This window comes from Oryx dammah, unplaced genomic scaffold (assembly GCF_014754425.2).
Source record: "Oryx dammah isolate SB20612 unplaced genomic scaffold, SCBI_Odam_1.1 HiC_scaffold_3, whole genome shotgun sequence".
NCBI classification, from domain to species: Eukaryota; Metazoa; Chordata; class Mammalia; order Artiodactyla; family Bovidae; genus Oryx; species Oryx dammah.
Window position 1 is genome coordinate 21,245,335 of NW_024070187.1, and position 250,282 is coordinate 21,495,616.

The following is a 250,282-nucleotide window of genomic DNA, read 5'->3' on the forward strand; positions in this document are numbered from 1 at the left end:
TCCCTGAAGTGATGGGACTGGATGCCATGATTTTCGTTTTCTGAATGTTGAGCTTTAAGCCAACTTTTTCACTCTCCTCTTTCACTTTCATCAAGAGGTTTTTTAGTTCCTCTTCACTTTCTGCCAAAAGGGTGGTGTCATCTGCATATCTGAGGTTATTGATATTTCTCCCGGCAATCTTGATTCCAGCTTGTGTTTCTTCCAGTCCAGCATTTCTCATGATGTACTCTGCATAGAAGTTAAATAAACAGGGTGACAATATACAGCCTTGACCTACTCCTTTCCTATTTGGAACCAGTCTGTTGTTCGATGTCCAGTTCTAACTGTTGCTTCCTGACCTGCATATAGGTTTCTCAAGAGGCAGGTCAGGTGGTCTGGTATTCCCATCTATTTCAGAATTTTCCACAGTTTATTGTGATCCACACAGTTAAAGGCTTTGGCATAGTCAACAAAGCAGAAATAGATGTTTTTCTGGAACTCTCTTGCTTTTTCCGTGATCCAGTGGATGTTGGCAATTTGATCTCTGGTTCTTCTGCCTTTTCTAAAACGAGCTTGAACATCAGGGAGTTCACGGTTCATGTAGCTTGGAGAATCTTGAGCATTACTTTACTAGCATGTGAGATGAGTGCAATTGTGCGGTAGTTTGAGCTTTCTTTAGTCGTGTCCAACTCTGTGTGACCCCATAGACGGCAGCCCACCAGGCTCTGCCATCCCTGGGATTCTCCAGGCAAGAATACTAGAGTGGGTTGCCATTTCCTTCTCCAATGCATGAAAGTAAAAAGCGAAAGTGAAGTCACTCAGTCGTGTCCGACTTTTAGCGACCCCATGGGCTGCAGCCTACTAGGCTCCTCCATCCATGGGATTCTCCAGGCAATAGTACTGGAGTGGGGTGCCACTGCCTTTTCCAAAATATATGTTACTGATACCCAAATATATGTGCCTTGCCCAGACCTTTCTCCTCATACCTAATCAGTACCTCAAAAATAAAATAGTCAAAACTGGTATCTTGAACTTTCTCCCACATCTTGCTTCTTCCACATTCTTCTCCATTTCAGTCAGGAACAAATTCACCTTTCCAGTTGCTCAGACCAAAAACTTGAAGCCATTCCTTGACTCCTATCTTTCTCTCATACCTTACAATCAACCTGTCAGAAAATTTTATTGTTTCAGCCTTCAAAATTTTTCAAGAACTCAGCCACATCTAAGTACCTCTTCCAACAATGCTATGCTCCAAGCCATCCTCATCTCTCATCTGGAATACTGCTAGAATCTCTTGCTGACGTCCTTGCTTCCAAAGAGGTTTCTCTACAGAGTGACTAAATTGTTAATATTAACAACTATATTAAATTGTTAAATATAAATCTTATCACAGCATGCTTCTGCTCAAAATTCAACAATGGCAAAATGAATTTCATTCATTCACCTAATAGATTCAAAACGATATGCTTTTCACAACCTTTCTAACTGAATCTCTTTCTCCTCTATTTCTTGCTCACTTTGCTCTACCCATAAAGATCTCTTTGATGTTATTTAATATACCAAATATTTTTCTATCTCTGGAGCCATGCATTAACTATGTCTTCCTGTTCTATAAACTTAAATAATATTTACCTTGGATGTATGTTGTAGGAATTAAAAGTAATGTATATAAATCCCCAGGTATATAAGAGAGATAGCTCTTAATAACATGGAAATTCACAATAAGAAGTTCAAAGGTGTAGTTATTCTGCCTGGGAAGCTTTTTACCCAGATATCTACCCTCTCTTTTCAAGTCCTTTGTTAAGAATCCTCATGCAGTTAGATCTTTATTGAGAACTCCACTTACTCCCATGATATCCTCACACTCCATTTTGTCCTTGTCTATTCTTCATCACAGGTATTTATTTCCATCTGATATACAATATATTTTATTTATTTGCCATCATTACCTATCCACTAGAATGTATTTTCATGGGGGCAGGGATATTTTTCTAATTCTTTCTCTTTCTTTCAATTTTTATTACTATAACCCTAGCACCTACAATAGAGCCAACCACATACAATACACTCAAGAAATATTTGTTGAATGAAGAAAAATATTTTTGAGATTCAAAAGCCCAATTTTCACTGCAGTTAGATAATCTGAATGTTTTTCTATAAAGATTTTCAAAGAACCTAATGGAACCATTAGAAATTATATAAGACAAAGTAAAATATGATAAAAAGAAATGTCAGAATTCTTCAAGACCCACAAAGTCAGAAACTATTTCAGGTACAAAGACAAACACACATATGCACATGCGCACATGCACACACACACAACTAATCTCACAGCAGCAACTAAAATTTCTAAGTCAATGTTCCAGACACATACCACCTTGATTTTATATTCCAGGAAAGAGACACTTAGGAAATTCATAATGCAAAATTTCTAACTCATTGCCTTTTCTCTCCTTTTCCTTCACTTTATTCAACAAAAAAGACACACATCTTGGAGAATGAGAGAGATTTTCTCCCTGAAATCTATAACTCCTCACCACAGCACAATTCTGGGAATAGAAATAGACATCAGGACACTTTGCATCACTCTCGTGGGGGCTTGTAGTCAGGCTGATGTACTGAAAAGAGCATAGGTTTCAGAATTAGACATAACTGTATCTGAATCAAAGCCCTCACCACATTTTGGCTGGACAAGCCACTAAACCTCTGCAGTACTTGGTCTCCTCATTTATAAAATCAAGATATGATATTTGCATTGGTGTTATAATGATTAAAGGTAATGTATGTGAACTCTCTGGCCCACACCAGGTACTCAAGAAGGGTCTCTTTTATTACTGTGGTGATAAACTTTATAATAACAAGCTCCAAGAGATGGTCTTCTTCTATAAATTCTATTTCTGTTAAACATTACTGTCTTTCATTTGTCATTCTCTATAACATAATACTAAAGTGGGGTACCTTTTTAAGCTTTTTTTCCTGACCCTTTTCTAACAAACTGGGACAAAGTTCCATCTCAAAGGCCTATTGGCAAAAGCCAGTAGCAAGTGTTTTTAGACAGACTGTACTATTGAGACAATAGATCACAGTAGGTAAAAGAATGAATGCTAGAGTCACCATAGGTGTGAACACTGACTCTACTTGTTTCTTCTTTGTGAAATAGAGCTAGCTCATAAAATATCCTTGAAAGAATTAAATGAAGCAGTATATGCAAACTGCCTGTAACAGTGCCTGGAAGAAAATAAACATTCAGTAGATGTTATTTATTAATACTCTGAAAATGTAAACTTAGAAAAAATTTTCACAGTTTCAAACTTCACATACATTTTTTATTATTTGTTTATTTATGTCTTATGTATATTTCTTTCTAACTCAAAAGCCAGAAACTATCACAAATAATTTGTGACAAACAGAATACACAGGCATTTTATCCTTGTAATCCTCATTTTTTTACTGGGGACAGGAAAAGCAAAAAGTTTACCTAAACTACTAAAGAAGGCAGAAATTCTAGATTTTAATTAATTCTGTATATAATTTCTATATTTTCTATGGAAGTTTTAAAAATCTGTTTGACATTATTTGAAATAATATGCTTCAGAAAAGTGTGAAAATTTAATGACAATTCTCAAAAAAAAATCAAAACTAAATTGCCTACCACATGATCAACAGATGATTTGAAAAGTAAAAGGCAATTACAAAGAGATAACCAGGGTTTGTTAGGAACAAATAATGCCAAAATAATCTATTTTTGTTTCCATTAGCAAGTTTCTTTCCTAAGTGGAAAAGAGGAGAATCTTACTGATTTTTTTATATTTTGGATTTTTAACATCTGATAAAATATTTAATCTTATTGTCATGACTAAAGTAGGAAAATGTGACCTAAGTGAAACAACTGCCATCCAAAGCTGGACTTCTGTTCACAATGGTGCATTTGAATATATGTGAATACACACTTAGATGTGTGCCCTGCACAACCTGTACAACTAAACAGATGCACCAAATTGTTAGTTCATTCGTCTATAAAATTAGAGATTTTACCATGATTGAAAGTTTGGCATCAACCTAAACGGAGTCTCCAATGAAATACAGTAATTTTCAACCTTTGGCCCTTTCCTACTTAACTTTTTAAAATCAATTACTTGGATTAAAAAAAAAGAAAACATTCTTAATTAATCTTCAGAAGGGTAGTACTGAGATAATAGCTAATAAAACAAAAAAAGGAAACCAAGATCCAAAAAGACCTGAATAGGCTGAATCACTGGTATGTAGTAATCAAGAGGAAATTTAACAGTCATTGTAATATTTTGTACCCTAGACTTCAAAAAATCAACTGTAGTGGTGTCTTGAGGAGAAAACCCAGCCTGGCAGCAGTTCTTATAAAAAGTAACTAGCACAACAGGCTGTGCAAAAGAACTAATGCAATCATTGTATGTGCTCAGTCACTCAGTCATGTCCAACTCTGTGTGAGCCCATGAATTGTAGCCTGCCAGGATCCTTAGTCCATAGGGGTTCTCCAGGCAAGAATACTGGAGTGGTTTGCCACGCCTTCCTCCAGGGGATCTTCCCAACCCAGGCATCGAACCCAGGTCTCCCTCACTGAGGCAGATTCTTTACCATCTGAGCCACCAGGGAAGGCCATGAATACTGGAGTGGGTATCCTATCCCTTCTTAAAATAAGTGTTATGAAGAGTCTGCTACATCTTTGGAATTCAATGTCCTCAAAATGCCTGAAAACAATTCATTTTCCAAACCAAGTTAATATGTTGGCCCTATTATAATCCCAGGAACTGGGATATAAAATTTCTATAAGATAAACTGTCCTAACTTCACAAATCCTTAACAGACTCACTAAACTCATCAGTCTTTCAGCTCAAGTTCAAATTTTGAACTTGTTCAATGGCTGGATTTTAAACAATCCTAATTATCTAGTGGTCAATAAGTAAATCAAAGTGCATAAGATATATTCCCTGGTGGCTCAGTAGGTAAAGAATCCACCTGCAAGACAAGAGACCTCAGTTCAATCCCTAGGTCAGGAAGATCCCCTTGAGGAGGGCATGGCAACCTACTCCAGTAGACTTGCTTGGAGAATCTCATGGACAGAGGAGCCTGGTAGGGTAAAGCCCATAGGGTTGCAAAGAGTCAGATACAATGGAAGTGATTTTGCACGCATGCATGCAAGATATGTGAAAAACAATTCATCATGATTCTAAGAACGGGTCATTTTCACATCAAATATTCAACACTAATACAGGGTCATATACACATAAGTGCTTGAGATAAATGATTAATTTTTAGTATCATCCAAGGAACAGCAGTAGTTTGACTACAAGTAGTATAGCTTATTAGGTTATGAAGGAAACAAGTAACGTTTATTCAATGCCTGTTGTATAGCAAGGACTTTCCCAAATAGCAAGGACTTTCCCAAACTCTTAATCTCCACTCCAGAGTTCTATAAGTGAATAAGACACACTCAGAGAACTGGGATGGCTTAATTAATTTGCTCAATGTCACAGAGTTAGAAAGTGGCAAAAATTAAACCCAACCTAGAGGTTACCAGGGGTTGGGAGGGTCGGGGGAATGGAGAGATGTTGCTCAAGTAGTACAAACTTCCAGTTATAAAATGAATACTTTCTGGGGATGTAATGTACAGCATGGTAATTTTGGTTCACACCACGATATTAAATACTTGAAAGTTGCTAACAGAGTAGATCTTAAACGTCCTCACCCCCAGCCAAAAAAAGGTAATTCTGTGAGGTGATGGAAGTGTTCACTAACCTTAATGTAGTAATAGTTTCTCGATGTACACATGTATCAAATCATCATGTTGAATCCTTAAAGTTAAGGTTATATGTCAATTGTATCTCAAAAAGCTGTAAAAAGACACATCTTTTTTAAAAAGCTGAGAGACAGCAAAAATCACCTGAGATTCAGCCATAGCACAATTTATCCTTGCAATAATAATAATGGTCCTCAGCATAACATTCTCTTCAGACATCCTCAAGTTAGACCCAGTTATATCTCAAAACTTGGCAGGCCACAAGTATTTTAAGATCTAGCACCTAATAAGGAGAGCATCAATGTCCAACAGTTGTTTGTATACATGTTTATGGATAAATACAAACCATAATATGAGAATTGCTAACAGTGTCTGAAAATTACTTAAGTTGTAATGGATATGCAAAAAATATTGATATGAAAATGTTATATCAATATACCATTACTATCAACATTCTATGTTTTACTGGCAATAACAGAGCAAGTAAAGAGAATAAATAATAAGTATTACATATTTTCTTGTATTTATAAGCTTCTTACCTCCTATATACCATAAACCACATACAATACTGAGCATTTTAAATATTTCAAAGAAACCAGTAACTATATTGGGTAAAATACGTAATAGATAGAAAACCAAGTAGAGGTCAGATTTGATAAAATATAAATTTTCTGAAAGATTAGTTTTTTCCCATACATACAACTGAAAACAGACACTCTCTGCCAGTAATAGAATTTTTTTTTTTTTTTTTTTTAGTAATAGAATTTTAACAAGAAAAGAAAATAACATTTTTATTGTAGACAAGATGTACCCTCTATAAACTATGAAGAAAGAAAAATAAATTTTCTCTCTGGAATGACATTATGACATAGCCAACTACAGGAAAAAAATGCTAAACTCTTCAAAATAATTGTCAGGCTTATGCTTTATGATTTTGGTATTTCTGCTATTAGTTTATAAAATATTTTAATGAGTCACCCAAGTGTAATAAAGAATTTGCTTTGTTCATCCTTTCTGCAGTCAAAGAGAAACTGAATGAGAGATTATGTACTATCTCTAAATCAGTCAAATCGGCAGTATTGAAAGTCACTAATAAATATTCATTTCAGGCTGCTCAACAGGTTCACAAAAGAACAATAAGGAAAAGCTGAAACCATTTTCACTTGTTAATCAACGAATATCACTTATAAATTGAGTGATTCTCAATAAATGCTGTTGAGAATATAAAGCCTTCAGGGGACAGAATCTCTCTACTCAACAATTTGAAATTTTAGAGAAATTTTTAAAAACATAAAAAATAAGTGAGCAATATGAGCATGCAATTTAATGTAAATATTGTGTTAACAGCTCTAAGCAAAGGTCAATGAAATAAATGGATTACTAGCTTCCACTCTTCTTAAAAAGTAGAGAATTACCCTAAGACTATATTTTGGTTTATGATGCACAAAACATGAAAGAATTCTGAAAGAGAGAGAAGTAGGAATCTATGAGGAGTTACTTCAATGGAAGATAGAAATAAAGTCTGAGAACTGATTTGATCACCACCCACAGGTGGCTCAGCTGTTAAAGAATCCGCCTGCAATGCAGAAGACCTGGGTTCAATGCCTGGGTTGGGAAGATCCCCTGGAGAAGGGAACGGCTACCCACTCCAGTATTCTGGCCTGGAGAATTCCATGGACTGTATAGTCCATGGGGTCGCAAAGAGTCGGACATGACTGAGCGACTTTCACTTTTACTTTCACAGGTGGTAGCCAGGGACAGGTACAAAAGCATTTATCCAGGTGACTGATCGTCCAGAGTACTGCAAACATCTAAGAGGGGCTTACAACACCAAGCATTTCAAATGTATTATGAAATGCATGCCAGGGATAGTCTATGGATGAAATTATGATTGGAACAGGTAAACAGCAGTAAGAATTAAGGAGGAAAGTGCCAAATGTTACAGAAGTCTGTCTTTATCCTGTTAAAAACAGTGTACGAAATATTTCTCTTACTATTTAATTTTGCTATTTATCACAATGTCTAATCTTTTTAGATACAAAGAAAAATTAATCTGTATTTTGTGTAAATCACTGAATGAATGAGGCTAAAATACTAACCACTAGCTTAAGACAACATTCTTCATTTCAGAAAAACCTTAAAAACATCAAATGTTAATACTGCAAGGCAAAAAATTAAAATATAATCACACGTAGTACAGAAACATAAATACCTGAGAATAGACATCATATTACTCTAAAATAGTGGCTGACCTATTCTGCATTTTATTTTACTGACATTTATCACCATAATTTAATACAACAGAGATTTATTGAGCATCTACCATGGGTTTTCCCAGTGGTCATGTATGGATGTGAGAGTTGGACTGTGAAGAAAGCTGAGCGCAGAATTGATGCTTTTGAACTGTGGTGCTGGAGAAGACTCTTGAGAGTCCCTTGGACTGCAAGGGGATCCAACCAGTCCATTCTAAAGATCAGTCCTGGGTGTTCATTGGAAGGACTGATGCTGAAGCTGAAACTCCAATACTTTGGCCACTTGATGTGAAGAACTGTCTCCTTGGAAAAGACCCTGATGCTGGGAGGGATTGGGGGCAGGAGGAGAAGAGGACAACAGAGGATGAGATGGCTAGATGGCATCACAGACTCGATGGTCGCGAGTTTGAGTGAACTCTGGGAGTTGGTGATGGACAGGGAGGCCTGGCATGCTGCAGTTCATGGGGTCACAAAGAGTCGGACACGACTGAGCGACTGAACTGAACTGAACTGAACCTTGGGCTGGGCATCGTGACAGATGCTGGGTTAAAGAGATGAATTAACAAAGTAAATGGTGCTTCTAAAATCTTCTAGCTTCAGTATTCTTTCAGTGTTCTTCCACACTCTCTTCTTCCTGTTTAATTCCACCTGAATTTTAACTCAATGAAAATCAATATCATAAAAAGTATTTGATGCAAACAGTAGTAGACAGTACTGCTATTAGTACTACCAGTAGTAGATGTGCACTGCGCGTGCCAGTTCGCTTCAGTCATGTCCGACTCTTTGCAACACCATGGGTCATAGCTCACCAGACCCCTCTGTCCATGGGATTCACCAGGCCAGAATACTGGAGTGGGCAGCCATTTCCTTCTCCAGGAGATCGTCCAGTCTGAGGACTCGAACCCCAGGTCTCTTATGTTTCCTGCATAAGCTGGGTTCTTTACCATTAGCACCACCTAGGAAGCAGCAGTAGATGCAAACAATTCCATATAGAATGAACAGACAACAATGTCCTTGTGTATAGTACAGGGAACTATATTCAATGTCTTGGGATACTATAATGGAGAGATTCCAACACAACAAATCTAGATTGCTTTATCACCTTTATATTTAACTCTCATGACAACCTGACAAGTCAGGAAATTATCAGTAAATGTCAGAACAAAATGAAAACCCAAGGTTAGGAGACTGTCTTAGCACTTTGCCTCTCAGATAGAAGTCTGACCAATAAAGAAAGGACCTGATGGAGGTGTACTTCATCATGAGCAGGAAGGAAGCAGTAAAAGAACAACAAAAATATTAGCCATGGCCTCGAGGATTGCTATGTCAATAGTAATAACACTAACTTATGGTTGAATATGTATATAAAATGCTTGCACAGTAATTCTGCATGTATTTTTGATGGTAACAAAAATCCTATATATCATCATTCCTACTTTACAGCATTAGAGAAGTTTAATGGTGTACTAGTACCAGCAGGTCACACTGCTGGTAAATTCTGGAGCCAGAATGCCAGCATTTATGTTTGACATACATTTTAGTGTCTTTCCTTTTTCTTTTTGGTATTTTTTCTATTAAAATGTGCTGCCTCTCCATAATAGTATATAGAATAAGGGCTATTAAAATTTTTAAATCAATTCAAAATTTTGACACAAGGAATTAAATGGCCCTCATTAGTTAGATCACAAAATTTATAGAATAAAATTCATGATAGAGATACAATAATTATTTTTTAAATCTAATAGAAAAGAAATAGCTCTAAAGTCAGTCAGGTAAAAATATAAAACCCATGTTGGATGTGGACTCATTTCTGCTGATTCACTGTAAAAAAGCAACATAGTCAGGAGGTAGTGGAATTCAGCTTGAGCAACCTTGAAACTCTCCTTAGGAAATGGAGGGCTTAGGGGCACAGGTGGTGCTGCTCCTTCGGCTTCTATTGAAGATCATGGTTTAGAAATGAAAACTGAACAGCAGCTACCCAGATGTCATACAAAAGTAAGGTCTGTTAATTCTTATGCCTTACTCTGCCAGTCTAGTTGAGGGCATCTAGATAAGGGAGAAAAAGAGATAATGATGTCATTACAGATTCTCACGTGGAAGAAAGGAGTGACACTTCTAACACAGGTGTCAAATCCAGCACAAGGGCAAGAGACAGTGGTGAGGGGGTGTTTCAACAACATGGACATCTGCTAAAGTCAAAGCCTTCTTTTAAAAAATACATCAGAAATTCTCTCTTTCTCTCTCTCACACACATTTCTTGCCTTTCTGATAATATCCTCATGCACAAAACTGGAAAAATACGCTTTTAGACTAGTTTGTGATATAGCTATGATAAAAATTTAGGTAGGAAATTCGCTGTTTATTTTGGGATAAAGAATAACAGAAGAAATCCTGGACGTACTAGACATAGCCAAACAGTGAAACTGTAGATTTTAAAATCTATTGAGAAATAAAAGGAGAGAATAATATGATCTCAAAGTTTTAAAACATAAACATTATAGAAGTGACATAAATTCTTTAAACAGCTCCAGAAAGGCTTAAGCCAAAAACATCCTGAATTTTGGAAAACATGAAAACAACTGAGATGGCTTTACTTAATTCCAGGGAAGCAATAAATAAGGAATGTCTATTTCCCTGCTGGAGTTAGATAACAGAATGTTAATGGATAACAAAGAAAAGGCCAAAAGATCCATTAAGTGATTTCATTTTTATCTTCTCCAAGGAGTACAATCTTTACAAATGTTACCCCAACTTGCCTGAGATGTTCAGATAGCAACCACAAATTCTAAACAAATTCTGGAGAGCCGAGGAGGCAGCACTAAGTAGTCCTTTCCAATGGAGAGAAAATAACAGACATTTCATTTTACTCATAAATATTTTAGTTTATGCATCTACAAGAAAAAGATTGTTTTATTAAAAATAATCATTATAACTCTCTTTAAAATTAATCCAGCTACCCTCTCCCCTAAAATTAACAATAACATTTTTAATATTATCAAATGAGTCAATGTTCAAATGTCTCTAACTGCTTCACTGTGTTTTATTTAGAGTTGATTTAACTCAATCAAGAATCAACCCAGGTCCAATGTTGCATCTGGTTGACATTTCTTAAGTCTCTTTAAATTGTATGTTCCTTCTTTTATTTCTGCAATTTTTTTTTTAAGAAACAAGAATTTTATTCCTACTGAGCTTTCCACATTCTAGATTTTGCTGATTATATCCCCACAGTGTCAGTTAGCATATTATTCTGTCTCCTGGTGTTGCTGTTCAGTCGCTCAGTTGTGTCTAACCCTTTGCGACCCCATGGACTGCAGCATGCCAGGATTCCCTGTCCTTCACCATCTCCCTGGAGTTTGTTCAAACTCATGTCCATTGAGTCATGATCCATTCCAACCATCTCGTCCTCTGTCACCCCCTTCTCCCGGCTTCAGTATTTACCAGCATCAGGGTCTTTTCTAATTAGTTGGCTCTTTGCATCAGGGAGCCAATGTGTTGGAGCTTCAGCTTCAACATCAGTCCTTCCGATGAACACCCAGGACTGATCTGCTTTAGGAAGGACTGGCTGGATCTCCTTGCAGTCCAAGGGACTCTAAGAGTCTTCTTCAACACCACAGTTCAAAAGCACCAATTCTTTGACGTCAGCCTTCTTTATGGTCCAACTCTCACACCTGTACAATACTAGTGGAAAAACCATAGCTTTGACTATGGGTAGTTGGATATACAAGTCTGCTCAGATTCAGCTCGATATATTGTCAAGTTGGTGCTGTGTACATCTACTAAGAAGTATATAATATCTGGTTCTACCTCTTTTGTGAACTTGATGTTGCTGGCCTGATTTTTTCATTAAAATATTTCTAACAGCTTGGGTACTCTAAGGTAACATCTCAGGATTTTTTCAGTGACATGGCTAGAAACACTTGCTTTAAGAGAAAATACATTATCAGTTCTGTTCAGTCATTCAGTCATGTCCAACTCTTTGCGACCCCATGAATGGCAGCACGCCAGGCCTCCCTGTCCATCACCAACTCCCGGAGTTCACTCAAACTCACATCCATCGAGTCAGTGATGCCATCCAACCATCTCATCCTCTGTTTTCCCCTTCTCCTCCTGCCCCCAATCCCTCCCAGCATCAGAGTCTTTTCCAGTGAGTCAACTCTTTGCATTAGGTGGCCAAAGTACTGGAGTTTCAGCTTTAGCATCATTCCTTCCAAAGAAATCCCAGGGCTGATCTCCTTCAGAATGGACTGGTGGGATCTCCTTGCAGTCCAAGCAACTCTCAAGGGTCTTCTACAATACCACAGTTCAAAAGCATCAATTCTTCAGCACTCAGCTTTCTTCACAGTCCAACTCTCACATCCATACATGACCACTGGAAAAACCATAGCCTTGACTAGATGGACATTTGTTGGCAAAGTAATGTCTCTGCTTTTTAATATGCTATCTAGGTTGGTCATAACTTTCCTTCATAAGTTCATCTTAATATCTCCACCTAAATTTAGGATAAATGTTAATTAATCTTAAAGTTAAAGTATTAACTAATTTAATACTTTCATATCTCTTCTCTTTTTGCCAAAAATATTGGTTCTTGGGACTTCCCTGGTAGTCCTGTGGTTAAGACAACGTACTTCCAACTTAGGGGCTCAGATTCGATCCCTGGTTAGGAAAAGAAGATTCCATAGTGCATCGCAGCCAAAAGAAAATTGGTTCCAGAAGGGGATGACCAAGGATGAGATGGTTGGATGGCATCACTGACTGGATGGACATGAGTTTGAGCAAACTCTGGGAGTTGGTGATGGACAGGGAAGCCTGATGTGCTGTTGTTCATGGGGTCACTCATTAATTATTGAGCAATAAAATCAATATTATTGCTAACACTGATTACTAAAAAAAATTAATATTTCTTTGCAGTTCATTTTCTCTTTACAGTACATTCACAAGAGTTGTACAGTCAAATTATTATGTTTTAAAGTCACTTTGGATATCTATCCTGTGTGGTTAACCTACTAACTCAATTTGTTTCATTTTTCTCCCAATTTTCAGGAATGGCTTTTATTTTGGATTAATTGACTATATAGTTACATAAAACATTTAGGTTCCAAAGTCAAATCTTAAAACAAAAAAGATATATTCTGAGAAACCCGGCTTCCATTTCTACTTTTGTCTTCCACAGTCAGTGAAGTTCTCAAATGAGAAAACAGTGCCCCTTAGGGAACATTTGTCAATGTCTGCTTGTCACAACCAAGTAGGAGCTGCTGGCCTTAGTAGGAACAGGCCAGGGATGTTGCTAACCATCCTACGATGCACCAGGAAGCCTTAAAACAAAGAATTATTCAGTTCAAAGTTTCAATAGTGTTACTCTTGAGAAATCCTACTCTGTATAATACTTTTCCTTTTATTTTGGGGTTGCTCTTTCATTTTTTAATACGAATTTTTTTAAAGTACTTTCTTAGATAAACAATAAGCATAATATACACAGTTTTCTCCTTTATTTTTTTACTTATTTACCTGGAGCTTATTTTAAACTAGTATATAAATATATTCTTTATTCTACAAGAGCATAGTATATCATTATGTGGATGCATAATAGTTTGACTATTTCTCATTCATGGATACTTGACTTGTTTAAATCTTTTTATACTGAAAATAGTTCTACAAAGAATAACTCCGTGGATGTGTTCTTTTTTACTTTTGCAATATCCACATATTTGAGATGAGTTTCTAGAAGTGGAGCTACAGGGTCAAAGGAAAAATGCAAATAAAACTTGGCTATGAATTGCCAATTTCCCTCCATAGAGTGAAGTGAGTCAGAAAGAGAAAGATAAATATTGTATTCTAATGCGTATATACGGAATCTAGAAAAATGGTACTGAAGAATTTATTTACAGGGCAACAATGGAGAAACATACATGGAGAATAGACTCTCCATAGAGTTCGTATCTTTCTGCTTTTCTACCAGCCAATAGAGTATATTATTTTTTTATAAAATAAAAAACTTTTTAATTTTTTTATTGAAGGATAATTGCTTTACATAATTTTGTTGTTTTCTGTCAAACCTCAACATGAATCAGCCATAGATATACACATATCCCCTCCCTTTTGAAACTCCCTCCCATCTCCCATCCCATCCCACCCCTCTAGATTGATACAGAGCCCCTGTTTGAGTTTCCTGAGCCATAGAGCAAATTCCCATTGGCTATCTATTTTACATTTGGTAGTGTAAGTTTCCATGTTATTCTTTCCATACATCTCACCCTCTCCTCCCCTCTCCCTATGTCCATAAGTCTATTCTCTATGTATGTTTCTCCACTGTTGCCCTGTAAATAAATTCTTCAGTACCATTTTTCTAGATTCCGTATATACGCATTAGAATATTTATCTTTCTCTTTCTGACTCACTTCACTCTGTATAATAAGTTCCAGGTTCATCTACCTCATCAGAACTGACTCAAATGCATTCCTTTTTATGGCTGTGTAATATTCCATTGTGTATATATACCACAAATGAAAACATTTCTTTATCCATTCATCTGCTGATGGACATCTAGGTTGCTTCCATGTTCTAGCTAATGTAAATAGTGCTGTAGTGAACAATGGTATACATGTGTCTTTTTCAATTTTGGTTTCCTCAGGGTATATGCCTAGAACTGGGATTGCTGGGTCATATGGTGGTTTTATTCCTAGTTTTTTTTTTTTTTAAGGAATCTCCATACCATCTTCCATAGTGGCTGTATCAATTTACATTCCCACCAACAGTGCAAGAGCATTCCCTTTTCTCCACACTCTCCCCAGCATTTACTGTTTGTAGACTTCTTTGATGATGGCCATTCTGATCAGTGTGAGGTGCTTTCTCATTGTAGTTTTGATTTGCATTTCTCTAACAATGAGTGATGTGAAACATCTTTTCATGTGTTTATTATAGTTTTTCTGATGGTTGAAAAATTGTATGTCAGTGTAATTTTAATGGATCCCAGGTGGTGCTAGAACGAAAGTGAAAGTGAAGTTGCTCAGCTGTGTCCTACTCTTTGCGACCCCATGGACCATAGCCTACCATGCTTCTCCATCCATGGGATTTTCCAAGCCTGAGTACCAAAGTGAGTTGCCATTTCCTTCCCCAGGGATCAAACCTGAGTCTCCCACATTGCAACCAGACACTACCCTCTGAGCCACCAGGGAAGCCCACCTGCAAATGCAGGAGATGCAAGACATTTCCCATTACAGGTGATGTTGAATATCTTTTCATTTTATTTAGGACCATTAACATTTATTATTTTCTTCTTACCTAACTTCTGCCAATTTTTCTTAGGGTTACTGGTCTTCTTCTACTGTATGTTTTGAAGCTTTTTTGTATTGGAGATAGCATCTCTTTACCTGTAGTATAATTCATAAATACTTTTCACAGTTTGTTTTGTATTTCAATTTTATTACAGCTTTTTTCATGCAAAAGTTCTTTTCTATTTTGATGCAGTCAAACTTATCTGTCATTATCATATGTCTTCTACCACATTTTTAAAATCTTGACCAAGAAAGTCTTCCCATTTACAAAATAAAATTATGCCCCCATACTTTCTCTAGTAGTAGCACAGTATCACTGCCACACTGGAATTCATCCCAGTGTATGGTTTAAGGGAGGATCAAATTCTATATATTTTCCATATAGCTATTATGCTAATATCACTTATTAAAATATCCATCTTTTCAGCACTGCTTTAGATATCTTTATCCTATATCAATTTCTGTATGTATTTGGGACTATTTCTGGATTCCTTTATTCTATTCTATTAGTCTTTCTAGTTACATTAGTTTCTCTATTACATTAATCTCTCTAATTCACATAGCAATAATATCTGTTCAGTTCAGTTTAGTTGCTCAGTCATGTCAGGCTCTTTGCAACCCCATGGACTGCAGCATGCCAGGCTTCCTGGTCCATCACCAACTTCTGGAGCTTGCTCAAACTCATGTCCATCAAATGGGTGATGCCATCCAACCATCTCATCCTCTGTTGTCCTCTTCTCCTCTCGCCTTCAATCTTTCCCAGCATCAGGGTCTTTTCCAAGGAGACAGTTCTTCACATCAAGTGGCCAAAGTATTGGAGTTTCAGCTTCAGCATCAGTCCTTCCAATGAATATTCAGGACTGATTTCCTTTAGGATGGACTGGTTGGATCACTTTGCAGTCCAAGGGACTCTCAAGAGTCTTCTCCAACACCACAGTTCAAAAGCATCAGTTCTTCAGCACTCAGCTTTCTTTATAGTCCTTTTCTCACATCCATACATGACTACTGGAAAAACCATAACTTTGACTAGACAGACTTTTGTTGGCAAAGTAATGTCTCTGCTTTTTAATATGCCATCTAGGTTGGTCATAGCTTCTCTTCCAAGGAGCAAGCATCTTTTAATTTCATGGCTACAATCACCATCTGCAGTGATTTTGGAGCCTAAAAAAATAAAGTCTCTCACTGTTTCCATTGTTTCCCCATCTATTTGCCATGAAGTGATGGGACCAGATGCCATGATCTTAGTTTTCTGAATATTGAGTTTTAAGCCAACTTTTTCACTCTCCTCTTTCACTTTCATCAAGAGGCTCTTCAGTTCTTCTTCGCTTTCTGCCATAAGGGTGGTGTCATCTGCATATCTGAGGTTATTGATATTTCTCCTGGCAATCTTCATTTCCACTTGTGCTTCATCCAGCCCAGCATTTTTCATGATGTACTCTGCATAGAAGTTAAATAAGCAGGGTGACAATATACAGCCTTGACCTACTTCTTTTCCTATTTGGAACCAGTCTGTTGTTTGACGCCCAGTTCTAACTGTTGCTTCTTGACCTGCATACATATTTCTCAGGTCAGGTGGTCTGCTATTCCTATCTCTTTAAGAATTTTCCAGTTTGTTGTGATCCACACAGTCAAAGGCTTTGGCATAGTCAATAAGGCAGAAGTAGATGTATTTCTGGAACTCTCTTGCTTTCTCAATGATCCAATGGATGTTGGCAAGTTGATCTCTGGTTCCTCTGCCTTTTCTAAATCCAGGTTGAACATCTGGAAGTTCGCAGTTGAATCCTGGCTTGGAGAATTCTGAGCATTACTTTTCTAGCATGTGAGATAATGCAGTTGTGTGGTAGTTTGAACATTCTTTGGCATTCTACATTCTGTCATTCTTTGAACATTTTAATAATACCTGTTAGGACTATCATTCCAGTCATTTCTCTTTCTTAGGGTTTTCCTGGCTATTTTTGCTTGGCAATCATACAAATAAAAACTTTAATCAACTACTATAGCTCCAGTTTTCATTTGGATAACACTAAATTTAGGTGGTCTGCTATTTCCATCTCTTTAAGAATTTTCCACAGTTTGTTGTGATCCACAAAGTCAAAGGCGTTGGCATAGTCAATAAATTAAATTTCTAAATTTAGAAAAAGTTGTCACATATATGATATTCAAGACAAGAATATGGTATGTCTTTCCATTTGTTCAAATATAATTTTGTGCATGTTGGAGTTGTCTCATAGTTTTCTCACACAAGCTTGAATATTTCTTGTTAAGTTCATGCCTAGATACTCTATTTCAATTCATTCAGTTTTTCATCATTAATAGGATTCTCCTTGCCTATTATGTCCTCTAATAGGTTATTATGTGTAAATATGAGTACTATTAATTTTGCCTATTGATTATATAACTTACTAGTTTGCAAAATATCAGATGAATTTGGGTTGGTGTAGCTTTCCCTTGCCTGGAAAATCCCATGGACGAAGGAGCCTGGTAGGCTGCAGTCCATGGGGTTGCTAAGAGTCAGACACGACTGAGCGACTTCACTTTTACTTTTCACTTTCATGCATTGGAGAAGAAAATGGCAACCTACTCCAGTATTCTTGCCTAGAGAATCTCAGGGATGGCGGAGCCTGGTGAGCTGCCATCTATGGGGCCGCACAGAGTCAGACACGACTGAAGCGACTTAGCAGCAGCAGCAGCAGCTTTCTCTTATAATGGTTGGAAGAAGGCCAAAAGAACACTTGTTTATTATGTTTGAGAATTCCTATTTTCATCTTAGGACCAGGGAAACAGAGTATCATGAATCAAAAGAGTAAAACAAACACCATCAAGAAAGAATTGAAGCCCTATCAGAAGAGGAGATAGTAAACGCATACTTTTTTATTGTTGTTTAGTCACTAAGTTGTGTCTGACTCTTTGCAACCCCATGGACTATAGCCTACCAGGCTCCTCTGTCCATGAGATTTCCTAGGCAGAACAGGAGTGGTTTGCCGTTTCCTTTTCCAATAGATCTTCCTGACCAGGCAGACTCTACCAGTGAGCCATTAGGGAAGTTCTCAAAAAGCATACCTAGGGAGCCACTTTTCTGGAGTGATAGGAATGTTTTGCCTTTGTGTTTATGCAAGTGACATGATTCAAGACATTGTCAAGATCGACAGAATTCTACACTTAGTATGTCTGCATGTCACTGCATATAAATTTTACCTCATAATCTATTAAAAAAGAGAGTCCAGGTTCTTTTCTAATCTTTTATTATAAATAAACAAACATCCATTGAAAAACATCAAACCAACAAAAAAAGACACAAAATTTTTACCTCCTTCATGAGCCTCTTCAAAGAAAATCAGTGATAACATTTTGCTTATTGAGAATAATAGCTAGTTTGCTGATTAATAAGTGTCAACCTGGAGTGTGTTCTCTAGTGATTTGCTATAGAACTCTATTACTGGCTCTACCCTGTTCATCATTTTTATTGACAATGTGAATAAAGACATAAAAAGTATGTGTCTCAAAATTGCATTTGATATGAATGTAAGAGTAACTGTTAATGTAATAGGTGACATAATATGGATTCAAACTAGTCCTCATACATTTAAGTAAGCTAAAAATCAACATGAAAAAATATGAAGGGGAAATATAAAGTTTGAAACGTAATAAAACCTGAAGAACTTAGGTACAAGATGAAAATGAGTAATAGTAATTCCCATAAAAATAACCAAAGAAGTTTTAAATGACCAAAAGTACAACGTTAATAATAACTCATGATATTTAAAACACATTTTTTTCATTTGCATTGACAGGAAGTAACCTCCAGATCAAAGAGGGTCACAGTACTTGATACTCACCGTAACCTGACAATATTGACTGGTTTAATTCTGGGCACCAAACCTCAGGAAGGATACTGACAAATAACAGTGTGTCAAGAGGAAAACAGGATAATGAGGGGTATGGAAACTACTTTACATAGTTTATGTGAACTAAATAACTAAAAGTGATTTATACGTTGGAGCCATATTAAATATTTCACATGTCTGAAGGACTGACGTGTGAAAGAGGACAAATACAGTATGTATCATCACAAAAGAAGAGTAGGATCGATGTATTGAAATTAGTGAAAAGCTGTGTTTATTAGAAATAGCCATATACAACCTTCTACTACGCCAACCTTGTGTGTATATATATATATATGTGTGTGTATATATGTATATATAAAAGAATATTTTAAAATATACTTTAATTTTAGGGATAGCATGTCTTTTATTTAATGTGTCTTCCATGCTTTGTTCATCAAGGTTAAAGATATATTTCGTATCTTTATCTTATTGCCAAGTTGTCTATTGTTGCAAATTCTGGTGTATAAACATCTATCCAACAGACTGGCAAAGGTCCACTGTGAGTAAAATTGATAACATAGAAAAACTGTATCCTTCAAATCAGGGCCAGGGGTGGTGGCCAGCCATATAACATAACTTCCTTTCATATTTTTATCAAAATGAATAAAAAATTTCATAAGAATGATAATTTACCAGGTCTTCAAATTACTAATTCTTCTGTTATGTAAATCTTTTTATGAATGAGATGCTGTCAGTAGTGATACCCATCATTGGTTGGCTCTGTCTTCCATTTCCTTTTTCTTCTAGTACATCCAGAGCTAAAATGGCTTGATTGCCCCAAGGCACTAATCAAACTCTTTTTCAATAACAGATGGCTCAACAACTGTTGACATTTGATAAATCCTTTGTTCTTATCCCAGAACATTTTGTTTATTCACATTAAATGCAAAGGGAAAAAATGAAATAAAACACAAGAGAGACCATGAATAAAACTGCTCTTCAGAAAACTTTCTAGCTTAACCTATGAGCCATGAAATTAGTGACTGTGCTAAATAAGCTGGAAATTTTACAATTTAAAGAGTCTCACCAAGTAGCAATCCCATGTATATAAGAAAACACATAAATTATGGATATAAATTGCAATTCATATCAATACCACAAATAGACCTCCTAAAACAGGGGCAAACAGGCTCACAGGCTAAATCCAGCCTCCCATCTATTTTCGTAAGGCCCAGGAAATAAGAATGGTTTTTACATTTTTGAATGGTTAAACTCAAAAAACAAAAGAAGAATATTTTACAATATGTAAAAATTAAATGAATTTGTTTCATTGTCTCTAAATAAAATTTTATTAGAATACCACCATACCTATTCATTTACAAATTATCTATAGCTGCTTTAGACTGTGATGGCAGAACTGAGTAATTGTAACAGAGACCACAAGGTCCACAAAGCCTAAGATAATGGCCATGGTCTTTTGGAGAAAAAGTAAAAGGTAAAAGAGTGTTAGAAAAAAATTAATCATGTACGTGGATGCTTAAAAAACCCTTTTTGAAAGCAGTACTAGTGGTACATAAGTACTGGACCTGCATTCCACTTCTGATTCAAAGGCAAATAATTCAGTCTTAATTTTAGCTAGCTCAACTGTGAAACAGAAATGAGAATATTGAACTTACCTTTTCCACATTAATAAATTGAAAGATAAAAACTATATGATTATCCCAATAGATGCAGAGAAAGCCTTTGACAAAATTCAATACCCATTTATGATTTAAAAAAAAAAACAAAACTCTCCAGAAAGCACTCATAGAAGGAACATACCTCAACATAATAAAAGCCATCTATGATAAACCCACAGCAAACATTATCCTCAATGGCAAAAAAACTGAAAGCATTTCCCCTAAAGTCGTAACAAGACAAGGTTGCCCACTCTCACCACCACTATTCAACATAGTTTTGCAAGTTTTAACCACAGCAATAAGAGAAGAAAAATAAATAAAAGGAATCCAGATTGGAAAAGAAGAAGTAAAACTCTCACTGTTTGTAGATGACATGATCTTCTACATAGAAGACCCTAAAGACACCACCAGAAAATTACTAGAGCTAATCAATAAATATAGTAAAGTTGCAGGATATAAAATTAATACACAGAAATCCCTTGCATTCCTATACACTAACAATGAGAAAACAAAAAGAGAAATTAAGAAAACAATCCCATTCACCAATGCAATAAAAATAATAAATACTTAAGAATAAATTTACCTAAAGAAACAAAAGTCCTATATATACAGAAAACCATAAAACACTGATGAAAGAAATCAAAAAGGACACAAATAGATGGAGAAATATACCATGTTCACGGATTGGAAAAATCAATATAGTAAAAATGAGTGTACTACCCAAAGCAATCTATAGATTCAATACAATCCTTATCAAGCTACCAGTGGTATTTTTCACAGAACTAGAACAAATAATTTCACAATTTGTATGGAAATACAGAAAACCCTGAATAGCCAAAGCAATCTTGAGAAAGAAGAATGGAGCAGGAGGAATCAACATGCCTGACTTCAGATTATACTACAAAGCTACAGTCATCAAGACAGTATGGTACTGGCACAAAGACAGAAATATAGATCAATGGAACAAATAGAAAGCCCAGAGATAAATCCACACACCTATGGACACCTTTTCTTTGACAAAGGAGGCAAAAATATACAATGGAGAAAAGACAGTCTCTAACAAGTGGTGCTGGGGAAACTGGTCAACCACTTGTAAAAGAATGAAACTAGAACACTTTCTAATACCATACACAAAAATAAAATCAAAATGGATTAAAAATGAAGTATGTAATTGAGTATGATATAAATAACATATAAACTGCAAGTGTCAGCTCAATATACATTCACAAAGTGAACACACTTCTGCAATCTCCACAGACATCAAGAAAAAGAACACTACCAGAACCCTGGAAGTCCCCATCAAGCCCCTTCCAATTATAACACCACTTCCCCAAAAGAAGCAACTATCCTGATTTCTAACACTATTGATTTGTTTTACCTATTTCAGAATTTTATTTATAATAGTGTGTATTCTTCTGTGTCCAGCTGTTTATGTTCTACATCAAATTTGTGAGTTTTAAATACTTCACTGTATGTAGTAGTACTTCATTCATTTTCATTCTGTATTTCATTACATGAAAATACCATAATTTATTTATTCATTCTACTTGTGATAAGCATTTGATTGTTTCTACTTTTTTGCCCATTGCAACTACTGCTCCTATGAACATTTTTATATATCTCTTTTGAAGCACATGTATGCATTTCTATGTGGTACATACATAACTTTGTCTTATTTATTTACTTATACCCCAACGTATAAGGCATTAAAAGCCATTTTTAAAATTGCAATAACCACACTGGAAGTTTTATTAATAGGCAGCACCCAAGCTCCACTTATGAAGGAACAATCTTTGTCAGGAATGAAAGGTGAGACTCTGAAGGTATAAGTTGGAGAGGGACATAGAAACCAAGAAATGGCTCTACAATTTTTTAAGACAGAAATTTATGGGCAATAAAGAATATAACAGAGAAGAGTAAAGAGTACAGAGAGAAAGGGATAAGATATGTAAAAACATGGCAGGAGGCTAAAGACAATAGAAATAACTAGCCTATGAGAGAAGTCACAAAAGAACTTTTAAAAAGATAAATTTTAAATATTAAGTTCCATACAGCATGTAAACCATTTTCACTTATTCCTACTTAAAAAATTAGTTGCCCACACAAATGCCTTTGATGGTAAGTTAGTCCAAAAAAATTTTTTCATGAACATCAAGGAGAAAGGGAATTATTACACATCTTGAATAATATAGTGCAGAATAGAGCAGCAAAATTAAGAAATCAGCAGACATGCTGAGTGTCTGAAATGATTAATGTGTTTTGTTTGTTACTGTTTATGGAAGCAAACAAAGATGAATAAGACACAGTCCTACCTTGAAGTCCTGCATAACTGACAATCTTTAAAAATTAAATAAACTATTTTTCCTAAAGCAATGTGGCTTTGCTTATACAAGAAAAAAATAAAAACTCTTTTTCTAAGAAAATCACTTATAACTGTGCTACCCGGAGCATGAGGAGTCCATCTTCCACATTTATAGAAACTTGTTAAATATTGATTCAGGACTGCTTTAAAAAGATTAGAATAATCATTGTGAAACTGCTAAACACTGAGTAAATAACTTTAACTTTTTTTAATTAAATTTATTTTTAATTGAAGCATAATTGCTTTACAGTATTGTGTTAGTTTCTGCCAAACATCAACATGAATCAACCATAGGTATACAGCCTATGTCTCCTCTTTCTTGAACACACCTCCCACCTCCCTCCCCATCCCACCCTTCTAAGTTGTTACAGAGCCCTGGTTTGAGTTCCCTAAGTCATACAGTAAATTCCCATTGGCTATCTATTTTAAATATGGTAATGTATATTTCCATGTTACTTTCTCCATACATCCTACCCTCTATCTCCTCCTCCACTTTAACTTTTAATTTTGAGATAATTGTAGATTCACCTGAAATTGCAAAAAAAAAAAAAAAAAAAAAAGTAAAGGGAGTGACCTTCTATTGTACTTTTTATCCAGTTTCTCCCAATGATAACACCTTTCATAACTTATAATAGGGTACCAAAACCAGGAAAATTACATTGGCACAACCTAGAGCTCATTCATATTTCACTAATTTTATATGTATTCATATACATATACAGTTCCATGAAATTTTATCACATGGGTAGATTCGTGTGATCACCATCAAGATGCAGAACTGTTCCATCAGCGCAATGCTCCCCTCAATTCTGTATGGCAAACCCACTCTACTCTCACTTCCCATTTCTAACACCTTGCAACCACCAGTCTCTGTAATTTTATTCCAGTATAAATGGAATCATGTGTGTGCATGCTAAGTTGCTTCAGTCATATCAGACTGTGCAACCCTATGGACTGTAGCCAGCCAGGCTTCTCTGTCCATGGGATTCTCCAGGCAAGAATACTAGAGAGGGTTGCCATGCCCTCCTCCAGGGGATATTCTCCACCCAGCGATCGAATCCATGTTTCTTATGTTTCCTGCATCGGCAGGTGGGTTCTTTATCACTAAAGCTGGACTCATAAGATATGCAACCTTTTGAGATTGGCATTTTTCACTCAGCATAATTACTGTGAGATCCATTCAAGTGATTGCATGTATCACTGGTTCCTCTTTTATTGCTGAGTGATAATGAATGGCATAAATATATCACAGTTTATTTATTCATTTACCTGTTAAAGGACCTTTGAGATATTCCCAGCTTTTGGCTACTACAAAATAAAGCTGCTAAGGACATTCATGTATAGGAATTCATGTGAACTTGTTTTCACTCCCTGTGGTAAATGTCCAAAAGTGCAATTGCATTTTTACTCTACCTGGAGACCTCCTCTGAGTTGTCTGGCTACCCAAATGGATCTCAGTGAGAACCCAGAGCCCAGTGCCTTCAAAGGAAATAGGCTCCCAGCAGGCCATGATCTGAGGAGGCAAAAGAGGGGGCATTTTCTTCGTCTCCATTTTCCCCAGCTCTCATCATCAATCAGGATTTCATCCTGGCAACTTTGTCACTACCATCAATCATACGAAATCAAATGACAAAATCTGGTCAAGGGATAAAGATTGGTAAGAATAGTACAGGCTCCTCTGTCCATGGACTTCTCCAGGCAAGAATACTGGAGTGGGTAGCCATTCCTTTCTCCAAGGAATCTTCCTGACCCAGGGACCCAACCTAGGTCTCCTGCATTGCAAGAAGATTCTTTACTGTCTGAGCACCAGGGAAGCCCAATTTGGCCCAGCTAGAGCCATTTTCATTTTATTTTTACTACTTCTTCAATTATCAAGCAAAGGAGATCAAGGACATTGATGATGCAAGCGAATGCTTCTCTAATGTTTCTCAGAATAGAGACCAGAGTTTCACTAAGGCTCCACATGTCCAAGGATCACAGGAATACTGGCTTTCTGGTGTCATTCCCCTTTTAGGTAAGAAGCATCAGTCCATCACACTGGCTTTGGGCACCAGAGTGGAAAGGACTGTATTGGGAAGTAATCTTTTCTCTTTGGGGGTGTTTGAAGAATGTCTTACCTGTAGTTCCCTTGATACAAGTAATGACACCCCCACCTCCACTCATGAGCTGTTTCCTCATGATTAACTCCTGCCACAGTCACCAATCTCCAGTGGGGTCTCTGGGAGAAATCCCACTCAAGTAGAACCACTCCAGTTTTCTTTCAATGGGTGTACATCTAGTCTATAAGAAATAACACAGGAACTAATGCCCAAGTTTGGGGTTAATAATATCATCTTCATAATTTCATCTTACAAGTTTTCTTCTTCCAAGTAAAGTCTTATTTTTATTGATATACTATGTACACAGAATTTACAAATTAAGTAGTGTGAAAAAGCTTAAAACAAAAACAGCAGGGACTTCCTTGGCAATCCAGTGGTTAAGACTCCAAGCTTCCACAGCAGAGGGCACAGGTTCAATCCCTGGTTGAGGAACAAAGATCTCACATGCCACAAAGTGCAGCCAAAGAAAGAAAACAAAACAGCAGTTTCTACTCTTTATCTACCACCCACAACTATTCCTCTGAGGCAGCTGCTTTCAAATATCTTAGCTAGGTAATGTGGGAACTGAACTCTCTTCCCAAATAGTACATACATAAATTCCTATATAATTGGGTTATTATCAGTGAGTTTATTTGGGTTGTTTTTTTTGTCTGAAGAAGCCAAGGTTGGCAGTATAGGAAAGGAGTGAGCTATTTTTTAGGAGTTCCTTGGGATTTGCTTGCACTTTCAGTTAACTCTCCAGTAGTTTCTTACAACATGGCAAGTTATCTCACAAAAGAAAATTCAAATTTCAAAGTTGTCTAGAAGAAATTGAAAAATAAACAATCAAGGGTACTCTAGCAAAGAGCTCAAGGTTTTGCTGTAATAAGCATGACTATTAGGTTTTCAAATAAATATTATTATTCTGTGTACTAAGAAAATTCAGGTTGTTCTCATACATACATTTGCAAAAAAGTACTTCAAAAATAAGTTTTCAAAACTCAGACTGAATAGTTTTGCTCTAAATATTTAGAGAAACATATGAGCAATGAAGCTAAACCAGCATGTTTTACTGGTGAGATCTTACACTTCACCAAATTAAATAGGTGTTTTATTTTAAAAACTTACTGTATCCTCTTGTACTAGGATATATACATGAATGACAACAGAAGTCAGAGAAGCAAAAAACCATATATATGGAAATCATAATCAAAACAAGCACTCTTAACTGACTGTGCAAATGTAACCTCACTTGTTAATTTGTTCTGCTAATTACATATGCAGTGTCCTTCATGGATTCTGGAATAAAATGATGTTGTTCTCAATATTACTGACATACACTCATTTCAGCAACTGCATTTAGAGATGCCTCTAAATATTAAAAATTATGTACTAGGTCCTTTCTAGTTGTAGTATATCAATTAACATTTTCAGAAAGAATGATATGAGAAATTTCAGCTGCTTCTTTCAGTATAGAAATAACTTCTTTGGGAACAATAATTTTTATAGGTATTAAAGTATCTGTATTTCATTTCTTATAATATCATGAAAATGTTGAGGATATAACTGTCATCAACTGATACTTCAAAAAGACAGACATCAAGTATTTAAATAATTTAAAAACTAGGATATAAGGAAAATGAGACTAAGCCCTACTCTCTAAGAGTTTACTGCCTGTTGGGAAGTCATATCAGGCTCCAAGTTATAAGTACTATCTATGGTACGAGAGTGACACATAGGATTAAAAACCAGAGGCTTCCTAGAAAATGGTGTTTGAACTGATTCCGGGGGGGGAGTGGGGAGAAGGAGTCAGCCACAAAAAGGAGAGGAGGCTGAAATATATCAGTGGTATTAGTGATGCACAAGAAGGTAAGGGATTCAAAAAGATATTTAGCAAAGAACTCCATAGGACTTTTTTATTTGTTAGCCATGGGCTCTGAGCAAGAGTAGTAGTTAAAAGTGACTTCCAATTGCTGTCAAACCAAATGGAAATTCAAATAAAGGAGCATGGTAAGTGCTAAGTTGCTTCAGTCATGTCTGACTCTTTGAAACCCTATGTAATGTGGTCCGCCAGGCTCCTCTGTCCTTGTGATTCTTCAGGTACCTGGGAAGCCCAAACAAAGGAGGGAGAGCTAATGGAATGAAAAACATGAAACTAGTTTGGGCAATTCTGAGATGACTGTGAAACGTTCATGTAATGTCCAGTAAAGAGTCAAATGTATATTTCTAAAGCTCAGAAAAGATTTTGGTTTAGAGATACAGATTTGGGAGTTATCAACCTACAAATGATAACTACAGCAATGAAAGATGGCACATTAAAAAGAGCAGCGGACTTTGAATGAAGCCATCAGGAAACATAACGTCCAAGAATAAGGCAAAGATAAGGCACTTACCAAGGAAACCAAAGAGCAATGACTAGAAAGAAGGGAATCAGAGAAGGGACATATATGAGAGTCACAGGGGTCAGAGCTGTACTGTCCAATACAGAATCTGCCAGTTCCACGTGGCTAATGAAGATTTGAAATGTGCCTAGTGCACCTGAGGAATTACATTTTTAACTTCATTTAAAAACTGATAATTGATTCAGTTTTTGAAAAGTGTTTATGCTTACGATAACTTCAATATGTGAATCTATTTTTTCAATGATAAATTTTGTAAAATCTCAACAGATTTAGTATCTCTGATAAAAATTTGGCATTAGAATTGTGACATAGAGTGAATATAAAATACACTCATTTTGGAGATTTTTGTATGAAGAACAGAATGTAAAAATATTTTATTAAAGCTTCTGTACACTGATGATATGCTTTTTGGTTTGGGGGTTTTTTTTAACAAGGATAGGTGCTAATATTTATTTGAAGTGACTTAAATGCCCATGTTTAAGTCATAAGTAGAACAGTTATTTTTAAAACATTTAGATCAATGAACCTTTAATTCTTTTTCACAATAATTGCATCAGTGTACATGTAGTGATTTGTAACCTACTCTTGAGTGAACCATGTGTCATGGTGATTACATGTTGAAACGATAATATCCTGGATATACTTGTTTAACTAAAATGTTATTAAAATTAATTTCACTTGTTTCTCTTTTTTATTTTTTGAGTGGCTAATAGGTATCATGGCTTTTATTTCTGTCATATATAGAAAATTTTAAGAAAGAAAGAAAAGTAATCATGACTATTGGGAGACAATCCTCAAGTTTCTGTAGATCTTGTAAGTAAAGCACTGGGTGCCCTTTATTCCAACATATCTTCCCAAAGATATTTCTATAAAGAACAGTCATGGAAAATGAAGATAATATCTCATTGCAGAGCAAAGAGAAGGCATACTTACTGCCCATTATAAAAGATAAGGATTTCTTAAGCTCAAGGTTCCTCTTTTGTGATTAAATCCACTGTGTGTAGAAGTGTCACTTGACCCTCTTTGCATTGTCTTGTGGGAACTGGGGTTCAGAAAACTAGTACAAAAATGCTGATGTCCTGGCTACTGTCATTGTAATAATAAGTAATAAATTTTTGCTTTTTATAATAAACTTTTCTCCATCCCTGACCCAGAAGTCTTGGATCTTCTACTAGCATCCATGAAACTGTGCCAAGCTGACTTGTTGGCTTACAAGAAAAGTTACATCTCACACCTTTCATAGTTCTTGACAGTGACTCTGTCAGCTATATACTGCTGTATAACAAACTGCCTTAAAATTTAGAAGCTTAAAAAAAATAACAAAGACAGACATTTATATCAAGGGAATTCAATAGTCCAGAATAGACACAAAGAGATCAAATGACTTTTTTAGAAAAGTATGAAGGCAATTCAATGTAGCAAACAGAACCTTTTCAATGAATGGTGCTGGCACAAATGACTATATATATACCAAAAATGAACAAAATTCCATATATCACATCTTATAGAAAAACTAATCCAAAATAGACCATAGACATAACTTAAAATCTAAACCTACAAAACTCTTAAAGTAAACACAAAGAAAAATTTTGTGAACTAGGTTAGGCCAACAGTCCTTAGATATGTCCCAAAGTACAATCCATAAGAGAAAAAAAAAATGGCAAACTCAGCTTCATAAAAATTATAAATCTTTGTTGTATGAAGGACAGTTAATATAACTCATAAAATGGAAGCATATATATGTAAATAACATCTGGTAAAGGACATATTTAGGATATATAAAGGACTCTTAAGACTCAAAATAAGAAAACAGGCAAATTTTTAAAAGTGAGAAAAATATTTGAACAGATACACAATCTATATTTAAAAATGGGCATAGGAACAAAATCAAAACTAAGATGTAAATATTACTAAAAGCAATGAAAGGACATATAATCCTATTTTCAGTCAGGGAATTGCAAATTAAAATAAAAAATATTTTTCCCCATAAAACTGCAAAAATAGAAATACTGATAATATCATATGATGGAGAAGGAATGAAGAAATGAACATTCAGATTTTCTTGGCTGCCATACAAATTATTTAGGAAGAAATTTGGTAATAGTTATTATAACTCAAAACTAAAATATCATTTGGGTTAATATTTTGAATTCTAGTAATTTCTTCTATGAAAATAAAATCATGAAAGTATAAACAGGTATATAGATGGATATTCTATTATTAGCTATATTGAAAAATGGGCAGCAATCTCAATAGGCATAAAAGCATGATTAAATAAACAACAATGTAACCATATAACTGAAAATGAGGAAAAAATATTAGGCAAATGAGGAAAAAATGCATATTGCTTTGTTAGTATAAAAAGCAAATTTCACACCAGTAAGTACAGAGTGATTCCATTCCTGAAAATATAAATGTGGCTGCTTCTCTATACAGATTTCTTGCAACTGCTCAAGAAACAACTGGAAAGAAACTTAATGTAAGTCACTTTCAGTTCGGTTCAGTTCAGTCGCTCAGTTGTGTCCGACTCTTTGCGACCCCATTGACTGCAGCACACCGGGCCTCTCTGTCCATCACCAACTCCCGAAGTTTATTCAGACTCATATCCATTGAGTTGGTGATGCCATCCAACCATCTCATCCTCTTCTCCTCCCCTTCTCCTCCTGCCTTCAATCCTTCCCAGCATCAGGGTCTTTTCAAAGGAGTCAGTTCTTCACATCAGGTGGCCAAAGTATTGAAGTTTCAGCTTCAGCATCAGTCCTTCCAATGAATGTTCAGGACTGATTTCCTTTAGGATGGACTGGTTGGATCTCTTTGCAGTCCAAGGGACTCTCAAGAGTCTTCTCCAACACCACAGTTCAAAAGCATCAATTCTTCCACGCTCAGCTTTCTTTACAGTCCAACTCTCACATCGATACATGACCACTGGAAAAACCATAGCCTTGACTAGACGGACCTTGGTTGACAAAGTAATATATCTGCTTTTTAATATGCTGTCTAGGTTGGTCATAACTTTTCTTCCAAGAAGCAAGCGTCTCTTAATTTCATGGCTGCAGTCACCATCTGTAGTGATTTTGGAGCCCAAAAAATTAAGTCAGCCACTGTTTCCACTGTTTCCTCATCTATTTCCCATGAAGTGATGGGACCAGATGCCATGGTCTTAGTTTTCTGAATGTTGAACTTTAAGACAACATTTTCATTCTCCTCTTTCACATTCATCAAGAGGCTCTTTAGTTCTTCTTTGCTTTCTGCCATAAGGGTGGTGTCATCTGCATATCTGAGGTTATTGATATTTCTCCCAGTAATCTTCATTCCAGCTTGTGCTTCATCCAGCCCAGCGTTTCTCATGATGTACTCTGCATATAAGTTAAATAAGCAGGGTGACAATATACAGCCTTAACATACTCCTTCCCCAATTTGGAACCAGTCTGTTGTTCCGTGTCCAGTTTTAACTGTTGCTTCCTCACTGGCATACAAATTTCACAAGAGTCACTTTAGAGAAGATGAAATTTGATGCGTGGGTGATAAGGAATATTCACTTGACAATCCTAGATAATTTTGTTAGATTAGTAGAATTACAGTGATTCTTCTTTCTGTTGTTTTTCAGCATTTTTCTGAAATAGGGAATAATTGCTGAAGCAAAGTCCTAGAGGAGACTGAAAGGAAAGAATTGGGGGCATATATGAATAGATCCACCTCAGAAACAGCAGATGCCCTATTTTCAGGAAGTGCATGAAAGGTGGCAAGAATTGGTGGGGCTGATCAGTTGGAGTGCAGGCTGTACGGGTAGGAGGGCTGGGGGGTGAGATATGATTTACCTAACAGTTACGGTTTCTCAGCAAGGAGGATGGGACCCAGGACTGGGGAGAGTGGTCAAGGTTTGGAATGGTCGATAAGATAAACTGGAAGGATGTTCACCAGGACAAGCAAGGAAAGGTGCCCCTGTGAAGTTTTTATCATCTAGTCCTAGAAGTAGCAGACTAGGTGTAAGACAGGCTGGGAGGACAGTCTTACTTTTGAGCCAGAAAGAGAACAGATTTTGGTGGACTGCCATCAGTCTCTGCAGCACTGTGATAACCTTAGATTTTGTCTGTAACCTACATCACTTTTCCACCCCCTCAAGCATCTGTACTCTACTTTGCACTCATCTATACAAAGGCATTGGCACCCCACTCCAGTACTCTTGCCTGGAAAATCCTATGGACGGAGGAGCCTGGTAGGCTGCAGTCCATGGGGTCACTAAGAGTCGGATACGACTGAACGACTTCACTTTCTCTTTTCACTTTCATGGATTTATCGGAGAAGGAAATGGCAACCCACTCCAGTGTTCTTGCCTGGAGAATCTCAGGGACGGGGGAGCTTGGTGGGCTGCCATCTATGGGGTCGCACAGAGTCAGACACGACTGAAGTGACTTAGCAGCTTAGCAGCAGCATACTCTATTTTTAAAAGTTTCTTTTTTATGAAGACATTATAGACCTATCAAAGCTGAAAGGAATCTTAGGAATACCAATTCACCCATTTTGTGGATGAGAAAATGGTGAGTCACAGAGATAAATGATTTTCTAATGAAGCAATAGTTTATAAATGGTAAAATCAGACTAACCCAGGTGCCACACAAACCCTGTGTAGCCATGATTATATAAAGAAAGGGATACTATGTCTGCAATCATCACAAACAGTTGTCACAAAATTAAGGCAAGATGCACTGCTGTCAAAATTTAACACTGAATCCACTAAACAAAAATTACTCCTGTTGAAGGTGTGGCATGATACAAATATACTGCAATTGATTTTGAATGAGCTGCCTATAAGAACTGAGTAATTTGAAATGATGTATATTTGTAATATCAGAATCTTCTCCAAATCCTAAAATGTGCACTATCCTTAAGAACTGAAAAGCACCATCCAGGCTATGCCATGATTTTGGAAGGATTACAGTGCCCTCTGCAGTTTCAGCAGAAATAAATAAAATCACAACTGTGATTTAAAAGAACAAAACAAACAAAATCAGTAATTTGAACACCAACATAGAAGTGTATGCAATTAACATGCCTCAGAAATTCACTTTACTTTTAAACTTTGAATTAAAATATTTATGTAAAGATCACTTTATAAACAAAGTGCACTGCAGCATGTATAGCAGGTATCTATTTGTGTAAAAAGATACACAATATATAAAAAGACACATATATGTGTCTAATTGTAGGTTAATTTGAGGATAACACTCTAAAATATGGCTCAGTTGCCTCCAGAGACACAAACTGGCACCCTAGGGATCATATGTGGAAACATTATTTCCACTGTGGCTCTTCTGGTACTGTTACTGAGTCCAAGCTCATTCTGCTCACCAAAAGACAGGCCAAGGTATTGAGGCAAGGAATATGGCTTTATATAGAAACCTGGCTGACAGAGATGATAGCAAACTAATGTCTCAAAATAACCATCTTATTGGGGTCTGGATGTCAGGTTCGTTTACAGATCAGAGATGGGGGGAGGTAAGGAAACAAAAAGGTCATTAATGCTGCAAATATGTCCTAGAATGGCAAGCCTGAGTTCAGTTCAGTTCAGTTGCTCAGTCATGTCCAACTCTTTGTGACCCCATGGAATGCAGCACGCCAGGCCTCCCCGTCCATCATCAGCTCCCAGGGTTTACTCAAATTCATGTCCATTGAGTCGGTGATACCATTCAACCATCTCGTCCTCTGTCATCCCCTTCTCCTCCCGCTTTCAATCTTTTCCAGCATCACGGTATTTTCAAATGAGTCAGTTCTTCACATCAGGTGGCCAAAGTATTGAAGTTTCAGCTTCAGCATCAGTCCTTCCAATGAGTATTCAGGACTGATTTCTTTTATGTCCAAGGGACTCTCAAGAATTTTCTCCAAAAAAAAAAAATAAAAAAAAAAAAAAAAGAATTTTCTCCAACACCACAGTTCAAAAGCATCAATACTTCAGCGTTCAGTTTTCTTTATTGTCCAATTCTCACATCCATACTTGACTACTGGAAAAATCATAGCTTTGACTAGACGAACTTTTGTTGGCAAAGTAATCTCTCTGCTTTTTAATATGCTGTCTAGGTTGGTCATAACTTTCCTTCCAAGGAGTAAGCGTCTTTTAATTTCATGGCTGCAATCACCATCTGTAGTGATTTTGGAGCCCCCCAAAAATAAAGTCTGACACTGTTTCCACTGTTTCCCCATCTATTTCCCATGAAGTGATGGGACCAGATGCCATGGCCTTAGTTTTCTGAATGTTGAACTTTAAGACAACATTTTCACTCTCCTCTTTCACTTTCATCAAGAGGCTCTTTAGTTCTTCTTTGCTTTCTGCCATAAGGGTGGTGTCATCTGCATATCTGAGGTTATTGATATTTCTCCCAGCAATCTTCATTCCAGCTTGTGCTTCATCCAGCCCAGCGTTTCTCATGATGTACTCTGCATATAAGTTAAATAAGCGGGATGACAATATACAACCTTGACATACTCCCTCCCCAATTTGGAACCAGTCTTTTGTCCCATGTCCAGTTCTAAATGTTGTTTCCTGGCCTGCACACAGATTTCTCAGCAGGCAGGTCATGTGGTCTGGTATTCCCATCTCTTTCAGAATTTTCCGCAGTTTTTTGTGATCCACACAGTCAAAGGCTTTGGCATAGTCAATAAAGCAGAAGTAGATGTTTTCCTGGAACTCTCTTGCTTTTCAATGATCCCATGGATGTTGGCAATTTGATCTCTGGTTCCTCTGCCTTTTCTAAATCCAGCTTGAACATCTGGAATTTCATAGACACATACTGTTGAAGGCTGGCTTGGAGAATTTTGAGCATTACTTTGCTCGTGTGTGAGAAGAGTTCAATTGTGCAGTAGTTTGAGCATTCTTTTGCTTGCTTTTCTTTGTAATTAAATGAAAACTGACCTTTTCCAGTCCTCTGGCCACTGCTGAGTTTTCCAAATTTGCTGGCATATTGAGTGCAGCACTTTTACAGCATCATCTTTTAGGATTTGAAATAGCTCAACTGGAATTCCATCACCTCCACTAGCTTTGCTCATAGTAATGCTTCCTAAGGCCCACTTGACTTCACATTCCAGGATGTCTGGCTCTAGGTGAGTGATCACATCATCGTGGTTATCTGGGTCATGAAGATCTTTTTTGCATAGCTGTTCTGTGTATTCTTGCCACCTCGTCTTAATATCTTCTGCTTCTGTTAGGTCACATACTATTTCTGTCCTTTATTGTGCCCATCTTTGCATGAAATGTTCCCTTGGTATCTCTGATTTTCCTGAAGAGATTTCTAGTCTTTCCCATTCTGTTGTTTGCCTCTATTTCTTTGCATTGATCGCTGAGGAAGGCTTTCTTATCTCTCCTTGCTATTCTTTGGAACTCTGCATTCAAATTGATATATCTTTCCTTTTGTCCTTTGCTTTTTGCTTTTCTTCTTTCCACAGCTATTTATAAGGCCTCCTCAAACAACCATTTTGCCTTTTTACATTTCTTTTTCTTGGGGACAGTTGATCTCTGCCTCCTCTACAATGTCATGAACCTCCATCCATAATTCTTCAGGCAGTCTGTCTATCAGATCTAATCCCTTGAATGTATTTCTCACTTCCACTGTATAATCGTAAGGAATTTGATTTAGGTCATACCTGAATGGTCTAGTGGTTTCCCTACTTTCTTCAATTTAAGTCTGAATTTGGCAATAAGGAGTTCATGATCTGAGCCACAGTCAGCTCCCAGTCTTGTTTTTGCTGACTGTATAGAGCTTCTCCATCTCTGGCTGCAAAGAATATAATCAATCTGATTTTGGTCTTGACTATCTGGTGATGTCCATGTGTAGAGTCTTCTCTTGTGTTGTTGGAAGAGGGTGTTTGCTGTGACCAGTTCTCTTGACAAAATTCTGTTAGCCTTTGCCCTGCTTCATTCTGTACTCCAAGGCCAAATTTGCCTGTTACTCCAGGTATCTCTTGGCTTCCTACTTTTGCATTCCAGTCCCCTATAATGAAAAGGACATCTTTTTGGGTGTTAGTTCTAGAAGGTCTTGTAGGTTTTCACAGAACCATTCAACTTCAGCTTCTTCAGTATTATTGGTCACGGCACAGACTTGCATCACTGTGATATTGAATGGTTTGCCTTGGAAATGAACTGAGATAATTCTGTCATTTTTGAGACTGCATCCGAGTACTGCATTTCGGACTCTTTTGTTGACTATGATGGCGACTCCATTTATTCTAAGGGATTCTTGCCCACAGTAGTAGATATAACGGTCATCTGAGATTGGGTATGTGTTAATTTCTTCCTTTCTGCCATCTACAGGTGAACATGGTTCTGAACAACTGCACTTTAGTTTAACAGTCAGGCAGAGGAGGAGGATTCTCTGAGGCAGGCCATTAATCATGTATGTATAACAAAGACAGCAAAAAGCAAGCCAAAGAAAGAGTTCCATATGTAAAATTATTAATAGACAGCCAGTGGAAATTCACTGTATGAAGCAGAGAGCTCAAACTCAGTCCTCTGGGACAACCTAGAGGGGTGGAATGGGGTAGGGGTAGGGGGTGAGAGGGGGGTCAAGAGGGCCAGGACATATTTATATCTATGGCTGATTCATGTTGATATATGGCAGAAACCAACAATATTGTAAAACAATTTTACTTGGTCTCCAATTTAAAAAATTACTTTCAACATGGAGTCAGAATTGGCTTTTCCCTGCAATAGGTGAAGGTGAAGTCGCTCAGTCGTGTCCAACTCTTTGCGACCCCATGGACTGTAACCTACTAGGCTTCTCCGTCCATGGGATTCTCCAGGCAAGAATACTGGAGTGGATTGCCATTTCCTTCTCCAGGGGATCTTCCCGACCCAGGGATCGAACCCGAGTCTCCCGCATTGGAGGCAGACACTTTAACCCCTGAGCCACCAGGGACGCCTTCCCTGCAATAGTACTATTTAAATTTTTTCATCACATGCATGTATTGATCTTTCAAGTAACAAAAGAGTTATATGACAAAAGAGTTAATCAATAAAAATTTTGATTACCCTTAAGAGAAGTGGTATGCATCCAAATTTTAAGCCTCTCTCTCCAGAAGCTCCTTAATTTCAGACAAGTTCTTTAATCTTTTAAAAACAAAAGAGTTGCATATGCCAAGTCCCATATCAACAGAGATTTAATTACCGTTTTAGCTCACCCAGAAATGGAGTTGTAAGCTAGTTAATCAGGAATTCCCTAAATGGCACCAGTTAAGCAATCTGACTGATAGACCCCAGTCATTCCCTAAAGAAAAGTAACTTTTCAATTACTGGCCCAGTTTTTTCACTTGTATAAGTTCCTCGCCCCATTCTGCCTATGAAAGTCTTCCAATTACACTGGTCCTTAGAGCTCCTTTCTATCTAGTAGACTGGATACTGCCTGATTCAAATCAATTTTGCTCAAATAAAGCCTAACAATTTTTAATATGCCTCTGTTTATCTTTAATTTATCTTTAACAAATCCCTTTGCCCTCCCTAACCACTTAAATTAAAACATAGTTTATCTCTGTATTATCTTATCAGATAACACCCAGCATTTTCACAGTTTAGCTGTGAGAAAAGTAGTCTATACCAGCTCACATTTGGTTAACCCAAACAATATTGATTAGCCTATAAAAAAGTAGACTGTTTATAGTTTTTTAATCTACAAATTTCTTAAATTGGGGAGAAAACAATCAATATTCACTAAGATATTAATAATTATGAAATATTATACATTAAAGGTAGATTTATTTTTTTAGTCTTCCCCTCCAAAGGAAATAAGTGTACCTTTCCAGAAATTATGTCAAAATTATTGAGTAATTGCATCGGCAATTTTTTAATTGAATGTTTACTAAACTCCAAGCATCTTTCCAGGTGCAGGGTATAAGGAGTAAATAAAAACCCAGTTGCTAACCTCACAGTTGACACTTTGGTGGGAGGAAACATAATATAGACAAAAATGAATACACACTAATTATATCTGAAAGTTATGAGAAATATTTTAAAAGAAACAGAATAGACGAGAAAGTTGTTATTTTATACAGAGTTCTGAAAAAGCAAGCGCTATTTCAATGGCACCCCACTCCAGTACTCTTGCCTGAACAATCCCATGGACGGAGGAGCCTGGTAGGCTGCAGTCCATGGGGTCGCTAAGAAAGACTGAGCGACTTCACTTTCACTTTTCACTTTCATGCATTGGAGAAGGAAATGGCAACCCACTCCAGTGTTCTTGCCTGGAGAGTCTCAGGGACGGGGGAGCCTGGTGGGCTGCTGTCTGTGGGGTCGCACAGAGTCGGACAAGACTGAAGCGACTTAGCAGCATTTCTGAAAAACAATTATCTAGACTTCTATTTCTGCTTCCCTGATGCTGGGAAAGATTGAGAACAAGAGAAGGGGATGACAGAGGACGAGATGGTTGGATGGCATCACTGACTCAATGGACAAGAGTTTGAGAAAGCTCCGGGAAATAGTGAAGGACAGGGAAGCCTGGTGTGCTGCAGTCCATGGGGTCGCAGAGTCCGACACGACTGAGCGACTAAACAACAAATTTCTGCTAATAAAAGTTTCACCCAACTACCAGTCTTCAGTAACTCTTTTCCCATGTCAGCCTATTAGGAACTCACAGCCAATAGGAAAAAGGGAGTGTAAGCAAGCGGAAAATGAACCACCTAAAACCCAAGAGTTTTCGAAGGAGCACCAGAGTCTTGTTTCTGGTTTGGGCAGTAACTTTCAATTCTTGTCATCTGAGGTACTTCGTTTGTTTCAATTTTTTTTTTTTCCTGTTTTTTTTTTTTTTTAAACAACTGTTAACGTAGTTCTTTAACGTTCCTAATTCCCTTTTATTAATAAAGAAAAATTTTTTTCCGCTTTGTGTTTTTCCAGATTTCAAACACTTTAAGGGTGGGGCGAAAGAAGGCGTTTCTATAAGGCTGCCAGCACTTCAACGGCATTTAGCAAATACTAGTTATTTCCGCTATTACCCGGTGAATCGCTCACCAGGCGCTTCCTGGACGGGCTCTTTGCGGCCCGAAACCTTCCAACCCATTATCCTTGGACTCGCCGTCGGCCTGGCGTCCCCCGCGCCGCGACACCGATGGAACGGGCCGTGACGTCACGAGACCGCGCCTCAATCAGACGCGGCGTTTGGGAAATTTTAAATTTAAAGGCGGGGTGGCCCGTACGCTCTGAAGCGCCGGCCGTGGAGGTTTCTGACCTATTCCCTGGGATTCAACCGGGCAGGATGGCGGAGGAAGGAGCCGTAGCCGTCTGCGTGCGGGTTCGGCCGCTCAATAACAGGTAGGTAGGCCAGACCGAGCCCAGGTCCCCACTGCGGACTCCCGCGCCGGCACGAACCGGAGGAATGAGTCCTCGCTCCTCTTTTGCTCAGCTGCCTAGAAAGTCGGCCACTTGCCCGCTTTGTGCCTCTGTTTCCTATCTGTAATGGGACGGGGCAGGATCGAGGATCTAGAGGATCCTTTTCAGCTGTGGAATTCTCTTATATCTGTAACGCAGCCTCACTGACGTTACAGACCTTACTCCCTGCGCTGCACTGCCATGGCCCCATCTGCGATCCCCACCAGGAAGGTCGAAATCGGAAAGATGCTACTGCACTCATCACAGTGCAGTTAAATTTTACGTTTAACTGACTCTCGCTTCCCCTTTACTGTGTACTCCTTAAGAGCGAAAACGAATCAGTTTTGTTGTATTGTATTCGGTACTTCAATCAATAACTGAATTCCGCATTCAGAATGTTGAATGAACAATATTCATCACTACTGATTTTTTTTTTTAGTACAGTGTACTGTATTAAAACAGACGCTACCATCGTTGCCCAGTGGATCTCACAACAGAAAATAGATAAAAGATATAGAATATTAGGTGGTGATACTGGAGTAATAAATGCTTTAGAGAAAAAGCAGGAAGGGGAAGCAAGGAAAGTCTATTTGCTATGCCAGTCTTGGGTCCTCGCCCCAGAATGCTAACACAGTTTTGTCTCTGAGAAACATTTGTTAAATCTTACGAGTGCTTAATAAATGAGAATATCAAGATGAGGAATTTCCTGTTTTTAATAAGCTTATTGATGCATTAGAAGACAGCTGCATAAAGAAACCATTATAATATATCGTGACAGATGTTATGATATACAGTTAAAGAATGTTTGCTAGCGAAGTCATTAGTCCTTTAGTGAGATGACTGTAGGAGAGGAACAGGGCAGTGTCAGGGAACACCTGAATCATGAATGAAAGAATAGTTAAGGTACTTAGTGGAAACCTCAGTCAGGATATTCCAGGCAGAGAAAGGTTGAATCTAATTTTGGGAGTGAACTTCAGGTAGTTGATTCCTCTGGGAGTTAAGGTGTATACAGAATTTAGAGGAAGATGAGATTGAAGAGAAAAATTATAGTGATAGAGGTATCATGTACCAAATTAAAGATTTCAGATGGTTTTTAAATGTTTTAAGAGAGAGAGACATATCAACTGCCACTACTCCATAGGAAGGTGGAAGTGAAGGGTTTCACAAGGAAATTCCCATGAAAGTGCAGGAGGTCACTGAAGCCCCATTTAAAAGTGTTGCCCCCTCAAAGGTAGATTTTCCACATTTATCTTCCTTATGGTATAAGTCATTACAATCTTTTAAAATATTTATCAGAAGATGAAGTCTTTCTACCGTCTCTCATATAACACAGCTTCTATGACCAGTTATTCTAAAATGCAGTGTGTTTATTCTTTAGAGAAGAAGCGCCTGAAAAAGATACTCAAGTTTACTGGAAAACTGACAGTAATACAGTTTATCAAGTTGATGGGAGTAAATCCTTCAATTTTGGTAAGTTCATAATAGCATCAAAAGTTAACCTGGTATCCTTTTTCTATTATGAGTACAAAAGCCTTATGAATAACACTGGATTTGTCACTAAAGATCAAACCAAGCCTTCAATAAACTGTGTCAATGGAAACTTTGAAAAATTGTTCATCCATCATTTATAAGCTAATAAATTGATGCTTAAATACAGTAGTAGTAAAAAAGAAAAAGGAATTAAAAAATTAAACACATATACTATTACTATAGTCACAGTAACTTATGACTGAAACTAACATTCTTCCTCTTACTCATGAGACTACTTGTGGCCTGAAATTCTGTAAACCCAAAATATTTTGCTTAGTGTCAAATCATCTTTAAGATCTTCTGATTTGTTTCTGTTGTTTTGGTTTTTTTGTTTGTTTTTCAGCTATTTTCAAAACTCTGTAGAGAATAAACAGTGAAGATATTGCATCATTGTCTGCTAGAATACAGCAGGAACCTACCTCTGCTCTTGTGGAGCTTATATAATGGAAAGAAAGGCTTTAAACAAGTAATTTCACTTATGCTGACATAAGCTTTTGCGGAAATCTAACTAGGTGTCTGGAATGGTACCATTTACACCAGGACCTGCAGGATGAGTGAGAGCTAGCTAGAACAGAGGGACTTCCAGGCTCTGATGATTAACTGATTTGTACATTAATTTAGCATGTGTATAGTGCTGACAACTATATACCAGTGCCACAGTGCCAGGCACTGTTCTAAGCACTTCCTATATATTCACTCACTTAATCCTCCTAACAAGCCTGTGTATTTGGTGCCTTCCTGTTTTACTGAGGAACTGAAGCAAAGTGGCCTGGAGTCACATAGCCAGCAAATAAGAGAGAACCGCTCCAGATCTGTATTCTAGCCATACTGCCATGCTGCCACTTAGGCTCCATAGAGCGACAGTGACGTCCTCTGAACAACCTCAGGAGTAAGCATGGTTAAGTTGTCAAATTAGTGTGAAACTAGAAAGCCACAGAGATGTGTGGAAGAGAAAATGAGTTCTGGTAAAGAAATGTTTGATGGTATTAACGTAACTTTTTTTTCAAACTTTTTATTTTGTGTTGGGATATAGCCAGTTAACAACGTTGTGGTAGTTTCAGGTAAACAGTGAAAGAACTCAGCCATGGATATAGATGTATCCATTCTCCCCCAAATCCCCATTCCACCCAGTCTGACACATAACATTGAGCAGACTTCCTTGTGCAATACAGTAGGTCCTTGTTGATTATCCATTTTAAATGTAACAGTGTGTACATAACCTTCCCAAAGTCCCTAACTCTCCCTCCCCCCTGGCAACCATAAGGTCATTTTCTAAGTCCATGAGTCTCTGCTAGAGATTAAAAAACCTAAGTACCACAGATTCTCAGTAGCCATATATGCCCATAAAAAATTTGGACTCATCCACCTATCTGAACCACATAACGTTAAGGTTTGAATGATCTGCTGTTTCTCCTTGCTCTGAGATAATGACCCTTAAGCAGCCTTCAGATGGCACTTAGGTTTTCCACATTGTTCTGCCAATAGGGCAGATGTGTGGTCGCCGTGCAAGGAGTATAATCACTGAACTATTGATTGCAGGTCAATAATTTTCCCTCCTGATTTACAAATCCATTTCTTGCGAGCTTTTCAAGGTGAGGCCACCACTAAAAGAGTGGTCTATTTTTAATGTGCTAACAAAAGCAGAGAACCACATCCTGGGCTTGTGAATTCATCAGTGTAAATACCACCCTAAACACCAGCCTTCAGCAGCCAGCTCATTGATCATTCCCAATAACACTTCAGCTTTGGTCAGTTCTCTTCTTCCAGATACCTGCATTTCTTGGTTTCGTTTGAGCTAGACTTTCTTGCTAAGTATGTTGGAAACATTAGAATTTCTCAAAGAATAGTAACAGTCTGCATTTCCTAAGTGTTAACATATGTTCACAGTAATTCTGTGAAGAAGATATTATATGTCCATTTTACAGATTAAAATGAGGCATGGAGACATCAACCACTTGCCCAAATCAGGATTTGCAGTCTTGATTCCAGACCCCTATATTCAGATTCAGCCACCATGCCCTACTGCCTCTTGAAAGCACATAGGATAATAGACTTGTATTTTTTCTGTGGGAGGACCAACACATTTTGCCTAGAGAGTATTTCCATAGGACCAGTGAGTTGAAGAAAATATTGTACCTTAAATATTCTATCATACCGTATCCTGACAGTTTTATTTCTTTGGGCAACTACTAATTCGGAATGAAAATACAGTCAATTTGTTTGGTTTAACTTAAATATGTTTTGTTTTTTAGATCGTGTCTTTCATAGTAATGAAACTACTAAAAATGTGTATGAAGAAATTGCGGTACCAATCATAGATTCTGCCATTCAAGGCTACAATGGTGTGTATTCAATGCAGAAACATTGCAGTCTTTGGTGTCTGTTCAGCAGGTATCGATCATTTTCTACACTGTAGATTCATTGTAATCTCTGCATGTATTTGTTTTGTTTTTGCAGGTACTATATTTGCCTACGGGCAGACTGCTTCAGGAAAAACGTATACTATGATGGGTTCACAAGAGTATCTGGGGGTAATACCCAGGGCAATTCATGACATTTTCCAGAAAATTAAGAAGGTAAGTAACTTAGCTAAGTTTCTAGTACATGCAGGTAAAAATAGTGAAGATAAGATAGCAATCTTACTGTTCTCTTGTAATGATGAAAGGGAGTAGGTTTATAGTTATCTCTCCATTATCCAGGGGAAAGAAGGAAGCTGTAGCATAGATTCATTTTCTTTTCCCATGAACTTACATAAGAAACTTAAAGTTTTTTTATTCTTTCCCTTAAATCATGAAGCAGTACTCCCACCAAACGGTGGGCATTAAGGAACAGGAAAACCTTATCACAGTTGGGTCCTTATTGCCTTTGTTTAGCTACCAGTGATTATTAAGGAGCAGTAAAAAGTAGACTAGATTAAAAGACAAGGAGACCAGAAGGCCAGAATAGGCAACCTAATTAGTTGAGAGTTGATTTTAAATTACTTTTTCATCATTATTTTAATGATTTTCAATTTCTTGAATATATACAGGTTGAGTTTTATTTTGAGGTTAGAGAGTTGAATGGGGTACTTTCCTGTTACAATTCTATGATACTATTAGTTATTACTGAAATGGTGTATTTTGTTGTTGTTTATTATTGTCAGTATAGAAACACAGGGAGAATTTTTTTTGGTTTTTTTGTTTTATAAAGATAATTTCTTGAAAGACAAATACCACATGACTTCACCTCTATGTAGAATCTTAAAAAAAAAAAAAAAATGAACAAACAAACAGACTCATAGATAACAGAGAACAAACAGGTGATTGTCAGAAGGAATGGAATTTGGAGGAATGAGAAATAGGGTGAGGGAGATTAAGGAGCACAAACTTTCCATTAGAAAATCAGTGAGTCACGCAGATGAAATGTGCAGCGTGGGGAATATAGTCAGTAATATTGTAACATCTTTGTGTGGTGACACATGGCAATTAGACTTCTGTGATCGTTTGGAAATATATGGAAATAGTGACCCACCATGTTATATACCAGGAACTAACATAGTGGAATGGGTCAACCACACATCAACTAAAAAATAAATTAAAATTCTATAAATGTGTTTTCTTAAAGAATATTTTAACATTTAATATTAGCATGTTAGCATTCGTTATTAGGTTTTCGTAGCTGGATGATCTCTGAAGTCATCACATTATCTTTTTCTTCTAGTTTCCTGATAGGGAATTTCTCTTACGTGTGTCTTACATGGAGATATACAATGAAACCATTACAGACTTACTTTGTGACACTCAAAAAATGAAGCCTTTAATAATTCGGGAAGACTTCAATGTGAGTAACAGAGTGGCTCAAAAATTAGATATACTGATTGTGATTATTTTTTCTTGAACATTTGCCTTTAATTTCTCTATACTTTAAAGTAAATCCTGTTACTATGGTTTGTTTTTTATTTTCTTTATTAGACACTTGCAGAGATTCTCTCTTAAGTGATATGTATAGTTTTTAAATATTGACAGTTATAGAATTTTGGTGTAAGTGCTTAAGAAGAGCAAGGTGGAACTATCAGGTTAGAATTTGGTATACTTTGGCATAGGAAATACATTGTAAATATCAGAAGTATACTTATTATTTTCATACAGAATAAAAATCCCCATTTTCCACATAACATCCACAAATGAATTCTGTGATAGTTTGTACTTTCTTTTTGAAATGCGAACTTTTAAGTGACTTATATTTCCCTACTTTTACCATAATTAAACTTGTTTCAGAGGAACGTGTACGTGGCTGACCTCACAGAAGAAGTTGTTTATACATCAGAAATGGCTTTGAAGTGGATCACTAAGGGAGAAAGTAAGACTTCGTACTATATTTCTTAAAACACTTATAGAAACTATTTAATTGAATGTATTCAGGCTTTAAATCACACTTTTCACTTTTCATCCAAAATACAAGTTAGTGTTTTTCTTTGGATTTTAATACACACAGCTGAAATGTGACTCTCTTACAGAGAACAGGCATTATGGAATTACAAAAATGAATCAGCGAAGTAGTCGTTCTCATACCATTTTTAGGATGGTAGGTAATTCTTTCTATATTTTCTCTTTCCAATTAAGAATACACTAATTTTTCTATAAGTTGCCTTTTCTTTCTAGATTTTGGAAAGCAGAGAGAAAGGTGAACCTTCTAATTTTGAAGGATCTGTCAAAGTGTCCCATTTGGTGAGTATTGAGGAACCATGATTAATGTACTATATGAGCCAAAGCAAAATTTAATTTAGGTTTGGTTTCATAAGAACTATTGACTATTTGGCAAAAGCATCTATAAATTGGTAGTTTAGTCTCACCAATAACATGAAATTGCTAGCAGAAATGCAGGAAGAGGTCAGAGGATCTTACTACCTGTGATCTTACACTGCCACTCCCTAAGCTTTAGGTGTAAGAACTATAGGAGTGGGGCTTTCCCTAACCAGTAATGGAGAAAGGGCTAATTCTATGCACACTTAAGAGTTAACGTAATCTTGGGATTTGATGGGGTTTTGTGTGTTCGTGATTTTGGGGGTTTGTTTTTTGGCCTCCACTAGTGCAACTGAGACTTGTGAGATGAATGAAAACCTGGGTGAGATAGTTAAAAAAAAATCACATTATTCTAGTTTATATTCGGTACCTGTCTGTTGGTAAGTGAATATAAGCATTATGCAAACATTCCTTCTTGCTGAACTGCATCATTTTTCTTCCATTTTTTTTTCATGCTTCCTTTCTATTCCTTACTGTTTTGTTTTGTTCTCTGTCTTCAAGGCCTGAATTCTTTAGTTTTATGTGGGATATAATTTAAGATTACTACATTTGATTTGAAAATTTCAGGGGAAAAAGTAATAAATCTATAATATGTTTACTTTCAGATTTTGAAAACTCAGTTAAATATCTAATTCCAGTTCACCTTCATTATTTTACCATATAAGTATAGCATTTATTTTAATAGACTGGTCTTTTAACAATAACAACAAACCTATCTTCTGTTTTGTCATCTAAAGCTGGCCTGTGATATATCACTACAATTTTAACTTTTAATATAATTTAGCTTTACTAGTCTTGACATACTCAGTGATCCATTTGGTGTCTTTTCTCATATTTTTCGATGATCTGTCATCTAGGGACCATAGATACTATCTAACCCAACACTCCAGATTTTCCACTTACTCTTAAGTATCTTATTGGAAAGAAGACTTCCCCAGAGAGTCATTTTTTGGCTCTTTAAAGATGGTTTTTTGTTTTTTGGTTTTGGGTTTTTTTTTTGAGTGTCTCCTGGCCTTCCTGGAATAATGACATCCAAGTGCTCTCAGCCCAGGTCCTTTATTTTCGGGGTGTCTTTCCTTCTACCCTCCTAATCAGAGCACAAGAGTGTTCTGTAGCCTTTCTTCCCTTGTTTGCCCTCAGGCATTGTTACCGTTTCTGTGTTGATGATGGACAAGTATTTATTGTTTTTGAAGTCTCTGAGTTCTAAGTCATGTCTCTCCATAAAGATTGTCCCACTGTTAATTATCTCAAGCTTCAGTGGATCTAAAGCCAAATTAATTTATTCCTAGCATAGTGAATATTCCTTTTACCAGTAGTACTTATATCTTAATTCATGCTACTTTCCTTACCACTTTGCCCCTTTATTATGCCTCTACCTAGGTCATTTGTAGTAGATGCTATATAATAGCGATTAGATTTCTTTGAGTATTTTAGTGGAAATAGTACATATCTGAGACAGAACTGTAAAACAAGAGTACATAATTATCTGCCCACTCCCCAAAAAAAGACGTAACTTAAATCTCCACTTTCTTTTAATACATTAAGAATATTTACTGGACTCTCAAATTAAAAAAAAAAAAAAGAAGGCATCCCTCCACTACTTGCTGTCTTCACTACCACCTCCCTAGCCCAAGCCACCATCATCTCTCACTTAGATTCCTGCACCAGCCTCCTGACTGGGCTCCCACTGCCACTTTTGCCCCTCTCCAGCTCATTTTCCATCTAGGGGGCGGCCACAGGTGATCCTTCAGAAAGTTAAATCAAGGTATGTCACTCTTCTGCTTAAAGTCCCGTCTCGGCTTCCCATTGCATTTGGAAAATCCAGAGTCCTTATCCTTGTTTACAGAGCCCTGAGTAATCTGACTCCTGTCTCCTTCTCTTACACTGTATTGTCCCATCTCCACTTCACCAACTCTGCCATGCTGCCTTTTCTATTTTATGAACATACCAAGCTCATTTCCGTTTTGTGGCTGGACATACTGGCTGTTCTTTTAATTTGGACTGTGTTTCCCTTGGTCTTGCATGGCTGCCTCCCTCTGTCATTTCAGACCTTAGCTTAATGAGGAAGCCTTCCCCTACCAATCAGAGAACCTCCTCTGTCCCTTCTTCCCTCTTCCAGGCCTATTTAAATTATCTTTATTACACTTACCGTATTCTGTTTCTCATTTGTTTGTCTTCTTCTGTCTCTTCATCTATTTCCTTGTCTCATACACTCCATAGACAATATAAACTCTATGAGGGCAGGGACCTTGCTTATTTAGTTCACTGACATATCCCTAGCACCTAACATACTACCTGAAGCATGACAGTCACTTTTTTCAGCAATATCTGTGAAATGAAAGAGAGTTTTGTGCTTTTAAAGATGCTACAGTATAGTCAAAAACACATAACCAGCTCTACACAGTGTTGTAAGAATAAGTCATACCTGTAATGACCTCTGGGTGCACAGTTTAAAAGAACAGCTCATTCAAGGAATGGGAGGAGGAAGGATAAAATCAGCAAAGCTACACTGAGCAGGTAACATTTGCCTTGGATCCTGAATAAAGAACTTTAGAAGTAACAGAGAATGGCATAGGGTAGCACTTGGAAGTGTAGAAGTATGTGAGGGATTCAGGGTGTGGTGAGTAGTTCCGCTTGAGTTAGGCGTAAGTAATGAATAGATATAAGGCTGAAGCAGCACAAGTGCCAAACTGCAAAGAATCACATTCACCATGATGAAGTTCTGAACTTTGTGTAGGAAATAGAAAACCTGGTCTGGCAGCATTATGGAGGATATGTTATGTTACAAAGAAGGAACAGACGTTACGGATTGGTTTGACAAGGGAAAGCCTAAACGGTGGGGTGAGAGATGAGGTTACAGTTGGAGTGTTCAAGTAAACTGTGTGTTTAAAATGGCCTTTCAGTAGTTTGGATTTTATCTCAAGTTATACTTTCTAAAGGTTTATTTCTATCTGTCTTACAGAATTTGGTCGATCTTGCAGGCAGTGAACGGGCAGCTCAAACAGGTGCTGAAGGTAAGGAAAACTCATGAAATACAACGTTGACTTGAGTGTCTTCCAATTCTTTTGCAGAATAAAAGTGCTGCCATGCATTTTAGAAGCTAATAAAGTAATGACAGTAATAATATTGTGATAAAAGTCCTCAGTGTAAAAAGTAGCTTCTGTATCTGACTAATTATCTCATTTGGGATACTATGTGTGTGTTAGTCACTGAGTCATGTCCAGCTTTTTGCAACCTCAGGGACTGTGGGTCCCCATGTGACCCACTAGACTCCTCTGTCCGTGGAATGCTCCAGGCAGGAATACTGGAGTGGGTGACCATTTCCTTCTCCAGGAAATCTTCCCTGGGCCAGGGATTGAACCCAGGTCTCACACTGAAGGCAAATTCTTTACCGACTGAGCCACCAGGGAGGTCCTTGGGCTGCTGGACCACCAATTTTTTAAAAAGCCAAAACTATGCAGTTTCTAGAATTGCATAGCTGAAGAGCTTATGAGAGTACCATGGAAACCATCTAAATTTTCATAATCAGTAAGAAAATTCAGAAAGGTCATTGGGCACACAATTAATATTCAGACATTAATAATTCTTAAAGACAACCAGCTACAATATTCAGTGTACAGAAACATGCAATATACAATAATAGTTTAGAAGATGTAATACCTGAGAAGAAACTCAATAAAAATTGCACAGGGCCAAAAAAAGAAAACTTCAAAACAGACCTAAAGGACATAACCAAATATTAATATGTAAACAAATGGAAACGCACACTTAGATGGAAAGGTGCAAATTCATAAAGATGTCAAGCCTCCCTCTGTGTTAATTTCCTGCAGCCTGACATAAAGTTACCCAGCTGAGCATGGCCCCTATCCACCAAATCAGTCCTATGAACAGGAAATACATACTGTTGTTTCAAGTTGGCTTACTAAATAACAGTATTATAGCAGCAGCTAAATAATGCCCCTGTGAAATAACAGCTATTCAGAGTTATTTGATGCATTATTTTTTGGGTACATAGTAGATTGGAATCCTACATATCCCTCAACAGGGTTCTAGGTAAGTAATTTCTGATACATCCATACAGTGAAATTCTATGTTATGAAAAAGACCAGTGTTTACTAATCTGATGCATATATACTACCAAGTGAAAAAAAGCAAAGGGCAAAATAGTATATATAGTATACTACTATTTGTCTGAAAATTAAAGGGAGAAATGAGTGTATATGAACTTGTATTTCTAAAAATCTCCAGAAGAATAAATAATAAACATGGTTTCCTGGTAGAGGGGATAGGAAACCTGTCCTGGTTGGGGCATAAAACTGGAAGAGAGCTTTTTCAGAGTATTTGTTCTTTTTTTAATGTTAGAGTCATGTGTGCCTATTTAGTTTTAAAATTAAAGATTTGGGGGTTGTGAGTCCATATAGGAACAAATTTGGTTTCAAGTCTGTAGTAGTCTGTATTTGAAGTTTTTAAAAAACTAGATTCAAATGCAGTAATTAGAGGGGTCTTTTAGGAAACGGACTATTCCTCCCTCTTGTTCTTTTTTTATTCATCTTTTTTGTTGTGCTATCTCTCTCAGATGATAACCTTTCTGATTCATCTAATAGGTTGGAGGGTAGGGAGAGATCGCCTCCATCAGTGATATTAAAGTTAGACTCAGATTTAGTCCAAAACAGAGACTTCAGCTTTCTAATTTCTACTTTCTCTCATAATTTGCTGATAAATAAGTTCATCATCGAATGCAGGGCTCAATATTAGTATTTACATTTGTGTAATAAATACAGGTTTACGACTCAAGGAAGGCTGTAATATAAATCGAAGTTTATTTATTTTGGGACAAGTGATCAAGAAACTTAGCGATGGACAAGTTGGGTAAGTGTACCCCACTGTACATTTATCTGTTAATACTTATGTTTAAATTAGATCAAAATTTTTAATAGTTTTGTGAGTGGTTGCTCAGTCATGTCCGACTCTTTGCAACCCCATGCCCTGTAACCCGCCAGGCTCCTCTGTCCATGGAAGTTTTCAGGCAAGAACACTGGAATGGTTTGCCATTTCCTGCTCCAAGGAATCTTCCTGACCCAAGGATTGACCCCTGTCTCTTGAGTCTTCTGCATTGGAAAAGGCAGATTCTTTACCACTACACCATGTGGGCATCCCTTGCTGCTGCTGTTACTGCTAAGTCGCTTCAGTCGTGTCCGACTCTGTGCGACCCCATAGACGGCAGCCCACCGGGCTTCCCCACCCCTGGGATTCTCCAGGCAAGAACACTGGAGTGGGTTGCCATTTCCTTCTCCAATAAATGAAAGTGAAAGTGAAGTCGCTCAGTCGTGTCCAACTCTTAGCGACCCCATGGACTGCAGCCTACCAGGCTTCTCCATCCATGGGATTTTCCAGGCAAGAGTACTGGAGTGGGGTGCCATTGCCTTCTCCAATCCCTTAGTGACACTTAAAAATATGTATCTATTTCTTTCATATATTCAAAAGCTCTCGTGACTCTGTGAGCATTTGTGGCATTTAGTGTCCTACTAAATTTACTTTCTGTATTTTAAATATTTTTTTTAGTTAATAGTTTTGATCTGCCCCGTATAACCTGTAAAGAATTTTATAACTCTAGCTGTTTTAAGATTCTCCATTAAAAACCAACCAATTTTGTTATATAAAAGCTTTCTCTTTCTTCCCAAACTCATTTCTCTTTAAGTGGTTTCATAAATTATCGAGATAGCAAATTAACACGAATTCTCCAGAATTCCTTGGGAGGAAATGCAAAAACACGTATCATCTGCACAATTACTCCAGTGTCTTTTGATGAAACACTTAGTACTCTCCAGGTGAGTTTGATTTTTATCTCAAATTAATCTGAGGGGATATCATCTCTAAGAAGGAGAAATTACCTACTAAAAATAGGTATAGGTCTTTTAATTGACATAACATACTTGATAAAATAAAATTGATATGTTTTTCCAAAATCACAAAATCCAAAATCCATTATCCCACCTCCACAATTTCTGCCACATTCAACACTATTTTACTGAAATTGACTTGATTTTTTATTTTTACAAACTCACTTATGAAAGGAAACTTTATATCAGTTCCATAAATGAAAAACTAGTAGCACTTACAACAAATAGAAGGTGACTCAAAAAACATGTGTATGTGTTTATAACAACAACAAAAAAACTTCCAAAACTCCTGCTAGCTAATTGTTGCCTATCCTAGCACTGAACCTAGGTCCTGCATTTTATGTTTAAAGAAAAAAAGGAGGAGGGTTGGGGTGGGGGAACTAAATTGTCAATAGAATGGCTGTCTCAATGAAGGATTCAGTGTCATATATAATGGACACCTTCATGTACCCACTTAAAGTTACTTCTGATACGCTCTAAGAAACGTTGATTCAAATAGCTACTGAGTACTAGATCTAGGTACTGTCAGAGAAAAAAGATAGAAAATAGAGTTACGGGCCTCACAGAATTTATAGTCTTAGAGGGAAGACAAGACCTGTCTTCCAACGTGATTGCCTTGGATTAATGCTTAAGTGGCTAGTAAGTAGGATAGAGTTCAAAGGAAGGAGAAGGGCTTTTGATGGGAGCGCTACTGGCCTTGTTATGGAGACATAGACTGCTCTCTGTATTCAAAAGTATTAAACTACCTGGGTAGAGTACTGATTTTTTTTCTTTTCTTTCTTTTTTTTTTTCAAATCTTAATTACAAGAAAACCAAGTATTATTAATTTGTGTATGTTGAGTACATAACACTTTTGCATTTTTCCCCAGTTTGCCAGCACTGCCAAATATATGAAGAATACTCCTTATGTTAACGAGGTATCAAGTGATGAAGCTCTCCTGAAAAGATACAGGAAAGAAATAATGGATCTTAAAAAGCAATTAGAGGAGGTATGTATGAACCGTGTATTTCAGTAAAGCAAAGAGACAGATTAAGAATTGAGATCTGCCTAAATGCCCAGAGAGTCTGAAGCCATCAATAACTGAGCTCTGCAACCTAGGTTTAAAACAATTTTCAACTAAGAAGAAATCAACTCATACAAAATTTAGTTTAATTTACTATAAAAGACTTGGTTTCCTGAAATTATTTTAGGTTTTGTTTTTCATTTTCAAAGGACAAAATTTGATGTTTTCAAATGGGCCGAGTTGACAGAGTTTTTTAAAAAAATTATCACAAATACATAGGAAATTAGGTTAAAAAAGAGAGAGGCCATGTAGAGTTAGTTACCTAAAACTACTTTCCAGAGTTTCACATTATCTTGAATTTTTCTTCCAAACCCAGGATAGGAATTCAATAAAATAGGATATTCACTTATCATTGTAATTTGTTTGTTTTAACTATTATGGCCCTTGATTTTGTGTAAATCTTGCATTCTGGTGATATTTTTAGGAGTGATCTAAAATAACAAATGGTAATCTTATGAAAACATCTCTTATTTTGCTGTAGGTATTCAAGTCTCTGCTTTTATGATCTCTCCGCCTTCTGTTTATATTTTAAGCAGTTAATAGAATTGCCTTAGCTGCATTGTAATAATTTTACACACAGCATGTAGAATAATGACATGAGAAGAAATGGATATTTTACTTTATTTTTAGTTTGAGAAATTACTGATTATGGTAACTGTGTACTAGAGCTCTGCATGTAGAGTATATTTTATTTCAATATGATTAAAATTCTCTTAGTTCACATACAAATTTCTATTCTGTTCTTTTAAGCTACTTTCAAGGTTTTAAAATATAGCTACATTTATTATTAACATAATCCATTATTACATTCTGTAGGTTTCTTTAGAGACTCGAGCCCAGGCAATGGAAAAAGACCAACTGGCCCAACTCTTGGAAGAAAAAGATCTACTTCAAAAAGTCCAGATTGAGAAAATTCAAAACCTAACTCGGATGCTGGTGACATCTTCTTCCCTAGCATCGCAGCAAGAATTAAAGGTAAAATTTAAAAGATGACAGCTTAAACTTGGTATACAGAGAATAGAACCAGACATTCCTATTTATTTATTACATAATTATTCATTTATCATCTTTCAATACATTGTATTCAAGAAACCAAGAACCTGTCGTATATTTGAAGTTCGTTAAAATTACTGATCCCTGATGTAGAAGTACTAATTCAAGGATTCAAGCTTACTACCTTAGTTTTCTTCTAGGAGTTTTCTTCTAGGAGGTTTCAGGTGTTAACATTCAAGTCTTTAATCAGTGTCAATTGATTTTTATATATGAGAAAATCATCTATTATATACGTGTAAGTATAGTGGTCCAGTGTAAGTATATCTTACGTGTAAGTAAGATAGTGGTCCAGTTTCATTCTTTTACATATGGCTGTCCAGTTTTCCCAACATCACTTACTGAGCAGACTGTCCTTTCCCTATTTTATCTTCCTGGTTCCTTTGTTGTAAATTAATTGATCATATATGTGAGGGTTTATTTCTGGGCTTCTATTCCATTGTTTTTATGTGTCTGTTTTTGTGGCACTATCATACATATTGTTTTGATTACTATAGCGTTGTAATATAGTTTGAAATCAGGAAGCATGATGCCTCCACCTTTGCCCTTCTTTCTCAAGATTGTTTTGGCTATTTGGAGTCTTCTGTGGTTTACAGTCTACAGTATAGCCAAGGAATCTGTTTGCAATATGTTTCTTAAGAAATTCTAATATAATTAATAAGCTGATTGGAAACCACGGGTGTCTGAAGTATATTGGAATATTTTCTGTTTAAAGAAACAAAAATGTTAATATCAAGAAATTGATCTAGACTATAGATCAACGTAGTAATCAAAATTCTGACTTCCGATTTGTATGTTTTTTGTTTTCACTAGGGTTTTATTTATCTGACAGATTTTTTTTATTTAAGAAGATAGCCTTTGGATTTGAACTCCCTGGGTATGAATCCCAGTTCTGGCAATTCCTAACACTTGACCTTAGACAATTTCTCAAATACACTTTGCTACAGTTTCCTTATCTGTGATATAATAGCTTGGTCCCTGCTTCATAGGATTGTTGTGAGAATTAAGTGAAGTAACATACAGTATGTGCATAACACTACACTTTACACTCAGAAATCCTCACTAATTGTATACTGCTAAGGTTATTACTGGGCTTTCCTGGTGGCTCAGTAGTAAAGAATCCACCTGCCAACACAGGAGACAGTTTTGATCCCTATTCTGGGAAGATGCCAAATGCTGCAGAGCAACTAAGCCTGTGCTCCACAGCTGTTGAGCTTGTGCTCTAGAGCCCAGGAGCTGCAGCTACTGCAGCCCTCCTCGAGCCCATGCTCCACAACAAGGGAAGTCACTGCAATGAGAAGCCCACTCACTGCAATTAAAGGAAAGCTTGCACAGCAACAAAGACCCTACATAACCAGAAATAAATATGTTTTTAAAATATATATATATTATTAATAGGTATCATGTACAGATCACCACACTAAGTATAGAGATACTCAAGATCTATTTCTTGACTGAGTGATGAGTAGAAAATAGCCCAGTGGAAGGTATAGGGAATAGTATTTCAGAAAAACACATATACAAAAGCTTGAAGTTGTGGGACAACAGTATATTAGACTTTCTGGTGGCATGGACATTGTAAACCACATTAAGGGATTTGAACTTTGAATTTTGCTAAAAACAAGGAAAAGCCTTGTATAGAACGTAATCGCAATTACATTTTGGAAAGGTGTGATTGATATGTGCATCAGATTGATTTGGCCTCTACAAGGATTGTGGTTCTGAAGATGGAAGAAATTGGTTAAACTGGAGAGCTATTTGGGAGGCAGACTCAACTGGACTTTGTGGTTGTTTGAACGCAGAGGCAAGGAAGGAGAGAAAGAGGCATCCTGAATGACTTGGAAGCATTACTAGGCTTTCTGGGCAGTTGGTAGTGTGTGTATCCATTGAATGAAGAGTAGTGGAGCTGCTCAATGTTTGATTCAGGACATCTCCATTTTAAGACATCAGCCAGTTGGAAATGTGAAAGGTCTGAGATGGACATGTTAGTTTGGGTATTAATTACAGTTGATCCAATTTAAAGTCCTGGGAATGGATGAGGTTGCCCTTGGAGCATGTTGAGAATGGAAAGAACAGAGGGTCAAACACAGAACCCCAAGAAACAACAACTTTTAGGCAAAAGCAGAATAGAAGAATCCCTATAGGAGCCCGTGTTGAGCTCTAGAATTGAAAGGAAATTAGGTGAATGTGGTAAGTAGTGTCACGTTCTGCTTACAGATGCTGAAGACAAAGATGCTTCAGATTTAGAAATGAGGAGCTTATTTGCAAAAGCAGTTTGAGTTATGCATTGGTAATAAAAGCCACCTTGCTGTGGGTAGAGATGCCCAAAGGGATGGGATCTTGAATACAGTTGAAGAGTCTGGCCTTAGAAGGAGAAACATCTATTCGTTTCAACAAGAACAGAAGAAGGAATGCTTTTGTAAGTTTAGGCTTATATTGTCTTTGTGAAATCGGTTTAACTTTTCTGCTGAGATATCAGGAGATGGTTGGAGACACACGTTCATAACACTGAGAGTTTGAAATAGTATAGTGCATGGTGTTGAGCTGAAGGTCATTGGAGTAGCATATTTATATACAGCTGGGTTTTGCAGAGCAGGCTGTGGAAAGGGCTGGCTGTCTCAAACCTAAAGGTATTGTGTGTAGAGGCATGAAAGCGAGCAGTGTATTCTGGGAACAGCAGTTAATCTTGAGATGCAGTGCAGAAGACAGAAATGATCCTGAAGAGACAAAGAAGTAGATAAATGATGAGGAAGATGGTAGTGTGTAAACTGAAAGAAAATGGTAGCTAGAGAGAAGTGAGGAGCCAAGAGTTTGTTTCTTTAAAAAATCAAAAGCAAATAAATAGGCTTGAGCATTTGTAGAGCCAAGAAGAAGGAGCTAGGGAAGGTGACAGATGACCAGATAACTGAGGGAACAGAACTGGATATCCCAAAGTGCTGTTGACAGCTATGGGGTGGCAGCAGCAGCTGTACCTTCCTTGTAACACCAGAGTACTTGAAGAGTTGTACATCAACCGATTCCTTTCAGTTATGTTCCAGAAAAGCTTATAAGTAACCTTCAAATAAAATGTCTAGTGTAAATGATAGTTTCATCAAAGTTTTCAGGGGTTAAACACTGATCTGAAAAGCTTGAGTATGTTTTCTTATCTCAGGATATCCTTAAACTATTAAGATACTAAACTCAACTTAGTAAAAATTCCACCAAGGCAATGGTGTTTTAAAATGGAAACTAGTTCCTTTGTTTTACAGTATATGAGCCCCAATCTATGTGAGGTAATTTTGATTTCTTTCTTTTCAGGCTAAAAAAAAACGAAGAGTCACTTGGTGTGCGGGGAAAATTAACAAAATGAAGGACTCAAACTACGTAAATGAATTTAATATGGCAGTGAATGTAACAACAAGAACACATAAGGCTGCTGTAAGTTTAGGAGAAATTGATGAATGTGAGTACTTTTCCAATTACTCTCATTTATAAAAGCATCCCTATAAAGAGGGACATTTTTTTAAACTTTATTTTTTAATTGAAGGATAATTGTTTTACAGAATTTTGTTGTTTTCTGTTAAACCTCAACAGAATCAGCCATCAGTGTACATATGTCCCCTCCCTAAAGCAGCACTTTATTTATAACTCAGTAATGTGATAAACACATTTAAATAAAATGTATGTATTAATATTTTAAATATAATTACAGTGGAGATAATGAGAAGTGATTTTAAGAAAGTGAACGTTCATGAAGTTTTCTATTATTTCCCCGTCTTAAGAATGATGATGCATTGTAGTTGAAGCACACATTTTTGTTCTAATCATTATCCAGTTAAATTAGAATCCACATAACATCAGCCTTAAACTACTGCTCTTGAAAGAATTCCTGTGTTTATGACAGAAATCTGTTTCAGAATTATCCCCAATGTAGTTGTAAGTATTTTTTAGGGCCATTTTATTTATTTAGTTATTTATTTTTTGCTGTGCTGACTTTTCTTTTTTTTTTTTTAATTTATTTATTTTAATTGGAGGCTAATTACTTCACAATATTGTAGTGGTTTTTGCCATACGTTGACATGAGTCAGCCATGGGTGTACATGTGTCCCCCATCCTGACCCTCCCTCCCCATCCCGTCCCTCAGGGTCATCCCAGTGCACCAGCCCTGAGCACCCTGTCTCATGCATCGAACCTGGACTGGTGATCTGTTTCACATATGATAATATACATGTTTCAATGCTATTCTCTCAAATCATCCCACCCTCGCCTTCTCCCACAGAGTCCAAAAGTCTGTTCTTTACATCTGTGTCTCTTGCTGTCTCACATATAGGGTCATTGTTACCATCTTTCTAAATTCCATATATATGCATTAGTATACTGTATTGGTGTTTTTCTTTCTAACTTACTTCAGTCTGTATAATAGGCTCCAGTTTCATCCACCTCATTAGAACTGATTCAAATGTATTTTTAATGGCTGAGTAATATTCCATTGTGTGTATGTACCACAGCTTTCTTATCCATTTGCCTGCTGATGGACATCTAGGTTGCTTTATAATAGCTAATGTCTTAGCTATTATAAACAGTGCCGTGAGAACACTAGGGTACACATGTCTCTTTCAATTCTGGTTTCCTCAGTGTGTATGCCCAGCAGTGGGATTGCTGGGTCGTATGGCAGTTCTATTTCCAGTTTTTAAGGAATCTCCACACTGTTCTCCATATTGGCTGTACTAGTTTTCATTCCCACCAACAGTGTAAGAGGGTTCCCTTTTCTCCACACCCTCTCCAGCATTTATTGCTTGTAGCCTTTTGGATCGCAGCCATTCTGACCGGCGTGAGATGGTACCTCATTGTGGTTTTGATTTGCATTTCTCTGATAATGAGTGATGTTGAGCATCTTTTCATGTGTTTGTTAGCCATCTGTATGTCTTCTTTGGAGAAATGTCTGTTTAGGTCTTTGGCCCATTTTTTGATTGGATCGCTTCTTTTTCTGGAATTGAGCTGCATGAGCTGCTTGTATATTTTTGAGATTAATTCTTTGTTAGTTGCTTCATATGCTATTATTTCTCTTAGGGGCATTTTTAAATCCACTTAATCAAATCTCAGATTTAGAATTTGTCCTTTTTACCTATACTGTACTAAGGATCTGTGTATTTTATCACTTATTCTAACCAGTGATCTTAATTCACACAATAATACAAATGATCACATCTGTTTTTAATGTATTCTTGTCATTCGTATAGTAAGTACATATTCAGTTCAGTTCAGTCGCTCAGTACATATTAGTTTGAATTTATTACCTCTGATGAGAATTTTTTTAATCTTTGAGTTTTAAGAAGCTTAATAACATTTATAGATAAATTTCTTTTCTCTCTAATTATAGCTCTCTGTTCAGAATCTGATATTTTCAGTAATACTCTTGATACATTGACTGAGATAGAATGGAATCCAGCAACAAAGCTACTAAGTCAGGTAATTTAAATGTATTTTACAGAGCATTATGCTTTTGCTCTTTTTAAAACTCATTTGTTATTGGAGTTTATTGTTGTTGTAACACATTTCCAGCTCTCAATTAATTTCAGTAACAGTTTTAGTTTCATTTAGGGCCTCCTAGGTGGCGCTCATGGTAAGCTGAAAGTTAAAGTTGCTCAGTCCCGTCTGATTCTTTGCGACCCCATGAACTATACAGCCCATGGAATTCTCCAGGTCAAAATACTGGAGTGGGTAGTCTTTCCCTTCTCCAGGGGATCTTCCCAACCCAGGGATCGAACCCAGGTCTCCCGCATTGCAGGCGGATTCTTTACCAGCTGAGCCACAAGGGAAGCCCAGTGGTAAAGAACTCACCTACCAATGCAGAATACTTAAGAGATGCAGGTTCCATTCCCTGGGTTGGGAAGATCCCCTGGAGGAGGGCATGGCAACCCACTCCAGTATTCTTGCCTGGAGAATCCCAGGGACAGAGGACCCTGGTGCACTATAGTCCACAGGGTCACAAAGAGTCAGACAGAAGTGACTCAGCGACAATCCCCTAGGGATAAAAAGGGTTGACATTTAGTGTCGAAATTCTCAGTCGTATATTAGAAGAATGATACATGTTAGGGAATGGTAAGATTGCCAGATAATACTGAAAACTGAAAGTAAGTGCCTGTTGTCTTATCAAGAGTTTAAGAAATAAGGAATAGTATAATGAATACTATAGTAAGTTAAATTATATACTTACTTTCTAGGCTCTTAATGTTCAAAGAAATATAGTTTTCACTTTGGAGGAAAATTGCAGTGATTCTTGGGAATTATTATTACCATTAGCTGACCATTGCAACTAGTTTTAATTAGTTAAGTATTTAGATGAAGTGTTTTTGTGTCCCTAAAACATACTCTAGAAGTTCAGTGTTTTTTGAAAATCCTTGATGTTAGTTTTGTTTTTAACTCATGGTTTGACTCTCAAACAGTATAGAAAGCAGAAACAGACCCCTTTTGAATATAGGAAAACCTAGCAGCCACTAGAGTTTTAAAGAGCAATAATCTCTGTTTCACTTCTTAAATTCAGAGATACCTGAGAAATAAAATAGTAGTCAGACAAGAGGACAGTTAAATTATCAGCTTTATAACTAATGAGTTTAAAGACCTGTATTCCATTTTATGAGCCCTGCCTCCTACTTTTGACTTGACTTTTCCAGTCAAGAACAGGCAGAGCATTTGTTTATATGATCCTTTTTTTTTTTTTTTCATCCTAACCCTTTCAAAATAGTCTTCTTCTGTTCTGAGTTAGTTTACCAAAATTGCAGACCCTTTATCTTACTCTGTATTAAGCTGGACTGTTAAAAAGATATTGAAGAAGAAAATGGCCTGAACCACCAAATGATTCAAAGTTAACTTAATTATTTGATTAAAATAAGTTTTAGTTAAGAAAACAAAGAATATATGATGAGACTTCTGACTTGAAATTTTCGTTTTGTTTACAATAGGAAAACTTAGAAAGTGAATTGAATTCACTTCGTGCTAACTATGATAACCTGGTACTAGACTATGAACATTTAAGAAGAGAAAATGAAGAAATGGAATTGAAATTAAAGGAAAAGAATGATTTGGATGAATTTGAAGCTCTGGAAAGAAAAGCAGAGAAAGATCAAGAGGTAAAGAATGTGGAAATGTGAAACTAAACTAAAAACACGAGTTTAAAGGAAATATTCTCTTAAAAATATTTATTTTTAAAGTTGAGATATTGAAGATGTACCTGTTTTCCATACATACACACAATTTAGAGAATTTAAGAAATAATTTATTTATATTATTTTTAAAATAGTTAAATCATATTTGTTTCTCTTGTGCTTATGCACAAGAAGAAATTAAGAACATCTTTAGGAAGGTTTGGTGAATCTGCCTATTGATGGATTTGTCTTGAAGAAATTATTTCCTGATAATTTGTATATTAAAGTATTTAATTTGTTGAGCATATGAGAAATGCTGCCTAGACTATAGCCATTTCCTTCTGAGAACAACATGAATTTTAATATCCAGCTGAATGTTTTATATATGGATACTATCTATTAATGACTTTTGTTTTCTTTAGAAAGTATATACCTAAATAACTGTGTATGGTATTAGGCTACATGTTAAGCTAATTCAGAAGCCATCCGACTTTGGGACTTGGAAACTATCCAGAAGATTCAAGAAATTTCTTAGTGTAGAGAGTCTTTAACCTCAGTTCAGTTCAGTTCAGTCCAGTCGCTCAGTTGTGTCCGACTCTTTGCGACCCCATGAATCGCAGCACGCCAGGCCTCCCTGTCCATCACCATCTCCCAGAGTTCACTCAGACTCACGTCCATCGAGTCCGTGATGCCATCCAGCCATCTCATCCTCGGTTGTCCCCTTCTCCTCCTGCCCCCAATCCCTCCCAGCATCAGAGTCTTTTCCAATGAGTCAGCTCTTCGCATGAGGTGGCCAAAGTACTGGAGCTTCAGCTTTAGCATCACTCCTTCCAAAGAAATCCCCCGAGGTTAACCTAGAGTTCATAAACATTTTGAAATTATTTTATGGAATTTTAGAGTCTGTATTCAGTTTTCTAGAGTAAGAATCCACAGCTACTATCAGACCTGGGACATGATCCATTAGTGAAATGAAAGTTTCTCAGTCTGCCGCCTCTTTGCAACCCCATGGAATGGATAGTCCATGCAATTCTCCAGGCCAGAATACTGGAGTGGGTAGCCCTTCCCTTCTCCAGTAGATCTTCCTAACCTAGGGATCGAACTCAGGTCTCCCGTGTTGCAGGTGGGTTCTTTACCAGCTAAGCCACAAGGGAAGCCCGACATGATCCATGAATCCCCTTAAAAATGAGAGTCAGTGTTTTGGTGTAGGCAAAATATGAGTTAATTTGTAGCTGCTTCTCAGATTTCTGTGTGGAGAGCCCAGAGGGACACAGTTCTTTTTTCTCAGTTTCATAGTTTAACTGTTTTTCTTTTAAGAAGAAAAAAAGAATTCTGTGCCAAAAGTTCTACCTACAAACTATAGTATATTTACTTCTATATTTCATAGGTATATCCTGAGAGGTAAAAATCTGTAAGTTCTCCACAGAGTTCCATTTAACTTCTTTTAAAATTTGTGAATTCACAAAATATAAAACATCATGAAAAGAAGAGTGAACATCAGCATGCAATCTGAGTTTTATTGAGAGGGAAGTTCTAGTATCATATTGAAGAGCATGGTCTCTGGAGCAGACTAGCTGGAATGAAGCTCTAGTTTTGCTATTTATTAGCTCACCACAAATTTGAGCCTGGCATGAATTGTGGACAAGGCTTTGAGGAAGTCATCAAATCTCTCAAGGCTTACTTTTCTGTGTGTCTTCCCTCTTGCAGTTAAATTAGGAGCTTTTCAAGTCCCCTTCTAATGCCAAAATCTTACCTAATTTTTTATATGTATCTTATAAATAATATGGTATAAAATTAACTTTGGGCAATTTTATACCCAAAGTGTAGCAATAATGTCTCTTAAGTTTTCTTACATTAAATAAATATATTCCATTAATCATTAAAAGTGAAAAAATTCACCGAATTGAATCACATACAGAAAGATTACAAAAATAACACAGTCTCACATCTTGATTCTTTTTTTCCTTTTTACCATGAAAGGGGTAAATAATCCTATTCTTTTTATTTTCACCTGGACACACTTTGAAATTGTAGGTTCTGTGAAGTAACCTAAAAGTTTAAGTAATACAAACTTAATCTGTTCAAAGACAGTTTTACAATATCCATTCCATATTAAACTAAAAATGCAAGTCTGGGTGTAAACAATGAAGTATGTTCTAAAACCTACATTTGGGGGGAAAGTTTAGCCAAAAAGGAATAAAAGTCAAATTACAGCCTTAGGACATGTGACCATTGTCCTGGCTTCTAAGGGTTTTGTCAAAAATCACTAAAGCTGTGGGTAATTTTCAAGTAAAGATACAGTAATAAAGATATTTAAATAATAATTTTAGAGAAAGGAACAAGCAAGGTCAAGTATTATGATCAGGGAACAAGAGAAATTTGATTTCTCTACCAATTTTACCTTGATTTAATTTTATAATTTTCACAACTTAGAGATATTTATGTTAATTAAATGTTTCATTTCACCTGCTAAAAATTACAGCTGAAATATGCAACATTTTTTTTGTAGCAGTAGATGAACTTTGACCATATCATATACATTCTCTACTCTCTCCATTTTAAACAATACATCATTGGAAGAATACACTCATCTCTTTTCAAAAGTTACTTAATCTTTTTCTGTTTATCTGAACCAGTACTTTAAATGAAGAGCAATTCCAAAAGAGAAGTAAAGGAATTTTTCCTCCTAAATATTTTCAAAACTTAAAGTTAATTCTTTAGTTCTTCATTTCTGGCAAATGTGGTTTCCTTGCACAAAAGTTAGAGAAGAAAAGGTAAAAGAGCCAGCCAATTTAAATTATAACAATACAGATTAAAACTTTGCTGAACAATGGGCTAGCCACTAATCACATGTGCCAGCTGAGCACTTGAAATGGGGCCAGTCTCTACTGACCTAAGATGAAAAAAAGATGAAAAGTTACATGAATTTTTTAATACTGATTACATGAAGTCATCTGAGATCTTTCCAGAACAAGAAAAGCCTGGTAGCCTTTAAGATCATGCCCCTGGAGGATATCAGTGAGTTCACCACACATATTCTGGAAGTAGTCAATGCACACATGATGCTGAGCAAGTCGAACAGCCAGCCTTCAGCAGGGAGAGCACCTATCAGCAATCCAGGAGTGGGTGAAGCTGGGAACTTCAGTGGGAATAACTTCATATCAGCAAATGGCCTCACTGTGGCCCAGAACCAGGTGCTGAATTTGATCAAGGCTTGCCCAAGACCTGAAGGATTGAACTTTCAGGATCTCAAGAACCAACTCCAACACATGTCTGTAGCCTTAATCAAGCTAGCTGTGGATTTTCTAAGCAACGAGGGACACATCTATTCCATTGTGGATGACGATCATTTTAAATCCACAGATGCAGAATAACTGGATCTAATTGGGTACCCAAGATATTTTCCAGTTGAACCTTTTTTTGCAGCCTCTTGTCTCCAGCTGTGCATATAATTGGCGAGTTGACTTCTAGGAAGTACACTTCATCTATAAAAGATCTTGACTGACATCCTTTTGAAACTTACTACTACTCTTCTGTGTTTTTGATGGACTTCCCTGGTAGCTCAGACAGTAAAGTGTCTGCCTACAATGCGGGAGACCAGGTTCGATCTCTGGGTCAGGAAGATCCCCTGGAGAAGCAAACGGCAACCCACTCCAGTATTCATGCCTGGAAAATCCCATGGACCAGGGAGCCTGGTGGGCTACAATCCATGGGGTCGCAAAGAGTTGGACACGACTGAGCGACTTCTGTGTGTGTGATTACATGAAGTAAAATAGTTATATTTATTAGATTAGGAACTCTAAGGGATAATACATTTATCTTTGTTAAATTATAGTTTACTTGTTTTGAACACTAAAGTTTCTGGTACTTAAATATTTAATGCTGCAGATATTTCAATCAAAAAGAAACTTTAATAGAAATTCTCATATCTTTAAGTAATCTTTATACTTTTAGACAGTTGAACAGTATAAAGCAATAAAACCGTCTTTCCAGTATTTCCTATAGAATAAACCAACAAGGTAATATTTCATGATCCCATACATATCTCTGTAGCTTTGGTGAACAGAAAAATATCATAAAGATACCACTTAAAACTGTCATAATCCAAAACTAAATTTCAAGTCACAACTCATTAAAAGTATGCCAGTATAAAGCTAGGTGGATAATTTATCAAAAGAGAAAAACCTTATAAATACATTCTGCACTTAACCCAAAACAAAAATCTATTAAAAGTATGTTTTTTTAAGAGTTTGATTACCACTGTGTCTTCTACAAATGGTGGATGCTAATTTGCTTTTGACGTTATTGTAGCTTTATTAACAGATGCGTAGCTATTTTGGGGTCACACTTAGGCTTTTTTTCTTATTTGTTTTGTAGGGTTTGGGGATTTTTTTGTTTGGCTGGAGAGTTTGGGGTTTTGTTTATTTTTAAATAATGAGGTGCTTTATTGCAGTAGCTTGAACAGTTGCTTTCCCAGTCCTTCTTGCTGTGTTGGGTGATTCTAGAGCGGTGAATGAATGCTTCCTTTTTTTTTTTTTTTTTTGCTTTATTAACTTTTGGTTTGCTCTGTTGCCTGTTCACATGCTCTTACAGATGCAACTAATTCATGAAATTTCCAACTTAAAGAATTTAGTTAAGCATGCAGAAGTATATAATCAAGATCTTGAGGTGAGCATTTATGTTGATATTTCTATTGATAAGGAGCCCAAACTGTAAAATATCTATGTAATTAAATATGATTTCAGAAAATAGAGGGAATTATATTTTTAAAGTCTCAAGTCTTTGAATTTTGCTATCTACTGATTTAAACTATTAAATATAAGTTCTTTTTAATTCCTTAAAATTGAAACCCATTTAAATTGTTTCATTCTCCTTTAAATGTTTTAGAATGAACTAAATTCAAAAGTAGAGCTGCTTAGAGAAAAGGAAGACCAGATTAAGAAGCTACAGCAATACATAGAGTCTCAGAAGTCAGAAAGTATGAAAATGGACTCGTCATACTCATCGGTAAAAGTCAGATTTATTTTGTTGTATCATCATTTTGACATTTGTAGTTATACTATCATCATCATTGCAAATATTTATACTGAGCCTATGATGTGCTGGGTGTTGTTCTAGTTGTTTTAAGTATAGTATTTAATCCTGTGAGAGAGGCACAATTAATATCATTTCCATTTTATGGATAAAAATCAGAGTTAACAATACTATCCTTCAATCAAATTTAATAAGTTAGTGATGAACTTCCATTCAGTTCAGTTCAGTTCAGTTGCTCAGTCGTGTCCGACTCTTTGCAACTCCATGAATCGCAGCACACCAGGTCTCCTTGTCCATCACCAACTTCCAGAGGTCACTCAAACTCACGTCCATCGAGTTGGTGATGCCATCCAGCCATCTCATCCTCTGTCATCCCCTTTCCCTCGTGCCTCCAATCCCTCCCAGCATCAGAGTCTTTTCCAATGAGTCAACTCTTTGCATGAGGTGGGCAAAGTACTGGAGTTTCAGCTTCAGCATCATTCCTTCCAAAGAATACCCAGGACTGATCTCCTTTAGAATGGACTGGTTGGATCTCCTTGCAGTCCAAGGGACTCTCAAGAGTCTTTTCCAACACCACAGTTCAAAAGCATCAATTCTTCAGCACTCAGCTTTCTTCACAGTCCAACTCTCACATCCATACATGACCACTGGAAAAACCATAGCCTTGACTATACAGACATTTGTTGGCAAAGTAATGTCTCTGACTTCCATTAAAAATCAGTAATTAAAATTTTTTTAATTTTTTTCAATTGCCTTATACAAATGCATGGAGAAATATATAATCAGTATCTTCAGGTAAGCAGTTGACATTGATTAGTAATTAGAACTATAAAACATGTAATTGAGCATGATTTCATAAATTACACTAATTCTATTTCATTAATATATATATATTAATGCATTCTCATTATAATGAAGTAACTATTTTAACAATTTGATATTTTTCAGAAACTGTAGCTATAGGTTATTTTGGTCAGTATAAGATCGTGCTATTAAACAGTAATGAATCTTATGGTGGAATTAGCTTTTTTTTCCTATTTTCTTTCAATTCACTTGATTACTTCAAGAAAGTATCAGTTGAATTCTAGTTTTTAACTCTCTTTTTTTAAAAGGCAGCAATTTCTAGCCAGAAATTTTAGATTATTAGCTGTTTTTGTTCTTCTTTTGTTTGCATTTGAGTTTTTCAGAGTACTTTTTATTATCTTCTATTGATACTCTTTTATTACCTTTTGTTAATGGCAAATGATCTTTTTGAAAGTGTTCTTATTGTTCTAAGGCCTTAGAGAGAAAGACTCTTTCATATAATCCTGGCGTGTCTATTGATAGAATAAGAATTCCCCCCAACACCACCTTTTTTTTCTAAATTTTTTTGGCTGTGCTACGTGGCATGTGGGATCTCAGTTCCCCAACCAAGGATCAGATCCAGGCACCCTGCATTGGAAGCTTGGAGTCCCAACCACTGGACCGCCAGAGATGACCTTGCCCATTTTTTAAATTGTTTATTTCTTTCTCTTTATTCATCCAGTTCATTGATTCATGCATGCACCCATTAATATTTTGCCAAGGACATATGGTTGAATTCATGTATGGCTGAAGTCATGTTAAAATGCCACTTCTTTCTAAAAGTGAGCTAAATTTTTTTTCATATTTATCAGTCATTTCCTTTTTCTCTTCTTTGAGTTGCCTATTCATATCCTTTCTCTATTTTTCTACTGAATTATTTATCTTTTTTTTAATTTGTTATTAAATGTCCTTAATTTTAACTATTAAGTACACACCTGTCATGTTTTGCAGAGAGTAGCTTTAAAAAAAGAAAACAAAGACTTCTTTGGCATTCTGGTGCTTAAAACTCCACACTTATACTTCAGGGGGCACAGGTTCAGTCCCTGGCAGGGGGACTAAGATCCCACTTGCCCTGCAGCATGACCAAAACAAAACATAAACAAAGAGTAAACAAAAATACATAGAAAACTTAACAGGCTAGGTGAGCAACAATTATGTTATCCCTTCTAAACAATAGCAGAATTATTATAGTACTTCTACACGATGCATGTATAATTTTGAAACACTATAGCTAGATTTTTTTTTTTTTTTTTTTAATTTTTCTCTTTTGGCTCCATTGCATGGCTTGTAGGATCTTAATTCCCTGACCAGGGGTCAAACCCAGCCCCTGGCAGTGAAAGCATTGAATCCTAACCACTGAACCCCTTAAAATTCCCTAAAATATTTTTATTATGAAAAATATTATTCATTTTTATCTATTCTAAAAATACACTTGGTAATTTGCATATTGTAATCATTTTTCATTTCTTAGAAATAACATACATGTGTATATTGGCTTTTCCAAATCTAACAAAATTAGATTTCACTAAATCTTTTTTGTCATGTGTAAAGGAAAACACTGAAGACCTAAAACAAATGAGACAGACTCTGCTTGATGCTGAAACTGTAGCTCTTGATGCTAAGAGAGAATCAGCCTTTCTTAGAAGTGAAAATCTAAAGCTGAAAGAGAAAATGGTGAGTAATTTTTGTAATATTTACAATAACAGTTGAAATTCATTTCACAGTACATTTCTGTGAATTTACAGTGTTTCTCTCAATAGAAAGAACTTGCAAGTACATGCAAGCAGATGGAAAATGATACCCAGTTATATCAAAGTCAGTTGGAGGCGAAAAAGAAAATGCAAGTTGATCTGGAGAAAGAATTACAATCTTCTTTTAATGAAATAACAAAACTCACCTCCCTTATAGATGGCAAAGTTCCAAAAGGTATTTTATCATTTCAGACTTACCTCTTTGCAAATCTGTCTTTATATAGAACAATACCTAAAAGATTTTGCAGCTTTATTCCAGTGATTAAAAATCCATTATTCTCTGGTGTTTTTAATTGCTTAATGTTAAATGTTACTGTCATTTGGTATCAGAATTTATAAATGTTAAATCGTTTATATCAGACATTAAATCAGAAGAGTTTAAAAATTATTTCTCAAATAAATTGAACCCAATCTTGGACAAGGTGATTAACTATTGGATTAACTACCTACACTGACTCTTTCTTTAATAAGTTTTATACAATCTGATTAAATAATCTACATGTATAATTTAGATTGATCCAATAATTGCAAGCTGTTTTAAACTTACTAAAAATTTTCTAGATTTTCTTTCTAATATGGAATTGGAAAGAAAAATAACCCATCTACAGAAAGAATTGAAAAAAGCAGTCGAAGAAAATGAAACTTTGCGTAATGAAGTTAATTTGCTGTCAGAATTGAAATCTTTACCTTCAGAAGTAGAAATGCTAAGGAAAGAGGTAAACATATTTTCAAGAAAGCAACTCATGAAGTAAAAACCTTTGCAAAGTACCTTAAATATTTTGCCATAATTTATTATAAAGTGCCAGGCAAGAGACTATAAATGTTTGATTCAGTTTGTTAGCAAAAGAAATACAAGTAAAATTCTAAGAAAAATCATGCAATGCCTGCCTCATCAGAAAGATAGAAAACATTTTTAAATGATAGGTAAGGATTTAAAGACACATCCTGATTGTGTTTCTACTGAGTGCCCTTCTGTGTGCAATTCTTATTAGAACCAGAGATTAGAAAGCAAAGCTTTGAAAGTAAAGTTAAACAGGATAATATGTGTTAAAGAGATATGACAAGAAAAATATTGCCATTCCTCAATCAAACCTTTAATTTCAGTGTCTTTGGTGGGGAGGGAGTAAGGCAAAGAAAGCTTTTTTCCTCAAAATGGGTCAACTATATCATATCTTGCTTTCATAGCTAAATTTTCTTTCTTTTCCGTAGATACGTGATAAATCTGAAGAGCTCTATATAGTAACATCAGAAAAAGACAAATTGTCTTCTGAAGTAGTTGATAAGGAAAGTAGAATTCAAGGTTTACTTGAAGAAATTGGGAGCACTAAAAATGACCTACCAACTCCCCAGCTGAGTTGTGAAAGCACTGATCAAGAATTCAAAGATATTAAAAATCACCATATTGAATTTGAGCAAAAGTATAAGATGGTCCTTGAAGAAAATGCAAAATTGAATCAAGAAATAGGAAATCTCTCTAAAGAAGCTGAAGAACTTGGGTTAAATTTGGAGGCTTTGAAGACAGAGGTTAGTGCAGGACATCCTCTAGGGAAATGATATTTGTTCTGGGGTTTTGCTTCCGTATATATGTCGCAGAATGATCTGCTTTTCACATTTATTTTTTCTTATCTTAAAGCTCTCTCACAAAACCCAAGAACTTCAACAAAAAACAACTGAGACTCAAGAAAGTTCAAAGGAAGTGGAAGAGCTGAAGAAACAATTAGAAAGTAGGGATTCTAGACTGCAAATGGTAGAAAAGGAGAAAACACTGATTACTGAGAAACTTCAACAAACATTAGTAGAAGTAAAAACCTTAACCCAAGAAAAAGATGATCAAAAACAACTCCAAGAGAGCCTAGAAATTGAGAGGGACCAACTCAAAATTGACATTCAGGATACTATAAATATGGTAAGGTTTTGACTGAACTTTTGAAATCTTAGAGCCTCTTTAAAAACCTTTCAGAAGCCATCATTTATTATTTACGATCAAGCAGTAACTGTAAAATTATTTTCATTGTTTCACATTCTAATGAAAATTATTTTCTATTTCTCTGACAAAGAATATAGATACCCAGGAACAGCTACGAAATGCGCTTGAGTCTTTGAAACAACACCAAGAAACAATTAACGTGCTAAAAATGAAAATTTCTGAGGAAACTTCCAAGAATTTGCATATAGAAGAAACTAGGGATGAATTTCAGGAAAAGGTAAGTGTTTCTGGTCAAAATTATCATAAAACCTTGACACTTAAGTATATAACCTTAACCTCAAACACTAAAGTACATAATGGTAATCTCAATCTTTATTATTCACAGTAGTAATAACTCAGAATAATTTACATGCTTAAGCCTAATGTCTTTGAAATAACTTCAAATATAACTGCTTACCATCAATTTGAAAAGGAAAAGACAAAAAGTACTAATTCAGATTTTGAGCTGATCTTTTTTCTGAGACCTGATATAATTTGCACATCTTCAGACCTCACTGAACTCTAACAGTGTGAGAAAGATTCTGTGCTTATTATGGCTAAAATATTTGTTTTATGTTGGATTTTGTATACTTTATGTTTGTTTAGAGTTTGCTATAGAATCAACCTGTATATCGTGTTTGTATCTATTTCTAGGGTTTGGGCCTTAATTTTACTCTTAGGTGCTTAAATCTTACCTTAATTCATTCTGGATAGTAAGATTCATTTTGCCCTGAGACTTTAGGAGAAAAACTGCTTTAAAAAAAATAATACTTAACTGATTATTCAATCAGTTACAAATTTAATTATATGCATTGGGATGCTAATGGTGATTTTTTTAAAAGGAGGCATATTAGTCTGCTAGGGCTGCCATAACAAAATATCACAGACTGTTTGTCTTTGCAGAAATGTCTGTTCAAGTTTTTGCCCATTTTTAAGTTGGTTTTTTGTTGTAAGAATTCTGTTTTTTGGATATTAACCCTTTATCAGTTTTATGATTTGCAAGTATTTTCTCCCATTTCATAGGTTGTCTTTTCACTCTGTTGATTGTGTCCTCTGATGCACAGAAGTTTTAAATTTTTATACAGTTTAAGTTAGCTTCTTTTTCCCCCCTCTGCCCTGACATACAATATTCCAGTGCTGGAAAAGGAGCTTTCTCTTCTCTCTCCTATGCTTAAGGCCTTTCATTTCCTCTATTATCTCATGTTCTCAGCTTATCTATAATTTGGATCAACCTGGGCCAAAGGTTCTTGACCTTGATTTGAAGTTTATAACTTCTGCTTTCGTAAGGGGAAGGTTTTATGAATAGTTTATTTAGAATAAGATATAGCAATGTATATCTGCTTTAAAACTAATCCAATCATAGTGCCCCATGAGAAGGAGGCCTGGAGAAGGAAATGGCAACCCACTCCAATATTCTGCCTGGAGAATTCCACGGACAGAGAAGCCCATGGCGTCACAAAGAATTGGATACGAGAATGACTAACATACACACACATGAGGAGACAATAAATGAGAAGTGAGGGAAGTTATACTCATTGGGACCACCTAGCTTCTGTAGTATTATGTTCATGCTAGAAGCTTCCATGGTGACAAAGGGTCTGATGGGATTTTTGGCACCATTCTGTTTATTAGAGGTCTTGAAGTCTGGGCAGGAAGGCTGAGATTACCTTGGTCCAATGATAACCATATTCATGCTGGAATCACCCATGTAGATAAAAGAGAGGGTCCAGGAATCTCCTAGGACCCCTCTATTCTGGGCACCACAGAGGTCTATTAGTAGGTCTGTCAGAAATCCTCTTGGAGTGCCCATTTTCAACCTTTGATGTCTCTGTCTTTGGAAATGCAGTTTCTCTAGGGTGTCTCAACAGAAATTAAATTTTACTCATAACCACATTAGCTGAAATATTTCCTAGTCTGAGTTCAGTTTTTAAATGTACCTTGGTTATCATAATAGAATACTTTGTCTTCATCTTCTTTGTCTTTGTAGATATTCCTTTCTTTAGGAGTAAAGATTCAGGAGTGTGAATTATAGTATCTGACAAACTGGTCCCAAAGGCTATATGTTCCCCACCTTAATTTCTCATATAGTTAGCTCCATGGTGTGCAACATTTTCAGAAGCTCATGAGTATTGCCAGCACTTAAGAGGGTAACTAAACAAAGGATGGTTTGTCTGTATCTACTCTAGAGAACAAAGTAGCTACTAAAAATACTAATTTGAAGTTTACATAATAGTATGGGAAAATGCATATGATCTACACGAAAAAGAAAAGCTACAGTGAATCCTATATATGTAAATTAATTATGATTGCTATGTTTTTTAAAAGTTAATGGAAAACACTGGAATGAAATATTCCAGAATTCTAATAGTGGTTGTGTTGGTGACATTGATGATATTTTTTCTCTTTATTTTTCAGATTTTTTTCTAACATTAATTATAGATCTTTATAAAAACTTTTTAAGACATATGTGACCAGTATTGAGTTGAATATTTATTAGACTAGTATAAAGTTATATAGTAACACCTAATTTCATGGCAACAATTGTGATGTTAGCCTTAGTCTCCTTTTACCAGGAACTTCACATTTTAAGTTACATTTGGTTAAGACTTATTATGGATAAATGAATTTATATAACATGCTTTTCTTAAGCTGTAATTGAAAATTATATATTAAGAAAAGATGAATTATATATTATAATGTGAGATATATTTCTACCAAAATTACTTTGCCCTCTACATGTATACTTACAATGACATATACTTACCATTGTAGGTAAGTATGCACTACCTCTGAAAATGAAAGTTGGGAATATTCTTATTGGGATTAGGGAATGATTTCCAACTTTTAAGGAAAGAAATAAAATGATAGAGCTCAAAGTAGCTTACTTTTTCATAAAATATGGTTAACCCATCATACATAAAGATAATTATTAATTATCTATAGCTGTTTCAGTTCAGTTCAGTGGCTCAGTTGTGTCCAACTCCTTGCGACCCCATGAATCGCAGCATGCCAGGCCTCCCTGTCCATCACCAACTCCCGGAGTTTACTAATACTCACGTCCATCGAGTCGGTGATGCCATCCACCTATCTCATCCCCTGTAGTCCCCTTCTCCTCCTGCCCCCAGTCCCTCCCAGCATCAGAATCTTTTCCAATGAGTCAACTCTTCGCATGAGGTGGCCAAAGTATTGGAGTTTCAGCTTTAGCATCATTCCTTCCAATGAACACGCAGGACTGATCTCCCTTAGAATGGACTTGTTGGATCTCCTTGCAGTCCAAGGAACTCTCAAGAGTCTTCTCCAACACCACAGTTCAAAAGCATCAATTCTTTGATGCTCAGCTTTCTTCACAGTCCAACTCTCACATCCATACATGACCACTGGAAAAACCATAGCCTTGACTAGACTGACGTTTGTTGGCAAAGTAATGTCTCTGCTTTTCAATATGCTATCTAGGCTGGTCACAACTTTCCTTCCAAGGAGCAAGCGTCTTTTAGTTTCATGGCTGCAATCACCATCTACAGTGATTTTGGAGCCCCAAAAAATAGTCTGACACTGTTTTCACTGTTTCCCCATCTATTTCCCATGAAGTGATGGGACTAGATGCCATGATCTTCGTTTTCTGAATGTTGAGCTTTAAGACAACTTTTTCACTCTCCTCTTTCACTTTCATCAAGAGGCTTTTTAGTTCCTCTTCACGTTCGCCATAAGGGTGGTGTCATCTGCATATCTGAGGTTATTGCTATTTCTCCCGGCAATCTTGATTCCAGCTTGTGCTTCTTCCAGCCCAGGGTTTCTCATGATGTACTCTGCATAGAAGTTCATTAAGCAGGGTGACAATATACAGCCTTGACATATTCCTTTTCCTATTTGGAACCAGTCTGTTGTTCCATGTCCAGTTCTAACTGTTGCTTCCTGACCTGCATACGGGTTTCTCAAGAGGCAGGTCTAAAGCCTGGCTTGGAGAATTTAGAGCATTACTTTACTAGCATGTGAGATGAGTGCAATTGTGTGGTAGTTTGAGCATTCTTTGGCATTGCCTTTCTTTGGGATTGGAATGAAAACTGACCTTTTCCAGTCCTGTGGCCACTGCTGAGTTTTCCAAATTTGCTGGCATATTGAGTGCAGCACTTTCACAGCATCATCTTCCAGGATTTGAAATAGTTCAACTGGAATTCCATCACCTCCACTAGCTTTGTTCATAGTGATGCTTTCTAAGGCCCACTTGACCTCACATTCCAGGATGTCTGGCTCTAGGTGAGTGATCACACCATTGTGATTATCTTAGTCATGAAGATCTCTTTGTATAGTTCTTCTGTGTATTCTTGCCACCTCTTCTTAATAACTTCTGCTTCCGTTAGGTCCATACCATTTCCGTCCTTTATCGAGCCCATCTTTGCATGAAATGTTCCCTTGGTATCTCTAATTTTCTTGAAGAGATCTCTAGTCTTTCCCATTCAGTTCTTTTTCTCTATTACTTTGCATTGATAGCTGAGGAAGGCTTTCTTATCTCTCTTTGCTATTCTTTGGAACTCTGCATTCAGATGCTTATATTTTTCCTTACCTCCTTAGCTTTTCGCTTCTATTCTTTTCACAGCTATTTGTAAGGCCTCCCCAGACAGTCATTTTGCTTGTTTGCATTTCTTTTCCATGGGGATTGTCTTGATCTCTGTCTTCTCTTCAATGTCACGAACCTCTGTCCATAGTTCATCAGGCACTCTATCTATCAGATCTAGTCCCTTAAATCTATTTCTTACTTCCACTGTATAATCATAAGGAATTTGATTAGGTCATACCTGAATGGTCTCATGGTTTTCCCCACTTTCTTCAATTTAAGTCTGAATTTGGCACTAAGGAGTTCATGATCTGAGCCACAGTCAGCTCCCGGTCTTGTTTTTGCTGACTGTGTAGTGCTTCTCCATCTTGGCTGCAAAGAATATAATCAGTCTGATTTCGGTGTTGACCATCTGGTGATGTCCATGTGTAGAGTCTTCTCTTATGTTGTTGGAAGAGGGTGTTTGCTATGACCAGTGCGTTCTCTTGGCAAAACTCTATTAGCCTTTGCCCTGCTTCATTCCGTATTCCAAGACCAAATTTGCCTGTTATCCTAGGTGTTTCTTGACTTCCTACTTTTGCATTCCATCCCCTATAATGAAAAAGACATCTTTTTTAGGTGTTAGTTCTAAAAGGTCTTGTAGGTCTTCATAGAACCGTTCAACTTCAGCTTCTTCAGCATTACTGGTTGGGGCTTAGGCTTGGATTACTGTGATATTGAATGGTTTGTCTTAGAAACGAACAGAGATCATTCTGTCATTTTTGAGATTGCATCCAAGTACTGCATTTCAGACTCTTTTGTTGACCATGATGGCTACTCCATTTCTTCTAAGGGATTTCTGCCTGCAGTAGTAAATATAATGGTCATCTGAGTTAAAGTCACCCATCCAGTCCATTTTAGTTCACTGATTCCTAGAATGTCAACGTTCTCTCTTGCCATCTCCTGTTTGACCACTTCCAATTTGCCTTGATTCATGGACCTAACATTCCAGGTTCCTATGCAATAATGCTGTTTATAGCATCAGACCTTGATTCTATCACCAGTCACATCCACAGCTGGGTATTGTTTTTGCTTTGGCTCCATCCCTTCATTCTTTCTGGACTTATTTCTCCAGTGATCTCCAGTAGCATATTGGGCACCTACCGACCTGGGGAGTTCCTCTTTCAGTATCCTATCATTTTGCCTTTTCATACTGTTCATGGGGTTCTCAAGGCAAGAACACTGAAGTGGTTTTACATTCCCTTCTCCAGTGGACCACATTCTGTCAGCTGTTTAGGTAGTTCTTATTAGTGATCAGGCGCAAGAGCACACACTGGAGCCAGAACATTCAGTTCAAAACCTGGTTTTTCATCTCTGAGTGACCTTGGGCAAGTGACCTATCCTCTCTGGGATTATTTCCTCATCTGTCAAATGGAGATAATAATAGTACCTACCTCATAAAGTTATAGTGAAGATTAAGTATGTCAATATATGAAAATATTGCATGATATAAAGTAATATGTATTGGCTGTTTTTATTATTATTATTAAAAGTATTGTTAACTAAGAAATTCTTTACTGTATTTATATTTTAGATGGTTGTCATAGATAAAAGCCAAAATTTGGAAACCACAAAAACCCAAGCTCTCACAGATGCTGAGGATAATGAGCTAACTGAGCAAGAGAGAAAGATATTTTCTTTAATACAGGAGAAAAATGAACTGCAACAAATGTTAGAGAGTATTACAGCAGAAAAGGAACAACTGAAAACTGACCTAAGAGAAAACATTGAAATGGTAGGATTAAGCACTGTAAACTTTGCAGTACGTTTTTGTCCTTGTATACTTTAGACTTTTACAATTTGATTGAGGTATATCTTACATTCCATGTGATAAATGTAACAGATGCAAGTATACAGTCTGATGACTTTTGACAAATGTCTCTACTGTGGACTTTCCATTTTCATCAGGTTGTGGAACATCACCCCAGAATGTTCCCTTGAGCCCTGATCTACTCAATCCCAGTCTTAACCTCTGCCCCATGTAGTCACTATCCTTATGGTTTTTACCTTAATCATTTTGTCTCTTCTAGAAATTCATACAAATAGAATCACACGGCATACACTCTTTTGTGTCTTCTTTCTGTGTGTGCATGCTAAGTTGCTTCAGTTGTGTCCGACTCTTTGCAACCTTTGGACCGTAGCCTACCAGGCTTCTCCGTCTGTGGGATTCTCCAGGCGTGAATACTGGAGTGGGTTGCCATGCCCTCCTCCGGGGAATCTTCCCAACCTGGGGATAGAACCCTTGTCTCTTATGTCTCCTGCATTAGCAGGCAGGCTCTTTGCCACTAGCGCCACCTGGGGAGCCCATGCCTTCTTTCTGCTCTCCTGCTCATTGCTGGGTAGCATTCCATTGTTGGAAAGACTACAGTTTGTTTAGACTTTCTCCTGCTGGTGGAAATCTAGATTCTCTTCACTATTTGGCTGTTTTGAATAATGATGCTATAAACATTCATAAACAAATATTTTTATGGAGATTTTGTTTTTTATGTCTCTAGGATAAATATCTAAATGGAATAGCTGGATCATAGGGAGATATATATTTGACTTGCTGAAAATTTACTAGGTTGATTCCCAAAGTAGTTGTACCATTTTATATTTCTATCAGCAAATTAAAAGAATTCTGATGATTCCACATCCTCACCAACACTTCACAGTATTGTTGTGTTTAATGTTAACCATTCTGTTGGGCGTGTGCCTCATAGTTTTCATTGGCCTTTCCCTAATGACTGTAAAGATATTGGACATCTTTTCATGCTTCCTCTCCAGTGTTCTTGCCTGGAGAATCCCAGGGACGGGGAGCCTGGTGGGCTGCCATCTATGGGGTCACACAGAGTCGGACACAACTGAAGCGATTGGCCGTTGTTTATCTTTTTATAAATTATTTGTTGTGTCTGTGATATGTAATACTTTTCAGTCTACAGATCTTTTCCATGTTTTCTTAAATTTGTTCCTAAATGTTTCTCTTTTATATATGCCGTTGGAATTTTTTACTTCAGTTTTAATTGTTTATTGTTAATGTTTGCCAATATTTGCAAACCTACTTTGTTTCTAAATTTAGACACAATATAATGTACCTAGAATGAAATTAATACTTTGAGAAGTTTGCTATGGATCACAGTAGCATCTGACCTTCTGTGTGGTTTTCTGTGTTTCTTGGGATTGTCTGTTTGGTTAGAATTATTGACTGTAAGTAACAATACAGACAAAAGTCATATTCATTTATCAGTCTCTGGCTTGAGATGTTTTTGTGACTTAAGAATGCTAAGTACTCTTAAGAATACTTAAGGATGTTACTGTTTAAGCTTAATAACTTGGATTAGTCCACCTCCTGCTAGCAAACAGTGCTGCCATTTTGACCTTGCTATTAAGCAGTGTGTAAAATCAAAGCCATTCTGGCATATGAAAAGACCATAACCATATATAGATATATAGATAAGTGTCTCATATTATCTGTTGTCAACAAAAGCTTAAAAGTGTCTTTTGGCTTAGGGGTAGAAAATGAGCAAATCTCTCATGATAAAATACTAAACCCAGTTCTAATTCTCATGATAGGAATGTAAGGTGAGCAATGAAGAAACAGTATTTAAAAAAATCAGATTCTTGGCATTTATATGATTAAAGCCTCACTTTTTAAATTAATCTTTTCCAATATAGTTTGCCATGATCTCTTCATTTTTTGGCTAAAGTAAATTCTGATTTTTACCTGATTTCTTAAATGTAAGTGAGTATTATTTTGATCTCAACTTTTTAAAAAAAATTCTAGACCATTGAAAACCAGGAAGAATTAAGATTTCTTGGAAACGAACTTAAAAAACAACAGGATATTGTTGCACAAGAAAAGAACCATACCATTAAGAAAGAAGAAGAGCTTTCTAGGACCTGTGAAAAACTATCAGAAGTTCAAGAAAAGCTAAAGGAAAAGGTGACTTTTTAAAGTTATCTTCCTGGTCATTTTTCCTGACTAAATTTTTTACTTATATAATAAATTTGATTCCAGTAAACCTAAATTCCAGAAATAACCTCTCAGATGAACAGATCTTAATGGACAATATTTTGGACAGTTTCAACTCCTACTGAGATGTTAACCAATATCCTTTGTGATGATTATATTATTCTGGAGTCTTTAGATGGGGGAAGGCCTTCATTTTTCTAAACAAGTCATTTGATATGTTCGTTCATCAAGTGCTTATTGAGCACTGCCATAGCCAGGCACTCTTCTGGGCTCTTGAGATACATTGGTCAACAAAACAAAGATTCTGCCCTTGTAGAGGTGTGTTAGTCTTGCTCAGAAATGTGAGATTCGTCTCTACAGTCAGCCCTCTGTATCTGCAGGTTCTGCATCCATGGATTCAACTAGCCACAGATCAGAAATATTCAGAGGAAAAATGCAGAAAGTTCCAAAAACTGAAACCCAAAATTGCCACACTTGGGCAACTACTTACATAGCATTTATATTGTATTCAGTATCATATGTAATCTAGAGATGAGTTAAAGTATATGAGAGGATGTGTTTAGGTTATATACAAATAGTTGTCATTTTATAAAAGGGACTTGAGCATTCATGGATTTTGGTAACTGCAGAGGTCCTAGAACTACTCTTCCATGGCTAACAAGGGATGACTATATTATCACTTAGATATCTTCAATTAGATGCTATGGTAAAATTTGTAGACAAGCCTAAGACTCTGGTAATAACTATATTCCCGAGTAATTCTAAAATGCACCCACTGAGATCTTTCTGTATATTCTGAAAGCAGTATCACATTCATTACCGATAATATACAGTGATTTCCATTGTGCTTATATATATTTTTTCCTAGTATGGATTCTCTTAATTCTCATCCCTTTTACTATAACCTAATTGAATATGTTAAAACCTAATTTCTATTTCATATTCCTCCTAAAGGAGGGAAATCATTGAGCTTATGTAAAAGTTAATGCTTCATTGTTTGTTTGGGCCACTTCATATGGCCCTCACTAGAAATGGAAGTAAATTATTCAAGTTTTTAAGAGACATGGAATTATAGTTATTTGGCACAGTGATGTCTGCATATTTAATTAATCTCTTTTGTTTTTTAGTTTTTCTCATTTTCACATTCTTCCTTGATTAACCTAGTGGCACTATATTAGTTTCCTAGGGTTTTTGTATCAAATTACCATAAACTTGATGGCTTAAAACAACAAGAATTTATTCTTTCACAGTTCTGCATCTTAGAAGTTCACAATCACAGTATTGGCGGGACCAGGCTCCCTCCAAAGGCTCTAGGGAAGAATCCTTTAATTCCTCTTCCTGTCCTTGACTCCTAGCTGACGTTGTTGTTTCTTGGCTTATAGCTACATCTCTCCAATCTCTGCCTCCATCTTCATAGGACCTTCTCTGTGTCTCTGTGTGTCCTCTGTCTCTTACAAGGAGTACTCACACTGGATTTAGGGCCGACCTTAATCTAGGCGGATTCCTTCTCAGTCCTTGACTAATCACATCTACAGAAACCCTATTTTCAAAGAAGATCAGGTTCTCGGGGTCTGGGTAGACTTGAATTTGGTGTGGGACACTATTTGACCCACTAGACATTGTACCTAGAAAGTTATTTTACTTTTAATGCCCCTTGTCTGCTTATTTTGGAGTAGTCGACAGGGCTATGATAATGATGATTTCAGTTTGCAAAGTAGATTTTACATAAGAATTTTAAGAGAGTATAGACAAAATAGTAATTATAAAAACTGTATTTCTTAAGAGCCAACAACTGCAAGAAAAACAGCAGCAACTGCTTAGTGCACAAGAAGAGATGAGCGAGATGCAGAAAAAGATAAATGAAATGGAAAACTTAAAGAATGAACTAAAGAACCAAGAACTAACATTGGAACGTATAAAAACTGAGAAGATAGAGTTGGCTCAGAAACTTCATGAAAATTGTGAGGAAATGAAATTCATAACCAAAGAAAGAAACGACCTGAAGAAATTACAGGAGTCCTTTGAAGCAGAGAAAAATGAGCTCAAAGAGCACAGCAGAGAGACTGAAGTAGTGGTAAGCCGTGGCCTTTCCCTTCATCTATTGAATGTTTCTTTAAAGGCTGAGTCAGTTGGAAAGGGGGCGGCAGTGTGGATGATGTTCTTACAATTATTCTTTAAATTTCACTTCCTAATAAAGGGTCTAGAAACAGAAGAACTACAGACGGCCCACATGCATCTAAAAGAACACCAAGAAACTACTGAAGAACTAAGAAGAAACATTTCTGAGAAGACCGCTCAGATAATAAATGTTCAGAAGAACTTAGAAAAATCCGGTACTAAACTGCAAGAAGAGGTTTGTCCTTTCTTCTTTCCATCCTTTCTTCTTTTCCTCCTTTCTGTCCCTTTTCTTTCTCCTTTGAAGGAAAGATAGGTAGTGAATGGGTTATAAATAATTCATTTATGAGTAATATTTGTTGAGTTTTTAATGTATCGGGTACAGTCCTGGATTATAGAAATAAAGTGGGAACAAGGTGGACAGATCCTCTGCAGTCATAGAACTTATTTTGTAGTGGAAAGAGATTATCAATAAATAAGTAATCAAATGAACAGGATAATTTACAATAATAAATGCTATGGAGAAAATGAAACATAAACTAGACCAACCTATGTTAAAAGCCAGTTGTGTGCTAAGTATTGAGACTATGGATATGAATAAGACATTGTTCTTTTTCCCCAGTATGAGCATATAAAAAACATTCTCAATTCCAATTTGATAAATGCAGAAATACGATATGCAAAGTTACACAGTAACACTAGTGATCATGGAAAGAGGGAATCAATCTTTACACATAAAAAATTTGTTAAGTAGCATTAGAATGCATCTGAGAATGAGGCCATTCATTTATTGGGATATAATCTGCTCAGCTCTGAATTTTCTCCTGTTGTATTTGAGAACTAATATAGAAATGAATCAGTGAAATGGAACTAGTATAGAAATGGATCCAAATTCACTGCAGATGGTGACAGCAGCCATGAAATTAAAAGACGCTTGCTGCTTGGAAGAAAAGCTATGACCAACCTAGACAGCATAATAAAAAGCAGAGACATTACATTGCCAACAAAGGTCCGTCTAGTCAAGGCTGTGGTTTTTCCAGTGGTCATGTATGGATGTGAGAGTTGAACTATAAAGAAAGCTGAGCACTAAAGAATTGATGCTTTTAAACTGTGATGTTGGAGAAGATCCTTAAGAGTCCCTTGGACTGCAAGGAGATCCAACCAGTCCATCCTAAAGGAAATCAGTTCTGAATATTCTTTGGGAGGACTGATGCTGAAGCTGAAACTCCAATACTTTGGCCACCTGATGCGAAGAGCTGACTCATTTGAAAAGACCCTGATGCTGGGAAGGATTGAAGGCAGAAGAAGGGGACGACAGAGGATGAGATGGTTGGATAGCATCACCAACTCAATGGACATGAGTTTGGGCAAGCTCCAGGAGTTGGTGATGGACAGGGAAGCCTGGCATGCTACAGTCCATGGGGTTACAAAGAGTTGGACATGACTGAGCGACTGAACTGAACTGATAGAAATGAAGCATGCAACTGATTAGATTAATAATTTATTAGTAAAGTTTACTTTGGATATAAACTGGAGAAAAAAGAAAATTATGACAGAATATGACTAGCAGTCATGAATAGCTTGAGTAGGAATCAAGGGAAAGTGAGTAAATAGGAGTTTGTGGTCCGTGGTAGGCCATGAAAGTTTAGAATCACTTCCGCTGCTATGGAGAGTATCCTCATCTTTTCCCTTTAAAAATTATGACAACATTGTCTAGATAGTATCCTTAGTATTATATGAATATCACAAGATCCCAGTGCTTCATGAGGAACAGGAGCCACTTCCTAATGTGAAAGAAATCACTGATACTCAGGAAACAATGGATGAGCCAGAGCTGTTGAAAAAACAATCCAAAGCCAGAGATTCAACAACACTAGCAAATATAGAAGTGAAAAGTCTCAGGATGGCTGCAAAACTTCAGGAAAGTCACAGGAGATAAAATCTCTCACTAAGGAAAGAGAGAATCTTAAAATGACAATAGAAGCACTTCAGATTGAACGTGACCAACTGAAGAGATGAGAGAAACTTTGGCTAAAGTATGTCTCATCCTTTCCTCCCATTTAATAAGTGTTTTATATTTTATAAGTGAGAAAGAGTGCATTCATAGTTATAATATTCCTATCAGTTTTCTTTAAGTATCTCTTAATTACGAAGTGATTGGAAATAGAACAACTAAAAACTGCTCATAAATACTAAGGAACTATGGATAATGAAGGAAAATGTTTCAGTGAAGATACTTGTTTTCTTAAGTATTGAAAATGATTTAGAAAAAGCAGTGTTAAATTACAGGAAGGGATAAAGTCCAAAACACTGTTTTCTTCCTGTGTTTAAACTTATTTCTCCAGCATCCCATAAGGCATTACCATTTCCCTCACCGATCCAGTCAGAAATCTGAGAATCAACCCTACTACTATCCCTTCCTCTCCACTCCCTCTATAATCCAAGAATCAAAACCTTGTTGATTTTAAGGCATGTGCCTATGTGTGAAATCCTCCCACTCTTCTCCATATTCTGTCATAATTTTCTTCTCCAGTTCACATCCAAAGTACACTTTACCAATACCCTAATCCAAGCCAGGATTCTTTCTCTGGCTTTCCTGCAATAGCCTCCTAACTGGTCTCCCCATTCATTTCATACTTCTGTAATTCATTCCCCATTCTGTGCCAAGGTGATGTTTTCGCCTTAAAACTTTAATAGCTTATTATTGCTATTAAATGACCCTGGATCCCAGAGCTTGCTGGTTTCTACCCCTGTTTCATCTACTCTTCTTCCTGTTCATTGGGCTCAGGCAACTCTAGTCTATTGCTCTTCCACATTTCACAGCTTTCAGATGGTCTGGTCTTCCTTCCTGTAGTATTTCCATACTCCTCTTTGCCTAACAAGTGCTCTCAGCCTTTGTCTCTCACCTGAAGCTTTCCATCCCCCAGGAAGCCCTTCCTAATCACTCAGAATAGATTAGGTTTGCCACTGGTACCCTGAAATATCTGTTTGGTTAAGATTTGATATAATATGTATTTTTCCTTCTAAAATGTATAAGTCTCCAAAAGCCCCAATCATGTAAAGTCTCATTTACCATTTCATCTCCAACTTCTAATATTATAGGATACTGATAACACAATGAATACTCAATAAATGTGTTAAATATCTGAATAATGGAAGAGTGGGTGGGTGAGAGGAAATATTGTTTTGGAAATGAGCTGTTAAATCCCTGATTTAATTGTTTTAGAAAGCATCCTGTTTCTTTTCCCAAAAAATGAAATAAAGTATCTCTGGGTGTCAACTGTATCATTTTATGATTCTCTTTAGATCCAAACATCTCAAGACAAACAAGAACAGTCCTTCAATATGAAAGAAAAGGACAGTGAGACTAAGAAAATAATGAATGAGGTGGAGCAATTGAAGGAACCATTCAAAGACTCAGCACTACTAAAGCTAGAAATGGAAAAGCTTGAATTGTCTGAAAGACTTCAAGAAAGTCATGATGAAGTGAAAGCTGTAGCTAAGGAGAGAGCTGAGCTTCAGAGGCTACAAGAACTTCTTCAATCTGAAAAGAACCAACTCCAAGAAAACCTAAGAGAAATGGCAGCTAAAGTAGGTGTCATTCATTTTCGTGTGTGTGTGTGTTAATATTCTGTAAGCAAATATCTTGGTAAAAACTAAACCTTTGGGAAAAAGGAATTCGTTACCATGTAATGATTATAATGTTTTCAAATTTTCTTGCAATTTCCTTTAATAATAAAGCAACTAGAAACTGAAGAGAAACTTAAAGTTGCTCATTGTCACCTAAAAGAACAAGAGGAAATTATTGGTAAACTGAGAGTGGATCTATCAAAGAGAGAAACTGAAATATCATACATTCAACAGGAATTAGAAACAGCAAATGATAAATTACAGAAAAAGGTAAAATGGGAGTAAAGGAACAGGGGAAACAAATTTAAGGGAGGTAGCTAACTAGATTACAAAGATTACTGTTTACTTACTAAATTGTTTTAGAAAGCATCCTATATTTTTTTCCTTAAAAAAAAAAAAATATATATATATATATACACACATATATAAGCACATGTTTTTATGTGTGTTTGCATGCAGGTATATTTTTGGCTTTTTCTTTTTTAGACTCAAGAGCTTTATGAGAAACAGTTTATTACCATCAAAGAAATCAGTGAGACTCAGGAGAAAATGAGTGAAGTGGAAGAGTTAAAGGAACATCTCAAAGCCAAAGACTCATCACTACACAGAAAAGAAAGCGAGAGGCTCAAGTTGACTGAAAAACTTCAGGCAAGTCAAGAAGAATTAAAAACCATAATTAAGGAAGGAGATGAACTGGAAAGGATACAGGAGGCCCTTCAAAAGGAAACAGACCAACTCGAAGAAAACACTAAAGAAATTGTAGCTGATGTAAGTTACCCTCTTTTGATGTTTTTTGGTTATAAAACTAGTGTTAAGGTGATAATGATGGTCACTATTAAGTTAGATTAATTTTCCTCGAATCATAAAGGAACAGAAGATCAAAGCAGAACTAAAAGCTACTTACGTTATTCTGAAGGAGTACCAAGAAACGAGATGATTGACATAATTTTAGAAATAGTTCTTTTTCCTCTAATATTTTCTGCCTATGTCCTAACTTGCTTTATAATTTTCACAGATTCAAGAACTTCAGGAAAAAGAACATCAACTTGTTGAGATGAAGGATGTCAGTGAGACTTGGGAAAAAATATGTGAAATGGAAAACTTGAAGAAGCAACTTGAGGCCCAAAAGTCAACTCTAGAAAATATAGAATGGGAGAACATCAAGTTAACTCAGAGACTCAATGAAAATATTGCAGAAATAAGATCTGTTACAAAAGAAAGAGATGACCTTAGGAACATGGAGGAGACTCTCAAAGTAGAGATAGACCAGCTCAAGGAAAACCTGAGAGAAACAACAAATAGAGTGAGTTACCATCTTTCACCCAGCTTGTAAATGTGAAATCGTGTCCTAAAAGAACTGTGATTGATAGAGTTGGTGGAGATGTAAAAATGGTCGAACCCTTGGGGAAAACTGGAGGGATGGATATATGGTGGTGGTTGTTCAGTCCCACTCCTTGCAACCCCGTGGAGTGCAACATGCCAGGCTTCCCTGTCCTTCACCATCTCCCAGAGCTTGTTCAAACTCATGTCCATTGAGTTGGTAATGTCATCCTGCCATCTCATCCTCTATCATTCCCTTCTCCTGCTGTCTGTCTTTCCCAGCATCAGCGTCTTTTCCAGTGAGTTGGCTCTTCAAATCACATGGCCAAAGTATTGGAGCTTCAGCTTCAGCATCAGTCCTTTCAGTGAATATTCAGGGTTGATTTCCTTTAGGATTGATTAGTCTTGATCTCCTTGCTGTCTGAGGGACTCTCAAGAGTCTTCTCCAACACCACAGTTCAAAAGCACCATTTCTTCCACACTCAGCCTTCTTTATGGTCCAACTCTCATATCCATACACGACTACTGGAAAAAACATAGCTTTGACTATACAGACTGTTGTTTGCAGTAACCCCCAAAATCCAGTTATTGCTGTTTATCTGCATACATTAGCATAATTGTGCAAAGATGTTTATGGACAGATATTCATTGCAGCAAGTTGCAATAACAAAGCAACCCCCCTCACCAATAGGAAAAATCCTCACTGTCCATTAGACTGGTTGAACAAAAATACAGCACATTCAGACCATGGAATACCAACCCATAGGTAAAGAATGAGATAGAGCTAATTAAAAAGTTTCCGATGGGAAAAAGGAGTAAGAGTATCTAGAATATATTGACATCCAGAAGTTACTTTTAGAGGATGAGAACTGAGAGGCCCAAGGAAGGAGGGGAATTTTTACTTCTTACCCTATGCCTTTCCTACATATCGTTGAATTGTATTATTCTGAATGTATTATTTTTCTTTCTCTAATAATAAAGGACCTGGAAAGACAAGAGGAACTAAGAACTGCCCAGATGAATCTGAAAGAGCACCAAGAAACTATAGATAAACTCAGAGGAATTGTTTCAGGGAAGACAGATGAAATATCAAATATCCAAATGAATTTAGAAAACACAAATATGGCCTTAAAAGCACAGGTATTTTTTATAATATCTAAGTAACTGAGAGTTTGAATCAGGTCTTTTGTGTTATGAAACAAGGTATGAGTTTGCCAAATGCTGAAAATAAGTAGAGATTTTCCTATTCAATTTAGAAACTACTTTTTAACTTTCTCTCTGTATCTGTCTATATCCTAACTTACTGTTTGATTATCTCAAGGTCAGTGAACTTCAGGAGAAAGAACATCAACTTCTTAAGGTGCAAAGTGATCTCAGGGAAAATATGTATCAAACAGAGCAATTGAAGAAGCAATTAGAGACTCAGAATTCAATCCTGGAAAGCACAGAAACAGAGAAGTTAAGGTTGGCTCAGAAACTCCTTGAAAACGTTGAAGAAATAAAATCTGTTACTAAGGAAAGAGATGACCTAAGAAGAATGGAGGGAACCCTCAAAATGGAGCGAGATCAACTCACGGAAAGCCTCAGAGAAACAAAAGCTAAAGTAAGTTACATTCACTCCTCTTGCCAGCAAGTTAATGTGATGTTTTCCTTACATCAGTGAACCCTACTTTGAAATGAGTGGTACTTTTGGTGAGACTTAACAGGATACCACCTTCTAGGCAGGTAATTTGGTATTATTTTTGAAAATTTTAAATTCTGTAACCAGCAGTTTCTTTATGGGATTTACCCTACATGTACATTTACTCAATTGTTAAGATAAAGAAAAAGTAAATATGTGTGTGTGTGTGTTCATAACACAAACATATAAACATACATACCATAAAGTTGTTCGTTACAGCAATTTGTGATTTTAAAAAAGATAGGAAATAACCTCAATGTGCATCACAAGGAAACTGGGTAAATATATGCAATATATGCCCAGGTGTGGAGCAGGAAATGGCAACCCACTCCAGTATTCTTGCCTGAAAACTCCCGTGGACAGTTCTTATTGTATAACACAGGGAACTCTGGTGGGCTACAGTCCATGGGGTACAGAGAGTGGGCCACGACTGAGCACATGTCCGGGTGTCACAGTGGTAAAAGAATCCACCTGCCAGCACAGGAGACGCTGGAGAGGCAGGTTCAGTGCCTGAGTTGGGAAGACCCCCAGGAGGAGGAAATAGCAACCCAGTCCAGTATTCTTGCCTGGGAAATCCCATAGACAGAAGACCTGGTGGGCTACAGTCCATGGGATCACAAAGAGTTGGACACAGCTGAGCGACTGAGTGTGCACATACAGTATACATGCAACCCCTAAAAAAACAAAAAAGATTTAAATGTTCTAATATGAAAGCCCAAAGTAAACCTTAGGGGGAAAAGCAAATTGTAGAAGAGCACGTGTATAGCATGTTCGCATCTGAAAAATGTGAGTACAATGTGGGGAGGTGAGGCCAGGGGAAGCGCAAACCTACAGCTTTCTAACAACCTCAAAGATGTGGAGGAAGAAATAAGAAATTTTTCATTTTTACTAAGAAAATATCGCTTTCATTAAAAAGAAAGTAGTTAACACTAAGCTATGTTGTTTTTGTTTTTGTTTTTTCCTATTAAGGATCTGGAAAAACAAGAAGAACTAAGAATAGCTCACTTGCATCTGAAGGAGCACCAGGAAATTATTGATAAACTCAGAGGGATTGTCTCTGAGAAGGCAGAAGAAATATCAAATATGCAAATAGATTTAGAAAATTCAAATGCTAAATTGCAAGAAAAGGTATTGAGGGGGGTCATGGGGCCTATATGTTCAAATATCCGATATATTCCTAGAATAAAAAGTAATGCCTAAAATCCTTGAGGGATATAAAACACTTTAGCCACATTAGAAAGCAGCTTGGTAGTTTTTTACTAACCCTGAACCTTATACCTGCTGTGGCCCAGAATTTTCTCTCCTTGGGTATGTACCTAAGGAAAAAGAATGCATTCTTCCACATAAAGACACACAGGAGTGCTCACAGCAGCTGCAATTATAATTGCAAAGAACTGAAAGCAACCCATATACCTGTCAACAGGAGAATCGATATTTACATTGTGATGCATAAATTTAAAAATAGGCAAACGAGCTTATGTTTACCACAGGTTAAGAGTGAGGGGAAAGGATAGTTAGGGAGTTTGGGATGGACTTGTGCACACTGCTATATTTTAAATGGATAACCAACAAGTTCTTATTGTATAACACAGGGAACTCTGCTCAGTGTTACGTGGCAGCCTAGATGGGAGGGGAGTTTCGGGGAGCATGGATACATGTTTATGTGTGGCTGAGTCCCTTTGCTGTCTACCTGAAACTGTCAGAACATTGTTAATCAGTTTTACTCCAATATAAAATATTTAAAAGACAACAAATAAATTTTTTTAAAAAGCAGACAAACTGATCTGGTATGAAAAAGGTCAAAATAGTGATTTGTTCTAGGAAGAGCACACAGGTAAAGTAAGTGTTCTATATTTTGATCTGAGTTTTAGTTACATAGCTGTATGCATTTGTTGAGTATAGCTAAGCTGTATACATGTAAGATTGCATGTAGTCATGTATATTATATCACAAAAGACACTAAATCCTGTATGAAATTATACGGCACATTAATGAGTAAAATGGAATAACTATTGTCTTAGTCAGTTTAGAAACTATTCTTAATCCTTCCCTAAAAAAACGATCCAATTAATCCTAACATGATTATCTTAAGGTCCAAGAACTGAAAGCAAATGAACAGCGACTTTTTAAGTTAAAAGAAGAAATTAGTGAGACCAGGAAAAAAATGTGTGACATTGAGCAACTGAAGAACGAATTTAAGTGCCAGAGTTTAACTATGAACAAAATAGAAATGGAGAACTTAAACTTGGCTCAGAAGCTTCATGAAAACCTTGAAGAAATGAAATCTGTAATGAAAGAAAGAGATAAACTAAGGGGGCTGGAAGAGACTCTCAGACGGGAGAGAGACCTACTCAAGGCGGACCTGCAAGGAAGCACAGCTAGAGTGAGTTGTCCTCCTCCTTCCTGCCAAATAACTGTTTTTATTCTAAGAAGTTTGAAAATAATCGATGCTATTCATGAAAATTTAAATGTTATAACCTTTCAGGGAGACAGTTTGACAATAGCATTTTAAAAATTTATCAACATAGACATTTGGTATAGCAGTTCTACTTGTAGAAATTTATCCTACCAGTATATTCACATATATGGGCAGAAATACAACAGCATTCACTGCAGCACCATATGTGATGAACAAAATCAGAACCAACCCAAGTGTCTGTCAATAAGGCACTGGATAAGTGGGGTTCGTCTGTATAGTGGGAAACTAAGCATAAGAAGAGGACACTGTTTGCGTGGTACTGATTCAGAGAAATATCCAGACGGTATGAAATGTGGAAAATAAGTGGCAGAGTTGAGCACGGCACAGGACTGGGGTGGGTGAGGCTAGCGCCAGGGCCTTAGACTTTATGTCCTTCTGAACTATTCTAATTTGGCAGTGGCGTGTTGCTTATTTCTAACTATGAATATGTATTTTTTAAGATTTGGTTTAGCTAGTTCATTGTTAAGAAAAAGTAATGTGCCTTTATCTCATATTTCTCAATTTCTTCTGATAACAAAGGAACTGGAGACACAAGAACAACTAAAAATTGCTCATATCCATTTGAAAGAACACCAAGAGACTATTGATAAATTGAGAGAGAGAGTTTCAGGAAAGACGTCTCAGATTTCACATATTCAAAAGGATTTAAATAAATCAAAAGATGAATTACAGAAAAAGGTATGTGTTGTTTTGTTCTTTGAGGGAACATGTGCATGCTAAGTCACTTCAGTCGTGTCCAGCTTTTTGCGACCCCATGGACTGTAGCCTGCCCACGGGATTCCCAGGCAAGAACACTGGAGTGGGTTGCCATTCCCTTCTCCAGGGGATCTTCCTAAAACAGGGATTGAACCCTGTGTCTCTTATGTCTCCTGTGTTGGCAGGCGCATTCCTTACCACTAGCACCACCTGGGAAGCCCCTAACTCTGGGGGAATAACTGTCCAAAATTATTTATTAAAGGAGAAAGAACATAGATACAGATATGTCAATATAAATATATACGTATGTGTACCATAAATAGACACTATTTTACTAAGGAATTCTGTTTGTATTCTAACTTGTTTTATAATTATGTCAAGATACAAGAACTTCAGAGAAAAGAGCTTCAACTTCTTAAAATGAAAGAAGATGTCAGTAAAACTCATAAAAAAGTGAATGAAATGAAACAATTGAAGAAGCAGTTTGAGGCCCAAAATGTATCTATGCAAAGTGTGGAAATGGATAATTTGCATTTGACTAAGAAACTTTATGAAAGCCTTGAAGAAATAAGAATTGTAGCTAAAGAAAGAGATGAGCTGAGACAGATAAAAGAGTCTCTCAAAATGGAAAGGGACCAAAGCAGAGAAAAATTAAGAGACCTGATAGCTAGAGTGAGTTCAGAATCATTCCCTATCTAGTAACTATGAGAATCAAGCTTGTTTTGGAGAGAGTGACAGTATTTTGTTGTGTATTTATGTCTATAAACAGTAAAGGATAATGAAGGAAACTTATAGTTTCACACAAATAGAAAATGCAGTTTTAAAAAGAAGCCAAAATATTATTCAGAAAATACCACTTTTTTTGTCATTAAGAACTTTTTAAAATAGAAGTATAGTAGATATACAATATTACATGTTGTAATATACAGTATAGTGATCCACAGTTTTTAAAAATTATACTCCATTTATGGTTACTGCAAAATATTATCTGTTCTCCATACTGCACAGTATTTCTGGGTGGCTAATTTTACACGTGATAGTTTGTACTTCTTAATCTCTTAGGCTTGTATTGTCCCTTTCCCCTTCTGTCTCCCCTCTGGTAACCACTAGTTTGTTCTCTGTATTTATGAGTTTGCTTCTTTTTTGTTAAATTCATTAGTTTGTTATATTTTTTAGATTCCACATGTAAGTGATATCATAACAATATTTGTCTTTATCAGGCTTATTTTACTTAGCATAATACCTTCCAAGTCCATCCATGTCTTTTGCAAATGGCAAATTGTAGTTCCTTTTTTATAGCTGAGTAATATTCCATTGTGTATGGCCTCTTGGCTATTGTAAATAGTTCTACTATGAACATTGGGGTACATGTATCTTTTCAAATTAGTGTTTTTGTTTTTCAGAAAATACTTTTCAATTATCTAGTTTTAAAGAAACAAAAAAATATTAAAGCAGGCTATTTCCTTCACTGTAGTTTTTTAAAGGATTTCTAAGCCAAGAAATCGCATTATTCTCAGTGGAGAAATATTTGAAGGATTATAAAAGATTAAATATTTGAAGGATTTATAAAAGATTAAATATCTCATTTCTGTGTTTCTGCCTGGTAGAGTTTTAAACATAGGCTCTTGTTAGTGAGTTTTGAAGGAAAAAAGACAAGTATAAATAAGGAAGTTCTTGTAATATGTATTTATACAAGAGGTTAAAGGTTAAAGCATCTGCCTCCAATGTGGGAGAGACCCGGGTTCAATCCCTGGGTCGGAAAAATCCCCTGGAGAAGAAAATGGTAACCCACTCCAGTATTCTTGCCTGGAGAATCCCATGGACGGAGAAGCCTGGTAGGCTACAGTCCACGGGGTCTCAAAGAGTTGGACACGACTGAGTGAATTCACTTCACATATGCTAAAGAACCTAACTGAGTCACTCTATAAAATTCAGATGAATGAGAAATTGTATAAAATCTGTAAAAAATCTTTTAAATTCTCATATTTCATTTTCATGTTCATCATTATCTTCTAGTAAAGAAATAGTGGAAAGTAATATCATTTGTAATCTCAATAGAAATATCAGACACTTGGAAATCATCTTTAGTGGGCCCTAACTAAATTTATAAAGAGACTAAATTCATTCAACAAATATTTATTGAACAATATTTTATTTTGCACTTTTAATCAGAAATACAAAATATAAACTGGGTATGAATTTTCTGTTCCAAGGTTCTGGAAAGAATATATCAGCAGGACTTAGAATACTATAAGTAATATACTTGGTTTTGCTTGCATATCGAGTTGGCAGCAGTGATTCTAAGGCAGAAATTTGGAAGAGTAGGAAGCAGAAATATATCTAAAATCCAGTTTTCAACTATAAGTAGTAAAGGAACAGATCCTATCTTCCAAAATTATGTGGTTTTGCCACTTTTTCCAGTGACTTAAGGTCACTCACTTAAGACTTACTGTTATTTATTTTCTGAGCATTTTTAAGACTACTTTAAGTTAGATGTGTTATATTTAATTCTATTATTGAAAAGATAAAAATGTAATCAAAGTATATGATTAGACATATGTGAATATAGTTACAGCTGAAGTCTTGCTGATCTTTTCTATCAAAGCAGGATCAACAGAACCACAAAGAGGTAAAATATGAAAAAAGGTTACTATGTGATGGAAACCAACACCTGATAGGAAGCCTGAGAGAAAAGTGCTTTAGGATAAAAGTAAGTGTTCTCCTGTTAAAGTTACAAATGAATATTTGTACGCTTCAAGAGGTCTAACGTGGATTAAATAGATAATGCTCAATACTTTTCTAAACTTTATAATCTAGCACTAGTACATATATGTATACATAGATACACGCATACACCACACAAACACAAAACAGAGGAGTTTGTGATCATAAGGCTTCACTGGAAAGGTGGTATTTGAGCAAATACCTGAAAGAGGTAAAGGATCAAGCCACACAGGCCTGTGTCCAGGGAAAGAGCAGTGTAAGCGGAGGGAACAGCAGGTACGAAGCTTCTGAGACAGGCTTGCTTGGTGGGTTCCAGGGTCTTCAGGAAGGAGGACAGCCAGTTAGCGGTGAGGTCTGGAGTTAATGAGGAAGAGGCAGACTGTGGGGCTTTAAGCGGACTGCAGGCTTACTCTGATTAAGATGGAGATCTCTTGAGAGAGACATTGATCTGACTTAGATTTTAAAGAAATGGCTCTGTTAGGTTGAAAATGAGTGGAAGCAGGAGGACAATTGAAAGACTAATTCCAGTAATCCAGGCAAAGGTGATAGTGGCTCAGCCCGAAGAGGTAGCAGTGGAAGTGGTGAGAAAGTGTTTGGATTCTGAATATATACTAAGGGTAAAGCCAACAGGATTATCGTCGCCCCTGTTAAAATGCAGTCCCTAAAAACTGTTTGTGTTGCTTATGGCTATATCACTTAGCACAGTTCCCAACAGAAATCAGCATTGAGAATGCCTTTTTTAAAAGTACAAATGAATGACATACAGCGCTGCTCCATGCCATAATATGATTCATTCTAAGACTAAAGGCAGCATCCCCCCTGCAACAGCCACAGATTAATGAACATCTATCCAGCTTTTCCTTAAATTATTAAAAAAAGAATTCGTTGTAGTCAACTGCCCCTTCCATAATTTAACACCCTAAACTAAACATGTTATTTATTACATGATTAGCAACTTGATGTTCCTCCGCCTGTACTCTCACTGAGGGTTCAGCTGCCTGGACTTTCATCATTTGTATTTGTGGGCCCAGACTCACTGTCTTCCATATGCAGGCACTGTACTTACCTCATGAGATAGGTTTTATTGTTTCATTTATAAACAAACTGAGGCTCAGAGGAAGTTTAGTGGCTGCCCAAGTTCACATAACTAATAAATTAGTAGCATAAGGATTTGAAATCAAGTCTGACAAAGTGTAAAACTTGGGCATAGAAGCATTTTTACAAATATAATTTTTATTATTTCCTTTAAAATAATATCTATATATTTTGTAGATTGCATATATTCAGGTATCATTTAATATTTGATCCCCTAGAAAACTCTATGGCAGTTATTGTAACCTCATTTTATAGTGGTGAAAATGGCTCAGTGTTTCCCCAGTTAGCGAGTGGCAGAGCTGGAATCTAAACTCAAACTCTGATAAAGGGTTAGAAAACTTAGACTCTAGGCAAATAATAGAAATGTGTGAAGAAGCTCCACCAATTTGACAAGTAATTAGTTTGATTCTTGGTCACGTATCTGCTCACTCATACTGCCCACTGTAAATATAAAACAGCATTCAGACTTGAGCTACAATACATACTGGATTGAATTCACTCAGATTTCCCTTCAGACTTTATATAAACAAATGCTCCTTCAAATCATGGATGTTCAAAAGACCAAAAGAAAATTCATCAAATGATAACAATGATTGTTTCTGATTTTCTTTGTTATATTTGTTTAATTTTTTTTAATTTCCACAGTAATTTTTATAATCCAAAATCAATAATAAGTTTGCTTTCAATTTTTAAACACAAACATCATAATTTATTTTCCTCCTACAAGAAGTAGTAAATCTTTTTGTTGCAGCTCTAGGGCTGGGACTATTTCTTGTTCAAATAAATTAGTACATTGAATAAATTCTAATTTTCTTTAGGAGCTTCTTAAGAGATACTCAGCGATGGATAATCACTATGAATGTTTAAATAGATTGTCTCTTGACTTGAAGAAGGAAATTGAAACCCAAAAAGAGCTTTCAATTCGAGTAAAAGCAAACCTCTCACTTCCATATCCACAAACCAAACAAATCCAGAAACTTCTCACTGCAAACCAGAGATGTTCCATGGAATTTCATAGAGTCGTAATGAAACTTCAGGTACCATCTTTTTAAGTAATATCTTTGTAAATACTGCTGTAAATTTCTATTACTAACGTGTTTGAGTCCTACCTTGAAAGTTGGCCTGTCATGCTGCAGTCCATGGGGTTGCAAAGAGTCAGACACAGCTTAGCAATAAACTTTTACTTTTCACTTTTTGAGAGTTAGCATATTCACTATTAAATTGAAGATTGGATGGGTCTAAGAACAGTGTGTGCAAGACCCTCAGTGCACCTAGGACCTGTTTATTCAACAAAACCTGAGCTTTGCCTGTGGACCTAGATTCAACAAAACCTGAGCTTTGCCTGTGGAACTAGACACTGTCCAGGTATTTAGGAGACAGATGTGAATAGCATCTCAAGAACCTCATAGTGAGTGAAGCAGACATATAAACAGGTAATAAGCCTTGTCATAGAAGTATATTTAGATTGTATGACATACCAGATAAAAAGTTAGAGAAGATAAGACTGGCTTAAGTGATAAAGCTTGGAGTTCATTTTGTAGATGAGGCAGAGCCATTGGATAGTTATTTTAAGGTGCTGGCAATGGCATGATCAGGTTATTATTTTAGATACTTCCCTATAGACAAAGAAGAAATGAGTTTGTGGCCAGAAACAGTTGCACTGGGTCCAGATAAGCTGTAACAATGACACTGCTACTAGGGAAGGATTCTTGGGATGGAGGGGACACACCTGTGACAGCGTGAGATAGTAGTCCGTGTGACTGATGGTCGAGGTAAGGGAGAGGAGTTTAAAATGACAGTCAAGATTCAGGCTTAGCCAGGTTTGTAGACAGTGTTACCATTAACAAATAAAGAGGGGAAAGAGATTAGGTGTTCAGTTTGAGATGTTTTGAGGTAGAAATACCTGTGACAGAATGTTTAAGAAGAGAGACCAACGAAGCATTCAGTTGAGAGTCTGAGACTAGTCAGGAGAAATGTCAGGACTAAAGACAAAGATTTGGGATTCGTATAGGTGACACATTGCACAACATCTGTGAGTAACATCACCCAGAAAGCATAGTAGAGGAATAACAGGTTGGAGATACAATAAGCACTTCAGAAGGGATAATTCTTCAAGAGACAGTAGCAGAAAAGAGCAGCTCATGGGTTCAAGGTTAGAAAAAGTCAAAGTGGCGGAAGAGAACCAAGCACAAATGCTGTCACTGAAGTCAGAGACAGAGTCTGCCAAAGACGAAGTGGTCAAGAGGGCAGATGTGTTAGCCGGCATAAGGACTGAAGAGATCCCCCCAATTTGTTGATAATAGAGCTCACTGGTGACCTCTTTCAGACTGGTTTTAGTTGAGTGATCAAGGAAGAGGCCAAATTACAAGAGATTAAGGGATGATGGAAGTTAGGGGAAGTAGGGAACTGGTATCTGGCCTTCCTGTTTGGTAAATTGCCCTGCAGGCCCTGATACTCTTCCACAAACCCTGGCAATCAGATATCCAGGTCTTACTAAAGAGATCCACGCAGCATATGGTATTCAAATTATTATCACCTTAAAGCCAGACATCTAAATACACTTGACAAGTAAATCTTGAGACATGTCATACCCATTTTTGTTACCTGGTCAAGGTAGGCAGAAGATGTTGAAAATAATCTCAGATATCTAGCTGGGAAACCTGGGTGGTTAATGATATAATTAACCAAAAAGAGGATAATAGACATAGATGGGTTTCTAGGGAAAGGAATCATGCACATTTTAAGCCTGTTGAAATTGAGGTGATTGTAGGACATCTATGAAGTGTATTGCAGGAGGAAGTCAGAAATATAGAACTAGAGAGAGGCCTGAGAGTTATCCTCCCAAGTTGCTGAGAAGAGAAAATTGAGAATAGAGTGGCTCTTTCCTCATTCCTCACTTAACCAGGGAACATAGATAAACAAGGGATGCCATCCTGTCTCCTAGTCTCAGGGGTTTAAAACTTCTTCTAAACATGGTACAAGTTTCATTTCCCAATTTGTTTTATGTTTCTCTGCAAGTATGTGCTAAGCTATGTTGCAAGGACAAAGGAAGAACAACATGAATCCATCAATAAATTTGAAATGGCTTTTATTGATGAAGTGGAAAAGCAAAATGAACTGCTAATGGAACTACAGCACTTTCAACAAGATTATGATGTACCACCTGGAGAATCAAGGGACCTCAAATTGAACCAGAGCATGGATCTACATATCGAAGTATAATTTGTTTAAACTGGGTTTAACTAGATGTCAAGCCTTTTATCAAGTCGAAAAGTACCTTTGCATATATTTAGAGTCATTTTTACTTACCAAAAAATTAAAAATCAGTTGCAGAGTGACAGCTGGTGAGGTGTGAAGAGTGCCAGATAATAGTGTAGCGTCCTTTCAGAACCCCAAAGATACAGAAAATAGATGTAATATCATCAAGTGGGAATCCATGGAACCTCAGAATAAGTTTCCAAATGCCTTCTGAAACTTCCTAGATCTGTGACTGGGAGTCAGAAACATTTTCATTACAACTCCACATGGAGTGTCTTACTCAGCAGTATGAGGCCAGTGTCCAATTTCCAATACCATGTGCAGCCTGTTATATGCACAGAAAGCAACATCCAGAGACAGTTCATATATTGTGATAATTAGTCATAGATGTATAGTTTTGAGGGGCTTTAATTTGAGCAGGATTTGTAGACTTGCCTTTGTTACATAGGTTGACTGCCAAAATTTTATTATCAATAACTAAAGTTTTAAATTAAAATTATATTTACTTTAAAATATTAAGAATAAAGTTCAGTAAGGTGTTTTTCCCTTTTTATGATATTTAGATTAAAACTTTTCTAATGTTCAGGTGATTCAATGCTTATTTTTCACAGGAAATTCTTAAGGATTTTTCAGAAAGTGATTTCCATAGCATAAAGACTGAATTTCAGCAAGTACTAAGTAATAGAAAAGAAATGACTCGGTTTTTGGAAGAGTGGTTGAATGCTCATTTTGATATAGAAAAGCTTAAAAATGTCATCCAGGAAGAAAATGATAGTATTTGCCAAGTGAACAACTTGTATCATGAGAAAATAACGGTAAGTAGTCATTTTCTTGTGCGACCTCATTCTTCTTCTTGTTGACTGCTTTAATTTTTCTACCTCATTTGTTTAAAAAAATCTAAGAATAACTTAATTTTAAGTATTTTCTTAAAATTTACTTGCGTATGCTTTGTGAAAAAAGTTGACTGTAAAACATCGTCTGCCTCTAATGTATTATGCTTCCTTAGGATAATTAAAGATATATTTATACTTGTAAAGAAGATAAAATCTTGCTGTGTAGCAATCAATTTTTTACACAAAAAATCCTCTTGCCATTTTCCTCTTTTTCTTCTCACTTTGGGCTGCTTCTGTAGGAACTGAGCCTTTTTTCCAAGCAGCCCCCAACAATGTGAGCCCAGAGCCTGTTTCAGGGCTACAGGCAACAGCTAGAGGAAACCCCTGGACAGCTAGTCAGCTGCTTCATTAGTAAGGCCGCACATGCTTTTCATCTCAGCAGTGTCCCTCTCGCACGCCTGGATCCTTCAGCTTTGATGTTCACACTGTGGTTTGTGATCATCGTTCCAGACCAGCCCTAGGGAACAGACTCATAAGAATCAACATCGCTTTCACACAGTTTATTGTTTCACCTTTTACTGATCAGAATATTCATTCTACTTTCTGAAGTAATCCCTATCTCGTATACCTAGAAAAATATGCAGTAATGAGAAAATGGCTTGTTACTGCATGTAACCAACCAGTGGAGAAGGAAATCGGTGGAAAAGGCAATCCACTCCAGTATTCTTGCTTGGGAAATCCCATGGAGAGAGGAGTGGGTGGGCTACAGGCCGTGGGGTCACAAGAGTCGGACACAACTTAGTGACTAAACCACCATAAGTAACTGGAGCAGAGGGACCTGGATTAATATTACAGCATTTAGTATTAGTGTTATATCTCTATGTTTGGGTAGTTATTTCCAAACAAAGACTTTAACTTCATCTGGAAACAATACTTTAATCATATTGAAATATAGATAATGTTCCTAAAAAAAATAATTGCCTGTGACTGGATTGTTCATCCATTTGTTAAATAGTCCAGGCTGGCAAAATAGTAAATGAGTTGTTTCAAAAAAAAAAAAAAAATAGTTCACAGTCAATGGAGAAACGCATAGCCAGTGTTTGGATAAGGTAATCTCCACATAATTAAGTGTTGTTCTTGTAATGTTGAAGGCCCAGTTGTGATCAAAAAGTAGGAATTGCTCCAGCAAGTTCCTACTGTTCTGCAGAGGGAACTGTACTCAGTAGTTTGTAATAACTTGTAAGGGAAAAGGATCTGAAGAAAAAGGAAGACAGGTATGTATGTATAACTGAATCATTTTTCTCTACACCTGAAACTAACACAGCATTGTAAATCAGTTACACTTCAATGAAAACAGAAAGTGGGACTCTTGCAATGAGGACCAGCATAGATATGTGGCTTCTTCCAGCACCCTGAAAGAAGCAGCTGGTAATTCTATGTAGTGTGAGGTCCTAGTTGAGAGCCATGGAGCATCCAGGATGCTGGCAAGAACACAGCTAAGTTAGAACCCAACTCTGACACATTGGCCATAAAGCCACCAAGAAATTTATAGGTAAGACCAATAAGACATCCATGATGACAGCAAAAAGTACATCGTTAGAAGTTCGGAAGTAAAAGGATGATGTGAGTAATTTCAGAGCTAGTTAAGCTTTGATGTAAAAAGAAGATATTGATTGATCATTATTCCCTGCACAGAAATACAGGGTTTTCAGATTAATTATGAAAAGTCAGTGAATGATTTTCCCTATGAGCACTGAGGTTTAGAATGAAAATAGCTTGTTGTTAAGTTTACTGGGTATGTCCTGCTATTAGATGTCAGTTAATGTTTATGTATAATGTGGTATATGTCATAACGTGCATAATAACTTTAACCTGCATAATTCTTCAGCTTCTTCTTCGTATGTTAGTTGGGATCCAATACAGTGAGATTATCATCTTGCAAAGCAGTACAGGTGCTCTTCAGCCCTTACTGTTTTATTCTCATCACCAACATCCAACGTCATTTGAAATTTCAGGAACTGATTTGAACCACAAAGGATGTTCACATTCTTTTAAAGTTCTGTTCTGGAGTGTGCTGAATAACAGGTGTCAGCATATGCCTTGTCCTACAACTCTAGTATTTTCATAATGTTTTCCTTTTTTTTTTTTTAATGTAATTCATTTCATTTGAGGGCTATAATGGTGTTTTTACAATCCAATAGGCTATAATGAATGAATTAACAGAGTTTGAAGAAAGAAATGCTACTATAGCCAAAGAATGGGAACAAGATCTGAAATCAGTGAAAGAAAACAATCAAAAACTATTTAAAAACTACCAAACTTTGAAGCTCTCCCTGACCTCTGGTGCTCTTGTTAATCCTACTACACAAGACAGGAATCTTCATGTCACAACAAGAGCTACACAGCAAGTCACAGAGGTGTGTACTTTCTTAAGTTTTTCAATTTGCAGTTTCATCAAAGTCTTAACATCTTATATGACATTTATATATAACATGTCTTACATAGCATTTCAGAGCAAAATTATAGTATTGAATGTGTTAGAGAACATGGAGTATCTTTGCATACGTGTGATGGGCTTGTTTTTTTAAATAAGAGTTCTATTGTGGCTATCATTTAGCTAATTAAACAGCTAGGTGTTATATAAGATCTTCCCTTTGGATTATGAAGCAGAAGTAACTCATAGCTTAATTTGATTACTAGATGCATACACCACTTAAAGTATTATTACCGTACAGTGTAAGCTTCCTAAATCATGTGACTTTCTATTAAACTATAATCTGTGTCTTTATATAAAACTAGTTTGGGGGAAAAAGCAATTTAGAGTTTCTCTAATTATCATCAATGTTTTTCATATTGGTTAATGTTATAATCAAAAATGGAAGAGGCTGAAAATAGATTTTGTAAGCAGATTAACCTGTGCAGAAGAATCAGTATGTTACTTGAATAATTAAATTACTTTACCCTTACTTGGACTCTGTAAAGCAAACATGGTATTTTATTTTATTATCACACAAAATGACTTAGTGGGGAGCCCAAGAGTAAATTATAATTGATCATTTTTACTGAAATAAACACTCATAATAAAACAACAGCCACTAGTTTAATAAATATCAGCAGAAACCAGAAGGTCACTAGTATACAGTAGATTGATGTATTGATTACTACAGACCTCAGTCAGCTGGCAGAAATTTGAATCCCATCTAACAAAGCAGTAAGATGAAGAAGCAGTGAGCCAGGACATGCCTTATCAAATAAAAATCATATGCTATTAGTTTGGAAATGATACCAAATTAGAATAGTTTGGTAATAATATAGGAATAGATAAGTAAAATAGTTTGGTAATGACATAGAAATAAGTAAATAGAGCATTGGAACAGAATAAAATTCCTTACACTCAGGAAAGTTTGAGAATTTGTATATCATGATGGTTAACAATCAACTCAGTGAGGAAAAAACGATTTACTTAATATTTGATTCAGAACAACCAGCTTGACATCTAGGAGAAAAATATCTGGATTTCCACCTCACTCAAACAAAAATAAATTCTGGGTAGGCCAAAAAGAAATGTATTTTCTGAGAAAAACTGCATGTATATGTATGTGAATAATCTTATAAATATGAACAAATTCAGATATTTAAATTCCAGTATTTTGGGTACCTGGGAAAAAAACTAGAAATCACCTAAATGTTCATTAGTGGATGATTTCCATGAAACAGGGTGTATGTATCCATGAAAACAAATATGAGAGATCTACATAGAGAGCATCACTGACTCAATGGACATTCAGTTCAGTCGCTCAGTCGTGTCCAACTCTTTGCGACCCCATGAATCGCAGCACGCCAGGCCTCCCTGTCCATCACCAACTCCCGGAGTTCACTCAAACTCATGTCCATCGAATCGGTGATGCCATCCAGCCATCTCATCCTCTGACGTCCCCTTCTCCTGCCCCCAATCCCTCCAAGCATCAGAGTCTTTTCCAGTGAGTCAACTCTTCGCATGAGGTGGCCAAAGTACTGGAGTTTCAGCTTTAGCATCATTCCTTCCAAAGAAATCCCAGGGCTGATCTCCTTCAGAATGGACTGGTTGGATCTCCTTGTAGTTCAAGGGACTCTCAAGAGGCTTCTCCAACACCACAGTTCAAAAGCATCAATTCTTCAGCACTCAGCTTTCTTCACAGTCCAACCCTCACATCCATACATGACCACTGGAATAACCATAGCCTTGGCTAGACAGACCTTTGTTGGCAAAGTAATGTCTCTGCTTTTCAATATGCTGTCTAAGTTGGTCATAACTTTCCTTCCTAGGAGTAAGCGTCTTTTAATTTCATGGCTGCAGTCACCATCTGCAGTGATTTTGGAGCCCCCCAAAATAAAGTCTGACACTGTTTCCACTGCTTCCCCATCTATTTCCCGTGAAGTGATGGGACCAGATGCCATGATCTTCGTTTTCTGAATGTTGAGCTTTAAGCAAACTTTTTCACTCTCCTCTTTCACTTTCATCAAGAGGCTTTTTAGTTCCTCTTCACTTTCTGCCATAAGGGTGGTGTCATCTGCATATCTGAGGTGATTGATATTTCTCCTGGCAATCTTGATTCCAGCTTGTGCTTCCTCCAGCCCAGCGTTTCTCGTGATGTACTCTGCATAGAAGTTAAATAAGCAGGATGACAATATACAGCCTTGACGCACTCCTTTTCCTGTTTGGAAGCAGTTTGTTGTTCCATGTCCAGTTCTAACTGTTGCTTCCTGACCTGCATACAGGTTTCTCAAGAAGCAGGTCAGGTGGTCTGGTATTCAGTGGACATTAATCTGAGCAAATTCCTGGAGAAAGGAATGGGAACCCACTCCAGTATTCTTGTCATGGAGTGAATTCCGTGGACAGAGGAGTCTAGCTGGCTACACACACGGGGTTGCAAAGAATCAACCATGACTTAGCTACTGAACAACAACAATTGGAAAGATCTGGAAAAAATATTGTCAAGTTTTTTGTGTTTTTTTTTTAAATGCAGGACTATTTGTTTAGTATGTTCCTACTGTGTGTGTGACTGTTTTTATGAATTGAGTATTCACGTATGCTTAGATACACATAGAAAACTTCTGGAAGATTACACCTGGAGGAGTCAAGTCGTTACCTTAGGGTCAGCTGGGCTACTGAGGTGGGGAAAGCTACCCTTCGTCAATTGTTCCATATGCTTTTATTTTTCAAGTCCAAAACTAGATAATAAAAATAAAGGAAAAGATATATTAAAGAGCTAATTATCAACTCTTAAGTTGTGTTCATTTAAAATGTAGGTGCCTATTTAAAATGCTTAGTACCATGCTGACTAGTAAATAAACACAAAACCTTATAATGTAAAATCTGGGTATTTTTTAACTCAAAAAGCATGAGCTTATAAATTTAAAAAAAATACATGTGTAAATTGGCATTTGGCTTCTTCTTCTCTTTTATCCTCTGTTAATGCGATCTGTGAAAATGAATACCTGCATATGACTATCTTTGTCTTATATTCTGTGACTGTCTTTATGGCAGACGTTAAACGTGTACTTTTTCTAATAGAAAATTCAAGCGCTGGAAACATCACTCCGTGAAGCTAAAGAAAGTGCTATGCAAAAGGAGGGCAAGATTATGAAGATGCAGAAAGAACTTGAGATGACTAATGATGTAATAACAAAACTTCAACGGCAAGTTAATGAATCAAATGAATGCCTTGAAAAAACAAAAGAAATGATCCAAGTACTTCAGGTAATTTAACAATCTCATTTTACAAATATAAGAGTGGGGTTTGTTGTTTTTTTTTGTTTGTTTTCATTTACTATTGAATTTGGCAGATGATTTGGGACTCAGCTTTTACTTCAACTTTGTATTATCTATGCATATCTGAAGTTCAGGACTCAAAACTTTTAAAAAGCAAGTGACAACTTAGAAATGAAATGTAGGAGTTATTTTCATCCAAAATTATTTTTGTCTTCCTAAAAAAATCGTTTTTAAGAGACATATAAATATTATTCTTTACAGTTTAAAGTATATTTTTTTATTTTTCCTAAAAAGCTTCAGATCCAAATAATACTCTTTATTAGATAAGTACATTTTAAAATTCTCTTTTCTTCCACTCAATCCCTTGTTGTTGAGCCCCACCTGCTAGCCTGTCAGCTGACTCTGACCTGTTTTTTGAAGAACAGTAGCATGACTGTTTTTGCCCCGAGTGCTGTTACACCGTCTGAGCCCTCGTTCGTTTTGTCTTTACCATTGCCTTTTGTTTTAGCCCAGCCACTTCCCATTCTTCTTTTACTTGAGTCCAGTCCTAATAGGTATTTGTGTTATCTCTGCTCCAGTGTCTCTTCATTGTAGTTAAAATTGGGAACTAGTCAAGAATGTCTATTCTTTCCATTATTTCATATTGTTCTAAAACTTCAGGCTCACTCAATGAGACATGAAACAGAGAGGCAAGAGAAAATAACATTTTTTGTTTTTGTGACAGTATAGCTAAAAACCAAAAAATTTCACTGTGAAGCTTTAGAATTTTGAGACTAATATTTTAATATTTCAAATAATTTAATGACCACATTTTTATTCATTCAACAAATATTTGTGGCTACCCGCTATGTGTTAGTCATTGTTCTAGATGCCACATGTACAGCAATGGGATAAAAAAGTTTCTCCCTTCCTTCAAGGAGTTTACATTATCATTCAGGAAGTGAGAAAATAATGAAATATATGTGTGTGTGTGAAAGACTGAAAAATGCAATGGAAAAAAATTAAGCCAGACAAGGTACGGGGATACTGAATAAAGTGGGAGTGTAAGGGAAAGAGATGTGATTCTATAAAGGGTTACTGAGGAGGGCTGCACCTTTAGGGTGACGTGAAGTGATGGGGTGAGCAGTGTGGTAGAAGGGCCTTCTAGGCAAAGGAAGTAGCAAACACAAAGGTCTCAACACAGAAACAGAAAGTCTAGACATGTTCAGGAAACCACAAGAAAGCCAGTGTCTCCCGAGCAGAGTGAGCAAGAGGATAGAGGTGGGAAAGGAGGTGAAAAATAGCAGAAAGCCAAATCATGAAGGGTCTTGCACGCTCCTCTGATTTTTATTCTGAGTGAGATGGGAAATCATCAGAGGATTTTGGCTAAAGGATATCATGGTCTTAGTTAATTTTTAAACAGTTGTCCTTTGAAGAGAGAATCCAGGAGAATGTATTAATGTGACATGCTAGCTGCTATTAAAAAAAGGGAACCAAAAATGCAATGGCTCAAATAAGATGGAAGGTTATTTCTCTAGCTCATGTAAAAGCCTGAGTTCCCAGTTGGTGGATGGACCATCTTTGACTATAAAATATCCTCAGCAGGGAATCCCCTGGTGGTCCAGTGATTAAGACTCTGTGCTTCCATGGCAAGGGGATGTGAGTTTGATCCCTGATTGGGGAACTAAGATCCCACACGCCATATAGTGCAGCCAAAAATAAACAAAAAATTTTTTTAAACTCCTCAACAACACTGAGTAATACTTTGTGCCTTAAATTTGATTCCAGTTTGATATTTATATTGTTTTGCTGACATCTTTTTCTTTCATTTTCCTGATTAACCTCTCTCTCTCCATTTCATTGTTTTCCACCTCTGTTTCATTTGTTTAGGTAGATTGTTTTAAATTGGGGAAAAAAAACTTGTTGAAAGAAACAAAAATCATATGTTCTCTAAATACATATTTGCTTCCAATAACTTTACCTCAAATATCTATGTTATTCATTTCAGGGTTAAAATTTGTGCCTCCCCTGCTTTTCATATATTAAAAGATTGCTGTTTCCAAATGTTTCTGCCAGATCAAGGCAGCTTTTCAGAATTTCTCTAAAATTATTGTATTTTTCTGTTCTCTAAAACATTTAGGACAAAGCTGCTTTAGGAGCTAAACCTTATAAAGAAGAAATTGAAGATCTCAAAATGAAGTTGGTGAAAGTGGACCTAGAGAAGATGGAAAATGCGAAGGAGTTTGAGAAGGAGTACGTCTCTGCCTTAACTGAACGTGCTTTTAACAGCTTAAATTTCCTTTAACTATATAAGTTTCTTTGCATTAGTTAAGTTTTTAAAATATAAGAAAACATTATTATTTGCTTTTCTAAACATTCAACCACTCATGGATTTCAAATTTATTAAATTCTCATTATATACGTAAAGGTTTTAAAATAAGCACAGTCCTAGTTGCTAACACTATGTCTTTTGGGAGGGGGGTGCTTTTTGCTCATTTTGTATGAATAGCTTTAAAATACCCTTTTTATGCTTGAAAGTGAATGTTAAAAACCCTGTGGTGCGGAGTTCCCTGGCAGTCCTGTAGTTAGGACTTGGTGCTTTCACTGCCATGGCCCCAGGTTCAATCCCGGGCCAGAGAAGTAAGATTCAGCAAGCCACAAGATGTGGCCAAAAAAAAAAGACCTGTGGGTTCCAGTTTGCTAAGATTTCTGTTGGTTTTTATTTATTTTATTTATTCTTTCTATCATGTTTTTGTGAAAAAGTTGTATTTCCTTTTAAATTATAATACCTAATACCCAAGAGCATATTCTATTTTACCGATTTATTTATGTAGTACCGTATACATGGGGCTTCCCTGGTAACTCAGGTGGTAAAAAGAATCTGCCTGCAATGTGGGAGACCTGGGTTCGATCCCTGGGTCAGGAAGATCCCCTAGAGAAGGGAACGGCAACCCACTCCAGTATTCTTGCCTAGAGAATTCCATGAACAGAAGAGCCTAATGGGCTACAGTCAATGGGATTGCAAAGAGTTGAACACAACTGAGCGACTAACACACACACTCACACCCACACCCCATATACATAATAGCATGCCTGAAGTTCCTTGTGATATAGAATAATGAAAAGACCCTTAGACAGTGTCAGGGAAACTAAATTAGAAGTATATTGCCTCTAGTGAATATATCACCTTTAACAAGCTGGTTATCTCTCTGGGCTTCACATTCATAATCAATAAAAGGATTGGCTTATATTAAAGGATTTCTTATCCCTCCTGGCTCTTAACGTTTTTTATTCTTCCTATAAATCTTTAATAAATATTTAATGATAATGTGTAATTTTGCCAAATACGTAACACTCCAGACCTTCATTCATTCTAACCAGCTTTCCGGTGATAAAAAGTGAAACATGTCTGTTAAGATCTTCATCATAAAAAGCAATTTTACTTACAGAATAGAATCAGCAGATACTGTCAGCCTCTAAAAAAGGCAGAGTATCTTACAACTTATCACTGCTGATTAATGCTTAAGCAAATAGTTCATAAAATGTCTTTACCAGGGAACAGTGAGCAGAATTTGACCTTTGATTATAATACCTTGGACCAGAGCTGCAGCTAGGATTTGCTTTCCTGACTTTAGAACAAAAGCTGCTTTTTGCTTTCATGCTCTGGTGATTGTTATCCCTTCTTGGTATTTACTTGTTTTATGATGCCCCCAGGTATAACTTTACTCAATATACCTTTAATAGCTATTGAGCGTCCAGAAATTTAAATAGAATTGATTTCTCAATGTTTAAAAAAAAAAAAATCATTCCTGCAACCAGACAAAATACTTCCAATTTGATGATATAATAGCTGTGAGGTACGTAATAACAGGAAGGTATCATGAGGGGTTACCTACTGCTACCTATAAACATTATGTTGATATGATGTGTCTTGCTAAAAAATTCTTGACAGCAGTTGTGTTTATTCCTTCATTAAAAATCTGTTTCTGGGTTTTTACATATTTCTGTTGCTCTTAATAGAATTGCTTCAACAAAAGCCACTGTAGAATATCAAAAAGAAGTTATAAGGCTATTGAAAGAAAATCTTAGAAGAAATCAACAGGCCCAGGATACCTCAGGTAAGTGGAAAATGTTGATACTTCCCGATCTTTCCATTTTACTTCAATACACTTAAACATTTTGAAGAGTACATAGATAATGACAATCAAGAATAAACCTAAGTTAATCACTGATTTAGAAAAAACTGTTTTTCAGATGAATTCATTGGGCTTATATTTATCCTGTGATATCTCCTTAGTTTCCTATAATCTTGACAGTTTCTACATTATAGATTCTTAGAAAACAGGAAATTTGCTTTTGCATTATCAAATCTTTACATATTAGTGAAGATATCTTCAGTACTATAAAAGAATGACTCAACTGTCAGGGTAGAAGTACACTTCCCAATAAAAATACAAGCACATATCTTAGTAGATTGTAACCATATGCACAGTAAAAATATCCATTCACAGTAAAAATAAGTATTATCTGACTTGTTCTTACTGGCAGGCTGTTTGAAATTTATCATAGGAACAGTCTTCAAGTCTGTGATCAAATTTCTGCCTATATATCCCTCAAACTATACCTTTTCTGTATTTGTATTTCTTGTGTTTCATTTATAAAGAGAAAACGCTGACCAATCCTTAGATCAGCTTTGTAGAGAAGGACAAGCATTGAATTCACAGTCAAGGACAGGCCTCTGAATTGATGGCCCTCGTTTAATGCTGTGTGAAACCCTGAGGACAGCCCTGACTTAGCTTATGTGTATAATTGTTTTAAGGATCACACTAAAAGTTTTATGTGCAAGCACACTGAGAATTTTGAAGGTCTAGCAAATGTAGGATGATATTTGTGTATATTATTGTCCACTCATTAAAAAAAAATCAGAGTACACTTCGCTGGTGATCTGGTGGTTGAAGAATCCACCTTGCAACACAGGGAACGCAGGTTCAATCCCTGGTCAGGGAACTAAGAACCCACATGCCGCAGAACTACTAAGCCCGTGTGCCACGGCTAGAGAGCCCATGTGCCACAACAAAAGAACCCACATGCCTCAACTAAGACCTGACACACCAAGTAAATAAATAAAGAGAGAATCAGAGATAGTGTTAAGGTGATGACAGCTCCAACCTAAACAACTTCAAGAGATAAAAATAGACCTGGGAGTTCCTTGTTGTTACAGGAGGATCATTATAGGTACTCTTGATTTGTGACTTTCATGTCCCTGATTTCAAAATCACTCAAAAGGAAATGGACATCGAGTATCTTCCCCACACACACCTTCACCATTCTTTAAGAAATTGCCAGTGACCCAGTGGATTATTCTACGTCAGAAAGCACCTCACAGTTTCATGCAGTTTTATCTAAAATGTGCAAAGCAGTTCCTTACATTACTTCTACACACAGAGTATAGAATCCTTAATAATGTATGCTTTAACATCAGCTCAGGTTTATCTAGTGAACAAGTATGTATGGAACACTAGAAGTTTACTGAATGTGGGTGGACCCCCCACACACACACCATAGGAAGAAGTCTGGCAGGTGATTCCACTGATACTAGAAGACCGACAAGTCTTCCTCAGATTCCACTGATACTAGAAGACAGACAGCTCTGTCTGGGGAGGATCCTTACTACTTCAGCCAAGGAAAACAATACTAGCAGGGTTATGGTAGTGGGATTGACCGGTGAAAGAAGCAGGAGAATTCTAGAGCTATTGAAAATTGATGGCCAAATAGGCATGTGAGGTAAGGGAGAAGGGAGTCAGGGTTGACTTTCAGATAAAGGGTGGTCGAGGTATTTTTATTTTTATGATTTATTGCCCTTTGTTATGGTTTTGTGTTTTTTTTTTAATTTTGAGCTATTCAAATTATCACCCACCCATCTGTGCTTTCACTTCCCACAGTGCTAGCAGAACATATTGATACTCAGCCTTCAAACAAACCCTTAACCTGTGGAGGTGGCAGTGGTATTGTACAAAGCACAAAAGCTCTTATCCTGAAAAGTGAATATATACGGCTAGAAAAGGAAGTTTCTAAGTTAAAGCAGCAAAATGAACAGCTCATGAAGCAAAAGAACGAACTGTCAAGGTAAGATCGCCTTATATGATACAGAAATTGTGTCTGTTACATGTTGGGGAGAATGGTGTAAACACATAAGTTTTGTCTCTATAGTTTTCTTTTGCAGGGTGGGTACTTTTTCCCAACTAAATATTTTTTGCATTTGATAATAATTCACACAATATGGAGAAAGTAACTTTTAAAGTTCGGATGTCTTTTCTAAAAGGAATAGGAATACAGTACCACCATTCCATATATTTGCCATCGATCAACTGACCTATGTTTAACTAAGCCAAGAACCAGGAAGTAAAAAAAGATCTTTGAGGGGGCAGCTCATATATACCAAAAGTCCATATACCCAAGTCAGTGAGCCCCCTACTCAAGGAAGAGCCCCTTAGGTCCCTTACTGTAGCTGCTTAGTTTTACTTGTAAACATTTCTAACAAATTTTATTATTTGGCTTCTACCCAAGAATAGAATCTTGTACTAACCTCTGCCAGTGATACAATAGAAGAAAAATAGGCGTTAAACTAATAAGTAAAGTCCACAAATAACTAATTCTTTATAGTGAGTGCTGTCAAGCCAACAGCAACATCAAAAAGTAGGACATTATGAAAGAGTATATAACAGAGAGATCAACTCTTGGTGTGGGGAGGGGTGTTGATCAAGAGATTAATCTTTAAGATTCAGTGTGAAAACTGAATAGAAGCTAGGCCAGATGAAAGGAGAGGCAAGTGAGCTCTCTAGGCTGAGGGGATGGCGTCTGCACATGCCCTGAGTCAGAAAGAGTGGCCTGCTGGTGGAGCCGAAAGACATCCAGTGTAGCAAGGGCAGAGATGGGGCCAGTGAGGCGCAGTGAAATACCAGGGGGAGCTGCCCGATAGCACAGGCCCCCGGAGGTCACTGGGAGGACGTTTGGAGGGGATCCGAAACGTACTGGAAGGATTGCCTCCACTGGAGGAGACCTTGACCTTCCGAGGTCAGACAGGATCTCAGTATAGGAGGCCCCAGCTTAGGAATTTGTTTATTGTTGCCCAAGCAAAAGATAGTTTTGGCATGGACTGGAGTGGTGCCAGTCCAGATAAAAATAAGGAGATGAATTTGAGAAATAAGTATGAGGAAGAAGGGGCCCTAGGATTGTTGCCCAGGTTTCTCTCTGGAGGAACCAGAGCAATGATGGTAGCATTTCCTCTATGAAGCAAGAATATAATGAATCCAGCAAAGCACCACAAATCATTTCTCTTAAAATAACAGATACATTAGAGTCATCTATCCCAGAGACTATAATTCATCAAATTATGGCCACAAAGTACACTAGATCGTACCATTGATTCATTTAAAATCTGATATCATTTCTTTTCAAACCCTCATGATTATGGAGATTTACTACAATTACTCAGTTTATAACGACCTCATTTCATTTTCTGAACTGTAGAAACAGTCCAAACAGGAATCATTAGGTTGAAACTAGAATGTAAATATGATAAAATGCTAAATTTTATGTTATGTATATTTTAACACACCACAGTTTAAAAAAACATTTTTTTTAACTTAAATGTGAATACATGGCAGGAATTGCAGTCTTGTGGTCTCCTTTTTTCTCCTCCTCCTCCCCCTCGCCTACCACCGCCACATTTAAGCAATTATCATCTTTCCAGTGAGGTCAAGACATGGAAGGAGAGAACTCTTAAAAAAGAGGTTCACAAAGAAGTAACTTGTGAGAATTCTCCAAAGTCTCCTAAAGTGACTGGGACACCCTCTAAAAAGAGACACCATATGTCTTCTCAATGCAAGGAACGGAATGTCCAAGATCCTGTGCCAAAGGAGTCGCCGAAATCTTGGTTTTTTGATAACCGATCAAAGTCTTTGCCAGTACCTCCTCCAGTTCGCTATTTTGATAACTCAGGTTTAGGCCTTTGTCCAGGTAGGTAAATATACTGGTTACTCAGAAATGGGGGGATAACAGTTGGAACTTCTCTTTACCACCTGACCCCACAGGGCAAGTATCGACAGGAGAGGATGGAGTTGACCAAGCTCACGGGGCAGAGACTTCATTGCTTTCTGGGGGGACAGAGTTTCTCTGAAGCGCAGTCACTTTTTACCCTGAGTAAAGCCTGTGTCTTAAACTGTCATCTTTTCCCTGGAATGGACAAGCAACACTCCCAAGGATAGAAAGACACTACCCTATACACAAAACTACTTTCACTGAAAAAGACTTTATTATGAATTCAGCGGGCCAGTATTTCCAGTAGGATTCATTTTACACAAGCCAGATCATAGACTTGTATATTTACTCATTCATTCAGTCAACAGAATTCTTTAATATCAACTCTGTGATACATAGTATACCCTAGTGTTGAAGTAACAAGGAAAACTAGATGCGGTTCCTGTCCTCCTAGAGCTTACAGTGTACTATAGACAGCAATCAGGTAGTCGAAGGGAAAATTCTAGACTGCAGAAGGCTCTGAGGCTTACAGTAGGTTCTTGTTTTAGGAATATTACGAAAGTCTTCCTTGAAGAAGGGGACTGAGATCTAACAGGTTAACAGGAGCTAGCTGAACAGAGAGAGGAGGGCAGCACATTTATAGATAGAACATTGACAGCCCCAGCCAGAGTAGGAAGGACCACGGTCGGGGGAAGGGCTGAAGGAGCATGACATGGCCAGAGCACAAGGAACGCAGGCTTCTGTGGATGGAGTCAGTGAACCAAAGGAGAGAGGCAAGAGCCAGACCTGCAGGACTCTGTAGAGAGTGTGAAAGAATTTAAACTGGACCCTGAGAGCAGATGGAGGAAGCCTTCAGATTTCAAACAAGAGCAGAGGAGCGTGATGGTGCGTACATTTTGAACACATTGCCTCAGCTGTAGGGTACCCCACAAATCATGGAAGCAAGAGTTTAACAGGTGCCTGGGCAAGGGGAGAGCGTGAAGTTGGGCAGGCACTACAGAGTCGAGGAGACACGACAGATGGGAGAGCTCTGGAGGTAGAATCAGCAGGCTCAGTGCCTGATTGGATGGAGTGGGGTCGGGCATCAGGCCCAGCTCCGCGGAGGCGCTGTCCACAGAGATGGGGAGCGTGCCGGGAGAAGCTCTGTAAGCTGGTGTGTCTCAGCCTCTCTCACCACATGCCCAGAAGGGGATGGCCATAGCCCGTTGTGACAGGGTATCCACCTGTCAGAAATACCCTGTTATGCATTTGTAGAAACCTAAAACAAAAAAGGCTTCATCAAAAGAGGCAGCTGCCAGATATTTAAAGCTCTGAGCAAAGGTCGCCAGGGTGTATGAGAGCTCTGAAAAGTGAAAGTTTTAGTCGCTCAGTGGTGTCTGACTCTTTGGGACCCCCGTGGACTATCTCCAGACTCCTCTGTCCATGGAATTCTCCAGAAAAGAATATGGGAACTGTGACAAAGAAGGAATCAGTTCATTCTCATCAACTGCACATCAAAATGGAATTAAGTCAGCACCTTGACAGTGCTCCTAGGGAGATAGTAAAGAACAAAGCAATTTGGAAAAAAAAAAAAAACTGAAACTATTCAGCTCTTTGAATAGTATTTAACAAACACTTAAGGACCTTCCACTAGTTAACACTTCCATAGAGCTTTTGGTGTATACACACACACATACACATACCATTTTAGAAGAGTCTTTGGAAAAACTGATATGTTTTATAATCACCTTTTGATTTTATCTGACAGCATAATATGAACTAATCCAACTGCAAATAAAAATGCTTAAGTCTTTTTATCAATACATGGATCTTTCTGCTACAATTTTTAAGTGAAATAAAAGGCTGGGGGGATAAATCAGAAATTCACCAATTCAGAATTAAAGGACATAATCCTTGAATTAGTATTAATATCAATCTAAAAAGTTAATGTCAGTTTTTAATTTTAATTATAAAAGGAAATTTTCATTATTGAGATCAGCTATCCTAGATTTATGCATATATAATTTTAAAACAGTTATTACTTATAAGTAAATAGATGCAGTTAAAATGTTTTTTAAAGCTTCAAAGAAAGCTTTCCAATGATGGCTAGGTATTCTCTAAAATACATAGTATTTGTATAGCACGTTAGTTTTTTCCCTAAAAATAGGACAAAAGAAAATCAAACTCAGCTAATCTGTTTGATTCACTTTGCTTCTCAGATTGATGGATTCCAACTAAAAATTTATTACTTCTAGGTTTTATGTACAGTATGGTTTTTCTAACCATTCATTTTATGAGAAGATGGGGAATAAACATCTTCAACTCCAGTGAAGTGAAGTGTACCTTTTTAACAAGGCAATTAATGACCGTGTTGAAGTGCCATGCTTTATTCTTCCCATGCCTCTACTGTCGCAGCATCCTTTCCACTTTAGTTGTATTTGGGTTTTGTCTTTGTTTTCACTAAGATTACTTTTGTTGTTGATATTTTTTTTTCCTCCTCAGAAGAACAAACTGCTGAAGTGGAGACCGAGGATCCCAAGCGAGGTCCTTGGCAAATGTCGTCAGGAAAAGATGTGCCAGAGTGCAAGACTCAGTAGACTCCGCTCTGCCACGTTTCTGGCGGCCCAGCCTTCCACATTTGGAAGTGTCTGTGTTTATTGCTTGATGTGTCTATCCCTGGCAGGCATGTCACAATCGAACTTCAGTTCAGTTCCCACTTTGCCACAAGGATTGGAAGATGAAGGAATGGGATGCATTCCCATAATCTAGAATGGTGATAGCAGTGTACCTTCTTAAACGTGGTAATCCTTTAGAAGTTGAAAAGTTTTATTTATTTATATGCTTTATAAAGAATAAAGTTATTGAAGGAAATTTCTAATCTTTCCATGTATACATAAAATGTATATATTTTTATTAATATAAAGTTATCCACATATGACTTAGAGAATTTCTAAGCATAAGCCATAAGTTAATATAAAGTATCATTTGATTAACAAAACTACAGACTCCTCTTTTAGTGCCTTGAACATTCAGTGAATGTTTGATTAGTTGTTCCAGATCACAGCACCATGTAATTTAACTGATGGTTTCTTGGTGGGATACTCAGGGTATATCTGGCCCTCCTCTCTTCTTCTGTGTTGACTTACAAATGCATTCCATATCTAGGCTGTTAAGGGACAGCAAGTGATACAGCCTCTGCATTTTCTAGTTTTAATCTTCCTTTTGCTGTAACAGCTATGGAAGTTGTTTCTCACTTTCCAGTTACAACCCACCCGACTCCCTGTGCAAGCACTCTAAATTGGTTTGTTATTAGACTTTGTAGTTGGTTGCACTTCATTAGCAACTGGAAAAAAATCACACCAATTTATTGTGCCCTTTAATTTTAGACACGAGGAAACAGCACCAGAGTTTCTATCGAGGTAAAGTTTGCTAAACCTGAGGTGCCCACAGATTACACAAGGCATCTGGATTTCATGCAGTCTGTAAAACCTCTGAAGTTCAATATTGTGTGTGTGGATCCATTTTTCTAGGATACTAAGGTCCATACTGTCTCTTGTCATATCCCCAGAGGGGTCTCTGACCTATAAGCAGTTGTTACAAACTATGGTTTTAGAAAGTATCTGATACTTTATATCACATGATTTTGAAAAACCACACAAAACAGCAAGATGCACTTAGAACAGAGTTAATGATTTTCAAGGCATTCTTGGCTCTTTGGTAAGAATATTTATTCAGAGAAAGAGATTATGAATTGCATCACAGTCACCATTCTAAGGGGCTTACCTGGTGGCTCAGATGGTAAAGCGTCTGCCTGCAATGTGGGAGACCTGGGTTTGATTCCTGGGTCGGGAAGATCCCCTGGAGAAGAAAATGGCACCCCACTCCAGCACTCTTGCCTGGAAAATCCCATGGACGGAGGAGCCTGATAGGCTACAGTCCATGGGGTCGCAAAGAGTCGGACAGGACTGAGCAACGTTCATCATTCTAAAGTCTGTGGATTGGATATTTTCCCTTATCTTAACACTGTCATAGGAATTCACTAACGCTAAGGGGAGAGTGTCCTCTCTTATAATCCTGTCACCTGGACCTGTTTCTCCTTTCCACCGTTACCCAAACAAGACACTATAACAGCACTGCAGGTTTGATTCTTTACAATGTCCGATTCCCCCAAAGTGTTGATAGTAGTAGGTAAGTTCACCTGATTAATAAAACTGCTCTGTGTGTGCTCAAGTCACACAATTGTGTCCAACTCTGTGACCCCATGGCCTGTAGCCTGCCAGGCTCCTCTGTCCATGGGATTTCCCAGGCAAGAATACTGGAGTGAGTCGCCATTCCTTTCTCCAGGGAAACTAAAGGCCATTAAAAATAAAATTAGTCATAGGGTTTCCAGTCTAAGAGAATGTTGCTTAACTCTCTGAACTTGGATGTCCAGTTCCTTCCTCGGATTTGGGAAGGTTGGGGGCCATTATTTCTTCAAATCAACTTTTTGTCCCCATCTCTCTTCTCGAAGTACCACCATATGTTGGTCCACCAAGTACCTTAGGCTGTCTACACTTTTCTTTTCCCTTTATGCTTCTCTGACTGGATGATTTCAAATGACCAATTTGTTGATTCTTCTGCTTGATCAAGTCTGCTGTTCAACCCCCCTAGTGAATTTTTCAATTTGATTATTATTCAGCACCAGGATTTGTTTGGTTCTTTTTCATAGTTTCTATTTACTTGTTAATATTTTCATGCTGTTGATGCATTATTTTCCCAGATTCATTTAGTTGTCTGCATTGTCTTGTAGATCATTGAGCTTCTGTTATTTTTAATTCTTAGATAGGTGATTCTTAGATGACCATTTTTTTGAGTTTCTAGAGATTTATCTTGTTTCTTTCGATAGTCTGTGTTTGTGTGCCTTCTGACGTTTTGCTGGGTTTTATGCATTTGAAAAAAATGCAGCCACCTCTTCTGGTCTCATACAGGGACACACCTTCATCAGTCAGCTTGTTTACAGATTCTGGGGGGCCTCTGAAACCTTTGGGAGTGTGCCACTTCTCTGGGCTTGCGTATGAGATTTGCCAACTAGAGAAGGTTGCCAAATTCTTTTTCAGGCGCGCATGATGTCTCCCTCTGGTGTCCGTCTGCAGTACTGCAGGCTCTGTGGCGCTGCAGCAGCAAGTCACGCCACGGTCCTTCTTTCTCATCAGCCCCTGGGCATCCAAGTGTGTCAGCTTCCCCGTTAGCACCCCAAGTCAGGCGAAACACAAACCAGTCTCTTGTGCAGCCATTCAGTAAGCTGGAACACCAGACACTCACTCTTCTCCTCCCTCCCAAGAATGAAGCCTCCAGGGGCACCTGGGCCTGACTGCAGAGCCACGCCAGTCTCTGCAGGTTCTCTGGTGCCAAGCCATGCCAGTTCCATCAACATGCCGAGTCAGGGGAGAGTAACCAGTCACTCGGGCACCCCTCAGAAAGCTGGAACTTCAGGTGACCCTTCCACTCTCCTCTTTCCCCTACTCCCATGATGGGGAACTGAGCCAGGGGCTGAGCTGTGCTAGCCCAGGGAGGGGTGGTTGCAGGTGAAGTGAAACAGCTCTTCTCACCTGCTTCAGTGTGGCCGTTCCCAGCTTTGCCCTGACCTAGGGTACTGCCACCAGGGAAGCCCTTCTTAACTGGCTTCTAAAGTTTCACAAAAGTATTTTGGCCCATATATTGTTGTTAAGTCGGTGTCTGTCAGGGAAAGAGAGCTTCTGTCCCTCCATCTCTGACATCTCCCTTGTTATGTTGTTTACCTCTAATGATAAGTTTCAATATTGTGAGTGACTGCAAAGGAACGATTATGAAAATCATCAATGGAAACTCGCGAGAATGTTAAACAATATTATGGTCAGACAATACTAAAATGATCTGAAAAGCAAAATTAGGACCAAAGAAGGCAAAATATGCATAGGAAACATGCTCTCGAGCCTCATAATTATTACCGAGACCTTACCATTCATATTCAGCAAATATTAACCATCAGCTACATGCTCATCATCGGGCTAGGCACCAAAATGTACCGCCTTTGTGGAACTCGTCATATTTGGAAAACAACACATATAGTTTTAATATGAACTGATCACATGTAAAGGTGAAAAGGCTACAGTCCCTAGCTTTGGAGAAATTTGGTCCACTGACAATACAAATGGCTAAGCAGATATTTGCATTACCATGAGGCAGGCAGTCATAAAGTAACCACTACTGTTGAAGACCAGGAGTTGAAGGAAGGCTCAAGAAAGCTGCCTCAAGAAAAAGTTGGCCTTGATTAGAGAACTCTCATGTTCAGAAAATATGTATTCCAAAATCTTGAATTCAAAAGTCAAAGAAAAGGGATTGTTCTTAAAGCAAGGAGCACAGCTGGATAATGGTTTCAGATCATTAGACTCAGCATTATAAACTACGGTAGGGCAATGAGGTTGTTACCAAAAACTAGGCTAGAGTGTTTTGGGTTTTGGTGCCTTTTTTTGTTTTTCCTAAGGACAATATTTTCCATCCATTATAATTGAATTTTTAATAATTAATGTTTATTAAGTACAAAAACACTTATTAAGTACTTTAGTACTTTGGCCACCTGATGGGAAGAGCCAACTCATTGGAAAAGACCCTGATGCTGAGAAAGATTGAAGGCAGGAGGAAAGGGGCATGACAGAGAATGAGATGGCTGGACCGCATCACCAAATCAATGGACATGAGTTTGAGCAAACTCCGGGCACTGGTGATGGGCAGGGAAGCCTGGCATGCTGCCATCAGTGGGGTCACAGGGTCGGACACGACAACTGAACATCAAAGTACAAAAATAGCATTTATACTGATGGCTTCACGCCAAGTCCTTCCTCGTGGCATCCCTGAGGCAAGTGCTGGGATCGTTCACAGACGAGAAAACTGAGATTTGCAGAGTTAAGTGACTGACCCAGCTAGTGCGGGAAAGATGTGGAACTTACCTTTATCCTTCTGACTTCACAGTCTTTGTTCCGAGCCACTGTGATTACTATAAATACACATTCCCTCCAAGAGCAAAAAGCATGATCTAAAGAAGTTTGAGAAGTTCAGAGAGCTGATTTTCAACAGTTATGGTTACTATAGGACAGCCTGTAACATGGTAATGCTGTCAACTTGAGGCTGTCTTCAAGGAACCAAGGCCCTTCTCTCACTCACCCTGCTGTCTTTAACGTATGCTTCTGACCTCACACCAGGTCACAACATGGTTGCCTACACTGCATTCCAGGAGAAAAGAGCAAAAGTCAAAAGCCTTTCAGAGGCCTCAGCATTCTATCCAAGAAGGAAGACCTCGGAGATTTCAGCTTATATTTATTTCATTGACCAGCTCTAGAAGCAAAGATGGCTGGGAATTTGAGAGTTGTTTTCCAGCTTTTATTAAGTAAAAGGCAGGGAAAGTGAGTTACATGGGCATTGAGAGACCCCCTACTTAAATAGCAAGTGCACAAACTAGCCTGAACAGTCTCTAGGCTCAGTTACATGCCTGTTAAGTATGAGTTAGTAAGCCTTGTAGGGGGCTCACATGATCTGGTAAATCTTTTTCCATCTGATATTTCCATTCTCTCTCCATTCTCTTTAGCCAAACTTGATTTTTGGCTCTTACCCAGCATGCACTTCGAAGTTCCCCGACTCAGACCCCGCAGTACACTCAAGATGACTGCATTCTGCCACTACGTTTGTAATGAATGTTACAATAGATTGCGTATGACAAAATAACCATACTCATACCTTAAAAGCACGAGAGAATTTCCCCGCCTCAAAACAATCTAGGTCAGAGTGCAGGAAGGAAGGCTCCAGGATCTTCAGTGACCTGGTTTCCTTCTATTTTGTTGCTAACTTCCACATGCAACTCCTGGCTCATTCTCTCTCGAGTGCCCCCAGAGCAACACATAGGAAGTGCAAATAAAAGAGCAGGACTTCTGTAAAATTGGGGCTTCCCTGGTGGCTCAGAGGATAAAGCAGGAAACCCGCGTTCGATCCCTGGGTTGGGAAGATCCCCTGGAGAAGGAAATGGCAACCCACTCCAGTATTCTTGTCTGGAGAATCCCATGGACAGAGGAGCCTGGCGGGCTACAGTCCACGGGGTCGCAAAGAGTCCGACACGACTGAGCGACTTCACTTTCACTTTCTCGGGAAAATTGGTGAAGGAAGTGATTCCTACATTCTAAGACACCAGGTGGTTGGATGGCATCACCAACTGGATAGACATGAGTTTGAGCAAGCTCCGGGAGCTGGTGGTGGACAGGGAAGCCTGGCGTGCTGCAGTCCATGGGGTCGCAAACAATCGGACACGACCGAGCGACTGAACTGAAGACACCTGCTGCTGCTAAGTCGCTTCAGTCGTGTCCGACTCTGTTCGACCCCATAGACGGCAGCCCACCAGGCTGCTTTTCCACTTTTTCCTTCTAGCAATCGGAGTTAACAGTTCTACCTAAACTCCAGTAGATGGCAGCACATACACATAAAATATGTGAATGTGAGCCTAATTTTCGAAAAACTGAAACTTGAACTACAAATCCCAACAGGCATTACTAGGCACCTGACTTGCTTCTGCACAAAGGTCTTAAGTTTCTTGCCAGCGCAGTGATCTGGAGGACGCCATGAGCTTGCTGCTCTAAAGTAAGTTTCCCAATATATTAAAAAAGAAACTTTGGCGGCGGGGTGGGAGTGGGGGCCGGGGAAGGAGAGTTTTAATTTTCAGATGTTACTTTATTCTGCACATTACCTCCTTCAGGATTAGTTTTAGCCGTAACTTCAGGGTAAGGAGGGATGTTTAACAAATTTGAAACTCTGATAACTTTTTCAAAATAGCCAAAGGAGTCTATTGTAGGCATCCTCTTTCCGGTTCGTCAAGAATTCCTGTAAATGCTGTGTGTCTCTGGACTCTGCATTCTTACTGCGGAGGGCGGGGGTTCAATCCTTGATCGGCGAACTAAGATCCCATAAGCAAGGTGGGCCAAAAAAAAAAAAAAATTAGCGCGTTGATTCTACTATTTGGAGTAAGCAATCGATCTTGTCTGATTTTCACGTTAAATTTATTGACAGTTGCCTCATTTCGCCATTTCAGATTATGTTTGCACTCATTTTTCCAAATAAATGCGTTTTCGTGTAATAGTGCAGTTTATCTAGTTACAAGGCTTTAGCTCTAAAATCTGACCCCAGAAAGAAGGAGGACAGCTTGGAGGAGGTCATCAGTGAGCAAAACTGCTGCCCTGTGCTTCAAGGGCTTTTAGTAAGCGCTTCTCTAGGTGTCAAAGCTTCCTGGCATGTGTCTTCACAGGGCCGTGGGCCAAAAGTCACTGATGACAGCAGTGTAAAGTAGCAGCTTTTCAATACATCATGCTCAGGATTGGGGGCGGGTAAGGATTATTGGGGTTTCTTACTTTCCAAAATATTATATTGAATGTTTAACTTAACTTTTACCATGGTTTAACTTAAAAGGTATCACTCATGTAAGAAGAAAAAAAAAAAACTAAAATTGCATCAAAGTAGGTCGGGCATTGTGAACGTCCTGCTTCTCCGTCTATCACAGAGCATCAGTGAAGTCGTAAGCTAGTCCCTGGGGGGCAGTTCTTAGAACCACGCGCTGTCAGTCTGGTCCTGCAAGAAACTTGACTCCTAGAGAAAGTTACACACGCACGAGTTTTATTAGAGGAAATGCTGGTGTGGGAGAAAATGAGGAGGGAACTGGGGCTGGGAGAGCGGTCAGACCGCGACGGAGCCGGGGAGCGGACGAGGCGCTGAGCGGGGAGCGCGCATCCCGCTTCCCTTGCAGTCCGCGGGAGGAGCGCCGCGGCAGGCGGGAGGGGCTCGGCGTGTCCCCGAGCCGGGTTCGCCTTGGCAGTCGTGCCGCACCCGGGCACCCAGGCCCTGGAAATGGCCCGGGGGCGGTGGCCTCGGCACAAACTCAGAGATGGGTTTCAGACCGCGGCGCTGGCATCGTGGTCAGTTACGGGTACCAACTCCGCGGAGCCGCAAGGCCCTGGCGCCCTGTGGGGATTTAGAACCACAAGATCGTCTCTGTATCCAGGATCAGGGGGCCTGGGTTTGAATTTCTAGCCGTGAAACACTGGGCGAACCACGTAATCTCTTTGAAACCAGTGCACTGCCGACCAGGCCCTGAGTCAGCTCTTAAACACTCTTTCGCCGCTGCTCTCCACCCCTCTATCTGTCCACCGCCTCTGCACGACTGCAGTTTCCTCCGAAGGAAACCCGCTGCTCAGTCCCTCCCCAGGCCTGCTCTCCAGTGAACTTTCCAGAATACACATCTGGTCCTGTCGTGCTCTCAAATCTTCCAGTACCGATTGCCTACAGGAATAACTAGCTCTCAGCGTGGAGAGCTGGGACAAAGGTTGGAGGCTTGAAAGTGTAGGCGAGTTGCCGCAAAAAAAGCCAAGGTTGGCTGTCGAGAACAGAGATAAGTTCAAAAAGAAATGACTGGATCATGTGAGCCCTCCAGGCTAGACTAGCTAGCTTTCTGCACTCTTTATCAGACAGGTAATGAGCAGACTGGGAAGGTTATTTTGTGCAAGGTTATTTTTCTGTTAGCTCACTCAACACCTACCCAACTCGCCTCCCCCAACCCCTGCCCTTTTCACTTCATAAAGACTGGAAAATAAAACTCTAATTCTTAGCCTCTGCTGCTAAAGCTGGCCAACAAAACATGGGCTGGAATTTCAGAGGAGGGCTTCCTCCCAAAATAGAAAAGCAAGGTCTCTGAAAGACTTCTGTCTTTTGCTCCCTTCCTTGTTTTTGCCTGGAATGCAGATATGATGTCTTGGGAGAAAGCAGCCATTTTGTGCCTTGCTGTGCGGTCAGAGGCAAACACTAAGAACTGCAGGGTGAGAGGAAGGACTTGGTTCCTTGCAGACAGCCTCATTTGATCATCCCTTGACTCTTCACTAGCTGTAACCTTGTCACCAGCCTTTCCTGTCACCCTGCGATCTGGGTTACAGTCCAAGCCTTGACCAGGTATCTTCTGTGGATCCTATTTCCCCTATGTCAGACTTCCTCAGTCCTCCCTTTTAAAAATCACTGTTTGTGTCTGTTAAAATGTTACTGCTGAATGCTCAAACTTTAATCAGCAGCACTGTGGAGTAGGATGTTCACATACGGAAGAGTCAGGAGGCCTGACATTAGTCCTGGCTTTGCTGTTGACCAGCTCTGTGACCTTGAGCAGGTCAAATCAGTTCCCTCAGATGTAAAAGGGGGGTTTGGACAGGCTCTGACTTTCCAACTCTTATTTTTCAATGACTCTCTGAGGCCAACTGTGAAATCTTACCAAGAGACCTGGAAAAACCAGGTCTGATTGATAGTACAGACCCCAAGAAAAATGTACAAGGGAGGAAGCAAGAAGCAGTCCCCAGTAGGGAGGACCCACGCAGTGTTTGCAGGGAGGGGCAGAGGGGAGAAGGTGGTGGGCTGTATCAGCAGCAGAGGCTGAAGCAACCTGAAGATGGCTTAAAGTCTCACGTCTGTCTGTCATCAGGTGCCACTTCAGCGTGTGTTAGTCTCTCAGTCATGTCTGACTCTGCAACCTCGTGGACTGCAGCCCTCCAGCTCCCTCTGTCCATGGGAGTTTCCAGGCAAGGAAACGGGAGTGGGTTGCATTCCCTTCTCCAGGGGATCTTCCCAACCCAGGGATCAAACCTGTGCCTCCTACACTGCACCCAGATTCTTTACTGACTGAGCTACCAGGGCTTTGCTAAATGTTTTTATTTGCAAAGCTAGGCATTTAGGGTAAGCGTTGGTTCTTGGAGATCGATGGGGATTTTCTCAGGTGGTGGGAATATTTGACAGAGGTGTGTGTCTTCAGGGTCTTAAAAGAGTCCGTTGAACCATTCCTTTTAAATGTTACTGCACAAGGCCATGGGCTACAGTATAAGCCATTAAATACACGTCTGTAGATTAAACCGCAGGTTCCAGGATGGGTCGACTTGATGGGAAAGTCATTGTCCTCACAGCTGCTGCTCAGGGGATCGGCCGGGCAGCCGCGTTGGTAAGTTATTATCTTCTGTTGCTCGCTTACTAACTTTTGCGGCACCAAAAGTTATGGGGCCAGGTACCATGGTTATTTAGTTCTGCTCTTTTTTTTTTTTTTTTTTTCCTTTTGTGCTTCTATTGTCTTAAGTTAAAAAAAGAAAAATGACTACTCTGACTCCAGGCAGATGAGGGAATGTATACCTCACATTTATCCTGTGACATCACTGATAACCTTTGACCTGAGAAACTTATCTGTCTGCCTCAGTTTCTTTGCACCATAATAAAGTCACTGAAGGGGCCCTACAGAAGTGCATTGTTTTCTGAAATTATGTCAGCTCAGAGGACGATCGAGTGATCTTTGCCTTCTAATTTATATCAACTTCTCGCACATGAAACCCCCACCTGAGCGAATAATCCACTTTTATTAAGAGGAAAAGTGTTGAAATAACCCATTTTTCTTTTATTATTTGGATTTTAGTCTCTGCTCAGAAATAGAATGCAGGCTTTAAAATCAAAGAAAGGTGTTTTGAGAGGTGTTCAATAACTGAATCCTAGTTTTTTTTAAAAAAATATTTATTTGGTATTACAAAGTCAGGCTTCCCAGGTGGCACAGTGGTGAAGAATCCGCCTGCCAATACAGGAGACGCAAGAGGCTCGAGTTCGATCCCTGGGTCGGGAAGATCCCATGGAGAAGGGGGTGACAAGCCACTCCAGTGTGCTTCCTGGAGAATTCCATGGACAGAGGAGCCTGGTGGGCTACAGTCCATGGGGCATGACTGAGAAACTGAGCACAACCGCACACACACACAGGGACAGTCAACTGACAAGCACAGTGTATGACACATTGTTCTAATTAACGATAAAACTGGTTAAAAATGTGAAGAGCAAGGTGAGACTAGGTAGTGTGAAATTTCACCTACTTCATGGGGAAAATAATAGCGAGAGTAAGATAAAGGGGAGAGGCTAAGTGACTCGGTTCACTAGAGCAGTTTAACCAAGTAAACAAAGGGTTTATTTGTGCATTGTGTCTCCCAGGCTTTTGCAAGAGAAGGTGCCAAAGTCATAGCCACAGATATCAATGAATCCAAACTTCAGGAACTGGAAAAGTACCCAGGTAAGCACCCCCATAGCTTGATTTTGACATTGGAGTCTACAAGGGATTATAAAGCATTAGCACTTTACACGTTGAAAGAAAATTCCTTAGCTGTTCAGCGCCACTGGCCTTCTTTTTAGAGCCAGATTCTCTGATACCCAGTTTGTATTCTGTGAGCCTCCAGACAAAAATCTGTACACTTAAATGTATGAACGAAGTTTTTAAGGTGCATACTTAAAATTTTTTATTTATCCAACATGTCAAAGGATTCAATAGCTAATTATGAAGTCAGATGTGACTATTTAACAGTCATTATGACAGCTTCTTACTTCTGAGCCCCCCTCCTCTGAGGGCAGCAGTGTCCAAGAGAAACATGACATCTGTCACAGGCATAGTAAAATATACATTTAAAATGTTAAAAGAAAAAATAAAATAAAATGTTAAAAGAAACAGGTGAAAAGTTTAAGAATATATTTTATTTAACTCAGTATATCTAAAATACTGTAATATTAATGTACTCATGATCAAATTATTAATGGGGTATTTTACATTTTTTGCTAAATCTTTGAAACCTGTGTGTATTTTACACTTAACAGCATGTTTCCAATCAGACTAGCTACACTTTAAGGGCTCAGGAGCCACATGCAACCAGTGGCTGCTATACTGGAAACAGCTCAGCCCTAACATTACATATCATGACCAGAGGCTCTAAGAGATTATTTAGGTGTTTGTTACCCCTTATACTATGGGCTTCCCTGGGGGCTCAGACGGTAAAGAATTCACCTGCACTGCAGGAGACCCAAGTTCTATCCCTGGGTCAGGAAGATCCCCTGGAGAAGGAAATGGCAACCCACTCCAGTATTCTTGCCTGGAGAATCCCCTGGACAGAGGAGCCTGGTGGACCACAGTCTACAGCGTTGCAGAGAGTCACTCAGTCGTGTGCGACTAACAATTTCTTTCTACCACTTACTACATACACCACACTGAACCTAACCCCAACATCAGAGAGCTTCAGGTGACTCTGAAAGAAATCAGAACAGAGCACTTATTTAGAGGTTGAATAGAACAGGTTCCATGATCAACACAGATCAGTTCACTGACCTAGTTAACTGTGCAAGACTATCTTGCATTGTAATTCCAACAAATCAAGCTGTTGGAATAGAAAAGCCCTACAGAAAGGAGGCCTTTCTGAACCTCGGTTTCAGTCTTCCCTTTCTGTTTATAAACTTTTCTTTCTGTATCCAAAAGAGAATAATGAGCCATGTATTGTTTTTTAAAAAAAAAAAAAAACACACAAAAATAATAACTGCTGCTTCCATTTGAGAATGTTCAGGGGTTTTTGAGTAGCTGGTGCAGTGTGTATCTCTCACATCCCCATGCCAGATCTCTTGCGGCCAGTTTTCAAGTGTTTCATCCCTTTGTCTGGGCTCTCATTTCTTCTCCTTGTAATTTGGTCCAGAAATAAGTGATGATACTTTTGGCCAGCAGAGTTATTTCTGAAAAATAATAGGATTAACATAAAGGTAAAGTACACAAGTAAAAAAATACCTTATCCACCGCCCCTGCCTGTACTCTTCACACAGACAGAATCCAGCATCACTGTAGCAGGGACTTGACCTCTGGGGGAAAGAGTGGGCTGAAATGAGCTGACTCGCAGCGATCACTGCTGGCTTACTGAGAATCTGCTATCGATCATCCCCATGTCACTGTGAAGTCTTTACTCAGAAAAGACCTTTATCATTCAATTTATAGACTAAAGAGAAGGGGAAGATGAAAGAGAAGTGTTATTGGGAGGTCAAATGGGGAGACTTCAAGATTTTTACTGATAGTCTTAAGATTATGAAGACCCTGCGAATGGGCCGCAATCCTACAAAGCCTATCATACAGGTAGTACCATCTTCATACTTGGGAACAGCTGAATCTTCAAGGCTAAGCATCCTTTATGGATACAGGCAAATAGCACCCTTTGTTTTATATTTCAGGTATTCACACTCGGGTCCTTGATGTCACAAAGAAGAAGCAAATTGACCAGTTTGCCAATGACATTGAGAGACTTGATGTTCTCTTTAATGTTGCTGGGTAATTCACAACTTTTCACTTCCACTCTTCTTATAGAAAGCTTTCTGCAACTTTCACACAAAGAATTTTGATAAAGCAAAATTATTCATTGTGAACCATAATATATTCCTTGGGGAATATGGCTAAAATTTTGGACAGAATTTTTATTACAATTAAGATCAGCAAGTAAAACGGCTGTAGACATTGACATAGGCTTGGGGTCTAGAGGCAGTTAGGGTCACTCAAGGCACCAGCACTAACACGAAGCTATTGCTCTTTTCAGGGCTGGCACCAGGCTCATGCCGACGGGCTTGTCACTGATGCTCCACTAGGAATGATAAAATAATATGGAAAACTTTTCCAGTAGAGTGTCTTTAAAATGACCCCCTGTCAGAGCACATTTACCAGAAGCCAAGTACTCAGGTTATTGAAATGTGAATGTCCCCAGTTTTTTGGCACATTCTAACAAGTTCTTTTTACCTCCCAAGCTCAGTGTTTCTTATTGGGAGAGTCAATCCCAGCAAAAGAAGGTTCACGTTGTACCTTTATACCCAGCACAAAGAGAATGACTTAATTGAACATCATGGGGTAGTACCAAGCTTCCTGAACCACACGCGTAAAGCTAGAACTGGAGCAGCTACATGCAGATACAACCACTGCTGGAACCCACTCTCCCTTCTCAGGCATATCAGTAGGTGTGAGTAAATAGGATCTCAGAAGATACTTTCCAGATGTCCCACTTTTCTTAGGGAGTGTTACATTTATACTCCTGCGTTGGTAGAAGAATCCTAGAACGTTCTAATAGAGTTTTGTGGTTCTACCTAATCATGATTCAGAGTGGAAAAAAAAAAATCTCTGCATTCATAGTTTATCGTATGTTACAATGTATGGAAATTAAATTATAGCAACAATTTGTGATGCTCTGGTTTATAAATTACCTGCTCATCCCTCATATGAGGATATACGCAGAACTGTGGAAAAAACAACTAGCAAAATTAGTTTTTGAGCATTTGTTAAGTGTTCAGCAACCTAAGGGATACAAAAATAGAGCGTGTGATTCTTGCTGTCATTCAGTTGAACTGGAAATACAGTGGTGTCAGAACCAACAATCTTTTATAATTAATTACATAATTTTGGTCCAGGGGACAGTGAAAGCAAGTAGCACTCAAGTGTTTAGAAAGCTTCCTTGAGGAAATGTGACTTCAAAAGAGTGAAGTTTATATTAAAGGTTTGCTTTGTTCTGCAATGTTTACTCAATATGTTAGAACTGTACAGTAGAGGTACTATTTTGCTACCCTGAGATGAGACTTGTTTCCTTGAGTTTAGATTTCTCCTTGAGAATGTTAAATTTGTGCGACCAGAGGGCGCTTTTGAAGTAGTAGTTAAGCATTCTATTCTCATTTGTTTTTTATTTATTTTTTAATGGATTTCCCTGATGGCTCAGATGGTAAAGAATCTGCCTGCAATGCAGGAGACCCCAGGTTTGATCCTTGGGTCGGGAAGATCCCCTGGAGAAGGGAATGGCAACCCACTCCAGTATTCTTGCCTGGGAAATTTTCCTTGGAGTTTTGATTTCCCTTGAGAATGTTACCACCCTTATGGCCGAAAGTGAAGAGGAACTAAAAAGCCTCTTGATGAAAGTGAAAGAGGAGAGTGAAAAAGCTGGCTTAAGCTCAACATTCAGAAAACTAAGATCATGGCATCTGGGCCCCTCACTTCATGGGAAATAGATGGGGAAACAGTGGAAACAGTGTCAGACTTTAATTTTGGGGGCTCCAAAATCACTGCAGATGGTGATTGCAGCCATGAAATTAAAAGATGCTTACTCCTTGGAAGGAAAGTTATGACCAACCTAGATAGCATCTTCAAAAGCAGAGACATTACTTTGCCAACAAAGGTCCATCTAGTCAAGGCTATGGTTTTTCCAGTGGTCATGTATGGATGTGAGAGTTGTAGTGTGAAGAAAGCTGAGCACCAAAGAATTGATGCTTTTGAACTGTGGTGTTGGAGAAGACTCTTGAGAGTCCCTTGGACTGCAAGGAGATCCAACCAGTCCATTCTAAAGGAGATCAGTCCTGGATGTTCTTTGGAAGAATGATGCTAAAGCTGAAACTCCAGTACTTTGGCCACCTCATGCGAAGAGTTGACTCACTGGAAAAGACTCTGATGCTGGGAGGGATTGGGGGCAGGAGGAGAAGGGGACGACAAAGGATGAGATGGCTGGATGGCATCACGGACTCGATGGACGTGAGTCTGAGTGAACTCCGGGAGTTCATGGGGTCGCAAAGAGTCGGACAGGACTGAGCGACTGAACTGAGAGTGTTAAATTTGTGCCACCAGAGGGCGCTCTTGCTCTTGAAATGATCTTTATGCAGCGTGTTCTCCTTTGGTTTGGGTTTGGGTTTTTTTTTTTTTTTTTAATATTTATTTATTTTTGCTGCATCAGGTCTTAGTTGCAGCATGCAGGAATTGAGGCCCACGGACTCTACTTGAGGCAAGCGGGCTTAGTTGTCTTCAGCATGTGGGATCTTGGTTCCTTGCCCAGGAATGGAACCCACGTTTCCTGCACTGGAACATGAATTCTTAACCACTGGACCACCAAGAAAGCCGTGTTTATTTTTAATGACAGTGATTTTCCTGTGCAGTTGGTATAAAATTTCTTATGTTTCTTAGTTTCCAAACTCCTGCTTTCTTTTAAAAGTAGTTTTTGGTCTTAAACTTTTTTAGTTTATGTTGTTAGAATACTCCCCTAATGTACTACGTGATACTAGGTTTGACTTGTTAATAGTCTTGGTAATGGAAGGGACAATGGTCCAGGCCAATAAAGAACAGTGAAAAGGATAAGAAAATTCAACAGAAGTTTTTCAGGATGATCATTTTCCCCATTGCTTAATCACTCTTCCAGTTTCGTCCATCACGGAACCATCCTGGACTGTGAGGAGACAGACTGGGACTTCTCGATGAACCTCAACGTCCGCAGCATGTACCTGATGATCAAGGCTTTTCTTCCTAAGGTGAGGTGACCAGCATCGCTAGCATAAGCATAAGTGGGTCTCCACACTGGACATCCAGAGAGGATCCCCAGTCTGATAATAGCTCACATACTGACTAACCTGTATTGAACATGTATATCAAGACATTTAATAGAAATGAACTCGTTTAACTTTCCACTTCATTCACTCAAGGGCTATGTGCCAGGCTGCATTTCAGATGAAGAAAGCATCAGAGAGCTAAACAAAGTCCTTTCTATAATGAAAGTCCTGTGTTTGAGAGGTGAGATGGGACAATATGTCATCCAATAAATGTATAACATGTGGTATGGTTGTGAGTACTATGAATTAAAAAGATGCTAGGTTATCAGAGGGGTCCAGGAGGGTCTCACTGGAAAAGTGTAACTTTCATAGAGGTCCCAGGGAAGTGAGGGAGCTGACTGTTCAGCTATCTGGGATTGGGACAGCAAGGGGGCTTGTGGGCCCAAAGCAGCCTGATGAGGTAGGTACTGCTTTATCATGTCCAGTGTGCAGAGGGATGAAGCTGGGGGGTTAGATAACTTGCCCGAGGTCATGTGACTAATCAAATAACTAGCCATGCAACTAGGAAGTGGTTAGAGCCAGGATTTGAACCCTAGAAGCTGGGCCCCTTCTTTCTTTCCTTTCCTTCTTTATGGATGGAGTGACTCTTTGTCGCTGTGCATGGGCTTTCTCTAGTTGCAGCAACCTGGGGCTGCCCTCTAGTTGTGCTGCTTCTCGTTGTGGGGGCTTCTCTCGTTTTGGAGTACAGGTTCTAGGTGTGCCGGCTTCAGTAATTGCAGCTCGCCAGCTTAGCAGCCGTGACGCACGGGCTTAGTTGTTTTGCAGCATGTAGGATCTTCTCAGACCAGGGGTTAGTCCTTGCTTGTCCCCTGCATTGGCAGGCAGAGTCTTAACTGCTGGACCACCAGGTAAGTCCTGGGCCCCTTCTTGAGCGTCAGTGTCTGGGCACACTCTCATTGCTTTTCTGTACCCTGAGTATTCACCTTGCACCACAGAGGTACCAGCAAGGTGAGAGACAGCATGTGCTAAAGAGAGTATTCCTCCTGAGTCTGCTGCCCTTGCATTCACCAGCCTTCACACAACTCATCACTGTTTTAAATTTATTTTACAAATAAGCATTAAGTGCCTTTCGACTGAGAGTGCCACACTAGGTGCTCTGGGGGAGGGGAACAGAAATATGAAAAACATTGACTTCAGATGAGCTTATGAGCCAGTAGTAGCAGACAGCACAGGCTCAGACACTGAACGAGGTGGACTTTGCACACAACCGGCTCAGTTCAGGGTTGTAAATTGAACCCTAGTGAAATGCAGAAACGCTGGGGTGGAAGAAGCACAAGCTGGAATCAAGATTGCCAGGAGAAATATCAATAACCTCAGATATGCAGATGACACAACCCTTATGGCAGAAAGTGAAGAGGAACTAAAAAGCCTCTTGATGAAAGTGAAAGAGGAGAGTGAAAAAGTTGGCTTAAAGCTCAACATTCAGAAAACAAAGATCATGGCATCTGGTCCCATCACTTCATGGCAAATAGATGGGGAAACAGTGGAAACAGTATCAGACTTTATTTTGGGGGGCTCCAAAATCACTGCAGATGGTGATTGCAGCCATGAAATTAAAAGACACTTACTCCTTGGAAGAAAAGTTATGACCAACCTAGATAGCTTATTGAAAACCAGAGACACTGCTTTGCCAACAAAGGTCCGTCTAGTCAAGGCTATGTTTTTTCCAGTAGTCATGTATGGATGTGAGAGTTGGACTGTGAAGAACGCTGAGTGCCGAAGAATTGATGCTTCTTAACTGTGGTGTTGGAGAAGACTCTTGAGAGTCCCTTGGACTGCAAGGAGATCCAACTAGTCCATTCTAAAGGAGATCAGCCCTGAATATTCTTTGGAAAGACTGATGCTGAAGCTGAAGCTCCAATATTTTGGTCACCTGGTGCAAAGAACTGACTCATTGGAAAAGACTCTGATGCTGGGAAAGATAGAAGGAAGGAGGAGAAGGGGACGAGATGATGAGATGGTTGGATGGCATCAGTGATTCAATGGACATGAGTTGAGTTTGAGCAACCTCTAGGAAACTCTTGAGATTCCCTTGGACTGCAAGGAGATCCAACCAGTCCATTCTAAAGGAGATCAGTCCTGGGTGTTCTTTGGAAGGACTGATGCTGAAGCTGAAACTCCAATACTTTGGCCACCTCATGCAAAGAGTTGACTCATTGCAAAAGACTCTGATGCTGGGAGGGATTGGGGGCAGGAGGAGAAGGGGACGACAGAGGATGAGATGCTGGATGGCATCACCAACTCTATGGATATGAGTTTGGGTGAACTCCGGGAGTTAGTGATGGACAGGGAGGCCTGGCGTGCTGCAATTCGTGGGGTCGCAAAAAGTCAGACACAACTGAGCGACTGACCTGAACTGAACTGAACTGAAATGCAGGAGAGCTGCCCCTCTTCCATCCCAGCCGGGTTAGGTGACTGACACTGAATGCTGCCCCAGCCCAGGGCGGGAGATGAGTTTTCTGATGGCAACACAGTTGCTGATACTTTGCTGTGGACATTAAGCCTAACGTCAAGAAAGATACAGAAGAAAGCTGAAAGGAAAATTGGAGAAATTGACAGTAATGAAGGAACTTTTTTAATCTACTTCTTTAGCGTCTAGAAGGAATCTTTGGATTGGCCCTGGTGGCTTAAATGGTAAAGAATCTGCCTGCAATGCAGGAGACCTGGGTTCGATCCCTGGGTTGGGTAGATTCCCCTGGAGTAGGAAATGGTAACTCACTCCAGTAGTCTTGCCTGGAGAATCCCATGGACGGAGAAGCCTGGTGGGCTATAGTCCATGGGGTCACAAAGAGTCGGACACAACTGAGCAACTAACATACACATGGAATGTTGAACTAGCAAAATTTTAAAATATAGCCATTTTTAAAACTTTCTTCTTTTATTTTTTCTTTTTGGCCAAACTACACGGCATGCGGGATCTTAGTTCCCTTTCAGTTCAGTCGCTCAGTCGTGTCCAACTCTTTGCGACCCCACGAATCGCAGCACGCCCTTTACCAGGGATCAAACCTGCATCCCCAGCAATGGATATATAATCCTAACCACTGGACCACCAGGGAATTCCCAGGATTGCTTTTTTTTTTTTTTTTTTTGCCTGCTTGGAGTTCATGAGAATCTGAACTGGAGTGTATTTCTTGAAGACTGATCCTTAACACAGGGTCGGAGGAAAAGCAGAGGCTACGGTAAAAGAGGAAGCTGCTGCAGGTGCAGGCAACACATCCATGCACCGAATGTCTGGCAGACACTGGGAAGGGTGTCGCCGCAAGGTACAGTGGGAGCCAAAATCAGACTTGTTAGGTGTTCACTTTTAAAATACCAAATGCTAACTTCCAAATTAGTGAGTTTGCCTATGGGGTAAAGCAACTTAGCAATAATCCATGTGAGCCAGTGACACTCATGTATAAAAAATCCCGAGAGATACTAATGACTGGGATGAGAAATCAGAAGGAGTCACTTGTTCACGTGACCCTAACGGGCCTGACCCGGGGTTTTGGAATCAGGTGTCGGAAGACCTTAGGCAGGCCTGCGTTCTGCCCCTAAGTCGCCACGGGACCTGGGAGATGACACTCTCTCAGCATCTGTTTCTTCTATTTAAAATGAGGGTGACAGATTCCACAGTCCTTTCCAGCCGTAATTATGTTCCTTAACTATGATGCACATGTGCCGGCTTAGAACTTTCCAGGGGAAGCCAGAGTTTGGAGTCTCGGCAGATCTGTAAGGTCAGGTGGTCAAAACACAGGAATAATACTGGAAATTTTTGTTCATAAATTGTTATTGTTGTTCAGTCATATCTGACTCTTTGCAACCCCATGAACTCCAGGGTTCCTGAATAAGCATACAGAAAACCATTCCAAGACTAAAAGAGCACTGAAAAAGCAGAGAACAAATAAAAAATACTGTAAAAGGAGGTCAGTGCAGAATCCAAGGCCCGCCCATCAGAAGAGAAGATCCATTACAGCAAGGATCCAGGAGTGCCTTGGATATTTGGGGGTCTTCCTCCTTTGCTGAATCTTAGACGAGTCCCTCACACATTGAGGTGCTGAGCAGACACTTGCTGGATGAAGAAATGAATCTTGGTTGTCGGTCCGGGTAGAGGTCAGGCATGGAATCACTGAAGACAAGCCAAGGTCTGCCAAATTTAGGAGCTGAGCTCTGGTCAGGGAGGGCAGAAGAGCTCATGGTAGGGCTAACTAGATAGAGCTAGAGGGAATCTTTAGAGATCGTTGTAGCACCTGCCTGAGTCTCTGAGAAGTCAATGCTTGACAGCACAACCGTGTCCGGGCACTTCATTTTATTGTCACACCTGGCAGAGAGGAGCGTTCACAGCAAGACCGCAGGTGCTGAGCTGGTGGTGAGAAGGCAGCATGGGAGGAAGGCAAGGACTGTGGGTTCTAGAATCAGCCGGCAGACCTGGGCTAAATGCATAGTCCAAGGGTTAGAGGGCAGCAGTAACATGTCCCAGGTGCCTGGGGAGTTCATTGCATTTCAGAAGATCAGAGACTGAACTTATTCAATAGTCCATCTTTATAAACTAAACTGTGTGTGTGTCTGTGTGTGTGTGTTCAATCATGTTATCATGTCTACGTCTTTGTGACCCCATGGACTGTAGCCCACCAGTCTCCTCTGTCCGTGGAATTCTCCAGGCAGGAATACTGGAGTGGGTTGCCATTCCATTTTCCCAGGGATCTTCCTGACCCAGAGATTGAACCCACGTCTCTTGTGTCTGTCTCCTGCACTGGCAGGTGGATTCTTTATCACTGAGCCACCCGGGAAGCCCCAACTGGGCTACATATATTCCATGGGCTTCCTGTGTGGCTCAGTATAAAGAATCCACCTGTCAGTGCAATAGACAAAGGAGATGCAGGTTCAACCCCTGAGTTGGGAAGATCCCCTGGAGAAGGGACTGACCACCCACTCCAGTATTCTTGCCTGGAGAATTCCACAGAGAGGGGAGCCTGCTGGGCTACAGTCCATGGGGTCACAAAGACGCAGGCATAATTAAGTGACTGAGCAGGCACAGCACATGTATTCCACGTATATTAAAAATGGATTGTATGTTTCAATTATACCTCGATGAAACTGGGAAAATTAATTAAAGCAGGTTATGTTATTTGCTAAAATGGATAAGAAAATAATTTTAAGGCTTAGTTTTCAGCACTGTTCAGTTCAGTTCAGTTCAGTCGCTCAGTCGTGTCCAACTCTTTGCGACCCCATGAATCGCAGCACGCCAGGCCTCCCTGTCCATCACCAACTCCCAGAGTTCACTCAGACTCATGTCCATCAAGTCAGTGATGCCATCCAGCCATCTCATCCTCTGTCGTCCCCTTCTCCTCCTGCCCCCAATCCCTCCCAGCATCAGAGTCTTTTCCAATGAGTCAACTCTACATGAGGTGGCCAAAGTACTGGAGTTTCAGCTTTAGCATCATTCCTTCCAAAGGAATTCCAGGGCTGATCTCCTTTAGAATGGACTGGTTGGATCTCCTTGCAGTCCAAGGGACTCTCAAGAGTCTTCTCCAACACCACAGTTCAAAAGCATCAATTCTTTGGCGCTCAGCTTTCTTCACAGTCCAACTCTCACATCCATACATGACTACTGGAAAAACCGTAGCCTTGATTAGATAGACCTTTGTTGGCAAAGTAATGTCTCTGCTTTTGAATATACTGTCTAGGTTGGGCATAACTTTTCTTCCAAGGAATAAGTGTCTTTTAATTTCATGGCTGCAGTCACCATCTGCAGTGATTTTGGAGCCCCAAAAAATAAAGTCTGACACTGTTTCCACTGTTTCCCCATTATACTTTGCTAATTTTCCTGGTCTTTTATTACGAGGACTCCTTTTTATTATATAGACACACAAGTTGTGTTGAATATTTTCTTTTTCTGCCAACTTGACCTCATTGGGTCACCTCAGCCTCTCCTTGTATCCCTTTAGTCCATCCAACATAAGACCCTTACGGTTATTTTAGACTTTCTGCTCTTAAGTACAGTTAGTAGCTAAGTACCAAAACAGAAAGTAAGACTGTCAGAAGGAAACATAGAATCTTGGCAAACTCATCTCTGGTTCATTGAACCATTGGCTTCTCCATTCCTCACCTCTCTGGAAGCTGCTGGAAAAACTTGCCCCAGCGGAAGTGATTCTTTTGTTAGAGCCCTTCCATTGCCTACAGAGACTCCTCCCCCGTAGAAACTCTTTGTGTACTTGCCTTTCATAACAGAGCATGTCCTGGTTTTCCTCCCTGTGTCCTCCATCTCCCCCAGCACTTATTCTGATTCTTCACCCTCTCCTCCTTGTTCCATACAGCCATCCCCACACCCTCTGATTTCAATTAGTTAGTGCCCATATTACCACCAAAATCTTGACTTTCTCTGTCCACTGATGCGGAATAAACAAGTACAGAGACAGCGCTTGGAGAAAGTAGGAAAATGGCTTTAATCCCCAGTGGGCCAAGAGGAGAACACAGCAGGCCACTACCTCGCATGCGGAACTGTGCCCCCCCACATGCGGAATCTGAGGGGATCACATAGACTGGGCTCACAGTTTGGGGTGTGTGATAAGGAGCAAAGTAGTGAGAGTGTTGCATTCTTTTTCTGGTTTCAAAACAGTCAGAGCTGGCATCAGGTAGCCCATAACTGGGCCTGGCAGTCCAGTAATCAGGTCCATTTGTCTGTGGTTTATCGTACTGTGGCCCTCTTTTGAAATGCAAAAAGCTACAAGGGGTAGTCTGCAAAAGGGGGCAGGTGAGCACCTGGTCCACGATGTAATTTACGTAGAGTTAAGGGGCAGAAGGTGCAGGGTGTAATTTACATAGTGTCTGGTTAGTTTTGTAAGGTGCAGACTAGTAACCGTTGAGGTTACGCTGAGAGTGATTAACTCTTTCAGGCCCGTTTACGTTTCTTCTCCAGTCTGGTCACTGTTTCTTTTCCTTTCCTTGTTCTCAGCAGAGGAAAATCTTCATTGCTGTTTTTGCTGCAACACCCATTAGACAGGCATTCTCTCCAACTCTCACTTCTTCCCCCTCAAACATTCATGGGTGGGTACCCATGTGAATCTGCCTGCAGTGCAGGAGACCCGGGTTCGATCCCTGCGTCAGGCCTGGAGAAGGAAATGGCAACCCACTCCAGCATTCTTGCCTGGAAAATCCCATGGACAGAGGAGCCTGGCAGACCACAGCCCATGGGGTCGCAGAGTCGGACACGACTGAGCGACTGACACTTTCAACCCATGCCCTTGCACAGGTGTATATCTTGAAAACACACATATGTCTTTTAATTAAGTATAAGTTCCTCTGAAAACATTTTTAATTCATAGCAGCTTTTTTCACTGATGTACCCTTTGAGGTCTGGAGCAGAGCTCAGCCATCTGCACTTGAACCTAGCACCTCAAAAAGTTTTGATTTATTATAGTATAGTGACTGGCTGCTGGGCACCCTGTCTAGGAAGACAAAACAGTCACACACCCTCCTTTTAAGACCTTCACACTTTCCATGGGGGATTCTGATGGAGGTGTTGTTGGGTAACCCTGCCTTAGATGGGGTGAGGGGTAGAGCCCTCGACTGTCTCCACCTCTGTAGCCCACAGACATCTCTGGTCTCTACCTTTGAGCTGTGTCCGACTCTGCAACCCCATGGACTGCAGCCTGCCAGGCTTCTCTGTCCATAGGATTTCCCAAGCAAGAATACTGGAGTGAGCTGCTATTTCTGACTCCAGGGCATGTTCCTGACCCAGGGATCAAACCTGTGTCTCCTACACTGGCAGGCAGATTCTTTATCTCTGAGGCCCCTCCTTTCCTAAATCCCTGCATCATCTTCCAGTGATCCCCTGTACATGAGGCCAGGGTAGTTTTTCTAACCTGCAAATCTGAGCATGCCACTCCCCTCTGCATTAAACTCCTCCTTGTCTCCACCACAGTGCCTTCTGGTTTAAACCCAAATTGCTAAACTTAGCCCCTTTGGCCTCTGCAGCCTCCTTCCTCCCAAATTATGTGTTCCAGCTGCACTCATCCCTTCCTCCCTCTTCTGTGATAGAGTCTTTATACAGGTGGTTTACTGTCCTCAAAATACCCTTTTCTTTTCTTTTTCTAACTAATATTCTAGCTTTCAAAACATCAGCCATCCTCTGCGTGCCCCTCAACCTGGGCTGCCTCCTTCTGTCCACCTCCCACTCCTTCTCTGTGTCGGACTCTGCAGACATGGAGATAATGCGCGATGGTACAGGTGGATTTTTGAGTTTAGAATGAAGGAGCTACTGCTGAGATAACATTCCTGCTGCAGGTTGTATCAGCCACTTGGATCAGACTGGTAGTTCTACAGGCAGGCCGGGACTGAGTCGTCTGTCTTAGAATCGCTGGTCGTGACTCTGTACCTGACCACAGTAGGTAGTCAACAGGAATGTGATAAATGGTAAGAGTTTTCCATCAGGAACACACAGTAACATTAACATTCATCAGCCTTTCATTTAGCTCAGGGTCCCTTCTTAGTCTTGTCAATGCTCTTGTGCCCCAGGAAGGCAGTAACCCCGTGAGTAAAGTTCCTGCCGATGTGTACACAGGCCGTCAGTTGCCGGGAGTGACTGGGTGAGACCATTAAGGCTGCTTCATGATGCTTAATCTTAATAGTTAATAAGGTACCTCTGCAACTATAAGTAAATGTTCATCTTTTAGTCTGGGCTTCCTTCGTAGTTCAGTTGGTAAAGAATCTGCCTGCAATGTGGGAGACCTGGGTTCAATCCTTGGGTCGGGAAGATGCCCTGGAGAAGGAAATGGCACCCCACTCCAGTATTGTTGCCTGGAGGATCCCATGGACAGAGGAGCCTGGAGGGCTGCAGTCCACGGGGTTGCAAGAGTCAGGCCCGACTTAGTGACTGAACCACCACCACCACCACATCTTTTAGTTTAGCTCTTATTTCTGGCTGTGCTGGCTCTCTGTTGCTGCGTGGGCATTTCTCTAGTTTCCGAGAGTGGGGGCCATTCTAGGCACTGCACACAGGCTTCTCACTGAAGGGGCTTCTCTTCTGCAGGACACGGCAGGCTCTGGCTCGCGTGGGCTTCGGTAGTCGCAGCTCCCGGGCTCTGGCGCGCAGGCTCCGCAGGGGCTGTACGTGGGTTTAGTTGCCCCACTGCGTGTGGCATCTTCCCAGAGCAGAGATCGAATCCACTTCTCTTCTTTGGCAGGTGGATTCTTTACCATTGAGCCACCAGGAAAGCACCAAATGTACATCTTTTAAAGAGGTAGAATTTTTAACCTACAGAATAGCATGTTTTTTTGGGCGGGGGGTTTGTCTTTGTTTTGCTTTGGCAGATGCTGGCTCAGAAATCTGGCAACATTATCAACATGTCCTCTGTGGCTTCCAGCATCAAAGGTAGGCGTGTCTTCCTCTGAGAATCATGACCCACAGACTGACACATCTTCAGGAGCTTAAGGGTTTGGGGAACAAGCATAGCAGAGATCATGTAACCCACACATGAGTTCAAAACTGCCTTTTTTAAAACTGGAATTAAGCACCAAGCCTTTTGCCTTAAATGTGAACCAATCATGGAACTAAAGTTGGCTTGCTTTGCCCTCCCTTTTTTTCCCTCTAAATGGATATAGAAATGAAGATCAAAATGGGGGAAGGAAACATTTATCCATTTAATTAATCAAAAAAGATGTACTGACTAGATGCCCCTGACCCCAGAGAATCCACAGCCCCAAAGGGGGAGAGAGGTGGGAAAGCACACGTCTTCTGCAGCGTGATAGGATTATCACAGAGCTCTGCACAGTGCCACCGTGGTACCAGAGACGGACCTCTGCCTGTGGACTGGACAGAGCTGCACAAAGACGTGTGGTCCAGCCCTGAGCGAGAGGTCAAGCTGCATCCACGTCTGTGATGCAGACATGGAGATGATACATGATGTACAGGTGGATTTTCTAGTTTAGAATGAAGGAGCTACTGCTGAGATAACATTCCTTCTTTCAGCAAGGATACACAGTAAGCCCTCCTGGGAGAGGATACAAAGAAATAGGTTTGTTTGAATTTTGTTTTGTTTCACTTTGATTTATCCTAGTTGGTTTTTTTTTTTTTTGGAATCCACCTAAGGGTTCTACCAACTGATGATGAAAAGCTAAGGCTACAGCTCTTACTTAAATGTAGCATCTCAAGACAGCAGTCTCACCTGAATTGTGCCAACAATGATACTATGTCCCCAGATTCAGAAACTAGCCCTATTAATGGAGAAGAACTGATATCAGTTTTTTAAAAGGGTGGAGTATGAGGAAGCAGGACAGTGGTCTCCTGCTTCCTAAAGGAGACTGTACTTTTTATTTCTTCCTCCCCTCCTTCTCAGGTGTGATATGCCCTGCTGGCTCAGTGGTAAAGAGTCTGCCTGCAATGCAGGAGACCCAGTTTCCACCCCTGGATCGGGAAGGTCCCCTGGAGAAGGGATTGGCAGCCCACTCCAGTATTCTTGCCTGGAGAATTCCGTGGACAGAGGAGCCTGGCGGGCTACAGTCCACAGGGTCGCAGAGAGTTGGACACGCCTGAGTGACTAACACGTGCTTTCCTTCTCAGGCGTTGTGAACAGGTGCGTGTACAGCACAACCAAGGCGGCAGTGATCGGCCTCACCAAGTCTGTGGCTGCAGACTTCATCCAGCAGGGTATCCGGTGCAACTGTGTGTGTCCAGGTGAGCTGGGCACTGTGGGACCGTGAACTTGACCTCTCTGACCTCCTGGCTGCCACTCTGAAAAGCGTCTATGTAGGCTAGTTTACCACAGGTTGTGTTGTCACTGGGCAAAGCTCAAAAGAAAAGGAGGCTAGGCTAATAGAGACACAGATGCAGGGAACAGACATATGGACGCCAGGCGGAAGAAAGCAGAGTGGGCCAAACTGGGAGACTGGGATTGACATATATATACTACTATGCACAAAATAGAACCTAGCGTGCAGCACAGGGAACGCAACTCATTGCTCTGTGGTGACCTCATGGGAAGAAAATCCAAAAAGAGATATAGGTATGCGTATAGCTGACTCACTTTGCAGTACAGCAGAAACAGACACAGCAGTGTAAAGCAACTATACTCCAGTATAAAATAATAAAATTTTTAAAAAGAGAAAAAAAAAGGATCTAGGGTTATTAAAATGATAGTTCAACAGTAAGTTGGGAATAAGATCCTAAGTCATTAGGAACAACCTTCAGATGTGTTAAAAAGCAAAATTCAACCAAGGAAATTTGAAAATCTAATTGGCTGTATTCAGTGATTCATAAATCAGGTGGCATCCCTTTTAGCAACTAGATGGCTGCTCCAAGGAGTTCTATACAAATGGAAAGTTTTTATAGAAAGGAGGATGGGGCAAAGAAGTCATTGGCAAAAGAAAAGAAAAGGATTTTCTAGGCTGTGTGCGTGTTAAGTTGCTTCAGTCGTGTCCGACTCTTTGGGACCCTAAGGACTGTAAGCCTGCCAGGCTCCTCAGCCTATGGGATTTTCCAGGCAAGAGCATTGGAGTAGGTTGCCATTGCCTCCTCCAGGGGATCTTTCCAGCCCAGAAATTGAAACCCCGTCTCTTACATCTCCTGTAATTGGCAGGCAGGTTCTTTACCACTACGCCACCTGGGAAGCCCTGTTCTAGTCTAGGGAGGAGGGGATGGCATGAATTTTATCATACAGATTGCCTCTTCTTCCTCTGGGAGGATAGAGGGCCCATGAGGCCAATACCAGAAAATTCCAGACTGGTTGATTAAGATTCTATTTCTGGTAAAGACTGAAACTGCAGTTAGGTTAGGCATTAAATACAGGTTTGGTATCATGGGCTTTAGCACAAATGATGCCATTTTGATTTAACAAATGCAAAGTATTTAAATGCTACTTGCGTGGATGGGGGCCATTCTAAAACCTATGATTAAGAGCCATAACTGGCCTGGGCTTGGTGTTTCGGAAGCAGGCCAGGATGATCTTGTCAGAGAAAAGGTGAAAAGTAGACTGTACTCCCAGCACAGCAGGAAGGAAAAGGAGCCTTCGGACATAGGGAGCCACTGAGGCAAGTCAGTCACCTGGGGTGTCCCATAAACAAAAAGGAGGGATTAACACCTTCCTTTACACTATACAGAGAGGGTCGGCAAACTGTGGTCTGCAGGCCAGATCTGACTCACTGCCTGTTTTGTAAACACAGTTTTATTGGAACACATCCCACCCAGTTTGCTTCTGTACTGGTTACGTCTGCTCTCATGCTGAAGTCAAAGCTGAGAAGTTATAAGAGACCAAATGGTTCTCAAAGCTAAAAATACTTTCTGTCTCACTGTTGACTAAAAAGTATGCTGGCCCCTCATGTAAAGGAAAGGAGAAAAGGAGAAATTATTATTAGTAGAAAGGACATTGATGTTTATACTATACAGCAGTCTATTAAGCATGCAATAGCAGTGTGCCTAAAAAAACAATGTGTGTATCTTAATTCAAAAACATTTTATTGCTAAAAAATGCTAACCATCATCTGAGTGTTCAGTGAGTCATTATCCTTTTGCAACAGTAACAGCATAGATCACTGCTCACAGATGGCAGGTGGTTCCCTCCCACAGAAGAGGGAGGCGACATATGTATACCTATGGCTGATTCATGTTGGTGTTTGGTAGAAACAAACACAATTCTGTAAAGCAGTTATCTTTCAATTAAAAAATTGATTAAAAAAAACAAATATAGTAATAATGAAAACGTTTCAAATATTGCAAGAATTACCAAATGTGACACAGAAACATGAAGTGAGCAAATGTTATTGGAAAAATGCTGCCAGTAGACTGCTCAGAGAAGCATTGCAAAGACCTTCAATTTGTAAGAAATGCAGTACTTGTGAAGTGCAGTCAAGCAAAGTGCAGTAAAATGAGGTCGGCCGGTTCAGGGTGCTGAAGAGGAATTACCAACTTCCTCTCTGAAACCAAATTCAGTATTGCATGTCCAGAATCAAAGTTTCTCTTCGTAGTTCACAACTGCTGTTGGGGGTGGGAGAGGAGAAACATTTCACAGTTATCTGTGGGACCTTTGCAAACCCAAGGGGCATGCCAGAATTCGGGGAAGGAGTTGATGGGGAACACTGTGTATGGTTTGGAAGGCAACACAGGGGATTCTGATCTCATCCTTCATGGTCTCCCCTTGGCTGAAAACCACTGACTTATTAGATAAAAGGGGTGAAGCTACCAAGTAACCTTCGAGCTGCAGAATTTCCATGATGGAAGTGTTCTGTTTAGTTTTTCTTGGACCAGAAAGGTAAACTCAAGTAACACTAGCGAGGAGGAGGATCAGGACTCCCCCGGCAGTCCAGTGGCTAAAACACTGCACGCCCATTGCAGGGGGCCCAGGTTTGATCCCTGGTCAGGGAACTAGATCCCACATGTCTCAACTGAAGATGCTGTGTGCCACAACTAAAACAAATAAATAAACAAATGTTGTTTTAAGAAAAGAAAGAGGAGGCTCTGACAGGAGAGACACAGTTTTGCTATGTTTTAACATACACACTGGTGATACTGTTGGCTATTCTTGGTGCCATTTACCCAATGGAATAAAATGTCTAATGATTTGGAAAATGTGGTTGTTTTAAAGCTGGACTTTTTGGAAGACTGGAAAATATATCCTCACACTGTCTGGGACAGGGAACTAGCTTTGACTCACTGAGCCAGTCACAGAAGAAAATGTGACAAGGCATGAGAGTCTGGGATGGTACTGACAGGCAACACTTCGACACCAGACTGGTGTGAGTGGTGGCAGGGTGCATCAGTCTGCGGGGACTCGGCGGAGTCAGGTGGCTGGAATCGAGTGAGAGGCCTAGGCTTGCCGCTCAGCCTTCATGTGTGAGTTGCTCAGTCGTGTCCAGCTCTTCGACCCCATGGACCGTAGCCCACCAGGCTCCTCTGTCCATGGAATTCTCCAGGCAAGAAATACTGGAGTGGGTTGCCATTTCCTTCTCCAGGGGGTCTTTCTGACCCAGGGATCGAGCCCGGGTCTCCCACATTGTAGTCAGTTTCTTTACCGTCTGAACCACAAAGGAAACCCTTGGTCATTAATACTGGTCACCTGTAAGATATGGTGCGCATCTGCCCCAGTGGGCAGCGAGAATTTTGAGGAGGTTGTCTTGAGCACACCGTTGGTAGAATTGTGGACTCTAAGGAGGCTGTTGATGAGGGAAGTTAGGAAAATATCATCAGAAATTGGATACAAAGAGATTTGTGTTATGTGGTGTAAGAAATTTCATCAACACTATTGCCTGCAGTAACTGTGAAGTGTGAAAATGTTCCTGATGAGCCAGACAATGTAGCCAAGGCAGCAGCCACCCAGCCTGCGGAAGGTTCTGCCTGCTCACAGTAAAATGTGAGAGCAGAGAGACAAGCTAAGGACAGGGCTGTTAAACAGCAAGAAGCCAAGAATTTTAGGTTTTGAAGATTCCCAGCCTCTCCAGAGAAATGGCAAACGATAATAAAATTGAGTTTCTGGTTCTGAAAGAGGGAGATAAACTGAGAGACTGGGACTGACATACACACACTACTCTATATAATATAGACAACTGAGGATCTACTGTATAGCACAGGGAACTCTACTCAATACTCTGTAATGGCCTGTAAGGGAAAAGAATCTAAAAAAGAGTGGATGTATGTACATGTATAACAGACTCACTTTGCTATACACCTGAAACTAACACAACATTGTAAATCAGTTACACTCCCATAAAAATTTTCAGAAGAAAGAAATTGTTTCCAAGCAAATGTCCAATCCATGACACGCCCAGGAGCATGGTCTAAGGATGGAGCTGAGGCTTTGACTGTGAGATCATTTTTTTATGACCTTAGAAGGATCATATGGTCTTCCTGGAGTACTGTCAGCAGAAGAAAGGCCCTGTAAAGAGAATTTGCAGATCACAGAAGTTAACAAAAATGCCTGGGAACTTGTCCTGTAAGGAATGTGAACTAACTGGGATTTTTTTTTTTTTAATTTTTTTAATTCATTTATTTATGGCTGTGCTGGATCTTCATTGCTGCTCACAATTTAAACATTTTTAGTCATTTTTATTTTTCTTGTTTTAATTAAAATAATTTAACATTATATTTTTTGAATAAGAAATATGAAACAATGGTTAAAATAGGAATTTGAAACCAATGAGCATTTCAAGATAATGAGGAAAATGTAGAGCCACTGAAGTTATCCATAAAGTATCATGTGAATGTGATGAGACCAGAGTACTTCCTGGGAATGCTGGGTGCTTCACCAAGAGTCCCTGCCTAGTATGACAAAGAAGAATAGCTTGTGTTTTTGAAAATCTTACAAACGTTATTAAAGAAGTTATAAGACTGTTAAATAAAAGAGCAGACAGGTAGAGAGGGGAAATTGTCACTCCAAGTCATGAAGAAAAATTTCACTGATCATTGAATGATATGGAAAGCAAGTTTAAACTTTAATTGCCAATTTCTTTTTCAGTCTAAGTGAGTAACCAAGCCGAATGCCTTCCTTTTATCTAGGAACAGTTGATACCCCATCTCTGCAAGAAAGAATACAAGCCAGACCAAATCCTGAAGAGGTAGAGCTACTGTTTTAAATGTTTAAATCCTATGGTTTAAAAAAAATGCTGCTTCCTTACCTAGAGTAGACAAATCCATAGAGACAGAAAGGTTGAAGGGTGGTTGCTAGGGGGTGGGAGAAAGTGGGTCGGAAGTTGTTTTATAGGTATAGGGTTTCACTTTTGCAAGATAAAAAGAATTCTGGAGATTTGTGCCACAATAATGTGAATGTACTTAACACTGCTGAACTGTAAACTACAATTGGTTATGATGGTAAATTGTATATTATGTGCATTTTACCACATTTTTAAAAAAACATAAAAACACCCTCTTCTTTAGTACTAACTTTCTGATCCATCACAGTGTCTATAGGTCTTAATATAAAACAAATAGTTTGAGTAGCTTGGGAGTTACCATAGTCCTGTTTGGTCTACAGTCAGTGATATTAGCAATAATGATACTGTCCTGTATCGTGCCTCGTGCATGCTTAATCAAGTCAGCGGTTCCTTTGTAGATTCCTCTTGCCTTTGACCTCCTAAAGGTGTTGCAGGTGCATTCACAGTTGAGCTCACATCGCTGCTGTCCGATATGGTTTCTGCTTACAGGCACTGAGCGATTTCCTAAAGAGACAGAAAACAGGAAGATTCGCAACTGCAGAAGAAGTAGCCCTGCTCTGCGTGTACTTGGCCTCTGATGAAGTGAGCGCTGCTCTTCCAGGGCGGGGGTCATTATCCTCAGTCACTTTTGGCCACAATTTGCTGATCAAAATAATGTCATTTAGGACGTGATCACATGCAGGTGCTAAGATGTTGCATTTACAAAGTAGGGATAGGTGCTAACTTAATTTGCTTGATATTAAGGCCACTTTGACCTCAGCCACCAACTCATCCTCGTTCAGCTTTCAGTTCAGTTCAGTTCAGTCACTCAGTTGTGTCCGACTCTTTGCGACCCCATGAATCGCAGCACACCAGGCCTCCCTGTCCATCACCAACTCCCGGAGTTCACTCAGACTCGCGTCCATCGAGTCCGTGATGCCATCCAGCCATCACCCTCTCGTCCCCTTCTCCTCCTGCCCCCAATCCTTCCCAGCATCAGAGTCTTTTCCAATGAGTCAACTCTTCGCATGAGGTGGCCAAAGTACTGGAGTTTCAGCTTTAGCATCATTCCTTCCAAAGAAATCCCAGGGCTGATCTCCTTTAGGATGGACTGGTTGGATCTCCTTGCAGTCCAAGGACTCTCAAGAGTCTTCTCCAACACCACAGTTCAAAAGCATCAATTCTTTGGCACTCAGCCTTCTTCACATGTTGCTAAATCTGATAGCAAATGAAGTGGTGAAAGATTGAAAAACAAATTAAAATTGCTCAATTTTATCATTCTTTTCAAAAATTACCAACTTGGGAAACAATATAATGATTAAGCAATGATTTAATGTAAATCAAACCAGTGAACCTCCAAAACTGTGAGAGCTTCAGGTAAAATGGGGAAAGGGTAAATCAGATTTGTGTCCAGGAGACAAAGAATTAGCATCTGGTGCTTTCAGTTTTATCAGTGATTTGTTTAGAAGAATCCCCCTACATCCTCCTTTTTTCCCCTATGAATTCTTACTTGTTTATATTCATGTATGGAAATTCATAGTTCTGTCTCTTTCCACTTTGCATGTATTTAGTAACCAGTTTCTTCCTTACTGGCTGCTGTATATTTTGTGTGTGTGTATGTGTGTGTGTTACTCGCTCTTTCCCACCCCATGAACTGTAGCCTCTGTCCATGAGATTCTCCAGGCAAGAATACTGGAGTGGATAGCCATGCCCGTCTCCAGGGGCTCTTCTAAACCCAGGGATTAAACCCGGGTCTCCTGCATTGTAGGCAGATGCTTTAGCATCTGAGCCACCAATGACATACAGTTGTGAAAACAGAAACTTTTTTGTTAGAAATATTTCTTATAAGGTATAGAGCACAAAATATCCCCTGTGTTTTATGCCTTTGAGTAATAACCAACCAGGAAACTAAGAAAAGGAAAGCAGGGGTAGGTGGGAGTAAGGAGGTGTGTTACTGATCAGTCAGCATCTCCTGAATGAAACTTGTACACATCCGGTAGTTGGTGAGTGTGGCAGATGCAGAAATTGAAATGTTTTAGTGACAGAGCAGTAACTACTTCTCAGAACTATTTGTAGCAGCTTTTCATAGCTGAGAAAACTGCTGGACAGACTGTGATGGAACCAGTCTATTGACTTTTTTGATTTCTCTGAATCCATGTCTTCAGAAAAGCTCATTTGATCTGGGGGTACTGCTGATAAGCTAAATTGCCCTGATTTAGCTAGAGCTTAGGTTAGCAAATATTTGGGAACACTCTGGCTTGAAATACACAACAGAAGGACCTTTGCCTTTTAAAAAGATCCTGAAGAGTCCATATGTGATCAGACAGCCTGCCTTTTAAAAAAAACTTAGAGAAACTGGGGGTTGTTTCTTGGTAGAGTGACTACTAACCCACTCATTTATCTAAATACTTTATATGCTTAGTTTTCATATATTGTACTTTACGACACTCTGTACTCCTGTTATGATGTCTTTTCCTTCCTACCTCTTCCATTATTTTAGGTTTCAGATGTATTCAAAACTAAGAGCACAGATTTGAGTCTTGATTATCCATTATCCAAAGGTTTAAGTTAAAATATTTCTGAATCTCTACCACAAGAATCACTTCAGCTTTAATTCTTTGGAAAAATAAAAATTCTATGGGAAAAAAACCCAGAAACTTTTAAAGTCCTTTAGTTTTGTACAGATTTAGATGTCTGAAACTAGTATAAATTGTTTTCTTGGTTAACAGATTATAGTAATTATTATTCATATAAATTTAAAAAATATATTTAGTGCTGTTCAGTTCCTGGAATTAGCCATGTATATTGATTAACTAAATGTGCATCTTTTTAAACAAAGTTCTGTTTGGTGATTGACATGACCACTTTATGACTGATGCACTTGATGATGTTCAAAAGTTTATTAGTGGCATAAAACTCAGCTAGTTTAGAATACTTCTGAGTTTCAAAATGAAAATGCACTATTTTAGCCTATGCTTTATCCTAATTCAGGGAGTGGCTCTGTATCACAGAATTTTAATTTTCTGATTCTGATACCAAACACTCTTAGAATGTGACATGCATTCAGACACCAGCAAGAGTCCAGTTAGCCCCAGATCATGAGAACACACAGCAGTTTTAAATCATCTGGAATTTAATTCAGATTTTTCTAACTTCTCTTTGTTAAGTGAGATTTCATAGTACTGTGAGAATAAACTGTTTAGCTGTCTCGGTCAGGAAAACTGAAGAAACACAACCTGGCTAACTGTTTTCGGTCTCCTTGTGTTTACCACTGCAGTCTGCCTACGTCACGGGTAATCCTGTTATCATTGATGGAGGCTGGAGTTTGTGATTTCAGTCAGGGTCTCCTTGCTGGGAAGGCGGGCCCTTCCTGACTACAGTGAACCTGCTTATGAAGAAAACTCACCCAACCTCTCTTTCCAATTAACGACAAATTAATGAAAACAAGACCTTTGATGATGTCATTGTTCACAAGTGTCTGAGTCTTTAAATACATTAATCTCTTTCTAGTCTGTTCTGAAATCATTGTAGATTGGTGAGATAATGAACTCACTGCAAAAAGAATATTTTAAGAATAAGTCTCAATTTGTAAGCATGTAAAAATTAAAATGTGAATATGAAGAAAAATAGTTGGTGTTTTTTTTAATGGTATTCATTTCTATTGTATTTCTATTTTCCAACATTCAGATATTTTTGTACACAGTTCTGCATTGATCTCTACGTGGGTACTCATTTTAAAATTTTACACCATTATAAATGAACACCAAAGGTATAAAGGAGTTGGCCTCAGTAACCAACACTTAAAGGGTTTTAGGTTCAGGACTACATATTGTTGATCTGTTATGTAAAAGAAAAATAATCATAGATATTTATACTTAATGGATGCCATCATTTTCTTAGTACTTTTTTTAGTCTAAAAAAATCTTCATTAAAAAAAGTAATATTTGACATGGGCATAATAAACATATAGTTAACTAACTTACCGTATTTCCGGTTGGAAGGATATTTTTTAGATTAAGTATAGACTTCCTCACCAAATTCTGACGTAGCAGATAAGAGAACATGAAACTTAGAAATAGTTTCTGGATGAATAAATAGAAATGAATTATATAACAAGAAACAAAACTAAAGAAAGTAAACATTTCAATATAAATCCATAGAAAATAATTCCATAACATACTACTAGGGAGAAGTTTTTTCTTGTTCTTTTAGTTTTAGAGTTTTCTGTTTGTGCTTTGTTTGTTGTTAGCTCAGAAGACCACATGGTATGGATGAGGGACCTACAAATCTCAGGAAATGAGCAGTGGTTCTTAATCTTTTGTCTTATAATTGTAATATTAACAAGGAAAATTTTGAAACGGACAATAACAGGTTAAATAAAGGTTAAAATTGTATGTATGAAGCAGAACATGCAGTTGATGAGGGTGAGTTAAACCTGACTGACAGCAAAGGATATTTTGACTAGCCTGCCTCAAGAGTCCACTGATTATAAGATTTGCTTCAGGGGTCTGGTCCAGGTATTCCACTACTGGAGCACGTATAGCTTGGTTTTTTACCTAGACCCCAGGTCATCCAATTTATCTTCAATTTTAGTTTTCCGCTTTGTGAAATTACAGAATTGAGCCAAATAACTTGGGGTTCTTTGGATATAATCAGGATGTTATAACTTATTACCAAGTGAAGTGATGGAACACTGAAGCTTTTAAGTATGTTATGAACTATATTTAATGCTCTGAATCATTATACATTATATGTAAGCTATGAAAACATGAATTCTAAATAAATACATGACGAATACTACAAAATGGATTCTAAATATTAACAAATGCTCCCTCAGAATTTGTTTTCTCAGAGATAACTATAAGCATGCATGCATACTCAGTTGTTAAGGCTTGTCTGATTCTTTGTGACCCCAAGGACTACAGCCTGCCAGGCTCTTCTGTCCATGGGATTTCCCGGGGAGGAACACTGGAGTGGTTGCCATTCCCTCCTCCAGGGGATGGCCCCCACCCAGGGATCGAACCTGTGTCTCCTGCATTGCAGACAGATTCTTTACCACTGGGCCACCAAGGAAACTCACAATTGTAAACTATAGAACATTATAAACAATAAAAAAGCAAAAACTAGTCCAAAAGTTCAATGTTCTCCAGAGCTGTGCTAATCACATTGGGTGACACATCAATGATCATGCGATTGAAAGAAAAGGAAAAATATATTTCATTCCTGTGCTAAGAGGAAGCTGGGTGTCACAGGAAACTTTTGCAAGCTTTCAGAGAGTAAGAGTTCGTTTAGGAATATAGTCACTTTAGATGATTATTAGATGGAATCCAGGTTCATCCTTCTCTCTGTAAAGTGAGGGCCTAAGAAAGAAAAATGAATGGTTTCTGGCTGTTGGAGACTAAAATTGGCCGTTGCTTAAAGGAGTGAAAAACGGGTAAGACAATTTTATTTCTGAAAGAAAAATTACCCTGAAAGGGGCACAGGCGCATATATACACAATTAGGTGAAAGAGAGTGGGGAGGAAAAGATAGAGGAAAGGAAGATACGGAAATAGAAGGCAGAATTAAATAGATGCTGACTTGGAACGTAAAAATCTAAAACAACACAGCAAGAAGGGTGTTAAAGAAACCATAAAAGGGAGAGGACAAGTCTTTCATCCACTTAAATCGGTCATCTGAACAGAGGTCCACCCGCCCCACCTGAGAAGACACTTCTAAACAACACAACTAAAAAGGTGGAGTGAAAATCCAGAATGTAGATGCGAATGCTAAGTCAGCAATAGGTTGCGCGGGCCGCACTCCAGACTGCGAGCGGCAGCACTGCGCGTCCTCGCTCAGGAACTCGTCATCGCCGGGGTCGGCGCACGCTGGGCCGCCAACCCGTGGCTTCCCAGGGAGAGGCGATCGCCCGGTCTCCAGGGGCCAGCCAGGCCGCCAAACGCGCGGCGCCGCTCCTGGGTCCCGGGGTGTGGACTTGCGGTTCCCCGGACCCAGAGCAAAGCCGTGCATCCGCGCCCGGCGGCCCCAAACCCGCGGAAGACGCCTGGGGGGCCGCTCCTGAACCCCAACTAAGCGGGCTCCCAGCCGGGTCCACCCAGCCAGTGCCGGGCCTGGTTCCCGGGACCGCCCTCGCCACTGGCAGGGAGGGCGTGGGTGGGCGGGGCCGCGCACCCCCGCTATCTGAAATAACTGCAGCCTCTGCAGCCGCCTCGGCGATGCGCCACCCGGAAACCCGCTCCACCGGGCTCCCCCGCAGACCTGCGAGCCCCTTTCCTAATCTACCGGGCTGAGCCGGGTGCCGGAGCCGGAGAGCGCGAGGTGAGTACCCCCTGGAGGGCACTGAGTGTAAATTAAAGCGGCGCCGCGGCTGCAGCTTTGTGCCGGGCCGAGGGCGAGCGCCCAGCGCCTTCTGATTGTATGCGGCGTGGAGGCTGACTGGCTGGTTGGCTGTGTGTGTCTGTCTACCGTTGTTGTTATTGGAGTAAGTTTTTCTTGTTTTTGTTCTCAGATCCACCAGACGTTGTCGGGGGTGCTAACCTAGGTGATGTGCTGAGACTAATCAGATCCTGCTGATTGGGGAATATAAATAAGCCCCTGCTCAGAGCTCACGCTGAGTCTGTGGCTGTATTTTACTTATCAGGCATCAGCTTCTTAGGGCATCCTTGTAATCTCACCCTGGACTCTGGTGTGTTTTGTTGCCCCAAAAGACTAATAGCGGGAAGACACCACTAACTTTAGCATCCCATCGAGAAATCCAGAACACCAGTCCACAGAGACAGAGCAGGTACCTTGCTTAGCCAGATCTACCTGTTTACTCTGAAAGACGAAAACCCCCTTTCCCCAGGCCTCTGTAGCGGGACCGCCTCCTGATACTATTGCTGCTATACTGTAGCTCAGTGAAATTCTGGTTTACTGTTTCTATTAGTGAGTCAAAAGTAAAACATTTCAATTCAGCAAATGCCTGTGCATCTTCTCTGGGCCAAGCAGACCTGGGGACAGGAGATACAAATATGAATTAAATACAGTTTCTGCCATTCAGGAGCTCAAAATCCAATGGGTCAGAATATACAAGAATATACAATATTAAGAGTATACAATATACTTAATATAACAATTAAATTAGGTAGTGTGATTTACCCTGTACCTAAGGATGTAAATAAAGTGACCCGTTCACATATTTTTTAGCATAAGGTCTTTAGAATTACAGCCCTATTTACTAGATTTTTGCTTTTGGGGGGTTTCCATAGAAGGTATGATAGGGTAAGTGGGGACAAGTCAGTGGTGGAGGTCTGATTCCTGGGGCCTACACAGAAAGCTGCTGTGCTGAATATGGAAGTTGGGCATTTGCATTCATTCCTACCTGCTGCTAGCATTCCTTCCTGTACAGGAGAAACTGGAAAGCTGAAAACATTTCTCAGACTCTGGTCCATTTAGAGTTCTGGATGTGAATTCGACTTCTGGCTGGCTTGTCTGAGATCTCAGAGGCAGAGATGAGACAGAGACCGTCTCCTGATATTTTTTTGGCTCTTTTCTGTTGGCACGGAAGGTGCACGAGATGCTGGTGTCCAGTCTCCAGAACTGTGGGTGTGGGAATGGACTTAGAGTAAACAGTCTCAGCATGCCATATTGAATCATCAGCTTTCTAGCTATCAGGAGGCAGTGCAGGGAGGCAGAGAACAGATTCTGAGTTCCTTGCCCAGATAAGCTTCCAGATCCCAGCTTCTCAGGGTCAGAGCTGCAGTATGTTCTTGAACTCCACGGTTTCTCCCGATTGTGGCAAAAATAGTGTATTCCCCAGTGCCTCATCCACTGGTGTTCTAGAAGTTGCTCCTGGAAGCCCAGCCAAGACCCTGCACTCGTAACCCTTTCAACAATCTCTAGCCTTTCGCCAAGTCACCTAATTCTTTCTATAAAATCTCTCTTGGCTTAAAATAACTTGGCATGGTTTCTGTTTTCCGCTCAACCCTGCATAATATGTTTGCTATGGAGCCTCCAAAAGTCACTTGAACCTAATCTCTTCAGTTTCTTTAGATGGGAAATGAAACCATGAGATGAGATCCAGGGGCTGACAGTGATTTGAATGCTTTCAGTTAGACCCTGTTCTCTCTCGTTTCTACAGAACCCCACATTCGAGTCGGCCCCTGAAGGAACTTGAGTTTGTTACCCATAGAACAGACTATCTCTGAAGTCTCTTATTTGACAAGTATAAGGTAAAACATTTCTTCATTTAAAACATTCTCAGAGTATGTTATATAACAAGAGATTACTCACTATCTGGCTCATTAGTTCTGTTTTTTTTGTTTGTTTGTTTATACGAAGATTATTTTACTTTATATTTATTTGTTAGACTGTGCCAGGTCTTAGTTGAGACATGCTGGATCGCTAGTTGCGGTATGCTAACTCCTAATTGCTGCATGTGGGGTATAGTTCCCTGACCAGGTATCAAACCTAGACCCCCTACAATGGGAACGTGTGGAGTCTTAGCCACCTGACCACCAGGGAAGTCCCCTCTAGTCCTGTTGATAATTGGGAAACCACTGGTTCTTGGGTCATAGCAAACACCCTCTTCCAACAACACAAGAGAAGACTCTACACATGGACAACTGCACATGGAAGAACAGACTGGTTCCAAATAGGAAAAGGAGTCCGTCAAGGCTGTCTGTTGTCACCCTGCTTATTTAACTTCTATGCAGAGTACATCATGAGAAACGCTGGGCTGGAAGAAGCACAAGCTGGAATCAAGATTGCCAGGAGAAATATCAATAACCTCAGATATGCAGATGACACCACCCTTATGGCAAAACGTGAAGAGGAACTAAAAAGCCTCTTGATGAAAGTGAAAGAGGAGAGTGAAAAAGTTGGCTTAAAGCTCAACATTCAGAAAACGAAGATCATGGCATCTGGTCCCATCACTTCATGGGAAATAGATGGGGAAACAGTGGAAACAGTGTCAGACTTTATTTTGGGGGGCTCCAAAATCACTGCAGATGGTGACTGCAGCCATGAAATTAAAAGACGCTTACTCCTTGGAAGGAAAGTTATGACCAACTTAGACAGCATATTCAAAAGCAGAGACATTACTTGGCCAACAAAGGTCCGTCTAGTCAAGGCTATGGTTTTTCCAGTGGGCATGTATGGATGTGAGAGTTGGACTGTGAAGAATGCTGAGCGCCAAAGAATTGATGCTTTTGAACTGTGGTGTTGGAGAAGACTCTTGAGAGTCCCTTGGACTGCAAGGAGATCCAACCAGTCCATTCTGAAGGAGATCAGTCCTGGGTGTTCATTGGAAGGAATGATGCTAAAGCTGAAACTCCAGTACTTTGGCCACCTCATGCGAAGAGTTGACTCACTGGAAAAGACTCTGATGCTGGGAGGGATTGGGGGCAGGAGGAGAAGGGGATGACAGAGGGTGAGATGGCTGGATGGCATCACTGACTCGATGGACGTGAGTCTGAGTGAACTCCGGGAGATGGTGATGGACAGGGAGGCCTGGCTGCTGTGATTCATGGGGTCGCAAAGAGTCAGACACGACTGAGCGACTGAACTGAACTGAACTGAACTGGTTCTTGGTTGGCACGCAAACCCTAATGATATATTTTTCCTCTGGGGGAGAAGAATTTACATCTTTCATCACATAAAGCGCAGGAGCATGGCGTGTCGGGAGATGGAGCTACCTGTATATGCACTTGTGTAGTGAGGGAGCATTCTTTGTAGTCATGGGTGATGCGTGCTAAGGAGAGTGCAATTGTGATTAAGTTCTAAAGAGTTTTTAACAACCTTATAGAGAGCTGTTTGGGTTTCCCAGGTGGTGCTAGTGGTAAAGAACCCACCTGCCGATGCAGGAGAGGTAAGAGACTATGGTTCAATCCCTGGATCTAGAAGATCCCCTGGAGGAAGGCATGACAACCCACTCCAGTGTTCTTGCCTAGAAAATCCCATGGACAGAGGAGCCTGGCAGGCTACAGTCCATAGGGTCACAAAGAGTCAGACATGACTGAAACGACTTAGCAGACATGCATGCGTAAAACTATTAAGTACATCTGGCCAATACAAATGAAAGCTCTCTGCGGTTCTTTTAGGAATCTATTATTTATGTTTCTGTAGTTCACAAGGAGGAATGAAAGGTGTGAGTTTACTAGTGTCTCTTATCTGTGCTCTTCAGCACAGCACATGTGTGCTGCTTTCTCAAGGAAAATCTTACAAAAGAAAGATAAAGTACTAGGGGAATTTGGGGGGACTCCATGATGTACTTAGTACTGGTTTTAAGATTTTCTGCGACATAGGCATTGTCACCATTTTGCAGATGAAGAAAATGATCCAGATTGACTGAGTAACTTGCCCCAAATAGCCCAATTAGGAGGATTCACTAATTCACACAAGGATTCACACTCAGGGTTTTCATGTCCATTTTCCTCTAACCTCTCCATATTTTGCATATTATGCTCATTATGCTCTCGTTGGCATTGGTATGCACAAACTTCCCTATATGTAATTTTCTTTTCACCCCTTATCCTTTAATCATGTGTTTCCTCTGCCTATGATGGTCTTTATTTTCTTTACGAGATTAAGTCATTTTTCAAGGCTTGATTCATGTATGAGCCAAGCAGGGCAGTATCTCCTCTCCCGTGTTTAACTCTATGCCTGCACGTCTTACATTATAATTAAATGACCTTAAGGTGGCACTCACTGCTGTAACAGATAATCTCCAAAACCTCAGTAACTTAACACAGTAGAAACTTAATTCTTACTCATATAAAATCTAACCAGGTGTTGAGCTGGTGGCCTTCTACTCAGTGATTCAGGAACCCTAACTCTTTTTATATTATGGCTTTGCAATCCCCTAAGGCCTTGGAGTCCTTAGTTTCTAGAAAATGGACAGGAAAAGAGAGAACATGTGGAGGATTACGTGGGAAATTTCTTACAGCAATGGAAGTATAATACATCATTGACGGCCATATCCCCTTGCCAGACTCGGGGACTTGCCAAACTGACCTGCAAGGGAGGCTGGGAAATGTCAGCCATCTGTGTGCCCAGGCAGCAGAGGAAACAGGTTTGGTGAGCACATAGCAATCTTTGTCCCTTTCTTAAGAAGAAGAGACTGCATCTAAGTCATCTTTATATCTCTATGCTTTACACACCATAGAGACCCAGTGAAAGTCTGATGAACTTCACTCATTGTCAAAAGATGGGGTTGCTTAACCCATGTGCCTAAAATCAAAACTTACCACACTCCATTATGGTTGCCTAGGAAATGAATTGTCATTCTCTGACTAGGTAGCAACCTTTGAGTATAGGAACAATTAACATTTCAAATCCCCAAAACAAGGGCTAGAACACAATAAGAGCTTAATAAATGTTTGTTGAATGAATGAATGAGTCCTCAGGGGGAAAAAAATGGACAGAGTTAGTCTATATGAAGTTAGGAAATACTGACCAGGAAGGTGAACATTTGAGTTATGAGAATGACTAGTAGAACTTTACCGAGTAGAGAAAGTAAAATATGAAACCTTAGACAGCGATGGTAGTGGTGTTTTTATTGCTCTTGTTTTATTTACTTCATGAGTAGAAGTTTAGAAAACAAATGTTTGTAAACCTAACGTTTTAAAATTCAGTATGCAGGATATGACACGCTTGGGGCTGACGCGTGGGGATGACCCAGAGAGATGTTGTGGGGAGGGGGGTGGGCAGGGGGTTCATGTTTGGGAACGCATGTACACCTGTGGTGGATTCATGTCAATCTATGCCAAAACCAATACAGAATTGTAAAGTAAAAATTAAAAATAAATAAATAAATTTTAAAAAAATAAATTAATTAATTAAATAAAATCCAGTATTCAAATATTACAACTACAGGGATAGGACAGAAAAATATATATAAAATGACAAGCTATGTAATCTCTAATGACAAAAAAAATGGTACTAAAAAACTTGGCTCTGATTTTTAGCTATTGAAATGTTGTTTTCTAGATATTTTTTGAGAAGTTTCAATAATACAAAGGCAGTGTTTGTCCTCTATGAAGATCAAGAAGTTAGGGAGACACATATAGGCCAAAGGTTCCCCATCATTGCTCCTTTCCTGAGCTTCTCAAAGCTGGCTCTGCAACAGTCACCTGTTGTATTGGTTAGGATGCTTTGGGCTAAGTATCAGGATATTCAGCCAAAGCTGTCTTCAAAAATACCAGCTTCTTTTCTCATTATGATGAGATATATGAAGGTAAGTGGATCCAGGGTTTGTAGCACATTGATATCAGGGTCCAGGTTGCTTTCTATGAGCTCAGTCAGTTCAGTTCAGTTGCTCAGTCATATCCAACTCTCTGTGACCCCATGGACTGCAGTACACCAGACTTCCCTGTCCATCACCAACTCTCAGAGTTTCCTCAAATTCATGTCCTTCGAGTGGGTGATGCCAGCCAACCATCTCACCCTCTGTCATCCCCTTCTCTTCCCATCTTCAATCTTTCCCAGCATCAGAGTCTTTTCCAATAAGTCAGTTCTTCACATCAGGTGGCCAAAGTGTTGGAGCTTCAGCTTCAACATCAGTCCTTCCAATGAATATTCAGTACTGATTTCCTTTAGGATGGACTGGTTGGATCTCCTTGCTGTCCAAGAGACTCTCAAGAGTCTGCTCCAACACCACAGTTCTAAAGCATCAGTTCTTTGACATTCAGCTTTCTTTGTGGTCCAACTCTCACATCAACACATGACTACTGGAAAAACCATAGCTTTGTCTTTACCTTTGTTGGTAAAGTAATGTCTCTGCTTTTTAAAATTCTGTCTAGCTTTGTCGTAGCTTTTCTTCCAAGGAGCAAGAGTCTTAGTTTCATGGCTGCAGTCACCATCTGCAGTGATTTTGGAGCCCCCCAAAATTAAGTCTGTCACTGTTTCCATTGTTTCCCTATCTATTTGCCATGAAGTAATGGGACCAGATTCCATGATCTTAGTTTTCTGAATGTTCAGTTTTAAGCCACCTTTTTCACTCTCCTCTTTCAGTTTCATCAAAAGGCTCTTTAGTTCTTCTTCACTTTCTGCCATAAGGTTGATGTCTTCTGCATATCTGAGGTTATTGATATTTCTCCTGGCAATCTTGATTCCAGCTTGTGCTTCATTCAGTCCAGCATTTCTCATGACATACTCTGCATATAAGTTAAATAAGCAGGGTGACAATGTATAACCTTGATGTACTCCTTTCCCAATTTGGAACCAGTCCATTGTTACATGTGTGGTTAATTGTTGCTTCTTGACCTGCATACAGATTTCTCAGGAGGCAGGTCAGGTGGTCTGGTATTCCCATCTCTTTCAGAATGTTCCACAGTTTGTTGTGATCCACACAGTCAAAGGCTTTAGCAAAGTAAATGAAGCAGAAGTAGATGTTTTCCGGAACTCTCTTGCTTTTTCTGTGATCCAATAGATGTTGGCAATTTGATCTCTGGTTCCTCTACCTTTTCTAAATCCAACTCAAACATCTAGAAGTTCTCAGTTCACGTACTGTTCAAGCCTAGCTTGGAGAATTTTGAGCATCACTTTGCTAACATGTGAGATGAGTGCAATTGTGTGGTAGTTTGAACATTCTTTGGGATTGGAATGAAAACTGACCTTTTCCAGCCCTGTGGCCACTGCTAAACTAATCTTGACTTTTTCTTCATGGATAAATCGTGGCTGCTAAAATTCCAAGAAACACAGTCCCCCATCCACAGCTTCATCCTCCCCACTAACACACACACACAAGACAAAAGGGGAAACGCGTTCTTCTCTGGCCTCTCTGCCTTTATATCAGGAAGGAAACTCTTATCCAGTAGTCCCCAATCAGCCTTGCCCACAACTTTCATTGGTAAGAAATTAATCATACTCTGTCCTAAACCAACAGCTGGCAAAGAGGCCTGATGTAACAGGCTGATTTAGACCAGTCATAATTTATTCTTAGGGGTGGGGAAGGGATGCACAGGCATACCTGAGGCTCTTAGGTAAGTGATAAGTCACGTTGCCACACCTGGGGAGATTAGTGTCTGGAGATTTTTATTTTAGTAAGCCTAAAACTCATATTTTAAACTTTCAATTAAATATATTTGCCCTTGGGTGGAAGAATTTTTTTAAAAGAGAAGCAGATATCAGATTCCTTCTTCCCTAGGGATAATTTCCCTTTATTCCTTATGAGAAGTAATAACATTATTTCATGATTTCAAGTCACCCTATCAGTTAACCAAACAGAATAGTAGTTATTTTCCTTTGATAAATTGGTCTCATGTGGTTGGCACACTTAATACTTTCTTTTTTTTTTCTTTGTATCAGTCTCTTTTTTATTATTTTTTAATTTTTTTAAATATAAATTTATTTATTTTAGTTGGAGGCTAATTACTTTACAATATTGTATTGGTTTTTGCCATAATAAGGGAGTTCTCGTTCAAGGAGATATTCTCAGTCTTTTCAGTAATTGGCAACAACATTTTAAGCCCTTCTTTTCACTTGATCTGAGCTTCTTACTGATGAGAAATGAACATTAGATCAGAGTTGGTTAGCAGAGTCCAGAAATTAGAAAGTTTCAATATGTTATACATGGAAATACTGTATGAGATGGAGACTCTATACTTTTAACACATAAATGGGTGAAACGCCAAAGGTAGATTTTTTATGATAATCATTATAGAGTACTTAGTGAATAGAAATACTTTTTCAAATGCATGAATACAACATATAGAGTACTCCAGCAGTATATGTAGATTCTCAACACAATGTCGGCCTGTCCATACTGCAGACGGAAAATAACAAGAACAACCAGTCTTTATCCATGTAATGATTTTTCAGCAGTAATTCAGTTGATAGCAGTAAGTTTATTCTATTTGAGCATGAACCTGTGGACATTTGCAAGTTGAAAGCTCTTTTATTTTTTCTGAAATATTATACAAAGTACTTCTAAACATTTATATTAACACAATAACCTGAAAAAAAGACCAATTTAACAAACCTCTTTGTGTTTATGAAAGTGTATTTACAGAGTGGTTTTCAAAGTGTACTTCACTTGCCAGGAAGAACAAGGGTAAGAGGACAGGTCGCCTTCAACTCCACTTTTATCTATCCCATTTATTGGACTTCAGGATAAGGTTTCATTTGATAAAGGATCTCTGGCCTCAAAAATATTTGAAAACTGCTGTAGAAGATTCTAGGCAGTTTCCTCATCTTCTTTGAAAAGTGCAGAGACAAAAAAAAATTACCTTATATTGTGGCAGGTGAGATTAAGTTACCTAAAATCAAATTACCAGATTCTATCTATGAAACATAGTATTACCAAGGGAAGTTGTACCATTTTCTTTTCTCTAAAGCTCTAAGAATTACACAAATTCTTTTTAAATGTGTTTTAAATTACATTTTAAAATCTTATTGTAAAAATACTTACAATAAAGAAGCAGAATACAAATAAAATTCCAACAATTCCAATTCTATTTCCTTCCCCAAAGGCAACTCCTGTTCATAGACAGTACTGTTCATATTCTTGATCTACTATTCTTAATCTTCAGTTTCCTCTCAAGTTTGGAGGAACGACTAAAGATATTGTTCCTTTGAAATCCACACTTCTCTAATTTTGGTGGCATATGTGTCTAATACTGGAAAATAAAGTTCAAAGTAAACTAACATAGTTTCTGAGTATGTGCATCAGTCCTGGAGGAAATTCTGTATACTGGGAATGCTAAAGAGAGGGCGTCCCTGATGGCTCAGATGGTAACGAATCTGCCTGCAGTGTAGGAGGCCTGGAGTTTGAAGTTGGGAAGATCCCCTGGAGAAGGGGCTAGATACTCCACCAGTATTCTTGCCTGTAGAATCCCATGGACCCAGGAGCCTGGCGAGCTACAGTGCATGGGATCACAAAGAACTGGACACGACCAAGCAACTAACACTTTCACTTTCTAAAGAGAGACATGAGTAGCCAATATCCTTTGCACGTGTTTTTAGAAAATACTTTGATCTACTAACCTACAAATAAATGGGCAGTCACAGTGCTCCTAACATTCATGACCTTGGGCTTAGGGCATGCCTCATTCTTCTACTGAAATCTGTATTTGAGACAGAAAAAAATTGATTAACATTTTTTACTGAATTTATGAAATTTATAAAATGTTACCATTTGATGAAAAATGTATGTTTTTCTAGTACGGTTTACAGATTGTGTATCAGTCTGAATAAAGCAAAATCCTGATTGAGAAACAGGAAAAAAACATGTTTTTCTGTGTGGGGGACCTTTTAGTATTTATCTAAACTGTACCTTGCCTTTCTAGTTCTCAGTGTGATTCTGTGATATACAAAAATCTCTCAAAGCATCTCATTTGAACTGGATTTTTTAAATTGAAGTTCCTTAATTCTTAAAATCTTAAGGCATATTTAAGGGCAAGTTGTCACCTGCCTGTTAACTGATCATTCAGAATATATAAACAATATTTGTCAAGAGAATAAAATAAAAGTTCTTATATTATTTATTTTGTTACCAATGGTGTGCAATTTAAATGGATTAGTAAAAAATTTGTTTGTAACATTTATAACATTGGAAAAAAATAAAGCTGAACATAATATGATAGAATGTTGAAATAATTTTATTTACTTGTAAAATGTGTTTTCAAAGTTATAATAAACTATGGGTATATATGAGTAGAATAATGCAGTGATTTGGTAGAAATGACATAAAGTCAGAGATATAGATTAAAGAACTATCGCATTTCACAAATTTTTATTGCTTTTCTATGGAGCTTGGTAGATATTAGCTGTATTCATTAACAAAAATTATTTAGCTTCTCTAGGCTTTAATTTTCTTATTTAAATATGAAAGAGATCAGACAAGGTAATTTCCAAAGGCCTTTCCAACTTTTCTTATTCCATCAAACTGTGAATGACTTTGAGTTGCTTAGAAGCCATCTGCATATGTGCACGCTTAGTCACTTCAGTCATGTCCGACTCTTTGTGACCCCATGGACTGTAGCCTGCCAGGCTCCTCTGTCCACGGGATTTTCCAGGCAAGAATACTGGATTAATTTGCCATTTCCTCCTCCAGGGAATCTTCCCAACCCAGGGATCAAACCCATGTCTCTTGAGGCTCCTGTGTTGGCAGGTGGATTCTTTACCATTGAGCCATTTGGGACACCTTGAGAAGCCATCTTGTTTCTCCATATTTCCTCACTTTAAAATTTTTCCAATTCAGATACTCAGCATCTCAGATGAATTCTAAGTAGCTCTCTTGAAACTTCACTGGGCCCAAAGACTTTTAAAGACTTCCATGAACACAATTAAAAAAAAAAAAAAACCAGTTTGGGGACTTCCCTGGTGATCCAGTGGCTAAGGCTCCACGCTCCCAATGCAGAGGGCCTGGGTTCCACCCCTGGTCTGGAAGCTAGATCCCACATGTCACAACCAAGAGTTTGCATGCCTGCAGCTAAAGATCAAAAATCCCGAGTGCGATAGCTGAGACCCAGAGCAGCCAAATAAATAAATAAATATTAAAAAGAAATTAAGGTTCTTTAAATATTTCATTTAATTAATATCATTTAAAAAAGAAAACATTTCACTTAATTTCCTGAGTAACGGATACCTATTTTATTAAATGATAAATTTTTATTTCTTTTAGCATTATCTTTAAAAGAAAACCCCTAAGCTGTACAGTATATTTTAATGCCTTTTAAAACAAAATATTTCCACATACATTTTTTTTCTTTTCATTTTCATGAAAATGTTAAATCATCTTTCTAAACACCTGTTAGTATACAGGGGCTCCTTCAAGGCCAATTCGGGTATGAAAATTTTTGCTGAGAACTTACCTGGTGGCAAGTTTCAGAAACCCAGCTGGTAAGAAATTCATATTGGCTCACCTCACTGAAAAGCAGCTGCTCCCAGATGCATCAATAGTGTGATTGTTAATTTAGAGCTTTCTCTTTTTGACTTTCTATAATAAGACCCTGCTTTGCCTTGTGGCTAGTTACTTCATACTTTAGAAGGCTTTTCTTGTCCCAAGGATTGTTATCAGCAAGTCTGGGCCTAGTAACCCCAACAGAAAGAAAGCTCTTTCTTAATGGCTTCAGTAAACACCCTAAATCTGACTCTCATTTGCCAGGTATGGGTCACATGTTCATGCCTGAATCTGTCAAGGTCACCAGGGAAGAGGTTCCCTCATTGGCCAAGCCTATCCCCATTTCTGGAGCACTGGGGGAGCATGGGGATTGGGAAGGGTAGCATAACAGTCTCACATGAACCAAACAGAGAGAGAATAGAGGAGGCGCAGATTCCACAAGAGAAAATTAGTGTGCTCTTACCAAAAACAGTGGAGAAAGATGTGTGGCTGGCCAAAACTAAATATCCCCTATGGATAAATATTTTTTCCAACTGCTCAGAAGTTGTTACGGAATTCTACTCATGAGAAAGGTGAAGAAATGACAGTAGTGAGTGTTACAGCCCCTAATCAAGAAGTTGGCCTTGAAAGAAAGACGTTAAAAGCATGAGCAAAGAAAGTCAATGGGATTATGTTGTCAGTTCTTCAAGACTGGGGAGACTTTGTTCTGCTTTAATAGGAAAAGCAAAAAGAATCTTAGAGATTTATGATAATTAAGAAGGAAGAGTATGAGTGGATAATAACCAGTACTGTTGACTGTCTACCATGTGCGTGTCTTGTCTCCATTTTTTGGATAGAGAAGCCCTTACAAAGAGGCTAAGAAATTTGGTATATGAAGGAGCTGGACTTCAGACCCAGGTTTGTCCAAATCCGGAGCCAGTAGACCTCATCACTTACTATATTAGGGGGTCATTCTCAACAGAAGGCGAAGGCCAAGTGCCTTGGTTCAGGATACAGTGTCCTAACTCTCCAACCTCATCTCCCCATTATTCACAGCTTCCCACCACATGCTTCAAGAGTTTTCCCTTACATTCCACTGGCATTTATGCCTCTGTGCCTTTAAGACAAGGGTTCTCTGAACTCACATTTTCCTCTCAAAATGCCATTCTTTCTCACTATGAATCTAAATTTTAAAGTATTTAAATTTAAAAAACTATATCTACATATATAATGTATCTTCTATATATGTGTATTTATTATATAAATACAATTTATTATATATAGTTTATGTTGTTGTTTAGGTGCTAAGTCATGTCCTGCCCTTTTGGAACCCCATGGACTGTAGCCCGCCAGGCTTCTCTGTCCTTGGGATTCTCCTGGCAAAAATACTGGAATGGGTTGCCATTTTCTCCTCCAGGGGATCTTCCTGACCCAGGGATTGAACCCTCGTCTCCTGCGTTGCAGGCAGATTCTTTACCACTGAGCCAGCAGGGAAGCCCTATATAATATATAATAAAAAATCAGACTGAAGCTTTTTGAGATGCCACTGTGACCAACATTGTGTTTTGTGAGGAAGAAAAATAGTGGTAATGGTTGTGACAGTGGAAAGAATATAATAGTCTTTGAAATTTTAAATGCAAACATCTCGCATTTTGTTAAACAGAGAATGACTCCTTGAGGCAGGGGTCCTGATTAATCCTTGGTCATGAATGTCGACCACATATTAGACACTTTCATGTGTATTGACTTAGATTTTCCCTTCTCTCACATAATTTTCTCTTTGGTTCTGTCAAAACTTATAGTTTGTCCCTCTGTTATAATACTCATCATATTTGTTGCATTAGGAATAAGTTTTGTTAATAGAAAAAAGAAAACTTTACTGATAGTGGTTTATACAATTACTCCAAAGCTTGGCAGTCCAAGACTGATGCAACAACTGATGATGTCATCAAGGAACCGGCTCCTCCTTACTTGTCTACTATCCTGGGTGTAGGAATTTCTGTTCTCATGGTTGAAAGATGGCTGTTGGCCCTCCAAGGAGTATATCAATATTCTGAGAAGGAGAAAGAAATATGAGAGGGCAAAGAGTAAATAGTATCATCCTCGAAAGGCCTTTTCATATTGTTTGGGAATGAAACTCCTCCCCAGGGACTCCCATTTATATCTCATTACATGGAAGTATGACCCATGGGCAGCTCTAGGTGCAGAAGTAGATAAGAATTGGAATATTTGGCTTTTCAGCCTAGATAGCAGGGGAGGCCAAGGGAGAAGAGATTGAAGTGGGTGTTTATGAAACCAATTATAGGTCTGCCCTATCAGTTTTTTTTGTTACTTCATATAAGTGATTTTGGGGTGTGGGGTGTATTGTAAGTCTGTAGAGAATAAAGGATATTTGCATTATCCAAGTAACTATCAAGAGACTGTCCTAGTGCTTATTGTGGCTGCTCCATCATTGTGCTGTGGGTTTTTTTTTTTTACTTTAATTTTGAAATAAGAACTAAGCAGGAATTAGTGACTGTAGTTTCTCTGAATATGATGGAATCCATAGATTTCTCTTCGGTGCCTCATTTCCTCGTATCAGTATTGGAAAGCTACCTGCCCCTTTTCTACTTCAAAATGACCCATTAGAGAAGAGAATATAACAGAAATATTACTAGGATTATTTGAAGTACAACTCAGAAAGCAAGGTGGGAAAGAAATCATATAAAAATATGATGGTGAACAAGGGCTTTTTCAAGAAAGGTAAAAAGGTAAGAATTAGGAAAATATATTGTAATCAATAAAAAACAAAACTCAGTTGAAAGTTAAGAATAGTGTAACCTATTTTAGCCATTCATAAAGGGGAGATATAAGTATATTCATTTAAATTGCTCAAATTGCTGTTTAAATAACTTATTTAAATCTCAACTTGCTATTCTATACCTATACTCTTTCTCTTTCAAAACAGATCTTCTTCCTCTTCCCTATATCATCTTATTCTTAATTATAAATCATGAGGAATCAAGATAAAAGAGATGCGCACAAAGAGTCAGAACCATCCACAGAGGTGAATCACACAGCCTCGTCATATCAAGGAAGACAGGTATGATCAAATGTAAAACATCCCAACCATTTCCTTAAGGTGTGTGTGTGTGTGTGTGTGAAGTTGCTCAGTCATATCCGACTCTTTGCGACCCCGTGGACTGTTGCCCACCAGGCTCCTCTGTCCATGGGATTCTCCAGGCAAGAATACTGGAGTGGGTTAACGTTTCCTTCTCCAGGGGATCTTCCCAACCCAGGGATCGAACCCAGGTCTCCTGCATTGCAGGCAGACGCTTTATCCTCTGAGCCACCAGGGAAGCCAGGCCTTTAAGGTGGGGACTTCCTTAAGGTGGGGACTGTATATTTCCAAATCCTTGACAGAATTGTATTCTGTTCATTCTCTGTCACTCAGTTAACAATTCTCTCCATTCTTAAATCCCCAAACTGATGGTAGGTGTGGTTACCAGTTTTCCCAGATAGTCAGCAGCTGGTCCTACATGGAGAGCCTGTGAGATACTTTATGTTCCCAGCCTAACCTCTAGTATGAGGCTGGTTTCTTCCACCTCTTTCTCTATTGCTTAAAATTCAAGTAAATGAATAAATGTGAATTTGTTTTCACCACAGATGATTATCTCTTTTTGAATCACTCTGACATATTTAGTAGCTATTGCCTTGAGTTGTGTTTTAAATAGGCTAATTTTTAAACCCAGTATTGAAAAACATAATGAAATTTTATGTGACTCAATAATGCTGCAAATATTGACTCAGTGGTAAGTACTCCTTACATAGTTCTTGTTCCAAGCATTCACCAGTTAGCTAGTAATGAAGCTGTTTGTTTCTCCTGTAAAGTGTCAGCCTTGATTCTAGCAACGGAAATTTGATTTGTGATGTGATGGCTCAGTAACTATAAAAAGGTACAGTAAATACATAGTTGTAAGAATTTTTTAATTGCTTTAAACACAGCGGGAAACAGGTATGAATCTCAGAGGTATAGATGGACATGAACCAACAGAAGGAAGTAACTTACTGAATAACAATGAAAAAATGCAAGAAACACCAGCTGAACCAAATCATTTGCAAAGACGAAGACAAACACATGCTTGCCCTCCACGTGGTTTACCGGCTAGAGTAATAACAAATGGTATGTACATGGTAAGGATGAATTCAGAACAAGAGGGTAAAAGATAAAGTTGTTATAATGATCAATTCCAAAATAATATGGCTGAAAGGGCAAAAAGGCATTTACTTCTCTCTCACATAAAAACTACAAGGTGAACAATTTATAATTGTAGGTAACTCTGCTCCATAGTCCTTCAGGGTCCCAGGCTGACATGCTCCACCACCTTCAACACTGGGCTTTCCAGAGCAGCGTTGTCACGGTGCTGTTAAAGCTGGTAGGAAGAGGGAGAGATCAGAGACCAAATGAGATCTCGACCAAACGAGATCTCTACAGAGATCGACCTTTTTTGTATCTGAGGAATTTCACAGGGTTATGTAAGGCTTCCAAGGAGAAAAATGATTGAGAAATCACTTACAAACAGAAAGCACTACGTAAATGTAAGTTCTTATTACTGTTAAGTAAGCCAGTAGTGTTTGAGCAAACAGCTCAGTTTTTACTTCCAAATGAATTCATCATTTTTTTAAGTAAAGGTCCTAGTTTCCAATTCAGCTTATTGCTGCCCTTAAAATGTGGGGCATAGGGATTATCTCAGCACTATTTTGAATGTTGTTAGGGCTGGGATCTATTTGTCTTATAGGAGTGGATGTGGAGGCATCTCAACATTATTGTATCAATTTGGTAAATAAATGGATGTCCAGATTCAGTAATGCTGTTTTTGTTCAAATAGAATGTGTGCATGTATATGTATATTATATGTATATTGGAGGGTGTGTAATATGGTCGGAAAAAGGAGAAGGGAATTGAAACTTGTCTATAAACAACAAATTTAAAGACAGGTTCAAAAACTTCATTGAGTAATGACAGTGTCATTAGAGTAAGTATATGGCCTCCCCCAATAAATATGTTGATCTCAAAGTAAGTTTACTAAAAAATCAGACTCACTTCTTTATAGTTATACTTCATTTATGAGCTCTGAAAAACATTTTTATCATTCTCAACTATGATAGTGGAAGCCAAGCATAATATGTTATATGATACTTCAGGCTCCAGTATGTTTTCAATGAAATTAGGTAAGTTTTTAAGCTACCTTAAGGAAAAAAACCTCAAAGTTTATCTAAAACTTGTAGAGAAAACTACGTTCCAAAATATACACTAGTCGAGAAAGCAATAGATAATGTAATAATCTTTCTGTCCTTTTTGTTATTTTTTTTAACTTTCTCTGTTCAAGTAATGGCACACTTCTAGTTAAAACATTTAAGTCTCCAACAAGTCCCAAAGATAAAGTTACAGTACAAAAAACATGGATTGCACTAAGGGCGGGGTATACATGAATGATGTGATTGGGAGACTGATTTTGTTTTTTTAAGATGAGGGGTTTGGAGGGGATCGTTGTTGTTCGTTTTCGTGGTTGTTTTGTTTTTTCTGCAAGCCAACCTGCATGGCTTGCAGGGATCTTAGTTTCCTGACCATGGATTGAACCCAGGCCACAGCAGTGAAAGCGCCAAGTCCTTACCACTGGATCTCCCGGGAATTCCCTTGGAGACTAATTTTTTTAAATTCTGTAATCATCTTCTATAAAGCTGCCTGAGAAATGGGGACTCATGGTATATAAACAACTCTCACTTGTGTTCTTGTGCTTCTGCTTCCATGGCTGACAAGACTGCTTTTGTCCCCCTGTACACAAAGTATTCAGTACACAAAGTATTCTTCTTAAAGGAGTAAATCTTACCTGGGATAATATTATTTTTTAAAATTATAGATAGTAAATTATTAACTGAATGAAACATGATTCAGAGAAACCTTATGAATGTACATTTACTATGTTTTAGAACTTCATTATGAATATGAGAAAGGAAAAGGAAAATTATAGGTTTTTTTAAAAAAAGTAGTATTGAAGTAAAAAATTCTTAATTCTACCTTTCTGAATTTAGTATAAAACTAGGTTTTTTCCTATGATAAAATAAAATTTAGTAGCTGGCAATTCCTACTTTTCCATTATACTTCTAAAACTGTTAGAAATTTCAGTCCCTATAGCCAGTTGGGGAATTCTGAAGGCCTATTTGTTATCTTGTAATAGCATCATAAACCTAGAAAACCTGGAACAATTCTATAGGGGTTTAAAAAGGGGGACATTGGACTTGATCTCTAGCAGCGTGTAGATAAGGCTCAAGGAATGATCCTCTCATTTATACCAATGAAAACATCTAAAAACAATATTTTAAGTCTTTTTAAATATACCTTTTATCTGACAAGAAAACAGGAAGTCATCAGACACCAAAACCGAAGTATAATTGGGAGAGATGAACACTCAATTGGCCTTCACTCCAGAGGCTTTTGGAAAACGCCAGTGAACTTGAGATTCATTTTGAGAACTGTGAGGATAGAGGAGGCTTTGCTAGAGCCTGCCCAGGTTGCGAGGAGTATCATAGAAGTCATCTTCTCTCACCCAAAACTGGAACCCAGTGTGATGGTGTATTTGAGGTAAACCTGCCCTGCAAAGGGGCTCAGTCACTAAACCTGTCTGTTTAAACTGTAGTGTTGGCTGGGGGAGGGGAGAGTCTCCCCTAAAAATAGGTAACTTCATTCTGATTTGTGCTCCAAATTCACAGAAAAGAACCTCCAGCTGAAAATATATCTAAAAGTGGTCCCAGATTGTAGTGTCTAATGGTTGAAGCAAATACAGATCCTGTCTGGGAAAACTGATTTAACCTAAGCCTCCAAAAATTCCCAAAGATAAATTTCCAAGGAAGAGTTCATTGCTTCGAGAAGACAAACAAACAAACAACAACAACCGAAAAATCACAAACGCACAAGGAAACATTTCAAACTGTTTTCATTATCAGAAAATAGAATATAAAATATTTCTGATATCTACAAAGAAGTTAAAGAAAAAATAACAAATATGAGTACAAAACAAATAACTCTGTAAAAATGAACAGATTTTAATAAGAACCAAATTAAAATTCTAGAAATGAAAAATAAAGTATAGTAATTAAAATTTAAAACAGTAAATGGATTAGACAGCAGAGTAAGTGAAAGGAAAATTGGTTAACTAGCAAATAGATCTGTACAGTGCAAAACACAAAGATGAGAAATGTGAAACTAGGGTTAGTAACGTGAAGAGGGTATAAACATTTAGTCATAGTTCCAGAAACAGAGACTAGGAAGAATGAGGGAGATAAAATATTTGAAGAAATACAGAAATTTTCCAGAGTTGATAAAAAGGATAAATCCTAAGCAAACCAAATGGAAGCCATTCCTTAATGTATACTGAAATTGCAGAAAATCAAAGGAAAAGAAAGATCTTAAAAACAACCAAAGAAAAAGAATTCCCTAAAAGAGATAAAATTAGACTTAAAAACAATAATGAAAGACAGAAAACCAAAAAATAATATTCTCAAGGAACTGAAAGTGACTCTCGACTTAGAATTGTATACCTGGAAAAGCTATCTTTTAAGAATGAGAATAAAGATAATTCCAGATAAATAAAACCAAAATTTTGCTACCAACACGTCTTCATAAGAAATAGAGCATGCTCTGCTACATGAATTAGTTTATCAGTTCAGTCGGTCAATCAAGTCTGACTCTTTGTGACCCCATGGACTCCAGCATTCCAGGCTTCCCTGTCCTTCACCAACTCTGAGAGCTTACTCGAACTCATGTCCATTGAGTCGGTGATGCCTTCCAACCATCTCATCCTCTGCCATCCCCTTCTCCTCCTGCCTTCAATCTTTCCCAGCATCAGGCTCTTTCCTAATCAGTCGGTTCTTTGCATCAGGTGGCCAAAGTATTGGAGTTTCAGCTTCAACATCAGTCCTTCCAATGAACATTCAGGACTGATTTCTTTTAGGATGGACTGGTTGGATCTCCTCGAAATCCAAGGGACTCTCAAGAGTCTTCAACAATACAGTTCAAAAGCACCTTGGCACTTGACTTTCTTTATAGTCCAACTCTCACATCACTACTGGAAAAACCATAGCTTTGACTAGACAGACCTTTGTTGATAATGTCTCTGCTTTTTAATATGCTGTCTAGATTGGTCATAAGTTTTCTTCCAAGGAGTAAGCGTCTTTTAATTTCATGACTGCAGTCACCATCTGCAGTGATTTTGGAGCCCCCCAAAATTAAGTCTGTCACTGTTCCAATTGTTTCCCCCTCTATTTGCCAGAAGTGATGGGACCAGATGCCATGATCTTAGTTTTCTGAATATTGAGTTTTAACCCAACTTTTTCACTCTCCTCTTTCACTTTCATCAAGAGGCTCTTTAGCTCCTCTTCACTTTCTGCCATAAGGGTGGTAACATTTGCATATCTGAGGTTATTGATATTTCTCCTGGCAATCTTGATTTCAGCTTGTGCTTCATCCAGTCCAGCTTTTCTCATGATGTACTCTGCATATAAGTTAAATAATCAGGGTGACAGTATACAGCCTTGACGTACTCCCTTCCGGATTTGGAACCAGTCTCTTGTTCCATGTCCAGTTCTAACTGTTGCTTCTTGACCTGCATACACATTTCTCAGGAGGCAGATCAGGTAGTCTGGTATTCCCATCTCTTTAAGAATTTTCCAGAATTTGTTGTGATCCACACAGTCAAATGCTTTGGTGTAGTCAATAAAGCAGAAATAGATGTTTTTCTGGAACTCTGTTGCTTTCTCAGTGATCCAATGGATGTTGGCAATTTGATCTCTGAATTAGTTTATATGCAATGGCAAATAGGTAATTGTGTTGCTGTAATATGGAGTTTGCATTTTTGTATATAATTTTTCCTGGCATATTAATATTTAACATGATCGAGCAATAGCAGATTAAGTACATAGTGAAAGATCAGGTATTATAATTATAAAGCTTTACTAACTTTAAAGATAAAACATTTTTAAAAGCTGAACATCCTGTACAGGTTCCTTCTTTTCAGGCAGTTAGCTGTTCTCTTAGGGACTCAAACACTTAAACTTGCCATGATGTTAAGGTATCTAATGAGACCACGTGTAGATGAAGAATTTGCCAACACTTACCCCAATTAAAAAAAAATTTAACAACAACAAACCATTTGATTAATGGAAAAGACTACAGTCTGGGTCAGATTTTGGTGAAACTTCTCTCTATCTAGAGCAAATGCTATCAAGATTCTACATCTTGAAATACTAAGTGTGACTCCAGGGTTTCGATTGTTGGGTTGTTTTGGGTTTTTTTGGGTTTTTTTTGGCCAAGCCACACGGCTTGTGGAATTTTAGTTCACCAGCTAGGGATCAAACCCAGGACATGGCAGTGAAAGTGCCAAGGCCTAACCTCTGAACAGCCCAGAAATTCCCTGGTTCCAGGGTCTGAGTCTACAACAAAGAGGTTGACTATGGGAGATACAAATATTAGTGGAGATATAACAGTGCTGGTACTTTTATTAGGATTGTTGTTTTTGTTAGTGCTTTGGTCACAAGTTTTGAGTTGTGAGTGGTCTGCCCTATTCTTTTTCCTGTGAGCCCTTCTGTTTTCTAAGTTTAATTTTGTAGAACACAGGGTTTTCAAATAGGGAAACATATCTCACATTCTAATAGACATGCCTCTCCAGAAGGAAATACTTTAGGCAGCAAAATAATTGTCCAGATGAAAGATTTGAGATGCCATAATGAATGATGACCAAAAAAGGTAAGTATGTGTGATTCTAAACAGACGTTGACTATAGAAAAGAAGCAATAACTGGACAATAAAGTTTAATTCAAAGCAGAACTTGAATATTAAAATACTGGAATATGATTGTTCGGGTGTTCTCATGTTCCGTGAAGAGGATAAAGATAGCGACTCTTTCTCTCTTTTTATTTACTAGTGAATATTGATGGTAAAATTATAAGAAAAAATAAGGGAATTATAAAAAAATCCAAAATAGTAGTTTCTTCTGACAGTGTGTAAGGAAGTAGATGATAGGATTAAGAGGGGTGCATAGGTAGATTCAGAGTCACTGGTAATATCCTATTATTTAAAACAGTTGATAATTGCCCAATTGTTTATTTTACTCATGTTCTTTAAAACTTACATGTGATTATAAATATTTGTATTATGTATTCATTTTCTTGTGATTGGATTATATTAAAACCTGCAGATGACAACTCATTGGTAGAAACTAGTTTTCCTGGTTTATTTCAGTTACCATGGTGGTTCTTCTGTGGGCTGTGGTTTGGTCAATTACCGGTAGTGAATGTCTTCCTGGAGGAAACTTGTTTGGCATTATAATGCTACTCTATTGTGCCATCATTGGAGGTAAACTTTTCGGACTCATTAAGTTACCTACGTTACCTCCACTGCCTCCTCTTCTGGGTAAGTGCTAAACACTTCCTGTTTTCTTCAGAGTAAATCATATTTTAAAAACAGTAGCTTGGAAAGCTTTGGGAGATAAATATAAAATATTTTTGTATTTGCTGTAGTAGAGCCAAAACAAAAGCCAGTTGTTACATTTTAAGATCAGTGAGCACATTGTTAAGTAGATTTTAAAATAGATTTTTATTGATTTATTTGTGTATTTTTTGGCCATGCTATTTGTAGGGTCTTAATTTTCCAACCAGAGATTGAACCCAGACCCCAGAAGTGAAAGCACTGAATCCTTAACTACTGGACTGCCAGGGAATTCCCTAAACAGCAATTTTTTTAAATTAAGTTATATGTAATTTAAATGAAATAGCTTACAATAAAAACAAGAGCAATAAATACTCAAAACAGATCATTTCCTAATTATTTTACTAAATATTCCTCTTATCTATGCTCGAGATTATGGAAATAATATATAATGGTGTGCCTCTCACTGTCTTCCTAAATCCACATTCTTTGACACTGTGTTGGTAGCTTAACATCAGCCATGGAGGAAGTATCTGTACAACAGAAATCAGCAAGTGCTAGAAATTAGGACTTAATATATTATTAATCATTCATATCATTGATAAATGAGTGATGTTCCAACATGCATTTTCATTGTTTCATTTTCATCTTATTCTTTAACATAAACAAAACTATCAACCAATATTCCTGATATCACTATACTCACTCATAAGTGATATAAGTGACTTCTTTGCTAAACCAGATAGTAGGCAAGCATTTATTTGTAATGTGATTTTGTCAATTCATGGTTGAACTGCAACCATAGTTGGTTATGAATATGGAGTTCAACAATGAAAAATAATGAGAGCATTCTGTGAAAATCAATTGGCTACATAGAATTTGGGGCTTCCTGGGTAGCTCAATTGGTAAAGAATCTCCCTGAAGTGTAAGAGACCTGGGTTCAATCCCTGGGTTGGGAAGATCCCCTGGAGGAGGGCACAGCAACCCACTCCAGTATCCTTGCCTAGAGAATTCCATGGCAGAGGAGCCTGGTGGGCTACAGTCCATGGGGTCACAAAGAGTCAGAAACAGTGATGATTGTTGTATATTTATAAACTATATTCTGTACATCCTTTATATCAGTAAAATTTATAACAAATATGTAAATATAAATATATACATATAAATACACACACTTCTTTGGAGACCTACTTATTAAGCATTTACCAGCATATTATTGGGCGTCCAAACTTTCCAAACACGATACACATGAAAATTAGTCTTAACACTGGACTTTGTATCTTTAATGTTTCTTCTAAAAATTCCATGTTATAAAATTTTAGTTTACTACTTTCATTCTACCACAAAAGAGATTTTGTGTCCTTTTCTACCAGATACATAAATCACTTTTATTTTAAAATTGCATACCTTTTACACATACAGATATATTTGCACACATTTCCCGAGTCAAGTTGTTTTCTGTTATTGTATGTTAGCGAGCACAATGAATGTATTTGCTTTTGAATTTGTGGTCAGCGGCAGCACTTCAGTCACGTCTGACACTTCGTGACCCCACGCACTGTAGCCCGCCAGGCTCCTCTGTCCATGGGGTTTCCCAGGCAAGAATACTGGACTGGGTTCCCATTTCCTCCTCCAGGGGATCTTCCTGACCCAGGGATCAAACCCACATCTCTTGCCTCTCCTGCACTGCAGGCAGATTCTTTACCACTAGTGCCACCTGGGAAGCTCCTCTGTGGTCAGCAGTTGAAGCTAAATATAAAAAGAACTAGAGTTATTTACATCTTTAAGAGAGTTATTTATCACTTATTTTATTTTTGGCTGTGCTGGGCCTTCATTGCTGCGCAGGCTTTTCTCTAGTTGCAGCAAGCAGGGCTGCTCTCTAGTTGCGGTGCCTGCTCTTGTCATTGCGGTGGCGTCTTACGTTGCAAAGCATGGGCTCTAGGGCACCCGGACATCAGTAGCTGAGTTGCGGTTCCCGGGCTCTAGAAAGCAGGCTCAGTAATTGTGGCACCCAGGCTTAGCTACCCTGAGGCATGTGGGATCTCCCCAGATTAGGGATAGAACCCATGTCTCCTGTACCGGCAGGCAGATTTTTTACCACTGAGCCACCAGGGAAGTCAAAGTTATTTACATCTTATCATGCACTATTTCTTAATATATTTTTCAATGTTAGGTAAAACTACAGGATTTTTGCAGAGAAGGCAATGGCACCTCACTCCAGTACTCTTGCCTGGAGAATCCCATGGATGGAAGAGCCTGGTAGCCTGCAGTCCATGGGGTCACGAAGAGTCTGATACAACTGAGCAACTTCGCTTTCACTTTTCACTTTCATGCATTGGAGAAGGAAATGGCAACCCAATCCAGTGTTCTTGCCTGGAGAATCCCAGGGATGGGGGAGCCTGGTGGGCTGCCGTCTATGGGGTCACACAAAGTCGGACACAACTGAAGCGACTTAGCAGCACAGGGGTTTTGTGTTTGTTTTTTTTTCCTTTTTTGCTTAATTCATATTATTTATCATAAGTGCTTTTTATTCTCTGAAGTTTATTAGTGGCATTGTTGTTAAAATGAGTTGTTTCTAGATATGCCTGTGAAGTGAAAGTGAAAGTCGTTCAGTTGTGTCTGACTCTTGTGATCTGCCGTGGAATTCTCCAGGCCAGAATACTGCAGTGGGTAGCCTTTCCCTTCTCCAGGGGATCTTCCCAACCCAGGGATCCAACCCAGATCACCTACATTGCAGGTGGATTCTTTGCCAGCTGAGCCACAAGGGAAGTCCAAGAAAACTGGAGTAGGTATCCTATCCCTTCTTCAGGGGATCTTCCCGACCCAGGAATCAAACTGGGGTCTCCTGCATTACAGGCAGATTCTTTACCAACTGAGCTATGAGAGAAGCCCTAGCTGTGCCTGTGTGCTATGATAAAAGGTTGACAATCCGTCTCTTTTATTATTGGAATATACCTATGCTCATTCCTCTGCATATTGTCTGGCTGTTTTCACACCACAGTGCAGAGTTGAGAAGTCGTGAGAGACCCTGCAGCCCACAAAATCTAAGATGTCTCTTATCTGATCTGCCCCTAGGCAGAAAGTGTTTGCTGACTCATATATCTAAATCAGTGTTTCTCAAACTTTATCATAGAAAAATGACCTTGGGACCTTGTTACAGTGCAGCTTCTAATTAAGTAGATCTGAGGATGGGACCTGAGATTTTGCATTTCTAATAAGTTGTTTAGAGAGAGAGAGAGTCACTTCAGTTGTATCTGACTCTTTTGCAACCCCGTGGACTATAGCCAGCCAGGCTCCTCTGTCCATGTAATTCTCCAGGCAAGAATTCTGGAATGGGTTGCTATTTCCTCCTCCAAGGGATCTTCCTCACTCAGGGATCAAACCTAGGTCTCCTGCTTCCCCACCAGGGAAGCCCAATAAGTTCTCTTAGGTTTTTCAAATAGTCTAATAATCATAAGTTTTCAATCACATAGGAATCATTTCAGGAAGTTTTTTAAAAGCTGGTGCCCAAAGATTCTGAATTAATTGATACGCTATATGCCCTGGGCATCAGAATTTTTAAAAGCTCCCCAGGTGATTCTAATATGCGACCTAAGTTGAGACTGCTGTTCCAGAATCCATGAAAAAGCGCTTTGTACTCCATCTTTTTCCCTCATTCTATGCCTGTTATTACAACAAAATATACCATGTAGCCAAGTGGTACATCCCTGGGCTTTGAGATCACGTGAAATCTCCTGGGGTAACTGAAACTATTCTGGAAGGTCACATATCTGATGTATCTTACATCAGATACATGTGATGTCCCTTTTTGCAGTGTTAATACTTGTAACAGAAAAAAGTTTACCAGTTTTTATAGTAGTAGTGTACGCTCAGTCGCTTCAGTTGTGTCCAACTCTTTGCCATCCTATAAACTGTTATCCACAAGGCTCCTCTGTCAGTGGGGTTTCTCCAGGCAAGAATACTGGAATGGCTTGCCATTTACTCCTCCAGGGGATCTTCCCAACCCAGGGATCTAACCAACGTCTCCTGCATCTTCTGCATCCCAGGTGGATTCTTTACCGCTAAGTGTCACTCAAATCACTATTGTAATAGGGCCAGGATCTGAAACTGGAACATTATCTGAATTCATAAAGGCTTGTTATGACAGAATGTGTATGCTAATTGCCTGTTCTATATTTTCAAAAACTCATTGAAATAATTGCTAGAGGGACTTCCCTGGTGGCCCAGTGTCTAAGACTCTACGTTCCCAATTCAGGGACCCAGGTTCAATCCCTGGTCAGGGAACTAGATCCAACACGCTGCAACTGAGGATCCCATGTGCTACAACTAATACCTAACACGACCAAAATAAATACATACATAAACATTTTTTTAAAGACCTGAAGAAGAAATAATGGCTGGCAATGAAGGATGAAAGTGCATTTTTTGTTCCCAAAATGAATGTGAAGGCAATTTCCCTGGGCCACTTTCCTTTGCCAATGTCTGTGCTGATGATTTTTATTTGAATGTTCTTCTTCTGGCCTGTAAGCCCACTTGGGCCTCTCCATTGGTTGTGGAGGAAAGAACACCTTTCTTAATAGAGGAGGAGTATTCTTTTTTATTCTTAAATGGAAATATTTTTAAATATGGAAGAGTTATCAATTCATGGCCAATCTTATTTGGCCATCTACTTCCAAGATTTTTTGAAGCAAATTATTATTGAAAAAAATTTCCTTAATACAAATTAAGAAAAAAAGAATAACAGTCCTCCATCAAAGGAGGTATTCTTTCTTCCATAACCAAGGGAGAGGCCCACGTGGGCTTAAAGGTGAGAAGAGGACATAGCCAAGTTGTTGTCAGGTGGCCCCAGCAACCCAGACCACTCGCAAAGGACACTGAGTCCCGGGAAAACTTTCACTTTCATTTGGGGAACAAAAAATGCTCCCTTCTACCTTAAAATTCCAAGAAAGCCTCGTAACAGATTATTATTCTTTTTGATTTCAGGTAGTTATATGCTATCATAATTTAGGACTGGTTTAGATCCACATTTTAAGTTTCAGTAAGGAACGATTGACATACTAATAAAATTTATGGTTAGTGCAATGTTTTGGACTTGCTAATTCATCAGTATCCATAAATATGAAATATGCTTGTACCTTAGGGCTTAATATTTCCACTGCTAGAAATTATCCTGTGGATATACTTATACAAACCTACAAATATGTAAGCTCCATGTGGACAAGGACCATGTTGGTCTAGCTCATATCTGTATCATCAGGGTATCATAAAGGTTTGGCCCTTAGAAGGCAAATACAGACACACACATACACATAAACATATGCTCGTGCACTCGTGTGTGTGTGTGTGTGTGTATATGTGCACACCTCAGTAGAAATATGTCCAGGATATATTGTTAAATGAGGAAAAAACTATACAGTGGTATACAAATGTGCTTTTATTTGTGTCCAGCACACACAGACACACACACACACACACACACACAGAGGCATGCTTAAATAGGTATTGAAACTTCCTGAAAGTGGACAGAAAATCCTTAACAGTGGAAACAAACCTTTGAGGAATGAAGATCAAAAGTTGCAGTTGAGGTAGGGCATATACTTGTCACTTTATCCTTGTCAGTAATTTTTAATTTTACCATCAGTTCAGTTCAGTTCAGTCACTCAGTCGTGTCCAACTCTTTGCGACCCCATGAATCGCAGTACGCTAGGCCTCCCTGTCCATCACCATAGGCATGTATTATTCTTATAATTATTCTTTTTAAAATAGTTATTGTGGGGCCAGTTATTACTTTCACAAATTCTAGAAAGACCATGACTACAGAATTCAGAACTTAAAGACCTCTTCCAGATGAAATGTCAGTAATGAAATATGCCTGGGAGGGGTACTTCTTTACCTATCTGCGTCAGGAGCAAGTCATAAAAAGTACACTGGTGATTCTTTTCTGTTCTCATAGCTTATATTCAAAATATCCCAACACTCATAAATGTGTCCAGTCATTTAACAGGTGATGCTTATAAGGGGATGGTGAGAAGAGGGCAGTGCTGGAGAACAGAGACTTGAAGCCTCACAGTATCTGCTGGAGAAGTATTTCCCTTTGTACAACATGTGATGTTATCATTGAGGGCTGGATTCCCTCACAAACTACTCAGTCACACTCAGCTACCTGCCCTTTCCAAAATGTCACACTTCTTTTTCATACCTTGGAAGAAACTGCTGTCTCTTTCAGAGAGTTTTCAACTCCTCAGTCTCTTCACCCCTTTTCCTCTCCTTGGGGCCCTTCTGATTCACCCCTTCCATCTCAGCTCATACAGTGCCTCCTCGTGCTTCTATAAAATTCACTTTGTCAATTTGTCTTGCTCCCCTAGAGGCTGAAAGCTTGTTGAGGTGTGGTACTCAGTTTTTGTTCATTATTATATCTCTAATGCCTATTATAGTATCTGAAACACTGAAGGCATTTGGTGAATGTTGAATGACTAAGTGAAAAAAAGAGTTATCACCTGACATGACAGAGCATGTCATATTTCATCAAAACTCACTTTAAGCCTTTGCAGAGCAGGTTATGTGTTTTTTAATTAAACTAAGTGAAGGTAAAATAGAATCCATGTAGGTATTTATTGATATTTTTCGTAACCTGACATAGCCAATAATTTCAGAAGCTATTTGCTTTTTACACAGAGATGACTAAACTGGACGTTGTACTAAAAATTTTTTACATTTAGAATTTGATCACATTTTCCAAATACTGCATCCTGTTTCTCCCTTTCAGGTTCAGATTAGGAATTATTAATTATTCTAATCTGTTGTTTTAATATGCATATTAAAACCTTACATTATTAGCTCCTCTAATTGATTATATTATTTTCATTTTTTTAGTTAAAAGTTTAACTTAATTTCACCTAATGAATAAGCAAAAAGAAAGCATTGATATTACCTACCTAGGTTTATAGGGTTGTCTCTTTAATAGCTAAAATGCCAAAACTTACTGCCTTTATTTGAAAACTAAAGAATTGTTGACCTCTCCATTCTAGGCATGCTCCTTGCTGGCTTTCTCATCAGAAACATCCCTGTCATCAGTGATAACATACAGATCAAGCACAAGTGGTCTTCTGCTTTGAGAAGCATAGCCCTGTCTGTTATACTGGTCCGCGCTGGCCTTGGGCTTGATTCAAATGTATGAAGTACAGATTTCTAATTATTGACTAGGAATTTTGCTCCTTCACTACTGCCAGTATTTAGAATCACTAAGATTTGGGAATCGGGGTGGATGCTGCATGACATTCTCAGGACAAGAAGAGAATCCATGCAGGACTGTTCCAGAAGATGCTGCCTATTCTTGCCTGGAGAAAAGTGGAGTTACTATGCGGCGACAACACCAAGAATAAAGATCCTCCACTTCTCTGACAGAGATATTGGCTGTAGTTACAGATGATGCTTGAGAGAGAGGAGATGTCATTTTTGGTGGGCAAAGCCTCATACAAGTTTTTAAGGCTGAGTACTGGCTCAGGAAACTGCCTTGTATATGGAATGAGTCTCAAGTATGGGTTTTATTAATGCTTTTTACATGAATGTTTTGATTGTGGGAATGAATATTTTGGGGGATAAAGGTTTTCACCCAAGCTTCGTTTGGGGACCACAGATTATAAATAAAGCTAAATCTGAGAGGATTAAATCAGCTAGTGTGTGGATTATGAACACAGACACTGGAAGTGGCCTGCTTGGGTGCAAACCTAGATCCACAGCTCACTGATGTCGTGACCTGAGGCCAAGCACTTTAACGTGTGCCTTTTTGCATGAGCACATCTTCAAAATGGGCATAATGATATTAACCTGTATCGTAGGGCTGCTATGAGGAATAATAGATAAGCTTTCTCTAAACACTTAGAACACAGGATGTTCTAAGCAGAACATTCCCAGAAAATGTGTGATGATCTGAGTACACATTAATTGCAAAAGCAATTAAGGTCATAATCTCTGCAGGTCTTCAGAGAATTATTTTAATATGTCTGTGTTTATATTTCAGGCCCTGAAGAAGTTGAAGGGTGTTTGCGTAAGGTTATCCTTGGGTCCTTGTCTCATAGAGGCGTGTACATCTGCTGTCCTGGCCTATTTCCTCATGGGTTTACCATGGCAATGGGGATTCATGCTGGGGTAATTCATGATTTTTTGTTGTTGTATGAAAATATGCACAGACATTTTAGTGCTTTCACTGATTCCTTACAGGAGAATACATAATAGCATTTTCTTGAGGACATCAGAAAATACATCACTGATGTTCTTCAGTTCAGTTCAGTCAGTCAGTCGTGTCCGACTCTTTGGACCCCATGGATGCAGCTCACCAGGCCTCCCCGTCCATCACCAACTCCCGGAGTTTACTGAAACTCATGTCCATTGAGTCAGTGATGCCAGCCAGCCATCTCATCCTCTGTCGTCCCCTTCTCCTCCTGCCTTCAATCTTTCCCAGCATCAGGGTCTTTTCAAATGAGTCAGTTCTTCGCATCAGGTGGCCAAAGTATTGGAGTTTCAGCTTCAGCATCAGCCCTTCCAGTGAATATTCAGGACTGATTTCCTTTAGGATGGACTGGTTGGATCTCCTTGCAGTCCAAGGGACTCTCAAGAGTCTTCTCCAAAGGCACAGTTCAAAAGCATCAATTCTTCAGCTGATGTTCTAGTATAATCTAAATATTAGCTTCAAAGTATAGTATGTGTAATAATGTATGTCTAACTTTATGGGCTTCCTAAGTGGTCAAGTGGTGAAGAATCCACCTGTCGATGCAGAAGATGTGGGTTTGATCCCTGGATTGGGAAGATGCCCTGGAGAAGGAAATTCAGCAACCCACTCCAGAATTCTTGCCTGGAAAACTCTATGGACAGAGGAGCCTAATAGGCTATAGTCCTTGGAGTCTCAAAGAGTCAGACACAACTGAGCACACGTGCAGAAAGAGCAAAGATGTCTCACTTTTGCAGTGATTATAATAAATTACTGAAGAAATTGTGATCTTTTACCTCTGTGTGATTCCTTGTTAGTGAGAGACATGCCAGGTCTCATCTGAGAGTCTGTACAAAGAATTAAAAATACAGTAACAGTGATCAACATTCAGCATTGTTTTCCTCCTTCTTCTGTCACCAGACTGTTTTGATTATGTGGTTAAGAGCCATGAGAAGCAAATAAATATGAAAGCACTTAGTAAGAATTTAGTGCTAGTGAATAGACAAGAAGTAAATTCTTGCTTCTCAGGGTTACAACCCTGGAGCTACGTGGCTTGGATTCAAATCCCAGCTCTGTGACTTTGCATTACACAAATAACTTCTTTGTCAAGTTATTTAACCTCTTTGTGCCTCAATTTACCCATTTGCAAAAATGAAGATAATTATTGTAAGTAAGTATTTCATGGAGTTATTGTGAGAATTAATTTGCTTAATATATATAAAATGCTTAAAATAGTGTTTGGCATGCAGTAAGCTCTCTAAAATGCTTTCTGCTGTTTCTACTGCTCCCATGATGAGTATCACAGTCAGTGTCGTTACAGCCTTCCCCTTCTAATCTATTGTTTTATTTTACATACAAAGTCCTAGAATGCCTAATTTTAGTGAGTTCCAATTCAAAAAGTCTGTGTCTGTGTTTTTCAGACCTCATACCATGAATGGTTTTTCGTTTTTCTTTTTTAAAAAAAGATTCCTGGGGCATAACTCCAATAGGTCTTTTATAACACTCATGAATATATATTTTTAGGCAACCTAAGTAATTCCAATATAGATTATTCATAGCCACACTTTGAAAAAGTGTTCTGTGGAACTTGTATGTGTGTGTATGTTTCTGGTTTGGTTCTTTGCTGCCATCTGAAAGGCTGTAGTTTTCTAAAGTATAATCTTTAAAAGAGTAGTGGGCACTATAATTTTAATAACAACAGCAATAGTAGTAAGATACTGTCATAAATGCCTAAAGCACTGCCTGCTTAGTTTTGTTTTAGGTGCTGTGTCTCCAGCTGTCGTGGTCCCTTCAATGCTCCTTTTGCAGGAAGGAGGTTATGGTGTTGAGAAAGGCATCCCCACCTTACTCATGGCTGCTGGCAGCTTCGATGACATTCTGGCCATCACTGGCTTCAACACCTGCCTGGGCATGGCCTTCTCCACAGGTACACCGATCCATTCACAATGTGCTGTTCTCTCGTGCTCTAAAGACATAGGTTATGATGTTATGAGCATGGCATAGTTGCTTGATAAAGGCAACTTAAAATAGAAAAAGTCACCTCCCAAGAGTTAGTTCCATTCCTAAGACAGGACCAGTAGCTTCCTGTCTTTATTCTCTTCATCATCTAGACAGAAACTGCTTGAGCAGTCTGGTAAGTTCAGTAAGGGGAGATTCAAATTTTCAGAGTTTAAAGAAGGATTAGAGCAGCTTTTACATGGAGCCTCTGGGAAAGTTCAGTCTTGGAGACCTCACACAAGGGATGAGATTTTCAGTGAGCACAATGACAGAGAGCAGGCCAAGTGGAAGAAACAGCGCTCTTCTAAAATAAGAACAGTTTTAACATTTTATGTGTAATAGCAGCAAATGATTTTAATGGGTATCTTTTTAATACTCAGTGTTTGATATGGACACATTATATTTTAAGTAGTAATAAAAAAAGAAGGCATTTTTTTTCTCTCACAGTATTATTTAACACTTTCACTCTCCTTTGGTGCAGCATAAATTTAAGTTCATTTTTTAATCCACGTCCAAGATTGGGAGATAAGATTTGTGGTTTCGTACTATTGGCAAAATGTAGTTGTAGCTTAATTGTAATTATCTTCAGAGTATCTCACAGGAACACACCTTCTTAGAAGGTCATGGATTTTCAGGCTCTCCACCCTGCTGTAGTTATTGTCCCTATTTTTTTTGTTTGTTTGGTTGCATACAATTTCTACTGATTACCTAGAATTTCATCTCTTCCTATTGCCCCAAAGTTGTCAAATATATACAGTCCCTGCCGTATGTCATGGGAACATTGATCCTGTCAAAACATGGCTTTCATAAGGTTACTTTCCCATTTGAGAATCAATGGAGGGGGACTTCCCTGATGGTCCAGTGGTTAAGACTCCACCCTTCCAATGCAGGAGGTGTGGGTTCAATCTCTAGTTGGGGAACTAAAATCCCACATGCTGTGTGGTGCAGCCAAAAAAAAAAAAAAAATACAACAAGGATTCCCACTTACCTGTTAAGTCAGATCTGTACTTTGTCTCTTTTAATTCTGCTGTACCTATCCAGAAGTATGTTCTCATTGTTTTCCTGATATATATACCTTTAAAATAATGGTTGTCAGCTTCAGCTGCACACTAGTATTACCTGGGGAGTTTTTGAAAATACTCATGTTAGGTAGGCCAATTAAATCAGAACCTCTGGGAATGGAAACCATGGCTTTAGAGTTTGCATTAAAATCCCAGGGGATGGGCAAGAGCAGGGCAGGGAGAGCAATGAGGAGGGTCTGCAGGGCTGGGGGCTGTGGATAGCCTGAACAACCTTCGCAGTCAGCAATGCCGTGTTCCCTCTGCCCTGCCACACAAAGTGTGGTCCTTAGGCCTTTTGAATGGAAACTCCCTGCAGTCTCTTTACAATGTGGGTCCCAAGCCTTGTCAGATTTACTAAATCAGAATTACCAGAGGCAGGACATAAGAAGTCTTTTTTAAAACGATCTTACTTTATCAGAGCCTGGAGGAGGGCATGGCAACCCATTCCGATACTCTTGCCTGAAGAATCCCATGGACAGAGGAGCCTGGCAGGCTACAGTCCATGGGGTCACAAAGAGTCAGACATGACTGAAGTGACTTAGCGTGCATACACACACTATATCAGAGACTGAAACTAATTGGTTCCTTTCTATACATTTATAGTAAATTGAAAATATATAGTAAATTATTTATCATATTAGCTCAAGACTTGGGCTACTATCCCAGCTAGATGCTTTTGACAGTCACACCATTACCTAACAGAGAGCTGTCCTGCTAAACAAAAATCACTACAGAGGTTTTTTGTTTTGTTTTGTTTTGTTTTTTGGCTGCACCATGAGGCTTATGGGATCTTAGTTCCTGGAACAGGTATTGAACTCATGCCCTCATGAAAGAAAGGGCAGAGTTTTAACCACTGTACCACCAAGAAATTCTCTCTCTCTCTCTTTTTTTTTTTAAATAAGAGATAATTGAAACTGTAGAAGAGGAAAAGATGTTTCCCCTCTACTGATCTTGGGTTCATTGACTGGGAACCCAGTAAATCAGACTGACCAAAGACAGATTAACAAGAGAAACGCAGTTTATTAGCCTGTGAGTCATGCTTACACACAGGAGTAGACAGTGCTGAGTAACTTGGGATGGTTAGAATTGGGGTTTCTATAGCATCTTAGCAAACAACAATAATTTTGTAGAGAAGTGCAAGATAAAGGAAAAGGACTTTGTGCTTTTAGAGGCAACAAATTGTGAAAAGGCAAATACATGAGCAAACTATGGTTAGATAAGGGCTGATTTAGCAGTTTGTTATGTAGATTCCTCTGGTGCTGTCCCTGGGCTGATTAGCGTTCCCAGTTGCCTTGGTGGTTAACTTCTGTCCTTCCTGATAGAGAGGTGAGAGGGACAGCTTTACACATTCATATCCTGCTTTTGAAAGCAAATAGAGAGAAGGCAGAGAACTTATCTTGTATCTGTTTCTTCCCAGTTGCCTTCAGCTTAAAATAATCCTTATGCCAAAGTGACATACTTTGGGGTGGCATATTCTGTACCTGAAACTATAATAACAAGAAACCACATAACTAGTTGGTACACATTTCCTTAGGACAGTATGTGAGAAAGGCTTTATATGTTGAGCAGTTTTAGTATAATTTTCTGTACAATGTGCTAGCAAAGATTTTTTTTTAAGTTTCCTAAACCCTGTTTGCTATGGGGGAAAATATAGTTTACTTACCTCTATATTATGTTATTTCAAAGAGCCTAAGCAACAAAGGCTCTTCCAAGAGCAATTTCAAAAATAATTTATTTTCAGATTTACTCTTAGAAAAGAGGTAAGTCCCCTGCACTCATTGTAGTAAGAAAAGATGTTTTACTTTAATTGCCAGATTCTTACGTTACCATGGGGCCTTCCCTGGTGGCTCAGATGGTAGAGTCTGCCTGCAATGTAGAAAACCCCAGTTAGATCCCTAAGCCAGGGAAGATCCCCTGGAGAAGGAAATGGCAACCCACTCCAGCATTTTTGCCTGGAAAATCCCACAGATAGAGGAGCCTGGCAGCCTATGGTCCATGGGGTCGCAAAGAGTCAGACACAACTAACTAATAATTTTTATAAGTTACTATATTCTATACATATTAGAGCTACTAAAATCAATGTGCATTTATTATTAAAATATCAAGCTCTTAAATGGAAGTTTAAATATTAGATCTGTCTACTCACAGCCTAGGCATATAATATATAGAACAAAGCCCTGATTTGTGAATTTTATCTTTTATATTTTCTTAGTAAATAATAAATTAAATAAATTTATACTGAAGTAAGCATAGACAAAGGTGCACAACTCATAGCTTATGCCTGTTTTAAAATTTATCTCCAGTAATATGCATACTTTCCTTAATATAGGCCCATTTAATTAGACACTTAAAGAATGTGGAAAGCAGGAAATATCTGTAAATTTTTCCTTGTATGTAATTATATGCTTTATGTTAATGATTAAACTCTGTGTTTATGGATTTAGAATTCTGGCTGAAGTTTTTCTTTTTATGTGTTTTTAAGGCTCCACGGTTTTTAATGTTCTCAAAGGCGTTTTGGAGGTGATCATTGGTGTGGTGACTGGGTTGGTTCTTGGATTTTTTATTCAGTATTTCCCAAGCAGTGACCAGGTAAGAAATGATCTGTGAGCACGTTGTGCTGTAAAATGTCATTAGAGAAGCATTCTAGAACACTCTCCTGAAAGCTGATGTGAAGTATGTGATTTAGAAAATGGTTCACTATTTTAACACTGCTCATTGCGATATCAGTGCTGCCCATGAGGCTTAGGAAGAGGGTTAGATGTAAGGTTTGTAAGACAGTCCTGGAATTTTTTTCTCCAACTTTTATTCTGTATGCTTCAAATTCTACTGCAAAACAAATAATGTCAGTTCTAAAATACTATAATACATATCTTTGTATTTATTTTAATTTTATTATTGAATTTTAATTTTATTATTATTCATGATACTTAGCTAAATTAAGATATGTAATGGCTTTGGGAGCTCTTTTTTAATATCAAAATACCTTAGACTCTAATGCTATCAAATAGACCTAACATCTCATCATAATATAGTCCAATATTTCTCACCAAAGATATCAAAGTTCCTTACTGTACACCATGATTTCTTTTTTTTTTTAATTTATTTTTTATTTTACTTTACAATTCTGTATTGGTTTTGCCATACATTGACATGAATCCACCACGGGTAACCATGATTTCTTAATAGTAGCAAAGATTTTGTTTCCTTTACTCTCCTAAGTCTCTTAGATAAAGATTAAAAGTCTTTTTTCCCTACAAGAACTGGCATTATTTTGAGATTTCAGAGCATTTTGAATAGAATTAGAAACTTACCTAACCTAGAACTTTAAGTAAGAACATTAACACTATCATTACTAGAACGTATATTGGTTTGAATTTTTACTATGCTCCAAAAAACTCCATTTGAAATTGTCTGTAAAAGATTTTATGAATGAATAAAGGAAAATTATAGGATTTTCTAATTAAATAATAAAATAAGGTGAAAATAATAGCTTACTTCCTGTGTATAAAGTGATGTGGTATGTACAATCAAAAGGCCACTTATTCAGTATAGCAGCCACTAGCTATATATGACCACCACAGATATAGAACAGGGTGGGGATATGTGTATACATACAGCTGATTCACTTTATTGTACAGCAGAAACTAACACAACATTGTAAAGCAATTATACTCCAGTAATAAAGTTAAAAAAAAAAAAAAGAACACTACTGCAGACAATGTAGATACAGAAATTTCCATTGTCACTAAACGTTCTGTTGTAAAGTGCTGATCTAGGGCACTCTATACAATAACTCATGAAACAAGTATTATTAATATGACCATTTTACCAATGAGGAAATTGAGGCTTAAAGATGAGGGACTTAAGCAAGGTCACACAGCTAGAAAGCAGTGAAGCTGGGAATGAACCAGGTTATCCACCGCCAGAGCTTGCATGCCTCCAAGCCAAATACTTCTAGAAGCCTGCCTGCCTTCTAAAGTGATCAAGAAGCTTAAAAGGTCAAACAGGGAAAAGTGAAAGGAAAGAGGTACACATTTCTAAGACTTTAAAAATCAACAACAAAAAACTACTCTCACTTTACAGTCTTTTAAGCTTCTTGATATTCAGATTTAGAAATAAAAACCAAGAAAGCATCAAATTAAAGAGTAAACGGAGAGCCTAAAAATCATAAAGATGGCATATCTTTAGCCTTCACAGAATCCCTGTGATGTAGCTGCTTTTTGGGAAAGAGGAAGAAAATCTTGGAGAGTTTAAGTAATGTGGCCAGCCACACACACCAATGGTGCCAAAGCTAAAATTTTAACCCCGGACTCTCTGTCCCCAAAGCCCTTGTGCTTTTTTCTGCTGTTGCATTTAGCCCTGAGAAGTTCTGCTTTGATAACTGCAGAGAAGGATAGCTGGTATTCCTGGAAGAGGAACCTACATTTATACGTGTGCTAACTCTACTTTTACTAAGGAAAAGAAAATAAATATTATGTCACACACTTAATGTGCTCAGACACAGACATATTTCTTTTCTACTAAGTCCTGAATATGGGAAAATCAATACTTAGAAATCAGTTGCATGAAATAACTGAGCTAACCACCCTTTTTCCTCTTCTAGGACAAGCTTGTGTGGAAGAGAGCATTCCTGGTGTTGGGGCTGTCTGTGCTGGCTGTGTTCAGCAGCACGTATTTTGGTTTCCCTGGGTCAGGAGGACTGTGCACGTTGGTCACAGCTTTCCTTGCAGGCAGAGGATGGGCCAGCACAAAGGTGAATTTATCTTGAGCTCTTCTGCTCATAATTACTTTCTGATCAGATTAATTTTTTCTTTCCAGATATGTTCTTACCATCAAATTAATGAAACTGCTTAGTCAGAAAAGCTAGTTTCTATGCATTTGTAAACGTGTACCTGAGTTCACACATGCACATGCTTTTCCCTTTACATACAAAACTGTAACTTAATGTCTTTACTTAAAACTGGTATACTTACTTAAAATCTATCTTGGTCCTATTTCCATGCTGCTTTCCTTATCCTATGTAAGTGCTGCAGAGTATTACATTATATGGTTGTGCTAGTAGTAGTGTTAATTGCTAAGTCATGTCCAACTCATTGCAACCCCACAGACTATAGCCCTCCAGGCTCCTCTGTCCATGGGATTTCCCAGGCAAGAATACTGTAGTGAGTTGCCATTTCCTTCTCTAGGGGATAGTTGTGCTATACTCTATTTATTTGCTCTCCCTCTAACAGACATTGGATAGTTTCTAATTTTCTAAGGTAAAAAAAGTTGCTTCAGTAAAATGCTCTTGCATATACTATATTTCATAAATGCAGGGACACTATCCAGTCTTATTATTCTGTATGCTATCAAGAAAGAAAAAGAATGCTTCCAATTAAACTATGATGTAACATCCTAACATCTTAAATATTCAGTGAGAAGAAATTTAACAAATTATTATTTGAGTTTATAGGATAGGTTTCTAGAAATAGGATTGCTTTTTGAAAGACTGCACATTGATACTTTGATAATATCAATTTGCCCCTTTAAAACATTGTACCAAAAATAAAAAATAGAAAAAAATAAAAGACTGTACCAATGTACGTTCTCACCAATAGCATATGAGAGAATCTACTTCTCTGATCTGTTTTCAGTCATCAGATACTGTGCTAACCTAATGGGTGAGAAATGTACCTCATTGCTGATCCAATTGTATTCCTTTATGAGTGAAACTAATCATCTTTTCATATATTCACTAGCCAGTGTATTCAAAAGCTTATGCCTGTTTTCTGTAACATGGTTTTGGGGACTTCGCTGGTGGTCCAGTGGTTAAGACTCCACACTGCCAATGCAGGGGGTGATGGTTCAATCCCTGGTCAGGACGCTAGATCCCACATGCTGTGCAGCACAGGCAAAAGGTTAAAAAAAAGAGAGATTACTTTGTTTTTTTTTTCCCATTTTCAAGATAATTAAGATTATTTGTTTTCTTTTTTTTAGTTCTTTGATAGAACTTGTTTTACAACTTGGAGGATAATTGCTTTACAATGTTATATTAGTTTCTGCTGTACAACAGTGTGAATCAGCTATGAGTATGAAAGTGAAAGTGTTAGTCTCTCAGTCATGTCTGACTCTTTGCAACCACGTGGATTATAGCCCACCAGGTTCCTCTGTCCATGGGATTCTCCAGGCAAGAATACTGGAGTGCCATCCCCTTCTCCAGGGGATCTTCCCAACCCAGGGATCTAACCGACGTCTCCTGCATTACAGGCAGATGCTTTACCATCTGAGCCACCACAAACTCCAGCCATAAGTATACAGTTATTCATTTTATTAATATGTATTATGGAAATTAGATGATTGTCATTTATTTGGTTTAAGATACATTTTTGTAGATTTAACCTTGACAGGATCATATGCTATTCAGTTTAATGAAGAAATTAGATATATGTCAGTTCAGTTCAGTTCAGTCACTCAGTCGCGTCTGACTGCAACTCCATGGACTGCAGTATGCCAGGCTACCCTGTCCATCACCAACTCTCGGAGCTTGCTCAAACTCATGTCCATCGAGTCAATGAGGCCATTCAATCATCTCATCCTCTGTTGTCCCCTTCTCCTCCTGCCTTCAATCTTTCCCAGCATCAGGGTCTTTTCCAATGAGTCAGTTCTTCACATCAGGTGGCCAAGTATTGGAGTTTCAGCTTTAGCATCAGTCCTTCCAATAAATATTCAGGACCAATTTCCTTTAGGATGGACTGGTTGGATCTCCTTGCAGTCCAAGGGACTCTCAAGAGTCTTCTCCACCACCACAGGTTCAGCTGGGTCATTCTTACTTGGAGTTGCTTGTGATTTGCAGCCAAATAGTGGCTGAGACTGGACTCTGTCCCTTAAGTTCTTTTTTATTTTTAATTAATTTATTTTTTAATTGAAGCATAATTGCTTTATAGAATTTTGTTGTTTTCTGTCAAACATCACCTTAACTTCTTAGTGGTAACCTTTACTCAGCATTATAAAAGAAATTAGTAAAGAGAACAATTTTATTTCTGAGTATGAAACTACTATTTCATACTAAATTATAAAACTTATTTTATATTAAAATTTAATATTTTAAATATATAATTTAATTTTATTATAATGTTTATATATAAAATAATATTAATTTTATTTCTGAGTCAGAAAGCAAAGGAAAGAAAAAAATCATTTACAATTTCTCTACCTAAAGCCAACAGTGCTGTAAACTACTGAAATATTTTAGCTTATTTACTTTCATTTATTCAATAGGAAGATTTTCAAATATGCTTATAGTAATTTTCTTCACATTGAATTTTACAGGAAAATGCTTTCTTTGTCACCTCTTCAAAATTATTCAAAAGTTACAACCAACTCATTATATTAAACTGTCATTGGTAAAAAGAGGGAAAGGAGCTAAGGACTGTTATTGTCATTGTGTAAGGCATTATAGTAGGCACTGAATATCCTCACTTATTTTCACAAAAGAAACTTTGAAAAAGTATTACCATTTCAATTTTATAGAGATTGTAAATCAGAAGAACTTAAAAAAAAATCATGTCGAGGTCACAAAATTTAAAAGTGGTACTGGTATTTAAGCTCAGGTTTGACTCCAGAGCAACTTGTACTACCCTGATTGTACAACTGCAGCATCATTCCACAGGGCACATTTTTATATTTTGACTCCTATTTGAGTCAAATTGAGACACATATCAAATATATTAAAAACATACTTCTAAACTTTGTGATTTAAAATTAAATCTCTCACTTCATAAGTGATAGGATTTTGAAAAACAAAGAACCACAGCATTTGGAATAGAGCAATAGTTTTAGCAGCAGGGGAATCAAGGGGCACACCGATCCCTCTAAGTGACCACTAGCTATGGGCACAGAAGACCAAGAGGGAAAGGCAGATTTTGCTGTCAGTTACACTATTTTCCAATATATAATGTGGGTTATATAGAAAAGATTGTTATAAACCAAAATGGAGCGTCTGTTTGAGTGCCTGTGTCATAACTTTCGGAGAATTATCTGCAGCTTGGTTGATTACATAAAGTCAATGTTAATCCACAACCCAGTGAAAGAACTAGGTACCTTGTTTTTCATATATACCTCTGTTCACTCTCCTATGTGTAATCCCTTTATACACACACACACAAACCACAATGCACATACTCATTCACACACACACACGTAGAGATGCCCTATAATTTTTCTGAAACCATTTCCTTACAGTTAGATATTTAGGTTATTTCCCATCTCTGCTATTTTTAACTATGCTAGAATTGTGTTTCTGATCATTTCCTTAGGGCAGATTCCTAACAGTGAAATTTGGGGGTCAAATAATATGAACGTGTTGAGGTTTCTGACACACATTACCAAAAAGCTTTCCAGAGAATGGTAAAAAGAGTATGCCTTTACTCTTCTACTGGTGATATATGAGGCACCTTTATCATTACACCCTCATCAGCTTAGAATAGTTTCACAGGCTTAAGCAAGCGTCAGAGTCACCTGGAAGCCTTCCTGGGTTAGAGTTCTGGGCCCCGCCCCCAAATCTCTGACTTAGTTACAGTGAGACTTTAGAATTTGACTTTAATAAGTCCCCAGGTGATACTGATGGTGCTAATCCGGGACCACATTTCACTCAGTTGTGTCCGACTCTTTGCAACCCCATGGACTATACAGGCCATGGAATTCTCCAGGCCAGAATACTGGAGTGGGTAACCTTTCCCTTCTCCAGGGAATCCCTTCTCCAGGGGATCTTCCCAACCCAGGGGTCAGACCCAGGTCTCCCGCATTGCAGGTAGCTTCTTTACCAGTTGAGCCACGAGGGAAGCCCAAGAATACTGGAGTGGGTAGCCTACCCCTTCTCCATCAGATCTTCCCAACCCAGCCATTGAACTGAGGTCTCCTGCATTGCAGGCAGATTCCTTACCAACTGAGCTGGTAGGGAAGCCCCACATTTTGTGAGCCACTGGCTTAGAAGATTATTGTTTTTAACCTTTAGCCATGCTGACAGATAAAAAGTGGTATCTTGTTTTGTTTTATGTTTCTTTGATTAATTGTTATTGTTCAGTCACTCAGTCATGTCCAACTCTTTGCAACTGCATGGACTGCAGCATGCCAGGCTTCCCTGTCCTTCACCATCTCTGGGAGCTTACTTAAACTCATGTCCATTGAGTCAGTTATACCATCCAACCATCTCATCTTCTGTCTTCTGTCATCCCCTCCTCCTGCCTTCAATCTTTCCCAGCATCATGGTCTTTTCTAATGAGTCGGCACTTTGCATTAGATGCCAAAGTATTGGCACTTCAGCATCAGTCCTTCCAATTAATATTCAGGATTGATTTCCTTTTTAGGATTGACTGGTTTGATCTCCTTGTGGTCCAAGGGACTCTCAAGAGTCTTCTCCAACATCACAGTTCAAAAGCATATTTTTTCATATACTTTGCCCCTTGTATTTTTTATTTTTCTTTGCTAGGTCTTTTATGCATTAACTTCTAAAGGTCTTTTATGCATTAACTTCTAAAGGTCTTTTATGCATTATCTTCTAAAGGTATTTTATGCATTGATTATTGACCTATAAGATATATATACACATATACATACATCTATATATATGAAGTTAGCTTTTTGTGCCTTTTTATATCATTCATTTTTTAACACAAAGATATACTTTCATGTGATCAGATCTACGACTCTCTTACTAGGACCTTTCTTCCAAAGTATTTTTTTCCCCCTTAAAGATTTCTTTCCAAGTGAAGTTTTACATACATTTATTCCCTACTATAACCTTGAAAAGTAGATATCAGATCATTTTACAAATGAGGACACCAAGGCTTAGAAATACTGGATACAGTGCCTAACATCACAAAACCAGTAAGTGGCAGAGCGAGGATGAGAACACACCATTTGAATATGCCGAACTGTTTCCCTAAAGAAAGGAAAACGAATCTTCACTGAATCACTTTTGTGGCAGGCACTCTCCAGAGCAGCACAGCATTATAAAAAGAACATAAAATTTAATTTAACAGAGACCTTGATTCCAATCCTGGTTCTATGACTCTTGAGCTGCATAATCACCCAAAGGTCACCTACCTTCTCTAATACTCAGTTTTCCCAACTGTAATATGAAGAAACTAATAACAACATCTAAAGAACTGTGGCTATTTTATGGGGAAATGGAAATGAAGCATTAGTAAACATTTGTTAAAAAAAAAAAGCATTTGTAAAAAACATTTTATAAAATATTTTAGATTTTCAGAGTTTAACTCAACTACATTATTGCTATAGCAATAAATGCTAATGCTAAAGTTTTGAGTTAAACTTTGAAAATCTAAAGTATTTTAGAAAATTCACTTGTGCCTATAGTTTCTGATGTTATTTCTTACTTTCCTCTTTGTTTTCCATTTAATCATTCATCTTGCCATCTGTTGTATTTTATTCAAGTACACTCACCTTTTTTAAGTCTCTGTGATCTATTTTTTCATCTATTTTCAAATTCAGTTATTCTTGATGACCTTTATAGTTATGGAGGTTTGTTTTCTGTTTTTGTTTTTTTTTTTTTTGGATGTTCTGAATACTGAATTGTTCTTCTAAGAAGAGAAGTATCCACTTAAATAGACATTTAACCTGTGATGAAACTTTCATTTCTCTTAACTTTCTCCTTTTTGTTCATCCTTGAAAATGATTTATATTTTTGAAGATTCTTACCATTGGTACATAGAGATATATAAAGTGGCCTTAACTTTTAATGAACAACACAATCTTCTGGCTCATCTTCTTCTTTTTTTTTTTTTTTTTTTTTTGACTGCACTATATAGCTTGTGGGATCTTATTTCCCCAACCAGGGATTGAACCAGTGCTCTTGGCAAGGAAAGTTCAGAGTCTCAGTCACTGGACCACCAGGGAATTCCCTAGCTCATCTTCTTTTATAAGTATCTTATTTCTGTGGCTTGATTCTCTTTTATAAATAAACTTATTTTGGTTTTGAAATTATGAAAAATCCACACAAAAAAAGCTACATTGTGACTCTTCTCCCTTCCTTTTAAAAATTTCATAATATATAAGCCCATATCTGATGAAGCCCATATCCAATTAGTTTGAAAGTGTTACAGTTAAAAAGCGAAGCATGGCCTTTGCCTACAGTTTAGAAATAAAAGTAATTTGATAGGGAAAACTCTTTAGGACTTCTGCTCTCATTGGAGTTCTGAATATATGAAATATTGAAATATTTTTGAGGACTTTCCTTAAGCAATTTAGTCCTGTCAACAAAAGCCTAAGTAAAACTAAGATTAATAGAGTTAAATTTCATTCTTTATAACTAAGTATCAACTAAAGTCTGAGCTTTAGCTATGATATACTCTAAGAATTAAATTCAAAAGTAAAATTTAAAGATATGTGGAATGTTGGCAACTGGACATTTTTTGGCAGAACTAGAAATTGTCATTAAATGATAAAGGATCTTGGATGTCTTTTAATATAAACCTCTACTTTACAGATGAGTAAAATGAGGTGCTAAGGGCAAGTGACTTGCAGTTAATGGGTGGCAGAATTTGAACCTAAATCATCATCTGATTCCTTATGATATGGAAGCATAACTTTTTTTTCATGATATAGGAATAGAACTGTATACATAAATCAACTGACCCACTCACATATGCTGTCTTTGAACATTGATAAGCTAAGAGAAATAGAATCTTCACCCTAATAAACATATCAGAAATAATAATGAAGAAAATAGAGAAGCAATGTAATCCTCTGTCAGAGTTCCATACAGATATGGAAAATGTGTAATTTTAAGGGTAAAACTGTGGACCAAAGATATAGATTCGTAATGTTGACTGGAAAAAGTCTGTTAAACGTAAATTCTTGGGTACTGTAATGGGCACTGCTAAATTGCCTTACAAAAAAAAAAAACAAATTGTCAGTTTGCTCTCCTACCAATTAGGCTGAGTGTGCTTGCAATCTTGCAAATATTTTACATTTTAGTTTTTTTTTCCAATGTGGTATGCCTTCCCCCAAAATATGGTATATTGTTTCAACTTGTGTTTCTCTGATTACTGAGTTTCAGTGTCATGCTTTGAGGCCATTTGTGTTTCTTGTATGACTACTTGTATATTTGCATTGCCCATTTTTCTACTAGGGTCTCTATCTTTTTCTTAATGATTGGGTATTTTTCCTTATCTATTACACATAGTACAGTTATTTTCTCTTGGTTTATCACTGTTTTTTTTATGGTTTTCTTTGCCACAGACACTTCAGTTTTACGTGGTCGATTGTGTGAGTCTTTTCCTAGGATGTTTGAATTAAGTTTTATAAAGTTATGCTCAGATCAACCAGGATCTTTTAAGGAGAGAGAAATCACATAGTAACTGGAATAGGGAAGTTTATTATTAATCATCCCAGGGATCAGTTAACAAGGGGTTGGCTTGTAAGATGTAAAGAGACCCCTTAAAAATATAGGAATGTGTGCTGCTCTTATATACTCAGTTGTATGTGACTCTTTGCAACTCCGTGCACTGTAGGCCACCAGGCTCCTCTGTCCATGGGATTCCCTAGGCAAGAATACTGGAGTGGGTTGCCTTTTCCTTCTCCAAGGGATATTCCCGACCCAGGGATTGAACCCACATCTCCTGTGTCTCCTGCAATGCAGGGGGACTCTTTACCTGGTGAGCCACTGGGGAATAGTGGCTAGAAACTGCTAGGGTGGAAATAAACCATACCCTTCTGCCTCCCCCTCTCACCTCCCTACTCCCAACCTCAGTGCTGAGAATCCAGACCTGGTCAGAGCCTTGGTCACTGGATGACAGAGAAATCACCATGGCACCCTGCCTACAAAATTTACTAGAAATCTACTCTCCAAACTCAAAGGAAATCCACCCATCAGGGTACATGGAAAGGTATATTGCCCATGGGAGGCGAGGATGAAACCACCCTAGAAATAGCCTGGGGGAAGCTGACGGCCCCATGAACTATAGGAGCCTGGTACTGGAGAAGACACCCGGGCTGCAGGAGACTTGTACTGGAAGATCTTGGCAGGAGGAGCCACAGAAACCAGGAAGGGCACCTTCTCTTGTAATAGCTTTCAGCCTCTCTACTGACAATATTTAATATAGTTCAGTTCAATCGCTCAGTCATGTCTGACTCTTTGCGACCCCATGAATTGCAGCACACCAGGCCTCCCTGTCCATCACCAACTCCCGGAGTTCATTCAAACTCACATCCATTGAGTTGGTGATGCCATCCAGCCATCTCATCCTCTGTTGTCCCCTTCTCCTCCTGCCCCCAATCCATCCCAGCATCAGAGTCTTTTTCAATGAGTCAACTCTTCGCAAGAGGTGGCAAAAGTACTGGAGTTTCAGCTTTAGCATCATTCCTTCCAAAGAAATCCCAGGGCTGATCTCCTTCAGATTGGACTGGTTGGATCTCCTTGCAGTCCAAAGGACTCTCAAAAGTCTTCTCCAACACCACAGTTCAAAAGCATCAATTCTTCAGCGTTCAGCCTTCTTCACAGTCCAACTCTCACATCCATACATGACTACTGGAAAAACCATAGCCTTGACTAGACAGACCTTTGTTGGCAAAGTAATGTCTCTGCTTTTTAATATGCTATCTGATCATAACTTTCCTTCCAAGGAATAAACGTCTTTTACTCTCATGGCTGCAGTCACCATCTGCAGTGATTTTGGAGCCCAAACGAATAAAGTCTGACACTGTTTCCACAGTTTCCCCATCTATTTGCCATGAAGTGATGGGACTAGATGCCATGATCTTAGTTTTCTGATTGTTGAGCTTTAAGCCAACTTTTTCACTCTCCTCTTTCACTTTCATCAGAGGCTCTTTAGTTCCTCTTCACTTTCTGCCATAAGGGTGGTGTCATCTGCATATCTGAGGTTATTGATATTTCTCCCAGCAATCTTGATTCCAGCTTGTGTTTCTTCCAGTCCAGCGTTTCTCATGATGTACTCTACATATCAGTTAAATAAGCAGGGTGACAAAATACAGCCTTGACGTACTCCTTTTCCTATTTGGAACCAGTCTGCTGTTCCATGTCCAGTTCTAACTGTTGCTTCCTGACCTGCATATAGGTTTCTCAAGAGGCAGGTCAAGTGGTCTGGTATTCCCATCTCTTTCAGAATTTTCCAGTTTAAAGTGATCCACACGGTCAAAGGCTTTAGCATAGCCAATAAAGCAGAAATAGATGTTTTTCTGGAACTCTCTTGCTTTTTTGATGATCCGGCAGATGTTGGCAATTTGATCTCTGGTTCCTCTGCCTTTTCTAAAACCAGTTTGAACATCTGGAAGTTCACAGTTCACGTATTGCTGAAGCCTGGCTTGGAGAATTTTGAGCATTACTTTACTAGCATGTGAGATGAGTGCAATCGTGTGATAGTCTGAGCATTCTTTGGCATTGCCTTTCTTTGGAATTGGAATGAAAACTGACCTTTCCCAGTCCTGTGGCCACTGCTGAGTTTTACAAATTTGCTGGCATATTGAGTGCAGCACTTTCATAGCATCATCTTTCAGGATTTGAAATATCTCAACTGGAATTCCGTCACCTCCACTAGCTTTGTTCGTAGTGATGCTTTCTAAGGCCCACTTGACTTCACATTCCAGGATGTCTGGCTCTAGGTGAGTGATCACACCATCGTGATTATCTGGATCATGAAGTTTTTTTTTTGTACAGTTCTTCTGTGTATTCCTGCCACCTCTTCTTAATCTCTTCTGCTTCTGTTAGGTTCATACCATTTCTGTCCTTTATGGAGCCCATCTTTGCATGAAATGTTCCCTTGTTATCTCTAATTTTCTTGAAGAGATCTCTAGTCTTTCCCATTCTGTTGTTTTCCTCTATTTCTTTGCATTGATCGCTGAGGAAGGCTTTCTTATCTCTCCTTACTATTCTTTGGAACTCTGCATTCAGATGCTTATATCTTTCCTTTTCTCCTTTGCTTTTTGCTTCTCTTCTTTTTACAGCTATTTGTAAGGCCTCCCCAGACAGCCATTTTGCTTATTTTTAATATGGTACCAGCTGGCAAAGGAGAACTATTTAAAGGGCCCAGCTCCATTTCTGCAGAGAAACAAGGAAAGGCAGATTAGGAGCCAAATAGCAATAAATTAATAACTGGCGCAGCACTTTGTTATACCTGGATTGTGCTTTTGTGCATAATTTGAGATAACCATAAACAACATTTTTTTATAAAGGTAAAATTGGAAACAAAGACCTGTAAATAAAGAAATTATTGAATAAACTATAATATTTCCATACCACAGATTACTATGCAGTAATTATGAGGTGAGTATCTAGATATATGCACAAATATTAAGCCTTTAAATCATATTGTTAAGTGAAAATTAACAAAATTTTAAACTATTAAATGAAATAAGAATACAATTAATATAATAATACTCATTATAATATATGCACATACACAGATTATGTATTCAGAAGCAGAAGTCCTAAGATTACTTTGTAAGATTCTATAACTCACTCCTATGTATAAACCAACACTAAAGCATTTCACATAATATCTTAATTGTATTAGAACTATCTTTGTGCAATTTTTTGTTGCCTTTGAACTAACTCATTTATAGATAATACAGAGGTAAAGGCTGTCGCAGGTCAAATTGACTCAAATTTCAAATTAGTAAAATTCTTACAACTTCTGAATTCATATAATGAAAATCTGTGTGTGTGTGTGTTTCTTTTAGACAGATGTTGAAAAGGTTATAGCAGTTGCCTGGGACATCTTTCAGCCCCTTCTCTTCGGACTGATTGGAGCAGAGGTGTCAATTACAGCTCTCAGACCAGAAACTATAGGTAAGAGTTTCAAAGTACTACTTTTGCTAAAATCAAGTCCTTCTATCTATATTCAGTTGAAATATCTTTAGTAGGTATGTGCTCACTGATTCCTGTTATCAGAGTAGTTGGTTAGAAAATAATGTTTGTCAATCTAAGGCAGTAAATTTTATACCTTTAATATTGTTCCTTGTAAAGAAAAGTGACACTGCTGACTACCATCAGTAAAATGCAGGTCTGTTTTCCCAAGGGTAAAAATGGTCATGATCAAGAGCCAGAATCTTAAAGATAACTAGTGAGTCCTATAATACCTAATAATATGTACCCATAGAATAGAAATGTTTGTTCATTCATTCTTTTATTCATTCACACATTTGCTGTGGTGGTTAGTCGCTCAGTCGTGTCTGACTCTTGTAACCCCATGGACCACAGCCTGCCAGGCTCCTCTGTCTGTGGTGGTCTCCAGGCAAGAATGTTAGAGTGGGTTGCCGTTTCCTTCTCCAGGGTATCTTCCCTACCCAGGAATCGAAGCTGAGTCTCCTGAGCTGCAGACATATTCTTTACCAACTGAGTTACAAGGGAAGCCCACACATTTGCTAGCCATCATGTTAAAACTCTCTTAATTCATAGCACTTCATTTAAAAATTAATTTACGCACATATACTCATTATTTCCTCCTTTCCTTGCATCACATTGTTTTTCCATCCATACAGGGGCTCCTGGTCCCTGCCACCTCTTTCTGAATCGCATGCATAGATTCTTCCCTTTTTTTCATATATCTTCAAGTAGCCTTGTCACAGTTTCCTCTTCTTCAGAAGTTAAATGGACTTTAATCTCTCTTATCTTGAAATAGTATCATCCCATTCTGATTCATGCTATAGCATGGATGAACCTAGAGGACATTACACTAAATAAAATAAGCCAATCGTAAAAAGACAAATACTGTATGATTTTATTTTATATGAGTCAAATTCATAGAAATGTAGAATAGAATGACAGAGAAGGCAATGGCACCCCACTCCAGTACTCTTGCCTGGAAAATCCCATGGATGGAGGAGCCTGGAAGGCTGCAGTCCATGGGGTCGCTGAGGGTCGGATACGACAGAGCGACTTCACTTTCACTTTTCATTTTCATGCATTGGAGAAGGAAATGGCAACCCACTCCAGTGTTCTTGCCTGGAGAATCCCAGGGACGGGGGAGCCTGGTGGGCTGCCGTCTATGGGGTCGCACAGAGTCAGACACGACTGAAGTGACTCAGCAACAGCAGCAGCAGAGTAGAATGATGCCAGGGATCTTGGAAATGGAGAGATGGGAATTTGTTGTCTAATGGGTACAGAGTTTCAGTTTTACAAGATGAAAACATTCTGGATATTTGTTGCACAAAAACATGAATGTTTAACTTGATGCTTACTGAACTGTAAGTTTTTAAATGATTAAGATGGTGATTTTTGTTAAGTATATTTTATCACAATCAAAATTTAAATAAGTACACACATATATATATTTATAAAGGATATGTGTACATACATATATGTATATATACACACACACACATCCTTTCTCCTTTCACTGCTCTCCTCACCTACCATTCTATCTCTCTCTTCCTCCTTTCAAACTTTTCCAAAAGGGTACCTATATTCCACTTTTCCATTTCAGTTCTCTTTCTCTCCCTCAGTGCATTTAAGTTTAGCTTCTGCCCTAACACACAGCCAACCCTGCTCTTATCCAGGTTATGTTATTAAATCCACTGAATACTTATGAGTCTTTATTTTACTTGATCTCATATCAGCATTTGATGCTATTAACCTCTTTAAAACACTTTCACATTGAAATTTGAAACTTTGTATTTTCTAGTGCCCTTTGAGTCTTTACAGTATATATGGCTTACAGTATATATGGCTCCTATGCTTCTCACTCTTTATCACTTTCCCAAGCTCATCTGCACTCAGTGACTTTGATTCAGTTCAGTTCAGTCGCTCAGTCCAACTCTTTGTGACCCCATGAATCACAGCACGACAGGCCTCCCTGTCCATCACCAACTCCTGGAGTTCACTCAGACTCACGTCCATCGAGTTGGTGATGCCATCCAGCCATCTCATCCTCTGTCGTCTCCTTCTCCTCTCGCCCCCAATCCCTCCCAGCATCAGAGTCTTTTCCAATGAGTCAACTCTTCGCAAGAGGTGGCAAAAGTACTGGAGTTTCAGCTTTAGCATCATTCCTTCCAAAGAAATCCCAGGGCTGATTTTCTTTAGAATGGACTAGTTGGCTCTCCTTGCAGTCCAAGGGATTCTCAAGAGTCTTCTCCAACACCACAGTTCAAAAGCACCAATTCTTTGGTGCTCAGCTTTCTTCACAGTCCAACTCTCACATCCATACATGACCACTGGAAAAACCATAGCCTTGACTAGACAGACCTTTGTTGGCAAAGTAATGTCTCTACTTTTCAATATGGTATCTAGGTTGGTCATAACTTTTCTTCCAAGGAGTAAGCGACTTTGATTATAAACTATATAATTCCAAAATCTTTATCTCTAAATCTGTATATCCAGTGGTTGATTGGACATCACCACTTGTAAGCCCCACAAAACTTTAAACTCAGTATGTCTCAATCTTCCTCATCATCGTCTCCCCAAACCTTCAATGTTCCCTCCTGGGAATGGTATTATCTCTTTTGTACCTTGTACTTCATTAACAAATACCTTTGAAAATATACCAACCCGAGAGAATATCCTCCAACAAAAAGCTACAAAACTTTTCTGTTAAAAAAAAAAACAAAACTTTATTGCAGATTTACATTAGAGCTTCCTGCAATGTCTTTCCTTTTTATAAGCCTTTTCAACTTGAAAAAATTGTTCTCAATTTTCTGTTCCTTCTTGAACTTCATTGTTTTCAACTGTAAAATGAGACTGATTACCCCACAGGTTGTAAGGATTTAATAAAATAGTGCACTTAAAGCTGACTGTGGAATCTGGCACAGAGTAAATACTCAACCAAAGTTACTTTTTAAAATATTACCCTGTTAGTTAGCAGTCACTTTAGCTGTGGCTTTCTCAGGTCCAGTAGCCTACAGTGGCCAAGTCACAATCCCTTATTTTGCACATCAGGATGAACTTAACTTTACCAGGAAAGAATTCTAAATGCTGATTGAATATAGCTGTATATGACAACCAGGGCTAATGGGTTGTCAGTATACACACCAGTATGATGAAACAGATGTAGAGTGCCGATGTCTATTCTGATTGGTCAGTGCCCAGCCAGCTCTGTTCTGATTGGCTCATTGCATCCATAAATGGCTCATAAATATTTTGAATATCACCTCTTTATACTCTGTAAAGAATCCTCATCCACTTTGTTAAAAATATTAATGTTTTCTTTTCCTATGCCCTCTTACCAGTATGTTCAAACTGTATTTGCCTTATAGTATATTACTTAGTTGTTTATGTTTCTGTCTTTGATATTCATAGAAGCAGTCTGTGTATTTATATTTCTGTGTACTAGTACCTAGTCCAAATCCTGCCATGTACAGTTATTATTGTATAAATTCTTTTAAAATAAACACATGAAAGAAAGTGTTGTTCTTGCTATAAAGCATAAAATAACCTTCAAATCTCCTTTGTAAAAATTTAAATATGTTTAATTTCTGTTTTTATTTTAGGGGAATACTGTGGTTTCTCTTCAGGTCAAATAACTCTTTTGCATTTTACTAAAAAACCAAGGGGAAATACCTTCTTTTAAACAAGTGGTCTGATTGATCCTTAATATTGATGTTTTAATAAATTATACCTTGCCATTTTGTCTTTTTAATTTTTTGAATGTTTTTAGGCTTCTGTTGAAAGACTTTTGAATCAGTAACCATGAGATTCAGGGGTTTTTTTCCCCCTCAGTATTTCATTATATCTGAAAACTGAGTATTTCTTACAGGTCTTTGTGTTGCCACCCTGGGCATTGCAGTATTAATACGAATTTCAGTCACATATCTGATGGTGTGTTTTGCTGGTTTTAACATTAAGGAAAAGATATTTATTTCTTTTGCATGGCTTCCAAAGGCCACAGTCCAGGTAATAATGGATTTTAATTCCTATTTCTATATGATATCTTGAAATCTTTAATAACAGTGCTTGTTCAAATTTGGTGAAAATAAGTATATGAAATTTGATTTATGATAAGATTTTATACTGATTTACTCTTTAAAAGTTTTATTCTCAGTATATTGATTCATAAGTATGACAGCTCATTTAAATTTCTTTAGATCACCAGAGTGCAACTAAAAATCCAATAAATCCCTATACTACTAGACAGTACATAGCAGAAAGGAAGAGTTTGAAATTTTATCACTCAGAGCTCTATAAATAACCCAGAGATAGTTATTAACTTTCTTCATTTCAATAAATAGCATAGCCCATCCTAGTATTGAAATGTATGTGACTATGTGATTGATGATCAGTTATGCTTGACTACAGTCTTTATATATAATGGAGAAAGATTTATTGAGAAATAACTCAGAAAATGCTTTATTTCCTTGATTATTAGTTGATATTTAAAATTGGCAAACCAGCTGAACCTCCTGACAAACAATCATATGACCCAAAATTTGTGCATGCCAGTGAACAAGGCACTAACCAATAGGTGCTTGGAAGGATTTGCCAGGTATTTGGTAGCATACCTGTAATTGCTAATTAAATTAGAACTGTACAGATCATCGTTTGTTGCAAATGTAACATCCCTGATGGTATTGTATATTCTCCAACTAATTACAAGAAATGAGACTTACTTGTTTCACCCTTGATTATTTTGTGATTATTTAAGTGTATAAATTTCTTGTTTCATGAAATGAAAATCAGATGTTAATTTAGCAAGCTTTGAGAGATGTGTATGATGCTCTGGAACAATATGCCAGATTTTGTGTGGCTTCAGGGTTAGGGCATTATTCCAGAGAAGTTTTTCTTTCCATCATACATTCATAGGAGTCTGAGACATAAACATAGTGGCTGAGAATGCTATGAGGATAATATAGTACAGTACATAGAGTAGTTTCTCCCTCAGCCTCCCGCCTCCACACTGCCTCTGGTAACTTTAGCAGGTAAAATAGCAAAAATAATCCCTCTAGTTGCTTTGGTATGAAAGATTTGTTTCTAAAGTTAAAATTTGAAGGATGGCACTTTCCCTCTATGAAAACAAGTTTTAAACTAAGGAGAAATTATCTAGGTTGTCTTGAATAACGCATGTTCTCAAAGCAATTATTGTATAGAATTTCCCTTTTTCTTCTTTTGCCACTGCACAAGAAACAAGACTTTCTTATATATTTTTTCCATATTAGTGTTCTTTAAACTATTTTTGTCTATGACCCATAAGGAGTATACTTTAAATGACATCTTAGAAAACATACAACCTCCCTAAACATACACACACGTACACATTTACGCATACAACAGAGAACTGAAAGGGAAATGTATATTGTTATGTGTGCAGTTCTTGCTGAGCATTCATGAAATGTTGAATTAGTTCTGGCACAAGGTGATATACCATAGCAAAGAGCCCTCAAACGTGGGGACTAAATGAGATAGACTTTTTATTTCTTTCTAACCAGTGGTCAAGAATGACCATTCCAGAGCTGGCAAGGTAACTGCTGTTCTTATGCCTTTCATCCATGAGTCGAGCTTTCACCATTTCCATCCAATGGCAAGGGGAAAATAGTAAGGTCCATTTCTTTTCAGGGAACAATTAAAAGAAGCATTTTTCACTTTCGCTCACCTCACAGTGGCCAAAACTTAGATATATAGGTACAACTATTTGCAAAGAAGACTGGAAAAAAAAAAGTCTCTATTTGAACAGCAATGTGACCAGCTAAAACCCAGCCACTTCTATTATAGAAGGGTAAAGGGGCATTCAGATATCATGGGCAATTAGTAGTCTCTGCCACTGTGTCTCATCCACACTGATATTTTCTCTTTTGTTGTGTTGTCCTGGAGATCAACACTGTTGTGTTCTGTGAAATAAGGGGATAACCAGGTTGATTAATATATTTTTCCCTTGTGGCACTGATAATATTGCATTTTGTCTCTAAAAGATTTTTCATAATACCTCCCAGTTGATGAATTTTAAATAAAACATTTCACCAACTCCTAAGGCAAAAAATTCATCAAATTCCTAATAAGATTAACTTCAGGTTTCACAGGTGCCTACCACTTTCAAGTTTCTTGATGTTTAACAATTAGTTTAGACTCTGAAGCAATATTCTTACATTTTTTTCATTTAAAACTTCACTATCTTCCAATAAATATCACTGCTTTTTTTCATCTTATCCTTTCTTAATTCCAAATTCCTAAAGATGAAAGAATGAGATGACCAGTAAATTTCATCTTTATTCAGGAGGAATTTAGTATAATCTTGTTATAGTTAATTAATATCCTAAGTCTGTATTTGCCTGGTGTTTTGAAATATATCTGCCTGATATTTTTGTAAGTTTGCCTTATGCAAATAGGTACATATGAATCATCATTCTTTCTCTTGGCAAGGGCAGGGAGAACTTTCAGATCATTAAAATCAACTGCAGTACATTTTGTGGAGAAGGCAATGGCACCCCACTCCAGTACTCTTGCCTGGAAAATCCTATGGACAGAGGAGCCTGGTGGGCTGCAGTCCATGGGGTCGCTAAGAGTCGGACACGACTGAGGGACTTCACTTTCACTTTTCACTTTCATGCATTAGAGAAGGAAATGGCACCCCACTCCAGTACTCTTGCCTGGAAAATCCAATGGACGGAGGAGCCTGGTGGGCTGCAGTCCATGGGGTCACTAAGACTCGGACACGACTGAGCGACTTCTCTTTCCCTTTTCACTTTCATGCATTGGAGAAGGAAATGGCAACCCACCCCAGTATTCTTGCCTGGAGAATCCCAGGGATGGGGGAGTCCGGTGGGCTGCCATCTCTGGGGTCGCACAGAGTTGGACATGACTGAAGCGACTTAGCAGCAGCAGCAGCAGCAGCAGCAGTACATTTTGAAAGAGGATTAAGAGAACTTTCATAATTGAGCAAAAGAATAAGACATTTGTTTTTGCAAATGATAACATAATTCACCTTTTTTCTATGTGCTTGTCTTATAATACTTCCAACTTTACCTTTAAACTTTCATAGGCTGCAATAGGATCTGTGGCTTTGGACACAGCAAGATCACATGGAGAGAAACAGTTAGAAGGATATGGAATGGATGTGTTGACAGTGGCATTTTTGTCCATCCTCATCACAGCCCCAGTTGGAAGCCTACTTATTGGTTTGCTCGGCCCCAGACTTCTCCAGAAAGCTGAACAAAATAAAGATGAAGAAGATCAAGGAGAGACTTCTATACAAGTTTAGAGGTGAAAAGACTGAATGCTGAATACAGCCCCCAGAAGGCTGCTGTCAGTGCCTCCTTTTGTCAACTAGCAGAGACTAGTTTTATCTGGATGGATATTGACATATTTAGTGTTTATGTGTAAATTAATAGAACCAGAGTGTGGCTATTTTTTTTTTAACAGCATTTTTAGCTATTACTGGGATGGTGGTAATGTTCTACATCTCCAACCTGCTCCCTTCCTTAATTTTTTTTCTTCAAATAACTATTCATCATTATCTATTTGTTTGTATAGGGACATGGATACTTTGGGCTTCCCTGGTGGCTCAGCAGTAAAGAATCTGCCTACAATACAGTAGATGTAGGAAACACAGATTCGATCCTTGGGTCAGGAAGATCCCCTGGAGAAGGGCGTGATGTCCTACTCCAGTATTCTTCCCTGGGAAATCCCCTGGACAGAGGAGCCTGGCAAATTACGGCACACATAGATACTTTAGAGTACTATCACAATTTAATTTCAGTGTCTGTTTTGCTAGCCAACAGCTTGCTCTGACTTAGTGTTACCATCACAATTTCATAATTCATGGTCACCTAACCTCTCATGCCTTGAATTGTTTTGGGCCCTTTTTTCTTTTTGTTTTTAAATACCATAACACAATCCTTCATCCATTTCTACCTTCCCTCATAATCTGCCTCTTTTCCATTTCTCTCTCTCTTACCTGTTTTTCTATGAAGGAGTATTTCTGATTGTTCCCACCAAAAATTTTTAAAAGTACACAAAATATTTTAATTGGTTCTTTCTCTTGCACCTGTCCAGGTGCCAAAGACTAAATCCTATCCCCCTAGTTAGCTTCATAGAGGCCCCCATTTCAGTGGCTCATCTGAGTTTCCTTCTACCTAAGCAGTGTCCTGACCCACCTCTTTGTTTTTTTGTGACCCACATTTTCAGGCTCTTCCTGTTCTTTAGGTAAGAGATAGCTAATTTTTAAATCTATCTCAGCCTCATGAATGCCATATTAATCAGGGTAACATAAGCTGCTATAATGAAGAAATGAAAAATTAAATACTTAAATAGAAAAATGTATTTTCTTCTTATAAAACCAGTTGACAGGGTTACTCTGCTCATGAGGTTTATTCAGAGACGCATGTCCTTCCATCCTGAGACTCTGCTTTGCCCTGGCTTAGGACAAAAGTCCCCTTTCTAGTCTTCAGGAGAAAGAAAAAAAAAGGAAGCACAAGACAAGCAATTTATTTTTAAGGAAGTGATGCGGCGGCAGACACATCTCTCCTTGCACATTCTGTTGGTGACAATCACACCCACCCAGCTGAAAAGTATTATCTCTCACTAAGCATTCACATTCCTGGGAGATGGAAGGACCAGATTTGAGAGCCAGAAGTACTATCGTGTTGGGTGTTACCATCACCTAGTAGCATATTCTTGCAGGTTAACAAGGACTATCTAAAGATGTAACTTTAACCAAAAGAATGACTTCCATGGCAGGAATTTCAGGAATTGTGACATGCCAGTAGAGAAGATAAGAAAGTCTTATCTACAAAAGTCTCATTTTATCCCACTTAATCAACTGACCATTTCTGCTCTTTTGTATCACTTGTTAAGTTCCTCTACTCTAGGTCAGCTCCTGCCTAGTTGTTAGAATAATCATGTTTAGATAATGTTGTTATTAGACTACCTAAGGTTCTGATTTAATAAAGACAAACATATGAACAATTGGTAAAAAGGGCTATAAGTGCTCTGAAATAAGTGAGTATAGGGTACATTCACCCTTCATTTAGTTATTAGACTAACATGCCATGAAATAACCTTGTCATCAGACTACTCTTCCAACCCTTCCTGCCATGACTTTCAAGCTGTTCGAAACCAACTTAATTTTTATTAATCTAACATAATAGGAAGCCAGAGAGTTTTCATTTTTATGAAAACTCAGCCTGACTCTGGTTCCTCTATGGGACTCTGTTCGCTTAGAGTTTATGTTCTCAACATGGACCAGACTCGTTTATACCAAGGTTCAGAGAGGTGAACTTCCTTGGCCTGATGCACCTTGGTTGTAGCACCATAAACTTAATGCTCCTCTGGTCCTCTACTTTCACAGGCTCTGAAACGAGAGTCACCCAACAAACATGATGTGACCCAGGCACATCATAAAGACTAATGTTGTTACCATCTTTAAGGATCTGACAGTCTGATTGAGGACAGAGACCATTAAACAAGAGATTGCAAAACAGTGTGATAAGTGCCATGATGCAGAAAGTGCAGGGGTGCCAGGGAGCTCACAGCAGGAGTAACCCATAAATCAGGGGGGAGGTGCACCTCAGGCTCAGCCTCCAGAGAAAGTAGGACCTCGGCTAGGATGCCGGGATGATTAGGACTTAGCAAAACGCATGGGAGACCCAAGGGTGCTGCAGTTAGTGCAGGTCCCCATGTTTACCAGTAACTCTTCTCCATGTAACATAACAGGCTTTGAATACTTCCTAATACAAAATACAGTTAGTATAAGTAAATAAGAATGTTGTTGTAAATATTCAAGGCCCCAAGAAAGAATTAGAAATGGAAATTCAGAGTGTAGAAATAGTTGAAAATCCCCAAAAGTGACTGCCAATAGCCTATGCCATTTTCAGAGCATGTGGTGACTTGTTGCCTACCTCTCCTCTACCTCTCCGCAACCAAATCTCTGTGGCTCTCTGTCCAGTGGGCTTCCCTGGCGGCTCAGTGAAGAATCTGCCTGCAATGCAGGAGACCCAGGTTCCATCCCTGGGTCAGGAAGATTCCCTGGAACAGGAAATGGCAACCCACTCCAGTATTCTTGCCTGGAGAATCCCCATGGATAAAGGGCCCTGGCAGGCTACAGTCCATGCAGTCACAAAAGAGTTGGACAGGACTGAATGACTAACACTTCCACTTTCTCTGTGAGGTGCTGGTCTCTGCAGGACTCACTGTGAAGTCTCAGGTTTGTTTTGTCACCACAAAGTAAGCCACAGCTCTTTTCTTGGTTGGTAAACTCAGAGTTAACTTGATACAGGCTGTTGACTCAAGCCAATCAAACTTACCCCACCCCACCACAGATAGAAACCATTACTCTAACCTCTGGGTGACTGAAAGAAAGGTGTATCATAAACATACTTCTATCAGAGTACTTGTAGTCCTTTTCTCAGTTTGTTTATGGATTTGTTGCCTATTAAGTTAACCCTGGGTTGGCGGGGAGCCTTATCTTGGTCATCTTTGAATCCTCAGCAATTTTTACAGGGCATGGAGCAGGGTGGGCATTTAGTAAGTTGTTATGAACTGAATCAGTGAGGAGATTCTCTTTCAGTATCAGAAACCTACCTGCCACATAACAGTTTAGATTTTAGTCCACTTAGTGCATCTAAGCTGCTCAGGCTACTACAACAAAATACCATAGTCTGAGTGACGTAATCAACCAATATTTATCTTCGCACAGTTCTGAGGCTGGAAGTCAAATGTGAGAGTTGCCAGCAATGACCAGGCTCTGATGAGAGCTCTCTTCCTAGTGTACTAATAGCCTCCTTCTCGTTGGGTTCTCAAGGGTGGTGGGAGGAGGGGGATTGTGAGGGGATGGGAATGGAGGAGAATATACAAGCCCTCTGTTGTCTCCTCTAATAAAGTCACTAATCCCACCATGAAGGCTCTAGCCTCATGACCTCATCTAATATAATTACCTCTCAGATTCTCCATGTCCAAACAGCATCACATTGAGGGGTTATGGCTTCAGCTTATGAATTTAGTTGGGAAACAGAATTCAGTACACATCAAGGGCTTCATACTTCCAAGGACGGCGCCAAGCAAACACCGTAAACTTGCGCTCTTCAACACCCTTTTTTTCCTAAGGTGGGTGCTGTCAACCTCTCCTCTGAAAAGTGTTTGTTTCTCTTTAGGCAGACTGATTAGGTTTCTGCTTTTTAAGTTATTTTCACCTTCCTGTGTTTTCCTTTCTGGTATTAACTCCATGTAACATGGACTGGACTTGAGTGTTCTCAAAATGTCCTCAGTCATATGTTTGCAAATGATCTCACCCATTACATTCTTTAAAAATAGTATTGATTATTTTTGTCTGATTACAAAATAATACATTTTCACTGCGGAAGATCTAGAACCCAGAAAAGCACAAGAAAGAAAAATGAAACTACTGTTAATGCAAACACCCATATTAGTTTGATTCTTTTAAATTTTACTTTTGCAGTCTGGGGGATGTCTTATTTTCAGAATGATACCTCATCCACTGAATTCATTGAGTGAAAGGCAATATAAGTATATATGACTTCTGTGGACATATATAGAGTGAAGATTTTTGTTGTATATAATGAATGCTAAGCCTTCCAAAAATTACTTATTCACCCTGTAATACTCAAATATTAATTTTTCAATGAATAAAATAGATAAATCCCTGCCTTTAGGGAGTTTATGTTCTAAAAGCCATTCATTCATTCACTCAAAATACACTTGTAACTTGCCTACTGTGTGACAGTTTTGCTAGATCCTGGGGAACACAGTGATGAAGAATATATTCAAGATGGAACTTGAATTCTAGTGGGAAACTGACTCTAATACTTGCCTTCAGAAAGCTTTCAAGGAACTAAGATGTGTACAAATAGCTGTAATCCAAATGAATGATTCAAAACTGTTCTCAGTGAGGAAAACTTCTTAAACATGATATGTGAACTGGATCTACAAGAGTGGACATGATTTGGATTGATGAGTTGATATTAGGGAATAAGGCAAAGAAAGGAACAGCTAGGTAGAGGGCTGGTATATTAGTGACGTGAGAAAACAGTAAAGCCAGGGGTACAATAAATGACTGACACTTAAGGTTGATAAAGAGAAGTAGTGAGAAGTAAGACTGGGAAAGAAAGTTGGCACTTAAATCATACCAAACTGGTCATTGGCCAAATTTCTATTTTTATTGAAGTGCTTTCAGAAGTACAGAACTATTTATATAGAAGATATTTTTGAAACTACTTTCATATAAAACTTAGGGAATACTGCTATCATGATTAAGGTTCTCTTTGTTTATCAAAAGTTTTTCTGTTTTGTTTTTTGTTTTGCTTTTAATTACATTGTTGCAAATATAACCAATTTAATTATTTTTAACTTATCCTTGATTTTTTTCTTACCAAAAAGGCTTCAGATGTTTCTTTAGGTGTTTTTAAGTGATTATTATTAAATTTTTATTATATTGTCTTTAAGTAAATGAAGGACATTATTTTTGAAACTTTTCAGAATATTATATTTCTATATGAATAATTTATGTAGTTGTGTGTAACAGATGAGAACTGCTTCCTGCCATTTTGGGAGCAAGTGATATCACATGTTTTAGTTTACTAAAATTAAATACGGCCTGAATCCTCTGACCTAGTGAGAATTCCCAAACTCTATTTGTTGATATGCCTCCCGTTTTCCTTCAGTAAACCCTAAAGCACTTGAACTCCAGCAGTCCATGGCATCTGAGGCTTACAGCAGTGTCTTGGAGGCAAGCAGGCTCCTTTCAAAGGTCCTTCTTCCCAGCTTTACCATCTGTTCTTCATCCCAGTAACCTTGGGAATCTCCTTGCTTTTTCCTTTCCTACCATGAGACCAAAGCATTTCCTTAACCCTATAATCACAAAAGACCTTGTCTACTCTTATAAAATAAGGAAGAAAATGACTTCAGTCCTTATTTTCTGACTTTCAGGAAACAGAAAATGAACTACCTATACCACGCTGAAGGTAGTAAGGGGTTACAATAAAAGAATTTCTTAGTCATCCAAGAAAGAGTTGTGATTTGAATAAAATCTTAAATGATAAATAAGAAAAGGGGTAAAGGAACACTCCCCATAGACAGAAGGACTTAAGAAAAAACATGGAGGCAAAAAGGAATTTCTGTGTGTGTGCAGGAGAAAAAGTGGTTTGAAGTATCAAAGAGGGGGAAAAAAAATAGAAAAGGTGAGTTTGTCTTTCTAAGAAATTTGGACTTTCTGTAATTTGCCTTTGTCTATGTTGTAGGAAGCTTTGGGACTCCAGAGAGGGAACTTTAAGACCACCTTTGGCACTGAGAACCCACACTTTCTGGGCCCATCTTCAAGAGAAGTTCTGGCTCTTTCCTCCGTTGCCGCTAAGGTGCTCGGTTCTTCAGAGGAAGCTAAGGCCGTTTTGGGCTGAGGCCCTCACTTCATCCGGCGACTAGCGCCGCGCCCGGCAGTCCCCACCTAGCACTCGCCCGCACCATGGCCTCCGTCTCGGAGCTCGCTTCTATCTACTCTGCCCTCATTCTGCACGACGATGAGGTGACGGTCACGGAGGGCAAGATCAGTGCCCTCATTAAAGCAGACGGTGTAAATGTTGAGCCTTTCTGGCCAGGTTTGTTTGCAAAGGCTTTGGTCAATGTCAACATCGGGAGCCTCATCTGCAATGTGGGGGCTGGTGGACCTGCCCCAGAGGCCGGTGCTGCACCAAGCAGGAGGTCCTGCACCATCCACCGCTGCTGCCCCAGCTGAGAAGAAAGTAGAAGCAAAGAAAGAAGAATCTGAAGAGTCTGATGATGACACGGGCTTTGGTCTTTTTGACTAAACCTCTTTATTAACACATTCAATAAAAAACTAAGCTGTTTAAAAAAAAAAAAAAGCAGTTCTGCTTCTATTTGTTTCATATGAAGATTTCATGGGGCGGGGCGGGGAGACAAAGCAAAGGTTTTACACTGATAATAGGATATTGAATGTATTAATAGTTTGTATTAAGCTCTGTTCCAGACACTTAACCACTTATCAATTTATTCTCACACCACCACCACATCCTTTGCAGAGAAGAAAACCCCAAAGCTCAGAGAGATTATATATTTGCCTGTGGTCCGAAAGCTACAAAGTGGCAGTGCTGAACTTTGAGCGCAGTCCTAACCCCAGAAACTGCTCGTTTTAAGGCTGTACTAGAATTGACGTAAAGGGAAACACCGGCTAAAGTTTTGACAAGGTACTTCTGGCACACGCATCCCCTGGCGTTGCTTTTTGGCTTATCGGCCCTCTGAGGTCAACTCCATCTCTGGACTTTTACAACACAATAAGTCAATACCCTGAAGAGACGTGGAAAGGGTAGAATAAACTGAAAACACACCAGGCGGTTCTAGAGGACCCCAGAAACCTCGGGCTCCGAAGGATGGAGCGATCATGACGCCAATTAAACGCGTCAGCTCAACCCGCAGTCGGCAGCCCCGCCCCCTCGCATTAGCCCCGCCCATACTCTGGCGACCTGTAGCGTTTGCCTAAGGGCTGCGCGTGGGCCCGGCGGCGGTTGCTGTGCTCCCGCGTCGCTCCTTGGGCAGCGGGAGCTGCTGTAGGGATTGTAGGTACAGCCCATTTGCCTTTACTCTCCCTTTCGGCGCTAGTCCCTCGTTTCTCGCGGTCTTTCCCCTCCGGTGGCACCCAGGAACGCCTTCCCGCCCCCTTCGCTCTAAGGAGCGTACTTCTGCTCCTTTGCCGGGCTCTGGGGAAACAGCCACAGATGTTTGTTTCTTCTCTCATCTCTCTGACTCGTTTCTTTGATCCCTCACCCCACGTGTCTCTCTTTATTCTCTCCGTTCCTCTTCCATTTCTTTCTCTCATTTTACAGAGTACTCGCAGATAAGAAAGAAGAGGTTTGTCAGTCAAGACTGACAGAAAAATTAATTTTATTAAGCGCAGACTCTCGTACAGATGGTGAATATCTGCAAATGAAGGTTCGCAAGCTCCTGTGATTGGAGGTGTGTTCCAGGATTGGTTGCTGATACTGGAAGGCTCACCTCCCTCCTCCCGCGCCCCTCACACCGCCTGTTTCTTGTGAGGATTGAGGGCTGTTGTTGCACAGGTACCATGTGTCAGGCGTATCGTGTAGGAAGGAGTCCTTGTGAGAGGCCTGCACCTGGTCCTCGACGCCTCTGTGTGTGTGTGTCCTGTAGTCTATAAAAGATCGGATGGGATGATGGAGAGGAAAGATTAGCTTGGGTCGGCACCGAGAGAGATCAGACCCCACTAAATAATTTTCCATAAGAATAAATAGTATTGTTGTTTGTGCAACAGAAGTATGGGAAATTAACACGTTACTCTCACATGTAAAGAATTCAAGCCCCAGACGTTTTGGTCACTGTGCCTATGAAATGGATATTCGTATTTACTACCTTCTGTGAGTACTAGAATTTATACCGCTGGTTTTGTCAGTTGACTCTTGTTTTAACTCCTGCCCAATACCAGACAAAAGGACAGAGGCGGGTGCGGTAATAACAATATATAAAGTAACATTTTTATTGCACTCCCCATCTTTTACATTATTTTCATACTCATCCTGTTTATACAACCTGTGAGATAAAGCTGGTTAACAAAGCTCCATTTTACTGAAGAGGGAACTAAACACTGAGATTAGGCAGTCCCTGGAACATAGTACTTCCCTGTCCCTGGAACATAGGCTTCCCTGGAGGCTCAGATGGTAAAGAATCTGCGTACAATGTGGGAGACCTGGGTTCGATCCCTGGTTTGAGAAGCTCACCTGGAGTAGGGCACCGCAACCCACTTCAGTATTCTTTCTTGGAAAATCCCATGAAGAGAGGAGCCTGGCGGGCTACAGTCCATGGGGTCACAAAGAGGTGGACACCACTGAGCAACTAAGCACAGCACACTGAACATAGTATGATATACAGTAAATACATTCAGTAAATACTTTATTTTTTTTAATTTTTATTTTTACTTTATTTTTCTTTACAATACTGTATTGGTTTTGCCATACATTGACATGAATCAGCCACGGGTTACATGAGTTCCCAATCCTAAACCCCCTTCCCAACTCCCACCCCATATTATCTCTCTGGATCATCCCCATGCACCAGCCCCAAGCATCCTGTATCCTGTATTGAACATAGACTGGCGATTCGTTTCTTACATGATAGTATACATGTTTCAATGCCATTCTCCCAAATCATCCCACCCTCTCCCTCTCCCTCAGAGTCCAAAAGTCCGTTCTAAACATCTGTGTCTCTTTTGCTGTCTCGCATACAGGGTCATCATTACCATCTTTTTAAATTCCATATATATGTGTTAGTATACTGTATTGGTGTTTTTCTTTCTGGCTTACTTCACTCTGTATAATAGGCTCCAGTTTCATCCACCTCATTAGAACTGATTCAAATGTATTCTTTTTAATGGCTGAGTAATACTCCATTGTGTATATGTACCACAGCTTTCTTACCCATTCATCTGCTGATGGACATCTAGGTTGTTTCCATGTCCTGGCTATTATAAACAGTGCTGCGATGAACATTGGGGTACACGTGTCTCTTTCAATTCTGGTTTCCTCAGTGTGTAAGCTCCACAGTGGGATTGCTGGGTCATAAGGCAGTTCTATTTGCAATTTTTTAAGGAATCTGCACACTGTTCTCCATAGTGGCTGTACTAGTTTGCATTCCCACCAACAGTGTAAGAGGGTTCCCTTTTCTCCACACCCTCTCCAGCATTTATTGCTTGTAGACTTTTGGATCAAAGCCATTCTGACTGGTGTGAAATGGTACCTCATTGTGGTTTTGATTTGCATTTCTCTGATAGTGAGTGATGTTGAGCATCTCTTCATGTGTTCGTTAGCCATCCGTATGTCTTCTTTGGAGAAATATCTATTTAGTTCTTTGGCCTATTTTTTGATTGGGTCATTTATTTTTCTGGAATTGAGCTACATAAGTTGCTTGTATATTTTTGAGATTAGTTTTTTTGTCAGTTGCTTCATTTGCTATTATTTTCTCCCGTTCAGAAGGCTGTCTTTTCACCTTGCTCATAGTTTCCTTTCTTGTGCAGAAGCTTTTAATTTTATTTAGATCCCATTTGTTTATATTTGCTTTTATTTCCAGTATTCTGGGAGGTGGATCATAGAGGATCCTGCTGTGATTTATGTCGGAGAGTGTTTTGCCTATGTTCTCCTCTAGGAGTTTTATAGTTTCTGGTCTTAACGTTTAGATCTTTAATCCATTTTGAGTTTATTTTTGTGTATGGTGTTAGAAAGTGTTCTAGTTTCATTCTTTTACAAGTGGTTGACCAGTTTTCCCAGCACCACTTGTTAAAGAGATTGTCTTTAATCCATTGTATATTCTTGCCTCCTTTGTCAAAGATAAGGTGTCCATTGGTGTGTGGATTTATCTCTGGGCTTTCTATTTTATTCCATTGATCTATATTTCTGTCTTTGTGCCAGTACCATACTGTCTCGATGACTGTGGCTTTGTAGTAGAGCCTGAAGTCAGGCAGGTTGATTCCTCCAGTTCCATTCTTCTTTCTCAAGATTGCTTTGGCTATTCGAGGTTTTTTGTATTTCCATACAAATTGTGAAATTATTTGTTCTAGCTCTGTGAAAAATACCGCTGGAAGCTTGATAGGGAATGCATTGAATCTATAGATTGCTTTGGGTAGTATACTCATTTTCACTATATTGATTCTTCCAATCCATGAACATGGTATATTTCTCCATCTATTAGTGTCCTCTTTGCTTTCTTTCATCGGTGTTTTATAATTTTCTATATATAGGTCTTTAGTTTCTTTAGGTAGATATATTCCTAAGTATTTTATTCTTTTCATTGCAATGGTGAATGGAATTGTTTCCTTAATTTCTTTTTCTACTTTCTCATTATTAGTGTATATGAATGCAAGGGATTTCTGTGTGTTGATTTTATATCCTGCAGCTTTACTATATTCATTGATTAGCTCTAGTAAATTTCTGGTGGAGTCTTTAGGGTTTTCTATGTAGAGGATCATGTCGTCTGCAAACAGTGAGAGTTTTACTTCTTCTTTTCCAATTTGGATTCCTTTTATTTCTTTTTCTGCTCTGATTGCTGTGGCCAAAACTTCCAGAACTATGTTGAATAGTAGCGGTGAAAGTGGGCACACCCTTGTCTTGTTCCTAACTTTAGGGGAAATGCTTTCAATTTTTCACCATTGAGGATAATGTTTGCTGTGGATTTGTCATATATAGCTTTTATTATGTTGAGGTATGTTCCTTCTATTCCTGCTTTCTGGAGAGTTTTTATCATAAATGGATGTTGAATTTTGTCAAAGGCCTTCTCTGCATCTATTGAAATAATCATATGGCTTTTATTTTTCAATTTGTTAATGTGGTGTATTACATTGATTGATTTGCGGATATTGAAGAATCCTTGCATCCCTGGGATAAAGCCCACTTGGTCATGGTGTATGATCTTTTTAATGTGTTGTTGGATTCTGATTGCTAGGACTTTGTTAAGGATTTTTGTATCTATGTTCATCAGTGATATTGGCCTGTAGTTTTCTTTTTTTGTGGCATCTTTGTCAGGTTTTGGTATTAGGGTGATGGTGGCCTCATAGAATGAGTTTGGAAGTTTACCTTCCTCTGCAATTTTCTGGAAGAGTTTGAGTAGGATAGGTGTTAGCTCTTCTCTAAATTTTTGGTAGAATTCAGCTGTGAAGCCATCTGGACCTGGGCTTTTGTTTGCTGGAAGATTTCTGATTACAGTTTCAATTTCCGTGCTTGTGATGGGTCTGTTAAGATTTTCTATTTCTTCCTGGTTCAGTTTTGGAAAGTTGTACTTTTCTAAGAATTTGTCCATTTTTTCCACGTTGTCCATTTTATTTGTATATAATTGCTGATAGTAGTCTCTTATGATCCTTTGTATTTCTGTGTTGTCTGTTGTGATCTCTCCAATTTCATTTCTAATTTTATTGATTTGATTTTTCTCTTTTTTTCTTGATGAGTCTGGCTAATGGTTTGTCAATTTTATTTATCCTTTCAAAGAACCAGCTTTTGGCTTTGTTGATTTTTGCTATGGTCTCTTTTGTTTCTTTTGCATTTATTTCTGCCCTAATTTTTAAGATTTCTTTCCTTCTACTAACTCTGGGGTTCTCCATTTCTTCCTTTTCTAGTTGCTTTAGGTGTAGAGTTAGGTTATTTGACTTTTTTCTTGTTTCTTGAGGTATGCCTGTATTGCTATGAACTTTCCTCTTAGCACTGCTTTTATAGTGTCCGACAGGTTTTGGGTTGTTGTGTTTTCATTTTCATTCGTTTCTATGCATATTTTGATTTCTTCTCTGATTTCTTCTGTGATTTGTTGGTTATTCAGAAGCGTGTTGTTTAGCCTCCATATGTTGGAATTTTTAATAGTTTTTCTCCTGTAATTGAGATCTAATCTTAATGCATTATGGTCAGAAAAGATGCTTGGAATGATTTCAATTTTTTTGAATTTATCAAGGTTAGATTTATGGCCCAGAATGTGATCTATCCTGGAGAAGGTTCCATGAGCACTTGAGAAAAAGGTGAAATTAATTGTTTTGGGTGAAATGTCCTATAGATACCAATTAGGTCTAACTGCTCTATTGTATCATTTAAAGTTTGTGTTTCTTTGTTAATTTTCTGTTTAGTTGATCTGTCCATGGATGTGAGTGGGGTATTAAAGTCTCCCACTATTATTGTGTTACTGTTAACTTCCCCTTTCATACTTGTTAACATTTGTCTTACATATTGCAGTGCTCCTATGTTGGGTGCATATATATTTATAATTGTTATATCTTCTTCTTGGATTGATCCTTTAATCATTATGTAGTGGCCTTCTTGTTTTTGTTGACTGTATAGAGCTTCTCCATCTTTGGCTGCAAAGAATATAATCAATCTGATTTCGGTGTTGACCATCTGGTGATGTCCATGTGTAGAGTCTTCTCTTATGTTGTTGGAAGAGGGTGTTTGCTATGATAAGTGCATTTCCTTGGCAAAACTCTATTAGTCTTTGCCCTGCTTCATTCCACATTCCAAGGCCAAATTTGCCTGTTACTCCAGGTGTTTCTTGACTTCCTACTTCTGCATTCCAGTCCCCTATAATGAAAAGGACATCTTTTTTGGGTGTTAGTTCTAAAAGGTCTTGTAGGTCTTCATAAAACCATTCAACTTCAGTTTCTTCAGCATTACTGGTTGGGGCATAGACTTGGATAACTGTGATATTGAATAGTTTGCCTTGGAGACGAACAGAGATCATTCTGTTGTTTTTGAGATTGCATCCAAGTACTGCATTTTGGACTCTTTTGTTGACCATGATGGCTACTCCATTTCTTCTGAGGGATTCCTGCCCACAGTAGTAGATATAATGGTCATCTGAGTTAAATTCACCCATGCCAGTCCATTTTAGTTTGCTGATTCCTAGAATGTCAACGTTCACCCTTGCCATCTCTTGTTTGACCACTTCCAATTTGCCTTGATTCATGGACCTGACATTCCAGGTTCCTATGCAATATTGCTCTTTACAGCATTGGATCTTGCTTCTATCACCAGTCACATCCACAACTGGGTATTGTTTTTGCTTTGGCTCCATCCCTTCATTCTTTCTGGAGTTATTTCTCCACTGATCTCCAGTAGCATATTGGGCACCTAATGACCTGGGGAGTTCCTCTTTTGGTATCCTATCATTTTGCCTTTTCATACTGTGCATGGGGTTCTCAAGGCAAGAATACTGAAGTGGCTTGCCATTCCCTTCTCCAGTGTACCACATTCTGTCAGACCTCTTCACCATGACCCGCCCGTCTTGGGTTGCCCTGCAGGCATGGCTTGGTTTCATTGAGTTAGACAAGGCTGTGGTCCTAGTGTGATTACCAAATTCAGACTCAAATTGAAGAAAGTAGGGAAAACCGCTAGACCATTCAGGTATGACCTAAATCAAATCCCTTATGATTATACAGTGGAAGTGAGAAATAGATTTAAGGGCCTAGATCTGATAGATAGAGTGCCTGATGAACTATGGAATGAGGTTCGTGACATTGTACAGGAGACAGGGATCAAGACCATCCCCGTGGAAAAGCAAAATGGCTTTTGCAAAAAAGCAAAATGGCTGTCTGGGGAGGCCTTACAAATAGCTGTGAAAAGAGGAGAGGTGAAAAGCAAAGGAGAAAAGGAAAGATATAAGCATCTGAATGTAGAGTTCCAAAGAATAGCAAGAAGAGATAAGAAAGCCTTCTTCAGTGATCAGTGCAAAGAAATAGAGGAAAACAACAGAATGGGAAAGACTAGAGATCTCTTCAAGAAAATTAGAGATATCAAGGGAACATTTCATGCAAAGATGGGCTCGATAAAGGACAGAAATGATCTGGACCTAACAGAAGCAGAAGATATTAAGAAGAGGTGGCAAGAATACACAGAAGAACTGTACCAAAAAGATCTTCATGACCCAGATAATCACGATGATGTGATCACTAATCTAGAGCCAGACATCTTGGAATGTGAAGTCAAGTTGGCCTTAGAAAGCATCACTACGAACAAAGCTAGTGGAGGTGATGGAATTCCAATTGAGCTGTTTCAAATCCTGAAAGATGGTGCTGTGAAAGTGCTACACTCACTATGCCAGCAAATTTGGAAAACTCAGCAGTGGCCACAGGACTGGAAAAGGTCAGTTTTCATTCCAATCCCAAAGAAAGGCAATGCCAAAGAAGGCTCAGACTATCACACGATTGCACTCATCTCACATGCTAGTAAAGTAATGCTCAAAATTCTCCAAGCCAGGCTTCAGCAATACATGAACCGTGAACTCCCTGATGTTCAAGCTGGTTTTAGAAAAGGCAGAGGAAACAGAGATCAAATTGCCAGCATCCTCTGGATCATGGAAAAAGCAAGAGAGTTCCAGAAAAACATCTATTTCTGCTTTATTGACTATGCCAAAGCCTTTGTGTGGATCACAATAAACTGTGGAAAATTTTTCAAGAGATGAGAATACCAGACCACCTAACCTGCCTCTTGAGAAATCTGCATGCAGGTCAGGAAGCAACAGTTAGAACTGGACATGGAACAACAGACTGGTTCCAAATAGGAAAAGGAGTACGTCAAGGCTGTCTATTGTCACCCTGCTTATTTAACTTATACACAGAGTACATCATGAGAAACGCTGGGCTGGAAGAAACACAAGCTGGAATCAAGATTGCCAGGAGAAATACCAATAACCTCAGATATGCAGATGACACCACCCTTATGGCAGAAAGTGAAGAGGAGCTAAAAAACCTCTTGATGAAAGTGAAAGAGGAGAGCAAAAATGTTGGCTTAGCTCAACATTCAGAAAACGAAGATCATGGCATCCAGTCCCATCACTTCATGGGAAATAGATGGGGAAACAGTAGCAACAGTGTCAGACTTTATTTTGGGGGGCTCCAAAATCACTGCAGATGGTGACTGCAGCCATGAAATTAAAAGACGCTTACTCCTTGGAAGAAAAGTTATGACCAATCTAGATAGTATATTCAAAAGCAGAGACATTACTTTGCCAACTAAGGTCCGTTTAGTCCAGGCTATGGTTTTTCCAGTGGTCATGTATGGATGTGAGAGTTGGACTGTGAAGAAGGCTGAGTGCCAAAGAATTGATGATTTTGAACTGTGGTGTTGGAGAAGACTCTTAAGAGTTCCTTGGACTGCAAGGAGATCCAAGGAACTCTGAAGGAGATCCGCCCTGGGATTTCTTTGGAAGGAATGATGCTAAAGCTGAAGCTCCAGTACTTTGGCCACCTCTTGTGAAGAGTTGACTCATTGGAAAAGAGTCTGATGCAAGGAGGGATTGGGGGCAGGAGAAGAAGGGGACGACAGAGGATGAGATGGCTGGATGGCATCACGGACTCGATGGACATGAGTCTGAGTGAACTCCGGGAGATGGTGATGGATAGGGAGGCCTGGCGTGCTGCGATACATGGGGTCGCGAAGAGTAGGACATGACTGAGCGACTGAACTGAACTGAACTGAATGCCTTCTTTGTCTCTTTTCACAGCCTTTGTTTTAAAGTCTATTTTATCAGATATGAGTATTGCTACTCCTGCTTCCTTTTGGTCTCTATTTGCGTGGAATATCTTTTTCTGCCCTTCACTTTCAGTCTGTATGTGTCCCTTGTTTTGAGGTGGGTCTCTTGTAGACAGCATATATAGGGATCTTGTTTTTGTATCCATTCAGCCAGGCTTTGCCTTTTGGTTGGGGCATTCAACCCATTTACATTTAAGATAATTATTGATAAGTATGATCCCGTTGCCATTTACTTTATTGTTTGGGGTTCGGGTTTATACGTCCTTTTTGTATTTCCTGTCTGGAGAATATCCTTTAGCATTTGTTGGAGAGCTGGTTTGGTGGTGCTGAATTCTCTCAGCTTTTGCTTGTCTGTAAAGCTTTTGATTTCTCGTTCATATTTGAATGAGATCCTTGCTGGGTACAGTAATCTTGGCTGTAGGTTATTTTCTTTCCTCACTTTAAGTATGTCTTGCCATTCCCTCCTGGCCTGAGGCGTTTCTGTTGAAAGATCTGTAGTTATCCTTATGGGAATCCCTTTGTGTGTTATTTGTTGTTTTTTCCTTGCTGCTTTTAATATTTGTTCTTTGTGTTTGATCTTTGTTAATTTGATTAATATGTGTCTTGGGGTGTTTGGCCTTGGGTTTATCCTGTTTGGAACTCTCTGGTTTTCTTGGACTTGGGTGATTATTTGCTTCCCCATTTTAGGGAAGTTTTCAACTATTATCTCCTCAAGTATTTTCTCAAGGTCTTTCTTTTTGTCTTCTTCTTCTGGGACTCCTATAATCCGAATGTTGGAGCATTTCATATTGTCCTGGAGGTCTCTGAGATTGTCCTCATTTCTTTTAATTCGTTTTTCTTTTTTCCTCTCTGATTCACTTATTTCTACCATTCTATCTTCGATTTCACTAATCCTATCTTCTGCCTCCAATATTCTACTATTTGTTGCCTCCCGAGTGTTTCTGATCTCATTTATTACATTATTCATTATATATTGACTCTTTTTTATTTCTTCTAGGTCCTTGTTAAAACTTTCTTGCATCTTCTCCAGGCTATTTATCTGTGATTCCATTTTGATTTCAAGATTTTGGATCATTTTCACTATCATTATTTGGAATTCTTTCTCAGGTAGATTCCCTATCTCTTCCTCTTTTGTTTGGTTTGGTGGGCATTTCTCCTGTTCCTTTACCTGCTGGATATTCCTCTGTCTCTTCATCTTAGTTATATTACTGCGTTTGGGGTGGCCTTTCTGTATTCTGGGAATTTGTGGAGTTCTCTTTATTATGGAGTTTCCTCACTGTGGGTGGGGTTGTATCAGTGGCTTGTAAGGTTTCTTGGTTAGGGAAGCGTGTGTCAGAGTTCTGGTGGGTGGAGCTGGATTTCTTCTCTCTGGAGTGCAATGAAGTGTCCAGTAATGAGTTATGAGATGTCTATGGTTTTGGAGTAACTTTGAGCTGCCTGAATATTGAAGCTCAGGGGTGTGTTCCTGTGTTGCTGGAGAATTTGTGTGGTATGTCTTGCTCTGGAACTTGTTGGCCCTTGGGTGGTGCTTGGTTTCAGTGTAGGTGTGGAGGCATTTGATGAGCTCCTATTGATTAATGTTCCCTGGATTCAGGAGTTCTCTGATGTTCTCAGGATTTGGACTTAAGCCTCCTGCTTCTGGTTTTCAATTTTATTTTTACAGTAGCCGCAAGACTTCTCCATCTATACAGCACCGATGAGAAAACATCTAGGTTAAAGATGAAAAGTTTCTCCACATTGAGGGACACCCAGAGAGGTTCACTGTTTTTGAAGACAATGATCTGCTTTTCTGGGTGCCTGATGTCCTCTGCCAGCATTCAGAAGTTGTTTTGTAAAATTTATTCATGTTGAAATGTTCTTTTGATGAATTTGTGGGGGAGAAAGTGGTCTCCCCGTCCTATTCCTCTGCCATCTTAGGACCGCCCCCTCCAATAAATACTTTAAAAGAGATAAATGGGTGAGATTTTCAAGGAGCCACACCGTATTTACTTTTGTATTCTGTAGACCCGGAGGTAAGTCTAGCAATAGTAAGCCCACAAATATAAGCTAGAAAGGTCGAGTGACTTGCTTAGGTCAGTGACTTGCTGAGATATTTTTAGGGGACTTGCCAGGCATTGTGAATATTATGGTTAAAAAAGACTGGCAAGATTCCTATCTCATGGAACTTACATTTTAATGAAGATAGAAAACAAACAGGTAAACAGTATAAGGAAACTTGGATAATGGTGAGTGCAGTGAAGAAGTAAAACAGTGTGAAGTGAGAGGACCTCAGGGAGTGGTTACTTTAGATTGATTGGTTAGGGAAGGCCTCTCTGAAGAGTTGACGCTTGTGCTGAGACCTCAGTGACATAAAAAAGCCAGCCATGGAAATACTGGGGATCAAAATATTGCAGATAAAAGAAACTACAATTGCAAAAACCCAAGGTAGGAAAGAACTTGACTCTTTCAAAGAACATCATTAAGAATGCTGTAGCTGGAAGGTAGAAAAAGTGAAACAAGATGAGCTTGGAGAGGATAGGTAGGGGTCCAAGCATGTAGGGCTTTGAATCAGTCATGGGGATCTACCCATAAGCTAGGAATTTATTTTTTGAAAGTGTGATGAGAAACCAACAGGGAGTTTTTATGGTAGGGAGTAATACAATCTGGTTTATTGTATAAAGATTTGTTCCACTTGTTATGTAGTGAATGGGCCATAGGGGATGGGGAGCAAGAGTAGGAGCAGAATGTGGTAATCCAAGAAGGAATGACCATAGTTTTGGCTAATGTGGTATAAATCACATTATTGGGTGTGAGATATATTTGGTGGCAGAACCTACAGACTTGATGATGTTTTAAATAACAGGAGTGAGAGAAAGAAGCTTCTGGATTTTTGTATTGAGTTTTCAGTCAGTTCAGTTCAGTTGCTCAGTCGTGTCCGACTCTTTGCGACCCCATGAATTGCAGCAAGCCAGGCCTCCCTGTCCAACACCAACTCCCGGAGTTCACTCAAACTCATATCCATCAAGTCAGTGATGCCATCCAGCCATCTCATCCTCTGTCGTCCCCTTCTCCTGCCCCCAATCCCTGCCAGCATTAGAGTCTCTTCCAATGAGTCAACACTTCGCATGAGGTGGCCAAAGTACTGGAGTTTCAGTTTTAGCATCATTCCTTCCAAAGAACACCCAGGACTGATTGAGCTGTAGTGCATGATTTTTCCACTTACCAAAGAATCTGCCTGCAATGCAGGAGACCTGGCTTCAATCCCTGAGTCATGAAGATCCCCTCCCTGGAGAAGGGAATGCCACTCCTGCATTCTTGCCTGGAAAATGCCATGGAGAGATGAACCTTGTGGGCTACAGTCCATGGGGCTGCAAATAATCAGACACGACTGAGCAACATACACTGTTCCATTTACCAAATAGTAAAGACTTGGGAAGAAAATGTGTAGAGGGGGAGTATTTTTATTTTGCTCACCTTACATTTGATCTGCTTATTAAAAATCTAAAGTTCTGAGTTTTGAGTTCTGTATATGGGACCAAAGATACAAAGTTGAGAGACATCAGCGTGTATTAGTAGATAAAACTGCCTAGGGAAAGTGTGTTCATAGAGAGCATTCCAGTGATTAGAGGTAAAATAGAGGAGAAGAAGCAAGCAAAGGAGATGGAGAAGGAGTAGGCAGTGAGATAGGAAGAAAACTCAAAGCATGTGTTGACTTGAAAAGCCAAAATGACAAAGCATGGCTAATGGTACTGTCACATGCTGAGAGGTAATGTAAAATAAATGACTGCTGAGTTTTGATAAGTGCAATAAAGAGTATGTGTGATGTGAAGAAATGGACGTAGCTCTGTGGATATCTCAAGATACTTCACTATGAAGAAGAACTGAGAAATGGCATATGTGGGGTCGAAGTAGAATTCTTAAACATGGAGATACTTAAGTATTTTTTTAAGCTAATGGGAGTGATCCAGTGTAGAGGGAGAAAATATTGTATAAGAGAGAAAATGTGTATCTTAAAAGTGGGGTCTCTGAGAAAGTGAGAGGGAATTGAATCCAGGGAATATGTAGAAATGTCGACCTAGGAACATGAACATAAAACATAGTAATGAGAAGAAAGGCAGCGAGTATAGGTAGAGATGCAGATACAGGCGTGGATTCAGTGATCAGAAGATGAGTTTCTGCCTGCAGTTCATCAGTAGGAGAAGGAACATTTGGATGAAAGTTTTAAGAGGTGAAGAGAAGATATAAAAATAGTCATTTTGAACACAGAAGGCAGTCATACTTGTCTTAGTTCATCCAGGCTGCTATAACAACAACAACAACAAAAGATACAAAAGATTGTCTTACAAACAGAATTTTTTTCTCATGGTTCTAGATGCTGAGAGGTCCAAGATCAAGGTGCCAGCAGATTCAGTGTCTGTTGAGGGCTCAATTCTTGGTTCATATGTGTCTGAAAAAAGCAAGGGAGCTCTCTGGGTCTCTTTTATAAGAGCACTAATCGCATCCATGTGTGTTCTGCCCTCATGAACTAATCACCTCCCAAAGGCCCACCCCCTAATACCACCATCACATTGGGGGTTAGGATTTCTACATAGGGATTTTGAGGAGATACAAATATTCAGTCTGTAGCAATACTAAAGAAGCATAGTAGCATAGCTGGGCAGAATTGAGTGGCCATTTGATGTTTGTGACCTTGTGAGTGTGTAGCTAAGATAGGGTGGAAAAAAGGGTCATAGGAGCCAAGGAGATCAAGAAACTGAAAGATGAGAGTGGTGGGTGGGCCGACTACCTGGGTGTCTGTAGATAAGTTAGTAGCTAACCTAGTCCTTGAACCCAGATATCCTGCCTTAGCATAACGTGGCATTATTTTACTGAGAAATGATTCAAATGTTACTGTTTTGTGCCACCTACACTTCCAATTAACATTTTCTCAAAAATTGTGGTCTGATATTTTTTTGTTCCATATGTCTAAATTCTAGACTTTCAATGACTGGTATTTCTAACTCTTTTGTCCCTTTAATATTTACTTGTTAAATTTTTTGGCTTGTTTATCTGTGTGTGTTTTTGTTTTAAATCAAATTTATTATTCACATATCATACTATTCATAAACTATTTGTTTATTTAAAGTATACATTTCAGTGCTTTTGGTGTATTCACAGATATGAATAACTATCGCTATGGTTTTGGAACATTTTCATCACCTTAAAAAGAAACCCCATGCCTTGTTGCTAAAATCTTTGTGTCCTCCCCAAATGCAACTACTAATCTACTTTATGTCTCTGTAGATTTCCCTATTATATACTTTCACATAAATGGATAATATGTAATCTTTTGTGACTGGCTTTTTTCATTTAGTATTATGTTTTCAAGGTTTATCATAGCATGTATTTTTAATGGCTGGATAATATTCCATTGTGTAGGTGTACCACATTTTGCTTATTCATTCTTTGGGTTATCTGCCTTTTGGCTATTATTAATAATGCTGCTATAAATATTTGTTCATAGGTTTCTGTGTAGACATATGTTTTCTTGAGAATATACCCAAGAGTAAAATTGCTAGATCATCTGGTAACTATGTTAAATCATTCCAGGAACTGCCAGATTGTTTTCCAAAGTGGCTGTATCATTTAACATTATCACCAGCAGTAGAGGAGGATCCTATTTCTCCAAATCATTGTCAACACTTGTTATCTGACTTTTATTTTAGAGAGGTATAGTTGATATACAATATTATATAAGCTTCAGGTGTACAACATAGTGATTCACAATTTTTAAAAGTTATACTCCATTTATAGCTATTATGATATATTGGCTATATTCCCTGTGCTGTACAATATATCATTGTAGCTTGTTTGTTTTATACATAGTTTGTACCTCTTAATCTGCTACCCTTATATTGCCCCTCCCTCTTCCCTCTCACCACTGGTAACCACTAGTTTGTTCTCTATGTCTGTCTATTTCTTTTTTGTTATATTCATTAGTTTGTTTTAGATACCGCTTATAAGTGAAATCATACAGTATTTATCTTTGTTTTTTAAAACATTCCCATGCATATGTGTTTATTAAAGTACAAAAACCAACATTTTAGGTGCTAAAGGGAAGATGAAGGAGGAGATTTGGAACTCCTGTTTATAGAGATGAGATGGCCAGTAACAGGAAGACCTGATCTGTAGTCCTTCTAATAACAGTAATAATAATATCATCTGGATACTCCTTTACATTTTGTGTTATACTTTCATTTTCTCTTATCTCATTTGAATTTATAACTACCTTTTTTAGATAAGAAAACTGAGGCTTAGAGAGGTTAAGGATCTTGACAAAGGACACATACTCAGAAAGTAGCAGAATTATTAACCATGGTATTCTGACAGTAAGTCTCATATCTTTCACGGTAGCAGTTTGCTTTTTCACTTTTTACACTCCATTATATCCAAAGTGATAGCGAAGAAAAACTCTGCTAAGTAGAAAGTCATGGTTGCCTGGAGTCCTCATACAATGTGAAAGCATTTTGTATGTGTTTAAAACCCAGCAATTAATGGGATTAGATATTTATCCACCATCTATTATGTTAGGTAATTCAAAGAACTCAGAAATGATTATGAAATCAGCGCTGATTCAGTTTACCGAGAAAATAGGTGAAAAAGCGAGTCTCTGAGAAGTATTTCTTGGAGCCCATGTATCATACATGGAGAAGCAAATGACAACCCACTCCAGTATTCTTGCCTGGAGAATCCCATAGACAGAGAAGCCTGACATGCTATAGCCCATGGGGTCGCAAGAGTCAGACACAACTTAACAACTAAACCACCACTACCATATATCATATGCGCTTCCACAATACCCTGCTGCTGCTGCTAAGTCGCTTCAGTCGTGTCCGACTCTGTGCAACCCCATAGACAGCAGCCCACCAGGCTCCTCTGCCCATGGGATTCTCCAGGCAAGAATACTGGAGTGGGTTGCCATTTCCTTCTCCGCCACAATACCCTATACTGACTAAATTCTATATAAGGAAGAAAACAGTGCCAGTTACTTAGTGTACTCTCAATATTTATTGAGTGAAAAAGTGATGGTAATCAAACATGCAGTTATCATACTGGGGTAGATCCTACCATAAGAATGCAGACTGAAGGGAGCTTCTACAAGAATAACTTCCTAAACTATGTAGAATTAGCTGGGCCAAAAGCTGGGGTATGGAGTGAGGAGGCAACATATAAAACTGATAAAGTCTTGAAGATGTAAAGCAGGACCACTGTGAAGAACTACAGTTTAGTACAGTTGAAGTTTAGAATGCCAGTGAAGAATAAGGAGATACACAAGAACAAAGTTAGCTGTTATAACAGAGGGCTCTGTAAGCTGAGTTTGAGGAGTCTGGATGTTTTTCTTCTATGGGAAGCTATTCAAGAATATTAAGCAGGTCACTCTATATTTTAGAAGATTACTCTTCATTATGAAAATTACAGTAGGGAGGACCAAGGCTCGAAAAATGGGGAAACCCATTGGAAAGGCCATGATGGTGTTTAGGGAGAAAGGTGCCTATGGCCTGGACTGTGGTAGTGGCAATTTACATGGAGAAAAGTGGAAAATTTTTTAAATATTTAGGAGCTTGTGTTATGATTTAGTAACTCACTGAATGTTGACAGAAAAAGAAAAGTGGAGGAAGGAATGACTCCTCAGTTTCTAACTTGAGCAACTAGGTAGATGGTAGCTTTACTCTGAGATCGTAAATTTTCTGAAGAAGGAATAGATTTGGTGGGGAAAGGTCTTGGGTTCAGTTGTGCATAGACTGAGCTTAAGATACTTATAAAGGTGGTCAAGTAGAGATATTCAATATTTTGGTAAATATACCAGATAGAATCTCAGGAGGGCTTCTCTAGATGAGACTCATCAGATTACTGGTCATAATTGGAGCCACTGGGAGTAAAGTAAATTTCTCAAAAAATAGAGCGATAAGAAAAAAAGGCATAAGGCAGAATCCCAAGGAACTTCCACGTTTAAGGGATAGATAGAGGAAAAGAAGCTTGGAAAGAAGCCCAAGGACAAACAGCTAGAGAGAGAGAGGGAAGATAGAGAAGTGACCAAATGATGTGAGAGTTCAAAAGAGGAGATGACTTCCAGTTTTGGGTGTACCTTATAGGAAGCTTTTCTTGGAATAACCCTTAAGCAACAGATATAATTTGCAAAAAAAAAGAGATGCAGTAAGAAGGTATTCCAAGCAAATAAAAGTAAACATAATACATAGAAGAGCAGTTAACAGTTTGCCTTAAATATAGGGTCAAAATAGCTACAGAGAAAGCAGACAAGATGGTTTGATGCCATGTTGTGAAAAACCTTGGATTCTGAGTAAGTTGTTAGTAACTTTATTCTGTAGGTGAGAAAAAACCAGTGTTTGATACTAAGAAAAAGACAAGAATATAAAACATACTCTGAATCCTGGAATACCTTCCCATTTTATTGTGGAGACAAGATCTGGGCACCTTAAAAGAATAAAAATTCAAGATAATATCTGATTAATGAGAACTAAATACCACAGAAATTTTAATAGTGGCACAGTCTGTTTGAATTGGAGAAGTATTGTCCAGATTTGTATTGTCCTTATTAAACAGTAATGCTAGCTAGTCATTACCTTAAAAAAAAAAACTGATCTAGATTGATTGCTCTTTATAAAAGGTAGTCTCAATAAATATAACTTTTAAATTCATTTGTTCACAAAGAATTATACTGTTATTTGTTTTCACTTGATGATCTTGATGTAAACTCAGAAAGACTTCTACCTGAAGGCAGCAATTGTTCCAAAGATTCTAAAGGCATACATACAAACCCAGATGTTGACATATATACTTTATCTAACGTTCATTTTAAAAATATATGTGTCAGTAATGTGTGAACTGTGAACTTCCAGATGTTCAAGCTGGTTTTAGAAAAGGCAGAGAAACCAGAGATCAAATTGCCAACATCCGCTGGATCATCGACAAAGCAAGAGAGTTCCAGAAAAAACATCTATTTCTGCTTTATTGACTATGCCAAAGCCTTTGACTGTGTGGGTCACAATAAACTGTGGAAAATTCTGAAAGAGATGAGAATACCAGACCACCTAACCTGCCTCTTGAGAAATCTGTATGCAGGTCAGGAAGCAACAGTTAGAACTGGACATGGAACAACAGACTGGTTCCAAATAGGAAAAGGAGTATGTCAAGGCTGTCTATTGTCACCCTGCTTATTTAACTTATATGCAGTGTACATCATGAGAAGCTTCCAGCTGGGCTGGAAGAAGCACAAGCTGGAATCAAGATTGCCGGGAGAAATATCAGTAACTTCAGATATGCAGATGACACCACCCTTATGGCAGAAAGTGAAGAGGAAATAAAAAGCCTCTTGATGAAAGTGAAAGAGGAGAGTGAAAAAGCTGGCTTAAAGCTCAACATTCAGAAAATGAAGATCATGGCATCTGGTCCCATCACTTCATGGGAAATAGATGGGGAAACAGTGGAAACAGTGTCAGACTTTATTTCGGGGGGCTCCAAAATCACTGCAGATGGTGATTGCAGCCGTGAAATTAAAAGATGCTTATACCTTGGAAGGAAAGTTATGACCAACCTAGATAGCATATTAAAAAGCAGAGACATTACTTTGCCAACAAAGGTCTGTCTAGTCAAGGCTATGGTTTTTCCAGTGGTCATGTGTGGCTGTGAGAGTTGGACTGTGAAGAAGGCTGAGCCCTGAAGAACTGATGCTTTTGAACTGTGGTGTTGGAGAAGACTCTTGAGAGTCCCTTGGACTGCAAGGAGATCCAACCAGTCCATCCTAAAGGAGATCAGTCCTGGGTGTTCATTGGAAGGACTGATGCTAAAGCTGAAACTCCAGCACTTTGGCCACCTCATGCAAAGAGTTAACTCATTGGAAAAGACCTTGTTGCTGGGAAGGATTGGGGGCAGGAGGAGAAGATGACAGAGGATGAGATGGCTGGATGGCATCACTGACTCAATGGACATGAGTTTGGGTAAACTCTGGGAGTTGGTGATGGACAGGGAGGCCTAGCCTGCTGCAATTCATGGGGTCACAAAGAGTTGGGCACAACTGAGCGACTGAACCAATGTTTAGCAGCTAGGGGCATGGACTCCATATTGAAACACATCTGAACTCAACTCTCATACTGCCACTCTCAAAGGAAGGAAAAAAGTTCAGATCTCCCTTAAAATAGTTAATGTTTAACTCTGTATATATTATGACTTTTTTTTTTTTACTTTATTTTGCTTTACAATACTGTATTGGTTTTGCCATACATTGACATGAATCAGCCATGGGTGTACATGAGTTCACAATCCTGAACCCCCTTCCCAACTCCCACCCCATATCATCTCTCTGGATCATCTCCATGCACCAGCCCCAAGCATCCTGTATCCTGTATCGAACATAGACTGGCTATTCGTTTCTTACATGATAGTATACATATTTCAATGCCATTCTCCCAAATCATCCCACCCTCTCCCTCTCCCTCAGAGTCCAAAAGTCCGTTCTATACATCTGTGTCTCTTTTGCTGTCTCGCATACAGAGTTATCATTACCATCTTTCTAAATTCCATATATATGTGTTAGTATACTGTATTGGTGTTTTTCTTTCTGGCTTACTTCACTCTGTATAATAGGCTCCAGTTTCATCCACCTCATTAGAACTGATTCAAATGTATTCTTTTTAATGGCTGAGTAATACTCCATTGTGTATATGTACCACAGCTTTCTTATCCATTCGTCTGCTGATGGACATCTAGGTTGTTTCCATGTCCTGGCTATTATAAACAGTGCTGCGATGAACATTGGGGTACACATGTCTCTTTCAATTCTTGTTTCCTCAGTGTATATGCCCAGCAGTGGGATTGCTGGGTCATAAGGCAGTTCTATTTGCAATTTTTTAAGGAATCTGCACACTGTTCTCCATAGTGGCTGTACTAGTTTGCATTCCCACCAACAGTGTAAGAGGGTTCCCTGACTTTTTGAAGAAATTTTCTTGAAATGTTATGTGTCCAATTAGTGCGCCTGTCAAATTTAATTGATGTTTCTTAAATCTGTAGGGACAAGAGATGAGGAATGGTTTCAGGTGTTTAGCTAAGTCACAAAATGAATCACCCACATTTAGAAGGGTCTTCCCTGGTGGCTGAGATGGTGAAGAATATGCCTGCAATGCAGGAGACTAAGAATTGGCCCTAAACTTTTGCTAAATAATATGTATAGTCACTAGATGTCACTATTGTTCAACATTGCTCCAAAAGAATAAACCCAAAGTACATTATATACTACAGGAACACACACCAAGAGAAAGACAAGAAGTTGTTTCTATTAAGTGACAGAGGACTAATATGTGTGTGTGTGTGTGTGTGTGTGTACATATGATGTTTATATAAGATGTGAAGTTCCCAAGCAGCATGTATTTGTATTCTCTCATGCTCTTTGTTTTGCAGTAGGTCCATAAGGGAATAGAAAATGAAAGAAAAGTGAAAGTGAAGTTGCTCAGTTGTGTCCGACTCTTTGCAACCCAGTGGAGTGTAGCCTATCAGACTCCTCCATCCATGGGATTCTCCAGGCAAGAATACTGGAGTGGGTTGCCATTTCTTCCTCCAGGGGATCTTCCTAGCCCAGGGATCAAACCCAGGTCTCCTGAATTGCAGGCAGATGCTTTACCCTCTGAGTCATCAGGGAAGCCCAAGGGAATAGAAGCATAGACTTAAAACTGATAAAGGCATTAGATTATCTAACATCCCTCCACCCTACCCCATTGTATAGGTTTGGAATTGAAATACAGTAAGGTGAAGTGCCAGGAAATTTACTCCAGTTTAACAGATTAAAAGAAACAAAATAGATTTACTCCATAACAAATTAAAAGCAGAGAACTTAGATTGCCCAGCTCTTTTATAGTACAAGCTTTTATATATAAGCTGTGTCCATTATTTATATGCATAATCAAAGAGACACTGTAATAAAAACAGGTGAAAACAGAACTTCTAAATCAATCAAAATTTTCCACAACTTTAAAAGCAAGCTTAGTAATATGATGATAGTATATACTTTAATAAAAATTATCAATTGAATAACCATACTTTTGCTATGAGCTGTAAAAACATCTCACTTTATCCCCCAATAGCAAGATATGTGGTATGTATGTATTTATACTGTACCTCATTCCAAAAGGGATTTTAAGAAACTTTCTTCAATAAATCATAATTTTTTTTTGAATACTGAGGTGATTATAAATATACTGGAATAAAATTACAGTGAAGTCATCTTTTAGTTTACAAAAAGCATGATGTCCAATAAACTTAAATTTGGATGTGGTTTAGTTGCTCTGCTGCTGCTAAGTCGCTTCAGTCGTGTCCGACTCTGTGCGACCCCATAGACGGCAGCCCACCAGGCTCCGCCGTCCCTGGGATTCTCCAGGCAAGAACACTGGAGTGGGTTGCCACTTCCTTCTCCAATGCATGAAAGTGAAAAGGGAAAGTGAAGTCACTGAGTCATGTCCGACTCTCAGCGACCCCATGGACTGCAGCCCACCAGGCTCCTCTGTCCATAGGATTTTCCAGGCAAGAGTACTGGAGTTGGGTGTTTAGTTGCTCAGTCGTGTCTAACTCTGTGACCACATGGACCATAGCCCACCAGGCTCCTTTGCCCATGGGATTTCCCAGGCAAGAATACTGAAGTGAGTTACCATTTACTTCTCCAGGGGATACTCTCAACCCAGGGATTGAACCTGTGTTTCTTTCCTGCATTGCAGGCAGATTCTTTATCCTAAATTTGGATAATTGTTCCCAAATTTGATTCTGCTTTCTCTAGCTGTGAGCACAAAGTAAGAAAAGTAATAGTACTATACCCATTAAAAGATGACAGAAGATTGTTATTTATCCAAGGTCATACAAGTAGCATATTTCTGATTTCAAATCCCTAATTCCTTGCATTATGCCAGCTATCCAGATACACAGTGAGAGCACTCCTATTCCAATTATACAATGAGAGTACTCCTGTCATTGAACCAAGCTTGGGTCTGTTCACATGATATGTAGTAAAGCCAATCTACGGACACAGCATTGTGGTGAAAGAAAGTACAGTTTATTGCAAGGCACCAAGCAAGGAGAACAGGCATCTAATGCTCAAGAGACCCAAACCCCTTGATGGCTTTCAGGCAAGGGTTTTTAAAGGCACGGTGAAGTAATGGTCAATGGCACATAGTCAGCTTATGTACATCCTTCTGACTGGGTGGTGGTGAGGTAAGAGGGTGGTACTTTGGGAGTCAGCATCATCGGTCTTGTTGCAGTCAGTCTGGGTCTGTGAACTTGTGGGCAGCATGCTGTTAACTTCTTTCACCTGGTAGTGGTTTTGGTGGTGGTGGTGGTTCAGTTGCTCAGTCATGTCCAAATCTTTGCAACCTCATGGGCTGTAGCCCACCAAGCTCCTCTGTCCCTGGGATTTCCCAGGCAAGAATTCTGGAGTGGGTTACTATTTCTCCAATCTTGGAGTGGGTTTAGTATCTGCACAACAACTCAAGGATATGGCTCAGAATATTATCTACAGCCTTTGAGGAAGAACTGTAAGGGTCTTTTACTTTGTTTTATGACTAAACAATTATTACTTTATCTTACTTAACTGTTTTCCTCTGTTTCTGTATTTTCTCACTTCTATGATTAAGTATGCTCTTTGGAACTTGCTGAAGGACTAGGAGGCTAAAGCTGTTCCACAATCAAGGAGTGGAGGACATGGTGCTGGGTGGTTTTTGCCTGGAAAGGCCCTGCAGGGTCCTGCCTGGTTTCGCTACTAACAGAAGACATTCACTGTAACCATCAGACACTTGGATTACCACAGTTACTTCTAAATTATACAACAAGGCTTTTGCTTATGTCAAGTTTATTTCAGATAGTTGCACAGAACTGTTAACAGGAGTTTTTCTATCAAGAAATTAACTCCCCCCAAAAACCAACTGTTAAGAGAAAGGTAAAATTTATTAATTTATCTGCATTTTAAATTACAAAATTCATCTTAAGGAAATAGGCATTTTTTAAAATGTCAGAAAAAAAGATGTGTCCAGGGAAAGTGAGAAGTCCAAAGGAAAATAGAGATAAGGAGCTATCTGGAGCAAAGAAGAAAGCAGACAGGCACAATATTAAAAAGGGGGGAAGGGAAAATGGGGTGAGATCTAAGGCCCATGTGTTCTGCCCAGTCAGCTTCTGATCCCTACATTCCTCACATATCTGGTTTTTCCCCTTCAACTTTCCCCATTAAAGTTATGCCAAAAGTCTATCCTAGGCAGAGTCTTAGTTTTCAAAAGTTCCAATCTTTTGTTTTTGTTCTGTAAGAGCAGAATCTTTTGCTAAGTTGTCCCGTTAACTTCTTATCTATCTTTACAGCATAGTCTTTAAGGATCTTTATTTTTTCTTAATGTATTTGAAATGCTTATGCTTGATGTTACAATCTTACTTTTCTTTCAAAGATGTCCTTCCTGTTAACCATGCAGAATGTTTTTGTTGTCATTTTCAATATCTAGTATATTTTTATTCTCAGTTCATTCCACAAATATTTATTGAGTGCCTTCCATTTATCAAGTATTGTGCAGATCAAGGGTTAAAAAAAACCCATACAGTCCCTACTGTCCTGAAGTATGGAGGCTTCCAGTTCTATTCAAGATGGAGTAAGTCCACTACAACCTCTTTTTCACTGCTCATGACCCAAAACTGAATGAAATGCAAAGAGAAACTACCTGAGGACTCAGAAAGTAAACAAAAGCAGGTAGATTGGGAAGGAGAGTCAAAACTATGAAGGTCAATTTCTCTTGCTCTTGTGGCTTTAACCTGAAGGTAGGCCTCAGTCATTCAGCTATTTAAGGCTCACACTGGAGGCCAAAAACTATAATAGAAAACCTACTTTTATTGCCTGAAGATCTGGGAAATGGACCCTATAGTCCAAAGTTAGTGTGAGGAATCATTGTTATCACAGTTGTTTTCATTTTTCAGCTTTTCCCCAAGGGCAGGCACTATTTATGGAATTATAGACAGCTAAAACTCAGAGAAAAGCCTCAGCTTCTGACTAGAGAAACCAGGGAAAGAGACCTTGATAGAAATAGAGTTGGGAGGAGGTATGGATTCAGGAGAGGAGAAAGCTGGAGAATGGGGCTCCTTAATTCTGTTTGAACCCAACCAAACGTCTTGTGTCACCTCCAGCTGTGCATGGATGAGATAGGCCCAAAGCACTATAGCAATAGCTTTAAAAACTGACATAAGAATTAAAAAAAAAAAAAACCACTGCCCAAGTCACAATGGCTAAATGCCCAACTCCTAAGTGGCTTCATGCGGCAAACTAATGAGAGTATAGCAAAGGCTTTGGAAACGACTGAAATTGGAACATGCCCACAGAAAGTAAGAGAGAGCTTATGATCTGTATCAACTCAAGTTGATTGCCTGCTAAAACAAACAAAAAGTAAATTATTCCTCAGAGGATTTTAGTAAGACCCAAAAATCTGTGCAACAAAATGTCCAGGATATATTCCAGGAGTACTTGATCTATAAAGAGCCAGAACATGATAAAAAAAATCAATAGATGCCAAGCAAAAAATGACACAGATGTTAGAATTATCAGATAAAAATGGTGAAGCGGCTGTGTTTCATGTGGTAAAGATAAGCATAGTCATAATAAATGGAAAGATATTAACAGCAGAAAAATAAAAACAGTTAAAAAAGAAGTAAGTAAAAAATTTTAAACTAAAAAATACAGTATCTGAAATAAAACATTCACTGAATGGACTCAATAGCAGAATGGAAATGAACTAGGAAAGAATCAATGAACTTGACAGATAAATAGAAATTGTTCAATCTGAAGAATAAAGTGAAAAAAAGATTGAAAAATAAAATGAACAGAGTTTCAAGGACCTGTAGGACACTATTACAGAGTCTATAGCCTAATGAGAAAAACACATGAAACAGTCACTCTAACAAATACATGATTACGAACTGAGATAATACGCTGAAAAAAAAAATGATCAAAGTTCTTTAAGAACATAAAATACTTGACCTTACTTAGCCTAGGGTCAGAGGTGGTGTCATAAATATTTCTCTGAGAATATGGTCCTTGAGCAGAAGGGTAAAAAGGAGTTAACCAGATAAAGGGAAGTTTGTAGTGCAGAGTGTTTCAGTTGGGAGGGGAAAGCAAGTATATTGGGCTTCCCTGATGATTCAGATGGTAAAGAATCTGCCTGCAATGTGGGAGACCTGGGTTCGATCTCTGCATTGGGAAGATCCCCTGGAGGAGGGCATTGCAATCCACTCCAGTATTCTTGCCTAGAGACAAAGGTGCCTGGCAAGCTACAGTCCAAGGGATCACACAGAGTCGGACACTACAGAGTGACTAAGCACACAGACACAAGGCTCTGCAGAAGGAATCTAGCCATTTCTAGGAACTGTAGAAACATCACAGTGGCGAGAAGTGAAAAAAATGAATGTGGGATGGTATGAAATTAGGCTTGAGGGGACCCAAGGACTACATTGTGTAGAATCCTGTGGGTTATTGTCATGAACCATGTGTTTGTGTCCACCCTAATTTCGTATGTTGATATCTTAATGCTCTTTGTTACTGCTCAGGGGCTTTCTCTAGTTTGCAGTGAGTGTGGGCTATTCTTCATTGTGGTTTTCAGGTTTCTCACTGCAGTTGCTTCACTTGTTGCCGAGCACAGACTCTAGGTGCTCAGGCTTCAGTAGTTGTGCCACACAGGTTTAGTTGCTCCATGGCATGGGAAATCTTCCTGGACTAGGGATTGAACCCATGTCCTCTACATGGGCAGGCAGATTCTTAACCACTAGACAACCAGGGAAGCCCGCTAAGGTCCTTAGTTTTAATACTTCCTTTTCTAAAATAGAAAAGCCATAAAGTTAGATATTTGATAGTTTTTTTCTCTTTCTTTTTAAAAACAGACCTAAGTTACAATGGCCATTTTCTAAATGGGAGCATCTAAAGCCTGTGAGAGCTTTACTCTATATCTGGCACAGTGTCTGATATATTATAAGCACTTTAGTTTTAACAGTGTAGGCTTGGGAACCAAGCTGCCTGGTTTTGGCCCCAGCTCCTTTATTTATAGCTGTGTGATGCTGGAAAAGTTAATTCAATTATTCCAGGACAGGAAGGCATAGACAATAGGGGTGAACCAAGGGAAAATGGTAATATTGAGAAATCTGTATGCAGGTCAGGAAGCAACAGTTAGAACTGGACATGGAACAACAGACTGGTTCCAAATAGGAAAAGGAGTATGTCAAGGCTGTATATTGTCACCCTGCTTATTTAACTTATATGCAGAGTACCTCATGAGAAACGCTGGACTGGAAGAAACGCAGCTGGAATCAAGATTGCCGGGAGAAATATCAATAACTTCAGATATGCAGATGACACCACCCTTATGGCAGAAAGTGAAGAGGAACTAAAAAGCCTCTTGACAAAAGTGAAAGAGGAGAGTGAAAAAGTTGGCTTAAAGCTCAACATTCAGAAAACGAAGATCATGGCATCCGGTCCCATCACTTCATGGGAAATAGATGGGGAAACAATGGAAACAGTGTCAGACTTTATTTTAGGGGCTCCAAAATCACTGCAGATGGTGACTGCAGCCATGAAATTAAAAGACGCTTACTCCTTGGAAGAAAAGTTATGATCAACCAAGATAGCATATTCAAAAGCAGAGACATTACCTTGCCAACTAAGGTCTGTCCAGTCAAGGCTATGGTTTTTCCAGTAGTCATGTATGGATGTGACAGTTGGACTGTGAAGAAGGCTGAGCGCCGAAGAATTGATGCTTTTGAACTGTGTTGTTGGAGAAGACTCTTGAGAGTCCCTTGGACTGCAAGGAGATCCAACCAGTCCATTCTGAAGGAGATCAGCCCTGGGATTTCTTTGGAAGGAATGATGCTAAAGCTGAAACTCCAGTACTTTGGCCACCTCATGCGAAGAGTTGACTCATTGGAAATGACTCTGATGCTGGGAGGGATTGGGGGCAGGAGGAGAAGGGGATGACAGAGGATGAAATGGCTGGATGGCATCACGGACTCGATGGACGTGAGTCTGGGTGAACTCCAGGAGTTGGTGATGGACAGGGAGGCCTGGCGAGCTGTGATTCATGGGGTCGCACAGAGTCAGACATGACTGAGTGACTGAACTGAACTGATCTCAGATCTAGGAAAAATAAGTGCAACTATCATAATTTGTTGGGAGCATCATCTCAGGCAAAATAACTAGAGAACTATTCCCTAAGAACTAGAGCAGAAGTAGAACTGAATGTTATAAAGCTACCACTACTGAGCTCAGTCCCTGATTTGCTTACAGTGACTAGCACTCCCCTACTCCATACATTCCCTCTGGAGGAAGGTATCATTTAGACACTGTATCATTTCTTATACACAATGTCAAGTTTTCAATAAATATGATTAGCCATGCCAGCTATTAGACAACACTGCTGCTGCTAAGTCGCTTCAGTCGTGTCTGACTCTGTGCGACCCCATAGACAGCAGCCCATGAGGCTCCCCTGTCCCTGGGATTCTCCAGGCAAGAACACTGGAGTGGGTTGCCATTTCCTTCTCCAATGCATGAAAGTGAAAAGGGAAAGTGAAGTCACTGAGTCATGTCCGACTCTTAGCGACCCCATGGACTGCAGCCCACCAGGCTCCTCTGTCCATGGGATTTTCCAGGCAAGAGTGCTGGAGTGGGGTGCCATTGCCTTCTCCGTTAGACAACACTATATGACCACAAACCAAGAGAGAAAATTGAAAATAGAAACAGATTTAAAAATGACCCAGATTTTTGAGTTAGGAGACAGATAAGTTAAAATGACTATGATTCTAAGAACTAAAACTTTTATAAAAGTCTTGGAAGAAAAAATAGGAGGAAAGCTTCATGAATTTGGATTTGGCAATGATTTCTTGAATACTACACCCAAAGTACAGGCAAAAAGAAAAAAGATGAATCAGACAACATCAAAATTAAAAACTTTTGCATGTGGAAGGACACTGTCAACAGAGTTTAAAAGGCAACCCACAGAATGAAAGAAAATATTCATATTTGTAAGCCAGATATCAGATAAGTGATTAACATCCATAATATTTAAATAACCCTTTAATTCAACAACAACAACAAAAAATAGTTTTAAAATGGGCAAAGGACTTGAATAGACATTTCTTTAAAGGAGATATTTGAATAGCCAATGAAAAGATTCTCAACATCAAAATCATTCAGTTCAGTCAGTTCAGTTGCTTAGTCATGTCCAACTCTTTGCAACCCCATGAACTGCAGCACACTAGGCCTCCCTGTCTATCACCAACTCCCGGAGTTCACCCAGACTCATGTCCATCGAGTCAGTGATGCCATCCAGCCATCTCATCCTCTGTCGTCCCCTTCTCCTCCTGCCCCCAATCCCTCCCAGCATCAGAGCCATTTCCAATGAGTCAACTCTTCGCATGAGGTGGCCGAAGTATTAGAGTTTCAGTTTTAGCATCAGTCCTTCCAAAGAACACCCAGGACTGATCTCCTTTAGAATGGACTGATTGGATCTCCTTGCAGTCCAAGGGACTCTCAAGAGTCTTCTCCTACCCCACAGTTCAAAAGCATCAATTCTTCGGCGCTCAGCCTTCTTCACAGTCCAACTCTCACATCCATACATGACCACTGGAAAAACCATAGCCTTGACTAGACAGACCTTTGTTGGCAAAGTAATGTCTCTGCTTTTTAATATGTTATCTAGGTTGGTCATAACTTTCCTTCCAAGGAGTAAGCGTCTTAATTTCATGGCTGCAGTCACCATCTGCAGTGATTTTGGAGCCCCCAAAATAAAGTCTGACACTGTTTCCATTGTTTCCCCATCTATTTCCCATGAAGTGATGGGACCAGATGCCATGATCTTAGTTTTCTGAATGTGGAGCTTTAAGCCAACTTTTTCACTCTCCTCTTTCACTTTCATCAAGAGGCTTTTTAGCTCCTCTTCACTTTCTGCCATAAGGGTGGTGTCATCTGCATATCTGAGGTTATTGATATTTCTCCCGGCAATCTTGATTCCAGCTTGTGCTTCTTCCAGCCCAGCATTTCTCATGATGTACACTGCATATAAGTTAAATAAGCAGGGTGACAGTATACAGCCTTGACGTACTCCTTTTCCTATTTGGAACCAGTCTGTTGTTCCATGTCCAGTTCTAACTGTTGCTTCCTGACCTGCATATAGGTTTCTCAGGTCAGGTGGTCTGGTATTAAGGAAATGCAAATCAAAACCACAGTGAGATACCACTTCATATTCATTATGGTGGCCATTAATAAAATAACAGGTATTAACAAGTGTGTGGAGAAATTGGAACCCTTGTGTTTCACTAATGTAAATATAAAATGGTATAGTCACTGTGGAAAACAGTATGGCAGTTCCTCAAAAAGTTAAGCATAGAATAACCATGTGATCCATCAGTTCTCCTTCGTATGTACCCAAATGAACTGAAAGCAGAGACTTGAGCAGTTATTTATACATCCTTGTTATCACAGCAGGAGTCACAATAGCCCCAAAGGTGAAAACAGACCAAATGTCCATCAACAAATGAAGGGATAAACACAATGTGGTATATACACAAATGGAATATTATTCAGATTAAAAAGGAAGGAAATTCTGATAAGTTGTTACAACATGGATGAATTTTGAAGATATTTTACCAAATAAACCAGATACAAAGGATAAATTTTTATGATTATATTTATATGAAGTACCTAGGGTAGTCAAATCCCTAAGAGACAGAAAGTAGAATGGTGGTTACCAAGGGGTTTGGAGAGGGAATAATAGAGATTTATTGTTTAATGGATGCAGAATTTTGGTTTAGTATGATGAAAAAGTTCTGGAGATGGAGAGTGGTGTTGTTGTTTAACAATGTGAATGTATTTTGTTGTTGTTCTTCAGTCACTAAGTTGTATCCAACTCTTTTGCGACCCCATGAACTGTAGCCTGCCAGGTTCCTCTGTCCATGGGATTTTCCAGGCAAGAATACTGGAGTGGGTTGCCATTTCCTACTCCAGGGAATCTTCTTGACCCAAGGATTGAACCGATGTCTCCTGCATTAGCAGTTGGTTTCTATATCACTGAGCCACCAGGGAAGCCCGTGTGAATGTACTTAATCCCTTTAAAGTGGTTAATTTTATATCATGTATATTTTATTAAAATTTAAAAATTCTAGTAACTATGATTAATTAGTATCAGCCAAAGGGAGGGAAAATACATTGTCTTCAAAGGAACCAGGGTAAGAGTGATAGTTTAATTGTCAGCAGAAATTATGGGACCCAGAATACAGTGGAACATTTTTTAAATGCTTATAGAAAATAACTTCTAGCCTAGAATTCTGTATCCAATGAGAATCCCCTTCAAAAGTGAAGGTGAAATTAAGATATTTCAGATGAGTAAATAATGTAAGGCTTTATTACCAACAAATCTATAGTTAAACAGGGAAAGCATGGAAACAGATATTACCAAGGTCAATAAGAATATGAGGCAACATAAAGACAGGTTACAACCAGTGCAATTGGTTGTAAGAAAGAAAAGAATGAAAAAGAGATTAAATGCATAAAATAAAACTTATATTTGCCAACAACATAGTTTATACTTAGAAAATCCAAAAGAATCTATAGATTATTAGAATAAAGTGAATTTTAAGACCTGCATTATGTTAGTAAAAACAAATAATGAATTTCTAAAATGATTCTATTTTGGTAATATTGAAAAAGGCATCAATGCCTAGAAATAAACCTACCTAACAATAAGCCTAATGAAAGATGTACAAGACCTTCTGAACTGAAAACTGCAAAATGTTATTAAAGAAAATCTAAATAACTGGAAGGATATACAATGTCCAAGGATTGGAAGACTCGATACTATTAAGATATTAATTCTGGGAGTTTCCTGGTGGTCCAGCAGTTAAGACTCTGTGCTTTCCCAGCCAAGAGCACAGGATCAATCCCTGGTTAAGGAATTAAGGTCCCACAAACCTCACAGTGTGACCAAAGGAAAAAAATATCAGTTCTCCCCAAATTAATCTGTCGATTCAGTGCAATTTTAGACAGAATTCCAGCAGGTTGTATACGTGTGCATGTGTGTGTGTGCATGCACATGTGTGTATTTGTGATTTGACAACTTGATTCTAAAATTTATATGCAAATGCAGAGTCAGTCCAACTCTCTCAATATGTATTATACATGGACTAATGTAGTGTTGCATAAGGATAGAAAACTAGGCCAGTGGACTGGAATAGAATCCCCAAATAAATTCACATAAGTGCTCATCTGATTTACAATAATTTGTGATGAATAATGATGTGTGATGGGTAAAGATGATATTTTAAATGAGTGTGCTGTGCTGTGTGTCATCGCTCAGTCATGACTGACTCTTTGTGACCCCATGGACTGGATCCTGCCAGGCTTCTCGGTCCATGGGGATTCTCCAGGCAAGAATACTGGAGTGATTGCCATGCCCTCCTCCAAGGGATCTTCCCAACCCAGGCATGGAACCCAGGTCTTCCACATTGCAGGCAGATTCTTTACCATCTGAGCCATGCTGAGTCAATTAGATATCATAAGGAAAAAAAATGGACTTTTATCTCTTCCTCACACTATACAGAAAAATGAGTTCCAAATGGATTATAGACCTAAATGTGAGAGACACAACACTAATGCTTCTCGAAGAATATGTAAAGAGAATACCTTTATGATCTCAGGGTTAGCAAAGATTTCTAAAATAAAGCTCTAGCCAAAAAGGAAGAAAAGAATAAATTGGACTAAATTAAAATAAAAACTTCTGTTAACTCAAAGACATCATCAGAGTGAAAATGCAAGCCACAGAGACTTTATAAATGGGTATTTATATATTCAAGAAAAGATCCATTCTAGACTACATAAAGAGCTCCCAACAAATCAGTTAGAAAAAGTCAACCAATTCATTTTTTAAGTAGATTAAGTGAGTTAAATAGATACTTTACTAAGGAAGATATTTAAATGGCCAATAAATATATGAAATATATTAGTCATCAAGAAAATGTAACTTAAATCCACAATGCAGTATCACCAGAATAACTAAAAGGAAGAGACAGATGATACCAGAGTTAACGAGGATTTGAATATTAAGACTTCCCTGGTGGCTCAGACAGTAAAGCGTCTGCCTGTAATGCGGGAGACCTGGGTTCAATTCCTGGGTTGGGAAGATCCTCTGGAGAAGGAGAAGGCAGCCCACTCCAGTACTCCTGCCTGGAAAATTCCATGGACAGAGGAGCCTAGTAGGCTACAGTCCATGAGGTCGCAAAGAGTTGGACACGACTGAGTGACTTCACTTTCACTTTCACTTTTAAGAGTATTGGTTCAAATTCCAGCTATGCCACTTGCTAGCTGTGTGACTTTGGGAAAATTACTTAACTTTCCTAGGTCTCAGTTTTAACATCTGTAAAATAAGGATAATAATAGTAAATAATTCACAGTTATGAGAATTGAATGAGATGATTCATGTTAAGTGTTCAGCACAGTCCAGCTTGTGTCAGCTGTTATTTTTTAATCCTCACAATAACCAATAAATTAAGCAATATTATACCATTATTTTACAGATAAGGAAATTGAGGCCTGGGGAAATAAATCACTTCTATCTGAGCTCCAAATTTCTTGCTTTTAGTTACTATGCATATGACCTATCAGTTCTACTTTTGATAAATATGTAAAGAGTATTGAATAATTGGGCTTCCCTTGTGGCTCAGCTGGTAAAGAATCCGCCTGCAGTGCTGGAGACCTGGGTTTGTTCCCTTGGTTGGGAAGATCACCTGGAGAAGGGAAAGGCTACCCACTCCAGTATTCTGGTCTGGAGAATTCCATGGACTGTATAGTGCATGGGGTCGCAAAGAGTCGGACACGACTGAGCGCGACTTTCACCATAAACACCATTGAGTAATTGCTAGGCACAAATATTGCTTGAAAAATACCAAGTTTCTGTTATAGCTCCTAACCTGTACATTTATTATTCAGACTCCTTATCTAGGTTTCAAAGTTCTGATGTTTGTTCCCCTGGATCCCAGGTTCTGCTATCCTAATCATGTGGGTGCATGCGTGCTAAGTCACTTCAGTTGTATCCGACTCCTTGTAACCCTATGGACTGCAGCCTGCCACACTCCTTTGTCCTTGGGATTCTCCAGGCAAGAGTACTGGAGTAGATTGCTGTTTTCTTATCCAGGGGATCTTCCTGACCCAGGGATCAAACCCGAGTCTCTTATGTCTCCTGAATTGGCAGGCAGATTCTTTACCTGGGAAAGTGAAAAAATGTTAGTCACTCAATTGTGTCTGACTCTTTGTGACCCCGTGGATTGTAGCCCACCAGGTTCCTCGGTCCATGGAATTCTCCAGACAAGAATACTGGAGTGGGTAGCCAGTCCCTTCTATAGGGGATCTTCCCAACTCAGGGACTAAACCTGGGTCTCCTGCTTTGCAGGCAGATTCTTTACCATCTGAGCCACCAGATAAGCCCAGTGCCACCTGGGAAGCGCAGTCCTAATAATGACATAGTTGCAGATCTTAAAATATGCTCCCTGGTCTCTTGATATGATTCTTGATGAATCCTTGTATGATTCTTGATGCTATACTTGTGTGTTCCTAGTCCATCTGCCTAGTTATGACTCACAGTATCGCCTCATTCAGGTCACAGTTGAAATGTCCCCTTGATCAGTGTAACATCATGCTGGTTTATTTTCTTCAGTATTAAATTGCAGTCTGAAAATACTATTTTTCCCTTACCCTCTATAGAATATAAGCTCCACTCTATAGAATATAAGCTCCACGAGAGCAGAAACCTATATTCCTGTTCTGTTTTGCTGCTTTAAGCTTCAGAGTCCAGAAGAGTAACACTGAGAAATTATTAAGTGGGTGAACTTTGTGCCCTGACCTAATGACTTATGTGTACTGGAGCTCAAATATTTTAATGGTGCTAATCCTCAGCCACAGTTTGTGGATCACCACAAACTGTGGAAAATTCTTCAAGAGATGGAAATACCAGACCACCTGACCTGCCTCTTGAGAAATCTGTATGCAGAACAGGAAACAACAGTTAGAACTGGACATGGAACAACAGACTGGTTCCAAATAGGAAAAGGAGTACGTCAAGGCTGTATATTGTCACCCTGCTTATTTAACTTACACACAGTACATCATGAGAAATGCTGGGCTGGGCTGGAAGAAGCACAAACTGGAATCAAGATTGGCAGGAGAAATATCAATAACCTGAGATATGCAGATGACACCACCCTTATGGCAGAAAGCAAGGAAGAACTAAAGAGCCTCTTGATGAAAGCGAAAGAGGAGAGTGAAAAAGTGGCTTAAAGTTCAACATTCAGAAAACTAATATCACGGCATCTGGTCCCATCACCTCATGGCAAACAGATGGGAAAACAGTGGAAACAGTGTCTGACTTTATTTTCTTGGGCTCAAAAATCACTGCAAATGGTAATTGCAGACATGATATTAAAAGACGCTTACTCCTTGGAAGAAAAGTTATGACCAACCTAGACAGCATATTAAAAACCAGAGACATTACATTGCCAACAAAGGTCCATCTAGTCAGGGCTATGGTTTTTCCAGTAGTCATGTATGGATGTGACAGTTGGACTGTAAAGAAAGCTGAGCACCGAAGAATTGATGCTTTTGAACTGTGGTGTTGGAGAAGACTCTTAAGAGTTCCTTGGACTGCAAGGAGATCCAACCAGTCCATCCTAAAGGAAATCAGTCCTGAATATTCATTGGAAGGACTGATATTGAAGCTAAAACACCAATACTTTGGCCACCTGATGCAAAGAACTGACTCATTTGAAAAGACCCTGATGCTGGCAAAGATTGAAGGCAGGAGGAGAAGGGGA

At 38.7% G+C, this 250,282-nt stretch overlaps 3 protein-coding genes and 1 pseudogene across 10 annotated transcripts; all 4 read left to right on the plus strand.

Moving 5' to 3' along the window:
- The first annotated feature begins 38,730 nt into the window (after window positions 1–38,730).
- On the plus strand, window positions 38,731–115,003 carry CENPE (centromere protein E). Of its 5 annotated transcripts, XM_040237751.1 has the most exons (49): window positions 38,731–38,907; window positions 40,343–40,434; window positions 42,747–42,836; window positions 42,952–43,070; window positions 44,194–44,313; window positions 44,751–44,832; window positions 44,990–45,057; window positions 45,135–45,200; window positions 48,238–48,289; window positions 50,057–50,144; window positions 50,974–51,103; window positions 52,045–52,164; window positions 53,056–53,214; window positions 56,587–56,731; window positions 58,649–58,737; window positions 60,231–60,398; window positions 65,004–65,078; window positions 65,298–65,417; window positions 67,839–67,961; window positions 68,048–68,213; window positions 68,600–68,754; window positions 69,248–69,562; window positions 69,672–69,944; window positions 70,096–70,242; window positions 76,130–76,330; window positions 78,359–78,517; window positions 80,331–80,618; window positions 80,745–80,900; window positions 83,969–84,253; window positions 84,404–84,562; window positions 84,779–85,060; window positions 85,308–85,595; window positions 86,594–86,752; window positions 86,934–87,215; window positions 88,263–88,421; window positions 89,386–89,676; window positions 90,292–90,450; window positions 90,850–91,140; window positions 93,077–93,178; window positions 95,106–95,324; window positions 97,306–97,503; window positions 98,157–98,360; window positions 100,580–100,795; window positions 103,933–104,118; window positions 106,250–106,362; window positions 108,130–108,227; window positions 110,052–110,235; window positions 111,863–112,128; window positions 114,631–115,003. In XM_040237751.1, exons 1-49 carry the CDS (start codon window positions 38,852–38,854, stop codon window positions 114,723–114,725), a joined length of 8,058 nt encoding a protein of 2,685 aa, XP_040093685.1. In that variant the 5' UTR covers window positions 38,731–38,851; the 3' UTR covers window positions 114,726–115,003. The 5 variants fall into 5 exon arrangements, with proteins under 5 accessions (XP_040093685.1, XP_040093680.1, XP_040093681.1 ...); XM_040237746.1 differs by lacking the exon at window positions 90,850–91,140 and having other exon boundaries at window positions 93,074–93,178; XM_040237747.1 differs by lacking the exon at window positions 90,850–91,140.
- Window positions 115,004–120,662: 5,659 nt separating this feature from the next.
- Window positions 120,663–149,523, plus strand: BDH2 (3-hydroxybutyrate dehydrogenase 2). Of its 4 annotated transcripts, XR_005720631.1 has the most exons (11): window positions 120,687–120,768; window positions 124,056–124,147; window positions 125,167–125,245; window positions 127,207–127,303; window positions 130,188–130,296; window positions 130,468–130,555; window positions 139,666–139,726; window positions 140,915–141,028; window positions 145,838–145,896; window positions 146,482–146,574; window positions 149,249–149,523. XR_005720631.1 is itself a non-coding variant. In XM_040237752.1 (10 exons), exons 2-10 carry the CDS (start codon window positions 124,076–124,078, stop codon window positions 149,300–149,302), a joined length of 738 nt encoding a protein of 245 aa, XP_040093686.1. In that variant the 5' UTR covers window positions 120,663–120,768; window positions 124,056–124,075; the 3' UTR covers window positions 149,303–149,523. The 4 variants fall into 4 exon arrangements, 3 of the variants coding, with proteins under 3 accessions (XP_040093686.1, XP_040093687.1, XP_040093688.1); XM_040237752.1 differs by lacking the exon at window positions 130,468–130,555 and having other exon boundaries at window positions 120,663–120,768; XM_040237753.1 differs by lacking the exon at window positions 130,468–130,555 and having other exon boundaries at window positions 120,717–120,768; window positions 123,965–124,147.
- A 2,316-nt stretch (window positions 149,524–151,839) lies between these two features.
- Window positions 151,840–215,230, plus strand: SLC9B2 (solute carrier family 9 member B2). Its single transcript, XM_040237758.1, has 14 exons — window positions 151,840–152,288; window positions 154,090–154,180; window positions 166,718–166,852; window positions 167,755–167,932; window positions 174,047–174,217; window positions 181,261–181,403; window positions 182,253–182,380; window positions 184,190–184,365; window positions 187,980–188,086; window positions 190,101–190,250; window positions 201,194–201,302; window positions 205,204–205,340; window positions 208,417–208,637; window positions 214,628–215,230. Exons 3-13 carry the CDS (start codon window positions 166,763–166,765, stop codon window positions 208,633–208,635), a joined length of 1,608 nt encoding a protein of 535 aa, XP_040093692.1. The 5' UTR covers window positions 151,840–152,288; window positions 154,090–154,180; window positions 166,718–166,762; the 3' UTR covers window positions 208,636–208,637; window positions 214,628–215,230.
- On the plus strand, window positions 214,825–215,245 carry LOC120861880 (annotated as a pseudogene).
- The last annotated feature ends 35,037 nt before the right edge of the window (window positions 215,246–250,282 follow it).

Coding starts and splice junctions, on each gene's coding strand:
- CENPE (XM_040237751.1), top strand. CDS start 38,852: ATGGCGGAGGAAGGAGCCGTAGCCGTCTGCGTGCGGGTTCGGCCGCTC. Junction 84,254..84,403: donor TAAGAGAAATGGCAGCTAAA/GTAGGTGTCATT, acceptor TTAATAATAAAG/CAACTAGAAACTGAAGAGAA. Junction 104,119..106,249: donor AAATGATCCAAGTACTTCAG/GTAATTTAACAA, acceptor TAAAACATTTAG/GACAAAGCTGCTTTAGGAGC.
- BDH2 (XM_040237752.1), top strand. CDS start 124,076: ATGGGTCGACTTGATGGGAAAGTCATTGTCCTCACAGCTGCTGCTCAG. Junction 141,029..145,837: donor GTGCAACTGTGTGTGTCCAG/GTGAGCTGGGCA, acceptor CCTTTTATCTAG/GAACAGTTGATACCCCATCT. Junction 145,897..146,481: donor CCAGACCAAATCCTGAAGAG/GTAGAGCTACTG, acceptor TTCTGCTTACAG/GCACTGAGCGATTTCCTAAA.
- SLC9B2 (XM_040237758.1), top strand. CDS start 166,763: ATGAGGAATCAAGATAAAAGAGATGCGCACAAAGAGTCAGAACCATCC. Junction 182,381..184,189: donor CAATGGGGATTCATGCTGGG/GTAATTCATGAT, acceptor CTGCCTGCTTAG/TTTTGTTTTAGGTGCTGTGT. Junction 205,341..208,416: donor TTCCAAAGGCCACAGTCCAG/GTAATAATGGAT, acceptor AAACTTTCATAG/GCTGCAATAGGATCTGTGGC.